Source organism: Homo sapiens, chromosome 5 (genome assembly GCF_000001405.40).
Source record: "Homo sapiens chromosome 5, GRCh38.p14 Primary Assembly".
Classification (NCBI taxonomy): domain Eukaryota; kingdom Metazoa; phylum Chordata; class Mammalia; order Primates; family Hominidae; genus Homo; species Homo sapiens.
Window position 1 is genome coordinate 102,505,889 of NC_000005.10, and position 225,083 is coordinate 102,730,971.

General features: G+C 37.0%; 4 long non-coding RNA genes across 9 annotated transcripts, besides 3 other annotated features; 2 read left to right on the forward strand and 2 right to left on the reverse strand.

Annotated features, from left to right (window-relative positions):
- Positions 1 to 3,542: 3,542 nt before the first annotated feature.
- On the reverse strand, positions 3,543 to 6,073 carry LOC124901036 (uncharacterized). The gene is made up of 2 exons (XR_007058893.1): positions 5,962 to 6,073; positions 3,543 to 4,603 (listed from the first exon to the last, which is right to left on the reverse strand). It is a non-coding gene; the product is annotated as an uncharacterized LOC124901036 (long non-coding RNA).
- A 69,406-nt stretch (positions 6,074 to 75,479) lies between these two features.
- Positions 75,480 to 111,701, forward strand: LINC00492 (long intergenic non-protein coding RNA 492). The gene is made up of 2 exons (NR_047462.1): positions 75,480 to 75,678; positions 111,308 to 111,701. It is a non-coding gene; the product is annotated as a long intergenic non-protein coding RNA 492 (long non-coding RNA).
- LINC00491 (long intergenic non-protein coding RNA 491) lies at positions 102,604 to 165,576 on the reverse strand. Of its 4 annotated transcripts, NR_103754.1 has the most exons (4): positions 165,339 to 165,576; positions 111,970 to 112,040; positions 106,005 to 106,067; positions 102,604 to 103,878 (listed from the first exon to the last, which is right to left on the reverse strand). It is a non-coding gene; the product is annotated as a long intergenic non-protein coding RNA 491 (long non-coding RNA). The 4 variants fall into 4 exon arrangements; NR_103755.1 differs by lacking the exon at positions 106,005 to 106,067; NR_103753.1 differs by lacking the exons at positions 106,005 to 106,067; positions 111,970 to 112,040 and adding an exon at positions 130,255 to 130,403.
- Positions 155,253 to 155,753: an enhancer, noted in NCBI's record as "H3K4me1 hESC enhancer chr5:101996845-101997345 (GRCh37/hg19 assembly coordinates)". NCBI's record gives its function as "activates a minimal SCP1, AML or CMV promoter by ChIP-STARR-seq in naive H9 embryonic stem cells {active_cell/tissue: H9 hESC(naive)}" and the evidence as "EXISTENCE:reporter gene assay evidence [ECO:0000049][PMID:30033119]".
- Positions 157,481 to 162,311: an enhancer, noted in NCBI's record as "VISTA enhancer hs1649". NCBI's record gives its function as "enhancer in: neural tube[7/9] | hindbrain (rhombencephalon)[8/9] | midbrain (mesencephalon)[8/9] | forebrain[8/9] | limb[6/9] | nose[7/9] | facial mesenchyme[7/9] | other[9/9]" and the evidence as "EXISTENCE:transgenic organism evidence [ECO:0001131][PMID:17130149]".
- LOC105379104 (uncharacterized) lies at positions 158,259 to 220,699 on the forward strand. Of its 3 annotated transcripts, XR_948631.4 has the most exons (5): positions 158,259 to 158,766; positions 159,937 to 160,588; positions 200,213 to 200,383; positions 216,184 to 216,419; positions 220,512 to 220,699. It is a non-coding gene; the product is annotated as an uncharacterized LOC105379104 (long non-coding RNA). The 3 variants fall into 3 exon arrangements; XR_948632.4 differs by lacking the exon at positions 200,213 to 200,383; XR_948630.4 differs by lacking the exons at positions 200,213 to 200,383; positions 216,184 to 216,419; positions 220,512 to 220,699 and adding exons at positions 163,577 to 163,718; positions 164,311 to 164,652.
- Positions 164,453 to 164,552: a silencer, noted in NCBI's record as "silent region_16207". NCBI's record gives its function as "represses an Ori minimal core promoter by ATAC-STARR-seq in GM12878 lymphoblastoid cells {active_cell/tissue: GM12878}" and the evidence as "EXISTENCE:reporter gene assay evidence [ECO:0000049][PMID:35858748]".
- Positions 220,700 to 225,083: the final 4,384 nt, after the last annotated feature.

Genomic DNA, 225,083 nt, shown 5'->3' on the forward strand with positions numbered 1-225,083 from the left:
CAGGATTCTTGCTAAAGGCAGGCCAAGGACTTAGATATCAAGGGTGTGGGATGAGGAACTTGATCAGATATGAAGGTTGATCAGACATTGAGGGTCTAATGACTTAGCAGGATTCTTTGCTAAGTCTTATTTAGACAGGCTGAAGACAGAGCCCAAGGATGAGGCCTACACAAAAAGAGGGCTCAATAGAGTCTGTTTAAAGTTTGATCAAAGAGTCTTTGTCGGTATGTATATTTAATGGTTTGCTTTTTGCACTGTTAACATTTGGTTTATGGTACCTGAAATAAATCTATTTTGATATATAGGTAATTTTGAAGATAATACCTTAACAAGTTTTGAAAATAACGTGTCTCATTGATGTGTTGAAAAGCTTATCAGCCAAATAATAAATTTATTAAATAAAGCTCATCAGTCAATACCACTGCTAACACCTTCATAGCAGTAAGGGAGAATGGATAGCAAAGGGAATCAGGGAAGTATACTTAAAGGGTTTTGGGTGCTAGAGTTAGTCACAGGGTGGTCATGTCAGGGAATGGTGAGAACTTGTGAACTACGCAGGTTGTGGCACAGTCAGTGATTGAATTTTCAAAACACGTTAAGAATGTGGGGAGTTATTGTTGGATCAGTTTGCATGTATCAGGGTACAAGATCTACAGACATATGGGTCCTAAGGAATAGATGTTAAAAGAGATTGACTTTAAGAGATCAGTGTGGTCTGTAGTCACGATTTGTTTGCATAAGTTTATCTGATTTGCTAGTGCATTTTGCCAGCTGTGGTTTCTGTTGATATCCTTAGCCCTCTCTTACAAATTAGCTGCCAGTAGGGATTCCCCTTTTCCTCTACTTCATCAGAGGTACTACTGTTTTAAAAGATTTAATTTGCAGCCGGGCACAGTAGCTCACGCCTGTAATCCCAGCACTTTGGGAGGCCAAGGCGGGCAGATCATGAGGTCAGGAGATCGAGACCATCCTGGCTAACATGGTGAAACCCCATCTCTACTAAAAATACAAAAAAAATTAGCCTGGCGTGGTGGTGGGCGCCTGTAGTCCCAGCTACTCGGGAGGCTGAGGCAGAAGAATAGCGTGAACCTGGGAGGCAGAGCTTGCAGTGAGCCGAGATCGCGCCACTGCACTCCAGCCTGGGCGACAGAGGGAGACTCTGCCTCAAAAAAAAAAAAAAAAAAAAAAGATTTAATTTGCTGCCATCTAGAGGGCATATACTTTTATTCTTAGACTAAGTCTAAAAGAAATGGATTTTGACATTTAAAATAGATTTCCTCTTCTGTTACTTTTGTTACTTATGTTTTCTTTCTGGAAAATATTTTCAATTGTTTTTAATCACAAAGTTATTTAACATTTCCAATCTTGTTTCCAGTACTCTATCTATGAGAGGTGAACTATTGTTATTGATTATGAACAGTATACAACAATGTATCTTTGTTTATATTGTGGTAACTTCTTTTTTTTTGAGACAGAGTCTCACTCTGTCACCCAGGCTGGAGTGAAGTGGCCCCATCTCAGCTCATTGAAGCCTCTGCCTCCCGGGTTCAAGCGTTTCTCCTGCCTCAGCCCCTGAGTAGCTGGGATTACAGGCACTACCATGCCCAGCTAATTTTTGTATTTTTAGTAGAGATGGGGTTTCACCATGTTGATCAGTCTGGTCTCAAACTCCTGACCTCGTGATCCGCACACCTCGGCCTCCCAAAATGCTGGGATTACAGGTGTGAGCCACTGTGCCCTGTCTGTAACTTTTTAACTGTGCACAGTATATTTGTAAAACAAGTTCTAAAGCAAAATGAAATGGAGTTCATGGGTAAAGATCTCCTTTTTGCAGAATTCAGGGATGAGTCATGAATAGAGAAAGATCTTTGGAAGGTCAAGGAAGAGAGAAATACTGAAAAGGTATTGACGCAAATGCAGGAACTGAGTGGAAATATATACATATATATAAAATAACATTTACAAAATCCAAAGATTATTTACTTGCAACTATAAATGTGCTAAAGAGAAATACAGAATGCAATGAGAATATACAAGAAGATCTGCCCTAAGTTAGAGGATTAAAAAGGATTCCCTCAGAAATCATTTAAGCTAAGATCCAAAGAATGATAAAGAATTTTCTAAGCCAAGGACTAGGTATAAGAAGAACAGAGGGAACAGCTTATATGGCAGAAAAGAACATTGCACCTTCAAGGAATTGAGAAGGGGCCAATGTAGTTAGAGTCAAATGCACATGACCAATGTTACCGTGGTCATGTAAACATTAGAGGCTTTAATCTGCAGAACAATGGAAATTCATCAGTGACTGATAACACCATCACACAGCATATGTATTTCTCTTGCATTATTCTAGCTATAGTGAGCAACCAGTAAGAGGATTGACATGGGCAAGAAAACATATAGGGTGATATAGTTATCTTACTGAGATTTCATACATACTCTATGAAGATAACTATTTTGTATAGTCAGATCTCCCTCTAGGAATATCCAAATCTCTTCATCACATTTATTTTCCCTTCTCCAACCCTAGGAGGGAGAGAACATGTATTGTTCTCTAAATGTTCTCCTCAGAGAAACTCTTAATATTTATGCAGTCACCTTGTATAATTGTGAGGCTTTTAGGCCTTTTGAAACTAAAGCTAGGAAAACTCAATTTATTGTGTCAGCGAATTAACCTCTTCATAACTTTCCTCTGTGGTAATGAGCAAACAGCAAGCTTTTTCCTTTTATGGGAAAAAGAAAGGAATAAGAAAAGGAGGAAAATATACCAATATTTATTAGCTATTGCAAAAATGTCATCCAAGTATAGATAATTCTATATATTCAACAAACTTCAAACATAAATAATATGGTTCTGATAATGAATTCCAATTCCTTCTTATTTAAATAATAGAAGTCTTAAGACAAATGTACACAAGTGAATGGTATAAAATTGCTGTTATACATTTTTTGTCATCTAAAAAAGTCATTTATATACAGTTTGACCAAGAGTTTAGAATTTCCATGTTCTTTACCTATAATTTTTTATAAACTCACATTTTAAGAACCAAGGCATTATCAAGTGTATTTCAATACCTCTAGCCCTATAAACATACCTGTCTCAAACCTTTAAAAAACTAGATATTATGAAAGTCATCTTCTTCTAGGTATCTGTAAAGTGTTCTCTCATTGCACTGGAAGAGTTTTCTAGCCATGTTTCTTAGGACTACAACTTTTTATCGGAAACGATCTAAAAAACATCCTCCACTGTGCGGAGATCATTGATTTAGATGCTTCTTTTACTACAAAGTTTAAATCTAATATGCCCTCCCCACTCCCTACCATGTAGTGGCCCATTATATAAAGGCTATGTACATCACTAGTCTGCAATACAAGTAATCCAAGTCTGCATCCTGCTTGGATGGAGGAAACCCAGAGCTTTACCAGTTTCACTTTCTCCATGAATTTCTTGGATGTTTCTGAAGGATATTAACGTATTTTATAAATCCCTAATGTGAACCTATGATTTTTTAAAATGATACAATCACCACCCATACAAAAAATCAGTAGGGTCAAATATTTATTTATCACATTAATGAGGGTATCAGCAAGATCATGAGGCTGGTTCCAAAGTAATTGGGGAAAGCAAAGTATTTATAGTGGCTTAAAGACAGAAGAGTTGAGTAAGAATTCTAATTTAAATTGGCTAATGCTAATATTAATTGGTTAATATCTTATCAGGCATTAAAACTGTAACTTTCAGGAGTCATCTCTTTTTACAGGAAATCACTTGCATCTCTTGAATAAAATTCATTTCTATTACTATCAGAAAAGAGTCATTTGTATCAGTTTTCATACGTTAGTGTCTACCTTTACAGAGACAAAAAAAATTCTGTTCATTTCTAAATAGAAAGTCAAAGAAAAGTACTAACCCCTAGAGAATCAGATAATGCCATGTAGCCTCTGCTGGACAGTACCCAGCACAAAACTGAAAGAATATCCGATAATCTTATTTGCCTGTTTCCAAGGTTTTGATAATTTTTCTTAACATTTGCTTAATATCTGAGCTGCAAATTCCAGTAAGAAAGACACAGTACACATCTTCTGAAGCTTGCCACTAACTGACCTGAAACTAGCCGTGTCCAGGTTGTTACCCTTCTCTCCCAACAAATTAATCCTAAGTGTACACTCCAGCCAAAGTAGCCTACCATTTTGATTTGTCCAGGTCTGAGCGATTTCCTGAAATATTATATTTTTCAGTTCAAAAGTGGGAAATCCCAGGCAAACCAGGAGAAGTTGGTCATCCTAATACAAGCCTCTTCCTTAATTCCACAAAGAACAAGGAACCCCAAAATGTAATGTAACATAAAGCTAAATTTTACTTAAACCTTTGTGATATTATAATATAGAATTACCATATCAAAAAGAAGAGAAAAACTCAAAACCAGACATTACATACTCCCAGCACCCTCTGGGTCAAAGCATTCCAATGGAACTCCTTGAGGATATCTCCGCCCCTAGTCTCCAAACTCTTGCCACATTAGATTTAACTTCTCCACACACAGGAGTATCCTTCAGCATAATTGTCTGGACTAGGATGCAGAACCAGGACTCCCCAAGGACTCTAGAAGGAGATAAAATGGGGAGTTTTTTTATTATTCTGAAAGAAAACAAATTTCAGAGAGGTGACTTCATTGCTAAGTAAGAAAAAAGTTTATTTATAATGTGGAATAATTCCACTTTTTATTATGATATATTTCTGTTCCAGAATGGGATATTAGCTTACCTTAGGAACAGCCCTATTAAAATGTTTATATTTCTCCCCTAAAACAAAGAATATAACTGATCTCAAAGGTAAATTCAAGTTTCTCCACTTATAGAAACAAAAAATTCCTTGCAGTTTTGAAGTTGCAGAATTTTCCCCCACTTAATATGTGGTAATTTGTATTTTTCAAAGATGGCTGCAATAATATAACCTGCCGGTCATGTCCTCTCATGATGTGACATTGATAGCTCCCCATCAAAAGGTGGCATCTGTGTGTCTTCCCCTTGAATCTGGGCTGGCTTGTGACTACAGCCAAAGTGATGCATTCTGCCTTCTGATGCTAGGTCATAAAGGAATTTGAGACCCACCATCCTAAGTTAAAAATATATATACATAAATTCAAAAATAATTTTTAAAAATTGTGACACGGACATGACAAGCTAAGAATTGTGTTCACATACAGAAGTAGATAGGAATAAAAGATTTCTTGGCTCTAACCATCCCTAATTATTCTTAATACTTTCACCTGAAAATTCAATTAGGTCCTCCTTCAATTTTGTTGAAAGCAAAATATTGGAAATCGCCAAACTTGCAGAAATATTTTTAATTATTACCATCATTCGTTATTTCAACACTAACAACACCATTTCATATAGTTGCTTTGTTTGGCACAGGAACATTTATGCATTTAGTGAAAACAGCACAGTAAGATTCTGGATGAGTAAGAGGTGTGCCTTATATTGGAGTGTGGAAAAGAAAGGCTGTGAAAAGAGAGAGGAAAACAGGCATGACACTCTGGCATGACCCCTCCTCCAGCCTCAAGTTCTCAGGCACAGTACACGCGGAGTTCAGGTTCAGAAAATGGATTTCCTTCAAACAGTCCACAACTTTAAAAATGTTCATGTCTCAGGTTTAGGCCGCTGTATTAACTTACTTTTTTCTTAAAACAATGCCATGAAGTAGCTGCTTTTGATCTATTTTACAGATGAGAACATTTAGACAAAGATAATATTACATTACTTGCCCACGGTCACAAACTTACCAACTGGCAAAACCAGGATATACATCCAAGTTATTTCTAAAGCCCATATTCTTCGGCATTATCCAGTGTGCCCCTCAAACACTAAATATACAAACCACATGTCTTAGTCTGCTCGGGACAGTACAACAAATTACCACAGACTGGGTGGCTTAAACAACAGGAATTTATTTCTCACTGTTTTGGAGACCGGCCAAGTCCAAGATTCTGGTGCCAGCATACTCTGTTTCTGGTGAGGCCTCTCTTCCCGGCTTGCAGATGTCCATCTTCTCACTGTGTCCTCACATGGCCTTTTGTGAACATGAAGAATAAAGAGATCAGTAGATGCACATGAAGAATAAAGAGATCTTTCTCTCTTCCTCTTCTTATAAATCCAAAAGTCCTGCTGGATTAGGATACACTTTTCCCCCTGCTTATGACCTTATTTAACCTTGATCACCTCCTAAAAGTTCTGTCCCCAAATATCATCACACTATGGGTGAGAGCTTCAACATATTAGTTGGGGGTTGGGGATACACAAGCATTCAGTCCACAAAACTACATATCAGAATAAAAGAAAAAGTAGGAAGAAAATGATGTTAAGTGAAAATAAAGGAAATTACAACTGTCAGGAAAGAAGGCCCAGCCACAAATCAGCATCTTTCTTTCCCAGTTCTTGCTCTGAGATCTCATCTGTCCTATTGTCCCAAGAGCAGAACTAAAGAAAAAGTACAATTAGTGTCCTTTGGGAGATGCAAACCCTGAATCAATGTAATTGCAAATCATGGAAGATGTTTTCCTTCACTCACAAGGAAAGAAGTGGATTAGCTCCCTGCCATTTTTTTTCCCTCAAATAAGAAATGGCAATTTTACTTACATTTTCCTAATTTACTAGTTTTTCTTAGCAATCTGTTCTTTCTTTAAAAAAAATTACTTCAAAAAGAGTTCATTTTAAAGTGCCAATAATCTTTAAAATTTAATATTTGAGTAGTAAATTGAACTAAGCTCTCACTTGGAGTAATATTTTTTTTCTGCACCACAGTAAAAGATAAGTTGGTTTTAGAAATGGAATCTTCAGGTTCATGCTTCCATTAATTTCTGAATCTGTGTTTTGATACATGAATTTATTAGATGGCATTGGTATAACAAGTCCAGAACCTTAGCTGAAAGTGTACTATGAATCTAGGGTATTCCACAGTAAAATAGCATCTCTAGGGAAATCATCTTACTGTAAATAATATTAACCTTACGAGCATAGGGAAACTCCATTATCCACAGTCTCAAAGACAGTAGATTTAGCCACAATCTAGTGCATCTCAATAGCAATTCAACAGACTATTGCAATTTTTTGTTGCAAAGCAGCTCTCACTAAGAGCTCAGGTAAAGACTCACTTGTCTGAAATAATGAAAAAAACAATTGGCCAATAATGATACGAGCCACAGCATGGTAAGTATTGCTTATATACTGTGCCTGATTTTGTCACAATTTCTGCACATGCCCATGCTTGTCTATGAAGAAAGAGAAAGAGAAGGAGAGAAAGAAAGAGAACAGGACATTTTGAGCCTAAAGTGAGCGGACAGTGTGTTTAAAAGGCTGATACATTGCATGTAGTGAGAATCAGGCTCGTTATTCCATTACTTTCAGATTTGGGATGCTATTGTTTACTTGTGTGTCCAACAGGGCAATAAATCTTTTTACCTATAAACAACGTAGAGATATGTATTGCTATTTAAATTTCTATTTTTTGTTTCTTTACGTTTGTAATTTTTCCTAGAATGTCAGAGCATTAATGTTGTCAGTTGAAATTCCTGTTCTGCTACTACTAATTTTTAACACTTCAGAACCTGTTTTCTTATCTCTACAATATGGACAGTAATGCCTTACTATGACTTTGTACTGGGTATGAATTAAAATTAAGTGTATGAAACATCTACTACAGTGCAAAGGACTCATAAATAAGGATGATAATGGTCATAACTAGGATCAACTATAAATCTATAGGCCAAGTCCCTCATGCAGTACACAGCACAGAGTTGGAGCTCAGTATAGGCATATGTACGCGTGTTGTTATTCAAGAGGCAGGGCACTTCCTGGTCAAGTTTTAATTTGGACACAAAAGATACACTAATGTGAACTCACGTATTGGAAATCTTCGTTCTGTTGTGAACAGAAAAAAGCGACTCTCCCACCTTGTCACTTCTGTAGTATGTGCAGTCCAGTGTCTTATTCATGTACAGATCATAGAACCAGGGCCACAGATCTCACTGTGAAGATGGGTATAATGATATGGACTAAGGCAAGGTTTAGGAACAGTCCAGTAGATCGAAGCCAGGAAAGAAATGTAGTGGGCAGAGTTGTGACAGACTGAAGCTTACAAGAGCTTGGTCTGGAGTTCAGTAGAGGCATAAGCAATAATATTAATAGTTCAGATCTAAAGAATTGTTTCAGAAGTAAATCCCAGCATTAAAAATCCCATTCAAGATTACTGATATTCTTTTTTGCTCTTGGGTTCTAGGTGCAAGGTTTGCTGGGTTGGGGTGAGCCACCAAATGGTAAGACCTCAGTCAGGGGGTATTGATATGAGCTCAAGTTGGAGAAGGGCTTTAGGAAAACCCATCAGGTGTCAATACACATTAGAAATCAAGTCTTCCAAAAGAGAATGGGAGTCCTTTGGATCATCACCTGTCGCTATGGTCTACGCAAACCCATGAAGTTATGGAGAAAGAAGTGTGAATGTACTAGAGTATGAATATGTGTGTGAGTATATTGTAGGCAACCAGTACTGGTATATCTTTTAAACAGGAGTGAATTAGCCTAAATGATCAGGGATTAATTGGAGACCTTAGTATATAAAGGGCCTTGAATGTTGAGAGACAAATCTCCATGGGTCTCTCTCATTTCTGCATATCTTATATGAAATGAACACATTGAATAGACTGTAAATGTTGAAGAGTTTAAACAAGTTAAGGGTATAGAAGCATGATTCTAAACACCTGATGTTAAGTATTTGATGAAGATAATGAAAAAAAGCATTTAATTTTAAGATAAAATAATTTTTTCTGTGACTACTTATTTGCAATTTATCTCAAAATATACAATATGAAGAATCCAAAATGGCAGTTTAATCTAAAGAATAAAGGAAGTTCCTGGTATTGAATAACATATTCTAAATGACAGTGAAAGATTTATCAGGTAATTGGCAGAGTTCAGATAAAAATAGGAACATTTAGCTCCAGCTAGGGAGAAGCCAACAAATTAAGATGAATAATGATTTTTTAAATGAGATTAAATTTGGATTTAATATAGTTGTTAAACAAGAATAGGGCAAGGTTTCCTTGGATATGGAACATGCTGTCTATTCTGTTATTTAAGGTCTAAAGCTTATTAACTTTTGGACAGAATTCTGCTTCTACAGAGGCTACATATCGCTTTTAAACGTTTCTTTTTGTTCGTTTGTTTTTGCATGAACCCATCATCTCTCATTTATTTGCATTCCCTGGCATCTTATTAAAATCTAACCTAATTGAAGTGTTTGCTTTGGAAGCCAGTGCTAATCAGGCAAAAGAAACTTCATACTGACAGTTTTCCAATACCTGCGTGTCATACGTCACTAAACCCAGGTGAATTTCAAACCAAAGTAGGCAGTGTTTCAGCAGCACTGTCAGAAGGTTTCACTCCTGAAATGTCAAAGGACAAACATTAGCGATATTTTGTGAAAGGAAAAATAAGTGCATGTAGTTTACCGCAAGTTTAACAAGTTTAACTCTTGACAAAAGGAAAAAAATAAATATTAAATGTATATATTGAATTAACAGGTCACACTGGAAAGGGGTGTGTGCATGTGTGCGTGCGTGTGTGCATGTGTGTGTGTGTTTATTAAATGCTATGGTTCTAATAGATGAAAAATTTCTCTCAGAAACACGTTATCTTGTTCTGCAAAAACATCCTCACATTTTTCTAAAGCCTCTGGCCAATCGACATCACACTCATGAAATGTGACAGTTGGCTTTTCTGTCTTGTTTTTAAGTAAACTGATATCAGTTTTAGTTTCTTTTTAATTTTAACTCTTGTTTTTACCCATTGGTTATGATTCTTAATAATCACTTATCTATTCATTCAGTAAGATCCTTTACATAAAAGACAATATATTACAATATATTACAGTGATTAAGAATATGGGTTTGAAAATCCATCTGCCTGGCTGTGTATCTTGACTCCATTATTTACCAGTTCTATGCAGTGTTTTAGTGCCTTGGTTTCCTCAAATGTAATTAAAGGATAACAATACTATTTATCTTACAGAGGGCTTGCTGTATTAATTGATGCATGCATCATTCCTAGCCTAAAATGCTATAGGAGGAAAGGATAGGAATGAGAGTTAGGTCAGTGCAAAGCTAAAAGGACTATGGACTGGGTAGATTTCCTTGGAACCAAGAGTATGTGGCAGACAAGTACTGGCATTCCAGGAGATGACAATGCATGTAAAAGCATACTACCATGTAAAAAGACCACACATTTTGGGAGTTTCCAATACTTTGCTATGGCTGGAATAAAAATGAGTCTAACGAAATAGTGGAAGATAAGACTGGAGAAGAAAGGATGAACTCACATGTTATCAGGCATGTTTTATTATACAGTATTACATTCACTACAGAGAGCTTAGAGTATAATAATTTCATTTTATTTATGTATTTATTTTTTTGAGGCAGGATCTCACCCTGTTCCTCAGCTGGAGTGCAGTGGCACAATCATAGTTCACTGCAGCCTCAAACTCTCTAGGCTCAGGTAATCCTCCCACCTCACCCTCTCTGGTAGTTGGGACTACAGATGTGCCCCACCACACCCAGCTAATTATTTTTGTATTTTAGAGACAGGATTTCATCATGTTGCCCAGGCTGCTTTCTAACTCCTGAGCTCAAGCTATCCTCCCACCTCAGCCTCCCAAAGTGCTAGGATTACAGGCATGAGGCACTGCACTCAGCCAATATTTTCATTTTAAATTGAATAACTTTTATTAATCACAAGAAGCAATTTATGGCTCATCATAAATAATTAAAAATGTATGTTTTCCTTTAAGTGAGATGATAAATAATAGGCAACGTTTTTATGATTAATCTTCATTGTCTTGCTCTCTGAGGAAATAGAAAACAGCCCAGCAATGTCTATTACCATTTTTCTCATCATGAAGAGTCTCAAAGAGACCTCAACAGTTTAGAACCCCAAGAAACAATAACTTACCAGTGACATAGATTTCTTTTTCTGTTCTGTGAATTGAATCCTCTTTTTCTCTTGGGAATTGCTTTTTACCTATTTGCTGTGGTTCTAATAATGTGTTGATCCCAAGTTGACCAATCAAGCACCAGATGCTTCTGGAATTAATGATTACTCCAGGAGCAGACACATGACCCAAGCAGAGCTAAGCAGTCCTTTTCTGGAAATTAATATACACTCTGCATGAAAGAAGCTCTCCTTCAGAGATTGAGAGCCCTAATAATTATAATTCTGCCATTTTTAGGGTCAACATTGATGTCACATGTAGGCAGCCTACTTGAATCCAACAAAGAGTAAAGCAAAGACAAGAGATGGAGAGGGATTTTCTTTTTTTTAAAAAAAGATGTCTTGAATAAGTAAGCTCCCAAACTGGCACTAACATTTAGAATGCTCAGTTATAACTACCAATAAATTTTATTTTTTGTTAAACTAACTTAATTAGATTTCTGACTTTAGCAACTAAAGATAGATCACAGATAATAGGGGATATGAAAACTTATATCAAGAAAACTGAGTAGACAGAATAAACACAGACATCTTTGCACATTTTGTCTATGGTAGTCCATTTCATATATCTTGTTAAATTCTTCAAGAGGTAGTTTTACTATATGTGTTTACTTTAAAAGGTCTTGGGAGAATTGAAAAAACAAAAACCCAGGCTCTAATAAAACTCATCTGTGTTTTCTAAAATCACTAGAATCTAATTTTTTTTAGGAACCACATGAACCACAGGAAATAGGTAAGGTGATTTAAGGGTATAGATATTGAGACCCCTCCACAAGGGTTTGCAACTAGGTTTTGCCACTTACTAGTGATGGGACCTTGAACAAGTGACCTATCCTCTGTGTGCTTCAGTTTTCTCCTCTATCAAATGGAGATAATAATTGTTCCTACTTCATTAGGCTACTGTGCAGATTAAATGGGTTAATATAAGTAAGAGGCTTAGAGAAATGCTAGGCACATAATAAATATTATACCAATATTGAAATAAGAACATACAATGATAGGTTTTTGTTTGTTTGTTTGTTTTTTGAGACGGAGTCTCTGTCGCCCAGGCTGGAGTGCAGTGGTGCAGTCTTGGCTCACTGCAAGCTCCACCTCCCAGGTTCACACCATTCTCCTGCCTCAGCCTCCCAAGTAGCTGGGACTACAGGCGCCCGCCACCATGCCCGGCTAATTTTTTTGTATTTTTAGTAGAGACAGGGTTTCACCGCGTTAGCCAAGATGGTCTCGATCTCCTGACCTCGTGATCCACCCGTCTTGGACTCCCAAAGTGCTGGGATTACAGTTGTGAGCCACCATGCCCGGCCATAGTGATAGGTTTTAAGATGTTGTGTAAAACTGCAATATAGTTTTTATTAAATAAATAAATAACAATAATAACCTTTGTTAAATTATTGTCACTAACAACATTTATGTTAAATGATGAATTTTGGATTAATATAGCTTATATAACTCTGGTACTGGCTCTTTGAATTATAAACTCCTTTGTGTGCTTTTTAAGAGTTACTTAGGTTCTTTTTTAAAAAATAGCATCCAATGTGCATGCTTAATCAGAATTATTGGACAAGTCAATCGCTTCCTAAGAAGTTTAAGGAAGACAACAGAAATCACTAATTTAATTAAGAGCTAGAAGTCAGTGGAGATAATTATACGGGCCTGTCTGTAGTGAACTCTGACATGGGAAAATGACTTGGAAAGTCCTTGACCAATTTTCAACAGTAAAATCAATGATAGGGAATGAGCTACTCACCAAGTTCAGTAAGTAAACAGTTATTAGTCCACTGCAATTAGGCCTGGGATCCATTACTTGTATTTGTAGGTAAGTATGTGCAAATTGCAGACCAACTTAATTTAATATTTGCTAAAAACGAAGGAAAGAGATTAAGCATTGAGAAAAGGAGACAGAAAACTGGCACTGTTCCTTACCAGGTAAGAGATTTTTATTAAAACATAATATTTCTGTGTCTCAAGGCCTTACTTATGAAATAAATATAATTCTTGCCCTAATTAACTCAAGGATTGCTATATAGTTCAACAGAAATAATTTTTATCGAAGTGTTTTTAAAGTTATGTGAGGAGATTGCAAGCCTCCTCTTCTTCTATATAACTTACTGTCTTCCAGGTAATATGGACCAAACACTTTGCCTATAATAGCGCTAACTATTAAATCCTTGCTATGAAGCACATATCACTTCCATTGTATAATGAATACATGGAGAAACAAAAAGAGAGACACAGGGAAATTAAAACATTGAGAAACTGGTAAAAAATGACCCACACAGCAAGTGAGCGAGTCCAGATTCAAACACAGGTAGATCAATTATAAATATATTTCCATTATGCCTAACCCAAAATGGCTTCTGTGTTTTATCAGCTACCCAATCTCCTTTTCCCTTGGCTTCACTTCTGATTCCAGCCATGGCTGTGGTGATCAGTTCAGTATTTGCTTTAGTTCTCTTGGTGCTGACAGTGTCTCAACCCAACCAACTGGTCAGGCTTTTTCAGTTCTGTGCCCTGAGAGTCCTGAAGGGTCCCATTCGGTATACACACAATGGTAGTTAGAGGTAGTAACCCTGGAAGACCCTCAATGAGTGGGGAATGAGAGCCCAAGGCCAAATGTCTCTTCCGGAGCATCCTCAGGTGGACAATTCTGGAAGGTATTCAGGGCCTTCCTCAGATGGATGGAGCCTTTATTACTGACAGAAATGACCAGCTCAGTAACTTACCTTGGTCTTGGCTTCTCCTGCCTTCCCGTTTGACTTTAGCCTCACTGCGGCTATCTGTAACTGCCTCCCAAATAACTACTGACACACAAATTCTTTTTCCAGGCTTTGCTTTCTGGAGGACCTCAATTAAGTGAACTAACCCAAAGAATTACAGGTGACCAAGTTTCAACTAAATTAAGAACTCTTAATATCAAGCACTAATAAAGGAAAGAGCTTCATTATTTCACATCTTGTGAACAAAACAAAAAGATAGAAATGGGAGAAAGTATTCACAGTTGTGGCCACAAGGAGAAAGACTTTCACCATCTGGATATTCCTCCTCAGCACACATGGGGTAGTAATGAATACTATGTTTATGAGCCCTTAAGACAAAAACTAGTCTCCAGTGGGCTTCCATATTTATAGTTAATCTTGTTTTTACAGAGAATAATCTACAGACAAACAAGTAGGGGGCCTCAAAGCATAATTAGACCAAGCAAAAAATTCTCCATACCAGCCCCAGGTACTGGGCTTATGTGGTACTTCCACTACCACATACTCACTGTCCTGGCTCCGTTTATTAAAATAAGCCTACTGCTGGGGTATGCTTACCTCTAAGGTGGACAGAATAGAAAGACAGAGGGAGGCTGGGTGTGGTGGCTCATGCCTGTAGTCCCAACACTTTGGTAGGCCAAGGTGGGCGGACCACAAGGTCAAGAGATCGAGACCATCCTGGCCAACATGGCAAAACGCTGTCTCTACTAAAAATTCAAAAATTAGTTGGGTGTGGTGGCGCGTGCCTGTAGTCCCAGCTACTCAGGAGACTGAGGCAAGAGAATCACTTGAACCTGGGAGGCAGAGGTTGCAGTGAGCTGAGATCGTGCCATTGCCCTCCAGTCTGGTGACAGAGAGAGACTCCATCTTTATAAAAGAAAGAAAGAAAGAAAGAAAACAAAAAAGAAAGAGAGAGGGAGATGAGGTACAAAGGGAGTGTTGTTTCTCTTTCCTCATTTAAAACCCAGTTAAAGGAGAAAGCAGGTCTCCTTTATATATATATGATATGTAATTATATCATCGGTCTATGTGGATTGCTGTACTAGGAAAAAAATATTTACTAAGATTAGAAATCAAACTATTTATCTGACTGGTTCATGCTGACCAATACAGGGTTACCTTGGGCCTATTATATATTTGAAGCCCCAAACATTTACTTTTCTGGATTCTGAACATCTCTGTGTCATTTTCTCTTCTATTTTCCAAAGGAAAAAAATTAATATTATACATCAAGATATTCCAACACTTGAATGATTTCTCTTATCCCAGCCTCCAAGGTTAAATAATAGAAAAGAGCCACAAGAAATATTCCCTACACTACAATACTGACCGTTTTCTACTGTTTAAAATTAATATGAGAGCAAGGTTTCTGGGCATTCCTTAAGATGATTTCTATTAAATATCAATAAAAGGGTCCACTGAAATAGTAGCATTGTTTTGTTTGTTTGTTTGTAGTTCGTTTGTATTTTGAAACGGAGTCTCTCTCTGTTGCCCAGGCTGGAGTACAGTGGCATGATCTTGGCTCACTGCAACCTCTGCCTCCCGGGTTCAAGTGGTTCTCATGCCTCAGCCTCCCTAGTACCTGGGATTACAGGCACCCACCACCACACCTAGCTAATTTTTCTGTTTTTGGTAGAGACAGGGTTTCACATGTTGGCCAGGCTGGTTTCTAACTCCTGATCTCAGGTGATCAGCCCAATTCGGCCTCCCAAAGTGCTAGGATTACAGGTGTAAGCCACCACGCCCAGCCTAATTGTAGCATTCTTAATCTGTCTTGCCACAGTACTCTCATTTGCAAAGCTTGGATGATATAATCTAATTGACACAAAGAGGATGAAATGAAAAATCTATACAAGCCTCCTGGCCCAATGTTCGGTATACTCTAGTTGCAAAAAAAAAAAAAAAAAAAAAAAAAAAAAAAACCAAACAAAAAAAACAAAAATTATTTCTTTCTTCCATATGTAGAAATGAGAGACTTTACTTACTCCAGATTATACCAATGTGCATATTACTAAAATGATTTAATAATAGCTATCACTTAGTACTTATTATTCATCAAGTACTGTAGAAAGTATTTTTTATGTGCTCTGTCATTAGTCCTATACTTTATTAAGTACACACATTATCACTATTTCACAGATTAAAAAAAAAAGTCCAGACAATCACCTAATTTACTAAGATTATACAGCTAGGTCTAACACAAAAGCCTAAGCTCTGAACCACATGGATATTTATAAGTATATAAATATCACTATACTATTAGTTGATTAAAGATTTAACAAAAGGTCTAATGAAAAATAGTCCACAGATAATCACTAACCACTATTAGAGAGTCAAGCTAGAACATTCTATCAAATTAACTAGAAATTCTGTTTTTTAATAAATATCGACTACTCAATAGTCTTAATCAATGTAGATGTTTTACCTATTAGAAATATCATAAAACTTGAAGCTCAAAATTAACCAAGTATTTCTGGCAGAAAAACAAGGACAAATGGAGAGCTGGCGGGACATTAACTATCATCTGAACTACTAAAATAGTTTTAAATGGGTTAATGTAACCTTTAGCACATCCACAAGGAAATGTCTCCTTAACAAGGAAGTCTAAGGGATAAGGTTTACTTTTTTGTTTGCTTGTTTGTTTTACCCTTCTTAGATCATTAAATTGTTTTTCCAAGTGACATACTACTGCCAGTAACTCAGTTTATTCTTAAAGTAGTGGTTCTCAATCATGGCCACACACAGTAATCATCCAGAGAGCTTTAAAAAACCCTGATGTCTGGGTCCCATCCTCAGGGATTCTGATTTAATTGGTTTGGGCTATGATCTGGGTATCAGGATTTTTTTAAAGCTCCCCATATGCTTCTAATATGCAACCAGAATGGAGGACAACTGTCCTAAGACCTATTACAGGGACTATACATTTCCCATACCTCTACCTTGATGCTCTATGGAAAATAAAATTCTAGATAACCCAGAATTATTCTCAAAGTGGACTTGAGGAGCTACTCACCTATGCAGAGCTGTTGCTCTCTTTGCTGGTTTGTGTGACAACCTGCTAGAAACTCTGCTTTGTCCCAAAGGGGCTTTAAAGAGATGTACGCTGCTTCACAACATGAGACAGAACTGCTTGCAACTTTTCTTTGCTCACAAAGCAAATATTCTACCAATTTAGAAGGCCACTTAAACCACCCAGATACTATCCTTCAGAATAAATTGAATACAAAGGGATAAGTCTCCTAAATACAAAATATCGTGATAAAAATAAGGTGCTTTGGTTGAAATACTTGGGTGTCTTACAGCAATAGAATATATTCTAAACAGTGAAAATCCTACATCTCCATAATTGTATAATGCATATTAACAGATTCTAAGAGTTTTTAATTTGGAGAATAATGCCCTGTGGTAGAAGACATTCATTTTATAATGATTTGTGATTAAGGCATATCTTCAGAGTCTTAGACATATCAAATACATGATGGTAATTTAATATTTCTGTAATCATATGTAGTTGCTTATTGTTTCAGAAAACTAAATTGAAAAAGTATATCCTTTCTAATTTCTTCAGGTGGCTAATTAACATAAGAAAGTTTATTCAGATATTCTCATCTCTTTCTCCCTATTTAATTTCCACTTTCAAAAAAGATGGTGTGATTTGAAATAGTTCAAATCATCTAAAAATAGTTCTTTATCAGTTCCCATCAACCAAAGACTACTTGGAACACACTTGTAGTCAACAAAGTTAGGCTCATCACTTGCAGCAAGGAAGACAGCATACCATGGAGTAATGAGTATATAAAAATTGGGGAGTAATGGAAGAAACACAGGGGGTTGGGGGCCTGGAGTGAGAAATAGAGTAGTCTAGGTTGAATGATCACAGTTTGTAAACTAGGGAATTGCTGGAACAGTTAGTGTTCTCTTTAGAGAACCCTTGAGAAGCTACTGTTATGTCAATCTATCTATGGTATTACCTTGAAATATACGGGTCTGAGCGAACTAGTGCTATAAGTCTACAATGGGTATCATTCAGTACAATTTATCTGTTTTGCAAGGCATGGCACAATACGCTTTGAAAAGTTGTGGTTTCTGTTTCAATTCTCAGTTCCCACTCTAACAGACTGGGTGTCAGCAAAGACATTTTTCACTATAAATATGTTAGTTGTATAAACATCTTGCCTGCTGGTTGTTCTATGGTAGATCTTTAATTACATTTCTAATCTCCTTTATGGATATTAGACATTGTACATTGCAAAAAAATTAATGAAAGATTTAAATTAAGTGCTTCCTCAGCATAATTCCTTGGCAAATTATCTTAGCTAGACTAACTCATTTCCTAAACCTATAACATGAAACTCAAACATGAGTGCACACTTTCCCATCACTCAATTATATTGTCTCTATAGAATTGATCACTATTTGAAATTATCTTATTTATTGATCTATTATCTTGAAATAGAGGATGTCACAGAAATACAAACAACCATCAGAGACTACTATGAACACCTCTATGCACACAAACCAGAAGATCTGGAAGAAATAGATAAATTATTGCATATATATCCTCCCAAGACTGAACCAGAAAGAAATTGAATCCCTGAAAAGACCAGTAATGAGCTCTGAAATTGAATCAGTAATAAATTGCCTACAAACCAAGAACAAACCCAGAAACAGACAGATTCACAGACGAATTCTACCAGATGTGCAAAGAAAAGCTGATACCATTCTTACTGAAACTATTCCAAAAAACTGAGCAGGAGGGACTCCTCCCCAACTCATTCTATGAGGCCAGCATCATCCTGATACCAAAACCTGGCAGAAACACAACAACACCAAAAATCTTCACGCCAATATACTTGATGAACATAGATGCAAAAATCCCCAACAAAATAATAGCAAACTGAATTCAGCAGCACATCAAAAAGCTTATCCACCATGATCAAATAGGCTTTATCCCTGTAATGCAAGGTTGGTTCAACATACACAAATCAATTAATGTGATTCATCATATAAACAGAACTAAACACAAACCACATGATTATCTCTATAGATGCAGAAAGGGCTTTTGATATAATTCAACATCCCTTCATGTTAAAAACCCTTAATAAACTATGCATAGAAGGAACATGCCTCAAAATAATAAGAGCCATCTATGACAAACCCACAACCAACATCATACTGAATGGGCAAAAGCCCATTTGACTGAATGAGCAAAAGCCCAACTGACGTTTTCAAGGGGAACGCATCCAGCTTTTGCCCATTCAGTATGATGATAAAACAGGGCACCTTGTCTTGTCTTTTACCACTCCTATTCAACATAGTATTAGAAGTCCTGGCCAGAGCAATAAGCCAAGAGAAAGAAATAAAGGACATCTAAATAGGAAAAGAGAAAGTCAAACTATCCCTGTTTGCAGACGACATGATTCTGTATCTAGAAAACCCCATAGTCTCAGCACAAAAGCTCCTTGAACTGATAAATCATTTCAGGAAAATTTCGGGACACAAAAATCAACATACAAAAATCAGTAGCATTCCTATACAACAACAACAGCCAAGGTGAGAGCCAAATCATGAATGAACTCCCATTCACAATTTCACAAAAAGGAATATAATACCTAGGAATACAGCTAACAAGGGAAGCGAAGGGCCTCTTCAAGGAGAACTACAAACCACTGCTCAAAGAAATCAGAGATGACACAAGCAAATGGAAAAACATTCTATGCTCATGGGTAGAAAGAATCAATATTGTTAAAATGGTCATACTGCCCAAAGCAGTTTACAGATTCAATGCTATTCCTATCAAACTACCAATAACATTTTTTTACAGAACTGGAAGAAACTATTTTAAAATTCATATGAATCCAAAAAAGAGCCCAAATAGCCAAGACAATCCTAAGCAAAAAGAACAAAGTTGGAGGCCTCACGTTACCCAACTTCAAACTGTTCTACTGGGCTACAGTAACCAAAACAGCATGATACTGGTACAGAAACAGGCACATAGACCAATGGAACAGAATACAGAGCCCAAAAATAATGCTGCACACCTACAACCATCTGATTTTCAACAAGAAGGGAGAGGGCCAGGAAAAATAACTAATGTGTACTACGCTTAATATCTGGGTGACAAAATAATATGTACAACAAACCCCCATGATACATGTTTGCCTCTATTGACAAACCTGCATATGTACCCCAAACCTAAAATGAAAGTTAAAAAAGGAAAGAAAAATAGGATTCAAGAGAACAGATATTCATGACCACAATCTCAGTGTGCCTCCTAGAATAGCATGTATCAGGCAGTAGGTGCACAATGACAACTTGTTGAATAAATTAGTAAAAATATTTATGTAATCTTATTATTTGATTTAACTTATTGATTAGAAAGACTTTTTGAAGTAATCTGATAGATAATATAATCATATATGTTTTAGATAATCTTAAATAGTCTTCAGAACTCAACTAAATATCAATTTCATTATTGCAAAGTATATAAATTGTAAAGAAGCACTTATTAGAATTTTGCTCTTTTTTGCAGCTACAAGGGAGCAAAAAAAATAATTTGATAAGATCTCAGGAGTCACTGGGAAAAAATAATTTCTGGTTCAATTCATTCATCATAGGTATTTTAGCAATCTATTTACAGTATTATTAGGTGGATATAGGAACAATACTAAGATAAAGTAATTTGTAAAGGTTCATGTGACTACAAAAGCACATTTATTATTCTGAGAGTTTTCTTTATTACGAAACATACATTTTAATACAACTAATGTTAATGATTAATGTGAGATTCTAGATGGTTTTTGTTTTATCTGCATCAAATGAGAAAACTTTTAGAAAAACATATTTTCTTACTATGAGTTTTATTTACATATATATGTTTTGTAGTCATAAGTTTTCAACTTTTCATGAGTTTGTTTTTTCATGAAAGTAAGAGAGTAAGCAGAAAGCAAGTTTGAGCTTTCCTTTCTGTCACTTTTTCTTAACTCATAAACTAATTTTCAAATTAGAATTATTCAGATGTGCAAGCCTCCTTCCAGACTTTCAGAATAAGTCAACACAAAACATTTGGATTACCATTTCAAAAATCACTGTTGAATCTTGGTATTTATATTTTAAGTTAATACCAGAAAACTTTGCACAAAGTTTGAATTTATTATTAACTTCTAGATATCATTGTTAGAAATAACTTATTCAACAGTTGAAGATTGGTGGTAGCTATTGAGAATGACAAAATCATGAACTGGTAATACTGTATGTTGTAGATGAACTTGCTAACAAATCTTCTCCGCAAAGGTTTAATAAATTTGTTGACTTATATTCCATATAATTAAAAGTTATATAACCTATAAATGGAAGATATGTCAAATCTATGTAATACAGATAGAACTGCAGACTTTAAAATTCTTTTTAAAACTTTTAATAATTATTAAGTTAGCCACATGTGAATGTTAAAGGGGAATTGCTTGCTCTGAGGAATTACCTTCATTTTGTGCACTCCAACAGTCACAGCTATTATAAGTTTCATATCACATATTGTTTTCTACACTGAACATAAGTGTACTATACCACAATCAGAATCATTGAACTTCTATTACAACAACTTTATTTATATAGTTCTATCACTCAAGTCAGAGTTAACTACAAGTATCATACACTTCTTTCAGTCTAGTCTGCCTATAAGGCTTGCAAATATAATAGTTACAATCAGGTTTTATTTTTCAACTGGCTAAAATTTGTAAAGAAAATTGAGCATGAAGAGCATTAACTCTGATAAGTAGACTATACCGTCTTATACTTTACCTATAAGTGTAAAACATATTTTTCTGGTATTTTGACAGTAAAATGGTTTCACTTGATTTTTTTAAATCAATGCTCATAAATAATCTTTTCCACCATTCCCAATTAAAAATATTACTACAGTAGGGAACTTTTGTTGGTTTGCCTGCCTAGTATTTCTTCTCCCATCTATGGTAACAACAGTAAGTTTTCTCCAATTCATTCTGATTTGGACTGCTCCCACATAATGTTCAGGACTACTTCTCAACTATAGGGTGGCCACATGACCCACTCTGGACCAATCATAGCACCTCATCTCCTAGCACAGTTAATTGACACAAGGCTGGTCTCATGACTTAAGCAAAAGCAATCGTTTTTACTGAGACTAATATAGATTTATTAAGAGTTTTTCCACTAAAATTCTAAGATGAATGTATATAAGCTTCAGCTAACAGAAATCTTCTTCCTTGTCATCTGAAAAGAGCCTATCTTCAGAATGAAGCCAACATACAGAAAGAAGGAATACAGACAGAATGACAGAATTCTGATGAGATTATTTAAATCTCTTACAACTGAAGCATATCTCTTCAATTCCAGTGTTGTGTGCCAATGAATCCCTTTGTTTTTGTTTTCTTTAGCTGGTTTAATTTGTGCTTTTATTTCTTACAACTTACCGATTCCTAACCAATGCAACTTTGTATCCTTAAATGTAATATAAATACCAAATTCATGAAGTCATTAATTCTATTTGAGTTTCACCAGCAGATTCCATTTTTTAACTCTTTTGAGTATGTTTAGAATTAATGTACTAATATTACAGTGTAATTATTTTGGAAAATTTTTAGGAAAACATTTTATCTTCTTACTATAAATTATATATATGTGTATGTATGTATGTATGTGTGTTTGTCTGTGTACATTATCATTAATGTTTAAGTACTGTGTTATGCTTACTAATTTTGTCCCTAGTGTGCCAGTTTTGTTTTGCTTAAAGTAACCAGTTGTTATCTTACAATTGTTCTTGTTGTACTAAATCCTCTGCTACAATTTCTTAGTCACTAGATTTTATCCAGGTTCCTCTACCTTCATGATATGGGATGATAAATACTGGATTCTTGAAAACTTTCGTCTTCTGTTTGCCTTCTTTCAGGTATAATCTCCAGACTTCTACCTGGGTTTTCTCTTTTCCATGGAATCTACACACCAGATTAGACTGAACTATAATATACTGAGGGAAGAAGGGGAGGAGCAAGCCAGTGGGTCTTGGTCATTGACAGTGGAGTATTTTAAACTCCCTTGTACTGGTGTGCCTTACTGCATTGGTAAGCACTGTGGAGAGATGGAATGTGAATTATCTCCCAGAGGAAAGGACAAAAGGCTGAGCAAGCTCCTGATTAACTGCACTGAGTTGTCCAGGGTGTATCTCCTGGGCAAGGAAAACAACAGACCAACAGAGACTGCCCAACTTTTATTTTCAAAACAAGATAATTAAGAATGTTTACTAAATGGCTGCTGTGTGTTATTTTAGATAGTCTATGTATTACGCCCTAAACCAAGTAATTTTTTGCTTTATAAAAATCAATCTGGCAAAAGGATTAGCATATTTCCTCTTTAAATTTCCACAGTGATACTGATGTTGGCCTCTTGTTTCCTGGAAAAAGGCAGCAAACTCAGTTTATGGAATGGTTACTATTACTTGCTAGGACTGAGAAGATAATTTGAAATTTTACCAAGTTCTCTTGTATTTCATAATTCCTACAATACAGTAAATTATGCCTCAGGGAACAAGTTTTGTTTATGTTTTTTGGTTTTGTTTTTTGCAAGGCAAAAGTCTGTAGCAACTGAAGCTAAGAAGACCTCTAGTAAATTACAGCAACATATACAGACTAAAACTTATGAATTGAAGGACATATTCAATTTGGCCTGACTTGTTGGAGTGAAAAGGAAAGATAAAGCTGAAATAGCTATCATGGAACATGAACTAAAAGAGAGAGAGGGGAAAAGAAAAAGACTTTCCCGAATATCGCGCAAGAAAACAAAAATGAAACCACAACAAATGTATATTTTTAATAGCCCTTAAATTCAAATGCACCTCAGGGAATTTCACTTGGATCTTTATAAAATCATAATATAACGCCCATGTCTTACATTTGTCACTATATTTTTGCTACAGCATTTACCAGCTGGAACCTGAGTTCTGCATAAGATGCACAGCCATCTGTAAACTCAGGCATAGTCACTAGGCTGCTGCAAAGCTAAAATCCACTATTCAAGCAGGAAAGAAGAGCAACAACTAATAGAAGAAGGTAACATAAAGGAAAAAAAAATTGTCTATGTTCCTACATAATCTGATTCAACTGAGTTAATCAGAATTAAGGTTCTGACAATTGAAGATGTGCTTACACACAACACCCAGTTTAACTACTTTACTAAAAATACCAGATCAATTCAGTCAACTAGTTAATTCATTTAAAAATGAGAGAGAGAGAGAGAGAGAGAGAGAGCCTGATTGTAAGGTTGAACTAACCTGTGTTTGACTGAACTTTGTCAATTTTGGTCAAAAATAATCAAACCAGAACTGCATGTATCTGGATAAAGTTATTCAAATATCTTAATAATCTTAGCACTTCACCCAGGCTGTTAGGACAATGGCTTAAATGTGTTGGTTTTCCATAAATGCGTGTTGAATATTGTTACAAAGATGTCATGTTTCATCAAACAGTACCTGGTCAGTATTGAGATCCCTTTTAAATGACAGAGGGAAAAACGTCAAAAGATATTTTAGGTTCTGGGATACAATAGGTCAAATTTAATCACACAGACACTTTCATAATGTTTAGAATGTTTCAAAATAGTAATCACTCAGTTATTCATTATTATAAAATATTTTAAAATGAAAGAGATATTATTAAAAGAATTTTAGTAACTGTATAAGAACCCCCTATAAAATGAGTACACATGTGTTAAAGCTAATCAGAATTGCTAATGAAATGACTTCTTTCATGATGGGTTTATTATGCCAAGCTAGTGCCTGTGAAAGTGCTGTGTAAACTTAATGCCTGATCTACCTGGTTTTGACTACTTATTAATAGATGTTTTGTAGTACTTTAATTAGGGCTTTTGGAGGCAACAACAAAAGGCTGATATTTATAACAAGACCTCTTCATATCTTAAATTTCACAACACATGTGCTTTAACAAACCTGAAGTAAATTATAACTGTATAATCTATAATTTGGTATTAATTTCCAATCTTTCCTTTCTTGAAGAAAGCCTCAGTCCTGAAAGGCTAGAGAATTGACTTGGTCCTGGTCTTGGCACAGACTTAGTTTCTTTTTTCTCTTCTATTTATATCTTTGAAACATGGTGCCCTTTTCTGGAGAACCAGAAATGGATCATGTCAACTGAGCCATTTTCTTCCTATCAGTACAGAGCAGCTCCAGTCTCTGTCAGATACCAGTCAGAGTTCAGATTTGCTTCAACCACAAACAGTTACCAATTGTCCGTGAACTACTTTATTTGTTCCTATTGCTATTGCACAAATCTGTGCAATTAAGAACTTTTCTTTAAGGCTGGGTACAGTGGCTAATGCCTGTAATCCCAGTGCTTTGGGGGGCCAAGGTGGAAGGATTGCTTGAGCCCAGGAGTTCCAAGCTACAATGAGCTATGGTCATGCCACCGTACTCAGCCTGGGTGACAAGAGTGAGACCTCATTTCTAAACAAAATTAAAAATAATAAGCTTTTCTTTAAATAATAATTATCCTATTCAACCCATCTAATATGATGTCCTTTCCCTGTCACTGGCAGAAAAAAATATCAAATGATCATTTTGATGATCAAGCAGACACAATTTTTTAAAAAGTCATGTTTAGCAAGAGTAATTTAAACAGAAAGCTTTAGGAAAATGCTGATTACCTCTGAGACATGGCACTATCAAACATGTGCAGAAAACTCAGTCTCTTCAGCAGCAGCATCTGTATTGCATATTGACTTTAAGAACTTAATATACTCTAGGACTATGACTATATATTGTGCGCAAAATATGGTCTGAGTTAGTTTTTTAAAAATGGAGGTAAGAGAGTCTATTCTGTACCTCCAAATGACTTCTGTTAAACCAGTTAACTTCAGTAAATACTGGTTTCCTCAATACTAAGTTGTAGAAATCAACTTTTGCCTCTTACATCACCAGATTGTTGTAAGGGTGTTGCAATAATATGGACATTGACTTCCTCTGAGGGAAGAAATTTGTAAAACATAAACTCACTAAACAAACCTCTTTCCATTAGAGGAATTGAAACAGGATACAGTCCTGAATAAGCCACAGTTTCAAAAAGCAGAGATCACTGGTGCAGGCACACAGGAAGCATGGCTCTATAGCCCATTAGAAGCCATTTATTGTTTTTATATAGAATTTTTACCACAAAACAGACAAATTATTACATACGATAGGTTAAAGGTTTATAGTTAAACTCTCTTATAATTTATAGCTAACCAAGTTTAATGTGCATGGAAAGTTTCTTCTATTAATAGGTTATAGAAATTATTCTCTCAAGAATTTAGAATTGCATCTTTTAACTTAGCTATCTTAAGAGTTGAATCAAACTGCAGTGAATAGTTTATCATATAAACTGCCATACTATAGAAAAGAAATATTCTATAAATTTCTAAACCAGGTGAATTTTCTTAATTTCCTGTACATACTAGTATAGCTCGTAACATTAAACATGGGCAATATATTCAATAGTATAAACAATAGATATTTATATAAGATGAGAAACAATTTAGCCCTGGAATACTCATGGCCACAGTGGGAATGACATCATGATCTTGGCCGGTTCCACTCTTCAGGGACCGATGCTGCTAGGAAACATGAGAAATATGAAGCTTTCCAGCCATTTGGGATGACCATTCTAAATTGAGAATAAAAACAGTTCCCAGTTGCAGTATGTCTTAGAAAAACAATAGAACATCTGACCACTGATAAGAGTCTGCACAGAATAAGAATGGCTTTCCAACATCTTACATTAATGGCTTTTTGACGTCCACTATTTACATGAGAGAATTTTGTGTCCTGGTCCTCTTGGAAAGTGATTAGTCCAATTTACAAAACCCATTGAATACTTATTTTAATGTTCTGGTGTAGAATATAAAATTTAAAACCTCTTGATTTTTTCAAAGATGGATATCCTCTGAAATGTATTTTTCATAGTAAAAATATGGGAGAAAATAATGACATGGTCCTGAATGAACCAATTTCCCAATATTTTCTACTACCCAAATTTTTCTGTTTTATCGATGTAATTCAATGTATCTAAACCATTTAAGAAAATATTCTCTACTTAGTGGGTGGAAGAGGTTTTCATCAAATGAATCAAAGAAGTACAATGAGATAAACTATATTTCTAATTCTTAACATTGCTAGTTTAGAATAATTTAAATTCATAAAGTCTTATTAAAGAGTTTCTTAAAAAATACAGTTTTATTACTGTCAAATTGCCTGTAGCATGGTATGGAAAGTACTAATAGCACTTAGGGCCTTGCATTCTATAGTAAATGCTTATCTTGAAACTGGTTCCACTAAATTACTTGAAAACAATGAATTCTCAAGGCAATTTAAAAATCCTTCTTATGAAGAAAGTCATTGGTAGCTTGAAGGGGATGGCATTGAATCACAGAATTGGAAAAAACTACTTTAAAGTTCATATGGAACCAAAAAAGAGCCCACACTGCCAAGTCAATCCTAAGCCAAAAGAACAAAGCTGGAGGCATCATGCTACCTGACTTCAAAGTATACTACAAGGCTACAGTAACCAAAACAGCATGGTACTGGTACCAAAACAGAGATATAGACCAATGGAACAGAACAGAGCCCTCAGAACTAATGTCACATATCTACAACCATCTGATCTTTGACAAACCTGACAAAAACAAGAAATGGGGAAAGGATTCCCTAAAACCATAAAAGCCCTAGAAGAAAACCTAGGCAATATCAATCAGGACATAGGCATGGGCAAGGACTTCATGTCTAAAACACCAAAAGCAATGGCAACAAAAGCCAAAATTGACAAATGGGATCTAATTAAACTCAAGAGCTTCTGCACAGCAAAAGAAACTACCATCAGAGTGAACAGGCAACCTACAGAATGGGAGAAAACTTCTGCAATCTACTCATCTGACAAAGGGCTAATACCTGGAATCTACAAAGAACCCAAGAAAATTTACAAGAAAAAAACAAACAACCCCATCAACAAGTGGGCGAAGGGCAAAGGATATGAACAGACACTTCTCAAAAGAAGACATTTATGCAGCCAAAAGACACATGAAAAAATGCTCAACATCACTGGCCATCAGAGAAGTGCAAATCAAAACCACGATGAAATACCATCTCACACCAGTTAGAATGGCAATCATTAAAAAGTCAGGAAACAACAGGTGCTGGAGAGGATGTGGAGAAATAGGAACACTTTTACAGTGTTGGTGGGACTGTAAACTAGTTCAACCATTGTGGAAGTCAATGTGGCGATTCCTCAGGGATCTAGAACTAGAAATACCATTTGACCCAGCCATCCCATTACTGGGTATATACCCAAAGGATTATAAATCATGCTGCTATAAAGACACATGCACACATATGTTTATTGTGGCACTATTCACAATAGCAAAGACTTGGAACCAACCAAAATGTCCAACAATGATAGACTGGATTAAGAAAATGTGGCACATATACACCATGGAATACTATGCCGCCATAAAAAACGATGAGTTCATGTCCTTTGTAGGGACATGGATGAAGCTGGAAACCATCATTCTCAGCAAACTATGGCAAGGACAAAAAACCAAACACCGCATGTTCTCACTCATAGGTGGGAATTGAACAATGAGGACATTTGGACACAGGAAGGGGAACATCACACACTGGGGCCTGTTGTGGGGTGGGGAGAGGGGGGAGGGATAGCATTAGGAGATATACCTAATGTAAATGACGAGTTAATGGGTGCAGCACCCCAACACGGCACATGTAACAAACCTGCAAGTTGTGCACATGTACCCTAAAACTTAAAGTGTAATAATAAAAAAAAGAGTTCCATAAAGAAAAAAAATAAAAATAAAATAAAACAAAAGATCAGGTTGCCAGAGGTTTGGGCAGGAGGAAGGAGGAATGAAGAGAAGGATTTGTAAGGCAGTGAAACTACTCTGTATGATCCTGTAATGGTGGCTACAAGTCATTATGCATGTGTCCAAACCCGCAGACTGTACACCTAGAGTGAAGCCTGTGGGAACTTTTGTTTAATGGATACAGAGTTTCAATCTGGGAAATGGATCCTGGTGATGATTGCACAACAGTGCAAATGTACTGAATGCCACTGAATGGTACAATTAAAAATGGTTAAAATGGCAAAAATTTATGTTATGTATATTTTACCATGATTAAAAGAAGAGCAAGAAATCGGTAAACTATGGGCTTTAAGTAATAATTATGTCACAATATTGGCTCATCCATTGTAGCAAATGTATAACACCAATGGGAGCTGTTAACAAGAGAAGTGGCGGGTGGTTAGTGGGTATCTGGGAACTCAGTACTTTCTGCTCAATTTTTATGTAAACCTAAAATTGCCCCAAATATAAAGTCTATTATGTTTGTTTGTTTGTTTGAGACGGAGTCTCACGCTCTGTCCCCCAGGCTGGAGTGCAGTGGCACAATCTCGGTTCAGGGCAAGCTCCGCCTCTCGGGTTCACGCCATTTTCTTGCCTCAGCTTCTCAAGTAGCTGGGACTACAGGCGCCCGCCACCACGCCCGGCTAATTTTTTGTATTTTTAGTAGAGACGGGGTTTCACGATGTTAACCAGGATACTCCCGATCTCCTGACCTCGTGATCCGCCCGCCTCGGCCTCCCAATATATATATTTTTAAAGTCTTTCATATAATTTTGCAAAGAAAAAGTTTATCCCTCTTCTAAATTGAAGTAGGCTTTCCTATAATTGCACATATCTGAAAAGAGACACAAATTTCATGTAAAATGAATGAAATTTTATCAGGAAATTAACTTTGAAAATTAATGTATGTACACCGCTGTATGTAGAATGAGGTTTTACCTTTTGTGCTTTTAAAAATTTGCTGCTTTTACTTTTATATAATGTTATTGTCAGTCCCAGAATATATATGAACTCCTAGAAGATAGAAACCATGCTTTATTTATCTTTCTTTGCATCTGCTGGACCTAGTATTGTGTCTGCCATATATTCAATACTGAATTAAAGTCGAAGGATAAATAAATAGATGTCATGAATGATCTCAAGTCAAAGAGCTGCATAATCATCTCTTTATATATTCATTTTACATATTAATTCTACTACTAACATACAAAATGAAAAAAAGAGATAATTTGAAATTATAAGGGTTTCTTGCTTTCTCAGTACTCTATTTCAACATATCATTTTACCTTTAAGAAAATACATTTTTCACTAGTTAGTGTCTTAGATTCACAAGAGGTTATATAGCACCTGATCCAACTTCAGACAGGAACTGGAGCAGTGGTTGCCATGGACTGGGAGTGAAGAGAAGGAATGAAATGCAAAGAGGCATACATAAACCTTTTGAGATTAAAGTATTCCATGTCTTGTTTGTTGCCATGATTACACATTATGCACATTTGTCAAAAGTCATTGACTGTACCACTAAAAAGGCTGTCTTTTACTGTTCAAACCTTTGTCTAATTGGTTTTGGATTTTTGTTTCCTCAATATTGAATATTTTAATGTTCAATTAACCTGACATGCCAAAAATCGCCTGAGAGAAAGGCAATTTTCTCCTACTACTTTTCTCCTACTCTAGCTTCATGTTATTTTCTGTTTTTGTTTTATACATTTAATTAGATTTTGTTTTATGCATTTGATTATTCTTTGGGATTTTCTTACCTTGAGAGCATAAACTACTATTGAGAAATATGATTCAAAATAAAATAAGAATGTTCAGACAAAAAGTAGGGTAAAAATTGACATGAAATTCCTCCAATTCAAATGTAAATGTAAATTTTATAAACATTTATCTTCATATATACACTAGGTGGAGCCATTTGCTTAAGCTAGTTGTAGGAAAATTGACAGTGTATGTTTAATTTTGTAAGAACCTCCAAACTTGTTTTCCAAAGTAGCTGTCCCATTTTGCATTCCCATCAGCAACATATAAAAGTTCAATTGCTTCATATCCTTATTGTCACTTGGCCACCCATTTATTTTAGTCACTCTAATAGCTGTATAGTAGTATCTCATTATAAATTTAATTTAGATTTCCTTAATGAGTAATAATGTCAAGTATCTTTTCACATGCTTATTTGCTTGCTTTATATCTTCTTTGCTGAAATGTTTATTCAAATCTTTCACCCAATGTTTATTGGTTTGTTTGTTTGTTTTAATGCCTTGCAATTCTTTGCTGAAAACTGGAAATTTCAGATAATATATTGTAGAAACTCCAAGTTCTGGTTTCCCACTTCCCAGGCTTGTCATTTTCATTTATTTGTTTATTTGTTAGAGACTGGCTAGATTATTTTAGTGAAGTCTATTCCCTATGCCCACTCCCCCGCCCTTCAACACACACACAAAGTGTTAAGTCTCTGTTGATGCTTCTCAGTGAAGCACAGATATGCCTACAGTTACCCTATGATGTGACATAATGACAGTGGTATTTGTAGGGTTTTTCTTCCTTTCTTTCCCTAACCATACTCATTAATGTTAAACTCCATTAATTGCCAGCTGGTTGTTCTATTACTTTCAACAATGTCCTAAGGCAGAAATTTCCCTGCAAATTAATTCAACCAAACTGTGGCTTTTAGGAAAAAAATAGATTTTGAGGTCAGTGTTTGATATTTGTCCTGACCTATGAGGACTCCTCCCAATGGTCTCATTCTCTGATTCTCTCCTACAAACCTGCTAGCCTACAGTCTAAGATGCATTGTCATTAAATCCAAGAATCTCCTCCCAAATGCCTTTCACCACAATCTCCACTATTATTGAGAGTATTCTTAAGCTTGAACTTCTCCACGCTGTGTTGCAGTGAAGTCAATTCCTTTGAGATGAGATTAGAAACTGTTTTATGGCCTGATTCTTCTCCCAGGTGAACTTGCTGAGCTGGACTCAGGAACTGGGTGTGGGAACAATGGAAAGCTTTTCTCTGCATGACCACCCTACTCTAGGGGCTGTGCATTCAGTGATGGGAGGGGAGGAAACAGCCAGAGATCCTCTCAGCTTGCCTGTCCTGTCACGGAACCACTGCCTCATGAACCTATGGGAAGTGCATTCAGGACCCCAGTATTTTCAGTACTCCATCTCTCATTAGCAATCACCTGAAATTTAGCCTCAGCAACGGATAGCTAGGGCAGAATGAGAAGTGTGGAAGACCTCCAGGGACTGAAGCTGCAGCAGCCTCATGTTCTTGACTACAGCAGTTTGGAGTAGAGTCTCTACCTTGTTGAACTGGTAAGGCAGAACGAAAAGGCAGACTTGGTTCAAATATCACAGACTCTCACCTTTCATACCAATCTTTCATAGATTTTCTTGAATAGATGTTTTTGAATTTGCGGTTTGTACTTAGGGCCATTTCCAGAAGCTTTGAATGGTTGTTTTAAAATACTTTTCACCAGTTCCACTGAGGAATGAGTCAGGGGATCTACTGACAATGTCATGGCACAGATTGATTGACTCAAACTGTTTGTTCTTTTTCTATGTCTGTGGTTCAATTAACATTTCTATGTCTGTGGTTCAATTAACATCAGTCTATGCTGATGTTGAGCATAGACTATGTGCCAGTACCCAGTGCCATAGGTATAATATCCCTGCTCTTGAAGAGCAAATGATCTAGTGAAAGATACAAATAAATAATTACAACTCTAAATGATAAAAGCTGGAATTGAAAAGTATATAAAGTACAATGGAAGCCCAAAGGAGTATTTGACAGCTTTGAGGATGGAGGTGGAAACAACATGGAAGATCCCATGAAAAGTATTAGAATCAAAGGATAACCTGGGTAAGCTTCAGCTCTGCTAGACCCACTGTCCTTTAAAACCGTTTTAAATAAAAACAGTTAATGTAATTGTAATATCAGATAACAATATTGTTATAGACAATTGAATTTTTTAATCTTTATGAAATAAAAGCATCTGAGACTTTATCTATAATATGTAATCCAAGGATATCACATTAAGCAAATACAATTTCAAGTCAGGGTCCCCAGCTTTCCCACTTCTGCTAATTCCAGTTGTACCCTTGAGCCCTTTTTATATAGAAATCTAAAGTCTCCAAAATTTGTGGAAGAGAGGGTACAGTTCTGTATTATCATGGTAGCCTCTAAGAACAAAGGAATAGGTGGCAGGTTCACTTACTTTCTAACATAGCACTGTTAAATTAGTTTATCCATGGACAGTCTCTGTTCTTATTTCTCTGTTCCCATAAATATATCCCCTATTCCAGAATCAGCTACAAAACATAAAATACATCTCAAAAAGAAAGAAAAAAACCCACAAGGTTTGGCAAAAGAAAGAAGAAAAATAAAACTGAGTCCTCTGTCTTGCCTCATCGCCTGGACTGGTATGTGAGTTTCTTATTCTGATGTAGGTGGAAAGGCCCATTGGCTTAGCCTAATTCATAAACAGCCTCCATTGGGCTGGACCAGTGTTGAGCAAAAACATTCAAAATATCATGACTTTGGCTAAAGAGCTTGGAGCAATTGAGATGGTGTCTGGAAAGTCATAAGAGCTGGTGCATGCCTGGGATGCAGCATATAACCTGCTTTTTACCTATGAAATGGAGCTTATTCATTCTACCTTTAAAGGGTCTTACATACCTGCAATATTCTACTTGAACAAACTATGTGTACATCTATGACCAGTGGTTTTATTATTATGACTATGACTCCTCCAGCTTAGTACAGCTATCCTGTTCTTTCTTTTGTTACTTTGGCCAAAGTATAGTCATGGACATTAACAACCTCTATCTGATAGTGATAGTTAATTTTATGTGTTAACTTTGCTGGGCTAAGGGATGTCCAGATAGCTGGTAAAACATTATTTCCGGGTGTGTCTGTGAGGGTGTTTCTGAACGAGGTTAGCATTTGAATATGGACACTGAACAAATAAGATTGCCCTTACCAGGGTGAGTGGGCATGATCTAATCTGTTGAGGGCCTGAATAGAACAAAAAAGGCAGAAGAAGGGCGAATTTGCTCTCTCTGCCTTGTGCTGGGATATCCATCTTCTCCTGTCCTCAGACATCTGTGTTCCTTGTTCTCAGGTCTTTGGACTCAAGCCAGGACTGACACCACCATCAACCCCTTCTCTGCTACACAGGACTTCTGACTCAGACTAAATTACATTGTCAGCTTTCCTGTTTCTCCAGCTTCAATATGGCATGTTATAGGATACCTCAGCCTCCATAATTATGTAAGCCAATTCCTATAATAAATCTCCTTATATAAATATACATGTATATATATGTGGGTGTATATATATGTCAATATATTAGTCAGGGTTCTCCAGAGCAACAGAGCTAATAGGATATATGGATACCTATTTTTTCATACATGAAAATATGTATTTTATTTCAAAATATGTATCCATATATCCTATTGGCTCTATTGCTCTGAAGAACCCTGACTAATACACTGACACAGACAATATTATAAATACGATTGCATTCAGACACTTGATCTTTGACTCAGGCATCTCGAGTGGTAATAATGACATATTATCACCATGAGGATTAATGATGGATTTTCTTCACCATGTACACGTTTGAATATAGGCTGACTGGAAATGAGTCAGAATGATGGAGGAGAATGAAGTTGTAGAGTTTCCATAGCATATTAGATTTTTTTTCCTTATTGAGATATCATCATAGATCATAATTCGCTTGAGATTAAGTGACTGACTCTATATAGTCTTGTCAGAAAGAACTGAACAAATGTCAGCCTCTCTTCTAGTGAAGTCTCTCTTTGTCTCATAGGACTTGCAATAATGCTATTGTTGTAGTATCTTTTTTGAATTATGTCAGAGTCACTGAAATCTCTTGGCACCAGGTTCTGAAAAAGACATGTTGAACAGTGAGAAATGGAGGAGCGGTGTGATTAATTGTCAAGAGAGAGAAGCACAGAAGCATAACTCTTCTTCCTGACAGATGCTCCAGCTGATTACATACAGTCAAGTAACAGAGTTGTTACAGATATTTGGCCAACTGTTTTAGGTACCATCTGCTCATTTTCCCCCAGAAGAGTAACCCCTTTTCAAAGGTTAAAGGGAAAGTTAAAAAGCCTGTTTAGACACTTCACAAATTTTCACCAATTTCCAGAATTGTGAGTCACTTAAATGAAATGCAAAGAAAAATTAACATCATAAGGGCAAGGGCCATCAGATTTGAGCTGGACAGAAAAAAAAAAGATTACAAAGCAAATAAATACAGCTTGTCATTATTTCTTTTGTACTTTCTTTCTGCAGACTGAGTCAACCAGAATCCATATCATAAGCTGGACATTTATGTTACCCATAGGAATTCCTGTTATGCATCCTCTTATGTTTGAATGAAATAGATAAGGCAAGTTTGGGAAAGGGGTGGTGGATAAGAAAAGAAGTATTTGCAGAGAATCCATAGGTGTATCCAAAAGAAAACTCAGCAGAGAAGGCACCACTGTTTTTTCTTCAAAACTGTAATTACCTAGTCAGTTCTCCTTGCCCACTGCACAGATAAAACCAGTTCACTGAGACAGCAAGATTGCAGTAAAGAGATTTTAATAATCCCAGGGTTAGCCAAATGAAAGGATGGGACTAATTACACAAATCAGCCTCCCTGAATACTTTGAGACTAGGGTTTTTCAAGGACAGTTGGTAGGCAGGGGACTAGGGAATGAGGAACTCTGATTGGTTGTATTGGGGATGCAATCATAGGTTGTCAAAGCTGTCTTCTTGCACTAAGGTGGTTCCTGGGTGGGGGCCACATGACCAGATAAGCCAGTTTCTTGGTATGGGTTCCTGGTTCAGGTGGGGCCAGCTGGCCCATCAGAGTACAGGGCCTGGAAACTACGAGTCTTAGGTTTTACAATAATGATGTTATCTATAGAAGTAAGTGAGGAGGTAACACATCTTGTGACCTCTGGCTACATGACTCCTGAAGCATAAATTTAACCTTCTGGCTAATTTGTTAGTTTTAGAAAGTGGTTTTGGTCCCTGAGCAAGGATGGGGCTGGCTTTGGGAAGGAGCTCTTATTATCTTTGTTTTAAAGTTACACTATCAACTAAGTTCCTCGAATAGTTAACTTGGCCTATACCCAGGAATGTACTAGGGCAGCTTGGAAGATATAAGCAAGATGGAGTAAGTGAGGTTCGATTTCTGTTACAATTTTTGCAAAGGAAGTTTCAATACCACCTAGGAGCTAAAAGGTACATTTTCCATTTGCTATGGATTTTAAGCCTGAAAGCATCTGAGGAAGTGTAGTGTGGTAGTTAAACATTGATGTCAGGTAGATTCACATGCAAATCCCAATTCAGCCACTTACCAGCACTTTATGTAATCTTGGCCAAATTGCAAATCTACATCTCATCTTCTTCGCATTATTGAAAGGGCCTCCAGAATATTCATATCAAACAACACCATGGATGATCTAGTCATAGAGAACTCCATATAAATTGTGCCTCCTTCAGTTAATAATGTGACTAGCCCTGTGCTTGATATACAGTGAGATTAAAAACGGCAGTTGTTAAATAGTCAATGTTCCAGCCTCTGCTGTAAACAAAAATGAGGAAGTTCTACAAATGTTAGTGTAGCATAGGGGTAAAAACATGAGTGATAGAGCCAGACTACAAGTATTCTAATATTGAGTTGTGTGCTTACTATCATGTGACCATGGGCAGTTTATTTTACTCTTGGTGCTTGAGTTTCTTCATTAGTGAAAGGGGGATAATAATAGTCCTTACTTTTGAGGGCTGTTGTAAGCATTAACTAAGTTAATACATATAAAACAATGGGAACAAAATCTGGTACATAGAAAACAATAAATGTGTTAGCTATAATTATTTATAGGTTATGTGAAAAGCTATCCTAAATGTGTTGTTAAGGTGAAAAAGCAAAGTGCTGCATACCTGAAACAAATAGGGGAATTTCACATATTTTTACTTACACATATATAAAATTTTCTTGCAAGAATTGCTAAGAAACTAATAACATTAATTACCTAGCTGGAGGGGAATTGAGTAGAAGGCGGAGAGAGAGTTTTCACTGTAGGACTCTTCATGCTTTTTGAATTTTGAGCCTTCTAAATGTATTAACTGTTCAGCAATTAAATTTTAAAATATAGCTAATATTATTATTACAATCAAATTGATATCACTTACCTTATTGCTATTATTATCCTAATCAAATATTGGGTAGCAATTATCATATACCATAATACACAATGTATTCAATGGAATTCAAGGCATGTTATCCCAAAATATGGCACCTTGGCATATTGAATACTTTAAGATGAAGAAATTTGAGAAACAGGATATATGAAAAGGTGTCTCTGACCTTTCCCACATCCTTCTCCCCTGAAGCAGGTCATAAAAACTAGGAAGGATTTTTCTGACCTTCCCCTGAAGAAGGTTGTAAGGCCTTCATGTGAGACGTGCCCTCCCATCCCATATGTGGAGGAAAGGAGTATTCTTATCTCTGAAGACACACAGAACAGAGAAGAATCTGAAAAAAAGACTTCGCTAAGTTCCCCCCAGTTTACCACCACTGGGTTGTACTCTTTGCCCTTTCTCCATGACAATCCACTCTTTATCAAATTGGTATAAAAAACACACTCGGGGCTGGGTACGGTGGCTCATGCCTGTAATCCCAGCACTTTGGGAGGCCGAGGCAGGTGGATCATCTGAGGTCAGGAGATCAAGACCAGCCTGGCCAACATGGTGAAACCCTGTCTATACTAAAAATATAAAAATTAGCCGGGTGTGGTGGTGTGCCCCTATAGTCTCAGCTACTCGGGAGGCTGAGACAGGACAATCACTTGAACCTAGGAGGCGGAGCTTGCAGTGAGCCGACATCACACTACTGCACTCCAGCCTGGGTGACAGAGACAGACTCCATCTCAAAAAAGAAAAAAAAAAGTAGGTTTAACTGTTTCTTCAGGTCTTTATTTCCTATGAAGGCTTCGTGTTCCATTAAATTTATATTAAATAAATCTGTATGCTTTCTCTTGTTAATCTGTTTTTGTAAAAGGGCCTTAGCCATGAACCTAGGATTGATGAGGAAAAGACATCTTCCCTCCGCTACATATTACACAAAGGAGATATTGGATGTCTCATTCAAGAGCATTTATTTGGACACAGCAGACACATACAAGCCTGCAACACAAGAAAATACACCATGAAAGTTGTATGTAGACCACATGTTGGGGTGGGTGGAGGGGATGGCAGTGGGATAAGTAGAAGGACAGAGTGACCATTCTTGTTTGCACTCTCAGTAAAGGCTTGAAGGAAGCATTACCTTTCAAAAACATTCCAGGTAGAAGAAATGTTATGATTTGATGACATAAGATGGTATATGATTGGGAAACATCAAGAACTGTAAGGCATAAAAGAACACAGAATATGACTAATGCTGGAGTTTGGAAGTAAGTAGCTTTATTCATGTTTCAACTAAGAGTATTTTCTGCTAGGTGGAATAAATAAATGTGTGGGTGTCTGCACACACACGTGGAAGTGTGTTTAGCTAGGAATATATATTGAATGTGAAAGGTAATTATGCAGCAGAAAGGAGAAACTTTATTAAAAATAACCACATTGATTGATCAACCCTACAATTGTAACTTTCAAACATCTATGTAAATAGAGTAGCAATTAATAATTGTTATCTTCTCACAGAAGTATAGAAGTCTGAGGCCTTTAGAAAATGAGTTTGTAATTTCAGTTTACAAAGCCTGAATCAATTTAATTGTAGAGCATAGATATTATTCTAATGTTTTCTTGGAACTGTCTCCATTAGGATCTTCTGTGAAGTTTCCTCCACATATATGAAGCAAAAAGCCAGCTCTAGTCCTTCTCATTTGTATTCTATTAAACAAGTCCTTGAGCCAAAAATTACAAAGGATTTGAATTTAACAAACCTTTTCTTAGTATCTACAATGGGCTGAGTTTTCACAAACATCATTTTTTAACCCTTACAATACTGTGAAGACATATTTTAATTGCTACTTTACAAATAGGCAGATTGTTTTAGAGATTTATGATCTGGCAGATCAGGGATCAGAATTCAGGTAAGGTTTATGTGTGTGTGTGTGTGTGTGTGTGTGTGTGTGTGTGCGCGCGCGCATCCGCATGCATATATGTAGGTGGGGGGGCAGAATGAAGAAAAACAAGGGCCAAATCAATGAAATTTTCACTACTGCAATATTTCCTCAGGATAGAATTCTAAGTATGTTGTTCTAGGGAGTGCAAGAAGATGTACAGGCATCTACATATTTCCCTTAGTTAAGATTACAATTTGCCTTTGCCAATTTATCTTCCATTTTTTTTCCGTGTCATTTATCAAATTACTGCTTCTCAGATCCAAATATATTCCTTATGATCTGCTCTGTGACAATGGAGTGAATCTATTTAAGCAATTCTCCTTTTCAGTAACTACAATGTTATGTTTTTTTCAGTAGAGAGGGCTGGAAGGACATTACGGAAAAAAAGAGCTTCTCGTTCTATTGCTTATGTGGCCTGTTTTTTCCTTCTTGTCCCTACACTGGCAGCCAGAGGAGTATGGGTGGGGATATGCAGTGGACATTCTACTACTGGCCCAGAGCATGCGACCACTTGGTGCAGTCTCAGTCCCAAGTCCAGTCTGGTAACTGCTTTGCTGCAGCGCTCCATACACAGGCATCACACATCTGCTGACTCTAACATCTCAGCTGCTCTGTGCACCCGCTCTGCAGTGTCGGCTCACCTGCACCCCCTACTGCCTTGAGACTGTAGGCCAGCTTTGGCCATTCAACCCCCAAGAACTTCTCTGTCATCTAGTGGGCTACAACCACACCTTCTCTAACGAGGTCTGAATCCCAGACACGAGCAGAGGCCACCCTTCCAAGTTTATTTCTTTCTTATACTCTTTCTTAACCCTAGGATAGGCTTCAGGGTTCTCCTGACATCTTAATAGTTAGTTCCCTATTAAGTTATAATTAATAGTTATGAGTTATAATTAATAATTATAGTTAAAATTTATAGTTAATTCTTATATTAAACTTTTCTTCTTCAAATTATTGTGTGGCTTCTGTCTATCTCCTCTTGGACTCTGATCTAATCTCTTTGTTATTTTTCAAATAAAGCATATTAGACTATGCCATCTAGCCTTCTTAAAGTAGGATTTTAATGTGACTTTCCTCACTACTAAGAAAATTGAGTTTGGAAGGAAGCAGGAAAGGAGACAGCTAAGGATAATTACCTTTATTTGACTAATATAAAAGTCGAGCAGTTAAAGGTGATTTGGTTCTGGTCTGGGCCTGTGTCTACTAAGAAGAATTCTAGCTCAACAAAACACTCCTCTCCAGAGATTGCACATTCTTTTCAGTCAAAATTGAAATATATTTTGTCCAGAGGAAATACTAAGAAAATCATTTTAGAAAATACCAGTTTCAAGGTTTCTGGGGAGAACTGGATATAAAAATCATTTTGTAGGTTTCTTATTCCACCTGAAGATTTTTAGCAAGCACTTAGGAATAAAGTCTTATACACTATTGTTAATACAAATTAATAATTTAACAAAAATTTGAAATATATTTTATATCTTAAGAAAAATTGCATTTGTATGGACTAAATGTTTGTGCTCTGCCCCAAAATTCATACAGTAAAGCCCTATCCCCAAAAGTGATGGTATTAGGAGGTGAGACCTTTGAGAAGTAATTAGGTTTAGATAAGGTCATGAAGGTGGAACCCCCTGATGGGATTAGTGCCCCTATAATAAAAGGAGGAGATACCAGAGCTTCCCCTCTCAGCCATGTAATGATACAACAAAAAGGCTACCACTTTGCAAGCCAGGAAGAGGGTTTCACCAAGACCCAAATTTGCTAGTGTCTTGATCTTGGACTTCCCAGGCTCCAGAACTGTGACAAATAAATGTCTCTTGTTTAAGACACCAGTCTATGGGATTTTGTTATAGCAGCCCAAGCTGACTAAGACAGCATTGTGTCTTAACAAAATGCAACTGATGATTTAATCGTATTGCACTATTTATTTTCAGTTCTCAGAATGGTCCATGTTCTCTCAACCCAAGCGCTCTGCAAATGCTGGGCCCTTGACCTGAGACATCTTTCCTTTCAATATCCCCATTCTTCTTCTGGGCAACTGTGTATATTATTCATATCTCAGCTTATATATTATTTCCTTCAGGAAATCTTCTCTCTGATTGCATTCCCCCTCTCCCAGCCCCTAACACACAAACATAAGATTATACTGAATTTCCTTTTTATATGCTCCAGTCCTTCAATACAGTATAAACTACCTGAGGGCAAGAATATTATCTTGTTCAACATGTTTACCACATAATAGGATATCAACAAATATTCTATTCTTTTACTACTCTTAGCTTTTTTGAAAAAAAAAAAACCCTCATCTAGAGTCTCAGCCAGTTGTTCTCACAAAAAGTTGCTCTCAACATTAAAGAAAGGTAACAAAATTCGCAGATAAGATCGGTCTCAAACTCATTTTTCACAACCTGTGAAAGATGATGAGGTATTTGGAAAAGACAAACACTTGCCAAATCATAGCTATGAGTGGTGATCTCAAAAATTAAATAAAAGTACTCACAAAGGCATTTTTGGATCATTTGCAGATAATCTTTTGGAAAGCATTTTTGTTCGTTCTGTGAAGTTAAGTAAATCTCACAAATGAGGAATCTTGGCAGAGTCAGACTGTGAGCTTTTACACTTGTTCTATGATATTTAGGACAGAATAAGGAATCCTTCTAGAAGCATCATTGCCTCTGTAAACTTTAAACACATTTTCTCGAGCCAATATTTACCTTTTGGCAGCTAAGTATGAGAGATTCAGCTTCTGGAATTTCTGTCCAATCTTGAATGATGTTGATAGAGTGAGCATTTTATGAGAACCTCACTAATGGTTTTATCTAGAAGGTAGCATTCCTTTAAAATATTCTAATTTAACTTATCTCTTTAATTGTTCAGATCATCGATAAAAATGTATTTGTTTTGTTAGCTGAGAGGAAGAAAAATTATTGCAAGCTTCAGAGTATAATGATGCAAACAGCTCCAACTATTCAGTGTGTGGGAGTTTGTTTCTTGGAATTAACAAGAGGGGTTATGAAGTATGACTGCAGGAAGAGAATGTTGCTCTTTGGAATAGTTCAATATTCTAGAGCAAGTATAAATTAGCTATTTAAGCCAATAACATTCAAAGTATTCTAAATAGCTGCCAAATTATGAAATACATGAAACAGTGTGGAAGAGACCCAGAAACTGGTCCTCAAATCACTTAACAATATTTTTCTAAGCTGTGTCACAAACAGATGGGCACAAAAATGTGTTCTGTTTTCCCATTCATAGTTGTTCTAGAAAAGAAACACTTTCTTAATATAGAGGCATTTACAGCTGGTGTTACACTTCAGATGTTAACCATCTCTGTTTTTCATCATCAGCTACAGCATAATATGCATATTCATACCTGCCATTAAGGCAGTAATACTAAGGGTAGTCAGAGCTAAACTGTCTCAGTCCTTTAGGAGCTTAAGACAGCCAATGAACATATGTAATATGCATAGAATCTAGCCAGTTATGCATTTATTAAAGTACAAGAGCCAAACTTTGCTTATAGGCTAAAGAACCAGTGTCACATCACAAACCTTTCAACTCAGTGTGAAAAGTGATTATGATAATATGTATAATATGTATCAATAAGGTGCACAGATGCCTAATGCTCACCATCTTTTGGTAGGTGTAAATGAGCCAAGAAGTGACTGGGAATGATATGTAAGTGTGTTCATCGGGTCACAGAGCTTTCAGACATTCAAAACTGGACGTAGATTAACAACCCAAGAAAATGCAGCCAGAAGGAGAAAATGGTATCTATAAAGTGCATAAGGAACAGTGAAAGCATTCACACAAACATATCCTAAAAAGGAAGTGTTGGTTAAATTGTGCAATTGTCCAGAAGAGTGTTTTGGAAGATAGATTACAATGCCTTGTATCATCTGATATAAGGGTACTCATGTATTAACATAAAACATATCACCTGCTTCCAGTGCATCTCCTACATTGCTCCACTCAGCTACATTTCTGTTTTTTACTTTCTACCCCTTTTTGCTTGAGGAAAGGGATGGCTGTTGTTCCTGTACTATGCCTCCCTTATAGCTTTCGCATTAGCTGTTTCCCCCATCTAATTTCACATACCTGACTTCTTATCATGCACATCTCAGGTTAATTATTTCTTCCTCAACCAGCATTCACCTTCAACAAGTTTCCTTGACACTCCACCCTATTTTATTTTATGTTCTGGCATTTTTGTCTATGTGCATGCCTGCTCACTTATATGTTGTTCCTTTTCCACCTCCTATCAGTAGAAAGTGAGCCCCATGAAAGTAAAATTCTTCTCACTCTTGCTCATTGCTAACTTCCCAGCATATAAAGCAATTCCTACCACACAGTAGGCACTCAATAAATAGTTGTTGAATTTATGATTCTTTTTCATATATTCTTTCTTTACGAAGAAAAAGTAAGAAAATTAATGACAAGCTTAGTGCTTTCAAAAAGCAGTATGTAACATAATCTTATACCTGATATTAATTACTTGAAATTTTGGGGTAAGTAGAAGGAGTTAAAGAAATAAATACAATCTAGCAAATCTTTATCTGAATCAAGTCTCCAGAATATTAAAACCAGAAGATACAGAAATACATCTCTTAAGAATTAACTCCAGTAAATCAACCTAGGTGCCCATCAACAGTGGATTAGATAAAAAACATGTGATACATACATAAAATGGAATACTATGCAGCCATACAAAATGCTAAATCATGTCCTTTGCGGCAACATGGATGTAGCTCTCCAGCTTAGCAGGCCATCATCCTAAGCTAATTCACATAGGAACAGAAAACCAATACCACGTGTTCTCACTTATAATCACTGTGATTATAGACTACTAATATCTAGTTTTAAGAAAACTGGCCAGGTGTGGTGGCTCACACCTGTAATCCCAGCACTTTGGGAATCTGAGGCTGGTGGATCACCTGAGGCCAGGAGTTCGAGACCATCCTGGCCAACGTGGTGAAATCCCGACTATACTAAAAATAGAAAAATTAGCTGGGCGTGGTGGCAAGCACCTGTAATCCCAGCTACTAGGGAGACTGAGGTGGGAGGATTGCTTGAACCTGGGAGGCAGAGGTTGCAGTGAGCTGAGATCATGCCAGCCTGGGTGACAGTGAGACTCTGCCAAAAAGAAAGGAAAGAAAGGAGAGAGAGAGAGAGAGAGAGACTAATATTTGTGAATAGCTAAACTGGCCTAGGTCAATCACCTTAGATTACTTACATCAGTTAAATTTGCTCAGGTCACTTAGTGAATGAGCAGAGACTGAAATTATTTCATCTTTTTATTGAGTACACAGCTAGTCTATTTGTATGGCCATGTGACTGAATTTGGCTGATGGAAGATAAATGCATGTGATATATGCAACATTCAGGCTTGGCTCACTAAAACCTCCCACCTAATTCCATGTTTTCTTTGCTTTGTGTCTTCCAGCTACCAGAAGACTCTGATGTAGGGGATGACAGAGCCAACAGATGCCTCCCTCAACCTAGTGATTTACATCCATCACATAATCAAGAAATAAGCTGTATTAGTCCATTTTCACACTGCTATAAGAACTACCTGGGACTGGGTAATTTATAAAGAGAAGAGGTTTAATTGACTCACAGTTCTGCATGGCTGGGGAGGCCTCAGGAAACTTACAATCATGGCAGAAGGAGAAGCAGGCACATCTTACATGGTGGCAGGCAAGAGAAAGCAAGCAAGAGCAGAGAAAACCGCTTTATAAAACCATCAGATCTCATGATAACTCACTCACCATCACAAGAACAGCATGGGAAAAGCCACCACCATGATCCAGCCACTTCCCACCTGGTCCCTCCCTTGACACGTGGAGATTATGGGGATCATAATTTGAGATGAGATTTGGGTAGGGACACAGAGTTAAATCATATCACAAGCTTTTGTTGTATTAAGTAACTGAAATTTTAGGATTTTCTATTTATATCACTTACCCTACCTTGATTAATATAGTCAATTTTGCATCACTTAAGAATCATAAGCTTTTACCTACTCTGATTTACAAACAAATCTTGGTAAATCAATATGTATTAATGTGCTATTTTACATACAAGATTGATCAAATTTACACATTTAATAAATGCCAGGTTCAAAATTTGTACCCAAGTTTTTCTGATTCCAAATCCCCACATTCTTTTTACTGCCCCACATCACACAACTCCCATACTTATTTCAATGGAAGAAGAATTGAAAAGTGAGTTAAGTGTTGATTTTTGCCAAACTAAGATAACTAGAAAGATTTTCTAGTTTTCAGCATTAAGCTCTGAATAATAAGCCACCTAAAAATAAAATGCAATCTTTAACAGAGCTGCACATCTGTGAATTAAAAGCACCAATTTTTCTATTCTCTTCACATTAACACAATTCAGTATTTATAGTCTCATATTTGGTTTACTTCTATCATATAAAACCAGATAATAGCCAGTAATGAAACGTCATTTTCATAGCTCTGAAGCAAACAGCAAATATCTCTATTTTCAATATTTTATGCTTATGATATTTAGCAGAGGCTATTTCATTCATTAAAGGGTACTCATGTATTAACATAAAACAAAGTAAGGAGTACCACTCTCTCTTTCCATGTAGATGCAATATAGCAAATCCATTAAAATGAGTGATTTTTCTCCTTTAGCTTCTTATGAACATTTTATAGTCATTAGCACATACTCTGAGTGCATTGAATATTCTCTTCAATACATCTCTTTTCCTTGAGGTATACTATATTATTAACAATGGTAAAACATCTTTTTTTCTGTTCTCTTCTTTTTTAAAAAAATTTTTTAAATTATACTTTAAGTTCTTGGATACATGTGCAGAACGCGCAGGTTTGTTACATAGGTATACACGTGCCGTGGTGGTTTGCTGCACCCATTAACCTGTCATCTACATTAAGTATTTCTCCTAGTGCTATCCTTCCCCTAGGCCCCACGCCCTAACAGGCCCTGGTGTTTGATGTTCCCCTCCCTGTGTCCATGTGTTCTCATTGTTCAACTCCCACTTATGAGTGAGAACATGCAGTGTTTGGTTTTCTGTTCTTGTGTTAGTTTGCTGAGAATGATGGTTTCCAGTTTCATCCATGCCCCTGCAAAGGACATGAACTCATCCTCTTTTATGGCTGCATAGTATTCCATGGTGTATATGTTCCATATTTCTTTTATCCAGTCTATCATTGATGCACATTTGAGATGGTTCCAAGTCTTTGGTATTGTGAACAGTACTGCAGTAAACATATGTGTCCATGTGTCTTTATAGTAGAATGATTTATAATCCCTTAGGTATGTACCCAGTAATGGGATTGCTGGGTTAAATGGTATTTCCAGTTCTAGATCCCTGAGGAATTGCCACACTGTCTTCCACAATGGCTGAACTAATGTACACTCCCACCGACAGTGTAAAAGCATTGCTATTTCTCCACATTCTCTCCAGCATCTGTTGTTTTCTGACTTTTTAATGATCACCATTTTAACTGGCATGAGATGGTATCTTATCGTAGTTTAGATTTGCATTTCTGTAATGACCAGTGATGATGAGCTTTTTTCATATATATGTTGGCCGCATGAATGTCTTCTTTTGAGAACTGTCTGTTTATATCTTTCGCCCACTTTTTTATGGGGTTGTTTTTTTTCTTGTAAATGTGTTTAAGTTCTTTGTAGATTCTGGATATTAGCCCTTTGTCAGATGGATAGATTGCACAAATTTTCTCCCATTCTGTAGGTTGCCTGTTCACTCTGATGATAGTTTCTTCTGCTGTGGAGAAGCTCTTTAGTTTACTTAGATCTAATTTGTCAATTTTGGCTTTTGTTGCCATTGCTTTTGGTGTTTTAGTCATGAAGGCTTTGCTCATGCCTATGTCCTGAATGGTATTGCTTAGGTTTTCTTCTGGGGTTTTTATGGTTTTAGGTCTTATTTTTAAGTCTTTAATCCATCTTGAGTTAATTTTTGTATATGGTGTAAAAAAGGGGTCCGGTTTCTGTTTTCTGCATATGGCCAGTCAGTTTTCTGTTATTTGCCTTTTTATATATTGTCCAAATTTAAATTAACATGATCAAAAAATGCCCACACTTTGTCCAGAGAGATGGCTATCTCACACAATCCAGAGAGAACATGAAATGATTACAATTCTCAGGAGTATGTTTTATCCATTTGGATTTACTGCTTTAAAATATGCATATTTTGGTTGCATCAACTCTGTTTCTAAAATTTATTCTAAGAAAATGATAATCTATATACCCAGTGATTTAGCCTCAATTTTATTCATTGCAGCAATTATGTTTTTGTTACATATAACCCTCTTGGTCATTTAAAAGGAACCTAAAAGACAACATAATAACTAAACATATGTAAACTTTATTTGTAGGACGTGAACTGTATGTTTTATTTTCTTCATTTATATTCCTTCATTGGGGATATAACTTGAATTTTGCCATAGTTTAGACAATCTAGAATTACTTAAATAAAACAAGGACTACTATACTTTCCTCTTTGTCTTAATACCCCAATTAAAAACAGAAGAAAACATTTTTCAAATTTTTGATATTACATAGTGCACATTCTAAAATTTATTCTAGTTTGAAAAAATGTGCCATTGACCATAGAAGGTATTCAATGATTAAACATATTTCTCTGAAACAGATATCAAGTATGCTAATCTAGTTTAACCTCTTAACCTGCAGAACACCTCTAAATCAGTACTTAATATTGTTCGTAAGGAATACTTTTAGGGTGTTCTTAGAAACTTTACTGTCCTCTCAGGTAATGATTGGCCAAAGGGACTTTGAGCTTATGAGGTTAACTTTTGTGGTTGATTGGTTGGGTATTTCTAATTTCATTATAAATATGTAGAAATTTTTCTACATAGCAGTGATGGTCATGGCTGCTGAAAATCCTTTATAAAAGATTAATTTTACTCTAACTTCTAGACTGATGATTACTTTTATTATAAATGCTATATTTAAATGTCAGCTCTTTAAATATGGTGATTAATTTGCTTCCCTAACTATATTGCTCATAATTAAATTAACAGGCAAAAAAACCAAACAGAACCTCAATGCCTTGTGCTGAAGTAATTTTAATCTTATTTTCTTGAGACATCAATTAAATAATATTTCCAAAATATTATTATCCTATATATTATTATTTATTATTGTTATCCTATATTATCTTATTGTTATTTTTAGTCATAAAATATCAATTATGAGAAAATCTATTCTTAAAATATATAAATATATATATTAAGCCTCAATGCTAAGCACTTCCAACTCAAATAAAATATATAACTTCCTAACTGGAATGGCCTTACCTCTTTTTCTCAAACACAGTCATTTGGATGGAAATCAGAGGAGAAAGGCTAAGTGCCCAGGGCCCTAGAATCTTTGTATAAGAATGATCATATGCCACACATGGTTCAAATGGAAGAGATTACATGGCTCAGTTCCTTTCAAGAACGTCAAGTATTTTATTCCAAGTTCACTCTTACAGCAGCTGAATGCAAGATAAACAAGGCCCCTTGCCTATTGATATATTCTAAGCAAGCAGCAGAGGAGATTAAGCCTGTGTGCTAGCTTTCATGCAAAACACAACCACAGGGCTCCACAAGCCACAAGGAGCCTCAGATGTAGCCTTTTGCCATTATTACCAAAGGAGTTTTTATCGACATAGTCAGAGACTTGTATATGTATTAAAAGTCTTCATTTGACAAATATAAGTATGTAAAGCATATCACAATGTTGTTGGCTACCCTGGTTTGATAGCTCCCCATTTTTAGGATATGAGGAGTTTCAAAGAATAGACATATCTCAAATCTCTCAGGAATTCTGAGAGGCACTCAGCATACTCATTGGTTTAGAGACAAATCTTGATCAGATTTTATTTTGCATTGTGATTCCTTTTTTAAATTCAGTAAGAATTCTATGAGTTCTAAGTTTTCAGAGAATTTAGCCGGACTTAGAGCAATCTTCTTATGATTATTAAAGGCTAAATTTAGCTTCTTAATAATCATATATTCTTGAGTTAATTCCTTTTTCATTGTTAAAAAAGTGATGTAAGTATCTATATATCTCTTACCTCACAGTGTTAGTCTTCAAACAAGCCACTAGACCACCTAAGAAGAAGCATGTTAAATGCTCTAGCACCACCTGGAGGGTGAAGGGATGTCTGGGTACATTAAAGAGACCAGTTTCATAACCTATTATATTTATGCATAAATGATGCAGTGAGAGTTCTGTGTACTTGTGCTTACACTGTTCTACAGAATTACAAGAAAGAAATCAAGTGTTCTATGGAAAGTTAAACAAATATAACAAGACTCTATTTGAGAAACAGTTTGATTCTGGCTGAAGGATAATTGCAGGTTATAGATTACTGAAAGAAATTATTAAACATTTCACCTTTCACTGAAAAGAATGTGGCAACCCCAAATTAAAAGATGCAGAAACCTGAGTAATAAACTGGATGGTATTACCTAACTGGCTAGAAAATTGTCACTGTCGGTGGATAGGAGAGTGATGTATTGTTCTTTGTGTTTTTGGTCAGGTTCAGCCACAGGGAGTTTATGAAAGGAACTACCATGAAAGGAACTCTTCTGACTTAAATTGAAGACAGAGGACAGGAACCATTATACTTTGGCAGTCATTAGAGACCTAAGGTGGTCAGTCTTCCTTGTCAAATAAACAATCAACGAGCTAACTTCCTCACAAACATCTAGTGCTTTAGTTTATTTATAGGTAGTGAAACATGTTTTTTATAGTCCTAAAACAGACTTCACCCTAGTTCAATTCTGTGCTAATCAAATATATTAATAAACTTACTATACACAATTGTAGAGAGAAAATGTCTATGGCATTATAAATAAATTGTCACATATTTTTAATACCTATGCATAGTGTATTAGTTCATTTTCACATTGCTATAAAGACCTACCTGAGACTGCGTAATTTATGAAGAAAAGCGTATTAATTGGCTCACAGTTCCACAGGTTGTACAGGAAGCATGGCTGGAGAGGACTCAGGAAACTTACAACCACAGCGCAAGGCAAATGGAAAGCCAGCGTGTCCTAAACGGTTGGAGCAGGAGGAAGACAAAGAGGGAGATGCCACACACTTTTAAACAACCAGATCTTGTGAGAACTCTATCACAAGATAGGACTAGGGAGTGGTGTTAAACCATCAGAAATCACCCCCATGATCCAATCACCTCCCACCAGGTCCCACCTCCAACACTAGGGATTACAATTCAACATGAGATTTGGGTGGGGACACAGAGCCAAGCCATATCACGTAGTATCCTCAATTAAACCAAACAGGGTTGTTCAATTGTGTCAAAGTCATTGTAGAAATAATAGATTTCCTTAGAAAAAGATTTCCAACTTTCTTGGTACTTCATAAACAAATGAGGATAGCAGTGTGACTTTCTTAATACTCAGTAACTTGTCAGAAGTTTATCTGAAAAAACAAAGTGCCTCACTCTCTTGAGAAAGCTTTGGAAAGGAAAGGACATGACGCACACTATGGAAAGGAGTTTGAACATTTCTCAAAGAACTGAAAACAGAACTACCGTTCAATTCAGCAATCCAATTGCAGGCAATATATCCAAAGGAGAATAGACCATTTTACCAAAAAGATACATGCACTTTATGTTCATCACAGTGCTATTCACAATATCAAAGATATAGAAACAACCTAGGTGCCTATAATGATGGATTGGACAAAGAAAATCTGGTATATACACAACATGAAATATTATGTGGCCACAAAAAAGAATGAAATCATGCCTTCTGCAGCAACATGTTTGGAGCTACAGCCCATAATCCTAAGCAAACTAATGCAGCAACAGAAAACTAAATACCACACATTGTCACTTACTAGTGGGAGCTAAACATTGAGCACACATGGACATAAACATGGGGATAGTAGACACTGCAGACTACTAGAAGGTGGAGGAGGGGAGGTCAATGGTTGAAAAACTACCTATTGGATATTATGCTCACTATCTGGATGCAATATACCCATGTAAAAACCTGCACACATACCCCTGTATCTAGACTAAAAGTTGAAGTTTTTTTAAAAAAATACCAAACATGATCATGTTGAAAGTAACTATTTTTACCTGTATCAAATACATATGGCATTTACTATTTTACTATAGATATGTTCCCATTAATGTACTTTGATCTCCTTTGTAGACAGTATGGTCAGCTCTGATTGAAAGACTAGAGAGACATAAACAAGAGGCTCTTCAGTCTGACTTATTCAGTGCCAAGCACAATGGCATGAATAAAGCTGTATTGAAAACTTTATTTGGTTATGCCAAAGAAAATTTAATTATGACAGTGGCAGATGCAGATTTCAATTCCATTTCTGCACTTTTTCTTACAGGGCTTTCTGGCATTTCAAGGTTTTCCCAAGTCTTTCCTTAATAAAGCTTTAACCGACTTACTCAGTTTCATTCTAAATCTCATTTTCAATATCTGAAAGGCATAAAAGCCTTTTGAAAAGTCAAATATATGTTAGTTCACAGTAAAATACAACTATTGCAAAAAAATACACTTCTCCTCATTAGGACATAAGTATTTTCATCAAAGAGGAAAATGACTTCAATTTTATTTACAGGTAGTGAAAATTCCAAGCTAGTAAATGGTAATGCTATAATTGAAACTTGAGCTGGACGTGGTATCTCATGCCTGTAATCCCAGCACTTTGGGAGGCCAAGGCAGGAGCATCACTTCAGCCCAGGAGTTTGAGACCAGTCTGGGCAACGTAGCGAGACCCCATCTCTACAAAAAATAAAATATTAGCCAGGCATGGCAGCAAGTGCCTGTAGTTCCAGTTACTCAGGAGACTGAGGCAGGAGGATACCTTGAGCCCAGAAGTTCAAGGCTGCAGCGAGCTGTGGTCATGCCACTGCACTTAGGCCTGGGTAACAGAGAGAGACCCTGTCTCTACTTAAAAAAAAACATTTTTTAAACCTTGCATATATTAAGCCCCAATGCTAAGCACTTCCAACTCAAATATAGTTCCTTTGAATTTTCCAAGAAAAACATAATATTGCATGTTCATGTCTCATTGCATCAGGATGCATCTAGCTCACTTCTTCTTTACATAGAATGAGATGCTTTGATAGGTAATGGTTTAAGGTACATTTATTACCAGTGGTTAGCTGCAGGAATATAAACTAATGTTAATAACATGAATAAAATATAATTTGGATAGTGAAGTTATTGTTATTTTTGCACATATGCATACATGTAGCCTTCCATTAGATTGGATAATTGACACTTGATTGTGTAGGCCAGAATCTGGGAATAAAGATTATTGATATGATGATGTCTTGGAGGGAGCTTGAGATACAATCTATACAACTCCTTACCTGTAAACATGTCATGCACTGGAAAAACATACATTTTTAGTTCATTTTAAAGATCTATTATAATGCATAAATGGTTATAAATTATCTTCTTAAAGTCTTTCTGGAATGGAATTTCTAGAAGCCTCTTCTAAAAGGTTTACACTTTTGTTTTTCATATCAAATTTTGGTTGCATTAAATAGGATTTTGTCAATGCCCCCGTTTGACCATTGACAAAGGTGAAAAATAAGGCTTTTTAAAAAGATAATTTGCACTTCTTATTTAAAATTAGCTCTTTGTTCTAAGAATAGATGTCATTTTAAAAAGAGTGATGTCACTGTCAAAAACCTGGTTCCATAATCCCTTTAGTATTCCAATTGTCTGTCCTGAATATTCCTTATTCTTATATTTGATACTGTAATCTCTAGTCTGCATATCTTCTTTTGATGAGCTTTTCTTAATGGTGTGTAGTAATTTTTTAAATTTCTTTTTACTTCCATGTTGCAAATATTTTTCCCAACATTTATTTGTTTTCCATAAGCAGTGTTTGCTTTAATGAGATTATATTAATTAGACTTTTCCTGAATTACTTCAGGATTTTTTGTTTTGGTGAAGTGGGCTTTCCTGATCACAATCCTACATTAATTTTTTGTGCTTTTGTTTTGATATGGCTGTAGTTAGCATTTATTTTGTTTTGGTTTGTTTATGTTTTACATTTAGTTCTTTTATCTAAAATGTATTGTGTGTGGTTTGAAGTAAGAGTCAACTTTTATTTTTAAAATCCATGGTAACTGTACTAACATTAATGAATACTTTATTTTTTATTTTCTTAAATGCTCCATTTCAAGTCAAACTATCTTTGTTTGCAGATGACATGATCCTATATCTAGAAAACCCCATTGTCTCAGACCAAAAGCTTCTTAAGTTAGTATACAACTTCAGCAAAGTCTCAGGATACAAAATCAGTGTGCAAAAATTGTTAGCATTTCTATACACCAACAATAGGCAAGCCAAGAGCCAAATCATGAATGAACTCCCATTCACAGTTGCCACAAAAAGAATCAAATACCTAGAAATACAGCTAACGAAGTGAAGAACCTCTTCAAGGAGAACTACAAACTACTGCTCAAAGAAATCAGAGATAACGAAAACAAATGGAAAAATATTCCATGCTCATGGATAGGAAGAATCAATATTGTGAAAATGGCCATACAGCCCAAGGCAATTTATAGATTCAATGCTATTCCCATTAAACTACCACTGACATTCTTCACAGAATTAGAAAAAGCCATTTTAAAATTCACATGGAACCAAACAAGAGAATGAATAGCCAAGACAATTGGAAGCAAAAAGAACAAAGCTGAAGGCATCATGTTACCAGACTTCAAACTGTACAACAGGGCTACCATGACCAAAACAACATGGTACTGGTATAAAAATAGACACATAGACCAATGGAACAGAATAGAGAGCCCAGAAATAAGACCACACACCTACAGCTATCTGATTTTCAACAAACCTGACAAAAACAAGCAATTGGGAAAGGATTCCCTATTCAATAAATGCTGCTGGGATAACTGCTTAGCCATATGGAGAAGACTGAATGAAACTGGACTCGTTCCTTACACCACATACAAAAATCAACTCAAGATGGGTTAAAGACTTAAATGTAAAACCCAACAACTATAAAAATCCTGAAAGACAACCTAGGCAATACCATTTAGGACATGGGCATGTGCAAAGTTTTCATGACAAAGATGCCAAAAGCAATTGCAACAAAGGCAAAAATTGACAAATGGGATCTAGTCAAACTAAAGAGCTTCTGCATAGCTAAAAACTATCATCAGAGTGAACAGACAACCTACAGAATGGGAGAAAATTTTTGCAATCGATCCATGTGATAAAGTTCTAATATTCATCATATACAAGGAACTTAAACAAATTTACAAGAAAAAAAACATTAAAAAGTGGGCAAATGATATGAACAGACACTTCTCAAAAGAAGACATACATGTGGCCAAAAAATTATGAAAAAAAGCACATCATCACTGATGATTAGAGAAATGCAAATAAAAAACACTAAGAGATACCATCTCACAGCAATCAGAATGGTTATCATTAAAAAGTCAAAAAACTACAGATGCTGGAGTGGTTGTGGAGAAAAAGGAATGCTTTTACACCTTGGTAGGAGTGTAAATTAGTTTCACGATTGTGGAAGACAATGTGGCAATTCCTCAAAGACCTAGAAACAGAAATACTGTTTGACTCAGCAATCCCATTACCCAAAGGAATATAAATCATTCTATTATAAAGATACATGTACACGTATGTTCACTGCAACACTTTACAATAGCAAAGACATGATATCAACCTAAATGCCCATGAATGATAGACTGGATAAAGAAAATATGGTACATATACATCACAGAATACTATGCAGCCATAAAAAAGAATAAGATCAAGTCCTTTGCAGGGACATGGATGGAGCTAGAGCCCATTATCCTCACCAAACTAACGCAGGATCAGAAAGCCAAACACTGCATGTTCTCACTTATAAGTGGAAGCTGAACAATGAGAACACATGGACACACGGCAGGGAACAACAACACACACTGAGGCCTATCTGTGGGTGGTGGGGGAAGAGGGAGACCATCAGGAAGGATAGCTAATGCATGCTGGGCTTAATACCTAGGTGATGGCATGATCTATGCAGCAAACCACCATGGCACACGTTTACTTACATAACAAATGTGCACATCCTGCACATGTACCGCTGAACTTAAAATTAAAATAAATAAAATAAATACTCCCTTTCAGGGGTGAAGGATGAATAATTTCTTCACTGCATTGAAATTACAAACTAAACTTTCATAAAAATGTTATAAATATATTTATATGACATATACTATAATTATATGTATTTATATAATCAAGTATATTTTTTCATTCTATAAAATATGTAATATATTATACTTTATATATTTATATTTTATATTTTTCATATATATGAATATTCACATATATCTACTTAGCTTTGTAAACCATTTTATTGATTTATTTCTACGAACTTTTACTAATACCACGGTTTCAATTATGTAAATAAAATGGAATTTTAATATTTGACAGGAAAAATAACCCCCCAACTTCAATCCTTTTTACAAAATAATCTTTTCAATGCTGTGTAAGGTCTGTCAAATGTATGATAGACATGGCTTGTTGAATTTCCATCTTGAATTGTTTTTCCTGATCTTTTTCTTATATATCAGCTTACAGAGTACTTTGGCATCTCTAAAAATGACTAATGAGGGTTTTGTTAGTATTATTATGGCAGGTAAATAGATATTATAGATGGATATCATAGAGTTATAATTCATATGCCATAAAATGCACACTTTCCAAGTGTACAATGTGGTTTTTAATATATCCACAAGGCTGTGCAACCACTGTCACTAATTCAGGAACATTTTCATCATCCCCCAAAGAAACTATTAGTGGTTATTTTCCAGTCCCTCATTCCTCCAGCTCTGGAAACCACATATCAATTTTCTGTCTCCATAGATTTGCCTTTTCTGAACATTTCAAATAAATAGATTCATATGGAAGTTTCTAGTTCCAAAATGGTAGCAGATAAGCAAACTAGCTTAACTTCCTCACACTGAAAACCAAAAACAAAGATACAGCACTGAGATTACCACCTGTAATGTCCCAGAATTCAAATATGATGATGAAACAGTTCCTGGAGCTACAGGGAATAAAAAAAATCTTCCCCCAATTTGGTCAGCACCAAGTGTATGGAAAATATTCCCCCAATTCCAGTTTCTACACTGGAAAAAAATGAGATTGAGATGGACAACCAGCTTCTGTACCACCTTTGGTTCCCTGGCAGGAGACCTGTCCCTGCCTCAACACACAGGAAGCATGGCAAGTACCTGAAGGGAGAAAAAGCCCTGAGGACAGTCGGAGACAAAGAAGGGAGGCAGGAGTACTATCCTCAGGCCTGGAAACTCTGCTACGTAATAGAGGATACCAAATCAGAGTGACTTTTTAGCAGCACCACAATGTAAGAGGTACACTTCACAAGTCCCCCGAGGAATCCCTAGCCAGCCTTCCCACTCTGCCAGGATATCCCTTTTGGGACCTCCCCCATTCAGGAGGGCCAGTACGCCGATCCTTTCCTGTAGAAAAGTCAAGCCTGAACGTACAGCGCCGTCTAGTGGCAACAGGAGGCAGACACCTAGTGGGAAAAGCAAAAGAAATTCAAGTAAATTACAAAGAATCTCTAAGCAACTATATCCAATAAAAAACAAAACAAGCCAGACAAAGAAGACTGGAATAAATCCTCCAAGCAACAATATAGATTTACATACACAAAGACAACAGCAACCAGGGAGCCACGACCTCCTTAAATAGACAAGGCAAGGAACCAGTAACCGACCCTAATGAAGTGGTGGTATGTGACCTCTCTGACGAATAATTCAAAATAGCAGTGGTAAGGAAAGCCAATAATCCCCAAAATAACACAGAAAAAGCATTGCAGAAGTTTATCAGAGAACCTTAACAAAGATATTGAAATAATTTTAAAAAGTAAAACAGAATTCTTGGAACTGAGAAATACACTTACTCAGCTGAAATATTCATTAGAGACTCTCAGCAGCAGAAACAGATTAATAGAGGAATGAATTTATCAGCTTGAAGAAGCCTATTTGAAAATATAGTCAGAGAAAAAAAAAGAGAATGGAAAGCAACAAAAATTACCTACAACATATAGAAGATCACCTCAAAAGACCAAATGTGGGAATTATTGGTATTCAAGAGGAAGTTGACCAAGAGCAAGGAGTAAAAAGCTTATTCAAAGGAATATTAATAGAAAAGGTTCCAAAACTTGAGAAAGACATAAATATCCAGGTACAGGAAGGCCAGAGAACACCAAACAGATTTGATCCAAATGAGACTACTCTAAGGAATTTAATAATCACACTCTCAAAAGTCAAGGGCATAGAGAGGATCTTAAAGGCAACAAGAGAAAAGACAAATAACGTATTTTAAAAAACATGAAAAGTAGCTCCAATTCCTCTGACAACAGACTTCTCAACAGAAGCCATACATGCCAGGAGAGAGTGATAACATTTTCAAGGTGCTGAAAGAAAAAAAAAACTGCTATCTAAGAATACCATATCCAGAAAAGCTCTCCTTCAAATATGAAGGAGAGAGAAAGTCTTTCCAAGGCAAACAAAAGCTGAGATAATTCACCACCACCAGACTTGTCTTACAAGAAATGCTAAAGGGAATTCTTCAACCTGAAAGAAAGAAAATGTTAATTTGCAAAAAGAAAACATTTGAAGGTATAAAACTCAGTGATAAAATTAAATACACAGACAAACCCAGAATTCCCTAATACTGTAATTGCGGTTTGCAATCCACTCATAATTGTACTATGACACATAAAAGACAAATCTCTCAAAAACAATAGCAATAGCAACCTCTTAAGAGATAGTAAAAATATATAAATTGAGACAACCAAAAGTCAAATTGTAGGAAAAATAGAGTTAAAGTGTAGAGGTATTTTTAAGTTATTTTGTTTTATTCTTTTTTCTCATCAAAGATAAGCTGTCATCTCTTTGAAATGACTTTTTATATCTATAAGATGTATTCTGTAAGCCTCGTGGTAACCACAATACAAAAACCAACAATATGCATTGATATGGCTTGGCTGTTTCCCCACCCAAATCTCATCTTGAATTGTAGCACCCATAATCCCCATGTGTCATGGGAGGAAGCTGGTGGGAGATAATTGAATCATGGGGGCAGGTTTTTTCCATGCTGTTCTCATGATAGTGAATAAGTCTCACAAGATCTGACGGTTTTATAAAGGGCAGTTCCCCTGCACACACTCACTTGCCTGCCCCCATGTAAGACATGCCTTTGCTACTCCTTTGCTTTCTGCCCTGTGAGGTCTCCCCAGCCATGTGAAACTGTGAGTCCATTAAACCTCTTTTTCTTTATAAATTACCTAGTCTCAGGTATATCCTTATAGCAGCGTGAGAACAGACTAATACATATTTATATACTAAAAATAAAAAGCAACAAATTAAAAGATACCACCAGAAAAAAACAATTATCCTCAAAGGAAGACAGTGAAAAAAGAAGACAGGAAGTGAGGAGTTACAAAATAACCAGAAAAGAACCAACAACAAAAAGGCGATAAGTCCTTACTTATCAATAACATCTCAATGTAAATGAACTGGATTCTCTAATTAAAATGCATAGGGTGGCTGAATAGGTAAAGAAAGAAGACTCAGCTATATACTGCCTCCAAGAAACACACATCACATATGAAGACACACATAGATTAAAAGGGAAGGTATGGAAGAAGATATTCCATGGAAATAGAAACTAAAAAAGAGCAGTAGTAGCTAATCTTATATTAAATGAAATAGATTACAAGTCAAAGACTGTAAAAGAGACAAAAAAGGTCATTATGTAATCATGAAGGATATTACAAGTAAGAGAATATAACAATTATAAATACTTATGTTCCCAAGAAGGGAACACCCAAGTATATAAAGCAAACATTAATAGATCTAAAGGGAGAGATAGACTGCAATGCAATAATAGTAGGGGCATTTAACACCACATTCTCAGTAATGAAGAGCTCATTCGGAGAGAAAATCCACAAAGAAACATCAGATTTAAACTACGTACTTGACCAAATGGACCTGATACACATTTGCAAAATACTTCACTCAACTGCTACAGAATACAAATACTTTTCATCAGCTCATAAAACATTCTCCAGGATAGACCATATCTTGGACTACAAAACAAGTTGTGACAAATTTTTAAAAGTAGAAATTCTATCAAGTATCTTTTTAAATTTTTAACTTTTGTGGGTACAGAGTGGCTGTGTTTGTTTATGGGTTACATGAAATATTTTGATACAGGTATGCAATGCATAATAATCACTTCAGGGCAAATGGGGTATCCATCACCCAATTTATCCTTTATATTACAAACAATCCAATTTTACTCTTTCAGTTATTTTTTAATGTACAGTTACATTACTTTTTACTATAGTCACCCTGTTGTGCTGGCAAATGCTAGGTCTTATTCATTATTTCTAAAATTTTTTAGTACACATTAACCATCTCCACATCTCCCCCAGCCACTCACTTCCCTTCCTATCCTTTCATAACCATCCTTCTACTTTCTGTCTTTATGAGTGCAACTGTTTTCATTTTTGGCTTCCACAAAATCACAAAGTAAGTAAGACCATGAAACATTTGTCTTTCTGTACTTGGCTTGTTTCACTTAATGTAATGACCTCCAGTTCTATCTATGTTGTTGCAAATGACAGGACCTCATTCTTTTTATGGCTGAACAGTACTGGATTGTCTATATGTACCATGTTTCTCTTCCACTCATCTGTTAGTGGACACTTAGGTTGCTCCCAAATATTGGCCATTGTGAATAGTGCTTCAATAAACATGGCAGTGCAGATGTCTCTTCGATATAGTGATTTTCCATCCTTTGGGTATATACCTAGCAGTGGGATTGCAGGATCATATGGTAGCTCTATTTTTAGTATTTTGAGAAACTTCCAAACTGTTCTCCATAGTGGTTGTACTAATTTACATCTCTGCCAACAGTGTACCAGGGTTCTCTTTCCCCACATCCTCACCAACATTTGTTATTGCCTGTCTTTTGAATGAAATTTATTTTAATAGGGGTGAGATGATATTCATTATAGTTTTGATTTGCATTTCTCTGATGATCAATGATGTTGAGCATCTTTTCATATACCTGTTTGGCGTTTGTATGTCTTCTTTCCTGAAATGTCTTTTTTCCATTTTTTGATTGGATTATTAGATTTTTTCCCATAGAGTTGTTTCAGCTCTTTATATATTCTGGTTATTAATCCCTTGTCAGATGGGTAATTTGCAAATATTTTCTCCTTCTATGGGTTGCCTCTTCATTTTGTTGATTGTTTCTTTTGCTGTGCAAAGCTTTTTAACTTGACATGATCCCACTTGTCCATTTTTGCCTTGGTTACCTGTGCTTGTGAGGTATTACTCAAAAAATCTTTGCCCAGTCCAATGTCCTGGAGAGTTTTCCCAAAGGTTTCTCATAATAGTTTCATAGTTTCATAGTTTGAGGTATTAGATTTAAGTCTGTGTTCCATTTTGATTTGATTTTTGTATATGGTGAGAGATAGGGGTATAATTTCATTCTTCTGCACCACTATAGATGTATGAATTTATTTCTGAATTTTCTATTCTGTTCCACTAGTCTATGTGTCTGTTTTTATGCCAGTACAATGCCATTTTGGTTACTATAACTCTGTAGTATAAATTGAAGTCAGGTAATGTTATTCCTCCAGTATTTTCTTTTCTTTTTGCTTAGGATAGCTTTGGCTATTCAGTCTCTTTTGTGGTTCCATATAAATTTTAGGATAGTTTTTTTCTATTTCTGTGAAGAATATAATTGGTATTTTGATAAGAATTGCATTGCATCTGTAGATTGCTTTGGACATTTTAAACAATATTGATTCTTCCAAGTCATGAACATGGAATGTCATTCTTTCTTTTTCTTTTTTTGCATCCTCTTCAGTTTCTTTTATCAATGTTTTAGAGTTTTCATTGTAGAGATTTTTCATTTGTTTGGTTAAGTTAATTTCCAGGTATTTTATTTTATTTTATTTGTGGCTATTGTAAATGAAATTACTTTCTTGATTTCTTTTTCAGATTGTTTGCTGTTGGCATGTAGAAATGCTACTGATTTTTATGTTGATTTTGTGTCATGTAACTCTACTGAATTTGTTGATCTATTCTAATCATTTGTTGGTGAAGTCTTTAGCTTTTCCCAACATAAGATTATATTATCTGCAAAAAAGCATAATTTGACTTTTTCCTTTCCAATTTGTATGCCCTTTATTTCTTTCTCTTGTCTGATTGTTCTAGCTAGGACTTCCACTACTATGTTGAATAATCTTGGTGAAAGCGGAATCCTTGTCATATTCCAGATTGTAGAGGAAATGCTTTCAGTTTTTCTCAATTCAGTATGATACTAGCTGTGGGACTGTTATATATGGCTTTTATGATGTTGAGGTATATTCATTCTATACCTACCTTTTTTTACGGTTTTTATCTTGAAGGGATGTTAAATTTTATCAAATGTTTTTTTCAGAATCAATTGAAATAATTATATGGTTTTTGTCCTTCATTTTGTCGATATAATGTATCACATTGATTAATTTGCATATGTTGGACTATCCTTGCATCCCTGGGCTAAATCCCATTGGGTCATAATAAATAATCTTTTTAATGTGCTGTTGAATTCTCTTTGCTAGTATTTTGTTGAGGATTTTTGCACCAATATTCATCAGGGATATCGGCCTGTAGTTTGTTTTTTTTTTTTAATGACTCTGATTTAGGGTAATACTAACCTTGTAGAATGAGTTTAGAAGTGCTGCCTCCTGCTCTACTTTTTAAAAATAACTTGAGTAAGATTGTTATTAGTTCTTTAAATGTTCGGTAGAATTAGGCAGTTAAGCCATTGGGTCCCAAGATTTTCTTTGCTGGAACACTTTATTATGGCTTTGATATCATTGCTTGTTGTTGGTCTGCTCAGGTTTTGAATTTCTCCATGGTTCAATCTTGGTAGGTTATATGTGTTATGTGTCTAGGAGTTTATCCATTTCTTCTAGATTTTCCAATTTACTGAAATATAGTTGTTCATAGTAGCCACTAATGATCCTTTGAATTTCTATCATACCAATTGTAAAGTCTCTTTTTATCTTGAGTCTATTTATTTGGGTATTCACTCTTTTTTTTTTTTTTTAAGTCTGGCTACAGATTTGTCAATTTTGTTGATCTGTTCAAAAAATCTATGACCTGTGTCATTGATTTTTTTATTTTTTCATTTCAAACTCATTTATTTATGTTCTGATCCTTATTTCTTTTCTTCCCTTTCATTACCTTTAATGGCAAAAACAATTACTTTTGCACCAACCTAACATTTATTTAAAGCTTTTCTTCTTTTTATATGCAGGTGCTTATTGCTGTAAATTTCTCTCTTAGTACTACTTTTGCTGTATCCCATAGGTTTTGAAATGTAGTATTTCCATTATCATTTTTTTCAAAAAAATTTTTCATTTTTAAAAATTTCTCCATTATCCCACTGGTCATTCGGGAGCATATATTTTAATTTCCATGTTTTTGTATAGCTACCAAAATTACTCTTGTTATTGATTTCTGGTTTTATTCCATTGTGGTTAGAGAAGATGCTTGCTATAATTTCAATTGTTTAAAATGTTTTAAGACTTTTTCGTGACCTAAAATATGGTCTATCCTTTAGAATAATCCATGTGCTGAGAAAAAAATGTGTATTCTGCAGCCTTTGGATGAAATGTTCTGTAAATATATGTTAGGTCCACTTGGTCTATACTGCAGATTAAGACCAATATTTCTTTGTTGATTTCTTGTCTGAAATATCTGTTCAGTGCTGAAGGTGGGGTGTTGAAGTCTCCAGCTATTATTGTATTGAGGTCTATCTCTCTCTTTAGCCCTAATAATATTTGCTTTATATATCTGAGTACTCCAGTGTTGGATGCATATACGTTTACAATTGTTATATCCTCTTGCTGAATTGACCCCACTATCATTATGTAATGACCTTCTTTGTCTCTTCTTACAGTTTTTGTCTTGAAATCTATTTTGTCTTATAAAAGTATAGCTACTTCTGCTCTCTTCTGTGGTTTCCATTGGCGTGGAATACCCTTTTGCATCCCTTCATTTTCAGTCTATGTGTGTCTTTACAAGTGAAATGTGTTTCCTAAGGCAATAAATCATTAGGTCTTGTTTTTTGTTGTTGTTGTTTTTTGTTTTGTTTTGTTTTTTTAATCCATTCAGTCACTCTATGTCTCTTTATTATAGAGTTCAGTTCATTTATGTGTTATTGATAAGTAAGGACTTATTCCTGCCATTTTATTATTTGTTTTCTGGTTGTTTTGTGATTTTCTTTTTTTTCTTTCTTTCCTTTCTGTCTTCCTTTTAATGAAGATTTTCTCTGGTTGTATGATTTAATTTCTTCCTTTTCATTTTTTTGTGTATCTGTATTAGGGTTCTCTAGAGGGACAGAACTAATAGGATATATATATGTATGTATGTGTATATATAGATGTATGTATATGTATATCTATCCATGTGTGTGTGTGTGTATATATATATATATATATATATATATATATATATATATGAGTTTATTACAGAATATTGACTCACACAATCACAGGTTGTGTAAGTCCCATAATAGGCTGTCTGCAAGCTGAGAAGCAAGGAAGCCAGGCCAAGTCCCAAAACCTCAAAAGTAGGTAAGCTGATAGTGCAGCCTTCGCTCTGTGGTTGAAGTTCCAAGAGTACCAAAGCTGATAAACTTGGAGTTTGATGTTCAAGGCCAGGAAGCATCCAGCATGGGAGAAAGATGGAAGCCAGGAGACAGCCAGTATAGTCTTTCCGTGTTCTTCTGACTGCTTTTTATTCTGGCCACACTGGCAGCTGATTAAATTGCACCCGCCCAGATTGAGGGTGAGTCTGCCTTTCCCAGTCCACTGACTCAAATGTTAATCTCCTTTGGCAACATTCTCACAGACACACCCAGGAATGATACTTTGTATCTTTCAATCCGATTAAGTTGACAATATTAACCAATGCAAGTCCACCCTTTGTCCACTTGAACCCATACACACCTTCTGAAATCATACATAATCTTCAAATAAAGACAGTAATAAGGTCATAATTATGCCTAACATATAAACAGCTATCCTTTGTACAACCGGAAATGCACCAATCTCCAACCCAAATGCTATTATGCAAAGTTAACAACACTTAAAAGCTGATTTGGAGTCAATAAATCTTATATCACATGATAAAGGAAAAAGAAAGGAAATAAAATGAAGATATTTTCTTAGTACAAGTGTATATGGTATCCATTGTGTGTTTTTAAACTTGAGGTTACCATAGGATTCTCTCTCCATGCCACATGACCACTGCCAGTGGATGGGTGAGGGGTGGCATTGGCAATTCAAACTGTCTTTTCTATTCTTTTCAGTGCCTCTTCAGTGGTATTAAATTACAGCCAGGAACTATGAGGGTTCACCTGATTTTTGTTTCTTTTGAAGGTGATTTTCCTGAGTAGAGAGTTGTTTAATTTGGTGTTTTTACTGGGGAGGCAGTCAGTGGAGCCTTCTATTTTACTATACTGCTCCATTTTCTCTCAAGTATCTTTTTTGACCATAATGGACTGAAGTAGAAATCAATAAAAATATACAAACACATGAAGATTAAACATGCTCCCGAATGACCAATAAATCCATAAAGAAGTTAAAAAGAAAAAACTTTCCTGAAACAAATAAAAATGTAAACACAACATACCAAAATCTATGGAACACAGCAAAAGCAGTACTAGGAAGAAAGTTTATAACAATAAACACCTACATCAGAAAAGCAGGAAGACTTCAAATAAAAAACCAATATTGCACCTCAGGTAGCTAGGAAAGGAACACCAACCAAACCAAAATTATTAGAAGTAAAGAAATAATAAACATCAGAGCAAAAGTAAATGAGATTGTGACTGCAAAACCAATACAGAACAATAAAAGAAAAGTTGATTTTTGAAAATGTAAATGAAATAAACGGACCTTTATCTGAACTAACATAAAAAAGAGAGAGGAAGCCCAAATAGTAAAATGAAAAATTAAAAAGGAGACATAACAGCTGAGACTACAGAAATACAATAATCATTACAGATTATAAGGTTGGTGCAAAAGTAATTGCGGTTTTTAATATCATGACTATCTATACCAAAAAATTAGAAAACCTAGAAGAAATGCGTAAATACCTGGATACATTCAATCTATCAACATTGAACTACGAAAAAATAGAAAACCTCAATAAATTAATACTGTGTAACAAGATCAAAGCCATAATAAAAAGTCTCCCATCAAAGAAAATCCCAGGATCTAATGGCTTCACTGCTGAAATCTACCAAACATTTAAAGAAGAACTAACACAAATTCTACTCAAACTCTTCAAAAATATTGAAGAGGAGGGAATACTTCCAAACTCATTCTACAGGCCAGCAGTATGCTGACACCAAAACCAGGCAAAAATACACACACACAAAAAGATAACTGCAGGCTAATAGCACTGATGAACATAGATGTGAAAATCCTCAACAAAATCCTAGAAAACTGAATTCAACATTACCTTAAAAAGATCATCCATCATGACCAAGTGGGATTTATCTTAGGGATGGGAAGGGTGGTTCAACATATGCAACTCAATAAATGTGATACATTACATTAATAGAACCAAGAACAAAAACCATATAATTATTTCAATAGATGCTGAAAAGCATTCGATAAAATTCAACACCTCTTTGTGATAAAAAAAAAAACCACCCTCAACAAACTGGGTATAGAGGGAGAAACCTCAAAATGATAAAATCCATATATGAAAAACCCACAGCCAACATCATACTAAACAGGTAAACACTGAAAGCCTTTCCTCTAAGATCTGAAACAATACAAGAATACCAATTTTTACCACTTTTACTTAACAGAATACTGAAATTCCTGGCCTGAACAATTAAGCAAAGAAAAGAAATAAAGGGCATCTAGGTTGGGAAAAAAAGAAGTCAAGTTAGCCTTATTTGCAGGTGATGTGATTTTATATTTAGAAAAACCAAAAGATACCACCAAAAAAATTGTTAGAACTGATTAACAAATATAATATAGTTGCAGGATACAAAATAAACATAAAACAATTAGTAGCATTTATATACACCAATGGTGAACAATCTGAAAAAGAAAGTAAGAAGAGAAACCCACTTATAATAGCTACAAAAAATATAAAATACAAAATATCTAGGAATCAATTTAATCAAAGAAGGGAAAGCCCTGTATAAGGAAAACTATAAAACTCTGAAAAAAGAAATTGAACAGAATACAAAAAAATAGAAAGGCATTCCATGCTCATAGATTAGAAGAATTAGTATTGCTAAAACGACAATACCACCCAAAATAATTTACAGATTCAATGTAACCTCTATCAAAATACTATTTATATTCTTCCCAGAAATTGGAAAAATATTATAAAATTTATATGGCACCACAAAAGACCCCAAGTAGCCAAAGCAGTCCTGAGCAAAAAGTACAAAGCTGGAAGCCATCCCTGACTTCAAAATTTATTACAAAGCTGTAGTAACCAAAAGAGCATGGTAATGGCATAAAAACAGACACATACACCAATGGAACAGAATTGAGAATGCAGATACAAATTCATATATTTAAAGCCAACTCATTTTTGACAAAGGCACCAAGAACATAAAAATGGGGAAAGGACAGGCTTCAATAAATGGTGGTGGAAAAATGAAATAGCCATATGCAGAAGAATGAAACTAGGCTCCTATCTCTCACCTTATTTAAAAATCAAATCAAAATGGACTAAAGACTTAAATCTAAGACTTGAAACCATGAACCGACTAGAATAAAACATTGGGATAATGCTCTAGGACCTTGGTCTGGGCAAAAATTTCTTGAGTTAAGACCTCAAAAGCATGGGCAACAAAAGCAAAGATAGACAAATGAGATTACATCAAGCTAAAAAGCTTCTGCACAGCAAAGGAAGCAATAAACGAAGTGAATAGACAACCCACATAATGAGAAAAAAAAATGCAAACAATCCATTTGACAAGGTACTACTACTAACCAGAATATATGAGGAGCTCAACTCAATCGTGAAAACACAAGTAATCCAGTTTAAAATGAGCAAAAGTTCTGGATAGAAATTTCTCAGAAGAAGATTAACAATGAGAAACAAATATACAAAAAAAGTGCTCAACATCACTAATCTTCAGAGAAATGTAAATCAAAACCACATTGAGATATCATCTCACCCCAACAAAAATGACTTTTATCAAAAAATCTGGCAATAATGGATGCTAACAAGGATGAAGCAAAAGGAGAACCCTTATACACTGTTGGTGGGAACGTAGATTAGTACAGCCACTATGGAGAACGATATGGAGGTTCCTCAAAAGACTAAAAATAGAACTATCATATATAACCCAGCAATTCCACTACAGGGTATATATCCAAAAGAAAGAAAATTGGTATATTGAAGAGACATCTGCACTCCAATGTTTATTGCAGCACTATTCATATAGCCAAGATAGGGAATCAATCTAAGTGCCCATCAATGGATGAATGGATAAAGAAAATGTGATACATATATACAATGGAATATTATTTAGACATAAAAAGAATGAAATCCTGTCATTTGCAGCAACATGAATGGAACTGGAGGTTTTTACTTGAAATATGTTAATCACTGAAAGATAAATATCGTATGTTCTCACTCATATGTGAGAGATTAAAAAAAGCAGATCTTTTTTTAAGTTTGAGAGTAGATTAATGGTTACCAGAGGCCAGAAGGGTAGAGGGGAGGTGGAGGATAAATAGAAGTTGATTAATGGGCACAAATATACAGCAAGTTAGAAAAAATAAAGCCTAGTGTTCAATAAATCAGAAGGGAGATACAGTTAACATCAATCGATTGTAAACTTCAAAATAGGCAGGAGAGAATAACTTAATTGTTTTTAGCATAAAGTAAAGATAAATAGTTTAGGTGATGGATATCATGATTACTTATGATATCCTAATTTTTACACATTATTTTACACATTACATGAATGTATCAAATTATTGCATATGCCCCCAAAATATGTACATCTATTATGTATCAATAAAAATTATATTAAAAAATAGATTTATATAATATGTAGCTCTTTGTGTCTGGTTTCTTTCACTTAACATAATGCTTTCAAGGTCCATCCATGTTGTAGCATGTATCAAAACTTCATTCTTTTTAAAGCTGACAATATTTCATCATATAGATATACATCATTTTGTTCATCCATTTGTCAGTTCATGGACTTTGAGCTGTTTCTACCTCTTAGCTATTATAAATACCGTTACTATGAACATTTGTGTACAAGTTTTTGTGTGACCAAATTTTTTCATTTCTCTGGATACATGCTAGGAGTCTAATTGCTAGGTCATGCGGTAACTATGTTTAGGTTCTTTAGGAATGCAAAGCCATTTTTTAAAGTGCCTGCACTATTTTACATTTTCACTAGCAATGTATTTTATCCAGAAATGTATGAAGATTTCAATTTCTCCACATCCTCATCAACACTTGTTATTGCCCATGGTTTTTATTCTAGCCATTCTAGTGGGTATAAAGTGGTATCTCATTGTGTTTTCAAATTGCATTAACCTAGTGACTAATGGTGTCATCTCTGAGTATCTTCTCATTTGTTTGTTGGCCATTTGTATATTTTCTCTACAGAAATTACTTTTCAAATATCTTGTGCATTTTAAATTTCTATTTTTTTGTTAATATTATTTTTAATTGACAAATCTTAATTGTATACATTTATGGAGTATGATTTGATATTTTGACATATGTATATAGTGTGGAATGGCTAGATCAAGTTAATCAATATATCCATCACTTCACTTACTTACCATTTTCTGTGATGAGACACTTGAAATTTACTAGGCTATTTTGAAGTATAGGATACATTATTATTAACTAGAGTCATCCTGCTGTGCAATAGATCTAAAAAGCTTTTTTCCTCCTGTCTAACCGAAACTTTATATCCTTTGACCAGTATCTCCCCATTTCCCCCACCCCCAACCCTCCAGTAACCACCATTCTATTCTCTGCTTTTATAAGTTCAGATTTCTTAGATTCCACTTATAAGTGAGATCATACAGTATTTGTCTTTCTATGCCTGGCCTGTGTCACTTACCATAATGTCCTCCAGGTTCATCCATGTTGTCACAAGTGACAGGCTGCTGAATTGTATTCGTGTGTGTGTGTGTGTGTGTGTGTGTGTGTGTGACATTTTCTTTTCATTCATCTGTTAATGGAAACAGGTGTTAATTTCATATCTCAGCTATTGTTAATAATAGTTCAATGAACATGGGTATGCAGATATCTCTTCAACATATTGATTTCAATTTCTCCGGATCTTTACCTAGAAATGAAAGTGCCAGATCATATTGCCAATTTTTTTTAAACATTGGGTTATTTGACTTTTTATTATCGTGTTGTAATTGTTCTTTATATATTATAGATACAAGGCCCTATTTTAATATATGATTTTTAAATATTTTCTCCTAGTTTGTGGGTTGTATTCACTTTCTTGACAGTATACACTGAATCACAAAAGTTTTCAATTTTGTTGAGTCCCAGTTCTTCTGTTTTTATTTGGGTTACTTGTGCTTTGGTTTCATAGCAATAAACCATTGCTTTACCCAAGATCACAGAGGATTATATGCATGTTTTCTTTTAAGAGTTTTATCTTTTTGGGTCTTACAGTTAGGTTTTTTATCACTTTTGAGTTTTTTTGTATTGTATTAGACCAAATTCATTTTTTCCACATGGATATCCAGTTGTCGCAGCAGTACTTGAGGACTCTTCTTTTCCCATTGAATTGTCTTGGCACCCTTGTGGAAAACCAATTGACTACAGATGTACAATTTTACTTTGGAACTCTCGATTCTATTCCATTGATCTATATGGCTATTCTCATGACAGTAGCTTACTGTCTTGATTACTGTATAGCTGTATAGAAAGATTTTGAAATCAGAAAGTATATGTTGTTAATATATTAATTAATAATAACATATAAATATATATTTAGTGTGTTTAAATTCATTGGTGTACCTTTTTTGACCAGTGGAAATGTATTCTGATGATCTCTTTCATCCTTTAGACATGATCAGATTAGTCATATATTATTCTTTCTTTGTAATGTAGGAGTTGCTAAGCTAAACTTGTACATTTTTTTAACCAGACCTGTAATCTGTTGTTTCTCCAGGTGTTCTGTTTCTTTTTGGTGGAAAATTGTATTTAGAGTCCACAGTCTGGACACCTGCAACATTTACTGGTACTAGGCTGATCATTGTTTGTACAACTTTCAATACACAAAACTAGAAATTTTTTTTAGTAAAAATATGTCTCAGTGGATCATACAGATGCTTTGGACCCTATTAACCATAAATCTCTGTCATGCCAAAAATCTCAATTCTCAAAGCAAAAATTATTTATTTGCTTTGTTCAACACTACACTCTCCATAATCTCAGGATAACTATAACAACATTGTAAACATTGGAAGAGTTTCTGGTTTCAGCATCTCCTTTAACGATGTATAGTAAGATCACTCTGTCACAGCTATGTGAAACAGTTCCTACTTATGTGGTTATGCCACCAACTTGATAAAAATTTAGGTTCACTTGTTTTATCCATTTTTTAATTAACTGTTTTATAATTACATAAAATATATATTTCCTTTAGAGAAATGACTCCAAGTCTATAAAACAGAGTACAGCCTAAGAATTTCACCTTCTACCCAATCCTCTCCACCTGCTATCTTCACCCATATTATTTTTTTGTAATTTTATGGTTTATCCTTCCATTGTTTTATTTTATCATAAGCAAACATGTTTAGGCATATGAGCATTAACATATTATGCACATTTCTATTCACTTTGCTTCCTTCATTTATATGCACTCTGAAGATAATTTTGTAAGTCCGTTTATATTTATTGATATGATCATTATTTTATCCTCACTTTTGTCATGTTGTTTGTTTGTTTGTTTGACACAGGGTCTTTCTCTGTCACTCAAGCTGGAGTGCAGTGGCACGAACATGGCTCATGGAAGCCTCTACTTCCTAGGCTCAAGAGATCCTCCTGCTTCAGCCTCCTGTGTTGTTGAGACCACAGGTATCTGCTACCACAACAGCTATTTTTTTTTTGTAGAGACAGGGGCTCTCTATGTTTCCCAGGCTTTGAACTTGTGGATTCAAGCAGTTCTACCACCTCAGCCTCCCAAAGTGCTGGAATTAGAGATGTGAGCCACCATGCCTGGCCTGTCATATTGTTTTATACATATACATGTTTATATGTATGTGCATTTGTCTTGTATATAGATACTTTTTGCTCTGTGATATGTTTTATTCTAGCCTCTTTTTGTTTCTCTCAGTATAACTTTTAGTATTTAGGAAGTTTGTAATTTCGTTTTAAGAGTTTATCACTTTGGGATTATATTTTTAGAATCACAATGAATTCACAGCTTAATTTGCAAATGACTGATTTATTTACAATACAGAGTCTTCCCATCCATAGTAATTACATATCTGTTTATTCATGTTTTCATGTCTTCTTTCAAGTCTTTCAGCAAAGTTTTATGTTTTCTTTAAGCTCCTGATATGGACATTACTTAGGTTTCTTCTATAACATTTTACTGATGCTAGTTTCTGATGCAGTTATACATGAGCTTTTTCTCTATTTCACTTTCTAATTGGTTATTTCTGTCATAGTTAAGCTATCTATTTTGTATGTTGTCATCTTACTAGACTCTGTTTCTAGTTCAGTTTAATTAACTTTTAAAATTTATTTATTTATTTATTTATTTTGAGATGGAGTCTCACTATGTCACTCAGGCTGGAGTGCAGTGGTGCGATCTTGGCTCACGGCAACTTCTGCCTCCTGGGTTCAAGCGATTCTCCTGCCTCAGCCTTCCAAGTAGCTGAAATTATAGGCACCCGCCACCACACCTGGCTAATTTTTGTATTTTCAGTAGAGATGAGGTTTCGCCATGTTGGCCAGGCTGGTCTTGAACCCCTGACCTCAGGCAAACCACCGGCCTCGGCCTCCCAAAGTGCTGGGATTACAGGCTAGAGCCACCACCGCACAAATCCTAATTAACTTTTTATTTTGAGATACTTTTAGGTTCACCTGGAATTATAAGAAATAATGCAGAGAGATCCCTGTACTCTTTACTCAATTTGAAAATGCTAAAAATTCTAAAAATAGTTTTCTTATAATTTAATTACGCCTTTGCAAATTCTGTTATTATGGCAGTTCTTTTTCAGCAACTGTCTATATATATATTTTATCATCTAAAACAAATCTAAATAACTTATTAAATTTTCTCAATACATTCTATGTAATCGTTGATATGAATTTCAAATTTTAAATGATATAAACTGAAATATAAATAGGCAAAAATCTGGCATAATTTCCATGCTGTTCTTTTGAAATAATAAATGCAAAACAAAGCATCTGACAGTTACCCAAGAGCCTGCTAATGTCTGAAGTATATAGACTCTATTATGAATCTACTTTTAAATTCTTAAATAAAATACAATGCATGATTCACATATTACCTGCTCACCAAAAAGTCATCATGCTCAGGAATGATTGGAGAACTCTCTAATGGTTGTTAGATTCCTGTTCATCCCAGTAGATAAATACCTTTTGCAACCATAAATGCTCAATAGGAAGCTAAAATACTGCTTTCATATTGACTTGGTGAGCATGTTTCATACTCTGACAGCTGCCTTTCTTTCTCAAAAATGACATACTAACAACACATGCTAAATGTATTGAGATGTGAACAGAATATATAACATTTGTACTGAATTCATTATGTCTCCAGATGCTTTAGTTTAGAAAGAAAGGTGCAAGTGTGTTACTATTCATTTTAGGCATATATTGGTATATTTATATTAAAAAGAGATTAACATAAATAAAGCAATCAAATCTAAAAGAGTGGCATTTGGTTGGAACCTCTGAACAGCTTCCATTTTACCCATCATCCCCATTTTGCAGACCTCAATTTCGGTATGACAACATAGTAACTAAACAAGAATGAATATTCTTTTCGTATTTTTCACTATAAGAAATTTCACAGGATAATAACTTTAGAAATAAATGAAGAGAAAATCTTATTTCAATTATACCTACAATGTCCCTACATTTGTATGTATTTAGACTTACTTTAATAAATAACATAATAAGATTTTTTACAAGAACGTAACCAACTCTGCATGCTCCTCTATGCTCCCTGCATAGATTTTTAAAAATTAAATATGGAGAATCAGAACCTATATGTATCTCATAATTAATCGTATATATGTAATGATGTTTTTCATAGGCTGAAATTTTATCAACAAAATACAGATTACATGTTTGGTCAACAGTATGTGCATATTCACAAATGCCTGGTCCTCAAGAGAATGTAAGGATATAACATAATAATATAGAGATGATTTGCCCATCTTACAAAGATAAAATACTGAAAATGCTTTCAAAGTTATGAAAGTTTACTTTAATCTTCAGTCATACTACATTTTTCTATGATTTCTGGATCACTGTTGTTTAATAGAAATAGAAATATAATGTTTAATAGAAATATAATAGAAATATTAAAAAATTAAAGGTAATTAATTTTTTAATATTCATTTTCAAAAGTTTAAAAGAAACATAAAAAATAATTCCAATAATATATTTTTATTAATCCAATATATTAAAAATATCATTTTAACATTTAATAAATATTCAAAAATTATCACTGAGACTTTTTGTGTTGTATTTGTCATGCTTGCTCACTGAAATCTGGTGTGTATTTTACATATTCAACATATGTCAATTCAGACTAGCCCGTTTCACTTGCCAATAGTCACATGTCATGTGGCTAGTGGGTACTATACTGGATAACTCTAGATGAGGCAGATCATTATGCATTATACAGACTATGAATAAGTTCTGCGAATTATGAGGTACAGAAGGTGCCAATATTATCTCAAAAATAAACTGCACCCGGTACGTCACCTTGTAGTAAGGCATACAATTTTACTGAATATAAGTCAGCCTAGAAATCAACAAAGTATATTGAAGCATAAACCAACAAAACAAAAATTGCCTGACATTTGGTGCCACCCTTAGAATCACTCCTTCAGTCATAATTTAATTTGTCCACATTAAAAAGACATAGAAGTTACGGAAAGAAAAGAAAAGTTATATTTGAAAACGCTTCAAATTGTTTAAATATTAAAATTTCTTTTTTTAAAGCCTATTTCAAAAGTAAGCAGGGTTTGGCAAAACTTTTTTGTAAAGGGCCATATATTAGATACTTTAGGGGTTTTTTTTGGCCATACAATCTCCATTACAACCACTCTACTCTGCAGTAGGAGTGGGAAATAAGCCATTGACAATATGTAAACAAATGCATGTACCTGTGTTCATATGAAACTTTATTTACAAAAAAAAACAGATGATGGGGCCATAGTTTATCACCTCTGGTTTAGACTACCTTCCTTGCAAGTAAAAGAGCTCAAACTTGTTGCATATTTATTGGAAGGAGCAGGAAAAATAATCGTAGTCCGGATGTTCAGAAGATGTTGGCAGGAACCTATTTTCTCTCTATTTCTTGGTCATTTGCCTCTCCAGGTTGAATGCTCTTATGACACATGATCTCAGAAGGTGAGAAAAAAAACTCTCTGTCTTCTAGCAACTACATCAGTTCTTGAAAGGATATTGAGGCCTTGCTTAAGCCATTTTCCTATCCTTGGATCAATCAACATTCCAGGCCACTCACTGCTCAGCCCTGCTCACATGCCTACCTCTATAAAAGAAGAAGGAGGGACATTTGATTGCTAGACTAGCTAGATGAGAGAGAAGCAATTAACAAAAGGCCAAAAAGTCCACATAATTTATGAGAGAAAAGGAAAGTATAGGGCAGGGATAAATTACAGTGTTCACTATGATGGTTTTGCATACCTTCAACCTTAGATTGAAGGCAATTGCTAAAGACAATATTGCCCAAAAGCCTAATGTTTTGCAATGAAATTCTTTAATAAATATATATATATTAATGATATATTAATGACAAATTGGAAGCTACTCACCAATATCATTATATCTCAGGACATTCTCATTACTGACCCTTAACTCCAGTGGAAACAAAGGAATACTAAGAGGAACCAAGACTTTTTCATCTGAAAGTGTCAGGCACTCAAGTGAAATAGGGGACAAACACAGATTTTAGGTATGATAATAGCCTCCTGATAAGCAAAAGACAAATGTACAGAGTATAGTAACAGATACCCAGTGGTACATACTGGAGGAAAATCACCAGAGTGGAAATTTCTAACAGGTTGGTCAAGAAATAAGTCATATGATCTAGATCAAGGGAATGTATCCTGAATCAGGTCACTGGCAATTGCAAGAATGCAATTCCAGCCTTACAGCATTTCAGTTGCTATTCAGGTTTCTAAAACATGGTTTCAGATACCAGGGCCAGAAAGAAGAATGAATATTAGGTTTCAGAAGAAAAAGCACAACAGTGTTAAGTGCTGCTGAAGGTAATGCTAGCAATTAATACCTGGCTGTCATTCTGGAGTTCCTTTTCTCTCTTCCATCCAAGGTCAAGATTTTCCTAACATATAACACAAGGCTGTGCCTAAAGTGAATGACTGATTCTTCAATGAGGGAAGAAGACACAGAAGCTAAAAACAAGGTAGGGTCTTAAGACTAGAGGATATTTTTAAAGATTGTAAATAAAGTTTCTACTCTTGGAAATAGTTGCCTTTTAATTTTTAATGATAATTTAAGTTCTACAGGCAATAAATAGAAATTTGATAGTGTTTTGAAGCTTATCTGTAAAAGTAATATTTAATTGTTTTCCATGACGTATTTCTAGGTTATATCCTGATACATAATAGAAATGGAAATATTTTCTATGGTACAATGCTGAGAAAATAAAGCTTCAATATCATAGAAAATAGTTTCCATTTCAACCGTGTACTAATTAGGGCATCACCTGAATTGCTGTAATAAAGGGACCCCAAAATACAGTGGCTTAAATATGACAGGATGTATTTTTCTCTAACATAACCCAAAGTAGGGTGGTCTGGTCACCAAGTTTCTGCAGGTTCCCAGGCTGTCAGGAGAGCTCAGCCAACATCAACATTCATTTCCATCACTAAGTCCAAGGAAACTGCCAGTTGTCACCTGTTTTCAGTCTGTGAGAAGCAGAAAAGACAAAAGAATTTAAGAACAGCAGTTTCTTAATAAGGACGTTGCAAGGAGGAAGCATCACATATCTTATCCAGTTATATCTCACGGTGAGAGCTTTGTCATAGGACCTTCCCTAGGTGGGTAGCTACGGAGAGGTTGAAGTGGGTTGGAGTTCTATTAAATAAGAAGAAAGACTGGATGTTGGAGCTTGATTAGCAATATCTGCTACCAATTATTCATGCCTTTAGCTTGCATTTAATAAGTACCTAATGGGGGTCAATTACCACTCAAAACATTTAAAAATGATTTTAAACAAATAGAATGTAGCCCTTGCTCTTGAGAAACACATGGTATAGTGAAGATGTCCATGGAAACAATTTTAGCAAAGTAACTGTATTTTTTTGGAGTATGTATATGAGGTTCTCCGAGCATGGAGGATAAAGCACTACTGTCCACATGAGAAACTCAAGAAAAGATTCCTAGTGGAAGTAGTGCAGTGTTTGAACTGAATCTTTCAAAATGATTAAAAGTTTACTAGGTAAAGTAAGAAAGAGTGCTTTGGTCAGCAAAGGCTAAACAGAACACTGGCTTTGGGGGGTGGGATAGATCTATTTCAGTGTGTGTGTGTGTGTACATGCATGCACATGGATATATGTTTGTGTTAAAGCAGAGAAGTCGAGTGGGGGGAATGATGAATGACAGAATATGAGTCAAAAGGTATACAAGGACCGTATTATGGGTGGCCTTGTGAGGAATTTGGAGTGGATTATGAAGCCATTGCAAGACTTTAAGCAACAGAGAGATGTGGTTCATTGGCATTTCAGAAATTTCATTTTGGTTGAAGTCTTCTCTTACAAGGGCTTCGAGGGAAGAAATATTCTTCATTTTGATGTAATTCAACAAATATTTATTGAACACTGTCTTTGTGCCAGCCCTATTTCCTCCTTGTTACCCTAGAAAAAGCCAACTTTCAGTGAAATTTGTTGTCTGAAGACATTTCCCTGTGTGACAAATTCTCTCTTGGGACATACCCTAGTCTTTAGAGGACAGAAAGGGTGAGAGAGAGTGGATCCTAAGTAAAATATAATCTTTCACTTATACAGGTCTCCAGTTTCAGCCCCATTGAGTTATCATAGCAGACTCATCAGGTTCTCATGTAAACAAACAAACAAAAACAAAACAAAATCTTCCAGCAAGTATACCCCTCTAGGTTTCAGACATGACCTGAATTCCAAAGGTGAGCAAAATTGAGAGGGAATCAATAAAAGCATCATATCTTATCAGGAAGTTGGTCTATCACCCATGAGAGCAGTACTGAATTTCATGGCTGGATATCATTTTATTTATTGTGACTACAGAAGAAATGATAGTATCAGATGCCAGGAAATTACTACTCTCAGTTACTTAAGAAGAGAACCAGCTCCACGGTTTTGCATAATCTGTCACCACTCTTTATGGGTGAAAAGAACTTGAATTGGGAATTTTATCACTGTATAATTAGATCTGGCTAGATATATTCCAAACTATTTATTTCTATCTTTTGTGTAAAATCTTTATTCTACTTTCTAATGACTTCAGTCAACTCGTTAAAAACTATTACAGTAATGAAGATATTAAAATACAAAAAAATGAAATAAACAAATTCTGGAAATACCCTCCAGAATATTTATTTTCACCACCAGATGGCATTATTTAGTTTTCTTAAGGTTAAAGAAAAACTACTAGCATAATACCATCAGCAATAGTTTAATATGAATGAACGATCTTGTCTCAAACAAAAAAAAAATCATCAAAGAAATGAATTAATGTCTGTCCTTTGTTCCAGCGCCATCCATCTGTACATAATGTTGCTTCCTTTGAAATCAGTTGAAGATTAAATATGTATAAGGTACACACTAGGGGGCACTGAGATAGGAAAATAGGGCCACACGTGCCCATGTTTGGAAACAGATGGTTTGAAAGTGAATAAAGATAATTAATAATAATGATGTCTTGCCTGCATGAAGCAGCTGTCCTCCCCAGAACTCAAGAGCTTCTTTCATTCCCTCATTTATCCTCCCAACACCTAGTCATGACATCAACAATGGAATGGATGCATCTATTTGTTTTGTTTGGTTTTTGGAGTTTTTTTTTTTTAACCTCCATACAGTAATAACCCTTTCTTACGCAACAGACCTACATCGTTAGATGGTTACAATCGCAACATATGTAAATACCTTGCAGGTTGTGCTAAATAATGGAACTAAAACTTTCATACCACAAATACATAAAACTGCTTGAGTTTGTGGGAAAGGAAGGCAGAATAACTTGGAAATATCTGTTATAGAAATTCAGACCTGAGAGTACTACTCTATGTGACAGATAGCTTTTTTAAATGTGGATTGAGATTGAGATATGTTATTCATATAAGATTTGAACTAGAATAAAAGGTATCTGATTATTAAATTAGATAACATTTTTGTTTGATTTTTCCCCACTGAACTATACTACTTCCTTTTCAGAATCCCAAGTCTTGTGAATATTAAGGGACCTACAACCTTGTTTTCTAAGAAACATTAGAACTTGAAATCATAATTGTTTACGTGTTAATCTAAGGAGAGTTTTAATTTTTTAAACATCTATTTACTGAGAAGTTGTTATCTGATAAGAGTATACCAGCTCAGGAAGCAATAATTTTTTTAAAGGTAAATTTAAATTGTCAGTACTTTAGAAGAAATTAACTTAAAACTTGTGTCCCATTATGTGCTAAAACAGTGTCTCAAAAAGCAGAAACTACAACTGTTAGGACCCTAACAGAAGAGAATGGAGTAGGTCCGAAACTCCTTTTTAAAAAATGCTAGCTAGATCCTTTGATCTATAATTTTCTTCTCTTCTATTATCCAGTGGGCTGCTTCCAACTTTTCACTCCAGCCCCATTTTCTCCTTCTCCCAAACCTGCAAATGTCCCCAGCTGACGAGGACAGCCATCAATTACTGGGTGTTTTTTGCTCCTTTATTGAATAGAGATCATAGGATGCCTCAAAGGGAATAAAAACCTTCAGAATTAATGCCCAACAGATACAGCCCCCTTCCCTTAAGCAAGGCCCTTGAAGTTATTACTAGTTCCTACAAAGATTTAATCCATTATTTTGAAATGGTATTATGATTTCTTTTTCTAATTCTGTAGATCCCTTCTTGCAATAGAATTGCAAGAGAAGCGTTATTTTCCCATAAATCACAGTATCTATTACCTCCCTTTAACTCTCTTCCCTTTAATTGCTGCCAATTCTGAATACACTTCTACAGCTTGCATGATATTATTGGGATGTGAATGACCTGCATCAAAGAAACCTGAAGAGACATTAGGATTTCTGGGTCATGAAATCAGCGCCAGTTTAACAACGAATGTCAAATAAACCCAAATCATCCCAAGGTCTGCATGAGATTTGGGCTAGTTTTTTGGTTAATTGCTGGTCTAATGAATCTTTGGAATGACCCAGCAGTCCAGAACACTTTTCTAAGCTCTTACTAGTTCTGAGAGTGTCACGTTTGAATCCACAGTCATTATTTACTTTATGTCTCTTGAATAGTTACAGGCCTTACTTCCCCCATACAGTCCCAAATCTTTACCCCAGCCAACACATGAAATTATTCATCATTCAAAAACCTTTTACTAATGTTCTACTACGTTGCAGACACTGTAGTCTATACAAAAAACATAATAAAAAGAATAAAACTTAGATTCTCAAGCGCTTAGATTCTAATGACTTTTGGGGAAATATCAGAGAGTAATTGTCAGGCAAGAGAAGTGTCAAGTAACCTGGATATGAGAACAGGAGTTCTATAGAGCTCCAACCTATTCCTTTTTAAAGCTGTTTAATTTTCTACTTCAAATTCAGAGCCAATAGATGCTAAAGGAAAGAGTGTGTTGTCAGATGAGTTCAAATTCCATGATTTATACTTACTCTTGGGTGACTTGGGTAAGTTATTTTAATTCTCTCAGCTTTCCTTTTCTCACCAAGTTTATGAAGACAGACGACGACTACCTCGCCAGATGGCTGGGAGGATTAAATGAGATGGTATCTGGAAAACACTTAACAATATGCTTGGCCTTCTACCAAATGTCTACTAAGGACATCTTAGGGTTAGCATTTATTGATCAGCATTTTTTGAGACCAGGATCTTTGCCAGGTAATTGCTCATCTACTAGCTCATGACTTCTACACATCAGCTTGGAGGTAATCCTTATTATTCTCATATCAAAAGGAGACTCAGAAAGGCGGCTTGCCTAATGTTACACAGCTAGCAAGTTGTAGGGCTAGACTCAAAATCATGCCTTTTCATTTCAAGCTCAGGGTTTTTTCTTTATACATTTTCAAGGAATACAACATTGTCTTGGAAAAGACATTCCCCAGAGGACTTTCACAGGTGCTCAGAGTTATTTAGTCCAGTTCTGCAACCCCACAGGTCAAAGTTGTGTTGCTGAAACCTGCCCTTGTCAGGTTTATGTAGGGAAGATAGAATAAAGCCTCCTCCCTTGAGGTGAGGCAGAGAGCATTTATGCTTTTCCCCACAGAGCGTATGTTGCCACAGTCTGCAGAATAAGAAGGAAAGAATTGAGTTGATTGTTCTTTGTGCAGTAATGAGATGGGTGGATTCCCAAAGTTATTGGTACCCCAAATGTGATGGAGCAATTGGCATAGCCAGGTACATAGAAGTGTTTCTCTATGCCTGCTCTTTAGAACAAACCCTCAAAGGAGACAAAAGCTTCAGCATGAAAGGCATGAGAGCAAGCAACAAATGCCAGAAGCCTATCAAAGGACTCGGATACCTTTAAGATAAGCTCTTAGCTCTGAACTAAACTGTTCTCTGAACTAAAGCTCTTCTGTGAAATAAGGCCAGCATTCTACCTGAATTTGCCTTTAGAGATGAATCACATGATGAAAGGCAGATGTGTCCATGTATCATTAATGAACTCAGAATCTGATGCTTGTATTAGTAAATGTCTTGATTCAAAACAGTATTGAGAGCAGAATGTCTAATAGGTAAATTATCAGTTGGATTTATTTTAGCACTGTAAATTCACCATCCATCATTCATGTGCCAAGAGCTACCTGGTAACAGTTTTCATTCATCCACCTTAGTGGGTTGGAGAATACTAATTGCTCTATTTTATTTTCACTTTTACTCAGCATCCTATTTCCCAACTCTTATCTATCATTGATAAGATTTTTAATTTACTGAACAGGAAATTTGATTCTAAACTCAGTGTAATACTTTGCATATACATTAGCAATATATAACATTCTTTGGAACTCAGCAAATATTTAAATTTTAAAAAATATTTTATACGCATAGATGGTTTGAAATCAATGTCCTTAAATATTAGCAATTAAATGAAATATTGTGCTGCTCTTCAGAATTTTAACTTTACTTTCAATTTTTTTAATAGAATTTAAGGCATTGCTGATTAGTGTGTGAGTTTGTGTGTATATGTGTATAGCAGGGTTCATAAAGCATTAGATCCCCCAATATTTCTAGAAAAGAATTATGTCTTGAATATATCTTTGTTTACTCCCAATTCATTGTTTTTACAATGGTGTTCTCAACTACTCTTGACCCAGATTTTTCACCTTAGTTGCCTCCCTTGAATACTCCCACATCATGCAGTACATATTTCACTTCAACCCTTTTTTAAACTCAGAACTTGAACTGTCACAATTTTCCATTCCCAGCGCCATTTAGGAGTCATGAAGGAACACCTTCTCTTGGCTTCTCATTTCTAAAGGTCCCAATGCCTTCCAAAGGTGCTGCTTTGGCCTACCTCCTTCATAAACATCTGTCAATTACCTTCATAATGACAATGCTGCCTTCATCTATAACTTCCAGAAACTTCTCCCACCTTTCTAGATAATATGGTACTGAGCACACATTTTTCTTCACAACCGCCATTATTTGTCATCATTCTAAGTAACAAAAAATGTATTTATGAATTATGAGCCACCTCAGTATCATGCTATTCATGCCCCTCCTTTCATCAATGACATGCATCTACCTCTATCTCTGGACATTTACCTTGCGGACGGATCACATTATCTAAAAGCACTACACTACAACCAAGATATCAAGTTCACTGCACTTTTTCTCCACCACAGCCTCTTTCTCCTCACAACTCATAGAACTCCTTCCTCTCGTGCTTTGCAGTCACTCAAACCTCTACACTTTACTCCATCCTTGATGCCCTTTTGGCTTTACTTGGTCCTTTTGTCTACTGAATCTGTGGGTTAACTTTTGTAGAGATTCTCTCTCTTACTTAAATATCCAACAATATGCTAAGATCCACAAAGAGCAGAAAAAATGTGATATGTAATCCTTATTCATAAGCAGTTTACAGCTTAAGAGAGGAGTTAAGAAATTTGTGTGTGGATGTTTCTACTTATTTCTTTTTCAAAGTAATGACAATAACTTTTGCCTTAATTTTCCTCAGCGTTAACACAGTCTTCTTTCCAGTCATCTGGCTTCTTAACTGTAAACTCCATTTTCACATTTGAAAAAATACTTACGCCTGAAGTATAGAGAACTAGAGAAAAATGACTTCAGTTTGCTCTCTTTTCTTATAGTGATCTTATAAAATGTTCTTGCATCCATTTGGAAAGGATTTTTCCTTAATTATTTTGAATACTGTCTTTAAATTTTGTGGCAATTAAAATTAAGAACTGGTTAGCCACTTGTGATGGTTAATTTTATGTGCGAACTTGTTTAGGTTGACGTGCCCAAATTTTTGGTCAAACACCAGTCTACACATTGATACGAAAATATATTTTAGGTATGTTTAACATTTAAATTGTTAGACTTGGAGTAAAGCAGATCACTCTCCATAATGTGGTTTGGTCTTACCTAATCAGTTAAAGGCCATAAGAGAAAACACTGAGGTCTATCAAGGAAGAAGGAATTCCACTAGCAGACTGCCTTCAGACTGGAGCCACAACATGAACTCTTCCCTGGATTTCCAGCCTGCCATCCTTCCACGCAGATTTTAGAATTGCCAACTCCCACGATCATATAAGCCAATTACTCGAAATAATCTCTTGAAATATATATATATATATCAAGATTATATATACATATCAAGATAACATATAGATATATCAAGATAATATATAGAGATATATATCTCAAGATGATATAAATATATAATATCAAGATAATATATAGATACATAGATCTCATTTGTTCTAGAGGAACTTAACTAATGTACCACATTATACTGTGTGAGCAGCTTATGATAAAATAATATTCTTTGATACAGAAATCTTTATTGTTATGAAATCATCAAGAAATTCTGCTGCTTGGTTTGTTTCACAAACCAAGCAGCATAATTTTCATTATTAAAATTCTATTAAAAACAGAAAAATCTAATTGCAGCATTAATAATCAAATATTTGGCAAAATTCAACATGTTGGTTTCATTTAAATAAATTGAATTAACTGTTGCTTCTCCTTGGGTAATGGGATTATCAAGATAAGTACAGAGTTTCAAATATGGCAGAAAGTGACTTATAAATAGCACTCAAAAATTCACATCAATCTCTCACCTATACATTAATTCACCAGTGAATTATAAATATCTATTTTTTTCAACAAATTTTGTGGTTTCTGTTTTTAGTTTATGAGGCAAAAAGCACCAGAGCAACATTAGCACATAAAGTAGAGAAGAAATTTTTCACTGCTTACTTACTGCCAGTCACATTCGAATAAGAAAGACAAGGATTTGCTAGACTAAGGGAAAACATGGCTCTAACCCAATATGATTCATTTCTCAGGGTTGGAAGGACAAAGAAGACATTGTGTCTTGGATGTCTTTTTGTTGTTGTTATTGTTATAGCACAATAGAAAACTAATCATAGCTAATACTAAAAACAAATCGTGTTAGTAAAATGAACTGTAATTGGAAACAGAACAGATCTCACAGAAGATGGAAGGGCAAGAAATCAAGCCACAATAGGAGGAGACCTGGGAGGAACTTAATGAGTTCAAGTCTGTAGTGCCTGATTATTTTCATAATGAAGTGTTTATGAAATTACCAGAGACCTTATGGGTCAAATGGCTGTTGTGTTTGAGAACTTGAACAAGATTGGACAGGTTTAAGAAGGTTCAAAAGAACCTCTACTTCTGCTTCAAAAAGGAAAATGCAGTAATAACCTAGAAAATCATAAAGCAAAAAACTTAGCTGGAAAGAATAGTGAGAGGAAATCAAGCAAAAATGATTGGCAAGACCCTTATAAAAAACAGGGCAATGGGTGATTATCTGTTTATTTTCTTAAATAATAAATGTAAAATAATAATTTAATCAATGGTAAGGTGTTGGTCCTGGCATATTAGAGCGGAGATACAGATTTTAGTCTCTTGAAAATTTACTTAAGATCCTGCATGATACTCTCCATCAATATTACAGGAAAATAAGTTTCCGCATGGCAGCTATAGTATCTGCTAATTTATCAAACATAATTGGAAAATGAGGTCTACTCTCCTTCTTTTCCACAGTGAAATTTTTAGATGAGTTAGGAAAAGAGATGTTGAAATATCTATAGAGAGGCATTATGACACAGTTACGTGTGCAGACTTGCTATTCAAACACCTTAAGTTTAAATCCTCATTCTGTTTCTTACAAGGAATGCGATCTTGGGCAATTTGCACAATCTCCCCAAGATTCACTTTCCTTATCTGCAAAATGGGAATAATAATAGTATCATCTAATGAAAAATTAATGGGATTATACAAGTAAAAGACTTGGCAGAGTGACTGCTCAATTAATGATAGTACTAGGTAATTTAATAGTAATCCTTCTATTTCCCACTAAATTGTGAGTCCCTCAAGAGCAAAGATTACACATTGCTCTTCCATATGCCCACTGTATATAATAAGATGCCTAACAAACTACCGGCCTGGTATAAATTCAAGATTTCATATTTACTGCTCACATTTCATACTTAATAACTTATATGGGGCAGATACTCCAAGTTAATAATAACAGGAAACAAGAACAGTGTGCACTGGACATGAGACAGTCTGGAAGAGGCAGGAAGGGAAAAGATGTGCTGCAGAAGGTAGGAAGGGAAGGGATATGCCTGGCTGGAGGGAAGAGCCAATCAGTTCTTCATTGATCAAGGCAAGTAAGAGTCAAACATCAGGGCAGGTAGGCTAATAAAATGACACCAGAAACACGAATTCAGGCGTGAGCTTTATTCTTGACCCAAGCACCGTCTACTCCATCCCCTTTTATAATTCCTATTGGAATCATAGATATTTTCAAGATGAAACTGCTACCTATTGATAGACAGAAATACTATGGTTGTATGTGGATTTTATGACTACAGAAAATATATACTAGCTGGGGCCACATGTGTGATTTTATACTTAGAAGAACTGAAGGGAAAATCAGATAACCATCTAATAATTTCTTCAACAAATTCTGTGGAATGCTTATTATGCACTAGGTGCTAAGGACACAAGTATACATGAAACTGCCTGCTTTCTATCTGTTTATTGGAAAACTCTAACAGGCAGACATGTAAGCAAAAAAGTACAGGAATGTTAGAGAAAAGCCATTGAAATACGTGCAAAACTCTGTCAGTGCACTGAGAATGAAAGTCTTAAAATGAACTTGACAGAGGAAGTGGCGTCTGAGGGGTCTGTGTCCAGGGTGTGTAGGCTATTCAAGACTAAAGGAATAGTATCAGTTACCGATCTGAGGCTACACATAACACCAAGACTTGATACTGACTTGAGGCAGCTCCATGCTACGACCTGGCATTTAGAATCATTACAGCTTTTATGATAGCTGTCTTACTCATGCTCACAGTTTTTTCACTTTCAGGTTTCAACTGCTAGGTAGTCGAGGTGGCTAGGAGTCTTCTCTTATTGTGTTATGTGGGTTAATAAATGGTTGGAGTGTCTGAGGGAGCAGTTATCAGTTAAGTCATTAACAACTATATTAGTCCATTTTCACACTGCTGATAAAGACATACCCAAGACTGGGCAATTTACTAAAGAAAGAGGTTTCATTGGACTTACAGTTCCATGTGGCTGGGGAAGCCTCACAATCATGGCAGAAGGCAAGGAGGAGCAAGTCACATCTTATATGGTGGCAGCAGGCAAAGAGAGGAGCTTGTGCATGGAAACTCTTGTGTTTGTTTGTTTGTTTGTTTTGAGATGGTGTCTCACTGTGTCGCCCAGGCTAAAGTGCAGTGGTGCGATCTCAGCTCACTGCAACCTCTGCCACCCAGGTTCAAGCAATTCTCTTGCCTCAGCTTCCTGAGTAGCTGGGATTATAGGTGTCCGCCACCACACCTGCCTAATTTTTGTGTTTTTAGTAGAGACAGGGTTTCACCATTTTGGCCAGGCTCTCCTTGAACTCCTGACCTTGTGATCCACCTGCCTCGGCTGGAAACTTCTGTTTTTAAACCCATCAGATCTCGTGAGACTCATTCACTATCACAAGAACAGCACAGGAAAGACCTGCCCCCATAATTCAATCACCTCCCACTGGGTTCCTCCCATGACACATGGGAATTGTGGGAATTACAATTCAAGATGACATTTAGGTGGGGACACAGAGCCAAATCATATCATTCTGCCCCTGGCTCCACCAAATCTCATGTCCTCACATTTCAAAACCAATCATGCCTTTCCAATAGTCTCCCAAACTCGTAACTCATTTAAGCATTAACCCAAAAGTCCACAGTCCAAAGTCTCATCTGAGACAAGGCAAGTTCCTTCCGCCTATGAGCCTGTAAAATCAAAAGCAAGCTAGTTACTTCCTAGATACAATGAGGGTACAGGTATTGGGTAAATACAGCCATTCTAAATGGGAGAAATTGGCCAAAACAAAATTGTTACGGGGCCTATGCAAGTCCAAAATCCAGCAAGGCAGTCAAATTTTAAAGCTCCATAATTATCTCCTTTAACTTGAGGTCTCACATCCAGATCACACTGATGCAAGAGGTGGGTTCCCATGGTCTTGGGCAGCTCTGCCCCTGTGGCTTTGCAGGGTACAGCCTCCCTTTTGGCTGCTTTCATGGGCTGGTGTTGAGTGTCTGTTGATTTTCCAGGTGAACAATGCAAGCTGTCAGTGGATCTATCATTCTGGGGTCTGAAGGACAGTGGCTCTCTTCTCACAACTCCATTAGGCAGTGCCCCAGTAGGGACTCTGTGTGGGTGCTCTCACCCCATGTTTTCCTTCTGCACTGCCTGAGCAGAGGTTCTCCATGAAAGCCCAACCACTGCACCAAACTTCTGCCTGGGCATCGAGGCATTTCCGTACATGTTCTGAAATCTAGGCAGAGGTTCCCAAAACCAAATTACTGACTTCTGTGCACTTGCAGGCTCAACACCATGTGGAAGATGACAAGGCTTGGGGCTTGCACCCTCTGAAACCATGGCCTGAGCTCTACATTGGCCCCTTTCAGCCACAGCTGGAGTGTCTGGGACACAGGGCACCAAGTCTCTAGGCTTCACACAGCACAGGGACCCTGGGCCCAGCCCATGAAACCATTTCCTCCTAGACCTCCAGGCCTGTGATGGGAGGGGATGCTGTGAAGACCTCTGACAGGCCCTGGAGACATTATCCCCATTGTGTTGGGGATTAACATTTGACTCCTCATTACCTATGCGACTTTCTGCAGCAGGCTTGAATTTCTCCTCGGAAAATAGGTTTTTCTGTTTTACTGCATTGTGAGGCTGCAAATTTTCTGAAATTTTATGCTCTGCTTTCCATATAAAACTGAATGCCTTTAACAGTCACATCTTGAATGCTTTGCTGCTTAGAAATTTCTTCCACCAGATACCCTAAATCATCTCTCTCAAGTAGAAAAATTCCACAAATCCCTAGCGCAGGAGCAAAATGCTGCCAGCCTCTTTGCTAAAACATAACAAGAGTAACCTTTGCTCCAGTTCCCAACAATTACCTCATCTCCATCTGAGACCACCTAAGCCTGGACCTTATTGTCCATATTGCTATCAGGCTTTTGGTAAAACCCATTCAACAAGTCTCTAGGAAGTTCCAAACTTTCCCACATTTTCCTGTCTTCTTCTGATCCCTCCAAACTGTTCTAATCTCTGCCTGTTACCCAGTTCCAAAGTTGCTTCCACATTTTTGGGTATCTAATCATCAACATCCCATTCCTTGTACCAATTTACTGTATTAGTCCATTTTCATACTGCTGTTAAAGACATACCCAAGACTGGGCAATTTACTAAAGAAAGAAGTTTAATTGGACTTAGAGTTCCATATGGCTGGGGAAGCCTCACAATCATGGCAGAAGGCAAGGAGGAGCAAGTCACATCTTACATGGATGGCAGCAGGCAAAGGAAGGAACTTGAGCATGGAAACTGCTGTTTTAAAACCCATCAGATCTCGTGAGACTCATTCACTATCATGAGAACACTGCAGGAAAGACCTGCTCCCATAATTCAATCACCTACCACTGGGTTACTCCCATCACAGGTGGGAATTGTGGGAGTTACATGTCAAGATGAGATTTGAGTAGGGACACAGAGCCAAACTATATCAACAACCTTGGGAGAATATCCAGGAATATTTAATTGAGACTGATACTATGATAAAAAATCCTTGTGTTTTTCTTTGACTTGGATATTGGGAAGCAATTATGCTTACAGAATCTATAGGTGAAAGAAAGTCCAGAGGACTGAATTAGACCTTTTGCAATCATGATGAAATCAGACTACTGATTATAATAAACTTGACTATGTAAGTAAGGACAAATACTAGCAGACTTAGGCAGAAATTTCAAAATTAAGGAAAAGAATGTAAACTTAACTGTGTATTTAAAAATATGGTGGAAAATATATTTGAGCAATAGTGTATAATAATTGTCCCATATGCTATGAATTGTTAAAAGATTTCTTGAACTTGGCCAAAAAAAATCACATTACTGAAAGAACTTGAACTGAAAGAACTTGAACTAGAGAGTAATTAGTGGAGTGCCATAAAAATGTGTCATAGCTCAATGCTCTTCAGCTTCTCCTATCTTATTTTCCACAAACTAGTCACTTCAATGTCAAACTCCAACCATAATGAAAATACTAAGCACACTCTTTTCAATTACTTTTATAAGTTTGTAGACATTCTGTTCTGTTAATGCCCCAATAATTGTTAGGAAAACCCAATGTCCCACTTAAATTAGTGCTTCTCCATCCATCTGTGGCAATGGCCCAATTTTTATTTCTAATCCAGCAAAGATCAGTGTATTTATAAAATACTATAGAAAAGAATTTCTAGGTAAATAAAATTACATAATTAGACATAAAAAACCACTGGTCCAAATTGTTTATTGCTACATTCAAAGACATAAATTATTCTGTCAAATAATTTGACAGGCTTATAAGAGTTTCTAAATACTTTCAATGCATTTACTTATCTCATCATTGATCAGTAACAGTCATGAGTCAACACAGGTCCAAGAACTACACTTAGAGTAGCACTAACTTAGGTCCTGGTGTACACATATCTCTAATGGGGAAAAAATGTCTAGGGGAAGTGGCAGAACAATACAATGAAATGATGTTAAAAGCCCAGGACCAGAAGTCAGAAGCCTTGTGCTCCTGCCATACCAGCTCTTTCACTAACTAAAACTCCCTAGCCCTACAGTTTCTTTGCCTAGGAAATTATGGATTAGTCTAGATGATTTTATCAATCCTGTCTGGCTATTAAATGCCATGTTTCTATGAAATGAAGTCTTCTGAAGAAAAAAAATCAGCTAGGTTATTTACCTTGGAGAAGAGAAAGTAGTAAGAATTGTTAATTATGTTCTACTTTATTTGCATGGATGCAGTTCTTTCTCTTCTTCATGATCCACACAAAATTACACGTGGATATAGGCGTAGTGATTCTGCCATCTCAACGACCAACTTTAACCACCTACAAATAATTGGAAAGACTGCAGTAAACTTTAGACATATCTAAATCTTCTATTGCCATCTCCATAATAATTATAACTTTGGTGCTGGTGCCAGTTGTCATATAAATGAAGTTTTAGAATACTGAGAACCAGGATCACAAGTCCCACATCCATTAAGCTTAGAACAAAAGGACATAGACTTCAATTTTACTGTCAGTTATTTATATACATAACGTTATTTTCTGTTTAAAGCAAGTGTTGCTCAGCTTTGGAATACTTTACCCGCAAAGGTTATGTACTTTCGTTTTTTGAAGCTCATTAAAAAGAAGGTACTTTTTCCTTCCTGAAGTGGCTTGGTAATGACTAATGTAAAAGCAGAACAGTGAACAAAAGAGACTCCAGCACTGTGACTTGTTGTTGTATTGTTATGTAAGCCTTAACTTAAGAAAATATTAGCTGATAATAAGATTTAGCTTAATTCTCCTAGAAATAAGGATATTTCTACTCTTCAGCTCCAGTGTCTTTATTTCAGGCCCAGGTTAGCTTTTCAAGTTCTCTTTTTGTACCAGTAAGTGTGTCCTGGAAGTTTCTCTCTTGTGCTCCACTTCCGTCCTGACTTTAGAGTACTTCTTCTTTAGGTACATTCTATCAGAAATTAGTTTTAAAAATACAGACAAAGGCATGAGAGTAGGTAACTTTTTCTGGATCACTGAATATTCTTCCCAGTGGAGAAATTATTCCAGCCCAGCCTTTCTTAACAATGACACATCATGCCCATCAGGGTTCAGAGGTTAAAAACTGTCTACATATGCTGACTCCAAAAACTTCTGAAAAGATGAACTGTTCTTCCTCAGTTACAAACAGAAAACTGGAATGTTTGCCCAGATTGTCCATCTTAACTAAATGGTCCATCCTATGTAAAATATTCATCCTACCAAGTTCCAAACAGTAGAAGTAAAAAATATACCTTTGCTTGCACGAAATGAAAATGTTGTACGGGAAAAGTTTTATATAAGGATTAAAGAAGTTCACTGAGCCCAACAAGTCAGTTTGTTTCCTTTCAACACTCTATAGTCACTTGGAATTAGAGTTTCCAATTACTGACTCTGTACTTGAGCATGTGGTGTATTGAGTTATTGCTATCTGACTTAGATGAAAGTGTATTCCAAAAGTTCATTCAATTCAATTCAACACTATGTGTCCTAGCACCTATTAAGAGCAATCCACTTGTGTGGAGTAGTGTGAGTCACTACACCCCAGAAATTCCAATCTAGATGAGGAGGAAGACACACATATATAGATTACTCCAACAAAGGTCAAACTTTGATAACTGCCATGAAAGAGGCTCAAGACACCTAAAGAGTCAAGGGAGAAATTGATTCAGTATGAGGAAGGTTTCTTAGATGCTAGGGCCTCAAAAATAAGTAAAAATATTTTGAAAAATATATTTTCTACTATGAAAGTAATACAACTTCACTGTGAAAAATAAAAAATAAAAGTCATATACAATCCCACCAGCTGAAAATAATTACTTTTAACACTCACGCTAACATTTTTGTCTATATATATGTCAACACAAATATTCTTTAAAGAAAATTTAATAGTCATCAGTGTTCAGAGGTATACTCCCTGGTAATCTGCCTTTTCCCCTTAACAATACATAATTAACATTTTTCTATGTGATTAGCTATTCTTATGCAATAGGTATGGCTCATAAGTTTCATGTTTTCTTTTATTTCTTCTCCTGATTATGGCTGCTTAGAACTTGACATTAAGAGGATCATGAGACCGTCTTTTAATTAAATGAGAAAAAAACTACTTAGCATGTTTTCACAGGTTCAGGTTAATGATGCCATGCTACAAGTACCAACTATTGGCTGACTCACTTCTATATCTCTATTAATACCACATATTATTCTTTCAAATAATTGCAAATAAATTTTAACCAATTCCATGTTTTGGGGCATTTAGGTTGTTTTCTATGCCTGTTACACATAACTCTATGATGAATCTCCTTATGCATATATACCTGCTCATTTGTATAATTACATTGTTAAAAAAACTTTCTAGGATTGCTATTGCTGAATTGGAATATATGCAAAATTCTAAAGTTTTTTTTAGAGTATTGCCAAATTATAGTGCCAAAAAATTATGCCCATTTAAAAACCTTGCAATTGTACATGAATGCGCTAATTTCCTTCTTCCTTTTCCTATATGAACACTACGTTTCCTTTCTAAATATTTGCTCACCAATTTGACCGGGAACATGATCAGTTTTATCAGTATTTTAAGCAGTTCACAACTGTAGGCAAATGCAGGGGATAAAGAAGTGTTCCAGGTGCCCCAGGCCCAGCAAGAAGTCACAATAGTGAAAAGGACTCTCTTAGGGCTCCTGGAGCCCATGGGGCACAAAAAAAGTTCTACTATATTCTATTATTAACGTTTCATCTATTACATCAGAAGTTACCCACTTCTCATAGAACATCTTTAAATCTCTCACTCTAGTTGTGGGCCTGTCCAATTGTCTTTCTAATTCTGTCAATTTTGGCTTTATATGAGGCTATATTGTGAATGAAAAACAGTTATGATTATTATATCTTTGTGATGGATTGTTCATTGTATTACTTTGTAGTGTCACTATCTCTATTCATTCCTTTTGCTTTAAATTATAGTTTCTATACATTGCTATACAACTTATCTATAAGTAGTATAAAGCAGGAATTTTAAAAATTTAATCTAACCATCATTCTTTAACAGGTGAATTTAATCAATCTATATTATTACAATTTCTGATGTATGTGGACTTATTTCTAACATCTTTATTTTGTGTTTTCTGTTAACTACCTCTACTTCTTTCTTTTCTTTTTAATCCCTTACCTTTGGTTGATTTGCTAAAGTATTCTATATTTTCTACTTAAATCTGTGCTAGTTTTTAAACCTTAGATCTTCATCTTAACTTGTATAATTAGCCATATATTGTTCTAACAAAGCTATTATTCCACATTCTGATCCTCCTCCCAACATAGCAATATTTAACATCACCACACCCTATCATATTATTTTGTTTAAAATATTAGTATATAGAATTTTTTTAACTGCAGGTTTTTTTAACTGTACATAATTAAATTTACCAATACATTATCAGTTTCTATGTTTGCTGTTGTTTCTTGCATCCTTTGCCTTCATTCATGTCTCATCTTGCAAAGTTAATTGGAATCTATGGATCATAAACTCTTTAAGGCTTACAGTGTCTAAAAATGTCTTACCTTTGCCAACATTACAGATTTATAGTTTAGCTGGTTATCAAATTCTAGATTGAAGATCTACGTATCTCTACATGCATTGAAAATATTCCACTGCATTCCGCAATCTATTAGTTTAAATTTTATTTCTCATTTTATTATAGGGTAAATATCCAGTAGCTTTAAAAATTTTTTTTTAAATTTTGACATTTTGCAGTTTGACTATGGTTTTCTAGTCATGGATGTATCATTATTTATTTTGTTACTCAGAGTTACTTTGATCTTAGGGCTCATTATTTTCTTCAGTTTGGGAGAAAGTTTAGCAACAACCTCACTAAATATTGCTTCTTTGTCATTCCCTCAACTATTCTTTCTATCAATCTCCTCTCTTAACTGCTCTTTCATTTTATTTATCTTTTTTTTTGTGCTGCTTTCTGGGTCATTCCTTCCAATTTATTATTTTTCCTATAGAGTTTATTCAGTCTATTGTAGCAGTAGATTGTGTTTCCAAAGATAAACACAACACTGTCTCCCGTCCCACGTGCTTTTTGCAATGAGACTTTACCAATCCTGCCAGGGAGAGATTGAGTCTGTGTTCCTTCCCCATGAACCTAGGTCAGTCCTATATGCAGCTGACCAATAGACTGTGGCACAGTGACACTGTGCCCATGCCAGTTCTTCAAGAGGCCTTGCATTTTTTGCCTTCATATTCTCTCCAGTAAACCAGCTAATGTGCTTTAACAAAGCATAAGCTAGATTACTGCATGATGAAACACCAGGTGGACAGAAAAAAGCAACATGGTGAAAGCCTGAGACTTGTGAATGAAGGATTTCTGGGACCTTCTAGCACAGTCCAGGCACCGTCTGACCGCAGCTAAATAAGGCACCCCAGCCAATGTTCCTAACTGAACACTCCCCCAAGGTCCCAACCTAGAATCATGAGAAGACTTGTTTTAAGCCACTAAATTTTGGGGTAGTTTCTTAAACTGTAATGAATAACTGAAGTAATTACATTTTTACTTCAATGACTATATTTTTTATTTCTAAGAAGTGTAATCAATTATATTTAATATCTACCAGTTTCATTTTTGTCTGTGTTAATTAATAATTTGTTGTCTTTTAAAAGTGGAAACCATGCCTCATTCATCTGTTTGAACATCCAAAGCATACTTATTTCAAATCTTTTTCATCTGGATTAATTTTTTGCTTTGATTCTTGATTTTGTTTGTGTTTCTTCTGACATTAGATTTCTTTATGACTTGGGCAGGAGCAGGGATTGAAATACATTGTGAGTAATAAGATTTTTCTTTTCTTTTTTAAACCTCCTCTTCTATATCTCTCCCAGTCTACTTGTTTTGCAGTTGCCTTAAGAGGAGATACAATTTCTATTAGAGGAAAAATTAACCTATATACTACTCTATTCCATTTTAAGAGACTGATGAGACTGATACTAAGAAGTGAGCCAAAGGGATGGAAATCTAAACTATTTAGAATAAGAAGATACTTAATATGTGAGAACAGTCTTTCAGGCAAAAGAAACCTCAGGTATATGGCAGGAAGTTACAGTCTACAGATAAATTTTCCATGCTTATTTGCCTGAATGCAAAACCTTTAGATTGACGCAAATCTTCAGAAAAGTCTACCACCATGAAAATGTCTTCTCTGTGTGGTTCAGGGAAAGGGGGCCAAGTTCTACATCTTGATTTGTGTAGAGCAGAAGTAAGAGGACCATTTGATTAAGGAGGTGAGATGCAAATGAAATGAAATGTTGAGAAAGTTAAAAATGTATAACCAGAAAGGACGACGAGAATGTCAATCCCCAGAATTAAAAGTTATTTAAAGAGGACCTGGGGCTTCCCATGGAACAGGAGCTTGGACCAATTTTGTTTGAACCTCAAAAAAAAAAAATAGCCTTCCCTGAAATCTGAGTCACAGTTTAAGACTGTTTTCTGTCCTGGCAGAATGCCAGAATCATCTGGGGAACTGTTAATAAAAACTCCAAATACTCAGGCTGTACCTCAGAATAATTAATTCTGAACCTCTTGGGATAGTACCCAGGCATCATTAGTATTTCAACATTTCCCAGGTGATTCTAATGTACAACCAGAGCTGAGAACCACTGGTTTAAGTCACGGAAGTATCTTTAAGGAATTCTTCTAATTTTTGAACAAAGTGCACTAGAAGAGAAGTGAGTAAATCAGGTGTTCTAAGAGATGGAAGAAAAAAACACCGAATCAAAGATATGGAGAAGATGATTCAATTTTGTAATAAAATTGAGTGTATGAGAACATAGAGGAGACCTTCAAATTTGACTAACATGAATACATCATTTTGCTGTGTAAAGTGATTTGAGAAAATAGTGGGGACAAAATTTGGATTACAAAGTTTTGAAATAGAAAAGAGGAAATAGAAGTAAATATTGACTACTTTTTCAAGATATTAAAAAGGATGATGAGACCATGACATGGAAAAAGCACGGAAATAACTAGGAAACACAGATGTCAAAAGGAGGCTTTTATAAATCAAAACCAAATTTGAATACTGGGAACATTCTGACTATTCCTGACAGCATACTTTTTTTTATAGTCATAAGTGAGAGGTGGGAATCATGTTTATATAAGAATTAAAAACACTCCTTTGCTTTTCCCCACAGGAGGAAGAATAGAGAACACATATTAATTACAGCACAAAATATATGTAGCTGTAATTTAATCAACTCAATTATTATTTATAGGTGTCAGTGGTTTATTCTTCTGTTTAATCTACCACACATATGTATAGGTTTCATAATGCAGAATTCCAGAGAGAAATAACTTATTGAATTCAAGTAAGCAATTTATACCGATGTATGAATGATGTGAGTTTCTAGACCCCTTAGAGAGATTTGCCTTCTAAAATATAGAAAGCATATTAATATAAATGAAGTTCTATTTGGCTATCTGAAGAAGAAATTTGCAGCAGAAGACTTGCAGCAGAGGGCCTGCAGCCAAGTCTGTGTTCCAGCTGGAAATGAGTTTTTCTTTGAAGTCAACTTCTGAAAACTGGCCCTAGATATTTGCTGCCTCCACTTCTGAACCCCAGGTTATTTAAGAATGCCACTTCCCCTTCACTGGGTCCCAAAATAACTCTGTTCCCCAAAAGAGATGATGAGAGGAAAGTAGGAATGATAGTAGCTATTCTCATATGTGAATCAGTGGAACATAAAACTAGATTCAGAATATCAATCATGAAATTGTTCCAGGTGCTTTGCAAGAAAAATAAATTAAATAATATTATTTTTTAACTTTTATTTGAGGTTCAGGAGTACATGTGCAGGTTTGTTATACAGGTAAGCTTGTGTCATGGGGATTTGTTATACATATCTAAGCTCTAAGCCCAGTACCCAATAGTTACTTTTTCTGCTCCTCTTCCTTCTCCCAGCCTCCACCCTCAAGTAGGCTCCAGTGTTTGTTGTTCCCCTGTTCGTGTCCACGAGTTCTCATCATTTAGCTCCCACTTATAAGTTAGACCTTGCAGTATTTGGTTTTCTGTTCCTGCATTAGTTTGCGAAGGATAATGGCCTCCAGCTCCATCCATGTTCCCACAAATGACATGATCTTGTTTTTATGGCTGCATAGTATTCCATGGTGTATATGTACAACATTTTCTTTATTCAATCTGTCATTGATGAGCATTTAGGTTGATTCCATGTCTTTACTATTGTGAATAGTGCTGCAGTGAACATTCACATGCACATGTCTTTAAGGGTAGAATAATTGATATTCTTCTGGGTAGATACCCAGTAATGGGATTGCTGGATCAAATAGTAGTTCTGTTCTTAGCTCTTTGAGGAATCACCACACTGTTTTCCATAATGGATCACTAATTTACACTCCCACCAACAGTGTATAAATGTTCCCTTTTCTCCACGACATTGTCAGCATCTGTTATTTTTTGACTTTTTAATGATAGCCATTTTGACCTCTGTGAGATGGTATCTCATTGTGGTTTTGATTTGCATTTCTCTAATGATCAGGGATATTGAGGTTTTTTTCACATGTTTGTTGGCTAAGTAAATGTCTTCTTTTGAAAACTGTCTGCTCATGTCCTTTGCCCACTTTTTAATGGGATTGTGGCTTTTTTCTTGTAAATTTGTTTAAGTTCCTTATAAATACTGGGTATTAGACTTTTGTCAGCCGTGTAGTTTGCAAAAATTTTCTCCCATTCTGTAGGTCGTGTGTTTACTCTGTTGATGGTCTCTTTTGCTATGCAAAAGTTCTTACGTTTAATTAGATCCCATTTGCCAATTTTTGCTCTTGTTCCAATTGCTTTTGGTGTCTTCATCACGAAATCTTTGTTCATTCTTATATCCAGAATTATGATATTGCCTAGGTTACCTTCCAGGCTTTTTATAGTTTTGGGTTTTACATTTAAGTCTCTAACCCACCTTGAGTTGATTTTTTTACATGATGTAAGGAAGGAGTCCAATTTCAGTCTTCTGCATATGGCTAGCCAGTTATCCCAACACTATTTATTGAATAGGAAGTCTTTTCCCTATTGCCTGTTTTTGTCAGCTCTGTCAAAGATCAGTTGGCTGTAGGCATGCAGACTTATTTCTAGCCTCTCTATTCTGTTCCATTGTTCTATGTCTGTTTTTGTACCAGTACCATGCTGTTTTTGGTTACTGTAACCCTGTAGCATAATTTAAAGTCAGGTAACATGATACCTCCTGTTTTGTTCTTTTAGCTTAGGATTGCCTTGGTGATTCAGGCTCCTTTTTAGTTTCATATGAATTTTTAAATAGTTTTTTCTAGTTCTGTGAAGAATGTCATTGTTAGTTTGATAGGAATAGCATTGAGATTCAATGTAAATTCCTTTGGGCAGTATGGCCATTTTAATAATATTGATTCTTCCTATCCATGGGTATGGAATGTTTTTCCATTTTTTTGTGTCACCTCTAATTTCTTTCAGCACTGTTTTGCAACTCTCATTGTAGAGATCTTTCACCTCCCTGATTAGCTGTATTCCTAGGTATTTTATTCTTTTTTGTAGCAATTGTGAATGAAATTGCGTTCCTGATTTGGCTCTCAGCTTGGCTGTTGTTGATGTACAGGAATACTAGTGATTTTCATTCATTGGTTTTATATCCTGAAACTTTGCTGAAGTTGTTTATCAGCTTAAGGAGCTTTTGGGCCACAACTATGGGGTTTTCTAGACATAGAATGATGTTGCCTGCAAACAGGGATAATTGGACTTCCTCTCTTCCTATTTGGATGCACTTTATTTCTTTCTCTTGTCTGATTGCCCTGGCAAGAACTTCCAATACTATGTTGAATAGGAGTGGTGAGAGAGGGCATCCTTGTCTTGGGCCAGTTTTCAAGGGGAATCCTTCCAGCTTTTCCCCAAAAAATAATATTCTTACAAATCATATGGGACATACTTGTATATTACTATATTCTTATCTCCAAACAGCCCTTCAGAACAGTTTCTGCCATCCAGACCACCTGGGTCCTGCCTACCCAGAGACTTTTCTGCTTTCCTCTTGAATGCACATGTCTTTCTGGATAAAAGGAAAAAAAGTATCATTAGATTTTCAGTTTCTCACTGTTCCCTCTAGAGTTTTATGGAGAAAAATGAAAAGAGCCTTTGGAGAGTACAACTATTTCCACAGATCCTGGAGAAAGGACACTCAATATTTTCCAGAGGAGTTACTGAGATGTGCTTAGTGAATAGCTGCAGCAAGCCTTTGCCTAGGGGTTATGAGATTTCCTGGTCTACGAAGTCACATGTGAACCGTGAACAATCTCTAAGGATAGAAGTGTGGCAGAGATCTTTCAGTTACGTAATTAATTAAGAGATCTTACTTGAAGATCAATTATCAAAAGTAAAGTGATTTGAGATTTGATGGGGCCACTCTTGAATAAAATTTAAATAGAATTTTGGAATAGAACTAATTCCACAATACCAGAGATCATGTTTTCATAATGCCAATGTGTCTTTAGACTCTAGAATGGCCTCTGTTTCTGATATTTACACTACTTTGCTCTCTTTGCTTATTTGTTTTGTTATAATTCATCATTTATTGAATATTTTTCACATGCTGGGTACTTAACTTGTCTTATTTAATCTCCACACATAACATCATAAGTGAATATTTATGTCCTTGTCTACAGATGAGTAAATAGAGGCTCAAATGTGTTGAGTAGTTTACTAAAGGTCACAAAGCAAACTAGTAACAAAGCTTAAATTTTGATATCAGATTTATTTGGCTCTAATGTTCACCTTTCATTATATAAATTACATTAATTATCTATATGTTTAAAGGAGCTTCATAACTATATAAGATGGAAATTTTAAATCCTCTGTGCCAGCAGAATTTCAATTCAGTGCTACACAAAGCAGTGAGCTTACTAGATAGGTTAAAGGAAAGCTGAAGTAAGCTGCTGGTAAAATAGAGTTACATAGAGGATAAGCAACATCGTTTCTTAGCAGTAAAGGTGTCCTTCTGGAGAGATAGAGCGTGCCATTATTCTGGCTTGATATTAACAGGTCAGGCCAGGTGCGGTGGCTCACGCCTGTAATCCCAGCACTTTGAGAGGCTGAGGCAGGTGGATTACCTGAGTTCAGGAGTTCGAGACCTGCCTGGCCAACATGGAGAAACGCCATCTCTACTAAAAATACAAAATTAGCCGGGTGTGGTGGCGCATGCCTGTAATCCCAGCTACTCGGGAGGCTGAGGCAGGAACAACGCTTGAACCTGTGAGGCGGAGGTTGCGGTGAGCCAAGATCTCACCATTGCACTCCAGTCTGGGCAACAACAGCAAAACTCTGTCTCTAAATAAATAAATATACAAAAAATTAGCCGGGTATGGTGGCAGGTGCTGTAATCCCAGCTATTCAGGAGGCCGAGACAAGATAATCGCTTGAACCCAGGAGGTGGAGGTTGCAGTGAGCTGAGATCCTGCGCTGCACTCCAGCCTGGGCAACAAGAGTGAAACTCCATCTCAAAAAAAAAAAAAAAAAAAAAGAAAAAGGAAAAAACAGAGTAGCAGGTCATACATAACACCCTAGCTTTGATTTAAGGAATAATCTTAGGAATTTTAGGCTGAATTTATGTGGTTGACATGGAAGCTCAACATAATAAGAGTGATTTTACTGGCTGACATCAGAAATGGGAAAAAATATTCTGTTCTTTTAATCTTGTGATCCTTGGGAGAAAGTGGTGGAAGTTTAAGATTTTGAAATGGTTGTGAGATGAGGAAAATAATAAACTGGAAAACTTAATAGGGTAAATAATAGTTGTGATATGAGGAAAATAATAAATTGGAAAACTTAGTAGGGTAAATGGATTTGTGACCAAAAAAATTCCTCATTTTGCACAAATTATTAATGAATTCTGTTTGTGTGGTTAGCACTGCCAGGTGCTGTGTTAGGTGGACAAGATAAGTAAAGCACAATACTTCCTCTCCAAGAGCTTATAATATGATTAGGAAGCAAGGCATAAATACAACAAGGTATAGTTTAGTGTCAAAATAAGAGGTACTGATAATAAATCTATAAAATTCAGAGAAGAAATAAAGAAATGAGGACTAGAGTGCTCATTCAGTCAACTAATGTGTTTATTAAATACCTCCTATGAGCCAAGCAATACAATATAATTAACTCTAGGGCTAACCAGTAGAGCTTTCACACGTGAGAGGTTTGAGGTAAACTTGAAAAGACTAAATATTTAGTTAGGCCAGTTAAAGAAAAGAGGGGGGGTGGCGGGCGCGGTGTCTCAGGCCTGTAATCCTAGCACTTTGGGAGGCTGAGACGGGTGGATCACGAGGTCAGGAGATTGAGACCATCCTGGCTAACACGGTGAAACCCCATCTCTACTAAAAATACAAAAAATTAGCCAGGCGTGGTGGCAGGCGCCTGTAGTCCTAGCTACTCGGGAGGCTGAGGCAGGAGAATGGCGTGAACCCGGGAGGCAGAGCTTGCAGTGAGCTGAGATCGCGCCACTGCACTCCATCCTGGGCAACAGAGTGAGACTCCATCTCAAAAAAAAAAAAAAAAAAAAGGTTGGGGGGACCAGGGGCAAGTGACTTTCTAAATGAGTAAAGATTTTAAAAGCAGCAAACTTATTACAGCTTTAAGCACTTTACATATATGAACTCATTTAATCATCAGAAGAATTCAATGAAATAGGTACCATTAGCATTCCCATTTTACAGATGAGGACCCTAGGCTCAAAAAGGTTAAGCAATTTACTTCCTAAGACACATAAATAGAAAGTGGTATAGCTAGCATTCAAATGCATAGAGTAAAAGCTTTCATTGCTTTTATTTATAGCCTCTTAGATCCCCTGTTAGGGAGGACCTGGCTGTACAAAGAACACAATGTTAGCATGCCTTAGTAGGTTTATCACCAAAAGTCTGGATAGCATTGAGCATTAGAGCTTGGTAGTTCTGATTAATTTTTAAGATAGTGGTCCTCAAACTTCATGGTATAGCAGATCACCTGGAGGACTTCTTAAAACACTGATAGTTGAACCCCATCCCAGACTTTTCAATTAAGTAGGTGTGGCCTGGGCCCCAAAATTTACATTTCCACAAAGTCCCCAGTGGTGCTGATGTTGCTGGCCTGAAGATCATACTTTGAGAACCACTAATTAAGAAAACAAGTTCCCAAACTTCCTCACAAATCTTATTCCTGGGGGCCTTTCATCACTGAGCACAGAGCATGTGTATCAGACCTCTCTATTTCCACATCCCAGCAATGTCAAACAACATACCTAGAATTGAAATCACTGTCTTCTCACTGAAAATATGCTCTTGTGTTTTTGCCCTCTTAAGTGATGGCACAAGTTAACTTCATACTTTTGAAGTATCCTTGACTTTCCTATCTACCAACATCGTCACATTGATTTTCCTCTTAAATACTTCTTTCAACAAATATTTACTAAGCACTGCCGTGAGCTTCATAAATATTTCAGGATGGATTTAGAACGAAAGATGTTGAATACTTCAAAATATCACCGCCAGATAGCCTCCCTCACTGTAGTAAGAGAGAACACCCCCTTGACAGTCTTAGCAATGTTGTACAAAAGAAGGTATTTATAGGATTTGGAGGTCTACCTCAGGTAGTTTAAAAGGGCCCTTCAAAGTAGAAAATGGATTGAGATGGAGCAGTGGTCAGCACATAATAGCTTAGTATTGGTCATCAGAGCAAGATGATGGTTTTAACGAATAAATTGCTGTTTGATAAGTGAGCTATTTGCCTAGTCAAGCAGAGTGTTATCTCAGACAAATTGATTTGCAGGAATTACTTGCAAACTATTTATTGGTTACAGTCTTATCTTTCTTGGACAAATGTTTCACGGAAAAAAATAGTAACTCATGTTGACACAGGTGGTCTCTGTTCTTAGTCCTAATAGCTATGTCATGTTGATGTAGGTGATTGCAGTTCTCAAAGACACTGTGCCCTAGATTTAAGGAACTTACATTCCTGTGAGCAGGCCAACAGGGTTCCGGAAAAACTCTTCCTTGAATTAAAATTAACTTATTTGTAAGGTAGAAAGTGTCCACAAAAGAAGAAATATCTGAATTTTCTCGTGGAAGTCTTCGCAGTGGAGGTAGCACAGATTTTGAATAAATAGGGAATGAGGGCAATACAGTATACAGAGGAAGAGGAATACAGAAAAGTCCCAGAGACATGGTATATCATGGCACCATCTCTTCTCTACCTGCACTCCTAAGCTTTGGGTCAGGCCTTCCTTTTTTTCCTAATTATTTTTAAAGTCTTTAAACTGATTCTCCTGTCCCTAGCTTTGTACATGGACATCCCAATTCACCCTGTGCTCTACAGCTAGCGATATATCTATCTGTAACCCTGGCACCTTCTCTTAAGCCCATGGAGGGAACAATATGTAGTGTTCCTCTGGGGAGAGGAAAAGATAGTAAAGGAAACATTCTGCCTCCTTCTCTGGCTGGGTGAGGTCCACAAGGGGCCCCCTTTGCTGCCCAATCTCTCATTATAAAAGTGTACATGACTGCCATTCCAGGATGGGGTGGTGGTATTTTCCCTTTTTCTGACTAATGAACTCAAATGTATGGGATTCTGAAGAAGACCCAAACAGGTCTTTACTTAACATTTCAGATGATAAAACACAGATTGTATAGAGTGATGGAGTGAGGTTAGAATAGACTACAGGTGGCTTTGCATCCCTTATTTTACCTAACCCTCATTCTTGTAAATGATCACTAAGGCTTCACTTCCTAGACTCCCTGCACATATCCACATGCATTTCCCTCCAATTGCAGGGTCACCCCGTGGACAACTTCTTCTTTCTCTCCTGTGCAACTCTCTTCTTGCATCCCCAGTGCTTGGAGACTTTAATTCCTTTTCCTCTTCTCTTCTTGGATAGTGGACCTTCTCCCAGCAATTATCAGACCTTTGGCCTCTTTTGGGGTCTTGAAAAACTTTATGGTCTCCCACTTGTATGCTGAGGGTTGCTGGGTTAGAGTGTGAGTCAGTCACAGCTATTCTCTTCCCATCTGCTTCCAGTGCTGGTTAAGGGGAGACAGGGAATTTCCAGTTCTGAGAAGAGGAGAGAAAGAATATTTGGGTTGATTGTCCATTTTGTACTGCAGCTTAATTTTATTTTTCTGTTTTTCTTTAGCAATATCTTTTTTAAAAATTCAGATATCTTGTCCCACAAGAGTTAATTTCCAAACAATAATAGTTACCAACTCTATATATGAAATTCCCATCCCCTTTTCTAGAGGAATGTTTAACTTTATTTTGCTTTTTTTAACGTATCTTTCTCTAACCAAGATTAATCACATTATGTATCCTTCTTCCATTAACTTAGCTTTTGGCGGTGTCATATCCAATTACCCCTTCTCAACTCCTGGCCTCCTCCTCCTCAACTACAGTGAAAAAACACAAGGAGAGTCCTATGACATAGCTCACCACATAACAAATCTACTTAAAACCCTCGAAGTTTTCTCATTGCCCATGAAGAGAGCACATGCCTGTGAAGAGGCAGACATTGCTTATCTCCAATCAATAGCTGCCATGAGAAAATGCAGATTAATGGTGGCAAATTTTCAAGAGAAGCCAAAAATCATGGAGTTTAAGGGCAATATCCCATTTTTAAATCTTGGATAAAATAAAAGAAAATAAAGCAAATGTGAAACAAAAAAAATCACAAAAAAGTATATCTTCACTCTCTGTCCTAAAAGATCAAGTTCAAACTTCTTGTCAGGGCAAAGCCTCCTAATAAACTGGCCCCTGCCTCTTCTCCAGCCTCATCTCTCATTACTTTTCAACAGCTAATGAATGCAACAGCAATATTAAACTGTTACCTGGTTTTAGAGCTACTGCCTCCTCTGCCTTTGAACATGTCTTCTTTGCCTGGAGTATTTTTATAAATATTAACTACCTAGCAAATTTCTCTTCCTGTATCAAAACCCTTTGGACACATAATCTCCTCTTACAAGCCTTCCTGGATCAACTTCCCAAAATCATTCTCTATGGCATATTACTTCGGTACCCAACACATTTTTTTTATTATTGTTATTAGCTTCTATTTATTGAATGCTTATTTTGTGCCAAAAATGATAAAACAAAGGTAGGGAAGAATAAAGTAGCTTATGTAAAAACACAGAGTTAGAGCAAGAGCAAGAGCTCTCTTAATTAAGTAGTTAAGTCCTATCTGTCTCCAAAGTCTACTATGCAGCATCCACTTCCATATTCTACTGCCTATTTTTTACATGTATTATTGTTTAGGTCAATTCTCTCATCCCTTACCTGAGATTAAGTGACAAGAATAATGTTTTATTGATCATTTTATTATTAGTACCTAGGATATTGTATGCATTCAATAAATGTTTGTTGTACTGAGCAGAACTGTTTTAAATGCAGATCATATAAGGTTTCAGTATTACTCTAATTTTTTTATTGATTAGTCCTTGATGTTTATCTAAATTTAACTTCTTCATTTTGAATCATTAAAAAGAGGCTCAATGTGATGTTTTGAAAATGTATTACCTTATAAAAGGTAGAATTTTAATTATTTTAATAATGATACACTTAATTCAAGTAATCCTTTTCTGGACATTGTTTAAGAAGCAGAATATTAGCTTGTCAATACCCAAATTTCAAATCTTGATTTAGCACAAAAAGCCCAAATTTGGAGAATGAATTTTAATTATTGATTTCAGGCAAACATACTTAATCTCTAGTTGGCATGTCCTCTCTGTATCCTGAAGAACTTTTACAGAAGGGATCAAGCTGTAATTGTGTCTTCCTGGATAAGCTGTTGATGACTCATGTGTGTCTTATATATGGCAAGATGATCTGGCTTACCCACAGTCGACAAGGCATATAGACAACTTTCCAGCAAGGAGAAGCCATTCATGCTCAACCTTTTAACTGTCTCCCCAAGTTGCTCACAAGAGCAAAATACATGGGCTAAGGAAAAGAGTCTGACTTGACAAAAACCTTCAGCAAATGGGATCTATGAACATAATCTTACCACATCAGGCTCAAATTCAGTATTTAATTACCTTTTCCCTTCCCCAGCATCCACAAGGAATCTAACATATTCTCACCTGTAAGGCTAGAACTCTCAGTGTGGGAGGAAAGGGGAATTGGGGGAAAGGGAGAATCTCACCCAACAGACCATTCAGAATATCAGGAGGATATATGGAGTTTCTCACCATGTGATTCTGATCAAGCAACCTCGTGATGGGCTGACTCCCAGCTTCCTTTTTGGACTGTTCCTGTCACAGAGAGAGGTTTTATTCTAGCAGATGATTTGGGTACACAGTACCCATTGAGATACTGATTTCTGAGATTGAACTGATATGGATGTGGATAGATTGCTTCTAGGAGATTTAGTTTGATATATGATGAGAGTAACTGTCCTGAGATGCTAAAAATACTTCAGCCTTAACATTTTGGTAAAAAGAGGTAAAGGTAATTATTCCAATTTAAAAATAATGCCATTTATTTCTTTCTCTTGCCTGATTGCCCTGGCCAGAACTTCCAATGCTATGATGAACAGGAGTGGTGAGAGAGGGCATCCTTGTCTTGTGCTGGTTTTCCAGGGGAATGCTTCCAGCTTTTGCCCATTCACCATGACATCAGCTGTGGGTTTATTACATATGGTTCTTATTATTTTGAGGTAGGTTCCTCCAATACCTAGTTTATTCAGAGTTTTTAACATGAAGGGACACCGAATTTTATGAAAAGCCATTTCTGCATCGATTGAAATAACCATGTGGTTTGTGTCTTTAGTTCTCTTTATGTGATGAATCACATTTATTGATTTGCATTTGTTGAACCAATCTTGCATCCCTAGGATGAAGCCTACTTGATCGTGATGGATAAGATTTTTGACATGCTGTTGGATTCGGTTTGCCAGTATATTGTTATGGATTTTTGCATCAATGTTCATCAAGGGTATTGGCTTGAAGTTTTCTTTTTTTGTTGTATCTCTGCCAGGTTTTAATATCAGGATGATACTGGCCTCATAGAATGAGTTGGGGAGGAGTCCCTCCTCCTCAATTTTTTGGGAATAGTGTCTGTAGGAATGGTACCAGCTCTTCTTTGTACATCTGCTCAAATTCAGCTGTGAATCTGTCTGATCCTAGGCTTTTCTTGGTTGGCAGGCTATTTATTACTGCCTCAATTTCAGAACGTGTTATTGGTCTGTTCAGGGATTCAATTTATTTTTTTTTATTATACTTTAAGTTCTGGGGTACATGTGCAGAACATGCAGATTAGTTACATAGGTATACACGTGCTGTGGTGGTTTGCTGCAGGGATTCAATTTCTTCCTGGTTTAGTCTTGGAAGGGTGTATGTGTCAGGAATCTATCCATTTCTACTAGATTTTCTAGTTTATGTACATACAGGTGTTTGTAATATTCTCTGTTATTTGTATTTCTGTGGGGTCAGTGGTGATATCTTCCTTGTTGTTTCTGATTGTGTTTATTTGAATCCTCTCTCTTTTCTTCTTTATTAATCTATCTACCAATCTATCTATTTTATTATTTTTTTCAAATAATCAGCTCCTGGATTCATTGATCTTTTGAATGATTTTTGTGTCTGAATCTCCCTCAGTTCAGCTCTGAGTTTTGGTATTTCTTGTCTTCTGCTAGCTAAGGACTTTGTTTGTTCTTGGTTCTCTAGTTCTTTTAGTTGTGATATTAGGTTGCTAACTTGAGATCTTTCTAACTTTTTGATGTGGGCTTTTAGTGCTATAAATTTCCCTCTTAACACTGCCTTAGCTATGTCCCAGAGATTCTGGTATGTTGTATATTTGTTCTCAGTAGTTTCAAAGAACTTCTTGATTTCTACCTTAATTTTCTTACTTATCCAAAAGTCATTTGGGAGCAGGTTATTCAATTTCCATGTAATTGTATGGTGTTGAGTGACTATCTTAGTTTTGAGTTCTAATTTGATTACACTGTGGTCTGAGAGACTGTTTATTATTATTTCAGTTATTTTGCATTTGCTGAGGAGTCTTTTACTTCTGATTATGTGGTCAATTTTAGAATAAGAGCCTGTGGCAATGAGCTGTTGATATGTTTTGGCTGTATCCCCAAGCAAATCTCATCTTGAATTGCAGTTCCTATAATCCCCATGTGTCATGGCAGGGACCTGGTGCGAGGTAATTGAATTATGGGAGTGGTTATCCTCATGCTGTTCTCAAGACTGTGACTGAGTTCTCATGACATCAGATGGTTTTATAAGGAGCTTCCGCATTTCACTCACTCTTCTTCCTGCTGCCATGTGAAGAAGGATGTGTTTTCTTCCCCTTCTGCCATGATTGTAAGTTTTCTGAGGCCCCCTCCAAGCCCCATAGAACTATGAGTAAATTAAGCCTCTTTCCTTTGTAAATTACTGAGTCTCAGGCAGTTCTTTATAGCAGCATGAGAATTGACTAATACATAAGTATATTCTGTTGTTTTAGGGTAGAGTGTTTTGTGAATGTCTGTCAGGTCCATTTGATCCAGAGCTGAGTTCAGGTCCTGAATATCTTTGTTAACTTCCTGTCTTAATGATCTGTCAGTGGGATGTTAAAGTCTCCCACTATTATTGTGTAGGAGTCTAAGTCTCTTTGGAAGTCTCTAAGAACTTGCTTGATGAATCTAAGTGCTCCTGTGTTGGGTGTGTATATATTTAAGATAGTTTAGGTCTTCTTGTTGAATTGAACCCTTTACCATTGTGTAATGCCCTTCTTTGTCTTTTTGATCTTTGTTGGTTTAAGGTCTGTTTTGTCAGAAACTAGGATTGCAACCCCTGCTTTTTTCCATTTTCCATTTGCTTGGTAGATTTTCCTCCATCTCTTTATTTTGAGTCTATATGTGTCTTTGCATGTGAGATGAGTCTCTTGAAGACAGTGTAGCAGTGGGTCTTGGTTGTTTATCCAGCTCACCACTCTGTGTATTTTAATTGATGCATTTAGCCCATTTGCATTTAAGGTTAGTATTGATATTTGTAGATTTGATCTTGCCAACATGATGTTAGTTGGTTATTTTGCAGACTTGTTTATGTGGTTGCTTTATAGTGTCACTGGTTTGTGTACTTAAGAGTGTTTTTGTAGTGGCTGGTAATGGTCCTTTCTTTTCATATTTAGTGCTTCCTTCAGGAGCTCTTGTAAGGCTGGTCTGGTGGTAATGAATTCCCTCAGCATTTGCTTGTCTGAAAAGGATCCAGAAAAATGGGATACATTGGAGGTGTTTTAAGTATAACTATTCTCTTACAACATCACAGCCAAATGCTTTCCTTTTTTTCCTTTACTTATAGGGCCCATGTAAGGTAAGAGTTTTCCCCCAGCTCAGACATTTAATCACCCAATTGGTGAGAAGAACATATCACTCAGCCTTTTATCTTCTTATGCCTTTTTGGGAGTCCACAAAGTTTGCTAAGTTTGAGAAAATACTTTAAAGCATTTCTCTTCACTATTACTTACTCCTGGGGCTACTCATCTAGTATCTTTTTAGCACAGGAGCAGAGAGGCTAGAGACCCTGATAATACAATTATTTCACATCCCCTTCTTCTCCTTCCCAATCATACAAGTGCTGCTAAGTTTCTTGATGTGATGGGTCAAACACTACCAGGGTTTGCTGCTGAGTCTAGCCTACCCTGACAGATCGTTTCTTTGAATAAAGGAATATTTCTCCCAAGAGCCCAACAGCATCCCTAAAGATTATATGACAGCTAAGAAGGCTTTGCCTGTTCAGAGCACAAAGAAAAACAAAACAAAAATTATCTCTGGGATAGGAGCTAAGGAAATGGGTTTCGTCAAATCACACAAAATAATATTGATGAATCTCAGCACCGACCCAACCAGAATGCCAAGTTAAAGGAGACAAGAAATATTTAGAAAGGAAATACCATATGTGAATATGCTGGGTTTTGTTTGACTTTGAAAACTGTATTGCATTTTATTTGCTGGGATGAAACATCTTTTACGGAAAGAGAAAATATGAAAATAATAAGATGCCAAGAAAACTCCCCATGTTTCTAAATTTTTCTTTCAGTAAAGGCACAAAGTGGAAGCAATGGATTCAAAATAACATAGAAGGCCTGCAACCTCAGGAATGTAGACTATTGATTTCAAAGATGTGGAGGGCTTCTTTGAAAGTAGGCATCAGATAATCATGGGAAAGACGAAGCAAGAAAACAATCCACTCTGAGGGAAGGGAAGACCATACAAAGATTGAGATTGGGTCAGCATGGAGAATTTCAGTTCTTACATGCAATCTAATGACAAAGTTATTGCTAGTCATTTTCTAACAGTTAATCTCCATTACAATAACCTCATAATCAGCTTCATAGATGGCTAACAGACACATCCTATTATTTTGTCTCTATCAAGTTTTTAAAAGAATATGGAGGGAATCTACCAAATCAAACAATATTTTGCACAACCAGTCACTTGGAGAATATGTAAATTTGGGTATTGGCTTAAAAGTTAAAACATCAAGGATATGAGCTTTAACTATGTGTTCCTCCAGCAGAGTTCTGGGTACGCATTTGGGGTATAATAAGTAACAAAACGTAAATTAATATTATTCAATGTTTATTGAAATATTGATATGTATATATATAAATTTAACTCTTTCAGAGGTAAAATTTTCCAAATTTACCCCACTCAGTCTTTCATCAAATCTCTTTTCTTGAGTGTTTGCTCCATTCTTTTCTACATTGCATAATGCTTCTCTAAAATCTTTCAGGGTTTATTTCCTTTTCCATGAAAAAAACTTTTTGTTACATTCAATCTGATTGAGAAAAGCAACAATGTTTCTTGTAGCACATGAAGGTAGAGTCTATGGCCTAAGCATATGCAGTCTGTTTTTATTAGCACAATAATTTGATTATATGGGGTATAGGAATGACTAAAAATTTGCATAATTCACACAAATAAGGCAAAGATAGCCAATTAGGATGCACAAATTATTTTCCTAGAGTTCAGTAGAGACAAAAATTATTTAAAAAAACAACCACAACAGCTAAATCAAGAGCTAATGATCAGATGACAGGATGACAAACCATAAATATATACTGGATATCACTACAGCCTTCAAGACATGTGGTCTTCCTCCTTTTATTTTTTTTCTATCTTTTTGATGATATGTGGAGGTAGACTTGCACAAACTTTCTTTCTAAAATATACATCACTTCCAGTATTTCAGTGTCCCCTGAATCTCAGACTCATTTTACAGGAGTAGCAATTTCATATGCTGTAGAAAATAAAGAATAAGAAAGGGGAACACAGGAAAAATATATAAGTTATAGAAATGTCTTACGATGTGTCAATAAATTAGTATGGAAACCCACTTGTTAATCCTATTCATCCCCCCAAAAGTATTGCATAGGACCTATGCTTAGTACCTATTATTATACACTGGTTTAATATTTATTAGGCTCCTACTTACCAGAGATGGTGGGACATTTATTATAAAATATCAAAGTTCAGAATTCTTCAGAAAGTACTTTCCATTTACAGATGCATTTGTCATTGAAGAAAAACATCTTACAAAGGAAGTTTAAAAGAGAACCCAGATGAATATTTCTTCAGATGAACCACAAATAAGTTCTGATTTCAACATGTTCTACAACTCCCCAGAGCTGAGAAGCTAAAGACGGTTCTACAGTATCATATTCCAAAGGCATCACAGGGTTTAGCTGCTAATGCAATAAAGTGGTTTTTGTCTTGGAAGCACGCAACATCATGAATAACATTGTCATCTAGAAACAATGAGCCAATAGGCACCATTTTGTGTTGTAACCGAGCAGGCTTGCTTGATTGTGGATGCAGATATGCCCACCCTACGTAAGTTGACATTTTGTACAGACTAGAAGAAATGTGTGGTATGAGATCAATAAAGAAGTAACTAAAAGTAAAAGACTCTTAATGATTGTAAATGAAGCTGAGAACAAAAACTTAGATCTCAATAACCTAGAGTTATGACTCTAGGGCTATGGTCTGTTAACATCTGCTTCTTGGGTAGGAATGTTTTTCTTTCAAAATAACAGTGCTACATGAATCAACAGCTTCCAAAGGAACTATTTCATGCCATCCAACCTTAGGTCTCAGACCTGAAAAAGCTCATTGATCTTTGGTAAAATCTCAGTTACATAAGTAGGAAGTTATTTTTAAAGCCATACCAGATGCTACAGTTCCTCCTCATTGCTCCCACATGGATGTTCACTGTTTATTCAGAATTGAGCCAAAAGCCCTGAAATAAGAAAGTTAAGTATGATTCCCTGACAAACCAAGAGAACAGAGTTGCATGCAATGGATCTGTAAATATTTATTTTAGTTTTATTATTTGGCTGATGGCTTTTGAGCTGGCCACTCTTGCACAAACACACACACACACACGCACACACACACACACAAACTCAGAGATTTTCCTTAGGAGGCTCATGGTTTTCCTTCTGCAACTGACAGGAGAATTTCTTCCTAATTTAAATCATTTTTATAGCCTCCTAAGTGAGAGTAAAACATTTACAGATAAACTACAACCCTACCTCATCATTTTGCCAAGAGAGGTATAAAGTAGTCCATGTTCTTCTGTCAGAAATAATCTTTGGTAATATAAAAATGATAATTTATTTCATCAAATTGGAACTCATGTTAAAAGGAATTGTTATTGTCATGCCTTATCCATGATTTGAAGAGGTTTTTATCATGTATTTTTTTTTTCTGTAACTCGGGATTCACATTTGATCTCTAGTAAAAGAAGTTAAAGAAATGTTCAATTACCAGATCTCATTGAGAAGGTAAGTTTCTGACTGTATTTGGGGTTGTCAAAGATAAAATGTCAAAACTACATAGACTTGTCTTACATTTCTCCAGAGAATGTATTTATTTCCTGTTGTATCCTTAGTATCTAGAACAGTAGCTGGACAGTATTAAATAAATGAGTGAATAAAGGACTCATCCTCAGTTATCAAAACAATCCCAATTTTTAAAGCCATAATTATTTCTCTTTTATTTCCTAATAAGTCAGGTGGTGAGTATCATTGCCTGTGTAAATCATTAGTATCATCTCCCACTATAAAGTTTTATGTTATGTTACTTCTTACTGCCTGACATGCACTTTATTATTAATAAACACTATCCAGTACTATTATTTACCATTTCCATGTAGAACTACCAATATTATCATTTAGCATATTTTCATGTAGAATTACCACTGTATTCATAAATAAGATTGAAGCACTCATTTGCTTAAAATTTCCTGGTAATGCCGGTATAATGCTTAGAATAAACATCAACCTCTTGCCAAGGATTAAGAAGCCATACATGATTAAGCTTTTTTTTTTTTTTTTTTTTTTTTTGTATTTTGAACCTTATCACCTACCATTCTTGGTCTATACACTGAAGGACATTTCCACTTTAGGAATTCTGGCTTTCAGTAAAGGCAAAGTAGCTTATATTAGACTAGCCCTCCTGCTGTTAACAATTAGAAAGTTAAGTGGGAAAAAAACTACTATTCGAAGCCACTAAACAGTGACAAAATTGTCATATTTGAAAATTGTCAGGATTTGAAAACAGCTCCGGATAGATAGAGCTCAAACAAAACATTATTACTGGAAAAATCAGATGAGAGATCTGGGGGCTGCCCGAGTGGCTGGATATTGAGGGGGAGAAATTCTGGAAGGGAGGGTGTTACAGAAAGGAAAACCCCAAAATCTTTGTATAACCCCCATTCAAACTAAACTGCTGACAGTTAGGGTGAGACTCCAAGGAGCTTGCAGGAAGGCAGCAGTTAACAATGACTTTAGTGGATGCACACTACAGGAGAGTCAAGATTGGGAATTAGAGTTATATCAAGTTTGACTGGCTTATGAAGTACCTCAGGATTTCTATTAAAATCACAGAAGAGGCTGGGTGTGGTGGCTCACGCCTGTAGTCCCAGTACTTTGGGAGGCCGAGGCAGGCAGATCATGAGGTCAGGAGATTGAGACCATCCTGGCTAACACACGGTGAAACCCCATCTCTACTAAAAATACAAAAAATTAGCCAGGCATAGTGGCACACGGCTGTAGTCCCGGCTACTAGGGAGGCTTAGGCATGAGAATTGCTTGAACTCGGGAGGTGGAGGTTGCAGTGAGCCAAGATCACGCCACTGCACACTCCAGCCTGGGTGACAGGGTGAGACTCTGTCTCACAAAAAAAAAAAAATTGCAGAAGAACCACACTTTAGGATTAAAGACTACAATCCAAGACTAAGTGATTTAACAATTTAACTGCCTGATAGAAAAAACAATTGGATCCAGAGTCTCTATCGTATCCATACAATATCCAGTATGTAATCAAAAATGACTAGACATATGAACAATTAGAGAAATAGATGACCCATAGTCAAGAGAGGAAGAATAGTTAATATACTAAAACAAACCAGATCTTAGTATTAATAGACAACTTTAAGGTAACCCTAACAAATATGCAAGAGAATCTGAAGGAAAAGTTGAATATAATGAGATTAGGAAATTTCAGGACATATGTGAATACTGTTCAAAAATGAACAGATAAGAAGTTTAAAACTGAAAAAATATATATCCAAAGTAAAAAAAAATTGAATAAGATTCATACTGGATTGGATACAATACAAGAAAACATTAGTAAACTTGAAGATAGTCAAAATAAATTATATATACTGAAGCACAAAGAGAGGCATGACTGAAAAAAATAATGAGCAGAGCCTCTCATGAACTTGGGACAGCAGTATGCCAAGATGTATGCTGAGAGCAGTTGGTTAACCTCATGGCAGAAGGAAAGGATCAGGGTCCTCTGATTTTTAGGATAACAGCCCTAGTCTTCCTGAAAGCAGCTGACTCTTCTGGCACTCACAACTAAAGCTTGTGTGTACTGGAACTCAGGTCTGTCATGGGCAGAACAGAGGCTGGCTAGACTTCACCTCAATTCCCATTCCTACTGACCCTTCTTTCAGTCCATTGGTTTGACTTTTGCTTCTGCTGCTATGACAGATATCTGGCTCAACTTGTTTTCATGCCATACTGAAATCCTAAACTTTACAGTCTCCTTCCTGAGCACTGAGCAGTCTCATTGGTGTGGTCTGGCCTAGAAAATGATACAGTTGCAATCAGAGAGGTGACCACTTTTCAGAATCACAAATGGGGAGCAAGACAATACCTTCTCCTTGCCCTCCATCCTTTCCTACCACTTTCACTCTTAATACCACAGGTACTCTATAACTAGCATGGAGAAAGGAAATCTTTCTTGCTTTCTCTGTGATCTCTAACAAATTACCAGGCCAGGAAATAATATGTTTATGTCCTGTACCTCTTCTCCTCTCCTTTCTGTCCTTAAGATGTATTCTGTGGCTTCATTGTCAAAGGCAGAAGGGGAAACTCCTCTATTCTACAAAAGAATGCTGCAAGTTTAACACCTGAGCTACTAAAAGCAAAAGGAGGATAGAGGACATTGGGAAATCCTATCTTAAGACAGTTGACTGACTATTATGTTACATTATAATCTTATTTAGCAAGGCAGAATCTGACTGTATTAGTTCATTCTCATGCTGCTATTAATAATAAAGACATACCCAAGACTGGGTAATTTATAAAGGAAAGAGATTTAATTGACATGCACTTCTGCATGGCTGAGGAGGCCTCAGGAAACTTACAATCATGGTGGAAGAAGAAGCAAACATGTCCTTCTTCATATAGTGGCAGGAAGGAGAAGTGCAGAGGGAAAGGGGGAAAAGCCCCTGACAAAACCATCAGATCTCATGAGAACTCACTCACTGTCATGAGAACAGCATGGTGGGACTGCCTCCATGATCTAATCACCTCCCATGAGGTCCCTCCCCCAACACATGGGAATTACAATTCACATTACAATTCAAGATGAGATTTGGGTGGGGACACAGAGCCAGACCATATCACTATTATCTGCCTTTGTATTCCTTTTTCAGCAAATTCTGCTGTCTCTCTAGATTGCCAAAGATTACTAGCACTAAGGTGGAGGGGGGTGGTAAGAAAGAGGGGGAGTAAAATAATTTTTTTGAAATATTATTATTCTCAATTTTTTTTTATTTATGACTATGCAATATGAACAGAGCTGGAATTTATAAATCCATTTCAGGATAACTTTAATAGTCATATGAGTCCTGAAGCCCCTTGCATTTTAGACAAAGCTCATTATCACAGGATGCTGTTACTGGGGAAGGGGAGAGCTGTGGTCATGAGCCTTATGATATTGCTTTATAAAAGTGACTCCTCTTTTTCCCCAACTCTGAATCTCTGTCACCATATCAAATGTAGGTTTCTCAGGATGAAATTGAGAGTAATTTTCATCCCTGAAATTTCCTAGTAGATTCTTTTCTCCAACTTTAATTATCACCTCCTGCGGACCATTATAAACTGTATCAGATTTCATTCATATCAAGCATTGAATTATGGATCAAATGATCACATTAAATTATGATTATTTTTAATTCCCAGGCATGTGTTTATTATTGAAGGAATTCTCACACTTCTTTTCAAAACATGTTCTCAAGTGAATCTAGTGATAAATATACAAATTTATTTATGGTAATCAAAAAAAGAAGATTTAGCATAATGACTGATGGCATACTCATTTAGAGACAGATGTTCAGGGGATTTAATTCAAAAAAAGGAAGTTTTTAAACTTCTTCATTTTGACACACACTCTCTCTCTCTGTCTACATATATATGTGTGCGTGGGTGACATACATATATTGCAGAACAATCCCCTCAGGAGCAATGAATTTCAGATGTGTTGTCTCTGCTGTTTTATTAATGACACTATCTGGTGGGCATCAATGAGTCACACGAGGGCTGCAACAGATTTCTGTCTTTTCTTAAATGTCTTGTTCTGGTTTCTATCAATACAGCAAGATAAAAAAACAACTCATGCGCATAAACCTTAGGCTGATGTAGCAGCTGAGTTTTATGTGTATAACTAGAATTCTAAATATTTAATGTATAGAGTTCTTTCTAATTTCAGAAGAAATATGAAGGCAGTGCTCCTGAAATCCTACACGCTAGTCTATCATTTAAATCCAAAAGTGAAGGATTATGGTTCAGAAGACTTCAAGTTGGCATTTGATGGTTCAGAGGAAATGAAGCCATTTCAGAGTAAACTGCATATTTTCTAAGAAGAGAAGAAATTTTTGGATGTGTATTTTATTTTCTGCATAGTAGCCATGATATTTCCCATGATCAGAAAAGCATAACATAAAGCCTAACAGCGCTGTGAAAAACAAAGTTATTCCTCAGAAACAAGGTACAGTATCTATAATTGGAAAAAATAGAACTACTAAAAATATGGAAAAAAATTTTCTATAATAAAAATATTAATCTCATGATATTGTGAAAGCATCACTACTCTCTTAAGCTTTGTCTATCATAATGTATAGTCTATATATTTGCTTTAATAGTAATAGAGTGTGAAAAATAAAATATTCACTGATCAAATACAGTAGGAATAGCTGTAAAAATTGTCTAGGTCAAAAAAGAAAAGCAGGATGAGTTTGAACCTCACCAAAATAACTCTCTCTAGATCTCTCTCTCTCTTCCTCTTTGGTTTTTTCACTGTATCTACCTAGAAAACCAAAAGCCCCAGAGGTTACATGAAAAAATATTTTAAACCTCATTCAAATTATTTAATAAGAAAATCCATGCCTCATCAAGGTAATAGGGATGGGTCTATCCGGCATAAAAAGTGCCAGAAGATAGCCAGCTTCCTCCTCCTAGAAAGATTATCACAGTACTGGGCTGAGGGATCTTTGATAAATACATGCGAAATGAAGATTTATTTAGGTGACGTCAAGACTATATATTCAGATAATACCAGGGTATTTGGGCAGGACAAGCAGGAACATTCCTCTGTTTTTAAAAAGGAAACACCTTTTACATCATTAGAAGTGTACATCTCACAGGCAGTTCAGGAACCAGTTTTTCCACATTTATCTTAAATCACATTTGAGGTACTGAATCCTACAAATAAGTATAATTAACATAAAAAGAACACATTTAATGACATTTTAAATAAAAAACAGCATTGAAATCTGAGGCTTAGCCAGATGCCTACTTAAAATTGACTAAACTGTTTCAAACGCTGTGTCTTTAAATTAATTTATGTTGAACACAGTGGGTACCAGAGTCAATTCTGGTTACTATGACAACAGACACTGAAAATTTAAAGATCCAGCAGCAGGCTCAATTCCCTGCAAAGAGGGTTATTTTACATTAAAATTACATACCACTGTAACAGTTTCAATGAAACATGTTAAACAGATATACATGCAAGTCATCTTTTTAAAAGACAATTTAATTAGTGTATATGAGATACAATGCTTATCATTTTAACTTAAATTTCCTCCTAGCTAGATTTAAAGAGTGAATTAGAAACTAAATATCAGAAAGCAAGCAACTAATTATCAAAATGCTACACTAGGGAAGAAGAAAAGATATCTAAACTAATCATGTAATAAATACACCACAGACTATCAGTCTATACTATTTGCTTTGCAAATCTATCCTTGGCTAGTGGGCTAGTTTCATAAGATGGAAACTTAACAGAACAACCACAACAATAGAAGAGGGAACATGCATTCATATGAACACACTGAATTTTTTAGATTAATAAAATGCATAATGATTTCTCTAAAGAGTCCTTTAATAGGCTGTAAAATTACTGGATTTGAAAATGATTGTGTTTTGTTTTATTCCAATACAGTTTTTATGGGGTCAAGGCTCATCAATTCTACCAAATAAATATACTGACTCATGTAGACCAAAAAGCAGTCACCCTGTGTATATAAACCGAGTGAAGGGAAACGAGGTGTGAGGGGCTGTCAATTAGTGCATGCCAAAGAGGAGAGGAAGGTAGAGGCCTCCCGAAGTGGCACTCCTCCCTGTCTCTCCTTGCATTCAAGCACGAAGGGCAAGGGAAATGCCTGCTTGGTTCTGACTTAATGCACATCATGATAGCAGTTTCCCAATCGGTCTTTAAAAACACTCACGTGCACACACTTTTCAGGACAGGCCATTTTCCTGTTGTTTAGTCTGCTAAAGTGTAACATCAGTCTTGATCTGGTTCATCTTGAGATATTGATTAAAATTGGTACCGTACATTATGTCTCTGATATATGTCCCTGAATAAGGTTAACTTCATTCAAAATAGAGAGATTTCCTTTTTGTATTCATCTTATAACTCTCAAATTAGATTCTTGAATCAAATTTCATTTTTACAAACCCTTGTTTGAAAGAAAAACGGGAGGTAGGGAAGACTAGAAAGAATTATTTTCCTCTCCATAAGTGGGTCCCCTATACTAAAGATTTTCCTAACACACAAGAATTGAGTCTATGAAAGATCTCAAGCATCTAAGGGATATTTATTCAGTTTGTTGACTATTTTTAACAGTTTATAAGGATGCTTGAATATTCCACTTTCTTATCTCAATTTTGCTACTTCACAAAGACAAGAATCAAAAAGAAAGAAAACACTACTGGTCTCCAAAATATACAGTGTCCTTGGCATATAGACTATGAAGACAAAAATCAATGAGAATGTCCACATTTCAAATATATTTTAGAGTTGGAAAATCAAACTGTTTTAATATATGAAATCCAATATTGCTTCTCCACTCTGAAATTATAGGACATCAATTATGTTGAAAACATGTTCATCATCAGAATAAATTACTCATGATGTTTCAGAAGAAGAAAAATTTTCTATTAGGAAAAAAAAACATGGCTCAAAAATCTTTGTTCATGTTATGTAAGTTTTCATTTGTTTCTTTTCAAGTGGTTTGAAAATAAAGAAGCTGCTAAAATCCAGTGGGTAGAGAACTATAAACAAGACACTAATTTTGTATTTTTAAAACTGTGTGTTCATGTAATCTAAATGGAACAGTTTGTTCTATTAAAACCATCCTTCAGTTTGCAAGAGCCCTCTTTAGGTATTTATAGGCCTTCAGATAGGCTCCAACTGTTATAGTTTACAATGACTTTTCACACATTCCTGTTTAACTTATCAGCAACAACATTTATGGATGTGTTACATGGCATAAGAAATTATTTTTATTTAATTTGTATCTCTTAAAAATCATTCAGTGTCCATGTAGAGTAAATAATACACATCTGTTTAACATTACTAATTAAGCATTACAGTCTAACATATATATAGCCTCCCTTTACCCAGTCAAATTTTTAAAAATATATTCAACAACCATCATGAGCAAGGCACTGTAAAAAAAATATAGTCTCATAGAACAGATAAGACTCTCCCAATATGGACCATGCAAACGATGCTGAGAGGAGATAGTAAAAATGCTTTTTACCTGAGTGGGTTACGAAAAACTTTTTGGAAGAGGTACATTTGTTCTAAAGCTTGAATTTGCAGAGTTTACGAGCTTATACAGATGGGAAAGGAAGGACTTTCCAAGAAGTAGAGCCAATATAAACACAGACACAAAGAGAGGATGTGTATGCTCTTCCAAAGATCCTAAAAAGACCTGTTGGTGGATTGAAGCTCTATCCAAGAAAATTTCAAATCCCAGTCTAAAGAATGTGGAATTTGTTATTTAGGCAAGATGATTTTGGAGCAATGAAATGGCAAGGGGTGAGGTGTTCAGTAAAATCCACATGGCAAAAAAAAAAACTGTAGATGGACTGGAGTGGCAAGCCATGAATTGAAGACACAGTATAAAAGGTTTAGTCCAAGTGAGGCTGAAAGGTCTGGACTAGGGCAATAGCAGGATAGCTATGACAAAGAGAGTTTAGAAATATTGCAGAGGGCTGCGCACAGTGGCTCATGCCTATAATCCCAGGACTTCGGGAGGCTGAGGTGGGAGGATCACTTGAGCCCAAGTGGTTGAGGCTGTGGTGAGCTATGATTGCATGCCACGTTATTGCCCTCCAGCCTGGGGAAGAGAGCAAGACCTGGTTGGAAAGAAGGAAGGAAAAGAAATATTGCAGAGGTAGAATGAAGATAATTTGGTAAAGGCCAGTTTGAGGTCCCCATATTTAATGGTTAGGATACTTGATATGTTAAAGAATATGACTATATCAGAGTAGATACTACTAAATCATACTGCATTTTGGAATTGCAGAGCAAATAGTAATGTCTTCATTTTGTGCTAGCTACCGTGATCTTCCTTTTGATTCTTCATGCCCACTCCTCTGCTAACTAAATCGGCAAAAAATGAACTAAGTAGGCAATTGTTAAAGCTTAATAAAATGCAATAAGCAAAATAATCCCTTTAAGTGGTACTTAGTCTCTATAAGATAAAAATGTTATTTTTCTTAGATAGTCTCACCTTCCCCCTTCTTTGCTCTGCAAGTGGTGAATGGGTATATGAGCGAAGAGCTATGGGGACCTTCTTATATGACCTTGTGGTGCTGAGGAACTATAAGGTCCTTATGCTATCTTTTCATCTTCTGGCCTTTGGGCGATGCCCTTGGCTATCTCATTCCTTGGGGTCCTATGGACCTCCAGGACAGAAGCACAGGAACTTTGAAGTTTTTTTTAACTTTTTGATATTCTTGGTTCAAGTAATGCTCCTAGTGATGGCTCCTGGCTATTCTGAGTGCACCTAAACTTCTCCCATAGGTCTATAGGAGGTCTGCCTTTAACACCACTCAGCCCCAGCTCAGGCTGTCCACTCAGCAGCCCTTGCTGAGAAGCCACCTTTCCCCACTGCACAAAACCCCTCTGGAAAGCTTTCAAATTAGACTCTTTTCTACACCACAAGGAAAGCAAGAATAGGCTGGAAAAACTAACCAACAGGATCTGAGTGATGAATCATGCTGGAGACATTCAAATTTATTTGACTGTTAATGTAATCTAGATCAGTATAGGGCAGTTTGTTAGATGATATAGGAAACATGAGTCATCTGCTATCACTGTAGTATCCTCACTAATATACCTGTCCCTCTCTAGACCAATTCCAAATAAGTGAAAATCTGAGCAGACATCTAAATGTCTCTGCTCCTAGACCTTTTCTCTCTTACTCTTCTCATAGCATTTCAAGGTCAGGAAGAGGCAGCTTTTCATTTATATCTTTTTAATCATAGTCTCCTTCCAGGTTCCATCTGAGCCCCATGATAGGCAAAGGCTGAGACCTCCAGTTTGATTGTTAATATAGCTTATTGACAACATGGTACAAGACATTCTGTTGCTAATGTGGCAACTGAGGGAACCAAAAAAATTTAGAAAATCCTTCCTTAAGACAATAGCCTGGCTTGTAAGAATACTAACTTGCTGTACAATCCTATGTTGCATACCAAAAGCTTAATATTACCTAAATATCTTAATTTCCCAGAGGCAGGGATGCCTCAGGTAAACTAGTTGAAAGACCCCCTATGAGGAAAAATACTGGAAAAGCACATTAATATCTTTCAAAATATTATCCATTTTATAAATGGATCTATGCAATTAGCATTACGTAGTATTTCCAAAATGAATAATTATGGAGACTTCAAAAATGTTCACAATGAATACAATATATGTTACATGAAAGTGGATGCTCCTTTAAGACTAATCAACATTTATGTCTATTCAATACAAAAATTGAATAAGCACAGTGATGCTGTATCTAAGACTAGGTGTGAGAGCAGGAATACAGGGCTTGGTATTTCAGTCAACAGGTTAATGAATTTAGTAAATTTCAATAGTCAATGAATTGGTTGACTCTCTGATATACAAACTGAAGTTACTAAAGCACAAAAAAAAGGTTAGAAAAAGAAACATATAACTTATGTTGATAACACTTGCCTCTGTACCAGTTACTGGTCTTAGATGTAGCCATCAACCAATGACAAATGAGAAACTTGTGGACAACACACCTCAGCTTCCCTAACTCTGAGGTGCACCATCTACACGGCTGCTCAGTTTTCATGAAAATGACTGCCAATTTAGCCACAGTGGTGACTTGCTTGATCACAAACTCTTTTCTGACTTCCTCTTCTTCACTGTCTAACTCGCCCACACCCTTGCTGCTGTTTCCTGGGATGACCTGGAATAAGCCACTTACTCTTGCATCTGTGTCTCACAAAATGTTTCACAGGGAAACAAAATAAAGGCCAGAGCTCTTGACCATGGCTTGCCTTCTTTGTCTGCCTGAGAGGAATCTCTGAAGCCTGGGAGCCCAAATCATACAGAAATTCATGTCTGAAGTATTCTCATGTCTCCTTTTTAATCCTTCAGTTAAAACCAGAATGACAAATTTTCCGTTAATAAAACAGAGTGGGTGTTTTTCCCCTGAGGACTCCCTCTTCCAGTAGTGCAGCTGGCACAAAGATGTCTCAAGCCTCTTTGAGAAGGTCAGTGAGCTCTGACTCAGCCCTGTCCTCCCAGATTTATACTTGGAGCTAGCAGGTTTTTCAGCCCAAACCTGTTTTTATATAGAATAAAAAATTCAACTAAGTAACTAAAAATCTTCACTGTCTATGAATCAAAGGATTTTAAAAGTACCAAGTTCCCAGGAGTCATTAATCCAAACTTCATATTGTCTTCATATTTCTACAAAAAGTAGTATTATCCAGTCTCTTTTTAATCAATAAAACACAAACACTCTCTCAAAATGTTTGTTTGAGCGTTCATCTAAACTGGAAGTCACAGCTCAAACTATGGAACTATGAAGACCTGGTTTCAAATCCTAGCTACAATTCTTGCTGGCAATGACACCAAGCATATTACTTAACCCCTTAGGCCTTCATTTCTTCTTCCCCAAGTTAGAAATAATAAAATACTTAAATTTTACAGTGGCCATTAAGAACAAATGAAATGATTTGTAAAGTCTAATACATAGTAAATGTTTGTGTTAATTTCTTTTTAAAACATCTGGTAATCTTCCTTCTTTCAATGAACATTTATTGAGCATCTGTTTGTTGCTAGACCCTATGATAAATAAAATACAATCTTTCTCCTACCTCCAAGAGCTTATGGTCTATTGGGGAGACAAATATGTGTTTTAAATTTAATAATTAAAATGTATATAATATATTATCTTATGCTCAATATATAATTGCACAAATATGTATTAAAGTGAATAATTATAATAAAAAAATTTTAATACAACAACAGTAAAAGTGCTATCTAAAATTTCTAGGCCACAGTAGTATTCAGATACTTGTGTCTACTTATCCTATATATAGCGGATTACATTTTATAACTTTGTAAATCTTAAGAACCATTCTCTTGCCATTACCAGAGTGTTAATGTTTGGATGGTTGATACTGAAGAAAGTAAGAATGAAAGTGCTGTTCAAGCCCTGGGTCATGGTAAATGTGAGGAGAAAATCGTGTCCATGTAAGGCTTTGTAGTGGTCTAAGAGATATGAATTGCTGTTCACCTTATCATGTCACTTCACTAAAATTACCATCAGTGTCATAAACTGATATCAATTAGCTAAGTGCTTAGGGGTCTGGGAAGTTTAAGATTCTCCTGACAAAAATACCTAGTAACATGTTTTGTTGATCACTGTAGCAAAAAGCTCACCCTGCTTCCTGTCCTACACATTTCTAGCATGTTTTATTCTTGTCTAAGAGAGCATTTTGTGTATGTCTGTCATGTCCTTGACCCAGCTTACCCCAAACCTGTTAATTTCCATAGCTGATGTTCACATACCATTCCTTACATGGGGAGCACACAGCACACACACACACCCTCCCAGACCTTCTCTCACACCCACAGGGATGAGCAGGGTGCCATTGGCCCGTATCATTCACAAGAGGATGAGTCTGTTGATAAAGTGACGCAAGCTCCACCTGCAGATTTGGTGAGGTGTCTAATTAAGGCAAGCAGAGACATAGCTGACACTCATAACTCAACCATAAAGCATTTATCACCTTAATACCTAGGTCTCAGACCTGATTTTTAAACTATTTGTTCCTGATACATCACCAACTTTCTTACAGGAATGATAAAAAGATGTCTCTCCACACGTGGAAGGCCAATCAAGCCTTTATCCAAACCTTGTCCTCTCATCCATGTAAAAGCAAGCTCTTAACTTTATAAGAACCATTTGCCTACAAGACATGCATTTCTTGTAATTATTCTTACTTCTGGAACATTTTCAACCTCCTTAATCTTAACTCTTCAGATATCAGATATATCTTTTGTAAGGTCAAACATAACTTTATTTCTGCTATTTAATAAGCATTATATTTTCTTTTATAAAAAAAGATCAATTCTGCAATTAAACATCAAGCTGACCACTTTTTTTTAATTCTAGAAAAAGCTTTTTTTTTCCATAGGTTATTGGGGTACAGGTGGTGTTTGGTCGCATGAGTAAGTTCTTTAGTGGTGATCTGTGAGATTTTGGTGCGCCCATCACCTGAGCAGTATACACTGCACTCTATTTTATCCCTTGTTTCCCTTCCACCCTTCCCAGAAGTCCCCAAAGTCAATTGTATCTTTCGCAAGCCTTTGAGCGTCTTCATAACTTAGCTCCCACATATCAGTGAGAACATATGATGTTTGATTTTCCATTCCTGAGTTACTTCATTTAGAATAATAGTCTGCAGTCTTATCCAGGTCACTGTAAATGCCACTAATTCATTCCTTTTTATGGCTGAGTAGTATTCCATCATATCTATAACTATATCTATATAGATAAAGATATCACAGTTTCTTTATCCACTCATTGATTAATAGGCATTTGGGTTGGCTCCACAATTTTTCCATTGTGAATTGTGCTGCTATAAACATGCATGTGCAAGTATCTTTTGTGTACAATGACTTCTTTTCCTCTGGGTAGATACCCAGTAGTGGGATTGCTGGATCAAATGGTAGATCTACTTTTAGTTATTTAAGGAATCTCCACACTGTTTTCCACAGTGGTTGTACTAGTTTACATTCCAACCAGCAGTGTAGAAGTGTTCCCTGATCACTACATTCATGCCAACATCTACTATTTTTTGATTTTTTTGATCATGGTCATTCTTGCAGGTATAAAGTGGTATTGTATTGCAGTTTTGATTTGCATTTCCCTGATCATTAGAGATGTTGAGCATTTTTTCATGTTTATTGGCCTATTGGTCATTTGTATATCTTCTTTTGAGAAATGTCTATTCATGTCCTTAGCCCACTTTTTGATAGGATTGTTTGTTTTTTTTTCTTGCTCATTAAATAACCTTCTCCTGAATGATCATTGGGTCAAAAATGAAATCAAGATGGAAATTAAAAAATTATTTGAACTGAATGACAATAGTGACACAACCTATCAAAACCTCTGGGATACATCAAAAGGCGGTGCTAAGAGGAAAGTTCATAGCCCTAAATGCCTACATCAAAAAGACTGAAAGGGCACAAACTGACAATCTAAGATCACACCTCCAGGAACTAGAACAAACCAAACTCAAACCCAGCAGAAGAAAGGAAATAACCAAGATCAGAGCAGAACTAAATGAAATTGAAACAAAAAAATACAAAAGATAAATGAAACAAAAAGCTGGCTCTTTCAAAAGATAAATAAAATTGATAGTCCATTAGCAAGATAAACCAAGAAAAGAAGAGAGAAAATGCAAATAAGAAACGAAATGAGAGATATTACAACTGACACCACAGAAATACCAACGATCATTCAAGGCTACTATGAACACCTTTATGTGCATAAACTAGAAAACCTAGAAGAGATGGATAAATTCCTGGAAAGATACAATTCTTCTAGCTTAAATCAGGAAAAATTAGACATCCTGAACAGACTGATAACAAGCAGCGAGATTGAAATGGTAATTTAAAAATTACCAACAAAACCTTCACCCACTTTTTGATGAGGTTGTTTGATTTTTTCTTGTAAATTTGTTTAAGTTCTTTGTAGATTCTGGATATTTGCCCTTTGTCAGATAGGTAGATTGTGAAAATTTTCTCCCATTTTGTAGGTTGCCTGTTCACTCTGATGGTAGTTTTTTTTTTGCTGTGCAGAAGCTCTTTAGTTTAATTAGATCCCATTTGTCTATTTTGGCTTTTGTTGCCATTGCTTTTGGTGTTTTAGTCATGAAGTCCTTGCCCATGTCTATGTCCTGAATGGTATATGAACAGACACTTCTCAAAAGAAGACATTTATGCAGCCAAAAGACACATGAAGAAATGCTCATCATCACTGGCCATCAGAGAAATGCAAATCAAAACCACAATGAGATACCATCTCACACCAGTCAGAATGGTGATCATTAAAAAGTCAGGAAACAACAGGTGCTGGAGAAGATGTGGAGAAATAGGAAAACTTTTACACTGTTGGTGGGACTGTAAACTAGTTCAACCATTGTGGAAGTCGGTGTGGTGATTCCTCAAGGATCTAGAACTAGAAATACCATTTGACCCAGCCATCCCATTACTGGGTATATATCCAAAGGATTATGAATCATGCTGCTATAAAGACACATGCACATGTATGTTTATTGCGGCACTATTCACAATAGCAAAGACTTGGAACCAATCCAAATGTCCATCAATGATAGACTGGATTAAGAAAATGTGGCACATATACACCATGGAATACTATGCAGCCATAAAAAAGGATGAGTTCATGTCCTTTGTAGGGACATGGATGAAGCTGGAAACCATCATTCTAAGCAAACTATCACAAGGACAGAAAACCAAACACTGCATGTTCTCACTCATAGGTGGGAATTAAACAATGAGAACACTTGGACACAGGATGGGGAACATCACACACTGGGGCCTGTCATGGGGTGGGGGGAGTGGGGAGGGATAGCACTAGGAGATATACCTAATGTAAATGATGAGTTAATTGATGCAGCACACCAACATGGCACATGTATACATATGTAACAAACCTGCACGTTGTGCACATGTACCCTAGAACTTAAAGTATATATATATATGAAATAAAACAGTGTTCAGAGCTCCCTCCCCCCAAAAAAAGCTCCTAAGTTTACTTTCAATTTCTCTCTCAGCTCAGTGGGAAACGTTGTAGCAAGGGCTACAGTCAAAGGATTTTTTGTTAGTTTGTTTGTTTAGATAAAGAAAACCTCTAATCCATGAAAAAAAAATTACCAACAAAAAAAATCCAGGACCAGATGGATTCACAGCAGAATTCTACCATTCAAAGAAGAATTGGTATCAATCCTATTGACATTATTCCACAAAATAGAAGGAGGGAACCCTCCCTAATTCATTGTATGAAGCCAGCATCATCCTAATACCAAAACCGGGGAAGGACATACCCAAAAAAGAAAACTACAGACCGATATCCCTGATATCCTGTTGTTAAGGATGCTAAAATCCTTAACAAAATACTAGCTAACTGAATCCAATAACATATCAAAAGGATAATTCACCATGATCAAGTGGGTTTCATACCAGGAATGCAGGGTTGGTTTAACGTATGCAAGTCAATATATGTAATACACCACATAAACAGAATTAAAAACAAAAATCACATGATCATCTCAATAGATGCAGAGAAAGCATTTGACAAAATCCAGCATCCCTTTATGATTAAAACTTAGCAAACTCAGCATACAAGGGACATATTTCAATCTAATAAAAGCCATCTATGACAAACATGCAGCCAACATAATACTGAATGGGGAAAAGTTGAAAGCATTCCCTGTGAAAACTGGAACAAGACAAAGATGCCCACTCCTCTTCAGTGTAGTACTGGAAGTCCTAGCCAGAGCAATCAGACAAGAGAAAGAAATAAAAGACATCCAAATCAGTAAAGAGGAAGTCATACTGTTACTGTTTGCTCATGACATGATTGTTTACTTCAAAAACCCTAAAGACTTCTCCAGAAAGCTCCTAGAACAGATGAAAGAATTCAGCAAAGTTTCTGCATACGAAATTAATGTACACAAATCAGTAGCTCTTCTATACATCAACAGTGACCAAGAAGAGAATCAAATCAAGTACTCAACTCCTTTTACATCTGCAAAATAAATAAATAAATAAATAAATAAATAAATAAATAAATAAATAAATAAAGTACTTAGGAATATACCTAACCAAGGAGGTGAAAGACCTCTACAAGGAAAACTACAAAACGCTACTGAAAGAAATAGTAGATGACACAAACAAATGGAATTACATCCCATTCTCATGAATGGGTAGAATCAATATTGTGAAAATGACCATACTGCCAAGAGCAATCTACAAAGTCAATGCAACTCCCATCAAAGTACCACCATCATTCTTCACAGAATTAGAAAAAACAATTCTAAAATTCATATGGAACCAAAAAAGAGCCTGCATAGCCCAAGCAAGACTAAGCAAAAATAACAAATCTGGAGGCATCACATTATCTGATTTCAAACTATACTATAAGGCCATAGTCACCAAAACATCACGATATTGGTATAAAAATAGGCATGTAGACCGAAGGAACAGAATAGATAACCCAGAAATAAACCCAAACACTTACAGCCAACTGATCTTTGACAAAGCAAACAAAAACATAAAGTGAAAGGCTAGGTGCGGTGGCACACGCCTGTAATCCCAGCACTCTGGGAGGCCAGGGTGGGCAGATCACTTGAAGTCAGGAGTTCAAAACCAGCCTGGGCAGCATGGTGAAGGTCCATCTCCACCAAAAAAATACAAAAATTAGCTGAGGGTGGTAGCACGTGCCTTTAGTCCCAGCTACTCGGGAGGTTGAGGCAAGAGAACTGCTTGAACCTAGAACGCAGAGGTTGCAGTGAGCTGAGATCACCCCACTGCAATCCAGCCTGGGTGACAGGGTGGCAGAGGGATACTCTGTCTCAAAAAAAAAAAAAAAAAAAAACCACAAAGTAGGGTAAGAACACCCTTTTCAACAAATAGTTCTGGGATTATTGGCTATCCACATGTAGGAGAATGAAACTGGATCCTCATCTCTCACCTTATACAACTCAAGATGGATTAAGGACTTAAATCTAAGACCGGAAACTATAAAAATCCTAGAAGATAATGTTGGAAAAACCCTTCTAGACATTGGCTTAGGCAAGGATTTCCATGACCAAGAGCCCCAAAGCAAATGCAATAAAATAAAGATAACTAGATGGGACTTAATTAAACTAAAGAACTTTTGCACAGCAAAAGGAACAGTCAGCAGAGTAAACAGACAAACCACAGAGTGGGAGAAAATCTTTACAATCTATACATTTGATAAAGGAGTAATATCCAGAATCTACAATGAACTCAAACAAATCAGCTAGAAAAGCTTCTCTTTAATTATTTTGGGAGAAAGTCTTTATGCTTATTAAAAAAAAAACCTTAGGAATTACCTTTTCCAGTATAACTGACTCTTTTCTATCATAAATTCGACCAGTCATTTATTGGCATGAAGAAATGGCAAAAGATCAGAAAGAGGTAGCAAGAGCCAAGGAACCAACACCACTGTTTTGAGTTGTATGTTGTTGTTGTTGTTGTTGTTGTCATTTGGTGTAATCCACAAGGGAGTTAAGAAAACAAAGAGAGCCCTGAGCAAATAAGAGCCAGGAGCTTACCATTTGGAGAACTTCCAGGATGTTCTCCATGGAATCATCTGTGATGCTTCTTCTCACATGTGACTTTCACAGGGTAGTGAAGGAGGTTGAGATACACAATGGATTATCCTAGTTCACTAGTAGAGACAATGTGGAATACACCTGGAAAACTGAGTCACATACATAGAGGAAACGTGATTAACTGAATAATTGAAGGTTATTACTAGCAACTCAATTATAGATGGATAACCTGTGAGAGGCAGCACTGGAAAAAGAAGGCAGGTCATAGAGATTGAGGAAGAGGCTTTTTACTGGTTTCTTTGAAAAGTATATCCCCCCATCTAGACAGCTACTATGACCCAATAGTGGTACCTGCATCGCTTCAACTTCAGAGCTACCTATGCAGTACAAGCCCTTCATTTTACAAATTAGAAAATGGAGGCTCTACTTTCCTAAGATCAAACCACTATTTAGTGGCAGACTTTGATTCAAATGTAAATTTTCTGCCTCTTGTCTCAGTTCTCTTTTTACTCTGCCTTGGCTAAAATACATCCAGAATCTTGATAGTTTTATCATAATCAAGAATAATTACCCTTTCTTATTTAAGTCCATGTTATGTTTCAGGCACTATAAAAGGAGCTTTATCTAGAATATCCCATTTAATTTTGCAATGGTTTAAATGAGATAGATACTGTTTTATCTATATTGCATGAATAAAACAAAGCTTGATGATATTGAATTATGGGCAGCATAAAATCATATGACTAGTAAATGGTAAAACCACCATTTGGATCTATGCCTGTCTAAATTCCACTAGAAGTAAGGGGCAAGTTGTGAAGATTAACTGTGGCCCAAGGATCTACACATGTACCATCTCTTCATCTCCATTACTATGGCCTTAGTTAAGGGTTTTATCCTTGCTTAGACTATTGCAATAGTTTTCTAACCAATCTATTTTCATCTCTTCCTTGCCAGTCCATCTTCTACACTTAAAACAGAATTATATTTTTAAAATCCATAATTCGTTATCAAATTATCCTGTTATTTCTTAGTTCATACAGTTAATAAGCATCAGAGTAAGAATCAGAGACCCTGGACTTCCCTTTAGTTTACTTAGATCTGGGGTTCTTTTCTCTAATCCTCACTAATTAATAAAAATATAATAATTGTTAACAACATAATCATGAAATATAATCACCCTTTATAACACCTTAATCCTAAAGATAGTTCCTGAAATGTTATATAGTTATTAGAAGATGAAGTTATAAGTTTTTTTTTTGTTTCTTGTTGTTTGTTTTTTTTTTGAGACGGAGTCTTGCTCTGTCGCCCAGGCTGGAGTGCAGAGGCACGATCTCAGCCCACTGCAAGCTCCGCCTCCCAGGTTCACGCCATTCTCCTGCCTCAGCTTCCCGAGTAGCTGGGACTACAGGCGCCCGCCACCACGCCCGGCTAATTTTTTGTATTTTTAGTAGAGATGGGGTTTCACCGTGTTAGCCAGGATGGTCTCGATCTCCTGGCCTCGTGATCCACCCGCCTCAGCATCCCAAAGTGCTGGGATTACAGGCGTGAGCCACCGGGCCGGGCCGAAGTTATAAATTTAATCTTACTACACATGACATTAATCCACTGCAAATACCTGGAGAAAAATCAGTGATTAATAGAAAATCCAAATAAGAACAGTACAATGAACAAAAGTTATGGTATAATCTCATTTATAAATATGGACATATAAATGTTAGTAACTTGAAATAAAAAAAATACTTGTGACTAAACTAGGCTTATTCTACAAATGCAAGGATAGTTTAAATTAGAAAACCTAGTATTGTAATTGAACAAATTAACAAATTAAAGAAGCAAAACCCTCTGGTCATCTGAATAGATGAAGAAAAAATGTTTTATGAAATTCAACACCAAATCATGATAAAAATTTTGAGCAAACTTGGACTGGAACAGGGGTAATGTCTTGGGTCTCAATCCTAGAAACCAGACTAGATAAATGAGCGGTGACTAAAACACTAGGGAGAGGTCTGGAGGAAGTTACACAGTGATCATTTTGTTCATGCTCTAAGTAGCCTGTAAAAGGCACTCTTACCTGGTAACAAGACATTAAGAAGGAGGTGAACTTTTTTTGTATTTTCAAATTACCCACTACTTTAAACAAATTATTAAATATTGTCATGTATCCCAGCCCCAGTTTTGTCACCCCGTGAGGCTATACCTTTTTTAATAGTTCTACTGCCCTTTATAAGGCAGTTGTAAACCACCAATGCTTCAGTTTGATATGAATAAACATGAGGCAAAAAGAAAAAGGAGGAAAAGAGATGAGGAAAGCCTATGCTACACACACACACACACACACACACACACGCACACATACACACACACGAGATCATATCAAATACTCTTAATGGGGCAGAGTTACACAAACTACTTTTTGTCACTGCTTACTCATTATTTCAACAGCAACAGCAGCCCAAATCATATAGTTTAATCTTTACTTTTGCCTTCTAACTAATAAATTCCAACATAAAGACCACATCAAAAACCTCAGAAATGTAGTCCCCTTTAGGGAGAAAGAAGAAAAAAACCCACCTGTTTATAGTTACAGAATTATAAACCTCATTGCTAAAAAAATACTTAGGAAATTATGTAAGGAACCATGATAAGATTGATTTAATCTGGGAGATGAAGCACTCATAGCAATTTGGTCATTTTGTTTATGAGCAAATTGTTTACAGAGTCTTTATGTTGCCACGTTATATGATTATGGTGACAACTAGTGGCAATGTCCTAGGTCTTTAAGAATTACACATTAACAGTGTTTGCCTTTAAAGGGCAAGTGATTCGAGACTATAATTGGAATGAATCATAAAATTTTCTCTTTTCCCTTCAAGGAAAAGTGAAATACAAATAGAATCAGTCCTGAATAATCCAAAACAAATGAAAAGAGTCATGATACAGATAGTCCAAAGGCAGGAGGAATGAAAATAACTGGCACTTAACTTTGGAATGTACTATATGTGGTTCCCAGTGTGGACAACAGATTTTTGTGGCAGCCCTATTTATAGAGCACCTGTGGCCAGGCCCTTGGACAAGGAAGTATCTAAGTCAAATAAAATACGGAGACAAATCTCTCAATTTAAAACATTTTATTTGGGAGGCAAGAATTCCAATTTTGGACATACACACAAACCAGGTGGTCTTCAGTATGTCTAAAGAACAAAGAGAAGTTTGGGAGTTTTATTAGAAAGAGAAATGTTACATATTGTTTTGAAGGAAAGCTCATTGGCACTCCAGAAGCTTTGGGAACTGGCAAGCTCTGGTTGGTGAGTGACTGTAATGAATAAAACCAGTCTTAGAGTTACAGCAGGTCATTTCAGCATCTACTAGGTAAGACTGGTTTTAGGGTTATGGAAGGCCTTTTCAGTAGCTAGATTTGGAGGAAATTTAATTCTTAAGGCAAGTGCTATGTGCCCTGAGTGTTTTTATTCCTTCTGGCCTCTCAAGTCTGATTTAGTTGGGTATGATAAAAATAACCCAATTTGTGTAATTAACTTTCACAGAGACAATAATACTAAAGCCAGTTCAGGCAGAATTGTCTTAAGAAGAAAGTCATCTAGAGTGCTTTTTAAATTGTTTGGTATATTTTAAAAGAACAACTAGATTGTAGTTTAAAAGAACAATTAGATTATAGGCATGGCAGAGGCAATAAATTATATACATATTAATTGAGCTTACTTAAGCATGTCAATAAAATGTATCTGGCATCACTTTTAACGTTCCACCAAAAGTACTCTAAAAAAAGTTGGGGGAGAATAAATTAAGCAAAGTAATCGCTCACATTATGGAACATTTCTCATATGACAGGCATTGTGCTAAGCAACAACACTCTTATATGTAGACCCACCAATTACAGAGAGTCGGGCACTTTTGTAAGGAATTTATATGTATCCCTTCATTTAATCCTTGCATAAATCCTGTGAAACAGCTACTATTATCATGCCCATTTTGCAGGTGAGGAAACAGGGGCACAAAGGGGTAAGTTTACCTAAACACTCAGAGCTGGGGAGTGACAGCGTAAAACCCCAGGCGTTTCTTTTTTTTTTTTTTTTTCCTCTTTAGAATCTTTTTTTTTTATTATTATACTTTAAGTTTTAGGGTACATGTGCACAATGTGCAGGTTAGTTACATATGTATACATGTGCCATGCTGGTGTGCTGCATCCATTAACTCATCATTTAGCATTAGGTATATCTCCTAATGCTATCCCAGGCATTTCACCCCCTCATGGGCTTTTTTAACCACTACCACTGTAATGACTCCTGATGTGAGCAAGAGGCAAAGTGCCTGCATTTTATGTTCATTAGATGGTACTTTGTTAGAAATAGTAATCTGGGGGCATACAGGTCAACGTAACACTTTCTGACCACAGAGCAGATGTGCTTCTGGTTCCTTGAGCAAACACTGGCCCACACATCTCTGATATGTATTTTCATATATCTCTAGGACAATTTTGTCCCTTATGTGTGTCCCTTAGAAAGCAGGATGTTCGGTTTTTTGCTCTTGCGATAGTTTACTGAGAATGATGATTTCCAGTTTCATCCATGTCCCTACAAAGGACATGAACTCATCATTTTTTATGGCTGCATAGTATTCCATGGTGTATATGTGCCACATTTTCTTAATCCAGTCTATCATTGTTGCACATTTGGGTTGGTTCCAAGTCTTTGCTATTGTGAATAATGCCACAATAAACATACGTGTGCGTGCACATGTACCCTAAAACTTAAAGTATAATAAAAAAAAATTTAAGAATAAAAATAAAAAATAAAAAAAAATAAAAAAAAAAAAGAAAGCAGGATGTTCAAAAAAAGAATTGTCATCACTCCCTAACAGGCTTCTGACTTGGAACAACACATTTTATTTGATGTATTTCTTAGGCCTACAAGAGGAAGTGGGTGGAGGGGGTGGAGAAACATAGAGAATAGAAACGTACAATGTTTGTCCCCCTAGCAGGAACACCAAATTTTAACACCTATCTACATACTGAAAAGCTCCATCGCGAGAATCACAAATCAGGTGAGCTATCATAGTACCCTGTTTTAACTTCATATTGCTGAAGCAGGCATTGAAGAGGGTAGTAGAGACAGTCTAGAATTGCCAACACCACCCCTTCCCCAACCCCCAGCAGCAGACATGCAGCATGAAGACGGGGGTCTGTGTTCTTGGGGGAGGGAGCATGCATGACTGGGGGACTTTACATTGAATACAGTGCTACCCTGTCATAGTAGAGAGCAAAGCCAGCCTGGGCTTAACTAGCACCTGCACACAGAGGGAACATTTGGACCAGATGAAGCCAGAGGGGACCTTCCATCCCACACATCTGAACTTGAGTTTCTTGGCAGTCTTGCCATCACAAGCCAAAGTGCTCTGGGGTCCTAGGTAAACTTGAAAGGCAGTCTAGGACACAAGGTCTGCAATTCCTAGGCAACTTCTAGTACAGAGGTGGGCTTAAAGCCAGGGAACCAGGATGGCACATGACTTAGAGAGGTACCAGCAGAGGGATTAAGGGGGTGCTTGAGTCCCCCTTTCCAGTCCCTAGCTCATGGATGACATTTGTAGACATATCCTGGGCCAAAAGAGAAACTATTGCCTTGAAGGGAAGGATCCAGTCCTGGCAGGATTCATCACCTGCTGACTAAAGACCCTTCGGCCCGGAATAACCAGCAGCAATACCTAGATGGTACACTATGGGTCTTGGGCTTGGAGGTGTGTTGGCTTCAGGTATGACCCAGCACATTACCAGCTATAATGGCTATGGTGAAAACCTTTTTCTGTTTGAGAAAAGCAGAGGAAAAAGTAAAGAAAACTTTGTCTTGTACCTTAGGTACCAGCTCATCTATACTGTGGTAGAGCAACAAGCAGGCTCTTGGAGTCCCTGAGTCCAGGCCTAGGCTCTTGGACAGCATTTCTGGACCTGCCCTGAGCCAGAGGAGAGCCCACTGCCCTGAAAGATGAGTCCAAGGCCTGGTTGCATTTACCACAACCTGACTGAAGAGCCCTTTGGCTTTAAATGAATATCAGCAATAGTCTTACAGAAACCTCCCCGGGCCAGTGGTGGTGGTGGCCACAGGGAGAGGCTCCACAGTCTGTGGAAAGGGAAGGGAAGAGCAGGAAGGACTTTATATTGTGGTCTGAGTTCCAGTTTACCTACAGTAGAATAGAACATCAGGTAAATTTCTAAGATTTTTGACTCCAATCCCTGGCTCTCAGATAGCATCTCTGTGCCCACCAGGGGCCTAGGGGAATTCACCACCCTAAAGAGATAGACACAAATCTGTCTGGTTTTGCCATTTGCTGATCACAGAACCCTAGCGACTTGTGTGAAGATAGGTTGTAGCCAGGTTGTGGAGGTTACAAGAGGCCTTGGGTGAGACCCCAGTGTTGTGCTGACTTCAGGTCTGACCCAGTGCAGTCCCAGTGGTGATGGCCATGGGGGTGCTTGCATCACCACACCTCCAGTTCCAGAATGCTCAGCACAGACAGAGAGACTCCATTCATTTGGGAGAAAGTAAGGGGAGAAAAAAAAAAAAGAATCTCTGCCTGGTAATCCAGAAAATTCTTCCAGATCTCCTCCAAGACCGCCAAGGCAGTCCTTTATGACTCTGCAAAAACCACAGTGTTATTGAGCTTGGGACCCAAGTCCCTTTGAATACCTGGAAAGCCTCCCCAAGAAGGATAAGCACAAACACCCAACTGTGAAGACTACAATAAGTATCTAAGTCTTCAAAATTCAGATGCTGATGAACATCTACAAGCATCAAGACCATTCAGGAAAACAGAACCTTACCAAACACACTAAATAAGTCACCACGGACCAATCAGCAAGAAACAGAGGTATGTGATCTTTCAGACATAACTCAAAATAGCTGCTTTGAAGAAATTCAAAGAAATTCAATATAACACAGATAAGAAATTCAAAATTCCACCAGATAAATTTAACAATAAGATTGAAATAATTAAAAACAATCAGGCAGATATTCTAGAGCTGAAAAATGCAATTGACATACTGAAGAATGCAGTAGAGTCTCTTAATAGTGGAATGGATCCAGCAGAAGAAAGAATTAGTGAGCTTAAAGATAGGCTATTTGCCTAAAAGAAAAAGGAATGAAAAAGAATGATGCACCCCCACAAGATATAGAAAATAAACTAAAAAGGGCAAATCTAAGAGTTATTGACCTTAAAAAGGAGGTAGAGAAATAAAAAGGGGTAGAAAGTTTATTCACAGTGATAACAGAGAAACCCCCAAAGCTAGAAAGAGATATCATTCCCAAGTACAAGAAAGTTATACAGCACCAAGCAGATTTAACCTGAAGTGGATTGTCTCAAGGCATTTAGTAGTCAAACTCCCAAAGATCAAGGATTAAGAAAGAATCCTAAAAGCAGCAAGAGAAAAGAAACAAATAACAGATAATGGAGCTCCAATACATCTGGCAGCAGACTTTTCAGTGGAAACTTTACAGGAGAAGAGAGAATAACATGACATATTTAAAGTGCTGAAGGAAAAAATCTTTTACCCTATAATAGTACACTCAGTGAAAATATCCTTTAAGCATGAAGGAGAAATAAAGACTTGCCCACACCAAAGCTAAGGGTTGTCAACACCAGAACTCTCCTACTAGAATTATCCTCCTATCTTTAGCATTTCTAGTGGAGTTTTATTAGTTTTCTTTCTGTTTGTTTGTTTAGGCAAGCAGTGTTAAGTTGTTATCAGGTTAAAATAATGGGTTATCAAATAGCATTTGCAAGACGCATGGTAATCTCAAATCAAAAAAACACACAATGGATACAAAAAAATAAAAATCAAGAAATTAAATCATACCACCAGAGAAAATCACGTTTACTAAAAGGAAGACAGGAAGGAAAGAAAGAAGAAAGAGAAAAATCACAAAACAGACAAAAAACAAATGACAAAATGGCAGGTGTAAACTTCTACTGATCAATAATAACATTGAATGGAAACGCTACAATGAAACAACAGAATGGTTGGATAGATTTAAAAAAAAAAAACCAATGATCTGTTGCCTACAAGAAACACACTTCACTTATAAAGATACATATAGACTGTAAATAAAAGGATGGAAAAAGATATCTTTCTCTTTATTTACAGTCTATATGTATCTTTATAAATGAAGTGTAATTCGATGTAATGAAAACCAAAAAAAAGCAAAAGTCACTCTTTTTATTCCATTACATAATTCAACATAACAAAAATCAAAAAAGAGCAGGAGTATATAAATATATATATACATATATATGTATTACTTATATCAGACAAAATAGATTTCAAGATAAAAGCTATAAGAAGTGACAAAGAAGGTCACTATATAATTATAAAGAGGCCAATTCAGCAAGAGGATATGATGATTTTAAATATATATGCATCCAACACTGGAGCACCCAGATTTATAAAGCAAATATTGTTAGAGAGAAAGAGAGAAATAGAACTCAATCAAATAATCGCTGGAGACTTTAACATCCCACTTTCAGCATGGGAAAAATCTCTCAGACAGAAAATCAACAAAGAAACATCAAATTTAATTTGCACTACAGAACAAATGGATCTAATAGAAATTCACAGAACCTTTCATCCAATAGCTGCAGAAAACACATTCCTTTTCTCAACACATAGATCATTCCCAAGGCTAGACCATATGTTAGGTCACAAAACAAGTCTTAAAACATTTTTTTAAAAAAATTTAAATCATATCAAGAATCTTCTCTGACCACAATGGAATAAAAGTAGATATCAATAACAAGAGAAATTTTGGAAAATATACAAACATATGGAAATTAAACAATATGCTCCTAAATGACCAGTGGGTCAATGAAGAAATTAAAAAGGAAACTGAAAAATTATTGAAACAAATGATAATGGAAACAACATACCAAAATTTATGGGATGCAGCAATAGCAGTACTAAGAGAGAAATGTATAGCCACAAGTGCGTACATCAGAAAAGAAGAAAACCTTTGAATAAATAACCTAACCATGCATCTTAAAGAACTAGAAAAGCAAGAATAAATCAAACTCAAATTAGTGGAAGAAAAGAAATAATAAAAAGCATAGCAGAAATTAATGAATTTGAAATTTAAAAAACAGTACAAAAGATCAATGAAACAAAAAGATGGGTTTTTTGAAAAGATAAACAAAATTGACAAACCTTTTGCCAGACTGATAAAAAATGAGAAGATCCCAATAAATAAAATCAGAGATGAAATGGGAGACATTACAACTAATATCATAGAAATGCAAAGGATCATTAGTGACAACTATGAGCAAATAGGTGTCAATAAACTCGAAAATTTAGAGGAAATGAATAAATATCTGAAAATATAAAACCTACCAAGGTTGACTCATAAAGAAATCCAACACATAAACAGACCAATAGCAAGTAATGAGATTGAAGCTGTAATAAAAAAGTCTTGCAGTAAAGAAAAGCTTGGGATCCTATGGCTTCACTGCTGAATTCTACCAAAAACTTAAAGAAGAACTAATACTAATCTTACTCAAACTACTCCAAAAAATAGAGGAGGAGGGAATACTTACAAACTCATTCTATGAGGCCAGTATTACCCTGATACCAAAACCAGACAAAGACACATCAAAAAAAGAAAACTACAGGCCAGTATCTCTTATGAATATTGATGCAAAAAAAAAAATCCTCAACAAAATACTAGCAAGCAGAATTCAACAACAAATTTAAAAGATCATTCATTATGACCAAGTGGGAGTTATCCCAGGGTTGCAAGGATGCTTCAATATATGTAAATCAATGAATGTGATACATCATATCAACACAATGAAAATAAAATCTATATGATCATTTTAATTGATGTAAAAAAGCATTTGACAAAATGTGACATCCCTTCATGATAAAAACCCTTAAAAATTGGTAGAGAAAGAGCATACCTTAACATAATAAAAGCCATATATGACAGACCCACAGCTAATATCATACCAAATGGGGAAAAACTGAAAGCCTTTCCTCTAAAATCTAGAACATGACAAGGATGCCCATTTTCACCACTGTTATTCAATATAGTATTAGAAGTCCTAGCTACAGCAATCAGACAAGAGAAAGATATAAAGGGATTCCAAACTAGAAAAAAAGTCATCAAATTATCCCTGTCTGCAGATGATATGATCTTAGTTGGACAAACCTGAAGACGCTACAAGAAAACTATTAGAACTGATAAACGAATTCAGTAATGTTGCAGAATAGAAAATCAACATACAAAAATCAGTAGCATTTCTATATGCCAACAATGAACAAACTGAAAAAGAAATTTAAAAAGTAGTTTCATTTATAGTAGCCACAGATAAAATAAATACCTAGGAATTAATCAAAGAAGTGGAAATTTTCTACAATAAAAACTATAAGACAGTTATGAAAGAAATTGAAGAGGACACCAAAAATGGAAAGATATTCCATGTTCATGATTGGAAGGTTCGATACTGTTAAAATGTCCATGCTACCCAAAGCAATCTAAAGATTCAATGTGATCCCTATCAAAATATCAAAGACAGTCTTCAGATAATATGGAACCATAAAAGACCCAGAATAGCCAAAGCCATCCTAAGCAAAAAGAACAAAATTGGAGAATCATATTACTTGACTTCAAAATATACTACAGAGCTATAGTAACCCAAACAGAGTGGTATTGGGATAAAAACAGACACATAGATCAATAGAACAGAATAGAGAATCCAAAAACAAATCCACTCACTTACAGTGAACTCATTTTCAACAAAGATGTCAAGAACACACACTGGGGAAACAACAGAATCTCCAATAAATGGTGCTGGGAAAACTGGATATCCATATGCAGAAGAATGAAATGAGGCCCCTATCTCTCATCATATACAAAAGTCAAATCAAAATGGATTGAAGGCTTAAATCTAAGACCTCAAACTGTGAAACTGCTCCAAGAAAACATTTGGGAAAATTCTCCAGTACATTGGTATGGGCAAAGATTTCTTGAGAAATACCCTTATAAGCACAGACAACCAAATCAAGAATGGACAAACAAGACCACATCAAGTTAAAAAGCTTCTGCACAGCAAAAGGAAACAATCAACAAAGTGAAGAGACAATCCACAGAATGGAAGAAAATATTTTCAAACTACCTATCTAACAAAAGATTAATAATCAGAATATGTAAGTAGCTCAAACAACTCTATAGGAAAAAATGTAATCATCCAATTAAAAAATGGGCAAAAGGGCTGGGTGTGGTGGCTCATGCCTCTAATCCCAGCACTTTGGGAGGCCAAGGCAGGTGGATCTCTTGAGGTCAGGAGTTTGAGACCAGCCTGGCCAACATGGCAAAACCCTGTCTCTACTAAAAATACAAAATAGCAGGGCGTGGTGGCATGCACCTGTAATCCCAGCTACTCGAGAGGCTGAGGCAGGAGAATCACTTAAACCCAGGAGGTGGAGGTTGCAGTAAGCCAAGATTGAGCCACTGCACTCCAGCCTGGGCAACAGAGCAAGACTCTGTCTCCAAAAAAAAAAAAAAAGAAAAAATGAAAAAAAATGGGCAAAAGATTTGAATAGACATTTTTCAAAAGAAGACACACAAATGGCAAACAGGTCTATGAAAATGTGCTCAACATCACTGATCATCAGAGAAATGCAAATCAAAACTACAATGAGATATCATTTCACCCTCGTTATTAAAATGGCTTATATCCAAAAGGCAAGCAATAACAAATGCTGGCAAACGTGTGGAGAAAAGGAAACCCTCAGACGCTGTTGGTGGGAATGTAAATTAGTACAACCACTACGGAGAACAGGTTAGAGGTTCCTCAAAAAACTAAAAATAGAGGTACCATATGATCCAGCAATCCCACTGCTGGATCCCACCAAAGATAAAAAAAAAATCAATATATCGAGGAGACATCTGTACTCCTATGTTTATTGCAGCTCTGTTCACAACAGCCAAGCTTTGGAAGCAACCTAAGTGTCCATCAATAGGTGAATGGACAAAGAGAATGTGGTACTTACACACCATGGAGTACTACTCATCCGTAAAAAAAGAACAAGATTCAGTCACTTGCCACAACATAGATGAAACTGAAGTTCATTACGTGAAGAGAAATAAGCCAGGCACAGAAAGACAAACATCATATATTCTCACTTATTTGTGTGACCTAAAAATCAAAACAATTGAACTCATGGACATGGAGAGTAGAAGGACCATTACCGGAGGCTAGGAAAAGGGTAGTGGGAGGGTGAAGGGGAGGTGGAGATGGCTGATGGGCATGATAGTATTTGATAGCACCACAGGATGACTACAGTCAATAACAATTTAATTGTACATTTCAAAATAATTAAAAGAGTATAATTAGATTATTTGTAACACAAAGGATAAATGCTTGAGGGGATGGATACCTTGTTTTCCATGATGTGATTATTATTCATTGCATACCTGTATCAAAATATCTCATGTACTCAATAAATATATACACCAACCATGTACCCACAAAAAATACAAATACAAATTTAAAAAAAGATAGATCAGTGTGATTTCAATCCCTAAAGATATTGACGTTGGGATTCTATCCACAAGTTTTGTCCAGGCAAATAATAGAAGGTGCTTTGACATCTATCAGTTAGGAGCACTTTCAGCTACCAGTAACAGAAATTGCAACTGACAGAAACATAAACTAATTGGGGTTATTTTTCCACCACTAAGACATTCAGAGTTTGTATGGTCTGGCACTGTTAGTGCTGCTTGAAGATGCTCTCAGGGATCCAGGCTTCTCCTGTCTTTGGGCCCTCCATCTCGAGGGTGTTGGTGTTTAGCAACCTTGTGACCTCATGATCTCAAAGTGGCCACCAGTGTTTCATACCATGCTGTGTGCCAGATAGAAAGAAGAAGGAAAGCAGTTTATGCAAACTGCATCTAGCCCTTTTATCAGCAGACTTTAAATACATCTTTTTAGCCACCTCTAGCCAAAATGAGTATTGAGTTTCCAGCTTCTAAGAGGTGAACAATGGAGATGGAGGTTGGAAATACGGGTGGGGTAGGCCAACCAAATGTCTGCCACAGAAACCAAGATGTGACTTGGGATTTCAAGATGTGAAATCTATCCTTTGCCTCTATACTGAAGTCTGGGAAAGCAGGGAATAGGGATGGAATCTGCATTCTCCATATTCTTAGATACACAACTTTTCTTGCTCACTGCAACCCAATATGTCACTGGTCATAGAGAGAGATGTTCACCAAACATCTTTTACTGTTTCCTTCAGCTCCATAGTGAATGTGACACTTCTTTATCCCTTTTCCTCCTCCCCCACCAACCTAAGAAGCTTCATACTTGAAAATCTTTATTAAAGAGCATTATTAATATATTGATAAGTGCATGAGGAAAGTGTGAAAGAATACATACAAACATATACACATGTATAGATAGATAGATAGACAGATAGACAGATTGATAGATAGATATAGACATATAATATGGCACCAGTATTGGTGGGTGTTGCTGGGAGATGAGAGGAATCCTTCACTCTGTGCATATACATTACTACATCACTTGAATTTTTTATACAAGCATATATTACCTTTGTAACCTATAAAAGCAATGAAGATATAAACAGTTAATAAATTTCTCACTAGTTTTTCATGCTTCAGGCAGAATTAACCCAGTTTAATTAATCTTCCTGAAGGTCTTATTTTCTAACCAACTTTGTGGTTTATTCTTGAACCTTCACCAAGTTCTTCAGAAATTCTTTAGTCATGAGAAAGTTGACACAACTTAATCCACTCACAAGTCAGATTCCCAGAATGCTAAAACATTCATACACATTCCTCCATTTTGGAAATTAAATTTAATAGCTTGCCCTCTGAAGAAATGCCTATGTGTCCCAGAACATGCTGACCTTTCACGAATTTTGCTTACATTTTAACTGTCAGGTTACTACAGCTTCTGATTTGTAAAAAGTGATTTTAGTTTAACAGGCTTCAGTATAAAGCTGGTGTTTTCGGCAGGGAAATGTCCTAAATCCTGTTCATCAAGCTGGACATATTTATTTTGATTGATAAGCCTGGTAATTTGTCCTAGAGCTTTTCATTTTGGTGAATTACATAATGGTATACTCACTAGCTTTTATCTTCATGTGATAGAAACAACTGTAAATTTTGCCTAATTCTCTCTTCCTAGGGTCATGTTGTGGCAGGCTTATGGAGTTAGACTGCTGAATTAGGTGAGGTCAGGGAAGGACAATGCCATTGACCACAAAATTGAGTTGTGGTTGATGTATTCACCTGTAAATTCACAAGGGTCACAGGGATCATAACAAAAAAAATGCCATGGTTTTGTTCAGAAGGCTATTCTCAAATTCATCAGGATCCTCTTTTCCTTTACTATTCATGAAAAGATGACTTTAAGATTTCTTGCTTATATGCCTATTAGGATGATGGATAAATATTTATTCATTGATAAGGTGAATACAGGAGAAAATGAATTTTGATGAGGTAGGGAAGTATCTCTCCAACTTGCCAAGAAAAGAAGTTAAACAATTTCTATCTTATACATTCTTTTTGATTCTATGTAGAGATAATATTTTCTTGCATTTTTCACTACAATCTGTAGTCAACTTCTTGTCTTTTTTGCCAAATATTTGATATTTTTATGACAGCCATGTGAAATATGTACATAGAAATATTGCAGTAATACATTTCCAGGCCTGGCATGGGGGCTCATGCCTGAAATCCCAGTACTTTGGGAGGCTGAGGTGGAAGGATTGTTTGAGCCCAGGAATTGAAGACCAGCCTGGGCAAGATAGCAGGATTCTGTTGCTAGAAAAAAAAATTTAAAAACTGCTGGGTGTGGCGGCCTGTAGCCCCAACTACTCAGGAGGCTGAGGTGGGAGGATTGCTTGAGCACAGGAGATGGAGGCTGCAGTGAGCCATGATAGCACCATTGCACTCCACCCTGGGTGACAGGGCAAGACCCTGTCTCAAAATAAATAAATAAATAAATAAACAAAAACAATAAAAATAGTACATTTCCAGAAATTTTAACTCTCCTAAAGTGGTTGCGAAATAAAAATTAGCAAAAATGCTTTCTGAGTGCCCAAAATAAACCTACGTTTCCTGAACAACACCTTTTTGTTCACTCAGAGGCTTTTACTCTGTCTTGGCACTGACTTCTAACAATCTTTGTCAGTAGTGATAATAAAATAATGATGATAAAGATGCTGATGATAGCTATATATCCTAGGTACTGTGATAGGAATGTTACTTTATCTATAATAATCCTGGCAACCATTTTACCTATCCTAAGAGCAGACATTATTTACTCTCATTTTATAGATAAGAAACTGAGACTGAGAAGTTAAGTAATTCACCCAAGCTACTAGGGACAATGTCAGGCTTCAACGGGGATATCTCTCTTATACCACACTGCCTTCCTGAACAGAACTATTTATGTTCCTCAGTGTTGCATCCTTGGCCTTCTGCTTTTCGAACGCAACATTTACTCATAGGATGAGTCATCTCATCCAAATTTATGGATGCAACAGCAATCTGGGAGCTAATGACTCCTAGAATTACCTTCCAGTTCAGCTTTCTTTCCTGAGTTCTAGATCTATGTATCTTACTGCTTCTAGAACATGCCTATTTCAATATGCAACAGTTTCCTCAAAGTCAACATCTCCCAAATTAATGCTTTACCTTTTCTATCACCTCCTCATATCTGTTCTTCCTCTTCTAGCTCTTACCTTACTAATGGGCAATATCATACACCTAATTGCTCAAGCTAAGAGATATCCTTGACAATTCCTTCTCCTTCTACCCTCATATCCAAATGAAAATCGAATCTTATTGATTCTACCTCCTTAACAGTTCTTGAACCTCCAAATCCATTGTCTCCTCTCCTCCTCCATTACCAGTGCCTTTTAACTTCTGATAATATTTTGCCTGGTTTATTGCAACAGAGTCCAAGATTCTACTCCTAATGCCAGTCTGAATTCATTCTGTGCTTTACAAAAATGTGTTTAATTTCTCAGATAAATGTCTCCATCTTTTAAAACCTGAAAGTACTGTAGTACAAGTAAATTTTCTAACTTGACTTTTCAAGTTGAATATAGTAAATATAACTGAACAATTACTAAATGGCTGCTGGTTTTTATAAATGAAATTTTTCAATTCTTTTTTTTTCTCTGTTATTTTTCACCACGTACATGTGGTCAAAGTACCTTAATGTTTTATTTCTCACATTAGCTGGTCTGTTGTCTCACCTGCTTAAAAGCCTATGTTCCCAACAGCTGCCAGAAAGATCTTTTTCTAAAATGTAAATCTGATTCTCTCATGGTCTTGCTTAAAATTTTTCAATGGCTCCTTAGTGCCTCCAAGACAAAAATCTGAAATCTTTGATTGACATAAAAGGAGCAGTCTGAGGCTATTTTAGGGAAAGACAACTGCCCACCAGCCCTACATAATAGCCCAGGAGGACATTACTAGATGATGTTCAAAACAATGACCTAAAAATCATCCAATAAATGTTATTCACTGTATTGAACTTAAGAAGTAGAGAAGATTGCATTTAAAGAGATTTGTTGTAGAAATGTTTCATATATGTGAGTGCCTAAATAAGTAAATGCCAGTAAGTTAGAAAACTATGTCACTGCATTTTCTGATTTTTATGAGATGGAAACGTTTGCATGAAAAATTAAAGGAATTATTAAAAATATGAGATTAGTCTGGAGTGGCATGAGGGGTTGAATGTAAGTCATAAGTGAAATTAAACACTAAGTGACTTAGACCATGCTTACATAATTCAGGAAAAATTGATAAAATTAAGAAACTGAAAATTCCCCAGTCATTCCCTAATCTAGAGGTCACAACTGGAGGCTACAGGTCAGATTTTGCCACAAGGTAGGTTTTATCTCATCTGCACATATTTTTTTTAAAACTTCCACATTTTAACGTCCTCAGCTCTTTCTAAATTTCATCCACCCACTTGTGTCAGTTCCATGAACAGTTATTGGTCCACAAGGTAACTCTGAAAATTGAGCATAAGCTTTTAGAAGCTTTTGTAGCAATTTAGCAATGTAATCACATGTCTATTGAATCCAAATGTAAGAAATTGAGTCATATTTCTTATGTCTTTGGTTTTTTATTGTATTTTTCTTGGTAATTCATTTTTAATATATTTCACAAAAGTATCAGTTCATGCCAATTGGAATTTTTAAAAATTAACCTATGATAACATAGATAGTTTGAAATGTGTTGCTCCGGCTTACCCCAATCCCCACCATTCCCCATTATTATTTTAGGCCAATTTCACTCAAATGCTAGGCCCCTGATGGCTTTTGATTTGAGACTTCCTCACTCATTCAATTACATTCATTTTCAGATGAGGCTGAAGGCCAACAGCAGTTAGGGTATCTTGCCAAAGTCTCAAGGAACCTCACATCTCTACACACATTAACCCAGTAACACCTGCATAGTGACTTAAAATTTCAAAGCCCCTCAAAAGACCTGCAGCAAAACAAATGTCTAATTGAAATGTGTTTTCAGCACTTCATGGCTACACTTAGACAAGCTATCATGTGCTACTTTCAGGCAAATAGTGATACCAGAATTCATGAAGGAGCAAGGAAGCCTAGAGACAACTAGAAGCAAGCTCAAACAATTGGGGGGATGTTGGGCCAGTAAGAATAAGTTCAGAAACATTCAATTATCCCTTTCTTTCTTGATTTATGCATCCTTCAAGTCAATATGATCATCTGTTTCCAGGTGCCAAGCGCTTGGTTCCCTGTTACAGTTTTCTTTACAATTTCAGCTTACTGAAGTGTATCATATCAGAGAATACTCTGATCTTCCAGAGCAATTACCTCACCAGTACCCAAGGCATGTCCCCTTTCTTACCTAGAAGCAAAGCTGGGAGTAGAAACCTCCCCTAATGATTTCCAAGTGTTTCCAGCTGTGTTAAATACAAACTTAATCATTTGGCTTTTCTCCCTTATCTATCATCATCATAATTTTTAAAGACCTCTCCTCCACTCACTGAATTTATCTCCAGCTTATTGCAAGTAATGAGAATTTGGAGTTGAGATTCACAATCGTCCATATGTCAGTTGGAAGAAGAAAATCGAGACTAAGAGAGTGGAAACATAGCTGGAAAATTAATGCTTCAAGCGGAATCCCAGACTTAAACCCATGAATGTTTTGAAGATGGATTATACATTTTAATCATAGACAAAGAGCATTATAGAAAAGTTGGGCTCTTAATTTAAAATGAAGCCGAAAAAGGGTGAGTTTTCAAACATGACACTTCCCAATATGCTAACACATAGGAGCCACATGAAAAATATTTATTTAGTGAATTAATTGATGATGCAAGCAACAATGAAATTGCTGTAAGGCTCACTTGAAAAATCCCTCTTGAGGTGTTTGGGCCTTTTTTTTTTTTTTCTAAACCATCTTTTCCCTCTCAAGCCCAGACTCTGTAAGTGCCCACTCTACTTCTACCATGCCAGACATTTGCTGTCAGTCCACTGTCAGTTCCCAGAGTACCTGCAGTGGAGTACCATAGGTCTGCTGCATTGAGGGTAAATGGGACTCTGTTGTGGCTGGCAGGGAGCCCTGCCTGCGAGCTGACAACTACATGAAATTGACTGACAAGCTCTGCAAGCAGATACAGAGTTAATGAGCAAACATTACCCAACCTTGCAATGTAGAGAAGGGATATGGCTAATTTAAAAATGAACAAACAGAGACTTTCCATATCTGGCTTTAAGTTATTTATGTTCTTCTCCAAATAAAGGTCTGCCTCCAAAGAGACATTGTATATGAAAAGTTAATTTTACTTTCACTGATCACCATGACACCCACACCTTAAACTAATTCCAGACCAGATACATTTAAGAGTTAAAGAAACTAAAAAATTGGTTGAATCAACCCTGGCAATCAAAAGGGTAGCAGATGTTGTGACCAGGCTGCCCTCATCCACTGCCAGAAAATTAAGTCATGATTCTAGACAGATTGCAACATTTTCTACAATGTCCTTAATGGAATCATTCTTAGTTTAATAACTAATACTGCAGAGTTACTCTCAAAAAGGTTATTTTACAGAGAGAATGAAGAGTTCCAATACAGCCTACATATCCTGAAAGACCAGGAATTTTCTGCTGGACCCAAAGAATAAGACCACAGTGTATTCACAGCTACACGTGATTTCTGCAATATGAATATACCTCTGCAGGTTGGTAACAAATAACCACAAGGAAGAAGGCAAAGCATTTGTTTCCAGCTTCTACAAGGTTTTTTTTTTTTATTACAAAGTCACTGGTAAGTGGTGACAAAAGAAAAACTTCAGCTGAATTAAATTTAAGGGAGTTTAATTGAGCAATGAACCATTAGTAAATTGGGCAGCCCCCAGAATCACAGCAGATTCACAGAGACTCCAAGGGTGCCTTGTGCTCAGAAAAAATTTATAGACAAAAAAGGTAAAGTGATGTGCAGGAATCAGAAGTGAAGTACAGAAACAGTGAGATTGGTTACAACTCGGCATTTGCCTTATTTTGCAGGCAGTTTGAACATTCAGCAGTCTATGAGTGGTTGAAGTATGGCTGCTGGGATTGGCTAACATTCAGCTATTGTTACAGGTGCATACTACTAAGTTAGGTTTCCAATTTTGTCTGACTGTTAAGCTAGGTTACAGTTCATCCACAAGGACTCAAGTATAGAAGTATGGAGTCCTTCTCAGGCCACATTTAGTTTGCTTTAACAGTGGTGAGATTTTTACTGAATAACGTTGCTTGCAGCCAGCATGGAATGCCTGATGAAGGCAGTAGGTAGACTCTCCATCGTCCTCACTTTATACAGAATTTAGGAAACTCACCTACACAAGATGCTGCCCAGGGCACTGAGCAACAAAGCAATTCACATTCTCTGGCATCTTCCCCTAACTCCTCCTGGATGAAGCCAGCCTCATCCATGGCTAGGAGTCTTCTGCAAAGTGAGGTGAAGCTTTCGAGATTTCTCCTACAATGTAGTTGCAGATACCTAAAAATCTAAAATTTGTTATTTTGTGTATTGCATGTATATTTCAGAATAATCAGAGGTTTTAAGCCATGACCTACTATAAAAACCAGTAAACAGGAAATAAATAGTCTTCCTTATCAGTTATAACTCAGAGTTCATAAATTACCACATTCTCACCTATTAGTTGGTCTTAATGACCTGAGATGAAGAAAAGACCCTGAGATTACTGGTCACCAAACTGGATATCAGCCACAAAAAGAGGAGGCTGGGATGCCAAAGATAAAACAACCTGCCTGCCTTGGGTTCACTGTGTCTCTAGTAAAGACAAATAGCCTGAATCCCAGTATCCAAGACCTGCTACCATGGATGGCCTGGAACCCTGTGCACAAAAAAACACTTCAAGTAAATGAATTCTTAATTACCAGCTAAGACTACAGCCCCAAACCATTGGGTTATCTTCTATCTTGGGGGACCCAGTGTAGTTCTGAGGCTTCTTATTGGCCCTCCAGGTACACAGTCAGGTCCAAGCTGTATTACCTGGGTTCTAATAAGTTTCCCACTGCAAGAGAGGGAAGGTCCCAAGCCAGGACAGTGTTGCACCATCTGACTGTACCTTGTGGGAAGGAAGAGGGAGAAAAGAGTCAAAAGAGATACTCAGAAACTTGAACAAAAGGGAGACCTGCAGAAGAGACAGTGTTTAATGTCTTGTCTCTTCCTCCCAATAAATGCCTTGCTTGACTCACTTTAGAATTCATACTCCTTGGAGCTGGTGGAGACTGAGGTGAGGGAACCTGGTGGAGAAGCTATGAAAGAGTGGAGACTGGAACCTAGAGCTCACTGTAAAGGTTAGAGTGTGTCAATACCACTTTGAATTATATCTCCATTATAGAAAACACACATAGAAACAGTAGACAGAGCTCTGGTTTACTCTTCTCTCTGCTGCTCCACTTTTACAGATTTGAGAGCAAATATTCCACACTTAGCTTTGCATTGAGCAAAACCAGTGTATTTTCCTCAACAGTGCCAGGGGACAGGGCAGAACTGTTTTAAAACAAACTAAGCATAAAGTTTATTGAATTAGTTTGTTAATTAGTGAAGCATTTCCTAAATAAAGCATAATTTCTTCATCTGTAAAAGAGGGATGAGTTGGAAAAGTTTCTAAGAGCACTTTTTCTTAACTTCCTAATTCATAATTCCCATAATTTATAAATTACCAATTTATTTAATAATTTACATTTTATAATTATATGTAAAATAACTTTAATTTTTTGTTTTTTGAGACAGGGTCTCACTCCCATAGCCCAGGCTGGAGTGCAGTGGCACAATCTCCACTCACTGCAGTCTCAACTTCCCGGACTCAGATGATTCTCCCACCTCAGCCTCCTGAGTAGCTGGGACCATGGGCATGCACCACCATGCCTGGTTAATTTTTTGTATTTAGTATTAATAGCCATTTTGTCTTTAATAGCCATTCCACAATTTATACATTTATAAGTTTCTTAAATGCATAATTCTGCAATATCTTGCATCTAAACTTTGGTTTTAGAACTATAGAAAGATTTATGTGAAGAAAACTTTAGTTTTCTATTACTTTACACATAAATCCTTCCAGGTAGTTCCTGCCTTATCTATCTCTTAACCATAGTTTAATGTCTCTTCTATGATTGGATCTTATTAGAAAAAGGTCTTCAACAAATGCAAAACTTTTAAAAATCATGATATGCTTTCAAAATTTCCATTGAGTATTTGGATGATTATTTTGCAGTCTAAAGCATGAGAAATAGGCAGGCATGGTGGCTCATGCCTGTAATCTCAGCACTTTAGGAGGCCAAGGCAGGCAAATTGCTTGAGCCCAGGAGATCAAGACCACCCTGGACAACATGGCAAAATCCAGTCTCTACTAAATACAAAAAAATTAGCCAGGCATGGTTGCCCATGTCTGTGGTTCCAGCTACTCAGGAGGCTGAGGTGGGAGAATCACCTGAGCCCAGGAAGTCAAGACTGCAACAAGCGGAGATAGTGCCACTGCACTCCAGCCTGGGCAATGGGAGTGACTTTGTCTAAAAAAAAAAAAAAAAACTACAAAAATAAATGAAGCATGAAAAATAGTTACGAGGTCTAAAGAGGAAGACATTGCTCTTGCCTATCAATTTCCTGATCTCTGGACAGCTATATGTAAGCTATTTGTAAAATCTTCCTAAATCTGCCCATGCTTCATGATCCTACAACAGAGGCAGCTTTTAGGGGAACAAGAAGAGCAAGAAATTTTAACACAATTGTTTCACCACTGTTCTCTGAAAAGCTATTTGAAATAATCAGAAAGATTTAAAAAAAAATTGAGCATTGCCACCCTCACATTTTAGGTTGCGTCTACAAGGATTCTTATGCTGTAAAATAAATAATATGTGGATGGGGACAAAGACGGTAGGGCAAGCAGTAGCTATATAAGGACTGCCCCTCTCCTAATGCAATAGCTGTCATGGGAACTCTATGATCATACAGCACAGTTACAGATTAACTGTGTAACAACTCCCAAATGTGAGCTTAGCTCAAATACTGCTGACTTTTAACATCAAACACTCTGCAGTGGGACATTCCCACCTAGATACCCTCATAATCTTAATGTGACATGATCCCATTTTATGGATGGATACATAGAGAGACTGATAGATTTTAAAACCTCTTAAAAATTACACCCTCAGCATGGTATATGTTACATGAATTAAAAGAATACTAAGAAGGTTTTCAATTTTGTAGAAATTTTTGTTATATAAGTGTGATTAGAGGAGGAGGGTTTTTTTCATATATTTTTTGCTCTGCTTTTACATCATTTGTAAATGCTATTGCTTTGGCCAACTTTGTTTTTCTTTTCAGTCATTTGCTTCTTCTCCAGGTTTTGCTTAAATGCGGTGTCTGAATTAGGAAGCTAAAAGCCTCAAAGTGGTGCTGTCCCCAACATAGGGACCAGCAGGTGTTAAAAGGAAGCAGGTCTCTGTGACGCAACTGAATGCTAAATTCATTTGTGATGCAAATTTGACCAAGATTTAAGGTTAGAAAATTATTCTAGTCTTGTTCATGGCAGCAACATAATTTCATATCAGCACACTCACCCTATCACTGCTGGTAGCCTTTAATAACAAGGCATGGGCAATATAATTGTGCAAGGTTTTGGTGATAAGATACTATTATTGAGCATAACACAAATTTTTATCTTTATGACCCAGAATTACTTCCATTAAAGGAGTACTTTCGTCAAATGTTGAAAAATTCAGTCACAACATTGGCTGGTTATTACACAATTAATGTGGCAATGTGAACAGAACATTGTCCTGAACTCTTTCCTTCTATTTATATTTAATTAATACTTATTGAATGCCTAGCATGTACCAGTGACAATGTTAAACACTTAACATGCAGCCTTTTTTAAAATTCTCACATCAACCCTATGATGTCAGTAGTGTTATCATCTTATTTTACAGATAAGGAAACTGAGGTCCAAGGTTATACAGCAACAAAGTAGTGGTTCCAGGATTCTGCCTCCCCTGTTTAGTTTCTCGCTGTTCTAATCTGCTTCCCAATATCCCTCACTGTTTCCCAAAGGAGAGTTTTGTGCAGTGTCAGGAACTGAGCTTTGGATGGGCCATTTTATCCCATTTTAGCTATAACTATAAAAGGATTTGTTCACCTCCAGCTGTTCACATTTCTTGTGACCTGAGAAAATTGGGATGTTCCAGATACAACAGTAAACTTGGGCTACTCCATCAAGAGCCTAGCAGTCTAAGTTATTCCTGCTGTGGAAAAATAGGAAGATTTTTGTGAAGCTTAATCTTCAGGGCCCTTTACTTTCTTGACCCTGGGAGGTCTCAGGGAGATGTTCATGTGATGATTTGCAAATTTTCAAATTAATTTATTTTAACTGCAAACAATTAAGACTATCATCCCTTTCCACTCCAACTTCCTCTCCATCATACTTTCCTATGTATTTGGTGATACGGAAGCGGCTATGGGCATTTTGAGATCCAGCTGAGGAAAAGTTGAGATGTAAATTCACTTAACATGGGTTTACTGTGGCTTCCAGAGACTTCTGTATATACATATGTTTTTGTGCATTGCTAATGATCCTGGTGCAGGAATGGCTGCCAGGAATGACAGAATGATGGTTCATCTGCAGGAAAGTACAAATCCAAAGGTTTTATTTTGGTTTAAGTATAAGAGTAGTGGAGAAATTAGGTTTGAAAATTCAGAGCTAGAAACTAGTCAATGGAAAAATTTCTAATTATCAGACATGTAGAATTGTAATAAGAAGAACTAATTCTCATCAATGACTAATCAAAGCTGAAGTGTTCTGTCATAAACATACTCAATAATACAGCATATACAATTATAAATGAACATTTTTATGGACTAGGGCAAAAAAGAATTCATGAAAATCTCTGTATTTTTAAGGTGCAAACTTGAAGCAGTACTACAAAAAATACATATAACTGTATGTGAAGTAATAGGTTTTTATAAATTCCAATGTATTAGGTCAAATCCTCCACGATGCACTGTCCTGATGAAAACCAGAGGTTCCAGATGAAATGACAAGAAAAACCGCTACTAATACAACAAAAACACCCTGAAGAGACAAGTGTTTCTATGACCAATTTCCTACACATAATTTGTTCAATACATGTTGATATGGGAGGGGGGCAGGGAAGTGCTGGGTAGAGAAGGGCGGGTCCTTGGCTAGGACTCCACCCCCGGGCCTGTACCCACGGACTTAGGTGAGGACAGGCATTTCTGTTTTCGTGCTCAAATGTTGCATTTTCCAAGACCACCCTGGCCTGCCACGTCCCCATTCTGTGCCTATAAAACCCCTGAGACCCTAGCAGGCAGAGTCACAAGCAGCTGGACATCGAGAGGAACACACCAGTGAAAGAGCACACTGACAGGCACCGGCAGATGCCAGGAGGCCACTGACCAGCGGAATGATACAGAATTTGGCTCGGGATGGTCAGAGGAGAACGTGGCTGCTGGGTGGCCTGACTCCAGGGGAAAGCCACCTTCCCACTCCATCCCGCTTCTGGCCTCCCCATCCACCTCGCCAAGAGCTACTACCACTCAATAAAAACCCTTGTACTCACTCTCCAAGCCCATGTGTGATCTGATTTTTCCAGTACACTAAGGCAAGAACCCAGGATATGTAAAGCCCTCTGTCCTTGTGGTAAGGCAGAGGGTCTAATTGAGCTGACAAACACAAGCCACCTACAGACAGCTAAACTGAAAAAGCACACTGTAACACACACCCACTGGGGCCTCAGGAGCTGTAAACACTCAACCTCAGACACTGCTGTACGGTCAGATCCCCACCACCTGCTCTTCTGCACATGCCCCGCTAGAAGTTTGAGCAGCGGGGCACCGAAGAAGCAAGCCACAGCCCCATCGCACACTCTGTGAGGGGGATAAGGGAACTTTTCCCGTTTCAATGTTATGTACTTAGGTAGCCCATTACGTTGTATGTAATGAACAATTCTAAAATATGTTTTTCCCCTCTTTTGTATTTTTTAGCTTCAAATTACTTTTATTTTTTTCTCAAAATTATTGAGCATTCCAAAATTCAAATCCATCAGAAATAAAGTAACCTGATAGAAGTCAAAAACATAAACGAAAAGAAAATATTTGTGATATTCATTAGCTGTTTTTATTGTAGTTTGTTGTAATTTCTTTTATCATTCTAAATAAATATTTGTTTTCAGATTTAATTTTCTACTTGTAATGTTATATTCTTTTTCTTTTAGAGGGTCCTGCCAAATTAAGTTTTAGGCCACACAAAACCTGGATCTGCCATTGAATGAAACCAACTCCCAAAACAACCTCCTACTGGAACCTAAAATGATGCTTCCAAGATATATCAAAACAAAATTGGGGCTAAATGGCCTCCTTTTGGTTTTGCCTTCTATAAAGGATGTATCAAAGTTATGATTCTTCTTCTTCAATATCTTGGGGAGTATTTAGTGAAATATTTCCTTCTGTTTTTATTTATAACTTCTCTCTGTTTACCCCAAACGTCCCCATCTTGTATTCAGACACATTGAACCAATTACAATATTGTACTCAAAATTGCTCCTCCCTTTGGCCAGTTATTTAGTTTTGTGAATCTGATTCTCTCTTCCGTTAGGATAGAATATGGGTGATATTCAGCTAGTATGAACCATTATGATCATGCAGTTGATTAACTATAGAAACAATCTTAGTGGATTGCAAATAGCTGCTGTCCTAACACCTTGAGTGGCTCCTCCCACCTCTCCAGTCAATCTGGCCCTTCTTTTTATAAATGTATGCATTCCCCTAACCTCTGACCTCAAAACCTTTCTGGTAATGTTTTACTCAGCTAGTCAGCTTTTGCTTTACAAAATTTTGTATTGGCATTGCTGGAAATTCTCATGGAATCCTTAGTCTTTTCTAGAAATCTGACTCACTTTATTTTCCTCTAAGATAATTTATTTTTTCTGCCTATATAACTAGCATATATTGTCCTTGCCCTTGTTCTTCACAATTTGTAATAAAGCACTTTTCCATTCCATCTGAGACCCAAAGTGTTCTTCCCCAAGATCTATATTATATGGCCATATTCTAATCTTACAATCATCTTTCTTCTGGAAAGACTATGGTTCTGATTTATAGAATTAACTAATTTGCTCATGTCTCTTTACCTTCTTTCCTGACTAACTATCCTGAAACACATTTGCCAATTGGCTATCCACCAACATTTAAACCTCCCCTGGCAGAGAATTGTATTATTGCTGGGCAATATTTCCCATCCCTTTTTGCATCTCAGTGAGGCTGTATGGTTACTTCTTGTCAATGTAATATCAACAGGAGTGGTAAGTATGACTTCTGGGACAACTGGCATAAGGTACACCTTCTCCATGATCTTTTACCTCCTTTCACTAGCTGAATCAGAAAACTCTGAGGTCCTTACTGACCTCTTACTGATGGTAGAGTCACCCCATGGAAGGAGCCTTGCTCTCTGAACCATTACGTAGAGGAAAAACTCATGCCTACCTGAAATACCTGCAATGGATTGTTACAAGGAGGAAAAGTAAATTTCTATTGTGTTAAGCCCTGAAATGTAAGAGTTTACTTGTAATAGCTACTAACTTTATCTAAATTCATTGTTGAGGCTTTTCTAACTTTTACCTTTTGTTCTAGCCAATATTTGGGCAGGTTTCATTAACAGTCGTGTGTCATGGATGCTGGACATAATTACCTCAACAGCCTTACATCTAGTCCTAGACAATTTTCATCTCTTATTTGGAGACCTTTATTCTATTTTATCTTATTTCAAGCTATATTTCCAATGTCAGATTATTTTAAGGATAGAAGGACTTGACATTTCAAATATCGATGACCAATCAAGTCCTTTCTGCTTTTAATTTTTTATTTCGTCACCTGTTTCACTTATTCTTCAAGGGATGGCTGCCATCAATGATCCCATACCAGGAGAGTGATTTTTTTACCATATTAAAACACCTTCAAACCACAGTAGTAACAACAGACTTAATTTTCATTAAGAGCCAAAGAGAGTCTCTCCCTTGCCTTTAGTAATTTGAATATTTGGCAGTAACTCAGCTGTTTAGATATTCAGCATAGCCCTTTTTCTTCTAATGGTTATAGGAAGCTATGATTAATGCCCCAAAGGTATTAACACTACACTTTTTCCTTTCTGCAAACCAGTCCAATCCAGATATGTGAGACAGAAGAGGACTGCCTGGACAGGTTAATCACCAAAAAGATTACCTTCACCTACATAAGTCATAGAGCAAAGTGTAATACTGGCTTCATCTCTCAGGCATGGCCATGTTCCAATACCTTACTCTTGGAAATCTGGCCTCACCATTTGATATCAAACTTGGTGTACAGGTGGTGCTAATGGAATTTTCCTATCAGCCAACTGTGCCTTTAAGGGAGACAGGATTGATGTGAGATCTTACAAGCTTTCATTATCATCCAGTGCTTGTGTCACATAGCTGCCCTTCCCTACTTCTCAGCCCTCCAAAAGGCACAATGTCTTCCATCAGGCAAAAGTGACACCACAACATTCATTATAGGAAGTAAGAGACATTCATCACTGGAATATTTTAGCAAATGAATCACAACAGACTGATAGCATAACTCATGTTCTAAGGCCAAGAACAAGAATTGCATAGTTTATTTTAAGACAGCAGAAGAGTAAAAAACAGATTGAAAAACATATGATACCCTCTCCAGCTCAGAGCTCTACAAACAGCAGTGGCGTTTGCAAAGTTCTATGTATCTTCTCAAATGTGGTTTCAGTTTTAATGTGTGTTGACATCTTTGTGTGCAGAACTAACTGGAGGAACAACAGTTTGTGCTTTTTTTCCCTTCTTGCTACAAGGGTGAGAACAGGGAAAGAACCAAACGATCTGTGTTTACTTTGAGCAGCCATACACCATGCATGGACACTAAGGTATGGTTTTCCTTCAATTATTCCAAATTAGTATAATGAAAACATGCTTATCCCTCGAGCCATTAGATGCGTATAATGCAGAAGAGATGCAGTAATGGAGTTGCCTTATATGCTCCTCTGAAGCAGAAGCAAGTGAAAGAGACAAGTAAGATGATTAGAAAAACTTTGACTTTCTAAAACAAATAAGCAGTAAATGAACTGATTGAGTGCAAAACTTCACAGAACCACACAAAGAACTGGAGCTTCAAACTGTAACTTTAAAAATAGTAGGGTGAAAAATTAAGGGGCTCTAACATGAAACAAATTTAGGAAGAAAGAGAAAGCAACAGCATGCCAAGAACTATACTGATTAGGAAGTAGGCAATTTAATTTCTTCAGGAGAGTAAATCTCCAACATGAATTAATTTGCTTCACGCTGAGTCCTGCTGGTTTTTCTTCTTCCCTCAATCACTGTTTATTTCACAAAATCAGCACTCACCTATCTTCTTTGATTATTTAATTTCAGGAGGATTTTCCTTTCACAAAACAGTTAGCACAGTTAAACCCGGCTCTCCATGTAATGTGTAAACATATTACAATGCCCTCCCTAAGTGTGAGGATTATTTATTTCCTCTTGGAGACAACATTGTTTCAATGCTCTACTTCCCCTCCAGTACAATCTCTCAGTGACAATCCTGAATCTACTTCCCACTGTGTGCATCTTTCATTGACATTTACCAAATGCACAGGCTCTGATACAAAATCAGGAATGCAGTATTCAAACCATGACATAAACTCCTATTTTTAAAGGAGAGGTGGGTCATGGGCTATGGCTGATGGAACTAGTAAATAATGCACAAAATGGCATTTTAAAATGAAAACTGGTATGGATTTCTTCATTACTAACATCTCTATGGATGTCTAAGCTCTTCTGAGTTTTCATTGTATGCATATGGGTCAGCATAAAAATGAAGGTTTATTAGGATTCAAGGCCATGACATTTTAAAAAATGAGGCTGGTATCTCAATGGATATCTCTGGGCAGAATATTTAAATAAAGATAATTTGAAATGTGGTACAAACATTTTGAAATAAACAACTAAAGATCCTCTAAAAACGGCCACATTGTTTTTCGCTTTGCTTCAAGGACAAGCATGATGCATATAACCTTTTCCTTTTATCTTTCTTTCAGCTTCTTACTGCTTCTGATTAGTGACCTCAATTGAGACTCATTGCTCATTGCAAAGACTGCTAATGGATTGTTTGAGCCTGAATGTGTTAGGATGGAATATTTCTTCTTCTCAGATTCAAGGCCAGTTTTTTTCCACCCCAAGTCCATTCTACCCAGAGTTCTAGATGATGATGGTCAGGTTATTCAAGATAATGATTATGTTTTCTAGATGATTTAAAATGAAGTTCAACTTTTATTATCTTCCCTATAATGATATTTGTAGTCTTTATGTTCAATAACAAGCTGTCAGGCTGCCTCAGTTTAAGCCAAGGCATTTTCTTATCAAAACCCATCACAGAAAAAGATACAATCATGAAACCACAGATTCTTGTAGCTCTTCACAGTAAACTTTAACTATGAATAACCTCTTGGATTATTAGCCGATTGTGATTACATTTATATTATTTGCTCACATGCTTTGTCACTTTAGAGCCCTGAAAACCCTGTTCATTGTTGCTAGGAGATGGGTGGCTATGGCAACAGTGTGGGTCAGAGCCAGATGGAATGCCTAAAGCATAATCAGGTTTAGGCTTTTTTTTGATCTCCAAATGACTCCATGGCAGTCCTGAGCACGGAAGCCCCAAATCACTGCCTCTTCAGCTTGTTTCAAAAGGTATGCCACATGGTTTCTCCTCACACATCAGCTCTCCCCATTAACAAGTGTCTTTCTGGTGCTTAACTAGACACCAAGAGTTGTCTGAAAAAGAAAAAAGCTGGATAACAAGGGGGATTATCACTATTTAACTGTGTTTTCATACTGTTATTAATTTAGTTCAGATCTAGTGCCATATGCTTCTCTTCATCATTCCACTGAACTCCTAGTGACTTTCATGGAAGTTCCACACAAAGAATGAGGGCGACATATGGTTCTAATAGTGGTTTGTTCATTCCTCTAAGATTGATGGGTATTTTAAAGACATTAATCATTATATTTAAGACACCCTTTAATTTCTTCAGAAGGCCGGATCTTCACTGATTTATAGGAGTCCTTACCACACAGCCATACCTATTTTGCTTTTCTTTTAAAACTTGGCATCAAGAGAAAAATATTGACATGTTCCTCTTATAATAAAGTAAAAATGTAACAAATTAAAGTTATAAATAATGGTAGGAATTTATCTATTATTCTAAAAATAACTTGTTTATTGGACCACAAAAGTCCTAAGCAATTTATTCATCATTTTCATTGTGTCTTTCTTCCTCAAGAAATTCCCCCTCTTACCTACAACAAATCCACACTCTGGGCCTCGTCTTCTTCCACCTGGACCCCATCAATCCAGCCAGCATAATTTATTCCCCTATACAAATCTTTCCTCTGATCAGATCAGAAGAATTATCTCATTACCTCTCCCTTCCTAGTCTCACCCCTTGCAACTATTCCCTCACACAGATTATCTCTATTTCTGTATCTTTGCTCCTGCCATGTCCTAAAATGCCTTTTTCCATCTTGAATACTCATATTTGTTCAAATATTTATCAGGTACCCTCTAGGTACCTGGCCCCTGTGCTAGGTGCTAGTATCTAAAAAGAGCATAATGAGAGCTCCACACTATCTAACAAGGGTAACGGGATTCATAAAATTTAACAATGGATGTTGTTTTTGAAGTCACTTCTTTACTACATGCAAGACTCATTTAGACACTATTCCTTATTTAGTGCTCATAATAACCCTATGTCGTTATTATCATTCACAACCAACAGATGAAGGTACTCAGGCTCAAGAGTGTAAAGGATTTGCCCAAGGTCAAAGGGCCCAGTAGCAGCAAAATGAGATTGGAACCGAGGTCTGTCTTACTTCAAAAATGATACCAATTACTCCATTGTTGATGAGATATTTCAATAATGTAAATGTGTATTATTCCAGGCTAGAAGCCACTAAGGGAGACAGTGATCAGCTCCATTTGGGAGGGTCAGGGAGGAGTTCCTAGGGACAAGGATGAAGTTAACTTATAAATAAGGAGTTTGACAGTGAACATAGTAGAAAAAGGACGTTTTAGGACAGGAGATAAATGATAAACTTAGAACTTAAAGCCCTTTTTAGCTTCTTTTGATATCAATCCTCTCCGTTCTCCCATTTTCCTTTCTCAAAGTGCAAGTCAATACCTACCACTTCCATAATGCTGCTAATCTGCGTGTTAACCCTTGTTCATCTCTTTCTCTTCTAAACCCTGATGCCACTTGTTTTGCAGCAGCTCCTTACACCTTTATCAGATACTGTCTTGTGCTGCTCTCAGTTTTCCGGACCATACAAACGTGGAGGGCAACGGTCACACCTTTGATCTATTTTGTATCTTCCAAAGCTGTGTCAGAAACATAGTAGATGATCCATGCATGCCACTTCTTGGCCATAACTCTTCACATCTGTGTTTGGCTTTATAGTTTGTAAATTCTTTCATTTATGTAGTCTTCTTAGATCCTCAAGATAACTCAGTGAAGTATGCTTGCTTGCTGTTTTTAATCTCAACTTAACAGATTTAAGGAAATGGTAATTGAATAGGTAATTGCAAAACCCAGGGTCACCCAGGTGATAAATGATACATCCAGGAAAAGAATGTGTTCTCTCCCCTATGCAAATGATTGATAGGTGGATTGACTTCCATGCTTTAGCAGATGTGTCAAATTTCACATCCGCATTAACACTTCTAATCCTGTAACGTAATTCTGTCTTTTTATAGATGTCAAACTGGTTTTATCTCAGAAAAGGGAACTGCAAAATACTTTACTTATGCTATCAAACCATTTTGATAGTTGAACCTTGAGCAAAAAAACAGATTTTTGAAATTGTGTGTAGAGTAGCATAGTGGCTAGTCTCATTCACATGAGATTCCTGGAAGAACCAGATTAACAAGCTTCGTACTGACTGTAAACAGCAGGTGAGTATTTCTCAGCCATCTGCTGACTTATCCAGTTGAGAGCCCTTGAGAAAGTCACTAACATGATCATGAATGGCATGAATGGTCCTGTGCATTAATCAAAGACTGCAGAGAAGTAACCAAATTAGGCTCTCCCTACTGAAAGCTGGGTGCACTGCCAAAGCCCAGAGGGAGGGTACAATATAGGATAAAATGTCTCCTTTATTCAATGCAAAACTTGCTTTTCCTAAAACGAAAATGACTCTCAGCTAGTGGCCCTAAGACTATCCACTAGCTGTAGTGTGTGTTCACAAACACACTTCCTGAGTGAAGGCAGGAGTCCTAAGTAAGACCTTTACAGGGTCTTCTTGGCAAAACACTGTTTTATACCATTAGAAGTGAAACCTGAAATTTCCTTGACATCTTTAAATAGTAAGCCAGCAGGTAAACATGTTATAAAGCATTCCCTGAGTCTCAGAGGGCTTCTTGGATCTTCCATCTAGCCTTCTCTTCTGCCCCTGACCCAGAGACAATTCTCCAACACTGACCACTGGGACAGAATTCAAAGGAGGTATATAAGTTCCACTTACTGGTGATTTTGTTTAGCAGTGTGTCTGCATTTAACACTTTCTGCCCCCATTCCCTTCCTTCTCTGTTCACATTATTCTGCACCTGCTGTTCTATCTAGCCAATATATCAATTTCAGAGGAGGAATTTGTTGTGGACATTCTTTTTTTTTTTTTTTTTAGACTGAGTCTCACACTGTCACCCGGGCTGGAGTGCAGTAGTGTGATCTTGGTTCACTGCAACCACCGCCTCCCAGGTTCAAGCAATTCTTCTGCCTCAGCTTCCTGAGTAGCTGGGATTACAGGAGCCAGCCACCACACCCAGGTAATTTTTTGTATTTTTAGTAGAGATGGGGTTTCACTATGTTGACCAGGCTGGTCTCGAACTCCTGACCTCGTGATTCACCTGCTTCGGCCTCCCAAAGTGCTGGGATTACAGGCGTGAGCCACCATGCCCAGCCCAGGCCTTTTGTTTTAATCTCCCTACAGCCCCCTCTCCAGAATCTTGGTGCACTACTTTATGTATAATATATGTTTATAATATTACATAAATAATATTCACTAAAGGTAAGACTGTATTTAATTGAGGGGAAAGAAAAATAAAATTAATTAAAATTGGTTTTTAAAAGTATGAAAAATATCCAAACTCACTAGTAGACGACAAAAAAAGTCGTCTTCTTTTATAGTAGACAAAAAAGTTATATACAACTTTTCCCCTACATACTTGGCAAAGATTTTTAAATTTCTTTTTTCCTTCTTTTTAAATTTATTTTTTATTTTGTAATGTGACTTCTCAGTAGTACATGCAAGAGTACCATGACCCAGGACTGCAAAAGTCACTTTATAAGTAAATTGCCAGAAGTTATTCAATCTTGATCAAATTCTTAACGGCATGCTCTTCTTGGTTTCATCACCAGATACCTGCCCCAGAAATCTCACATCTTATCCTGGACTTTGTCACAACAGCTTTCTAATTTTCACCTGTTCCAGTCTCTTTTGATTCTGGTGGTGATTTATTCCTCTCTACTGGAGTTCTCAGCCATCTAGTCCATACAAACTGCACCAAAACACAAGAGAGATCAGAGCCCCGCTTTGTACATGGCCCGCTCCCCCGTCCATTCCAGTTTCCTGCCCTCTACTGGCCATGACGGTCATCACAGTGCCCTCCTCATTCCTAACTTTTAAATACACTTGAGACCGCCTGATTAATCTTGCACTAAGAAAAACAAAACAAAACAAACAAAAAACAAAAACAAAACACTCACATACAATGTTTTTAATGCTTGAAAAGTACCGGAACAATTATTTTTTCAACCAATGTAACCCAGGTGTGGGATATTTTGGGGATGGGGGTGGCAGGGAGAGGAGGGGTGAAAATCCTCCTGTATCCGCAAATAAGTTATTGGCAGAAAGGCATTAACGTGACTTACAAAGACTTCAATTAGTTCTCAAAATACCTCTTTCTTACACTGCCTTCTCTGCAATTTTTTTTCAATGAAGAATACATTGTGTTCTTCCTTGGAAGGCCACGGAAGCAAGAAATGAGATGAAAGCCGCACACGTAGTGTGCATCCATGTTACCTTGGAAATTATTGAATGTGCTTCTCCCCGAGTTTCCTTTCCTTTGAGTTTCAAGTTGTTATAAATGTTACTTTCCATAGACTACTAAGGATCTCTTTAAAGTGACCTGTCCATTTTCAAATCATCAAACCTATTTTTTAAAGATGGCAGGAATATTTTGTCACAGCATTTAAAAATACATCTTAATAGAACTATTACAGTAGCGTGCATGGCTGAGTTTTCTAAATTGCATTCTGCAAGTCTCATTTTTATTTATGTCAAATTGAAAATACAAATTGTAAATACAAATGAAACTTCTGTGGTCTGAATGTTTGTGTCTTTCCAACACTCTTAAGTTGAAATTCTAACCCCCAAAAAAACTTACCACGGGAGGAGACAAGATGGCCGAATAGGAACAGCTCCGGTCTACAGCTCCCAGCGTGAGCGACGCAGAAGACTGGTGATTTCTGCATTTCCATCTGAGGTACCGGGTTCATCTCACTAGGGAGTGCCAGACAGTGGGCGCAGGTCAGTGCGTGCGCGCACCATGCGCGAGTCGAAGCAGGGCGAGGCATTGCCTCACTCGGGAAGCGCAAGGGGTCAGGGAGTTCCCTTTCCGAGTCAAAGAAAGGGGTGATGGACGGCACCTGGAAAGTCGGGTCACTCCCACCCGAATACTGCGCTTTTCTGATGGGCTTAAAAAACGGCGCACCACGAGATTATATCCTACACCTGGCTCGGAGGGTCCTACACCCACGGAGTCTCGCTGATTGCTAGCACAGCAGTCTGAGATCAAACTGCAAGCGGCAGCTAGGCTGGGGGAGGGGCGCCCGCCATTGCCCAGGCTTGCTTAGGTAAACAAAGCAGCAGGGAAGCTCCAACTGGGTGGAGCCCACCACAGCTCAAGGAGGCCTGCCTGCCTCTGTAGGCTCCACCTCTGGGGGCAGGGCACAGACAAACAAAAAGCAGTAACCTCTACAGACTTAAATGTCCCTGTCTGACAGCTTTGAAGAGAGCAGTGGTTCTCCCAGCACGCAGCTGGAGATCTGAGAACCTGCAGACTGCCTCCTCAAGTGGGTCCCTGACCCCTGACCCCTGAGCAGCCTAACTGGGAGGCACCCCCCAGCAGGGGCACACTGACACCTCACACGGCAGGGTATTCCAACAGACCTGCAGCTGAGGGTCATGTCTGTTAGAAGGAAAATTAACAAACAGAAAGGACATCCACACCAAAAACCCATTTGTACATCACCATCATCAAAGACCAAAAGTAGATAAAACCACAAAGATGGGGAAAAAACAGAACAGAAAAACTGGAAACTCTAGAAAGCAGAGCGCCTCTCCTCCTCCAAAGGAACGCAGTTCCTCACCAGCAACGGAACAAAGCTGGATGGAGAATGACTTTGACGAGCTGAGAGAAGAAGGCTTCAGACGATCAAATTACTCTGAGCTACGGGAGGACATTCAAACCAAAGGCAAAGAAGTTGAAAACTTTGAAAAAAATTTAGAAGAATGTACAACTAGAATAACCAATACAGAGAAGTGCTTAAAGGAGCTGATGGAGCTGAAAACCAAGGCTTGAGAACTACGTGAAGAATGCAGAAGCCTCAGGAGCCGATGCGATCAACTGGAAGAAAGGGTATCAGCGATGGAAGATGAAATGAATGAAATGAAGAGAGAAGGGAAGTTTAGAGAAAAAAGAATAAAAGAAATGAGCAAAGCCTCCAAGAAATATGGGACTATGTGAAAAGACCAAATCTACGTCTGATTGGTGTACCTGAAAGTGATGGGGAGAATGGAACCAAGTTGGAAAACACTCTGCAGGATATTATCCAGGAGAACTTCCCCAATCTAGCAAGGCAGGCCAACGTTCAGATTCAGGAAATACAGAGAACGCCACAAAGTTACTCCTTGAGAAGAGCAACTCCAAGACACATAATTGTCAGATTCACCAAAGTTGAAATGAAGGAAAAAATGTTAAGGGCAGCCAGAGAGAAAGGTCGGGTTACCCTCAAAGGGAAGTGCATCAGACTAACAGCGGTTCTCTCGGCAGAAACCCTACAAGCCAGAAGAGAGTGAGGGCCAATATTCAACATTCTTAAAGACAAGAATTTTCAACCCAGAATTTCATATCCAGCCAAACTAAGCTTCATAAGCGAAGGAAAAATACAATCCTTTACAGACAAGCAAATGCTGAGAGATTTTGTCACCACCAGGCCTGCCCTAAAAGAGCTCCTGAAGGAAGCACTAAACATGGAAAGGAACAACTGGTACCAGCCACTGCAAAATCATGCCAAAATGTAAAGACCATCAAGACTAGGAAGAAACTGCATCAACTAACGAGCAAAATCACCAGCTAACATCATAATGACAGGATCAAATTCACACATAACAATATTAACTTTAAATGTAAATGGACTAAATGCTCCAATTAAAAGACACAGACTGGCAAATTGGATAAAGAGTCAAGACCCATCAGTGTGCTGTATTCAGGAAACCCATATCACGTGCAGAGACACACATAGGCTCAAAATAAAAGGATGGAGGAAGATCTACCAAGCAAATGGAAAACAAAAAAAGGCAGGGGTTGCAATACTAGTCTCTGATAAAACACACTTTAAACCAACAAAGATCAAAAGAGACAAAGAAGGCCATTGCATAATGGTAAAGGGATCAATTCAACAAGAAGAGCTAACTATACTAAATATATATGCACCCAATACAGGAGAACCAAGATTCATAAAGCAAGTCCTGAGTGACATACAAAGAGACTTAGACTCCCACACATTAATAATGGGAGACTTTAACACCCCACTGTCAACATTAGACGGATCAACGAGACAGAAAGTCAACAAGGATACCCAGGAATTGAACTCAGCTCTGCACCAAGCGGACCTAATAGACATCTACAGAACTCTCCACCCCAAATCAACAGAATATACATTTTTTTCAGCACCACACCACACCTATTCCAAAATTGACCACATACTTGGAAGTAAAGCTCTCCTCAGCAAATGTAAAGGAACAGAGATTATAACAAACTATCTCTCAGACCACAGTGCAATCAAACTAGAACTCAGGATTAAGAATCTCACTCAAAACCGCTCAACTACATGGAAACCGAACAACCTGCTCCTGAATGACTACTGGGTACATAACGAAATGAAGGCAGAAATAAAGACGTTCTTTGAAACCAACGAGAACAAAGACACAACATACCAGAATCTCTGGGACGCATTCAAAGCAGTGTGTAGAGGGAAATTTATAGCACTAAATGCCCACAAGAGAAAGCAGGAAAGATCCAAAATTGACACCCAAACATCACAATTAAAAGAACTAGAAAAGCAAGAGCAAACACATTCAAAAGCTAGCAGAAGGCAAGAAATAACTAAAATCAGAGCAGAACTGAAGGAAATAGAGACACAAAAAACCCTTCAAAAAATTAGTGAATCCAGGAGCTGGTTTTTTGAAAGGATCAACAAAATTGATAGACCGCTAGCAAGACTAATAAAGAAAAAAAGAGAGAAGAATCTAATAGACACAATAAAAAATGATAAAGGGGATATCACCACCGATCCCACAGAAATACAAACTACCATCAGAGAGTACTACAAACACCTCTACGCAAATAAACTAGAAAATCTAGAAGAAATGGATAAATTCCTCGACACATACACTCTCCGAAGACAAAACCGGGAAGAAGTTGAATCTCTGAATAGACCAATAACAGGATCTGAAATTGTGGCAATAATCAATAGCTTACCAACAAAAAAGAGTCCAGGACCAGATGGATTCACAGCTGAATTCTACCAGAGGTACAAGGAGGAACTGGTACCATTCCTTCTGAAACTATTCCAATCAATAGAAAAAGAGGGAATCCTCCCTAACTCATTTTATGAGGCCAGCATCATTCTGATACCAAAGCCAGGCGGAGACACAACAAAAAAAGAGAATTTTAGACCAATATCCTTGATGAACATTGATGCAAAAATCCTCAATAAAATACTGGCAAAACGAATCCAGCAACACATCAAAAAGCTTATCCACCATGATCAAGTGGGCTTCATCCCTGGGATGCAAGGCTGGTTCAATATACGCAAATCAATAAATGTAATCCAGCATATAAACAGAGCCAAAGACAAAAACCACATGATTATCTCAATAGATGCAGAAAAAGCCTTTGAGAAAATTCAACAACCCTTCATGCTAAAAACTCTCAATAAATTAGGTATTGATGGGATGTATTTCTAAATAATAAGAGCTATCTATGACAAACCCACAGCCAATATCATACTGAATGGGCAAAAACTGGAAGCATTCCCTTTGAAAACTGGCACAAGACAGGGATGCCCTCTCTCACCACTCCTATTCAACATAGTGTTGGAAGTTCTGGCCAGGGCAGTTAGGCAGGAGAAGGAAATAAAGGGTATTCAATTAGGAAAAGAGGAAGTCAAATTGTCCCTGTTTGCAGATGACATGATTGTATATCTAGAAAACCCCATTGTCTCAGCCCAAAATCTCCTTAATCTGATAAGCAACTTCAGCAAAGTCTCAGGTTACAAAATCAATGTACAAAAATCACAAGCATTCTTATACACCAGCAACAGACAAACAGAGAGCCAAATCAGGAGTGAACTCCCATTCACAATTGCTTCAAAGAGAATAAAATACCTAGGAATCCAACTTACAAGGGATGTGAAGGACCTCTTCAAGGAGAACTACAAACCACTGCTCAAGGAAATAAAAGAGGATACAAACAAATGGAAGAACATTCCATGCTCATGGGTAGGAAGAATCAATATCGTGAAAATGGCCATACTGCCCAAGGTAATTTACAGATTCAATGCCATCCCCATCAAGCTACCAATGACTTTCTTCACAGAATTGGAAAAAACTACTTTAAAGTTCATATGGAACCAAAAAAGAGCCCGCATCGCCAAGTCAATCCTAAGCCAAAAGAACAAAGCTGGAGGCATCACACTACCTGACTTCAAACTATACTACAAGGCTACAGTAACCAAAACAGCATGGTACTGGTACCAAAACAGAGGTATAGATCAATGGAACAGAACAGAGCCCTCAGAAATAACGCCGCATATCTACAACTATCTGATCTTTGACCAACCTGAGAAAAACAAGCAATGGGGAAAGGATTCCCTATTTAATAAATGGTGCTGGGAAAACTGGCTAGCCATATGTAGAAAGCTGAAACTGGATCCCTTCCTTACACCTTATACAAAAATCAATTCAAGATGGATTAAATACTTAAACATTAGACCTAAAACCATAATAACCCTAGAAGAAAACCTAGGCAATATCATTCAGGACATAGGCATGGGAAAGGACTTCATGTCTAAAACACCAAAAGCAATGGCAACAAAAGACAAAATTGACAAATGGGATCTAATTAAACTAAAGAGCTTCTGCACAGCAAAAGAAACTACCATCAGAGTGAACAGGCAACCTACAAAATGGGAGAAAATTTTTGCAACCTACTCATCTGACAAAGGGCTAATATCCAGAATCTACAATGAACTCCAACAAATTTACAAGAAAAAAACAAACAACCCCATCAAAAAGTGGACGAAGGACATGAAGAGACACTTCTCAAAAGAAGACATTTATGCAGCCAAAAAACACATGAAAAAATGCTCATCATCACTGGCCATCAGAGAAATGCAAATCAAAACCACTATGAGATACCATCTCACACCAGTTAGAAGGGCAATCATTAAAAAGTCAGGAAACAACAGGTGCGGGAGAGGATGTGGAGAAATAGGAACACTTTTACACTGTTGGTGGGACTGTAAACTAGTTCAACCATTGTGGAAGTCAGTGTGGCGATTCCTCAGGGATCTAGAACTGGAAATACCATTTGACCCAGCCATCCCATTACTGGGTATATACCCAAAGGACTATAAATCATGCTGCTAGAAAGACACATGCACACGTATGTTTATTGTGGCATTATTCACAATAGCAAAGACTTGGAACCAACCCAAATGTCCAACAATGATAGACTGGATTAAGAAAATGTGGCACATATACATATACACCATGGAATACTATGCAGCCATAAAAAATGATGAGTTCATGTCCTTTGTAGGGACATGGATGAAACTGGAAAACATCATTCTCAGTAAACTATCGCAAGAACAAAAAACCAAACACCGCATATTCTCACTCATAGGTGGGAATTGAACAATGAGATCACATGGACACAGGAAGGGGAATATCACACTCTGGGGACTGTTGTGGGGTGGGGGGATGGGGGAGGGATAGCATTGGGAGATATACCTAATGCTAGATGACGAGTTAGTGGGTGCAGTGCACCAGCATGGCACATGTATACATATGTAACTAACCTGCACAAAGTGCACATGTACCCTAAAACTTAAAGTATAATAAAAAAAAAAAAAGAAATTCTAACCCCCAATGTGATGGGTATTAGAAGGTGGGGATTTAGCGAATTATTGTCCTTATAAAAAGAAAGCCCAGAGAGATCCCTTGCCCCTTTCACCATGTGAGGACACAGTGAGAAGGCACCATCTGTGGACCAGAAAGCTCTCCCTCACCAGACAGTGAATCTGCAAACACCTTCAGTTTGGACATCTCAGCATCCACAACAATGAGTAATGAATTTCTTTGTTTATAAACTACCCTAGTCTGTGGTAATTTGTTATAGCAGCTCAAATGGACTAAGATAGAACCCTTAAAAACCCAACTATCACATTACATACTTGTTACAAATTGTTTCCCCACTGCCATCATATACAAAGACAGATTAAGCTCTGAGTAAATTTCTGTAACCTTTCATTTTCCTATCCAATCACTGTTCACGATAATTATAAGCAAAGGGGATTACCTAAAGGCAGATAACCAGAGGGAAAATAAGCAAACCAAAAAGAGTGTATAATCTTCATATTAGATTGAATAATTTACAGTTAACAATATATTTTATATTGTGTTTGTAGGTTAACGTTTTTATCTGATAAAATACAGTCCACTCTAAAATAGATAGCTACAGAAGATACATTTTTAAATTAGTAAGATTTATTACTATTATTCACATTGATTTAGTGTAACTTAATGATTTAGGAGAAAAAATCACTTTATATTTTAAATTTTTTTGAAAATATTATACAAAATGGTCTTCATAGCACAAAAATGAGGTTTCAAATTGGTTTTGGTTCATAAAGATGGCTCAATTTTTACAAGTGGGTGTGTTTGTTGACCTGAACAAGAATTGGTTTTGATTCCCTTCACTATAGTTCTCAGGCATTTTTACTTTTGAGAATTCCAAGATGGTCTATGTATTTTCTTAGAAAATGAGGTTGGCAAATAAGTCACTAACTCAGTTTGTACACTGCAAATTGATAGAAAAGTAACAGTTTCTATTTATCACCTAATTTCCTCTTTAGTTTTCAATAAAATGAAAAAGTGAGCAGATTCATTCAGCAAAAGATTAAAATACATTCCCAAGTAGACCTACAGGAAAATCTAATTTATAGAAAATACAACATTAGCCTCTTTAATTCTTAAAAGACTAGCCATAATTTCAAGTAGTCAGTTCACTGATGCATACACATTTTTGGCTCAGGATATATGATTACTCACCTCATATGATTGTGTGGCTTGACTTTGGCTGGCTTACTTTCAATCGTTGCAGAAACATTAATATCCAGAAGTTAGTTGGAGAGTAACATATGCCAACTAGGTATGAGGTAGTTTGTCAATAATCTTGTAACTTTCCACAATATAACCTCACCATCCTTTTATATTGACAGTTTTTGATTACAGAAATGAATTGAAATTTTTTTCTGAAGGCAATTCATCTTGGTTCTGCATACTAAAAACCAGCAAGGTAATGCGGTGCAAAGTTACATGCCACCTCATGATTAAAGGAGTTTAATTCAAAATGTCCAAAGCAAACTTTTAATAGCACAAACAAAATCATATGTTCAAATGTCATGGACTTTGACAACTTTTCTCTCCACCGTGCCAAGATAATGGACTTTGAAGCCACAGAGACATGGCTCCATCATTTGCTAACTGTGGGATCTTTGTGAAACTTAACCTCCAGAACTTCATTTCCTTACTGGTAAAGTGGGGTGAAGGGTTCACAGAATTACTGGCAACTGTAAAATGAGCTAAAGAGATGAGGGGAGACCTGAACCATTGCATGGCATATATGGACGCCCAGTAAATGTCAATTTCACTTTCCTTATCTCCAAAATACTTTAGTAATATGCCTTTAATTGTAATTTTGACCTTGCATTTTACATAAACCCCTAAGTCTGAGGTACTTTTACAATTTGGATACCAATCTTTCCAATAAAGTTGACTGCTATCTCTTCTGTGTAATTTCAACAGCAACAGAAAGTCCCCCTGACTTTAAAAGCATTTCTGTTTGCTCTGCTCATGCCTGAAGCTTCTTTTACCAAGAATAAAGGCATTTATTCTATAATTATAGATAAACTAAAAATATAAATTCCCTGTAGAGAGATAACACCATGACTTAAATTCACACCAGCTTTTAGAGGACTGATAACAGAGAGTTTTCTTTGATTAATTGGGGGAGAGCAGAGGTGAACATGCAGGAGAAGTGCAATGTGGTAACCTGGGCCGGAAGAGAGTCCACAGAGGGAGGAAAATGATCTCAAAATAAGGACAAAGTCAAAGACAATTTTCAACAACCACACAAGTTTTTTCTCCAGACCAGACCCTGCAAAAGGAGATATGATTGACATCACAATGGCTTTTTCAGAAAACAACTTTTTGTCTAATAGTGGTAGAGAATCCAGTTTAAATTACAGGTGTACATTACTGATCAGACCAAGGCATTTATATGATTGGAGATGGTAACACTAGACATATGTCCACAGTGGGATAGACTCTGCTCACAGGCGCTGCTGGTAGGTAGAGCGGTGTGTGTCTTTAACATTCACTTGGTGTTATCACTTGATGTTTCCAGACCTGATTTCCCCATGGTTTGAGGAATAAATAAACTATTGAGAGTAATTTAAAGAGAAGCCACAGAAAGTATTAAGTATCAAGGTTTTCAAACCAATTGGTGTTTCTAACCCCTTACCCTATGGAATGGCTAGGGGTTCCACTGGATGCTCTAAAATTATTCTGGACACACCAAGCAGTCAACAACAACAACAAAGAAACAAAGGGAGGAAGAGTTTTTTTCTGTTTTCAGCCCAACATCAATGGCTCTTTGTGTCATGCTTCAGCCCAAGACACATAACCCGCTGCTTTTGTCAGGTCCATAGCCTAGTGGGAAAATATCAGGTGATTTAAGCAAATTCTGAAAGCACCAAACTGTCAGACTTGAGTATTTATGGTCTTTGATTGCAAACTTACAAAGAACAGAGACCATGTATATATTCTGAACCAGCATCCTATGCATATACAGGGATTATTAAACGATAATATTTTATTGTAGAAGGCATTTAAATGTCCTCTCTGACTGTCAGGCTAAGGTACTTAAACTGTAATGCACATTTTGTCTTCATTCTGAAGTCAGTGCCTTCCTGGTGGTAAAATATTCTTCCTCATACCTCCCTCACTGAAGTTAATAAAACCTTAGTCGTCCTTTAGAACGAGGCTAAATACAATTTCGTCTTAAAGCATTTCTCTGGTTATTCTGGGCAACACTTAAACTTCTTTTATAATTAAAGACAGTATGATGAGCTAGTACTTTACATTCTCATTTTTTTCCCTTGTGTTAGTCTTGATTTTAGAACCTTTTCCTCAGCTGTGTTGTCAGTTCACACGGTGAGGACCATGCCTTATCATTCTGATACCAAGCCCATTTCCATTTATTCTTATCTCATGGTATATGATTTTTTAAAGTAATTTGATTAATTGAAATTTTGTTAGATTATTAAAATCCACATGTCACCATTTGTTAGAGACACAATATTGTGTCGCCCCAAAATTCATATTTTGAAACTCTAACCCCCCAGTGTGACTACATTCGGAGACAGGGCCTGTGAGGAGCTAGGAAAAGTTAAATGAAGTTGTAAGGGTGAGACCCTTATCTGATAGGACTGATGTCCTTATAAACGGAAAAAACACTGGAGCACTTCCTCTTCACCATATGCGCGAAGGTGGCCATCTGCAAGTCAGAAAGAGAACCCTCACCAGAAACAGACCCTGTTGATCCTTGATGTGGGAACTTTTAGCCTTCAGAACTGTCAGAAAATAAATTTCTGTTTTTTAAGCTACTTAGACTCTAGTCTATGATATTTTGTTATGGTAGCCTAAGCCTACTAATACATCACTAAAATCTTAAAAAAAAAAACGCCTGATTCAAGGAAGCAATATGCAAATCCAATAGACATGTTTTCAATTTAGAGAACGAACTGTGTTCACAGCCATAAGAAGTCCATTTTTTGTTTTAATAGTGCAAAGAAATAAAACATTTGCACAATTCTAGTGGAAACTTTTGCCTTGCACTTTCGGCAATGTAGTGGCAATCTTAGAAAAAGACCATAAAAAGAACTAAATAAATTCCTTATAAATTTAGAATGAAAAACGAAGTCAAAATAAATATTTTAAAAACAAAACCACTAATTTTAAAGTAATAAAAATCACTACATAATAGTTGCTTTGCTTAAAAACAACTTTATAGTAAAGCTCCTGTAAGCAGTGCCTCTCAGATGCTGGCATTAATCAACAAAGTCTAAGATTGCATTGGAGCCCCTAGCTTAACAGTTTTTGGCCACCAATAGGGGGCAGCAAGGCACACCAGATCCCTCAGTGACACTTGAGGGAGGCTTGCCAGGTTAGCTAGGAAGTGTCTAGGAGGCATGGCAACATCAGATATGCAGAAAAAGAAATCCATACATCAGATAAGGCACTAGTAGGAGGAGATAGTGAGAATACACAGATCAAAATTTCATTCACGCCAATGGAAAGCATGGAGTGGAACTGAGATGTTTATGCTTCTAGAAATCGTATGTGTCAGCATCTCTTAATTCTACTAAATCTGACAAAATCATCCATAATGTTTAGAATTCTTCTGTCCTGATTTCTCATAGTTAAAACTAAGTGCTTTTTCTTTTTCTTCTACTCAATTCCTTTAAGCCTGCATGGAAAGTAGCTCCACAACATCTTAAAGAGTACATTGGCCTATAATAAAGGGTAGGTTGACTGTTTTTCTCCCCAGAAAAGAGAAGAATTTTCAGTATTCCATAATTGCAGAAAAATACTTTGGTCCAAAAGTAGACTAGTCTTGCCTATCAGAATGTGCCCAGAGAGCTAGGTCCTGAAAGCAATTAAACCTAGTTCTAAAAGATCTTGAGCATAAGAAAATTGGAACTGTTTGTTTAATTCCTTACTAGATATTACATTGACATGCCTTTAGAGTTACTATGCATTTGATAAATATAGGAAAAGACAGTAAATATTTTGCTGATTAGTCAAAAATATATGGGCTGATAGATTGATTTCCTCACTTCAGCCACAAAGTAAAGAACTTCCAGCCTTCCCAATTTATAGAGCAAATTTTAGAATGTTTCTGTGCAGAATGTTTTACAGAGAGTGATAACGAAAAGGAGCTCAGAGCTTATTTTCTGTAGGATGTATGTACAGCTCTGACTCAGACCTAAGTATGGAATAGAACACTCCTTGCTCTTTCTCCACTGAGCAAAGTCCAAATGTTGATCATGTTAGAAGAATCAACTTCTTCTAACGCAGGTGGGCACCATCCAATCTAATCTGTTGAGAATGAGAATTAACAAATTGGCAGAGGAAAGGCAAATGTGCTCTCTCTCCTTAAACTGGGACATTCATTTTCTCCTGCCCTCAGACATCAGTGCGCCTGGTTTTTGGATCTTCAAACTCAAACTGGGACTTATGCCATTGGCTCACCTGGTTCTGAGGCCTCTGGTTTTGGACCAGACCTATACCACTGGCTTTCTTGTCCTCCAGCTTACAGACAAGACAGCAGATTCTGGAACTTAGCCTCCATACTTGTGTGAGCCAATTCCTCGTAATAAATCTTTGTCTATCTGTTTGTATATCTACGTACCTATCCCATTATTTGTTTCTCTGGAGAACCCTGAATAATACAAATATGCTACCTTTTCTGATTTCTTTTTTCTTTTTTTTTTTTTTTTGGTAGAAGGAAGGGCTTTATTCAGCTGGGAACATCAGTAAGCTACTGCCTTAAAATCCGAGCTCCCCGAGTGCACAATTTCTGTCCCTTTTAAGGGCTCACAACACTAAAGATTTCACATGAAAGGGTCGTGATTGATTTATTATTATTATTATTATACTTAAAGTTTTAGGGTACATGTGCACAACATGCAGATTTGTTATATATGTATACATGTGCCATGTTGATGTGCTGCACCCATTAACTGGTCATTTAGCATTAGGTATATCTCCTAATGCTATCCCTCCCCCCTCCCCCCACCCCACAACAGTCCCCGTTGTGTGATGTTCCCCTTCCTGTGTCCATGTGTTCTCATTGTTCAATTCCCAACTATGAGTGAGAACATGCGGTGTTTGGTTTTTTGTTCTTGCGAGAGTTTGCTGAGAATGATAGTTTCCGGCTTCATCCATGTCCCTAAAAAGGACATGAACTCATCACTTTTTATGGCTGCATAGTATTCCATGGTGTATATGTGCCACATTTTCTTAATCCAGTCTATCATTGTTGGACATTTGGATTGGTTCCAAGTCTTTGCTATTGTGAATAGTGCCGCAATAAATATACCTGTGCATGTGTCTTTATAGCAGCATGATTTATAATCCTTTGGGTATATACCCAGTAATGGGATGGCTGGGTCAAATGGTATTTCTAGTTCTAGATCCCTGAGGAATCGCCACACTGACTTCCACAATGGTTGAACTAGTTTACAGTCCCACCAACAGTGTAAAAGTGTTCCTATTTCTCCACATCCTCTCCAGCACCTGTTGTTTCCTCACTTTTTAATGATTGCCATTCTAACTGGTGTGAGATGGTATCTCATTGTGGTTTTGATTTGCATTTCTCTGATGGCCAGTGATGGTGAGCATTTTTTCATGTGTTTTTTGGCTGCATAAATGTCTTCTTTTGAGAAGTGTCTGTTCATATCCTTCGCCCACTTTTTGATGGGGTTGTTTGTTTTTTTCTTGTAAATTTGTTTGAGTTCATTGTAGATTCTGGATATTAGCCCTTTGTCAGATGAGTAGGTTGCAAAAATTTTCTCCCACTCTGTAGGTTGCCTGTTCACTCTGATGGTAGTTTCTTTTGCTGTGCAGAAGCTCTTTAGTTTAATTAGATCCCATTTGTCAATTTTATCTTTTGTTGCCATTGCTTTTGGTGTTTTAGACATGAAGTCCTTGCCCATGCCTATGTCCTGAATGGTATTGCCTAGGTTTTCTTCTGGGGTTTTTATGGTTTTAGGTCTAACATGTAAGTCTTTAATCCATCTTGAATTAATTTTTGTATAAGGTGTAAGGAAGGGATCCAGTTTCAGCTTTCTACATATGGCTAGCCAGTTTTCCCAGCACCATTTATTAAATAGGGAATCCTTTCCCAATTGCTTGTTTTTCTCAGGTTTGTCAAAGATCAGATAGTTGTAGATATGCGGCATTATTTCTGAGGGCTCTGTTCTGTTCCATTGGTCTATATCTCTGTTTTGGTACCAGTACCATGCTGTTTTGGTTACTGTAGCCTTGTAGTATAGTTTGAAGTCAGGTAGTGTGATGCCTCCAGCTTTGTTCTTTTGGCTTAGGATTGACTTGGCGATGCGGGCTCTTTTTTGGTTCCATATGAACTTTAAAGTAGTTTTTTCCAATTCTGTGAAGAAAGTCATTGGTAGCTTGATGGGGATGGCATTGAATCTATAAATTACCTTGGGCAGTATGGCCATTTTCACGATATTGATTCTTCCTACCCATGAGCATGGAATGTTCTTCCATTTGTTTGTATCCTCTTTTATTTCCTTGAGCAGTGGTTTGTAGTTCTCCTTGAAGAGGTCCTTCACATCCCTTGTAAGTTGGATTCCTAGGTATTTTATTCTCTTTGAAGCAATTGTGAATGGGAGTTCACTCATGATTTGGCTCTTTGTTTGTCTGTCATTGGTGTATAAGAATGCTTGTGATTTTTGCACATTGATTTTGTATCCTGAGACTTTGCTGAAGTTGCTTAAGGAGATTTTGGGCTGATACGATGGGGTTTTCTAGATATACAATCATGTCATCTGGAAACAGGGACAATTTGACTTCCTCTTTTCCTAATTGAATGCCCTTTATTCCCTTCTCCTGTCTAATTGCCCTGGCCAGAACTTCCAACACTATGTTGAATAGGAGTGGTGAGAGAGGGCATCCCTGTCTTGTGCCAGTTTTCAAAGGGAATGCTTCCAGTTTTTGTCCATTCAGTATGATATTGGCCGTGGGTTTGTCACAGATAGCTCTTATTATTTTGAGTTATGTCCCATCAATACCTAATTTATTGAGAGTTTTTAGCATGAAGGGTTGTTAAATTTCCTCAAAGGCCTTTTCTGCATCTATTGAGATAATGATGTGGTTTTTGTCGTTGGTTCTGTTTATATGCTGGATTACATTTATTGATTTGCATATGTTGAACCAGCCTTGCATCCCAGGGATGAAGCCCACTTGATCATGGTGGATAAGCTTTTTGATGTGTTGCTGGATTCAGTTTGCCAGTATTTTATTGAGGATTTTTGATTCAATGTTCATCAAGGATATTGGTCTAAAATTCTCTTTTTTTGTTGTGTCTCTGCCAGGCTTTGGTATCAGGATGATGCTGGCCTCACAAAATGATTTAGGGAGGATTCCCTCTTTTTCTATTGATTGGAATAGTTTCAGAAGGAATGGTACCAGTTCCTCCTTGTACCTCTGGTAGAATTCGGCTGTGAATCTATCTGATCCCGGACTTTTTTGGTTGGTAAGCTATTAATTATTGCCTCAATTTCAGAGCCTGTTATTGGTCTATTCAGAGATTCAACTTCTTCCTGGTTTAGTCTTGGGAGGGTGTATGTCTCCAGGAATTTATCCATTTCTTCTAGATTTTCTAGTTTATTTGCGTAGAGGTGTTTATAGTATTCTCTGATGGTAGTTTGTATTTCTGTGGGATCGGTGGTGATATCCCCTTTGTCATTTTTTATTGCGTCTATTAGATTCTTCTCTCTTTTCTTCTTTATTAGTCTTGCTGGCGGTCTATCAATTTTGTTGATCTTTTCAAAAAACCAGCTCCTGGATTCACTGATTTTTTGAAGGGTTTTTTGTGTCTCTATTTCCTTCAGTTCTGCTCTGATCTTAGTTATTTCTTGCCTTCTGCTAGCTTTTGAATGTGTTTGCTCTTGCTTCTCTAGTTCTTTTAATTGTGATGTTAGGGTGTCAATCTTAGATCTTTCCTGCTTTCTCTTGTGGGCATTTAGTGCTATAAATTTCCCTCTACACACTGCTTTGAATGCGTCCCAGAGATTCTGGTATGTTGTGTCTTTGTTCTCATTGGTTTCAAAGAACGTCTTTATTTCTGCTTTCATTTCGTTATGTACCCAGTAGTCATTCAGGAGCAGGTTGTTCGGTTTCCATGTAGTTGAGCAGTTTTGAGTGAGTTTCTTAATCCTGAGTTCTAGTTTGATTGCACTGTGGTCTGAGAGACAGTTTGTTATAATTTCTGTTCTTTTACATTTGCTGAGGAGTGCTTTACTTCCAAGTATGTGGTCAATTTTGGAATAGATGTGGTGTGGTGCTGAAAATAATGTATATTCTGTTGATTTGAGGTGGAGAGTTCTGTAGATGTCTATTAGGTCCGCTTGGTGCAGAGCTGTGTTCAATTCCTGGATACCCTTGTTAACTTTCTGTCTCATTGATCAGTCTAATATTGACAGTGGGGTGTTAAAGTCTCCCATTGTTATCGTGTGGGAGTCTAAGTCTCTTTGTACATCACTAAGGACTTGCTTTATGAATCTGTGTGCTCCTGTATTGGGTGCATATATATTTAGAATAGTTAGTTCTTGTTGAATTGATCCCTTTACCATTATATAATGGTCTTCTTTGTCTCTTTTGATCTTTGTTGGTTTAAAGTTTGTTTTATCCGAGACTAGGATTGCAATCCCTGCATTTTTTTGTTTTCCATTTGCGTGGTAGATCTTCCTCCATCCCTTTATTTTGAGCCTATGTGTGTCTCTGCACGTGATATGGGTTTCCTGAATACAGCACACTGATGGGTCTTGACTCTTTATCCAATTTGCCAGTCCTTGCCTTTTAATTGGAGCATTTAGCCCATTTACATTTAAGGTTAGTATTGTTATGTGTGAATTTAATCCTGTCATTATGATGTTAGCTGGTGATTTTGCTTGTTAGTTGATGCAGTTTCTTCCTAGCCTTGATGGTCTTTACAATTTGGCATGTTTTTGCAGTGGCTGGTACTGGTTTTTCCTTTCCATGTTTAGTGCTTCCTTCAGGAGCTCTTTTAGGGCAGGCCTGGTGGTGACAAAATCTCTCAGCATTTGCTTGTCTGTAAAGGATTGTATTTCTCCTTCACTTATGAAGCTTAGTTTGGCTGGATATGAAATTCTGGTTTGAAAATTCTTGTCTTTAAGAATGTTGAGGCCGGGCGCGGTGGCTCACGCCTGTAATCCCAGCACTTTGGGAGGCCGAGGCGGGCGGATCACGAGGTCAGGAGATCGAGACCATCCCGGCTAAAACGGTGAAACCCCGTCTCTACTAAAAATACAAAAAATTAGCCGGGCATAGTGGCGGGCGCCTGTAGTCCCAGCTACTTGGGAGGCTGAGGCAGGAGAATGGCGTGAACCCGGGAGGCGGAGCTTGCAGTGAGCCGAGATCCCGCCACTGCACTCCAGCCTGGGCGACAGAGCGAGACTCCCGTCTCAAAAAAAAAAAAAAAAAAAAAGAAAGAATGTTGAATATTGGCCCCCACTCTCTTCTGGCTTTTAGAGTTTCTTCTGAGAGATCAGCTGTTAGTCTGATGGGCTTCCCTTTGTTTGTGGGTAACCCCACCTTTCTCTCTGGCTGCCCTTAACATTTTTTCCTTCATTTCAACTTTGGTGAATCTGACAATTATGTGTCTTGGAGTTGCTCTTCTCGAGGAGTATCTTTGTGGTGTTCTCTGTATTTCCTGAATTTGAATGTTGGCCTGCCTTGCTAGATTGGGGAAGTTCTCCTGGATAATATCTGCAGAGTGTTTTCCAACTTGGTTCCATTCTCCCTGTCACTTTCAGGTACACCAATGAGATGTAGATTTGGTCTTTTCACATAGTCCCATATTTCTTGGAGGCTTTGTTCATTTCTTTTTATTCTTTTTTCTTCTAAACTTCTCTTCTCACTTCATTTCATTCATTTCGTCTTCTATCGCTGATACCCTTTCTTCCAGTTGATCGCATCATTTACTGAGGCTTGTGCATTCGTCACATAGTTCTCATGCCGTGGTTTTTAGCTCCATCAGGTCCTTTAAGTACTTCTCTGCATTGGTTATTCTAGTTATCCATTCATCTAATTTTTTTTTCAAAGTTTTTAACTTCTTTGCCATTGGTTTGTACTTCCTGCTTTAGCTCAGAGTAGTTTCATCTTCTGTAGCCTTCTTCTCTCTACTTGTCAAAGTCATTCTCCGTCCAGCTTTGTTCCGTTGCTGGTGAGGAGCTGCATTCCTTTGGAGGAGGAGAGGCACTCTGATTTTTAGAGTTTCCAGTTTTTCTGCTCTGTTTTTTCCCCATCTTTGTGGTTTTATCTACCTTTGGTCTTTGATGACAGTGATGTACAGATGGGTTTTTGGTGTGGATGTCCTTTCTGTTTGTTAGTTTTCCTGCTAACAGACAGGACCCTCAGCTGCAGGTCTGTTGGAGTTTTCTGGAGGTCCACTCCAGACCCTATTTGCCTGGGTATCAGCAGCAGTGGCTGCAGGACAGCAGATATTGGTGAACCGCAAATGCTGCCGTCTGATCGTTCGTCTGGAAGATTTGTCTCAGAGGAGTACCCGGCCGTGTGAGGTGTCAGTCTCCCCTACTGGGGGGTGCCTCCCAGTTAGACTACTCAGGGGTTAGGAACCCACTTGAGGAGAGAGTCTGCCCGTTCTCAGATCTCAAGCTGCGTGCTGGGAGAACCACTATTCTCTTCAAAGCTGTCAGACAGGGACATTTAAGTCTGCAGAGGTTATTGCTGTCTTTTGTTTGTCTGTGCCCTGCCCCTAGAGGTGGAGCCTACAGAGGCAGGCAGGCCTCCTTGAGCTGTGGTGGGCTCCACCCAGTTTGAGCTTCCAGGCCTCTTTGTTTACCTGCTTAAGCCTGGGCAATGGCGGGCGCCCCTCCCCCAGCCTTGCTGCAGCCTTGCAGTTTGATCTCAAACTCCTGTGCTAGCAGTGAGCGAGGCTCTGTGGGTGTAGGACCCTCCGAGCCAGGTGAAGGATATAAGCTCCTGATGTGCCGTGTGTTAAACCTGTTGGAAGAGCACAGTATTAGGGTGGGAGTGACCCGATTTTCCAGGTGCCTTCTGTCACCCCTTTCTTTGACTAGGAAAGGGAATTCCCTGACCCCATGTGCTTCCCGGGTGAGGTGATGCCTCGCTCTGCTTTGGCTCATGCATGGTGTGCTGCACCCACTGTCCTGCACCCACTGTCGGGCACTCCCCAGTGAGATGAACCCGGTACCTCAGTTGGAAATGCAGAAATCACCCGTCTTCTGTGTCGCTCACGCTGGGAGCTGTAGACTGGAGCTCTTCCTATTTGGCCATCTTGGCTCCACCACCTTTTCTGATTTCTGACCATCTTAAGTCTCAGGAACATGAGCAAACTCTTCTGTTGGGATTAAGAAAAAAGATTTCCCTTCAAGACTTGATTTTAGCCTACAGTGAATTTTTATGACCAAGTTATTAACCCCTGAAAAATGGGATATATAATGGAAACACTGATAGATTCTTAATGTTAGCTGTGCTGGCAGGCACCTATATATTAGCCTTAATAGTGTCAAATTGTGAAACTAAAGTGATTGAAAACCTACTAACTTACACTTAAGGAATCCCTGCTTCAATAGGTTTTGATATCTCCCTCATTTGAATGATTTTTCAGGCTGTTTTAAAGACTAGTGTCCTGTATTTGTGAGAATGAGAGTTACAATACTATAGGATTTTGTGAACATCATAAACTTAGAACAGCATATTCATTCCTGAATGGCTCAAGACTCAGTGCTTTTTTTTCCTATGTAGGAAATTTACCTGCATAAAAATCTTGAGTTATCCAGCCATAAATTCTATAGCCTGAAGTCTTTCTTCTTTACCTCCCATTTTTATGCATTTTATTCATTTTTCTATTGGCTCATTGAACAGCTGAAGGGGATAACAATGTAATTTCATGAACAGTGACCAAAAAGAGAAGAAAATATCCTTGACTTGGGCAGATAAGTGGGCTCTTCACACTGTAATATTACAGCTTGAACCCAGACTTTCACTGGCTTGATCTCATTACATAAGCTATTCCCTGCAACTGTCTTCTGCTATGGCTTCTTCATGTGACCTGACAGCCCATATACAGATGTAGCAGTAAATACACGCTGCCAATGCTAAACAAAAAAATTCCCTATCGTCATGTTTATCAGGATAAATGTGTTGCCAGATGCATTCTTCCTGAGTTGATATTAACAGAGCATGGCAAATGTCATCTCTTCTTCCTCAAGGGGTTCTTCTGAAGCCCTCATTTGGCATTTGAAAACATTGAACATGGTTGGATAGACCCAGATGCATTCTCTAACAGAACTTATAGAAACATGGAGAATAGCTTCATCCTATCAAGTATTATATTATTTTAAGGCTATTCGGACATGAGGTAGAAAAATCAAAATACTTTCACCCTGAACCAACTGTTATACACAGCACAACAAGAAAAAACAAATTGGTCATTACAGAAAATTTGGAAATCCCCTGCTTAAGGGCCTTGGGGACATGGGAAGCCATTTGTCACTGATTGTTGTGTTTTTCAAGAACAATTAGAGCAAAATCATATAAACATCATGGATTGAGAAATATAATGCTGGTCCTTATTTCAGATGTATGTGTTTAAAAATCACACACAACAGATATAGAAAATAGCAATAGTACCAGGATGCAAGAAGTATGTTTATGCAGCTCCATTACAAATACTATCCTAAACAGAATTTGCATGGATGGAGTTTTCCCATATCCTTTATAAGCTACTAGGAACAATGCAAGAATTTCAAGTAACCACCCAGCTTTCCATTTTCCATCACTGAAATGCTTTACTCTTTGCATATAAACTTCTAGCTGTGGCTGACGGCTGTAAGCCCATTATATTTCAACTGTCATCTGGCAGCGGAGATTCAATCCATTGCTTCAATCACAGTGGCCTGTCTTCTCTAGCTCTGGGAATTACACTAAAGTGCATGATTTAAATGTCTTCACTGTCAAATTATTGTTGTTTAGTTCATCAAGATAGATTTTTAAAACTCATGGGAAAAATATGCCCTAAAAAGTATTGTTTTGTTATAGGAAAGAAAAGTATTTCAAAATCAACAGTTGCTCAAAGGTCTCAAATTAGTTTTATTCATAATGCTAGGGTTTCCTAAATGTGAGGTAACAGAATAATAATTACCAAATAAGCCAAATGCTTAATGTGTAAAAGGCCCACTTCAAATATTTTGGTAGGAAAACATAGTGTTTTGAATAATTGGAAGTTTATCAACTCTTTGCCTGTTAGTTCATTGCCCTCCCAAGATCATTTCTCATTCATTTTGTACTACATTTGTTGGGCAAGTGCTCTGCACCAGACATTGTGCAAGGCAGTGGGAACAAGATAAACAAGACAGAGTCTCTGCCTTCTAGGAACTAGTAAAAGTAAGAGAACAGGCTTTGATTTATGACACTGTAAGTCATTATTTCTTTGTCACAAAAAGAAAACACAGCTACCTGACAGTGGAGAACCAGGAAAAAACATGGTAGCCAACTTTGTACAATCATGCCAGGTTTCTTTTAGGTTTCCCTACGCACCACAGCATACACCACCAGAGGATGCCTACAGTTGCTCTCAACCTTTTATTTACCCAGATATGCCTGAGGGGTGTGACAAACTTCCATCAGTAATTGCAACTCATTTTGGCAGTAACTTTCAAGGCAGGCAAGTGTGCAGAAATGGGTAATGGGAAAGTATCAGAGGACATAGAAAACTCTGTGTTTGGGAAAGGCCCAGAGCTGGTTTATATTGCGCCCTTCATTTCCCTTAAGAACCACTAAGAGGTCTACCATGCAGAATTAAGCTGTGCAAGTGGGACGAGTTTCCATGTGTGCCCTGTATAATTAAGAAAGGTGATTAAGAAGCTAACTATGAAGCATAAGTATAAATTGATCCACTTACCCTCTCCACTCCAGGGAACCCATGCTTTCTATTTGAGAAAAGCAGATTCCCTCTTATCTCCTCATATGACTCTTCTACCTAAGTTTTTTGGCTCTAATATTTTCCTGGGCTTTACTAAGAACAATGCAGACAATTTTCAGATTTGGGATTTGGAAATTCTTATTCCACTTCTGGAAGCACTCCCGCAGAATATCTGACAAAGCCCAGAAGTTTACATAAGCCAGATCTCTAGGGCTAGTGAGAGAATAAGACTCACCTAGACATAACTACAAAATGGAAGCTCAAATACATCTGAGTAGACATATAGATGAAGGACTGAAAAAGGTATAGAAGAAGGGGCTGAAGCTATCATAAGTTACTGCATTTAGTTATTAAATTCTCATCTCCCCATTGGGTTGTAGATACAAAAGCAAGGAGAAAAAGAAAGGAGGAATAGAGTGAATTAAAAGCTTCCACAAAGGTTGTTGGTTAATAAAAGGGCATTAGGGCTCATTCAGTCGTCTCACTGAGGTGCTCCACTGCATCCTTGTGCAGCATTCTTCCTTTCTAATAAACTTTCATTTTTCAAACCCATACTGTTGTCGGTAAATTCTTTTTACCAACCCACAAGTCGACAACTTTCCAATGCCAGGGCTCTGACGCCTCACCTGGCATCTTGGTGGCCCATATGGGGACTTTACTGGGATTTGTTCCCTCAGTGGTCTGGTTTTTTGTTTGTTTGTTTTGGTTTGTTTGTTTTTTTGAGATGGAGTCTCTCGCTCTGTCGCCCGGGCTGGAGTGCAGTGGTGCAATCTCGGCTCACTGCAAGCTCCGCCTCCCGGGTTCACGCCATTCTCCTGCCTCAGCCTCCCCAGTAGCTGGGACCACAGGCACCCGCCACCACGCCCGGCTAATTTTTGTTATTTTTAGTAAAGACGGGGTTTCACCCTGTTGGTCAGGCTGGGGCTGGTCTCAAACGCCTGACCTCGTGATCCGCCCACCTCAGCCTCCCAAAGTGCTGGGATTACAGGCGTGGTGGTCTGGTTCTTTACTCGTGGGAATTGAAGGTCCCTGGCTGAGGCCACTCTTTGGTGGGATCCTGAAACCCTGGAGAAGGGATACCTGTCTGTGGCTGTTCTTAGAGGTGAGAGATTGGCCAGGGTTATTTTCTATTTTCGGACTGCCAGTGAGCCAGCTTGAATACTCTTTGGCAGTTGAGGGTTTTTGGCCGAGGGCACTCCCCGGTGTTACCTGAAGGCCAAGACAAAAGAGCGAATTTGCTATGGCCCGTCAGGGTGGCAAGTCCACTTTCACTTTAATGCTCTATAAACCGTGTCTTGGAAACGAGCGGCAGCGATCTCAACTCTGCACAGACACACTCCACTGGTTGTGGACCCACTTTTGGATTCAATTTAATCACAGGCACCACATCCTAAGCTACGGTGAGTTGCCGTTTACATTAGGTTTGAGCTGACCACTCCTACCAGGGCACACCTTGCCTGGTCATCCAGGCAAGGGCAGCAGGCCCTCTATCCATGATGGGATGCCCCTGAACAGAGTGCGCCAAAGGGGAAAGTGAAGTCCAAATTCCTCAGGGACGCCTCACGAATCTTGTAGTCCCTTACCTAAACCTAACATGGGTTCAATTCATTCTTCAATTCATTCCTACTCACCCTTGGGTTGCATTCTTAAAAAATGTTCTTATTCTGACCCACAGACTCTCAAAAAGAAGTGTATAATTTTCATTTGTATTCAGAGGTGCCTTATGTTCTGGTCTTTTGGGCTTTATCTCAAAACCCAAAGTTACATAAAAATTGTAGTGTATGCTTCCAAGGAACTTCCTCTCTCCCCGATTCCGATGTCTTAAATCATCCTTCCTTTTACCTGTCACAGTCTCCTCAGCGGGCTCCTGCTTCACCTACACCCTCTCCATCTGCTCCATCATCCCCCAATCAACTTCCCTGTCCAGTTGCTTTACCCCCCTCACATATTCACACAGGAGTCACATATGCCACTAGTCGTACAGAGTCCTCAGAAAATCCCAAAAATGTTTTGCCTCTCCTCAAGGTGGCAAATGGGCATTTGGGAACAATTCGAGTTCATATCCATTTTCCAATGTCTGATATTTTGCAAATTCAATCCAAACTGGGTTCTTTTGGCCAGGGTCCCTCTAAGATCATTCAAGAATTTTGGGCTTTAACTATTGCCTTCAATTTAACTTGGCAAGACATATTCATAGTATTAATTACTTGCTGTTCCCATGAAGAAAAATCATGCACATGGTCTTTAGCTTGAGCTTGGGCAGACAAAGCTCATGCTTGTAATCCCAGTGATAATAGAGCTGGGGCAGAAGCTGTGCTTGACACAGAACCCAATTGGCAATACCAGGCCGCCAATGCCTACCCAGAGGCAGGAGCAGACAAGATCAAATAAACTTGCTTGTTGGAAGAAGTGAAAAAGGCTGTAACAAAATCTGTTAATTTTTCGAAATTATGAGAAGTCACCCAGGAGCCATCTGATAATCCTGCCCTTTTCAAACCCAGACTGGTGGAGGTCATCCATAAATACACAGATTTAGACCCTGAAAGCCCTGAAGGCCAATCCACTCTGGCCATACATTTTATAAGTCAGGCTTCCCCAGATATTAGACAAAAAAACCCCAAATTAGAGCAAGGCCCACAAACTCCCTTTTCTACTTTATTAAATATGGCCTTTAAGGTTTTCCATAACCTGGAAGAAACATCAAAAATTTAAAAAGCTCAATGGGAGGAGGAAAAATGCCGTCACCAGCTAATTACATGGCAACAGCATTGGAACATTCTTTTTTGTTAGCTAGTAACCCCAAGGCTAGACCACATAATACTAACAGAACAAGGGTCTGTCATCACTGCAGAAATCCAGGACACTGGAGTAGAGAATGTCCCAAATCTACAGGTTACAAGCTGCCCCAGGGACCCTGTCCTCATTGCAAACAAGAGGATTGTTTGAAGAGTGAGTGTCCCTCTCTCCCTCATGGCGGGGGAGGGGTTGGGGCACCACTTCTTTCTGGGCTGTCGCAGCCACCACCTTGTCAACCTACCCAACAAGGGGGTCCTGCAGAATGAGGGCAAGGGTGAGGGCAAGGGCAAGGACAAACACCTCTATCCCTGGATTTTGATTAAGCCTCTGAAAGTCATCCTCTAGATGAGTGATGGGGCTTTGAGGCCATCTAGGCTCCTGTCTTTTCCATCTGTATAGATGAGCCTTTATAGATGAGGTAAATCTGATTGTGGCTTAACAAGAGATAATGTTCTTTATAGATACAGGGTTCAGTTTTAAATGTTTATTATGGCCCAATGTGCCAGTCCTCCATTTTCCTCACCGGTATTGATGGAAAACCTCAATGAGGCTGTTTCACACCACTGCTCCCTTGGGAAATGGACAGTTATTCCTTTACCCACTTCTTTTAGTCCTGCCAAGCTGTCCTGTTCCATTATTAGGTCATGACTTACTCACAAAATTACAAGCTAAATTACAGCTAAGGCCTCACCTTCTAGCCGTATAAATTTTCTTTTTTTTTTTTCCTTTGAGACGGAATCTCACTCTGTCACCCAGGCTGGAGTGCAGTGGTGTGATCTCAGCTCACTGCAAGCTCCACCTCCCAGGTTCATGCCATTCTCCTGCCTCAGCCTTTGTATTTTTAGTAGAGACGGGGTTTTACCATGTTAGCCAGGATGGTCTCGATCTCCTGAACTTGTGATCCACCCGCCTCAGCCTCCCAAAGTGCTAGGATTACAGGCATGAGCCAACGCACCTGGCTGCCATATAAATTTTCAAACAAGCCAAATGGCTGCACACACTTTCCCAAAGTAACCAAGACAGGACCAAAACTTTTACTGATTGGTTTCCAAAAATCACTTGGCTTCTCCCATTCCTTGGGTCTTTGTTCCTTGTTATTCTTCTTTTAATATTCAGTCCCTGTCTTTTTAACACCCTCATTAGATTTATATCTTCCAGATTACAAAGATGCCACCTACAGATGGCTATGCAATCCCAATACCATCCTGCAACGGCAACTTCCACTTACATGGAGCCTCTTGATGGAATCCGGTCTCCCCTCCATGAATGGGGTTTCAAAATCCTTCATTCCCTTTACGACAGAGAGCAAGAAGGGAAAAATACAACCTGTCCCTTCAATATCCCCTTTCAGAAGGAAGTAGCCAGACAAACTCAATGCCCCTCTTAATTGCGGGTGTTTTCTCTTTCTTGAGAACCCAATAGGCAGCAGGTAGACATGGGCATGGTGGGGTATAAAGGGTCAAAGATTTGACCAAAATATTTGTCAGGGGCAAAATGAGGAGAGCAAAAATGACCTGGTAACCATTGAACAGTCCCTGGCGACAAAAACTCTTTCTCTGAGGAATTTAGAAGGGAGCAAAGACCACTTCATTGGCATCTGGTTTCAGGCCTCTTTCAACTTTTATAAGTAACTAACATTTCTATACATCTCTGGAATGCCATGCTGAAACTCATTTTACAACCGTTAAGCTCCCAGCTTAAGGTGGATAAGTACCCTTAAGGAAAAATCCACGGCGGCACATTCAGTCCTCTCACTGAGGTGCCCCACTGCACTCTTCTGCAGCCTTCTTCCTTTCTAATAAACTTTCCCTTTCCAAACCTAATAATAATAATAAAAGGGTATTGAAGAGATGAATTTTGTTCCCTTCCCCTCTCCATTTTTCACAGTGGAGCTACATGGAGGGCTGACCGTTTCAGTCATTCTTAATATTTTGAGTTCCCATTGTCTACACAATGACAGCCAATCAACCAGACTATTCAATGGGGGCCAGGGGCATGGGAGTCCAAGCCCTGAACCCTGTGTGCCTGCTCTGGTCACATCTCTGCCCTATGTCCATCTGCATCTGGCAAAGCCCAACTTCTGACACCATGTACCCCCCTCACCACCCGTGCCCATGCTGCTTTCTGCCTCCATGCTTTTGCTTTTGCTGTTCCATCTGATGGTAGCACCTTCTTCGTGCTCCTTGGCCTGGCTGTTTCCTACTTACTCATCAAGGCTAACTACGTGTCATCTTTTCTAGGAAGCACCCCTGTGTTTCCAGGCTGGTTTAAGGCCTCCTTCTTTATTTACCACAGCACCCCAGATACACCTGTGTTTTACCTCTTACCGTATTCATATTAAAATTATCTGTTTGTGCGTTTGTTTCTTCCTCTAGATTTTAAGCTCTTCAAGGCTAATGAGGTGAGTACAATGCCTAGGACATAATAGACTTCAAATAAGTTTTGTTTGTTTACTAACGTGAAAAGCAAATATTGAGGGAAAATTTTGTTTTAATATCTGGGAAAGACTTGTGGGTAAGATCATGTTGAACATAATAATGATATTCTACAGATTTACATTTCTAGACATCACAAAAGTACAAAACCAAATATCAAAACTGGATTCCCAAACTTGTACCCCTCACACCCATGTCTGTTGTCATAAGGAGGAGTGGCGTGAACGAGAGATTGAGAGAAGCTCTGGAGACTGCCCACTGACATCCCTGCTCCACCAATGCTAACTGAATAGCCCTGAGCAAGTTACTGAGCCACTTTTGCCTCAATTCTTTATTAAAATGGGGGCAATAAGGCCGGGTGTGGTGGCTCAGGCCTGTAATCTCAGCACTTTGGGAGGCCAAGGCAGGAGGATCACTTGAGGTCAGGAGTTCGAGACCCACCTGGCCAACATGGTGAAAGCCTGTCTCTACCAAAACTACAAAAATTAGCCGGGCGTGGTGGTGCACGTCTGTAATTCCAGCTACTCAGGAGTCTGAGGCAAGAGAATCACTTGAACCAGGAAGGCGGAGGTTGCAGTGAGCTGAGATCATGCCACTGCACTCCAGCCTGGATGACAGAGCAAGACTCTGCCTAAAAAAAATAAATAAAAATATAAAAATAATAATTAAAAGTTAAAAATTAAAATGGGGCAATAATTGAGATATTCTGGAGTTTAAACAAGACAATACATGTAAAACACTCATTAAAGCTTACTACTATCACTATCGCTGCCTTTACTTTTTCTTACCACATTGTTTTCTCTGCATTATTTTCACCCATTGTAGCAACCATCTATTGAGCGTTAAAGCACACTGCATAAATGACTACTAACCCTCATAACCCTGTAATAGAGGTGTTGTTAGCTGACACTTTATAGATGATGCCATTGGAGCTCAAAGAGATTAAGTATATTCCCCATAGTCACACCACTAATAATTGATGGAGCCAGGAAATAAACTCAAAGGTGGCCAGTTCCAAGTCCAGTTCTTTTTCACAACACACACCAAGATGCTTTCCAGCTCCCTAGAAAAAATAAAATTGTACGTGTTTTATAAGTTCTATGTTCTCCTAAAATGTGGCTGTATTATTTCAACCAATCTAGAAAATTCTCCTACCCAAATCAACACTTCTCTAACTTCCTAAAGCTTATAGCCATTAAGGAGGCAATAACATACTTAGCTCCACAATAAGAAATGAAAAGAAAAAACAGCAACTATTCCTAGGAAGTAACATATGAGTGTTCATACGAAAATGTTAATGACAAATATGAAGTTCTTTCAAGAGAGCAACTTTAATAGAAAGCATCAAAGGAAAAAAGGAAATTTACAAAGTTATTTTACTGCTAAAGACATAAAAGTGACAGGCATTTTAAAAATACCAAAACAATTGTTTTCATCTCCTTTTTGTTTCTTTTGGATTATTTCTAACGATTTGCTGAAAGCTATGAAAGGAAGTATGCTCAACAGCACACACAGCCATTCATTCCAACTTCTGTATGTCTTATCAGGGGATTCACAACTCATAAAGCCCAACCAAGATTTCAGCCTAAGGGTCCCTGACTTGTTGTCAATTACAGATTTTGCAGCAGATACCAATATGGGGAAAGGAAGGTTTAAAAAATATAAAGGAGGCCAATTCAAGCTGTTTCCATAGTTCATAATCTTACTACCTTTGTTACAGACTCTTTTCCTCCTAATTTTAAATGCCCCAGACTTTTCTACATGATCCTCAGGTTAAGAACTAATGACCTGAAATAAATAATATGTACTTCCCATAACCCTTAACAATCATTTCTTTATGATCTGAAATGCAGGATAAAGTTTTCTCTAACCAAAGCTTTCTTGACCACATGTAATGTTCTGTTGAGGCTAAAGAAAGGGAGTATAGCATTGGACTTTGGGGATTATATGAATATTGGTTGTCTTGAAAATGTGAGAGATGCCTGAGGGTTTCCTCTGTTACATATGATGGAATCCATTTCCTCTCACCATGATACTCTCCCTTTCTCTCCTACTTCAGCCCCAGACTCAGACCGCACCTGCTACAGTACCACCATCCATAAGGGATCCGTAACTTACTCTTCTGCACTTGTCCACTCACTATGAATTCTAAGATAAAGCTCTATTTATTCATTTATTTCATTGGACAAACTGGGCTCATATGCCATTAGAAATTGCTGCAGGCCAGACGCGGTGGCTCATGCCTGTAATTTCACTTTGGAAGGTCAAGGCAGGCAGGTAACTTGAGGTCAGGAGTTCGAGACCAGCCTGGCCAAAATGGTGAAACCCCATCTCTACTAAAAATACAAAAATTAGCCAGGCATGGTGGCAGGCACCTGTAATCCCAGCTACTCAGGAGGCTGAGTCAAGAGAATCATTTGAATCCAGGAGGCGGAGGTTGCAGCGAGCCGGGATCCCACCACTGCACTCCAGCCTGGGTGACAGTGTGAGAGTCCATCTCAAAACAAAACAAAACAAGACAAAACAAAACAAAACAAAAAAGAAAAAGAAAAAAGAAATTGCTGTGAACTTCTTTCCATATGCTCTTCCTTAGAGATTTCAAAGCTATATAGATTGAGAAACTTCTTATCCTTTAAGCTTGTCATGGTGCTTGTTTACTGATCACCACTGAGGGTTATAGCAAAGCTACTGATTCCAAATATAAGACTTTTCACAGGGCACTGCTACCTATCCTTAATTTGACTACCAAAAACTGTGTATCAATTCACAGTAACTGCATGTCAGGCTGTTGAAAAAAGAATGCTAATCATATGGTGACTCTGGTTGCAGCACAATTTTGCAATCTTGAAATCATAATAAATAGGGTTGTTCCACTTGTGTTAAGTATTTGTGGCTTTGCTCTGAACCAAAATACAGATGGGCAGGAATGGCAGAAACAATGCAGCCATTTAGTAAGTGAAAAGGCATAAAAGCGTGTGCTAGAATTTTGCATTTTTCTTGTGAAGAACATTTAGATAAAGCATTTACAATGTCACAAAAATAATGCCCCCAATATTTTTAAAATCACAGTTTAGAAAGCTATAGTAGCCTGTCAATGAAAGAAGTAATGAGCAGATGTTTTCCTTATTTCCAAATATATTTAGAATTCTGAGGGAAAGCCACAAAGAGCATTTTTATTATGCACCTGTCATGGTCAACATCTGGCAGCAGCTCTTGCCAATACATCAGTCTCATGAGTTGGTGTCTCCTTCTAGCACACAGAGAGACTGTAAATAAACCCACAGTGCAAAGCACTCCTTTCCTTTTTTGTTTTTTTTCTTTCTTTTCTTTTTTGTTTTGATTTTTCAATAGCAAGAAAGAAGCAGCACAGCAAAACCCAGAAAATGTATATTTGTACCATGTATAGACTACATAGTATCTGTGCCTCTTAAAGAAGAAATGCAAATGCAATTAGAGGCCATAGAATGAGAGGATTTAAAATATTTTTAAGAGAAAATGAGTTGTCTAGGATCTTCCAATCTTTCAGTCATTCTTTAATTTAACAAGTAATTTTTACTAGCTACTAGAAGTACATAGTGTGATAAGACCTATAGCCACACAAATAAAATATGCACAATCCTTGCTCTCATACAAAACAGTGCATGCATTTAAAGAGCTGTTATAAAAGTCTGTAAATGAGAGGTCAAGACCTGCTGCTGATCTTATTTATGAGACTTTCACTTCCTTAAACTGGGAGGAACATTTTCAGGTCCCAACACAGGAAATAAGGAAAACCTTTCTACTCATCATTCCATGGAAAGAGAGATAGATCAAATTCCCTTACAAAGAGCGTTGTTATCATCTAACGCTTTTGTTATTTTTGGAATTTGGATAGGTGGGTCACTGACTGAAGAGCAGAAGTTTGTTTTTGTGAGATAAAAAAATATTTTGTTGGCACACTTGTTATACTGGATTTCCTTGCACAGCAGAGATATTAAGCCACTTTTTCTCGATTATCCAAAATCTGATTTGAAATTTCAAGTAAGTAAAGAGACTAGAATCACTTCAATCAATCATGCTCCCACTTGGGGGAATTTATTTGCACACACCTATGAATACACACACATACACGCACAATTTCTAAATAGCAATTCAGGATGTGTATTAGGACTTAATTTCAAGTGAAGAAGCTCAGTTTGAACTAACTTGGGCAGAAATAGAGACATCATTAACTCACAAAGGAGAGGACAATGGTAGCTGTAACAAGGGGCTCATATACCATCTTTTGCTCTCTCATCGCTTCTTCTTTCTGTATGTTGTCTATCACTTAGTTTCTCCTAGGGCAAGTTCCATGCTGTTGAATACTTAAATGTTGGCAGCTGGCTCTGGGTTCAGATCAACCTAGATTTACCACCAGAAGGAAGAAATTCTATTTTACCATTCTTGATTCTCTCTTGTCCCAACCTTAGTTTAAAACCTCCCCCAAATGGACAATTCATGTATTTGCCTCTGCCTCATTACTAAAGTCAGGGAGGAAGTGCCACCTAGGAATAAGGGAAGCTCCAATTTAGACCACATGGTGATAGCTATAGTGGGACTCAGAAGGGTGAGAGTGAGAGAGAGTTTTTCAAAGGTAGGAAGAGGTGGTCCTCCAAAGATAGAGATGTTACACAGACAAGATAATAAATGTCCTCAGATGTGGCTTTGATACCTTAAAATATTTAATGCTATTGTGTTGTTTTTATCAGAGCTTTATAGTTTCTTTGTACAGTATATCTTCATTTGTCATTAATAAAGGAGTTCTGATTTTCTTTTACTCTGCTGTTTTAGCACAAAGTAGATTATTTAATTGTAATTGGAAATAGTGGAACCTCATCAGGGTTATTATTAGATACTTTGTATTTTATAACATTTTATGTATGCTTATTTTATCCTGAATAACAATGTTAAAATACATTTCACATTCTTAGCTATCATAGTGATAGTTGTGTAATTACTAAAAAAAAGTGTGCTAATTAAAAACAACATATTAGAGATTTGGGGCATTTCTAGCACAGCCTATTTCTTTAAACATTTACAGTGAACCTGGATAAGAAAATGTGTTTCTAATAAATTTAGACAGACCTCTTCTTATCATGCAATTTCTTTCTGTATTGTTACAATCAAAACGTCTTGCTCAAACTGCACCTACTACCATGATTTAGGGGGAAAAACTTACTTATAGATCATTTTAGCTTTCTAAGTGGCAATTCTTATTCAAATTTGAATTAGAATTGACTCAAGTGGGTGAAAATCAGTCCCATTACTTTCTTTTCTACAATGCAGTTCACTCCTGTTTTTTAATACCATGAAGTATTCATTGCTTATTTTCTTCACTTTTATTTCAAGTGGACTCATACACGTAACTTCGAATTTCCCAGATCTACTATTTTTAATTTCATAAAGTCTTGATTAGGTTTTTAAATTTGAGCTTTGTAGCATAAAAATCTACAAGTGGATCAGATAGCTGAATTAATTAAGATTGATTGTCTGATTCAACAATAAAAACAGAAGCCAGATAAAGTGTTGGTGGTTGGGCCAAGCAAATAAAAAATAATCAAATTACCTAGTAGCTGGAAAAAAACCCTCGAATTTTGAAAGACTGAAGACTCATGACATAACAAACTCCCATGTAGGGCAAGAGCATCTATTAAAATGTACTACAGTGTGTTCTTTTGGGGACCAATAAGATATAATATGCCTGCTAGGAAGATCTGGGAGACATGCAATCGCAAATAATAAACTGAAACCTACTACACATTTTGTGGGGATTGTAGGACATTCCAGCATAACTGCAGTGCTTGTGGGTCTCAGAATCATGTATAGCAGAGTTTTCATGAAAACTTCATTAACTGTTTCATAAAATCCAATGTGCATACTACTGGTGGTCATGAGATAATTTTACATGGCACACAAAATATTTTTCTTCTAACATATCTACTTTATTGTAAACATTAAAATTGTGTATTAAAAAATAACATGTCATGCCCACATTTTAATTGATATTTTGTTAAGATTAAAATTGAAGTAGATATTTAAGGCTAAAAAGATATCAATTTGAAGAAAAATATTTGATAGTCATTCTACAAGTATTAAGAAGATGGTCAGCACTGGCTTCTTTGAGAAGGTGAGATTTGAGCAGATTTGGAGAAGTTGAGAGAGAACAAAGTAGGTATCTGGGAAGAGTAGTCCACGTAGAGGGAAGAATTAGGGCAGAAGTCCCAGGCAGGAATGCCTGTGTGTGGAAGGAACAATAAGGTGGCCAGAGTAGCAGAGAAAAGAAAGAAAGAGGCCAGAGAGAGTATAGGGAACCAGATCATGTAGGGCCTTCTAAGTGGATGACCATACAACTCATCAAACAATCTGCAACACTTATTAGAATAACATAGGACACATTTAATAATTACACCAAAACAGCATGCATAAACCAGGGCTGTCCCTGAAAACTGGAACACAGGGTCACTCTATCTATAGGACAATGTAGGGACTGTAGCTTTTACTCTGAGTAAAATGGAGAGTCATTGCAGATCTTTTAAAGGATCATCCTTGCTGCTACGATGAGCATAGACTGTAGTAGAGCTCTACTACAGACAGAAGGTGATAGTACAGGTGACATGAGCAAGTGACCAAGTCTAGAAAGTGCTGTTCTAACACATGTGACACTATTAATCCTCTCAATTCAGGATAATTCTGTCAGGTTCTGAGAAGAGGTGATACCAGGACAAGTCTAAAGAATTTGTTCCACATCCAAGAAATTGCTGCTCACCTTTTACAGCACTGGACCAGGTTATAGAAACATAAAATTTGAGACCATACACCTGAACTCAAGAAATTCTGCTGGGGAGGTCATTTAAGTGACAGATAACAAGCATCCAGTGATTATGATCTGGCAATACCACCATGTTGCTGGAGTGATTCTCCTCCTGAAGTTAGGGGAGAAGGGAGAAGACATTCTGGGAAGACACTGTCAGTTTATCTATTTCAAAGCCATATCCCATTTCATTTCTCCCTTCTAAAGGTTCTGATAAACTGCCCAAAAGAGTGAGTCTAGTTTGAAAGCTTAAAAAAGCTTCCTAGGTGATTCTAATATTAACCTGTAGAATGAGAACCACTCAACATAGTGACAGCAAATTGAATTATCAGATACTCTTTGTTTTATATTTGTGTTTTTTATCTTGGAATTAAAAACCCATATGAGATTACACTTCACTGTGAGGTACTAAATATAGAAAAACTGGGTAGAGAATAGGCAAGGAAAATTGGTTGAGTAAAATTTTCAATTGTATAAGAAAATGCAGCCACATATATATATAGAGAGAGAGAAAGATGTTATAGCCTAAATGTGTCCAAAAAATTCATGTGTTGGTACCTTAAACCCCAGTGCAACAGTGTTGGGAGGCGAGGCCTAATGGGAAGTGTTTAGGTCATGAGGGCAAACTCTTCATGAATGGGCTAATTCTGCACCACCATCCCCTGGCACAGTGCCTTACAAAATGGGGTTTGAACTGAGTCCTACTACCTCAGCGGACATTCCTCCTTCCCAACTTGTTCAGGTTCCTAGACCAGTAAGCCTCCATTACCTCTTCCCGCTCCATCTCTAAAGAGGGTGGAAGCAGCCCTCCGGGAGGATTCATTCACTCCCTCTCTCCTTGTTATTTATTTTCCTGCTGTATATATCACCTTTGTTGACAACAGATTATTTTTTATTTTTTAGAAAAAGGGCTTGCAGGAGTGGGTTTGCTCTTTTGCCATGTGAGGAAATAGCATTGTCCCCTTTTGCCTTCCTCCTTCTGCCATATGAGGATGCAGCAAGAAGGCCCTCATCAGATGCTAGTGCCTTGGTCTTAAACTTCCCAGCATCCAGAACTGTGAGAAATACATTTTCATTCTTTATAAATGTCTTCATCTGTGGTATTCTGTTATAGCAGCAAAAAATGAGCTAAGACAAGAAACACAGACAGATAGGGATGTATAGATGAATTAGTCTACTGAGACTACCATAACAAGATACCATAGATGGGGTGGCCTAAACAACAGACATTTATTTTCTCACAGTTCTGGAACCTAGAAGTCCTAGATCAAGGTACCACCGGGTTGGTTTCTGGTGGAAGGTTCTCTTTCTTGCTTACAGACATCTGACTTCTTGCTGTGTCCTCACAGAGCCTCTTCTTCGTGCACAAGTGAAAAGAGAGAGAGCTCTCTGGTGTCTCTTTCTCTTCTTATAAGGTCACCAGTCCTATCGGATTAAGGCCCCACCCTCACGACCTCATTTAAATTTAATTACTTTGATAAAGTTCCTATCTCTACATTCACATTGGGGGTTAGGACTCCAACATATAAATTTTGGGGAACACAATTCTGTTCCTAAAAACATGTCTATACGTCTACATATATAAATATATATATATAATTTATATTTACATCTATCTACCTTTCCATATAGATATTGAATTTACTGAATTGCTGGTACAGGTGATCCAGTAGTCAAATAAATGTTTTCAATTGTTAGGTCTAAGCTAATTGTTGCAGCTCTTCTGATAGGCAGCAGGCCTGTCACTCTTAAGACAGAATTGATTTCACTTTGGCTGTATTTAATTAACCTGGACCCAGAAAAAATAAATCTTTTGTGTGTGTTTGTCCAAGAGCTAATTTTGGGAGAAGAGCTCTGACTCAGAATGGCTTCCAAATGATACATAGCCTGGGTGTACCTCAGAAGGGAGATTCAAGCAAAATCCTCATCTGTCTCAGAGGCCTTACCAGTTCTGGACAAGTGTGTGATGTCTAACAGATCCACCAGTAGTAATTCTTGAAAAGGTAAATGCCCCTCTCCTAACCTTTCTCTAGCACAAGGAGATAGTTTCAGTGGTCTCTGTCTCAGTCACCAAACCCTCTTCCTGATTACTGTGCTGGATGATGGTACAGCTCATCACCTTTTCCCCAATTTGTGTCTTAGCTCCCAGATTAATTAGTTTACCTTTCACTAGAATGAACTGAAATTTCCACCTTTATACTCTTACTTTAAATTGATCTAAACCCTTTTTCATTTTACATGCTATACCTCTTTATTTCTTCCAAGTGAATCTTACAAATTGAGTATCATTTGCATACTTGAATGAAGAGTTTCAGCGTCTCTCTTTGTAGCTCTTCTGTCTCATAGAAAACAACGATTCTAAAATGTGTTCATGATAAATCATCCTTTGAAATGAATTCAGAGAATTTTGGGGTTGAAAGGTGCATTAAATGTAGAGTATAAACTCTTCATTTACAGACAAGGAAACTGTGGTCGATAGATCCATGGTCTGCTCAGAATTATCCAGTTAATCAATGTCAGAGCAAAAACTGGAACTCAGGGAACTTAACTCCAAGTCAAAACAATATTATACTAAGAAACAATTATACTGAAATTATTTAGGAGGCAATTATTCACTTCTTGTATTAGAAATCTAGAGATTTATGTTCCATTCCCATTAATATATTACCCTGAGAAATAATACTTTTACATGTTTCTTTATTTGTAAAGTGAAAGAAATAGTCTTCTTAGACACCTAAAAGGCATATAAAGATTCACAGTACAAATATTGTGAACCAGTGATAGTTACAAATGGTATTCTGTGATTTTTTTTGGTATGCATCTCCCAAGAGAGACTCAACAGACACAAACTTTATATTATACATTTGTAAAATGGAATGCACTGTCAAACAAATAGAAAAGTCATTCAGACAAATAGTAATGCAGGACATACTAATAGATGATATCCTGGCCAAAAAAGCCAATTTATAAGTAAATGCTTATAGAGATTGAGGTATCAGTGGATTTAAGTCTCTAATTTTGTGATCTGATTATTGTAAATGAGTAACATGAAAATAGTGATGATAATATGGAGATGGAAATAACAAATACTTATATGGTACAACATGACAGGTACCATTTCAAGCATTTTACACTTATTAGGCCCTCAGAAAAGTCATATGATACAGGTACCAGATATCGTTATTGGCCTTTTTTTTTTTTAACTTTTTCTATAAAAGGCTTGGGGGTGATAGAGGGCAAGTTGAATTTTATGAGATCAATGAAAAAGAGAAAGGCTAAGAGGAGTAGCCTTAAGGAGGAAGCCTATCTTTGGTATATGTAAGAGTAGGGACTCTTGGCCACGTGGGAACAAAACCCAGCTCAAACTGACTTAATAAAAATGGAAATTTGTTGGCTTATATAATCCAAAACCTGGATCCAGGGGCTCAAATTATGTCTTCAGCACTTGGTCTCTCTCCATCTTATGGGTCTATTTTTCTCTATGATAGTTTCATTCATGCCAGCTCTTCTTAGAGGTTTAAAGAGAGTCAACCACAGGCTTCGATTGTGTCACTTTAGCAATTCCACCAACTACAGAATTTTTTTATTCCTATCATCAAAATACTATTATCCTGTTGGAGTCTCACTGGAGCAAACTGTATCTCTTGCCAATCACTGTGGCCACGGACCTTGAATATAATTCAATAGAACTGGATCACATGCCTAAATCCTAATGCTAGCCCTCCTCCAAAGAAAAATCAGTTTCTGCTATTAATGAAGAGAGAATAACACTACAAAGCAAAAGCCAAAGTTGCCCACCACAGCATAGAAAGAGGTGTATAAATAAGCAGAATGAGATAGAAATTATAAAATATGAGTGAGGGGAGATCAGGTCAAAATGTTAGGTTAGGAGGTGCAGAAAGCATGTAAGAGGAAAAAGGAAAAATTGCAGTATTGTATAAAGGGTGTTCTTGCCATGACAGATGTTAAAAAGTCATAGTGAGGTTTAAGAGAAATGTTATGACTTTTATCCTGAATTGGGCTTTGCACTGATTCCTGGCTCTATGGAAAGTAAAACACTACATTCTATTGGCTTCTGCATTAAATAAGCTAATAGAATTTAGCCTGCACTCCCAAATTCAACCCAAAGCAACTACCAAACCATCTGTGAAATATACTGTTAGGCAGTAACTGATTCACGAAAAAGACAGATTCATAACCAACTATAATTCAAAATAGAACATGAGCCAGGCACAGTGGTCAACACATGTAATCCTAGAACTTTGAGAGGCTAAAGTGGGAAGATCACTTGAGCCCAGGACCTCGAGACCAGCCTAAGCAACATAGTGGGACGTTGTCTATACAAAAAATCAAAAAATTAGCCAGGCCTAGTAGTGTGCACCTATAGTCCCAGCTACTCTGCGGGCTAACCCAGGAGGATGGTTTGAATACAGGAGTTAGAGGCTGCAGTGAGCCATGTTCCCACCAAGGCACTACAGCCTGAGTGACAGAGCATGACCTTGTCTCAAAAAAAAAAAAAAAAGGTCATGTTAAGTACAGTAACAGAAACACTGATGCAGTTCCAAGGTCAGGGAGGGAGGGATTTGGACAGGTAATTAAGAAGGAACAGAAAGTCACAGAGGAAGTCTTCATGGAAGAAGTGGCATCTGAACTAGGCCTTGATGGATGGGGATCATCTTGACAGGAGAGATCATGGGGACGGTGTTTATGGTAAAAGAACAAAGACAAAGAGGATAAAATTGGTGAATAACAGATTCAGAGTAGGATGCTTGAAAGAATTATAAAAGATGAGGCTGCAAATGTAGTTGGTGAATCTCTATGGATGACATGCGGGGGATTTCCAATTCTTCAGGTAAAGAGGAACAATTGAAGAAGACCTTCAAGCTTCTGCAGAGGTCATGATCAGAGTTATCCTATAGAAAGAATATTTTGGCAGTAGTGTGAAAGATAGATTGGAAGAAATAAGCAAGAAGCAAAGACTCTCACTGGGAGTTTAGGACAAAACTCTGAGTATGATAGAAGTGGAAACAAAGAAAGTAATAAAGGAAAGAAATGAGAAACTGGAAGCAGGAAACATTTTGGAGATATAATTCCTAGCACTTGTCAATAATTGGTTGTGAGAATTGAGAAACAGATAACATTCTTGGGACTGGGTACTTAGGAGAATGATTATGCCATTGATGAAGCAGAAGGGGGTCAGGTTTGTAGGTGGGTGCCTGTTTTGTGTGTATTAGTGGAAAGTGACATGGCTAAAGGATGAGTTAAGACCCCACTTACAGCACAGATGAAGTAAGTGGATGATGGGAAATTACTGTGGGAGGAAGTTGAAAAAGATAACTTTCTGCAAGGTATAAACGTTAGGATACAATTTACAGAATATTTAGACTTTAAAAAATGTTATTTATATTTTCTAGTTACTAACTGATATGGTTTGGCTGTGTCCCCACCCAAATCTCATATTGAATTATAGCTCCCACAATTCCCAGGTGTTGTGGGAATGACCCAGTGGGATGTAGTTGAATCATGGGGGCAGGTCTTCCCCATGCTGTTTTTGTAATAATGAATCAGTCTCATGACATTGGATGGTTTTATAAAGGGGAGTTTCCCTGCACAAGTTCTCTTATCTTGTCTGCCACCATGTAAGACATGACTTTCACCTTCTGCCATGATTGTGAGGCCTCCCCAGCCATGTGGAACTATAAGTCCATTAAACCTCTTTCTTTTGTAAATTGCCCAGTCTTGGATATGTCTTCATCAGCAGCATGAAAATGGACTAATACATAACTCTGTATTAGACTCAAACAAAATGAAAGTTCAAAAAATACCAACTAAATCTGTCTTTATTTCCCTAACTGTATCTTTTTTTTTTTTTAATTTAACTCTTATTTTAAGTTCAGGGGTACGGGTGCAGGTTTGTTGTATAGGTAAACTTGTGTCATGGGGGTTTGTTGTACAGATTATTTCATCGCCCATTATGTTCTTCACAGTAATTAGATTAACTCTAATACCCATTATTTATTTTTCCTGCATCTTCTTAATAGTCTTGGACCTTTGCAATTTAGAACTACTGCTTTTTTCACGTTAAATAAGCCTAAGCTTTTAGAACCAATTTTTAAATCTGTACAAAGTTTAGTTCATTTTCTGTCATTTCTAGAAAACTGATTCTTGACTCGTGCCATCTCTTTCTTTTCTCTAAAGGCATTGGAGAAGTAAATATTTGGTGAATATGTCCTTATCATTCAACACAAGCTCTCTACTGTGGTTTTAAAACACTCTGCCATTTCTTTCATCTTAAAACTAGCCAGGGGAGAGGAAGAAGTTGGAAGTGATCACTAGAAATTGAACATCATTTTTTGAAAAATGTCAAGCACTTGTTTTGAGTGAGACTCTGACTGGACAGATAAAGGAAGCAAACAACCTGGAAGTGGCATCCTTAAGGGATGATTTCAGTGTTTATAATGCCCTAGCTAATCTATTTCTTGTGGCCTCTGTATTCTCAAATCAGGAATATTCCTTGAAGAACTTATCGCAGAGTTAACATGATAAACAGCAGGCACTGAATTGAGAATACATCAGGGAGCCTGAAATGACTCCAGGTTAACTATCAAAGCGAGGAATCCTCATTAAAACTATAACTTCCTTCCTCTAATTCAAGATCTTGGGGTATTAACTGAAGACTCAGTGAATGTGTGCACAACAGCAAAGACAAATCAACCAAGAAAGGGACAAAGAGATCTGGGGCTAAGGGAAAAGATGGATAAAGGGTCAGAGAAAGATGAACATTGGCCTTAAAGATAAAGCAGTCACATTGAAGAAGAAGTAATTATTCCACACATAGCAGACTATGCTGATCGTTGTCCCAATTGCCTCTTCCTTCTTTATTATTGTTCATGAAGCTCTGATTTTTCCAGGTATCCACTCCTTCTCATATGACTGACAGTTATATCTTAAGTTTACGAATGTCAAAAAAAATCCCATTATGTTCTTCACAGTAATTAGATTAAGATGAATATATGATATGATTCTGGCCAATTAGGTGAGGAGAAATCTGGTGAGTAGCTTCTGGGTGAAGTTTCCTTGGTGTTAAGAAGAGGAGACACAAAGGGACATCTATTATCCCCCATATTCTTTTAGATGGTGTCTAGTCTGTATATGATGGGCAGCATCATTTCACTACTATTAGGGGTGCCAGTCAAGAACAAAGTGAAATGGCAGAAAAGAAATGAGGGACGCCTGTGTTTTTGAAGATTTCATTTAATTACTGAATCAACCAATCTTGAGGCCACCTGTTATAATGATTATAATTTACTTTAAAACACTTCAACATATACACTGTGATATTATGTGCACTTAGCTTGGCATGAGCTGTCACCCAGAGGCTGTAAGCATTCTACTCAAATATTCCCTGTCCAGTAGTGGTTAACGAACACAGGAGTAGCCTGCTGGCATTCTCATCAAGAAGTCAATACTCCAGAAAAGCTATTACAAGCACTTCTGTTATGTGTATCTTGCTCAATAACTTCCATTTTGCTAATTAGCATACTAAATGTCAGAAAAGGGCTTTTAGTGATAAAAATAGCAGCCTGTTGACTACCATGATGAATGTTAAAATCGGGCTCTCACTGGTAAAATTAAAGGTATTCAACTTGTGTGAATTAGTTAAATTATTTTATAGTCACCCCTACTCTTGCATGAATAGAGAATAAGAATCTATCAGGTCAAAAACTTGTACTCCTTGGGATTTTGCCCCAGGCTAAATTCCTAAACATGCTAGTCTCTAGCCATAGGATTTAGAATTCTGATTGCCTGAGATCAGCTGTAAAGATGGCAGGATCCTGCTTCGGGAATCTTGGCAATTGCTTTCACCAGTTCACCAGTTATCTCTGCAATTTATGTTGTAGTTTGAGGACCATATGTTATACGAAAGGCTTTTTACTCAATCAAATGTGTGGTAGAAGAAAAAGCCATAGAATGGGAAATCATGAGATAAAGTCTGAGACCCAACCCTGTAACAGCTTTGGATACATAATTCAACCTCTCTAAGGCTTGAGTGGCAGCCAAAGTAGCATAATAAAAAAGTGTGGCCGGGCGCGGTGGCTCACGCTTGTAATCCCAGCACTTTGGGGGGCGGAGGCGGGCGGATCACGAGGTCAGGAGATGGAGACCATACTGACTAACACGGTGAAACCCCGTCTCTACTAAAAACACAAAAAATTAGCCGGGCATGGTGGCGGGCGCCTGTAGTCCCAGCTACTCGAGAGGCTGAGGCAGGCGAATGGCGTGAACCCGAGAGGTGGAGCTGGCAGTGAGCCGAGATTGCGCCACTGCACTCCAGCCTGGGCGACAGAGCGAGACTCCGTCTCAAAAAAAAAAAGAGTGCTGGCTGTCAAGCCAGAGGGCCCAGGTTTAATCCTAGCTTTATCGCTTACTAGCTGTGTGACCTCTCTGTGCCTCAATTTTCTTATCTATAAAATGGGTTAATACCCACTTAGAGCATTGTTATGAGGATTAAATGAGATATGCCATGTTCAACTCTTAGCACAATACCTGGCAGGATAAATACTAAATAAATATAGTCATTATAATCTCCAAGATAAGAGGATCAGTCTAAATGGTCACTGCACCCCTCTGCTTTCTAAAATTTCCATTTTATTCTCATTCTTATACTCTCCAGAGAGAACAATAGTGGAGAAAAGTCTTCTAAATTCAGTGCGAATCCTTGTGTTAGGCCATTCGCTCCTTTATTTATATAGTCAATGCCATTTGATGCCATTCACTTCTTTATTTATATAGTCAAGCATTTATTGAGTGCCCACTGTAAATGAAACACTGTAGATACACAGTAGGATATCTCTGAGAAACTCTCTGTCTTTTGGAGCAACCAGGAATACCCAATTTTCTCAAAAACTGAAATTTCTGTCCACCTCAGTCATCCCCAACTATTATAATAGTTCTTTCTCAAAATATGTCTTTGATAGAAATTTGTGTTCCGTGTTATACAAATCCACGTTCCAATATTGAGCCCTTCACTCAACATGGAGATTAACTTGTGTCCCTTTGCCAGTGGTGAGGGAACAATAGCTATGACGAATGAACAGTTTTGCAGAGAATTTAAGGAACAGGGATGCTTGGCAATGACAAGGGCTTTAGTGTTATTGCCCACAATCATGGTAGCTTGTGACCTAAAACAGCGCATCAGGGAGACCTCCAGTACTGAAGAAATAAAGTGCCAAAAAAGAGGATCTGAAAAAAGCAACTCCTTTAAAATTAGTAAGTTTTTTTCCTCACTTCTCCATAGGGGCTCAGTTTAAATTTTTCTCCTTAGCCAACAAAGCCAATATTTTTCCCTGTAATCATAAAACACTGCTAATAAATTGATCTCTTTTATCAAATGCATTATGCTACATGTGAGAGCACAGTGAGTTTGGCAACCCCAACACAGTCCCCATGTGTTTGGAACCCACTGTATTGTACACACTTGAAACACCATCTGCAGGCAGTCTTTTCCTCTCCAACTTGTCAGGGTGAGCGGCAGGAGAGATTCATGAGTTGAGATGCATCGTTAACTGTCAGCGACTCTGCCAGTGCAAAGGAAACATCTGTATCAGCCAAACCTGTTGAAGATTAAACAGTTAACTGAGTCTAAACACATATGCAAGTGAGAATACCAATGGCCCTAAAACAAAACCTGTGCATCGAAAACGCTTGATTGATGTTTCTATATCTTAGCATTCACTGCAAGCGCTGGGGTCATTTGAGGGTAGTTTAAATCTGTGGCTGCATTTCAGAGATGATTTTTAGTTCTTTAGATTGTTGATGTCAAAGATCAGTGTGGGAGGCAACTAGAATCAGTGAGCCTTGTCCTTGTCTTGAACTTTCTTCACCTTTCTCCATGGAGAGGAAACAATGAATTTTCTCAGCAGGGACTGTATTTTGAAATCTTCCCTGGAAATAATCACTAAGGAAAAAAATGTTTCTGGTAGGATGTTTCATGAATCACAAGTAAGTTTTTTTTAAAAAAATCAAAATCTTTTACTTCTACAAAAATTAGAACAGGTTGTTCCTCTCAGTGAAGTTTCTGAATTTAGGTTTGTTGGAAAGGAAGGTTGAAAAATTCTGAAGAGAAGTTATATGCATATCCAGGACAAATTGAATAGGTGGAATGGTAGCCAGCCCAGTGAATCTCCGGAACATGGTCTGTGTGGGCTTAGCCATGATGTATGCTAGGGAAATGGGGTCAGGGAGGGGATTACAGGGAGGACTATGGCTTATGGCTCAAAGAGTGACCAATGCTCTAAACTATGACTGCCAAAGTATTAGGGTCTAGCAAGACCAGAATTAACACTAGAACAAATGGCATGAAGGACAGGAGTTTCTAGGCTGTGGGTGACAATTCTGGTTAAAGAGGAAGATCTGGGCCAGTAACCATAGGTGCAAGAAGCCAGAACTTTAAGATAATCAAGACATTTAGGCTTCAAATAAATGAGCTGGTGTTAGGGCTGTATTCCAGGTGGGTATCTACAGAGGAAACAGAACATCCAATAGGCTGAGCATATCACTATGTGGGTTTAGAAGAAAGCTGCATATGGCGATCAGGTGGACACTAAAGAGCTCATGGCAGGCACCCCCAACTTATAGTAGTAAGATAAATTCTAAACCTCACTTGTGGGAAGCAGAAATATTCAAATATCTGCGTGTGTATGTGTGTGTATAAACACACATACATGCACACATTCAGGCTTAGCCAATATTGGCCCAAGAACTAAGTGGTTTGAAGCTGTCTGCAGCCTTCAGTGAATGCTGAACAAGATATGGAAAGGCAAAAACTGGCATGTGGCAAAACTGTGTCCTGAATCTCTCCACATCCACAAGCATATCGCCCTTGGCTTAGGTTTTTATCTCCTCATTCTCAGTATTTGACCACCACCCTACAAGTCAAAATGGATTCCATATTTTAATTTGAGAGTCTTGACTGCATCTGCACACACATCTACTAAGACTGTCCTTATAAGGTTCTCCATCTTCCCAATCCCAGATGTTAGCTCATAATTATATTAACCTCACCCTAAGCATGAATATACCCTAAGAATGAATATAAGCACTGATTACAGTAATACACAGCCACTGAACTAACATAATTATCAGTAAATTGCAATAAATTGGAGTGAGGTCTTTCTTTAAGATGTCATAATCAACATTTTCTTCCTAAGCAATTAGAAAAAAATAGAAAAATCTGGAGATAAAAACAATTGATTGAATAACATTTCCATGAGTCATGTCATACCTCTAAAAATGACTCATAATAATAAGCTTCGAGCTCTAGAAATGTTCATCTGTTTAGCAACTGCTGGATAAACATCTGGAATGAGGTCAATTCTCTGTAAGTATGTCACTCCTGTGCCACATGATGTGTTGATGATTTAATGCAAGCTTGTTTCACCCGCGGCCCAACACAGATTCATAAGCTTTCTTAAAACAGTATGAGTTCCTTTGCTTTTTTTTTTTTTTCTAGCTCATCAGCTATCATTAGTGCTAGTGTATTTGATATGTGGCCCAAGATAATTCTTCTTCTAACGTAGCCCAGGGAAGCCAGGGAAGATTGGACACCCATGATAATGTGTTTAACAGGGTATGTAGTAAGAAAAATACTTATTGGTCTTAGCCTGTAGTTCTTTCACAACTATTCATAAAAAGCAGAATATGGTGATCCTAAAACCTCATTCAAGAGAGACTATATTGATTATATATTCATGAGGAGAGGAGAAGGGAAGGAAGTTGCAAAAAAGGAAGGTATAGGAAAAAGGTTTTGCTGGGTTTAGGGAAATAGCAGATATTGCACCCAGGGTAGCTGCCAGGACCTGAAAAATGATTTAGAATCTTCCTCATCCCCTCCCACTACTGCCACCCCTGCAAAAGCTGAAAACTAAGCTGAGACTGACAATCTCAATCACAAATCGCATGCACAAGCAGAGGCGGCAAAGAGCCAAGCACCCACGGAGACTTGGTTAGTGAAGGTCTCCTCATTGACCGATGGTGGGGAGAAAAAGTGGAGAATATTTTCTGTCCTCTTCTGGTCTGCTTCAAATCCTCTCACTTTAGCATGCGCTGAAGGCAAAGGAGTCACATTCATTTCAATGAATTAATTTCTAGCTAGCCCTGAAGAATGCGGGGTTTACATAAGATATGGTTTTGAAAAATGAAAGATCGTACCATTTTTTTCATCCCAGTTGTGAAAATTTATACCCAGTGCCCATGTTACAACCGAGAATATTGTTCAAATTTTTGTTTGTAAGAGGAAAGGAAAGGACATGAATACAGCTCCCTAATAGACAGTAGAAAAGGGTTTGGAGCAAAAGAAGAATTAGAAAATAGTGGAATGGCTCCTTCATGGTGCCCTGGTAACTTTGCACATATCCGCACAAACCACACAGGCAAAGACTTGAACCACAACCTATACAAGTCTTGGCAGGAGACATTGAGATCCTCCCAGAACATGGGAGGATGGGAGACTGGTGAGGTGCTACTTTGAGGAAATCTCCCAATCTCCTTTCTATTTCCTCTAGGAAACTGATAGTTTCTCTCATTGCCTTTGGGGTTTTAATGATATAGAAGGATTTTCATCCCTCCCCGCTCCAGGTATAGAGGCAAACTATAAAACTGCCCAGCTGTAGTCTAGAATCATCTGCCCAGCAATGGACATTGTTGCATTATCATTGCAGTCCCTAGACTCCTTTGATTTCAGTGTTGTCCTTTTTGGCCTGTGGAAAAGGACCCAGTAGATAGCACCTTCAGTTATTCTTCCTTTTGCTGTCTACGTAAGTAATAAACTCTCTAAACCTAAAATTGAATAGTATATTTACCCGTCAAATCACTCGGGTTGTGGCCTCGGCCTTGTCTTGTCTTGTGAGCTTGGCAGGAGGAAAAAGGTAGAAAGGACTTCCAATGTTTAGAAAAGAAGAAGAATGGAAAGCTATGCATGAAAATTCATTGTTCTTCTTTTCAGATGTTAAGGTAAATGTAGTAAAGGAAATGGTCTTTGTTTTTAACTCCCACAGTGTCTACAAGCCCGAAATACATGAGCCACCTCTCTCTAAGTAAACATTATAGTGTGTTACCTCAAGTCAGCTAATGTGGGCAGTCATACCTGAGCAATGGATTGACTGCAAATAAATGGGACTAAAGGATACAATGCCCTAATAGAAGCACACTTAGTGTTCTGCCTATTTTAATTTTTTAAATTATTGGCATTTCTATTTTAACGTTGAATGTAATGAGATAAAGGTAGATTTTATTAATAGGAAAGTTGCTTTTGCTTTCTTATTTCTATATTCCACTCGAAGTAATGAAAGTTGAGATAATGACAGGAGAAGATGTTAAACCAGGGCAAAATAGAAGTTTCTAAAACTGTGCTTTTTCCCTGCTGGCATAAACAGAGCCAACACTCAAGAAAATGCCTTGGATTCATTTTTAGTATTCTCTCTACAGAAAACACTAAACCATGGAGCAGGCACAATAACGGTGAAAGGGTAGAAGTAAAATTACAAGCTATTAATATCTACAGAACTCTTATCATGTGGCAGACCTTGTGTTACATGCTGTTTAGTTTTGTAGATGGCAGAGGCTTAAAGGAGAAAACTAGGAATTTGGAAAGAGAGAAAGAGAGACCCTAAAGTACACATACACACACATACATTCACATATGTAAACGTAAATTTTAGCATTTAACTTATCTCAAAGAATGAGATGTGAGAGTATTAATACATTTAAGAAAATAACTTAGATAACATTGCCAATTAAAGAACACGTTAAGTTTGCTTCCATAAAATATCTCTTTAAAAAGAAAAACTATACGTGTGCTTCCTTTCCATAGGAAATGTTATTTTCTCTTGAGAAGCCCAGTCCCACTGCTTTCTTATATTGACTATGAATGAGAGTGGACTTGTTTTACACTTTTATTATTCCTTTAGAAAAATTAAGTTGTTATCATCACCCAGTAAGTGTTTGTAGCAAGTTCACATTAGCCTGTACTGAGAAACTAGCCAAGAGTCAACCCCAACAGTGATGGATGTATGTTATTATGAAGTAAATGGGAGCAAAAGGAAATAGGGCAGAAGAAAGCTTATACACATGATTTTTTTTTTTTTTTTTTACTCTGCCTCTGGCAGCTACCCTCAATTTAAATGCTCTGACATGGAGATAAGGGATAAAAATAGCACATCTGCTATTAAATTGTAAGGAAATTCACTTAGTTTTAAATCAAATGTCTTAGAAAAAGAAGAATATTTAATCACTTATTCATTCACCAACAAATATGTATTGATCCACAGTTATACAACAAGCTCAGCCAAGTCGAAAATCTAGGAACTGCTCCTGAGCTAGGGTTACTCACAACAGTTCTAAAGCCATAAAAAGTACCCTAAGAAATTAGAAAATTTCCCTAGAAAGCTGAACTCTTCACTCTTAAATCCAGTGAATGTTTAAGAAAATGACTGTGGCTCTAGAAGAAAAACTCCATTTGTTAGTTTTTTAATGGAATTTCCACCATTTTCCATTTGTCATTAGGTGAAGGAAAGGCAACTTAACTCATTACCGAGTCCGCTGTTTGGAACACTTAAGTATTCTTAAATAGGACAAAGGACACATGACAGAGAGAGAACATTTCTGTTCCAAAGGATTGCTAAGCATACTTTTGGTGATACTCCAGATTTCAGAAGAGAAAGGAATGTACAGTTCTAAAATTTATTAACAATAAAAGTTTAACAACAAAGGTCGTTGTAATTTATGAGTCATTGTTTAGGTATCAGTCACTGTGGAAAAAGTGCTTTGCTTAATAGTTCTGACTCTTGTAGAAACAGGTAACGGTATCTCCTTGGCTCTGCACAATATGGCATAGCACATTTTTACTAGGAGTCTAGATTTATCTATACCTTTATTGAGACTTTATAACAGCATGATGAAGATATATAAAACCAGAATTATCTTACACATGTGGCTAAAGAAATGCAGGCTGAAGAAGATGTCACCTACATATTTGGCAAAAGAATCACTCAAATATAAATCATCATCAAATCAACCAACTAGAGCAGTGATTCTTGACCAAGGGTAATTTTGCTCCCAGGCGGGCATTTGGCAATATCTGGAGAGACTTTTAATTATCACAACTGGCTTAGTACTTCTGATACCTTGTTGGTAAAGGTTACTGATGCTGCTGAACATTTTACTATACACAGTACATTCCCCAACAACTGGCCCTGCTATGGTTTGGAAACTTTCAAAAGAAAAGAAAGACGTGTTCCTGCCACCAAGGAGTTAATTGCCCTCACCTGTGCTATATATTATAGTGCACTCATGTGAGAAAAAAAGCTAAAACTGCCAGTAACATTCAATTAAAGGAGTTTCTGGGCTGCTAGTTAGTAAGATGATAATAATTATTAAAACCTCCAACGTAGCATGATTATATCACAAACTGAGATTATTAAAGATTTGACTCAAGCTTGACACTTCTCTTAGTCTAATCTGGCTGCTGTAACAAAATACCTTACACTGGGTAACTTATAAGTGGTAGAAATTTCTTTTTCACAGCTCTGGAGGCTGGAAAGTCCAAGATCAAAGCAACAGCAAATTCTGTGTCTAGTGAAGGCTCACACTCTGCTTCATAGATGGTGCCTTGTTGCTGTGTTTCCACATGGCAAAAGAGGCCAACATTGTGTCCTCACATAGCAGAAGGAGCAGGAGGGGCAAGTAAGCTCCCTCAGGCCCCTGCATGAGAGCATTAATTCCATTCATAAGAGTGGAGCCCTCATGACCTCATCATCTCCCAAATGCCTCTCCTCTCTATAATGTTAAGAGAGGATTAAATTCTAACATATGAATGTTGGAAGGATACCAACATTCAGGCGATAGCCACTCATGATAAGATCCTTTTCTTTGTTTAAAATCCAGGGCCCTTTTTTCCCCTTGACAATATTGAGGAGAGGTGACATCTTGAATTGGACCTGGTAGATTTGAAAACACACATGCACACACCTGGAACTATATTGCTTAAATACTATACTTCTGTCCTCCTTATGACACCTCATTTTAGAATGTTATATACATTTTAGTTCTCTAACTTCAGCATTTTACAACTGAGAAGTAATGAGATAATTTGTATTCTTTCTTTTTTATTATTTAGAAGTAGAGGGGAAAATCATAATTCCATTTTATTTTTAATTTTGAAGATTCCCAAACAATATGAAAGCAATTTCTTAAGGTTACTTAAAAAAACCATAAAAAGGGGACTCTATTGTCCTTTGAATATTGGTATCCTCAACTTGGAGAGACTGTATGATTCTTCATGTTATTCCTTAGAAAGGAATCCACTACCATTTGAAAGGAATCCACCACATTTGAATGTTAAGCCAAGGATCAAATTTGTTTCTGAACTGCAATTAAGGATTAAATATGAGGTAGTGCCAGACATCATATTTTATTTTTGTTCTGGGTAAGCTATTTGATATAATCTTAGAGATTAAGAAAGATAGGAATCATTTTATGTATACCAGAAATTGAAGATATAGTAAGAAGATATAAAATATTAATAACTTGTTACAAAAATATGATTGCTTTAATCATCTTTTCAGATACCAGAATTTGCAAATTGCATACATATTTAACAAACCTTTAAACAAATATTTAGCCAATATGAACAAATACTTGCTAAAAAGGATTATCATTTTTTGCTAAGTCTGTTAAATGATCCAGCTAACTAAATGACTAATTTTTCAGGATATTTATATATGTGAAATCTAGCATATAACACACGCAGTACAGTACATTAATTCTCTAAAGTATCTCCATAGGTCAGTGCAATAATAATAAACCCCAGTCATGCATTATAAAGGTGGAATGCTGATGTGACTTTCCTGTTACTCTAAACTGCATGACTTTTACCCCAAAAATATTTAATGATTTACATTTCAAAGATAAATTATCAACACAGAGATTATGCTTCTCAGTGTTGGGAAATGTGAGATAACAATAAGCAATGGTCAGAAGACCATGTTGCTCTGCCTATATTATGTTATAGACATGAAAATAAACCCTAGGATTTAAAGAGAAATTCAAACAGCTTTATAGCAATTGTATCTATGTCTCCTTTTAGTTCTAGTTTATTGTTTTTCACAAGACCCTGTTTACGAGACATTCTGAAAGCTTTTGCTGTAGAGTGCCTTTTGTCTCCTTGATCTAGTAACATGAAAAGTGAATGATAGGGAGGGGGAGAAGAAATGCCATTTATTCAAGATATAAAAGGTCTTGCTCCAACAAATTACATAATTTATGATTTTTGAAACTAATTCCAGTACTAAAGAAATCCTTCAGGGACTCATAGAAAAAGAAAATGCCTGGTTGCTTAACTTGGCAGCATTTATCACAAACCCAAGGTTCTGATAATAATAGGTGAAAATTTTTTAATTCTACAAAGGGAGAAAAATAACTTAAACTTCCTTTAACATAGCCCCCAAAACATTAGTATGAAGCAAAGTAAAAAAAAAAAATACTAACACATCTTAATATCATGAAAATTAAGTAGATTTTAAAATCACAGCACATAATTGTATGTATGTTACATTATTTTAACATGCATTTTATGGTAATAATCACCAGTTAATCGACGTTCCTTCCACAAACATTTATTGAACACCTACTATGTGCCAGACAAATTGCTAGCCTAGGAAAGCTTCCTGTGCCCTCCATGGCTCTAACCTAGAACTTTTCACATCTTACAGGAATGATTAGCTCTCTTATCTGTTTTCTCCACCAGACATATTCCTTGAAGGTAGAATCACTGTCAGCAGAGTCCTTGCCAGGAACGACTTTCCAGTGAAGGAGACAATGGAAATTTGGACAACATTTTGAAAACCACTAACAGTAACAACGTGTTAATAATAATTAAAACATTAAGATGAAGAAGACAAAGAAGGAGAAATATGAAGGGATTGCTAATTGCTGGTGTTCTGCATTTGTTTTCTTATTTAATCCTCATCATAACCTTATGAGGTGGGTAACAATTTGGACCCTGTTTTACAAATTAATAGGTCATAATGCAAAGGTATTAGGTAACTTGATCAAAGTCACCCTAGAAACAGAATTGAGTGGTTAGAGAGAGGCAGAGGAGAGAGAATTGTGTTCCAGGCAGGAGAATGAAGGCATGAGCCAATCACACATACCTTCCAGCCATTTGGGAGGGCTGGACCAGCATTATTAGTTCAAGCAGAGCATGATAGGCTATGGCTCAGGATTGCCATTAATACCATCCACATATGTGGTTATTGAGGATTTACCATGTAATTGAGACAGGATTGTGATCATCACTTTGTAAGAATTACTTTATTTTTTTCTCACCACAACCCTGAGAGAGACTTATTATTTTTATTTTGATTTTATGGATGAAAGAACTATTTTAGACAAGCTAAGTAACTTGCCCAAGGTGAGAAAGTTAATAATTCAAGTGAGGTCTGGCCAATTCCAAAGTCCATGATCTAAACCCACCTCTGTTACCTGACCACTTCAGAATGAGGCTGAAGACATAGTTAAGGCCAAAGTATGAAGAGCCTAACAGGCTAACCCCAAAAGTAGGAATTTTATTCTAAAATCTATTTGGAAGCACAAAGAAAATGTAGGCAGGGTAATAGCACAGTTATACTTAGAATAATAATCATTTTAACAATGCTTTGAAGACGGAGTTGAAGGGAAGTGATACTACAGGCAGTAGACTAGTTAGGAGACTATTATAATAAATCTGGTAAAAATATTTGCTGTGCTAGTGACAGTGGGAATGTTTAGGAGGTAAAATGATGACAAAAAGATAACAGGAAATGCCTAAATGATGACTACAATAAAGGAGAATTCCTCGGGTTACTCTTGTGCCTCTGAGTTGAGTAACTAGTTGGATGATCATGCTATTCATTTATACAGGAGACATAAAATTTGGAGATTGAATTTTGAGCATGCGAGAGGTGTCTGGGGCATGTTCATCACAAGGTTATTTGGATATGTATATTTGGATCTTAGAAACCGGGGGATTGGGTTGTGGACATAGATTTAAGAGTCCTTGACTTATAGGTAGTGGTCAGATGCTTGAACATACATCATAAGGACAACAAAGAAGAAGATGGAGTAGAATAATTAAAGAATACCGAAGGAAGAGTAGCATGAAAACTGCCAAAGGAGGAAATAGTTTCATGAAAGAGTGGTTGAAGTGTCTAATTCTACAGGACCGATTAAGTAGGATGAAGAGGGGAAGTACACAATCATTTGATAACTAGGGGGCTATTTGCTTGATGGAACTTGCCCCAAGCTAAGAGCTGTGGAAAGAAAAACTGGAGACATGGAGTAAAACCTCTTCTTTTAAGAATCTTGGCTATAAAGGAAATTCTATAGAAGTAGGGGCAATGTAGGATAAAGGGAAGATATTTTATAAGATGAGAGATCTGTAAATATGTGTATGCACTAAGGGTAACTTAAAAACTCTCAATACAAAGAGATTTAAGATGGAGAGGGAAGGTTGCTAATGCAGGGGGTTGGCAATCATGGGGTCCAGAAAAAAGGTGGAGAAATTAGAAAGAGCTGAAAACCCTGAAAAGAAGAAGCTTTACATTAAATGTGGATAAGTCACACCACAGGCAACTTGACTGAACAAACACACTAGAAAAGAACATTTGTTCTTCATATCACAAATCTAATCTCCCAATATGTACCAGCTAATCTCCCAATATGTACCAGAATCCATAAACTCAATAAAAATATGAATAACAATTAATAAAAATAGGCATAGGTTATGAATAGACAGTTCACAAGAAAGAAAATATAGCTGGTTCTTAAACCAATATACAAAAAGATATATAACCTCACTCATAACAAGAGAAATGCAAATGAAATATATACCAAGATACTGTTTTTCACACAACAGATTGGCCAAAATGCAAACATTTGAAAACTTTGAAATCCTATGTTACTGTTAAAAACTTAAAGAAGCAAATTTTGCAATATAAAAAAATTTACAAATTTATACACCCTTTGAACCAGCAATCCCACTTCTGGGGGTTTATCCTATCTTGAACCCCAAAAGGGCTTGAGCTATCAGAATTTTTTTTATTATTTTTTTTCAGATTTTGAACTTCCTGGACTCAAAAACCCATGGCATTTGAATCACTTCCTGTTTTTTAATAAGAAAATATTTATATCACTCACATACAAAATAAAATATATACAAGGTTATTTATTGTATCATTGATTATAATAGCAAAAGATTAGAATTATCTCTTGCCCATGAATATTGGACTGATTAAATAGCTTATAGTATAAACTATGTTACAGTAAAATACTGCTGCATTGATACATCAATGTATGATATAGAAAGCATTCTAGAATATAGAACTTAAGAATCACAACAATGAATATATTAGCTTTCATTTGTGAAAAAGGGAAAAGTAAGAATATACATTTGTATACGTTTGTACTTAAAGAAATACAAGTATGAAACTGAAGACAAATGCTTACTAAAAGGGGCAAGAGAGGAAAAGAGTTAATGAGAATGGAATTGGAAAGGAAACTTCTCAATGAATATGTTTTATATCACTCTGATTTTTGAGTAATATAACTGTGTTAGCTTTTTAAAAGGAGCATTGATATTTTAAATGATATTGAGAATGATTTCTTAAAATAAATTATAATAGAGCAAATTCCCCCCCACCACACACACACATTCTCATGCACTTAATATCTGTTATGCTTTCTTGAGTAGGAGAGAAAGAAGAGCAATTACAACTGCTTACTAGGAATTTGGAAGTGCCATACTTTCAGCCTCTATTGGCTGTAGGGCAGTCCATAAGCTGAATGCATCTTGGGAATGTGACTCATATATGAATATTATGGTCACGTTTATTGCAGAAGGCAACAAGTTTAGCAAATGTGCTCTAGCTATCTCAAAAAGATGTTCAATCTACAATTTCTAATTTGTTTATATTACACTGTTGCAATATGAGAGACAAATCCTAGAAATTTCTGCTATAGAAACAGGAAGTACAAGGGCTCGCCAACACCTTAACCCGAGAAGGACCTCAGCTGTTCACATCCCTTTTGTTTAGGACATGAACTGAGACACAAAAGCCCAGGTCTTTGAAAATATATTTTACTTTTTAGTAAGAAGAAGGATATTTGCATTTGAAACCATAAAGCACCACAAGCAAAATAACTTTTTTTAGCCTCAAGTCCAAAAAAATCCTGAGGTAGAGAAAAAAATCATTTTTTCACAGATGTCATTTGTATATCAGTCCCAGACAACATAAGTGCTTTTGACTCTGTTGCGTACAACTCTCAGCTAGTGAAATTCCTGCAGTAGACATTTTCCTCTGGAAAGTGCAAAATAAATAAGCCAAACCTGCCTCAGTATATATCTGATGCCTTGATTTCATTCTTGGTAGTGGCCTTAATTTAGAGGTACAAATTAGTTTAGCTCTGTGTGTCCAAAAACTTAAAGAAATTAACCAATAAATGAGAATTTACCTCAAAATTGGAAACATTGATCTACAGCACCAGTTCTGATATGGTTACTTAAATCTGTAAAATTAAAGATTTGGGATTAGATTAATTCTACAGCTCTCACTAGCTTCAACATTCTATGATTCTCCTTCCTCCTGGCTGGGCTAGGAAACAAAGCTGCATTTTTTCTGAGCCTGGGAGGTCCTTACTTACGAGACCAACATCTCAAATCATGCTACTCACAACAGTAGACAGAAAATATACGGCCTTAAGCTGTACTTCCTGCTAAGAAGGCTTTTCAGAAACATATTCCTGAACATAGGAGAGTCTTCCACAATGCAGGGCTTTGAGAATTGAGAATCGTCTTTTTTATTCCTGGAATTCAGAAGCATTATCATTGTTTCACAGCCTAGCTAAGCAAGGTAAGGCTTCATTTCACAATTCAAGTGGAGAAATACCATTAAGTGAAGGAAAAATAATTCAGAGTATTCTAACAATGTTCTTCTAAGGTGGTCTCCAACTTTTGCTCTTTCTTAATTGAATATTGAAAAATCTGAAAAAAAAAACACAGCTAGAAGAAAATAAGTTTTATCTGTTTACTAACTTTAGGTGTTTCTCTCGGGAAAAGAGAGAAATTGTTGGCAGAAAATAATGAAAACACAAGGACTTGTGCTATGTGCTGAAAGAATTGCTCCTGAAACGATAAAGGTGAAATGCAGATAAAGACAATCAAGATACAGCCTTTTTTAAAAAATTATTTCCATTCCAGTCCTATCCATCCTGGCTATAAAGTGACTCTCAACCCAAAGATCTGGAAACTCCAGTTAAATAATGCACATTTAATTATTTTGGTGCCCTTTTGGTATCTAATGCATGCTATAGATGATTGCACTGTCATTTTAACACTGAGAGGTACAAAATAATAGGTCCATTTTCAAAAGACGTGGCCTTAACAGAACTAGTATTTTTACTTTTAGTATCCAAAGTACTAGAATAAAGGAAACTGCTAAATGTAACGTAAAGTGGAAATGCACATACATTTAGTCATTGCAAGCACTATGTCATATAAAAGCTTAGTTAAATGCTGCATTTTAGCAGATTAGCCTTTCCCACCTGAAATAGTGTCTTAGTTCATTTGTGTGGCTATAACAGAATAGCACCAGTGAGGTAATTTATGAAGAACTAAAATTTGTCTCTCACAGTTCTGAAGGCTAGGAAGTCTAAGATCAAGGTGTCAGCAACTTGCATGGACTTTCTTGCTGCATTCTCACAGGCAGAAAAGGCAGAAGGGCAAGAAAGGAAAAGTTTTATCCTCACATGGCAGAAAGGTAGATGAGAGCAAACCCACTCCCATAAGCCCTTTTCCTAATGGCATTAATTTATTCATGAGGAGTTTACCCTCAAGACCTAAACACGTTCCAGAAGGTTCTACCTCTCAACACTGTATGTTGCATTGAAGATTAAGTTTCTAACAATGATGTTGGAGGGAACACATTCATATAATAGCAAATAGGAACTTTGTAGCAGTCATACTTTTAATGGAAAAGATGAAACTACTTGGGGATCTCTGTGCTATGTAGTTCACTGAAAAAATATATCAAATATTTAATCTAAGACACACATTTTATCACATTTGTAAACGCATTGTGGCTCACATTTGTAATCCCAGCACTTTGAGAAGCTGAGAGCAGAGGATTGCTTGAGCCCAGGAGTTTGAAACTAGCCTGGGCAAGATGGTGAGCACCTTTCTCTACAAAGGCTTAAAAAATCAGCCAGGCATGGTGGCACACCAGTAGCTCCAGTGCCAGCTACTCAAAAGGCAGAGGCAGGAGGATCCCTTGAGCCCAGGAGTTCCAGGTGCAGTGGCTTTGTCACACCACTGCACTCCTGCCTGGGTGACAAAGCAAGACCCCATCTCTTAAAATAAATCCATCAAGGTGGAATGCATTTTGCATTAGGTAGTGAATCAGTTTAATTGGCAGTGCTTTACTTTTTCTTATTTATTGGGACATAAAATAACAGTACATCTTTGAGATCATAAAGTGTGGTCTTATATGAAGATGTTTTTGTTGTCTTCTATGGTAAGAGCCATTCATAAGATCACATTACTTATTTTATGGAATGGGTCAAAAAGACAAAGAATTAATCTCAGTGTAAGTTTTCTCCTAGTACTAAGGGATACTAATAGCAAAACACACAGTTAAGATCACGATATTCCTTGTTAATCTAAATAACAGCTTCCCAAAGATGTCCACATTCCAATACCCAAGATCTGTGACTATGTTACCTTACATAGCAAAAGGGACTTTTGCAGGTGTGATTAAGCTAAGGACCCTGAGATAGGAAGACTATCCTGAATTATCTGGGTGGACACTATCAAATCACTAGGGTCCTTATAACAGGGAGGCAGGAAGATCAGAATTAGAGAGAAGAGATTTAAGAATGGAAGCAAAGGCTGGAGTAATACATTTTGAAGATGGAGGAAGGGGCCATGAGCCAAGGAATGAAGGAGTCCTTTTAGAATCTGGGAAAGGTAAGGAAAAAGATTCTCATCTAAAACCTCCAAAAGGAATGCATCTCTGCTGACATCTTGATTTTAGCGTATAAAACCTATTTCAAGTTTCTGACCTCCAGAACTGTAAGATAGATAAATTTGTGTTGTTTTGACCCACTAAGTTTGTGGTAATTTTTTACAGTAGCAATAGGAATCTAATACAACCCTCTATAAGGAACATTTGTTGAATAATACAAAATAGTTTTTACAGTCCTTCTGGTTAATGTCAAAGTAATTGCACATACTGGTAATTATATTCCTATGTTATGAAATGATGCAGATAATCAAGAAAAATAAGATGCAAGTATGGATGAATAGAAGGATGGGCACATATATATCTATGAATAAATATATACTGATCTAATTTATATATATAATAAAGCAAAAATAGCAATATGCTAATTGTAGAATCTGAGAGATAGGTATACGTGTGTTCATTGTACGTTATTTCTTTAAATTTGTCTATATTTTTTAAACATTTTATAATAAGGTATTGGGAAGCAGGGAGATGAATGTAGATTTGACAGCTTTAAAATAGAGATGTTGCCATTCTTGAAAAAAAAATCAGCTTTTAGCCAGGTGACCCCCCAAAATCATAAGCCTCTGTCATTACTGTATATACTGTCATATATTACTGTATAAATTAAGTTAAATTACAATTTTGTATTAGTCCTAATATTCAATTATAATGGTTTTTAATATATAAAATCAAAAACTTCAATGAAAAACTGATTCTTTTTCTCCATTAACAATAATTTGATTGTATATTTCAAGATAGCTGGAAGAGAATAATTCAAATGTTTCTGGCATAAAGAAAAGACAAATATTTAAGGTAACGAATATCCCAATCATACTGATTTTATCTTTACAAATTATAAGAATGTATTAAATTATTACATGTACCCTGAAAATATGTACATCTATTGTGTATCTATAAAGAAACAATTTTTAAAGAACAATTTGACACCGAGGAATGAATTTTTAAATGGTAAAGAGAGATTCTAACAATATATACTGAAGGATGTGCTTGCTGACATTTTTATGTTAGCAAAAGAATTACAAAAGAACCTTCATATTTCCCAATCCTAGGAAAATACATGAAGTAGAAATTTACTTTTGATGCACTAACACTTTCTCCACCGGTACCCACTCTCTTGATTTTTCTCTCTCCAAAGGGATTTGCTCTATACTAGAGTTAGAAAATGAACATGCAATTTTTCCTTACGCCGGGTTGTTCTTTACCAAGATAGTTTCATTTTAACAGACTTCTCTTTAAAATTCTGGTGCTGTCAGTACCTACAGGGAACGAAGGAATAATGGCAGATTCAAGATCCTATGGCATACCACAAGGCATCTCTGAATCTCCGAAACATGAATCCTGGTTTGCTTCCAAAATCGATTCATAAGGTCAGCAGTGGAGCCTATATATGGCCTATAGCTCCTGCTACCTGGTTAGTAAGTGAAACCACACAGAAACTGTAAAGTAGCCTATTGTTTTCTGACTATTTCCATGTCTATTTATTCCCACTTATGTTCACATTCCACAGCAATGCTTCAAAAAGTTTAGAAAAAGCAAAACACAGTAGGAACAATAAGGTATAAAACTTTCATCCCACCTTTAAATTCAACAGCTAATTTTAATTATCATCCTTATATCTCAATGGGTTAATTGTATTTCATTTTTTTCATATCCCTGCTACTAGTTTCATTATATTTATTATTCCCTTGAAATTGCCTATAACCTACAGTAGAGTATCTTCAGAAATTAGCCAATTAAACAAAGGCACAGACCATTAAGCAACTTAATTGTTTGCTCAATGGACTTTGCCAGTTTATTTTAGATTATCCTACTTTAAAACATCACTTAAATATATGGCCAATATGTAACCTTCTTCTGCCTAATCTCAACTGAAAACCATACTCTGTTATTATACCTCTTCAACATCATCCCTGATTACTGGTGATAACAGTTTCCTTCTTTTTGGCTTTAAACTGAGCACTTCTAGAAAAGTCTCTCTTATATCTTCACTGTTTTTATCAGTAATGTAAAGAATACTGTCTACTTTTTTTCTGGCTCTCGTTCTTTTTTTAAATTCATTGAATCATATTCCTCAGCTGGGCCCCAAGTGCTACTCAGCAATTCTTTTATTTAACTCTAATTGATTCCCTATTGCACTTGCCACAGCAACTGTTTGAAAATGCATCTCAAGGCACCTAACTCACACCTGTCATACTGAGTCTCAGTAAATAACTTTGCCATACACCTAAATTACAAAGAAGACCAAAGCCTTCTGAAGCAAATTCCTATTCTGGTATTCATTTATCATTTCAGATTTTCTCAGAAACGTATTCTTTTTAATTCTTCTGTGATCTTAAGGAAAGGATATCATTCTATTCCAAGATGAATTTTTCCAGCACATAAGAAGTAACATTGCTTCACTTGTAACATTTACTCTGCATAAACAAGCAAGTCTTCCCTTTACACCTTATAGCACATCAGAAACAAAGCCGAAATATTTAAACCTGATTTTACCGAAGGCTAGGGGATAATAAAAGGGAAAAATTCCAAAGAGATATGTGTAATTGGAGAATCTGATTTGCAATATAACTGACTCATCTTCAGTTTA